Source organism: Phalacrocorax carbo, chromosome 7 (genome assembly GCF_963921805.1).
Source record: "Phalacrocorax carbo chromosome 7, bPhaCar2.1, whole genome shotgun sequence".
In the NCBI taxonomy this organism is placed as follows: Eukaryota; Metazoa; Chordata; class Aves; order Suliformes; family Phalacrocoracidae; genus Phalacrocorax; species Phalacrocorax carbo.
In genome coordinates this window covers 49,908,579-50,196,936 of record NC_087519.1, presented here as the reverse complement: position 1 = coordinate 50,196,936, position 288,358 = coordinate 49,908,579, and the positions used below count along the sequence as shown (strand labels likewise).

Genomic DNA, 288,358 nt, shown 5'->3' with positions numbered 1-288,358 from the left:
TTTTCATTTTCTCTCTTTTCTTTCCCATCTCTCCTTGTGAATGAAGATTTCCAGCAGGAACAGTAACTGATACACAGCAACAAACATTCTTCCTGAATTACCGCATTGCAAATTTCCTGTGTTTGGGCCCAATTCTGCACTCTTTACCCCACGAATTGTCCCGGGGATGTCAACGGGACGTGAACAGGGAAAACGGGTGGATCAGGCAGGATCAGGCCCTCGAACAATAGGAGCATTGTTGCTGAGATATGAAGCAGCCTGCTGAAGAGGTAAACAGTTAAGAGATGACAACAAGTGGCCGAGTTTCTCAAGGGCAGAGATTTAGAGGAGCAGGAAGGTTAGCGCAGGCCCCGGTGCGAGTGGAAGTTAGAGGACGTGATTGCAGTTCATGGGAACCGAGAGTGCAGGATGGGATACATTCAATTCAGTTTCCTTTGCAGGCTTAAAATAGAGCCATTGTAAATTATGTCAGTCTGTCTCAAATCATGAAAATGATTGTTAAAAAGGCCTCAGAATACACAATGTGTATTGTTGTGTGGCTTTGATGTGTGAAAGATGAGAGCTTATGATATAACACAAATTAAATAAAAATAAAGTGGCCATATGCTTTTTCCTGGTTGGGAAAAAAAAGGGATTTATTACAGAGGGATAACACCGCTTACTGATAATGCTGCTGCCTTGTTTTTAAACAAGGCTGGAGCTGATCCTGCTAGAAATGAGACAGTGCAGAGGTACGGGCAAATCTTAGCATAAGGAAAAGCACAAGACATAGCACAGCCCTGGGACTTGCTCGATGCCCCTGCTCGTGCAAAGGATGACAGAAAGGGACATAAAAAGGCACTGGGGAGCTGAGCATTATCCTCTTTGAAACTTCTTAACTTACGGACCTATAATTTGGTTGCTGCCCTAGTTGGTTCCCTGAGGTTTGTAGCAGCCAGAAAATCAGGGATGTGCTAAATCCCGTTTGCTTCAACGGCATGATTCACACGTCATAGTGTCTCGCTCTGCACCACCGGGACCGCTTTCAGCCTCCTGCTACTGCAAATGGTTGCTGAAGCCGTGCTCCGACATGCCAGGTGTCGCAGGCTAGGTCAGGCCCGTAAGCTTGAGGTAGATCTCCTCCCCTCTGTGGTTTCGGGCTTTCTCCAAGTGCTTCTTTTGTGAGGCTGAAGCTGTTCTCATCCCAGAGGAGTTTGAAAGGAAAGCCATCGAGCTGTTTTGAGCATCAGACATGCAGATAAATACAGCTGAATTCTTAAAGGAATTATTGTTGAAATACTGTGTATTTTTTCATGTGCAAGAGACAAATAAGCAATATTAAGACTAGTAAAGGTATTAAGCTGTGACATTTAGAGTTACAGCATCCCAGGCACCCGTAGAAACACTGTACATTACACAAATAGAAATGCTTTGGAAATATGAGAGTACTAGATGGAGGATACTCAGGCTGTAGCCTGGACTTTCATGAGATTAAATTCTTAATTGTAAGTGGAAAAAATGTTTGTTAATAAGGTTATGCACTTGGAAATACCTGGTTGTCTCCTCCTTCACCTCTTTTAGATCCTTCTAGTCTCGCAGACTGAAAGCTCTGTGAGGCAGCTCTGTCTATCTCCTTTCTGGTCCTGCAAATATTTATTTTAATGGCTAACTTTCTGCATGTGAATAGTGACATAAGTGGATGTCATCTGAAGACAGGAGTGGTCGCTCACGCAGGAGCACCATGGGTTCAAACGGTGTTAGAGCACCGAGCTGCGGCGCTCAGCGGGGCTCTGGGTGCTAAATGCAATATGGGATAACGGTACTGGATGTGTGACACTGTGCAATACGAAGAGCAAACAAGGAAACTTTGTCTTTTAGTGATTTCAGACCTTTTCTGGTTTGTTGGAGTGGGTTTTGGTGCTGTCCTTAGACGTTTGTCTGCTTAGATGCCTTGCTTTGGAAGAGTACAAATAGCTTTTCGTACATTTGTGCACCCAGACTTCTCCTTATGGCTTCCTAATTGACATTTGGCGGGTAAAAAAGTAGTGTTATTTGCAAAATTTTGAGGGTGGGGGCAATTACCATAAAGCCTGAGATGTGTTGTTGTTGTTGTTTACATACAGGTGAGGTCTGCCATAAATCCTATACTCAGTTTTCAAACCTTTGTCGTCATAAGCGCATGCATGCTGATTGCAGAACCCAAATCAAGTGCAAAGACTGTGGACAAATGTTCAGCACTACGTCTTCCTTAAATAAACACAGGAGATTTTGTGAGGGCAAGAACCATTTTGCAGCAGGAGGATTTTTTGGCCAAGGCATTTCACTTCCTGGAACCCCAGCTATGGATAAAACGTCCATGGTTAATATGAATCATGCAAATCCGGGCCTTGCTGACTATTTTGGAGCCAATAGGCATCCTGCTGGTCTTACCTTTCCAACAGCTCCTGGATTTTCTTTTAGCTTCCCCGGTCTGTTTCCTTCAGGCTTGTACCACAGGCCACCTTTGCTACCTACTAGTTCTCCTGTTAAAGGACTACCGAGCGCAGATCAGACAAACAAAAGTCAAAGTCCCCTCATGACAAATCCTCAGATACTGCCAGCCACCCAGGATATTTTGAAGGCACTAAATAAGCAACCATCAGTAGGGGAGAATAAGCCAGTGGAGCTTCAACCAGAGAGGTCCTCTGAAGAGAGGCCGCATGAGAAACTCAGTGACCAGTCAGAGAGTAGTGACCTTGACCTTGACGATGTCAGTACCCCCAGTGGCAGTGACCTGGAAACCACCTCGGGCTCTGATCTGGAAAGTGACATTGAAAGTGAGAAAGAGAAATTTAAAGAAAATGGTAAAATGTTCAAAGACAAAGTAAGCTCTCTGCAGAGCCTGGCTTCAATAAATAATAAGAAAGACCACAGCAATCATTCCATTTTCTCACCATCCTTAGAGGAGCAGACTGCGGTGTCAGGAGCGGTGAATGATTCTATAAAGGCTATTGCTTCTATTGCTGAAAAGTACTTTGGTTCAACAGGACTTGTGGGGCTGCAAGACAAAAAAGTCGGAGCCTTACCTTACCCTTCCATGTTTCCCCTCCCATTTTTTCCAGCATTCTCTCAATCAATGTATCCATTTCCTGATAGAGACTTGAGACCGTTACCCTTGAAAGTGGAGCCCCAATCACCCAGTGAAATAAAGAAGATCCCAAAGGGAAGCTCTGAGTCTCCCTTTGACCTCACCATAAAGCGTAAGGAGGAGAAGTCACTTACTCCCATACCCTCAAAGCCAGCAGCCCCCTCTGCGGCAAGCCAGGACCAGCCTCTAGATCTCAGCATGGGCAGCAGAAGTCGAGCCAGCGGCACAAAACAAGCCGAGCCTCGGAAAAACCACGTCTTTGGAGAAAAGAAAGGAGGCGACCTCGAGCAAAGGAAAGCTTCGGAGTCCTCCTTGCAGCACGCCAGGCCCACCCCGTTCTTTATGGATCCCATTTACAGGTAACGGACTATCTGCTGCCTTTCGGCGTCCTTTGGTACAGGTGGTTAGGTCTGCCAGGGCCACCTGCCCGCAGATGCCCCATTCCCATCCCCCCATCCCTGGAGGCGTCATCCCACCGCGGGGGCATGGGGTGGCCCGGGGCGCACGCTGACCCGCGCACACCGCCTCAAATCCGAGCTGCCCAGAGCAAAGCCGGGGTCTGGTAATGCTGCAGTTAGCAAGTCTTCGTGACTGCCCTCACTGCAGTGACTCATTTAGCTGTGCAGCTTGACGTCTAGAAGATGAATTTATTCTCTTACCCAGAAACGAATTGGCATCAGTATTGAATATTCGTGTATGTACTGTGTATTTGACATCACTGGTTTGCCCCAAATTCCTTTTCTTCCAAAATGCTGCCCACTTGCCTTTACTGCCCTCTGCCTCTGCCTTCCCCTGGAAATTAAGAGAGTATCTCACCAGGGTACCAGAGGTACATCCCCTTTTTAGTTCCTCCTGAATTAAGTAGGAGTATCTCATAAGCACAACAAAGAAGCAGATTTGCCCTAAGGTGTATTAAAAATATGGAAATTGAGAGTGATTTCTGCCTATTTTTTGCACTGATCTGATCAACGGGTTGATTTATCTGGGCATTTCATTAATATAATTGAAGGCACGATGTCCGTGTGTGCACAAAGCCTAATGAGTGGGCTAGTGAATCTGAACTACTTTATGAAATCAATGGGCGCCTTGTCGTTGGCTTCGATGGGTGCACAAACAGACACTGTCAGTGAGCCGAGGTTTTAAAAACCAGTGGTGAAATCCTGACCCCTCGGTGTTTCCCAGTAGTACTGAGGTGGAGCTCGCTGGGGTCTGGATTTCACGTGCATCCTGTGTACGTCAGTCCCTCTTTGCCCTTCGCCTTACTGCTTGTATATTTGTAACCAGCCAAAGTCATGCATCTAAATTAGTTTAGGGAAATATTAGCCATAAAAATATTAGTCTGTAATATAAATGACTGATTTTACAGCCTATCATTAAAAACAAAAAGTTAGTGCCATGTAAATGATGCTAATTTATTACTTTATCTGAAAAAGAAATGCTGTGGGCAAAGTTTTTGGAGAATGCTCTCGCGTAAGACAACAGGTATGCATTATGAAGAAGCAGGATATGATGCTGTTTACTGAGATGGTTTTATTCGTGCCAGGTTGATATCTGTGTTAGACCGTAGTTTTTCTTTGCATCATATTAATTTTAAATGCCTGAAGCAGTGGAAATAATGATCCGTGTATAGTCCTGCATTACAAAGTAAGGAAATCCGTGCATACTCTGGCAGCGTAGCACGTGGCCAGTTGTTACCAAGCCTTCCTTTGCCATGAGTTACATCTATATATGGACAACAGGTTCTGTCCCTTAAACCATACACATCAGTAACAGAAAAAGCAAAAACCTCAAATTTCCACACTGCTTCTGAATTACCTGCTTTTTTGCTGCCTAAATGCCCACAGGAGTTGATCGCAGGCTTTGTTGCTGGCATATCAGATTCAGTGCGTTCCTGCAAACCTGCCTTTCTTGCCCTGCTTGTGCACGGCCGTGCACAAGGAGAGGCTTCCAGGATGGTGGCTGTGATGTCTCGCATGGTCAGACAAGAGGGGGTCCATTGCCAGAGGCTCCTGTTGCCTTGAAGTCCTCTGCTCTGAGCGGAGAGCGCATTCAGTTGCCTTATTTCTTCATAAAAATGCTCGGTAGTTAGTCATTGGTTCCTATTATGATTATTACTGGTCTTTTGAAATGGGATTATTTCCTATGTAAATGGTATAATTTCCCTTTAATGGCGATTCACAGCCCCCACCCACGGTAATGGGTTGTATGCGGGAATCGGGAGTTGACTGTACTTCCTTATCTTTTACCATTATCTCTGAGAAACAAATTACTTGATGTATAATTGACTATTTTAAACATGAGTAGCTGTATAATTATTAATATTTGAGACCGATTCATCACAAGCAAATCTAATTTTAACATTTACAGAGTAGAGAAAAGAAAGTTAACGGACCCACTGGAAGCTTTAAAAGAGAAATACTTGAGACCTTCCCCGGGATTCTTGTTTCATCCACAAGTAAGTATTTTGGGAATTTTGATGTTATAAACAAGCCTGTTGATGCTTCAAAGCAGGTGCAGAGAAATGAATGCAGTCTTAGTCATTTTTGGATTTCCTAAAACACACAGTTTTTGCTGCACCATTGTGGTGGAAAAGCGTAGGCATTGTTCTGAGCTTCTTGATGTTTCGCAGATGAAACAACATGTTTTGATTATAGAGGAAGCCAGATTCAAACTACATGTATGTTTTAGAACCGTGTTCCTCCAAAACCGTAGTGTAGCTACCAATACTTGCAGCTACCCGTGTGTTCTTCCGCACCCTCCTTGCTCCGGGCCGGTGCAGTGGAGTCAATATTGACTGCAGGAAGATGATGTAGATTCAAAGTTGGGCCAGCAAAGCTAAGCATCCCAGTTGTCAATATTTAAGTACACCCAGAAAAGAGATAAAACCTTCCACCCAATGCTTTCAAGTCGCATAATGCAAATGCTCCATCTCCTTTTGGTAGCTGTTGCGGGCTGTAGCGCGTGCAGTGACTTTGTAGGATCCCTGCGCCTCCGTGCCTGGAGACATGCTCTGTGAGAGGGCTGATGTCTTGCTCATAGGCCATAATCCTGCTGCTTATTTGCTGAATAACAAAAATTTAGGAGGGTCTGCCTAAAACAGTGTAACGACTGCCACGTGCATGTAGTATAGAAAGAGGACCTGTAGGCAAATTATACGTTGCTTTTCTTCAACAGCACCACACCTTCATTTTGCCTTCTTTCTCCTTGCTTAAGGAGATGTTGCTAAACATTTGGGTTAAACCTTATGCCTGAAATAAAATGCTCGGTGCTATTTGCAAATTTGAAACTCTTGCTGACTACAGGCTGTTTCATCCTAATAATGACACCCCATACACGGGTCTTGTATTTTAAGCACAAAACCAGGAGCTGCTGTCTCTGGTGCAGCTTCCTCTGATTCCTGAGCAAACCGTGCCGATAATCCGCTGCAGTTTGGGTTTGCGGGGTTTTTTGGGTTGTTTGGGTTTTGGTTTTGATTTTTAATTAAGGCAACAGTTGTTATGTCCTGAATTCTGTGGAATATATTCTGAAATATGGGACTTCTGGAGAAGCAGAAGAGCAGCTGACGGCATATATGGTTGCAGAGGCACAAACATAATGTTATTACATGGGCGGAGAGTGCAGAAAAACACCCCATTCCAGTTCCAGTGCCTGTAGGAAGCGAAGGGTCTATTAAGTATTAAAATTACCAAGAATTTATGTAAAGGATCTAATAGCAGCTCCTCACCTCTTGCCGAGTTACCTTCTTTGCCCAAGTTGCAAAGCAACAAGTAAAAATCCCCATTTCAGGGCAGTCAGTACTAATGCACAAATACGCAATCAGGGGCTCGGTCCTCTTTGTGTCCCCTGGTGTAAAACCAGGGGGGTTCTTCTCCATCAAATGAGTGATTCTGTTACAGCGGCTAAGGGGCTGTAAAGTAACAGTAAATTATTTCAATGAGGGCATTTTAGGTACTGTATCGGTGGAAGAAACAATATCATTTTGCTTAGCGCTAGCTAGCTTTTCAGAAGGTGTAAATCGATGTCATTTAGTGAAGTTGGCTCAGGGGGCTCGGAAGGTTTTGCCACAGTTTGGTCTGACGACGGTGGTGGTAGGTAGCGTAGGCAGAGGGTAGGAAAGGAGGCCGTTTGGGTAAAACGCACCGTTAGCAGTTTGTCTGTGGTGGGAAGGGAAGGAGTTGGGTGCTTGAGTTGGGTACTTTTCTACGTAGCGTTGTATGAGTTACATGGGGAACTGGGGGAGGGTTAATGGCAGTTAGATGAGAATGCCGTAGCTGTGCAGGTGAAATGGAGACATCGGGTGTTTTGCCGTTAACGGGCAGGATGTCAGGATTTCAGCCCTCGTGTTTTTTTCACAAAGAGTTGGTTAAATCTATTGTCGGTGCCCGAGGAAGGTCCCAGTGTGGTCACCAGGTCCGTCAGCGTGAGCAGGGGGTGTCGGGTGCCACCTCCCTACTGCGGTGCCAGCCGCGGTGGGGCAGAGCCGGCACCCTCTGGCAGGAGGGAGGGCTAGTTGTGCATCTGCGCTGCTGAACGCGTGCACGGGGGTGCACAGGTATCCCCGCTATACCCTTTTGCCCATTCCTCCACATTTCTCATTGTGCAATAGAAAAAAGAATCCACGGTAAAAACTGGCTTTCGTTTTATCACTTACGTAGCTGCTCGGGGTAGCGTCTTTAACTTGGTGTGAGATGGGTGGATACAAAGGTCATGAGTGTAACATACGCGCTTAATACATTGTAAAAAAAAAAACCCTAAACCACCATCACGTGTCCTGTCAAAAGAGTAAATGCCAAAACCTGCTTTCTTGCTGACTTTAATAGAAAGGAGTCCTGTTTGCAAAGGCAGAATTTGGCTCGGTATTTATAGAGGACTGGGGAATGGCTTGCAGAGAAGCTGTTTTTCCTTTATAGTCCTGTTCACCCTTGTAAAAGTACAGGTGTGGATTGCACCGCAAGTTTTCATTTTCTGTTGGCAGGATTTATCTGTGTAAAATATGAACAAAATTATTGTCTGTGTCCTACAAGTTTGTGTTTCCGTAGGTGAATTTATTTCTGAAACTTGCCATCTGATGAAGCAAGAATTTATTGTTTTTAACTGGACAACACGACAGCTAACAGATGGATCTTAAAAATAGGTTTCTGAAGTAGAGATTAAAGACATAAACCCTGCAGTCCTTACCCTGTACCTGCCTGGGCAAAATTCCTCCCGGTGACAGTGGCCCGAAAGCTATGAAAATTAGATCATTTAACGGTATTTCACAATAATTTGCCATTACAAGGATTGCATTTTTAGAGAGGGAGTACCCCAATGCAACAAATCGTTCAGAATAACAACTTAATTAGTATCTTTAAATAAAATCTTAATTAGTAGATTGATTGCAATGAGGGTTCCAATGCAGGAATAATGTGTTGTTTTTGTTTCAATTTTGCTCCCAGTTCCAATTGCCTGATCAAAGAATTTGGGTAAGTTCATTGCTTATATTTTTGATTTAATCATTGTGAAATAAATTGCATAAGAAAAATATAATATGAAAGATAACTTACCACTCAATTACGGAGCGTGCCACACTTTCCTACAGAGTGTTGTAGCTGTAGCGGATAAATATCCTCTTATGTCAAATTGGCTTTATTTTCACCTACCTAATCATGCCGGTTTTATTTGGTGAAGGCAATGGGAGCTTTACCTGAGTGAGGGTTTCAGAATGCAGTTTTTGTTTATATTCAACTGAAATTGTTCCAAGCCGTTTCCTTCAGAGTGAAATTTTCAGGCTGAAATCTTGTTAGATTGCAACAGTTATAAATATTTAATCTGCATTTGAGACGTTAAAATACAGAGCCTCGGAGGACTTCGTGTTTCTATCCCGCGTTGACTTCAGTGGGAGTTAGTCACTTTAATAGCTTTGAAGTTTTGAGCTTAATTGCTCATTGCTGTACTTAAAGCACAAATAAAACAACCATTTATTTGCTGTGTTTGGGTCAAATTTGTCCTGTGTGTATACTTACATCATCCCCCTTATGCGAACATGAATTGTGCTTTTAGTACTATGGGATAAATTTGAACTTGCTCTTCTATTTTTATAAAACGTTATTTTTAATACATCTAAATTGTTCATGAAAAAAAAGAGCCACAGCAACTGCTTTTGCAGATGCAACTCAAATAACACCGTGTTTGCTCTTGCATTGCTGGCTCCTCAGCTGCAGCACTGAACCCATAAATACTTGTCCCAGATTTTTCCCAACCTTTGGGCTTCAGAGGGGAGAGCCGGAGCCAGCCGGCTGCGGCTCGCATCCTGACTCACTCTCGCTCGTCACTCGCAGTGAGACGTGGACTAATTTCACAAGACAAAGCCAGAATTTTGCAAAATGAGATCTGAGATCTTCACGTCCCACGTGTGCCTCTGTATGGGGCTAGTGCAGGAGCCCTCAGAGGTGCTGCCCCTGCAGATGGGCACTTAGCCCTGCTCTCCTCTGCCTGCCTCCCATGGCATGCTTCAAAAGCAGCGATGGACCTTTGCTTTGCGTACACGTGGCTTTTAATCTCATCTTCTTCCTGTAAAGCGATGGTTTATGCAGCTGCAAAAGATGCGCTAGGATCCTGAGATGAAAGGAGCTGAGCAGGCGCTGAAGGACTCCTGTGAGCACCCATAGGTGCTGAACGAGCTCAACAGATAGGAGGTAGGGTTAGGTGCCGGACCTGGAGGGCACAAGAGGTGGTTGCCAAATATTTTCTTTGCAGCAGAGGGAATTCAGTGTAGCGCGTGAAGGGGCTTGGTAGGATTGGTGATTTGGCCCGGCCACCTTGAATCCTCTGCTCTTAGGAAAGTGGCTCTATTTGGGCATATTTGGGAAGTTGAAAAACCCAGTGCAGTCTGTTTCTTCTCTCTGCTTTCCTTGACATTGGCTTGGTCCTCAAATTTCCATCATCCTGCTATTTTTCTGTGACCATATGTCTCCTGGCCATGCTAGTGCTTTGAGCAGCTGCAGCAGAAATAGGTATTTAAAACATAAAGTGCCTGAGGCAGGATGCTGATTCATGGATGAATCTTCATCTTGAGAGATTTGAATATGTCACACGAGCTTTTCTATCTCAATTCACAGTCGCACGTGCCACATATTTCAAGATCATTTCAGGTTATTTTTCATCGCTTGGCAGGAACCCTATAGTGCAAATCAATGGGCAACACCCTCTCTTGGATGGATCACGATTTATTTAGTCTGTATGCTTTCATCCCCTTTTGGTCCCATTAAGAGATGGTTGCTATAAAGAGGTTCAGATTTTATTTGCAGTAGCTTTATGGAGAATCATTGTAAATAATTACAATAATTTTACAAATAAACGAAAAGAAATTTAGCAAGTGCATTAACAAAGCTTTTATTTTACTGGGCTTATTTTAGGACACGATCTATTCTGTCAGATCACCTAAATCCCCACCAACTGCATTAATCCAGATAGAGTTATTCTGGAACTGTACTGCAGATCAGCAGGAGTTTCTCGCTACTTCTTCATAAAGCTCAGCCACGTGTGATAGGTCTTTTGAACGCGAATATAGCTCAGCCAAGTTCCGTGGCTGGATGTCCAAATACACACAGTTTCAAGGCAACAAATTCACAAGTCGCAGTTTTTAGAGATAGCTTGAACTGGGGAGGAAAAAATCCTGAGCTTTAGCAGTTGGGTTTTCAAGATTTCTCTAAATAACACTAGTAAAAATAGAAAGCAAACATTTGAAAGATTTTTCTTCCCATGAGTTACAGCCATAAAGTCAGTTGTTTTTGCGATAATAGCAATGAAGGAGTCGCGTTTGTAAAACATGAGGTCATGTAATTCGTGACATTGTCTGCTAGATTATTTCATATCATCAGGTTATTCTTAAAAAGCAGCAGCAACAACAAACCTTTGCTTTATTTATGCCACTTTTTCTTCTGTTGGTTAATAAATTTTAAGACAAATATTCAAGGCCCCTGCTGATGATATCTTGCCCCTTGAAATGTTTATAAATACTTGTTTTAGCCGATTATGGTAATGTCTGCATTTTTGAGTCGGAGCTGGGGAATTGCGACTGCATATTAGTTTGCGTCAGTAGGAGGTTAATAGCCTCTCAGGGAGCTGGAGGGAGGTGGGGGAAAGCTGCTTCCTTTTCCAGACATCTGGTCGCAGATAGAATCAACAACTCTTATATATGTAAATCAAAAGTTACTGTTCTATATAAAATACTGTCATTCACTGATCTCAGATTAGGAGCAGACACGACTTGTCCGTAAGGTAATAGCTGTATGTAAAATATGTAATAGGATCTTCTCGCCCTCCTACCTCCTTGGAGAGCTTTCTCTGTGGACATGGCAATTACACTAATCCCATCCTTGGGGTCAAGCGGTGCTTTTCTCCCCTTGCCCTGTTCAGGGATCGCCACAGCCCTCGGCTGGGGTGCAGACCCCTCCTGAAAGCGCTGCCCCCGGTGGCTTGACCCCCTCGCCTGCCTCCCTGGTGCTCCCCAGGGACCATTCCCGGAGAGAGGACGTGGCCACGAGCACCCACCTAACCTCCCAGGACAGATGCTGTCGCTAACAGCTTGCTCCAGCAGTTGGGTGGATTGCTGACCGGTAGCATCTCCATGGTCAGCACAGCTCCTATGGAGGCAAGTCTTGCTTTACCATCAGCAGTAATGGTGTTCTGAAGGCGTAAGAGCTACTTTGGTTGTGTTTCAGCTGAAAGAGGGAGTTCATTGCAGAAGAGGGAAAGTCATCCCCTGGGTTAATAATTAGTCAAAAAAAAAAAAAAAAAAAAGAACAAAAAAATCAACAACCAAAAAAACCAACCCAGGGGAAAAACGGTAAGAATAAATTAGTGATTTTTACAATAATTGAAGATTATCAGTGAGGCCACCCAGGGGTGTCACTAGGATCTGAACTGTGGCATATGTCCATATATGACATAGGAAGAAGGGTGACCAGGCAAAGAGCAGAGTTTGTGACTGTTGATTGAGAATAGCTAAATCCAAAGCTGACTATGAAGATTTTGCTGAAGACTCACAGAAAGCTGAGTCACCAGGCATTAAAATAGCAATAAAACTCAATGTCAGTAAGTACCCAGTAATACCGAGGGAAAAGTGTGACTCTTAACTTGTGTCATTCAGGAAAAAGATCTTGAAGTCGATAGTTTTATGAAAATACCATCCAAGTGCTTTGCTTAAAGGAATTGAAAACATCATTATGTTATACTGCTTTCAGGTCTTCAATACAGCTGAAGTCCCTCTCAAAAAGGACGTAGTAGAATTAGAAAAGACACAGAAAAGTGCAACAATGATGATCAGAGGTAGGGAACAGCTTCCATACAAAAAGAGACTAAGTAGATTTTGATTTTTTCAGCTTGGAAAAGAAATACCCGAGGGAGCTGTGCCCCAGCTCTGTGAGACCATGAATGGTGAGCAGAACCTGAATGAGAAATGGTTATTCATTAGTTTTAACAATACAAAAAAAAAAAATGAGGGGCACCCAGCTGAATTATCAGGCAAAGGCTTAGAAGGAACAAAAGCCAGTATCTTTTCATATGCACCTAATTAAATTGGCGAACTCTCCTTGACAAAAATATAAATGGATTCAAAAAGGGTTTAGCCAAATGAACGGGAGCCGCAGCCACCAATGGCCGTTCAACGCCGTAATCGAGATGCAACCTCCAGTTAAAGGTCTTGCACCTCTCATTGCTGCTGCGTGACAGGAGACCTTGGGGAGAGGGTCTGTCCTTTGCCCACCTTCCTGCGCATCCCCTGGGGCCACTGCTTGAAACTGGGGTACAGGTTTCCCAAAAGCGCATGTCTCCGCTTTTATAATTCCTGCTTGCTTTTGGTTACTTTTGGTGCCCAAGTTAGTCCTCAGTGTGACAAACCCCAGATTTCATATTATCCAGTTCACATTTTGCAATTAGACTGATGAGCAGGGGCTGTCTACCTCAATATACAGTCATGGAGAGCATCTTGTAGGACTGGGATGGCAGGATTTTATGGGCTGTAACAAGCCCGTGCTGCCCAGGTGCCCATCTCACGATGGGGATTTGCATCCTGAAGGCTCCAAGCACCAGCAAGCTCCAGGACTTCTTCAGAAAATGCCCTGATTTTGGTGTCTGTGAGCCCTATCTCCAGCAGATATAATTATCCTGACAGCAGCGGAGTGCCACTGACTCATATCAGCAAAGGCTTGGGGCCGAGCACTTCCCGTTGTTGCTGGTGCGCTTCTTGAAAAACATAAATCATACCAGTTGACTACATGGATCAGTTTTTTAAAGAAAAAGAAAAGCAACAAACACAATAGTCATTCCTATGGTGAGAAACGTATTTTTGGAAAGCAAGTAATACTTTAAAATAATTGGATGTGCTTGTGTTTCCTCTGAATGAGGGATTTAAGATTAGATGCTGATTTCATACCTATTTTGGGCCTGATGTAATTCTGGAGGCAGTGTTGGAGGTAGCGCTGATCTGCATCGCCGTACGTTAGAGAAGAACCGGTCTCAATTTCTCCTCTGTAAAATCCTGGAAATAAGTACAAAAAAAAAAAAAAAAAAAAAAGCAGCATGACTAAGCCATTTTAAATGTAAGGGGGAAAATAGTTGCTTTAATATATTACTGTAGGGGACCATGTACATGAGAAATGGTGATCCAAAAATGATTTAAAACCACTAGATAATGAAACTGACTTGAATATTAAATATACATAAATAAAACATTTATTATACTTCTCAATGCCCTTATTATTCTTCACCATAAATATGTGCTATCATAACCCATGCACTGTCTTGCCACTGCTAATCAGCCCGAAGGCCAAAGGTCATTTTTCATTCATACCATTTATTTTCTACAATTGCAAAATAGAAGAATGAATTCTTGCAGGGAACAATTAGGAGGAATTAAAGGCCATGAAAAGACTTATCGTAAAAGCTTTAAAAATCAATTCTGACTGAAGAAAAAGATGAAGTCGTATAAAAAGAAATATATGGTAATGTTGAGTTGTATGGGTTGATAATGACATCTCGGTGCCGAGATAGAATTACCTCCTCTCCCAGCAGCATCATCATTACATATCTCACGCCTGTGATCAGTACGTGTCAAAATCCTTCATATTGACAAATGTGCTGTCCACTTGCATCTGTGGAGAATGTTTTAGCAGCTGAGTGATTATGAATCAAACCCCAGAGCTTACAGCCCCTACTGCCTTGCAATGCTTTCACATTTGTTGCCTGACAAGTAAATGTATCTTGACTTCCCTCTGAGATTTTTTTTTTTTCCACCGTGTTTGATGAAAGACATTTGGCAAATTGGCAGTGGTACCCTGTACATTGCAATTTGTCCTCGGCATTAGGAATCTGAGCATGAAATGAGAGGGCAGGCTACAGGCTAAAGGGGGGGGAAAAAAAAAACCCAACCCAAAGCCAGAGCTAACCAGCGCGTGAATAGTCGTTCCAGGAGACAAATGTGCAATTCTGCCCATTAAAATAAAATTTTAAAATCCCAACAATTGGAGCAGACTCTTAGGGATTTTGAAGAATTGTCTGGAAATTCCATGTGTGCGCAGCTGAGGAGCGTTAGCACCTTGTCTTTCATCTAATTTCCTTCTTCATTACCAGCCCGGTATTGTACAGGGCTCACGCTGTGGTTTTTATACTCTGTAGGTGAGATCTCGGGTTTCTTTTTTTCCATTTGTTTGGGGTGTTATGAAGAGGCAGATGGTTACTCTCACCTGTCAGTAGGCTCAGCAGCAGTCTTGAACTCTCCAAGTGAAAATGTTTGAGGTTTTGGAGCAGTTTTTCATGGTCAGTTCCAGACACCTTAAAGGAAACCATTCTCCAGAAATTATTTAATGCCCACTCCCTGAAAATGAAAGCCCTTTAACACTGCTAACCAAAAGTGGAGGCATCTCAAAGTGCATAGGGTTTAGGAGCAACTGAGGGTAGAGCAGGAGGTTGTAGAAAAACAGGATAGGCATCTAACAGGTAACGTAAACACATAGCACCAAATCCACCAAAGCTTCATTTCTTATGGATTTACCTCATGGTTTTTGACCGTGATGGGCAAGACAGATCTGAATGGTTGGATGTGGCTGGGACATTGACGGAGCCTTTCTGGATCTGGCTTGTGGCAGCCCATGGTTGAGCTAGAGTGTTCATAAGGTGTCCTTTCAATATTTGTCCTTTGCAAGTCCTTTAAAACCAACCAACCAACCAACCAAACACTGAAGGAATTCAGTTATTGTTGGGATCTCTATTTTTTCTGTTGAAAAATTTGGTCAAAACTGGCCAATGGTTCCAGTAGGTGGGATGCACAGACTCATGAGGCACACATGCCCAGAGCAAAACTGGAATTTTATAGAAGCTGAGGCTTAAAAATAAGAAGAAATGAACACTGGCTAATTTAGATTTTGTGTGGAAGCAGCTTTCTGTTGTAGCAATCAGGACAGAAGTTCTGCTGTATGCTGGCCTTGCAGAGAAACAGCACCTCGCTGTAGTGTTAGGGTGTTATTTCAAGTGGGACAGCACTGTGACCGCTGCTTTGCCTAATGTGCCCCATAATTTTTGTGACTGCAGCTCTACGTTTGCTTTCCATCTGCCACCCCACTTCTTTATTCTCTTGGCAGTGTGTGTCATTTGTATTTTGGGTTTCCGGCGAAGGCAGAAAGTCGAAGCAGTATTCACCGTAGCGGGTTCTGTGCTATCTTCTGTTGCAGATGTCAGCTATAGAAAACATGGCTGAAAAGCTGGAGAGCTTTAGCGCCCTGAAACCGGAGGCCAACGAGCTGATCCAGTCGGTGCCGTCCATGTTCAACTTCCGCGCGCCGCCGAGCGCCCTGCCCGAGACCCTGCTGCGGAAGGGCAAGGAGCGCTACACCTGCAGGTAGCCCCAAAACCGCCCCGCGCTGCCCTCCCGGGCTCCCGAGATCCCCCCTGCTCGGACAGTTTCCAAAAGACACGGAAAGCGTTTCACTTTGGCGTTCTTATTTATTAAATTACTAGTGTTACGAAGCAAAGAGTTTGCCCTGTATCATGCCGGTTTGATAAATGAGGTGGAAACTATTATATAAACAATTCTTTTCCCAAATTTTCTCATCACTTTCATATGCACAAGCATGCTTTCATTATTGATTTTTTTGATCATCAGCTGCAGATGTGTTTTTTCTCAGGCTTCTGGTTTTAATATCCAAAGGGATCAGTGATAAAATACATGACTTATTAGGACTTATGTGTACAGACTTTAAAAAAAAATACAATGAAGATAGTCATTGTACGTGCAACCAAAATGAATGGGAGCTTTGTCGAGGAGAGTAGAATTAGCTGTGTGGGTATTTTGAAGGCTTATATATCACATTGTGAAAAAATAAATGGGATGCTAAAAGTGAAGGGATGCAATCTTCAAAGTCATCACGTGGAGCAATCACCACCCTCATTCACTGAAGACAGCGCTGTGTGTGCTCTGTCCCCATGCAAAAGCGGGCTGAATGTCATAGAACTGGGCCAATTACAAACTGAATATTAATATGTCACTTAAATGAGGGGGGGAGGGCTCATGATGTGGTTATTTTTTTGCCGTTATTGTTGCTGTGACATACTATGGAGTTTGGAGAATGGTTTTTAAATTGCGTTATTGAGGTCTCTATATCATCTCCAGAATGCGCAGGCGTTTGACACTGGCGTATCGGTTTATCTGATCTTTTTGAAAACATGTCACCTTCTTTCAAGACATGTTGTTATAGAAACATACCTTGATGGATTAGGTCTTTGAGTCTTGTCTGCTCTGATCCTATTCAATGCACAGAATGATGTCACGTTTGCTGACACGTAGAATTGGTTGAAAGGTTTGAAATTTGCTTACATGGAGGCAGAAAACCAAGGCTTTAATAACAGATTCTCTTGATTCCAAATCTGAATGCAACAGATAATCACCTAGTGAGCCTCAGAATTTTGGGTCATCTTTAAAACTGGAATGTTTTTAGATATCCCTTGCTTATGCACAAGAAAAGCTGGTCGGTGCCAGCAATTCCAGTCCCATTCTTGTTGGTGTGTGCGTCTCAATCACTTATATTTGCTGAAAGATTTTACTGAAATGCCGTTACGCCACACCACCACCAACAGTACCATACAGTAATGATTCCATTTGGGCTATGCATCCGGGGCAGCTCAAACTGGGACGAAACCATTGAAGGTTGCATTGTCTTATCAAACCTTTCCTTATCACAGATACTGCGGCAAGATTTTCCCAAGATCTGCAAACCTAACACGTCACCTGAGGACGCACACTGGAGAGCAGCCCTATAGGTACCGTGACCCCTTCCCTGTGTCTGTGGTGTGGTCAAGTGAATAAAGCAAGGGAATGAGTCCTCAACAGCCTTGCTCGGCCAGCTCCAGCGCTTGCTCCTTAGCACTGATGACCAGCCATGATGCTTTGGTCTCAAACAGGGCTTTTTGCATTTGATGCTGATATTCGGTGTTAGAGCTGCGGAGATGGGGGAAGGTTTTGGTCCTGGCCAGTGAAATTCTTTTCGCTTAGGCAGTTGCCCAGGCACCATCTGCAAGTCCTGCCTTTGCCTCGCGGGATGGCTGGCACCTCTGAACTAGGATGGTTGAAGTGATTTTCAGTAGGGCTCATGGTCATATTTTACCCTGCAAAAATGTGGGGGTTTTTTTGCTAAGAGCCTTGTGGTGTTATTTGCAGCTTAAAGTTGGGTGTTTTGTCAAACATCTGATTTCTGAGAGGTCCCGGTTGCAAAGGCCTTACTGTATTTATTTGTTTCCTGCCTAATCTGGATCCTTTCTGAGGTCTGCTTAACCAAAACCCATGTGGATGTACTCGCTTGCTGATAAGAACGTGTATGTGATATTGTATCCAGGACAGTCACATGCAGAAATGTGTACAGAAGCTTCACCTTATTGAAAATGAAAGACTAATTTAAATCAACTGGAAAGAAGCCAGTTCATGTTCCAGTAAAACAAATGCACCAATTTCTGCATTTTATGAGCTGTAAAGAGCAGAGTAAGCTCATTGTTTGTGAGGAAACAATACGTTTTTTGCCTCCAGTCTCTTTGGGAAATGAGATTCACATTGAATTTTATTGAAGAAAGGTCTTGATGCATGTTACGCTCATCCACTACATAAAAGCCACTAGCAATTAGTAGCATAATGGGAGAATTTCAGCACTAAAAAAAATTGACATCATTGACAAGCACGAGAGAAGCATGGGAGAAGTAAAAGATTGAAAAACTAAAGTGGTGAAGACTGTTGGCTAGTCGCCAGCCAGAGAATTTGGAATAGTTATAGTATGACTTAGTAATGGCTTAAAGAGCAATACAGTAAAGGCTTTAGGGACTCCAAATCGCTACAGAGTATGAAAATTGATGCCTCTGGTACCAGAGTGATAGACTAAACTACTCACATTGGCACAGTATTAAAGGTTGGGATTGTTTATTGCTGGTTTTTGCAAGATAACCAAATTTCCTCTGGGATTAGCAATCGAGCAAGCTAATTCCTCAAGAAAAGATTTAATCACAGAGTATAATTTAGAATAGGAAAAGAAATAGCCCTTTTTACCTTATTTGAGCATTAGAAGAGATCTGTTTCATGTTTTTTCCAAAAGTGTTTAATTGTATTGTATTGGCAGCACATGAAACAATAGACTTATTGCTCTACTGTTTTCAAACTTCCGAACTTTGCGTGCAACAGTTTTAAAAACATGGGAATCAATTACCCTAGCTAATTTGATGCCATTAACTCTGAAATATTATGCTTATTCCTAAAGGCAGTATTTAAAATATAAAGTCTAATGTGAATTAAAGCTAAAAAACCCGCCGTAGAAGTGACGCCTCCATTCCAAGAGCACAGCTCTCCAGTTATTCAGCCAAAACTTGTCTTTGTTTCAGGGTGGGTTTTGCCTCAATAGGGATGAAGGAGCTGTGGTTGGGTACTGAGGCTGAGCCTGGAAGATGCTTCATGTCTCTTAGGACACATCTTACATTTCCAGCTACTAATAAACCCTTTTTTTTACCCACCTGTTTTTGTTTTTTTAGATGCAAATACTGTGACAGGTCCTTTAGCATATCTTCTAACCTGCAGAGACATGTCCGTAACATCCACAATAAAGAGAAGCCATTCAAGTGTCACTTGTGTGACAGGTGTTTTGGTCAACAAACCAATCTTGACAGACATCTAAAAAAGCACGAGAACGGGAACATGTCTGGTATGTATGCCTTTTCCCTCCCCAGCGTGCCCTACGTACTGCCAGTGTTCATATACAGGGACCTCGCATTCACTTTCAATACTGCTGAGCGTCAACAGGCAGACGTTGCGCCGCGCCGTCTGCTCCGATGAGTAGGTTTTTGGAAAATACCTAAGTGCCTAAGCTCTGCTGACATTTAAAGTGCTTTGAAAATCCCAGCATAAACTCTGCCCTTGTATAACTTAATACCACTGGATGATGTCTTTTCTTTTGGTTTTAATTAAGCCAACCGTAGCATTTTGAGCACAGACTGGGAAAATTGGTTTAATCCCATCTCCGCAATCACTTGGCTCTCCGCAGGAGTCCTAGATTTAGAGTCTCAGGGGGCACTCTAAAAGATTTTCTTGGCCCCCTCTAAAATATTCCCACTGTCAGGAGCTGAAAAGCTCTAGCTATTATGGAGGTAATGGTGCCTCCCAAGCCCCAAAGCAAATCGGTCACCGCACAGCAGCAGCAAAGGCAGCGGCAGGTAGTGGATATCATTGGTCTGGTTTTGGTATCTGCAGGGTTTAATAAAAACCCTGTCTGCAGTCTTTTCTGTCTACGTTTTGTTCCACTGGAGATAACTTGGTACCTGCAGTGAATGCAAAGCTGTCTTTTCCCCAATGCACGGAGAAAGATGTCTGTCACTGGTCTCTTGGTGCTAATGAACCTGGGTGATTATGTCAATGGCTGTTCCATATTTTAAGCAAATCTGCATAATTAGTAGCTAAAATAAGTTCCATTTGCTCACTTCAGCCATTGGTCTAACACAGTTACTGACTGACAGTCTGGGAGTCGCAAGGGAACAGGAGAGAGATGTTGAAATAGATACTTGGCAAACGCAATTATAGACCGTGGAAATGGCACCTAGCATGCAAGCAGTCATTTTGGCTGCAAACCACCTTTGCCCGTGGATAATAATACCTCCCTTCTAATTACCGGTTTTATGGCTGTAAGATCACTCTGACCAGCTTTTCTGGGTCTCACCCATTTTAACCATCATTTCAATTTCCATTTGATTTAAATGGTTAAATATAGAAAACGTAAAGGAGCAGCAACAGAAGTCCTCTGTTTTGCTTTAAGGTACTGCAACGTCTTCACCTCACTCAGAACTGGAAAGCACAGGGGCAATCCTAGATGACAAGGAAGACTCTTACTTCACAGAAATTAGGAATTTTATTGGAAACAGCAACCACAACAATCAATCCCCCCGAAATTCAGAGGAGAGGTAAGTTGAGACTGGTCTGCCTTCAGAAGGTGCCACGCTTCCTTTTCTAGTTTGAACCTGATTTTTCACTTTTCATGAGTTATTTTATCGATCCAGTTGCTTCAGTGTTCACCCTGGTGTCTTATGAAAGAAATGTGTTGACTCCTTCCCCATCGTGCATGAGCATATTCCCAGTGGCAGATGCTGGAGAGAAGGTTCATCTCTGAAGGCATTTCTCCTTGCATCAGGAGCTCTTAGTTTCAAGTTCCCACTGTTGATTTAAGTCTGTTGAAAAATTCCCTTGTTTTACGTTCATGGCAGAACAGGTGAATTCTACATCCTGTGGCTAAATGTAGAGAGCCTTACAATTTAAAAGCAATTTAAATGTGTAATTAATAGAGTAGACTAAGCTAAATTCTTGGATCAAATGAAGGAATCTAACTGAAAGTCCTTTCCCGTAAGTAACCCAATCCCAAGAAAGATGCTGACTAGCAAAAACCCGGTGAGGCTGTGGGTAGGTGTTGGTAGTCCACAGTGCTCTAGACTGAGAGAGACTTTTTCCTACTATGATTTATGAAGTATATGAGTGTTTCAGTTCTTCTGAACTAACAGAAGAGAGACCGCTTCTAAATATTTTCAGCTAATAAAAATACAGCTAAGCAGAAAAGGCTGTAGCATGGATGTGCACATCAGCTATAGGTATTTCTTGGAGATTGGTTTTGCATTATGCATTATTTGCACTGTTGAATTGGCATTACGTTACAAGCAGCAAAGATTTCTTACTATTGGTGACAAACTCCACTGCCTTCTCAATTTCCAGACGCCTTTGTGAAGGGATGAAAATGGTGGACATAACACAATTTCCACGAAAGTATTGGATTAAGTGATTACATGCATATTCAAATTTCATTCCATCTTGATTGGCAATGAGGGCTTGGGATTTTTTTCTTTGCACATCTGGTCTCAACATGTCCTCCGACAGGAAGTCAGCAAAGTGAAAAGGTTGCTGGGTTGTGCAGTGTTTCCTTTCTAAATTTGGCACTTCAGACTGCTCTTGATGGATATTTTATCCCTGGCAAATTGCTGCATTTGAAAGCATAATTAGAGAATCTGTTTTCTTAATCACATGGCTTTTGTTACTTTGGTTGTAGTCCATCTCCCTTTCATTTCTAGCGGCCTCAATTGAGCATAACAAGCAAGTTGGCAGCCCAAACTGTGCTCAACAATTTCTTATTTCTGCCTATTTAAATAAGAGATGATAAAGAGATATTGCTCTGATTATCTTAGAGGGGGGTGGCTGCTTCAGCCCTCCCGACTCTGCACAGCCTCAGATTTTTTGGTACTGTGATATAAACAGACCATTCCCTAGCTTTTTTTTTTAATGCAATACTGGAATTTGCTCAAAAAATAGATGGAAATATTATGTTTAGGAAAACGATGCTATTGTTGTGTGAGAAGCTAGCTTTCACTCGCGTATGCTCCGTAAGAAAGTACAACATCAAGTCAAACACCAAATAGCAAGTACGCTGCTAGGGCTCATCCTTATCTTGCTCAAACTTTTGATATATTCCATATTGTCCCGCACAGTTTGAAGCACATGGAGTCTAAAGCAAACTGCAGGCGGACAATAAAGTTTCCATTTTTATAACTGTATTCCTGGAAGAGTAAGGACCTTTTGCACAATGAGAACAATAGATGAATCAAGGCCTCCGTGCTACATAACGCAGCGGAGCAGATACGCTGGTAGCGTGAATTCGTGTGGCTCCACCAAGTTCAGGCCTTCTACACCAGCAGTACTTCTGGCCACGCGTTTATCAACGCGATTGCGGTGCCGAATTTCTTCAGCTCCCATTTAATGCAGTGGATGCGATGCAGCTGTGGTTGCTCAGAATCCTGTAGGGTTGAGGCCGCTAGCAAACGAGCCTGTACTTCAGCACGTGGATATTATGTCCTTGATAAAATCCCGTAGGAAGTAGTTAAGAGAAGTCATTGTCTGAAAGCAGAAGAGAATGCAATAACAGTGGGTAGACCAAATGGTTTTCCATGTGTGTATTGCTATAATGACTCATTTCATAATAATAAATGCTCTTGAAATGCTATATGACCTTTCTTTTCATTACTTCTTACCCTTCAAATCAGTCTATAATGTAGTTCAGCATGGAGGCAGTATTGCAGACCACCCTTCAGGTCTTCAGCTGAGGGCCCTTAGGTTCCCATGTATGTAACCCATATGTTCAGTGGAGTAGTATGGCTTCCAAATGGGTGGTAGTGTGCAAAATTAATTATGCATGTAATTTTGACTTTAATACTCTGAACACAGTATTAGATGTCCTTTTTGAAAATGCCGGATCTGATTTTCAGAGTTTCTTGGCCCCTACAGCTTCTGTTAAAAGTCAATGTGTTGTTTTGCCCAGACTACATATATGATTGGAAACATAAGATGAAATAATGCATGAAAAAATTTGGAATGGATATCTGAACATACCTCCGCTTGAACAGTAGTTTTAGGCTCCCAGGATAACAGGAAAATCCCATGCTGATGGCACTGTAACGTCCCACTGATTTTTGAGTGGAATTTTCTCCAATCCTGCCTAAAGGTCTGAGGCTAAGCAAGATACAAAATGCAGAAATTACTTTATTCCACTGGGACGGATCCTTTTCAGATCCGCCTCCGACAATCCGCTGGTGAGGAGCTTTCATAACTGATTTGTGATTATTGCTTGGGTTTGTTTTGGTACTTTCAGAATGAATGGCAGCCACTTTAAGGATGAAAAAGCCATCGTAGCCAGCCAGAATTCAGATTTGCTGGATGACGAAGAGGTAGAAGATGAAGTCATGATGGATGAAGAAGATGAAGAGAGCGAAATTGCAGGGAAAGCAGTCAAAGAGCCTGTTACGAGTGACATGCACGAGGGGACTCCAGAGGAGGATTACGAGGAAACGAGTACTTTGGACATGAACTGCAAAGCTTCCCCTGGCAGGTTGGTTCCTTCCGAGTACTGGTGTGCCCGATACGCAAAATAGAAACAATAAACCATACAAGAATGCCAGCACCAACCTGCGTGCTGTGGGAACCAGTTAGAAGTAGCCAGCTTCCCAGTTACGATAGCAACGTGCGGCTGTGTTTGGGTCAATACCGGCCCTGTTCTCAGTCTCTTTGTGCAACCTGTAGCCCTTAAGAGGAAAAATAACTGTGCTCGGGGAGCTATTGTCAGGTTCTGGGTGAGACAGGAAACGTTCATAGGAGAGACGTTATCTGCTCCATAAACAGACCTGGTTCTCCCATAATGGTCTTGTGAAAAGACCTGTGGAGACACCAGGAGAGAGACGACCTCTCCCTCCCACTGCTCACCCTCTTCTCTTTAGGAAAGAAAGGGGAATTTCTTTTATTTCAGGATCACGGTTCCACAGGGCAGGGTGGTTTATGAATGTAAAAAAAAGGGGAAATTGCTCAGACGTGTAAACACAGGAGGATGAGGGAATGCAGAGAGGATCGTTTAGTTGACATTAAAACCTCTGTGGTGTTTTTGTAGGTATAAAGAGGAGGAGTATAATAAGACTGGACTTTCGGCTTTGGACCACATAAGGCACTTCACAGATAGCCTCAAAATGAGGAAAATGGAAGAAAACCAATATAGTGAAGCTGAATTGGCAGCTTTCAATAATTCCCAGCTGCCAGAGGACCTGAAACAACCGTTGTACAGGAAATCCAAATCCCAGGTAAAAGCTTAACTCAGTTAAAATATTGTTGTCACCAAATACCCAAAGGATTAAACCATTAGTGTGTGGCAGGCAAGGTCGTTTCAGCTTCATCAGACAGAGCTGTGCTCCATGCCCGCAAACCTCAGCACGCCCCGAGCTCCCCCTGCGCTCCCACTGCACCGGGGATGGCGGGGTGCTCTGATCCCTGGTAACGGAGGATTTGCTTACTTTTTTGCTATTCTTCTTCCTCTCTGACACCCACAGAAAGGCCATGGTAAGAAGTAGTCCCACTCTGCTTTCATAGAGCCGGCGTGGTGCCGCGGTGCCGTGGGGGTTAGCTGCAGCCTCGCAGGGATGTCACCCAGTTGTCTGTCTGGCTTGGTATCTTTGTGAAAGTCTGTTGGACGTTACCTCCTCTAGGTCCTCAGTGTGTTTTAAAAACAGCAAGAACTGGACTGACATCTCGGTGCTAGTTCTTGATATTTTTTTAAACATTAATTAAAATGGGTCTTTTTAGCCCTTTCAAAGGATTCCTGTATTTAAAATTGCAGAATATGCCCATAGAAAAGGTCAGCAAAGGAGACTGTGGTATTTGGTGAAATACAGGACCAGCCAAGGGATAATGTGATTCCTCAGGCTCTTGAAAAGAGCCTCTTGTGCCAAGAATCTGAAGGCAAAGGAGACTCTGGAACCTTGTCTACTATCAAAGGTTTCTCAGAGCTTCGTGAAGCCAGATGAAAGCAGAAATTATTATTACTATTAGTGAGTCAAAAGTGTCAGTGAAAAGGTTGACAGTGGTTTTACCTAACGGGCTTTGATAGTTTTTAAGTTGAGAATAGCAGTTGTAGCCTAAACGATGCCCTAACCGCATAGCGGTGGCACGGGTCCAGGCTCAGATCCGCGCCGCGGGGTCGTGACCTCTTTGTCCTTCTTCCTTCCCCATCCAGGCGTATGCGATGATGCTCTCTCTCTCCGACAAGGACTCCCTTCATTCCGCATCCCACAATTCTCCCAATATGTGGCACAGTATGGCGAGAGCCGCTGCAGAATCCAGCGCCATTCAATCCATCAGTCACGTATGACATTGTGAAGTCTTACCGAGAATGGGACCAAGTCCAAACCAGTAGCATGGCTCTTTCATATATGACTATTTAAAAGACTGCTGAGCAGAATGCCTTATAAATCTGCAGGGTCACTCATTTAAAGTCCGGTGACCTTAAACTGAATAATTTTAAAAAGAAAGAAACTATTTATTCTCAATATTTTGTTTTGCACAGCAAAGGCAGCTGCTGACTTCTGGAGGATCAATGCGACTTTAAAAAAAAAAAAAAATATTCAGTGGATTATGTAAACCGGGGCCGGGAAAAAGTGTCTTCCAGTTCACCCGGCTTTGAGGGGCAGGGGCAAAAGGGTTAAGACTGCATTGATACACACATGGGCACTCCTTTAAAGTAGGAACTGAATTGATTTTCTTTTTGTATAAGATAGTTTGACACAGGATTGGGAACAGTTGCTTTTATGTACAAATCTCTTCATTAAAGCTTTATGCATTTTAGCCCTTCAAAGAAAGAAAGTAGTTCTATCAAATGCACACTATCCATCGTAAACGTAGAAAGAAGTAACAGGGAATATTTTGTTCTCTCCGTAATTCTTTTGCCTTCTCAACTGCATTGTTAAAAAAAAAAGGAAAAGCAAGAAAAAAAAAAAAGAAAGAAAAAAAAAAAGAACTCTGAGAAACAATACATAAGAGGCTTGTGTATATTGTAAACTATGAATGTTCACTACTCCAAGAAGCTAAATCATCCAGATAATTCCGTGAAAGCACCGCGTTCATCGACAGCACCACTAGTTCAAATCATTGTAAGGAGATTTTAATTTTCGACAATCATGTCACTGTTTTGTTGTATTGTTTCCTTTCCCCCATATCCTCTAATTTTTTCTTTGTGTTGTGTGTACCATGTATTTATTTGTTGGCAAACGATTGTTTGTTGATTAAAATAGCACTGTTCCTCTAACAAACAGCACTGCTCCAGTCCCCCACTGCGTTACGATGTAAGGCACCCATGTACTTCAAAAAAAGTGAGGTGAACTGATCTGTGTATATGGGAGTGCAAAACAGTGTTTGAAATTTTCTTACATTCCTCTTTTATTTTATTTTTGCCTTTTAATGAACTAAATAACTAATAGATGCGACTTAGTTTTTTTTTTTTTGTAATACAGTAAATTGATTCAATTGTATAAACAGTTATAATTTCTTCATGAAAGCATGATTCTTCTGATTAAAAAACTGTACCCAATATTTTATGCTGGTTGTCTGCGAGCTTGTGTGATGTTATGTTCATGTTAATCCTATTTGTAAGATGAAGTGTTCCAAATTTATGTTTTAAAAAAATAAATAAATAACGGAAGGTCTTCAGTTATTTTTTGGGGGTTTTTTTTTTGGCCTTTAGTGAGGGACCAGATTTATTTTTCCTTTTGTTTATAATCTCATTTTGAAATAATCGGCAAGTTGAGGTACTTTCTTTAAATGCTTTGTACAATGTAACTGTTACGCATTTCAGTACATTACTATGGGAGGATCAACTTAAAAAAAAAAAATAAAGGACTACAAAACTGAAGGGATCTTTTTCCTTATTGTCTTGTTTTTGTCCGGGTCAGGGCAAAAATGGCATATTTTTTCAGCAGCCTGGGCAGCAAAGACTGTGTCTGTGGGGTCATTAGGATAAGCGTAACCAGAGGATGGGGCTCTGTGAAGTGTCTTGGACTTGGTCATGCAACTTAGGGCCCGATCCAGAGTCTCTCAGTAGACCATTGGAGGGTCTTCCATCAGTCCTTTAAGCTTCAAAACACTACCTTGGAAAAGAGAAAGATTTCTCTCATTTTACAGGAGGGACTAGTGCAAGGTCACCTTCGACCGCTGGTGTGGAGCCTTGAGCTTGGGCTGGTGATGCAACCGCCTGCTGCTCTTGGGGACGATGCGGGAAGCAGCGGCTTGGCTGGCTAATAGCAAAACATTGACTCACTGGAATGATAAAAATTCATAGATAAGAAGTTAAATGGGCCTCCAACTGCATGAAATGAGCCCTTAGGGTCTAAAAGGGAAGAAAAAAAAAAAATATTCGTTTGAGCATATAATTGGAAATCAGATCCAAAGCCCTGCCTCTTCTGGACAAGCTGCGGGGCGGTGGGAGGTGGGATGTCTAGGAAAAGGCAGCATTGGTCCAGGCAAAGCACATTTTCCTGCTTTTTCCATCAGCAGAGAGAACAGGCCTGGGACAGCTGCAAAGGGGACCAACGGGAATGTCCCCGCCTGCCACCGCTGGCCAAGCTTGGCCTTTGCAGCTACTGCACAGGGCAGTCCTTCACATTTAAGTGACTCAAAGTAGTGACTGTGGCACACTGTGAAGGCTTTTTGTGCAGTGGGACCAAGGATTGCCATCACCAGATGCAAACGAGCTGGCATGAGCAAGAATTGAGGGACCGCAGCGCAGGGTACCAGTAGCCCAAGGCAGTTAGAAACAAGCTGCATCTCAAATGCAGCAGCGTCCCAGTGGGAAAGGCACATTTAGGGGATATGGTTTGTGGCAGGTTTGGTTAAATCTGGCTCCACTGAGGTCAAAAGTACCTCCAAAGATGGAAGCCTTGTCTCTATGCTGAAGGCAAGGGGTGCTCCTCTCTCAGCCTGTTTCAGCGTAGCACAGCTGATCCTTAAGTTACATTTCACAAGCCCCTGTATGTGTCATTCTTGACTTCAGCCCAGCCATAGTTTGACTTCTTTTATAACCAGCACATGGCAACAGGATCATGGGCAGGGCTAAATCCAGACTCAGCAAGGACAGGCGTGGGCTGCCTTTAGTTTGCTCTTCCAGCTTCTGAGCCTCGTGCACAGGTTGATGGCAAGCTGAGACCTACGGGCTGGTGGTTTTCATGCAAGAAGCCTAAACCACATCTGGACAAAAAAGAAAAGAAAAAAGCCTGTGTGCATGTTCTTTTGCTCACTTCACTGGCCTGAGCCAATGGTCAGGTACATGCAGATAATTGCATAAGTAGGCTATTATTTTTACTGCAGTTAAAGTCACCGTGAAACTTGGTTTTGGGTTTCTGCCAAATAAAAAGAACAAATAGATTAATCAAGTCATGTTTTATCTGCAAACAACTTTCCAGATCGTTTTCCCCTTTAATTTGATGCAATGACAATCCTTATCAGCTTGGCCCTCACCTGCCCTAGATAAAAGGGGTTTTGGGAGGTGGAGAAAGGGTGGGACAGTTTCTCCTGGGTTTAATGTTCTGGGTTAGGGTAGCACACTCCCATCATGTAACCGGCAGGGAAAGTACTCCCTGAGCTGAGCGGTAGGGTTAGTTTAACCTGCGCATAACCAGCTCTATTGACCATCAGGGAGAGGCTGCCACTGCCTCGGTGACTCCCCAAGCTGATGTTCCCATTGAGAGCCTTGAGCTGTGTATTTCCACGTCAAAGTATCCCACCCAGAGGCACTGCCTACAGGGTGCGATGAGCACAGGGGGGCGAAACATATCACAAGGGGTCCTTCAACTCCATGTAGGCGCCTTATCATGATCTTGATTTTCATTGCTTTTTCTCAGTGGCAGAGTTATTCACCCAGAGACGTAACTGAAAAGCAAACCTAGATTTGAGTAGTCACCTCACCACCACCAAATAAACAAAGAAAACTGGGTCATTTTTGTGTCTGTGTCATACCCTCCCCAATGCATTTGTCCAGCTGCAAACAGGTATCTGAGGACCGGTGTTTTCGGCTTTCTGCTACAATGATTTTTTTTTTTTTTTAGAAAAAAATAGTTTCAATGCTTTTAAAAAACAAATCCTTCAGCTTATTTCAGTGTCATCTTACTGTTCACCCCACTGTAGTAGTTTTCCATAAGTCAACAAATCATTCCCATGTGACACAGCAGCCTTACTAGACAAAGGAGCTGCATATTACCGCCTCAGTTCCTATCTACGGAATCTAACAAAGCACCAACATGACAAGATGATTAATCAAATTTTCACCCTGGCCCAGATCCTCAACACCACTGCGGGTCCGAGTCGCTGTTCCCGTGTCAGCCCTGCTGTTTTACTGTGTTAACTGCCACATTTGCGGAGTAATGGGAGGGGAAGTTATTATAAAAACATTTGCAAGGCTGCTTTTGCTCAGCGATTCAGTTTGGCCCATTGCTCAATGCATGTCTTGAACTTTAAAAAACTTTCTGTCAGGTCCCTCTTGCTCCAATGTACAGAGAATTGCTGCAAACTCTTGGATCATTTCGCTGTACTCTGTTGCCTTCCAGCTATATTAAGTCTCATTTGTGGTTTTGCTGGTCAGTCATACAGCGGTGCGGGAAAGCTAGTTCGTTTTAAAGATGCTTCCAGTAATGATTTAAACAAAACGAAGCCATCCAGCGCCAAACAGAAGACCCTTTCTCCATGTCAAAGACCGCATACCTTGCCAGGCCTCCAGTTATAAGAAAAATGTATTCTGCTGCCTGGCCAAAACCATCCTCTTTCCCATCCCATTGAACGGCTGTGTAGGTTTGTGAGTATACCTAGTCTGTGGCTTCCAATAGCCCGATTAATTCATCTTCTGTTTCTATAAAGAAATTGGTGCCAGCTTTAGGAAAGGCTCAGCTTTACAATTCAGAGTCACTTAATGAAGTCTGGGGAGCGGGTGAAGGGGAGAACATCAAATAAAAAGTTTTAAACCAATACTGTATTATTTCTCTTTTCCTTTATTCCCCTCCCCCGCCAACTCAGATTCATTTGCTGCTAGAGGAGAACAATTTTCAGCAAAATCTACTGTTTTCCCAGAATTTAGATTTTAATCAGACTAACATTTAAATAATCCCTTAAAAGAGGCCCCACTGCCATGCAGCGATTCAGGAACGCGTGGTATGTCTTGCAAGACTGAAGCCTTTTTCCCAAAACTACCGCCTAGATTTTTTTGCTCGGGACCAGTTGCCCCCCCGGGTATGACCATAAACCAGACTGAACACAGATCCCTTTGCCACCGCCTGCTGGAAGAAAAGCCTCCTTTTTTTTTGATCCAGGAGCGCCCATATTTTAATGGCAATTGAAGCTACTTATATCTATAACTCCATTCAGGGAAGTTTGGGGAACCTTTTATTGTGAAAGGTGCTGTGGAAATATAAACGTGGTCTCATATTATGCGCTGGGTAGGGGCTTTAGCAGTATCTGCTCCGTCTGTCTGAGCGGAGGGTCTGAAAGAAGGCACCTCCAGAAGGCACCCTCCTTTTTTCTGCTTTATTTTAATACTAATTAATTCCAGAAAGGCTAAAGAAATGTGGTGAAACGCTACACTTCTAAGAAAAAGTTTTGCCCGAGAGTCTTAAAGCAGGCCTCCCAGCTTGGGAGGGTCTAGTGGGAGAAGAGGGTTAGTGGTCATTTTGTTGCTTAAATTATCAGTAATTAAGAAGTTGATTTTCTGGGATTGAAGAAAATTTTAAACAGCTGCTTCTTTCAGGTCTTTACTCCTCATTTTCATTAGCATGTGCTAAGGCAATCTGGAAAATATATTTAGATCTATATTATGCTATGTCAAGACCTCAGCATCTGTACCTTGGGGCAGATACATGTGAGATAGCCGAGGGTAGATGTGCCAGCACACACATGTGGAAGTGTTCAATTTGTAATATGATTATAGCCCCAAAACAAAGCCTGCTTGATACCTGTGGCATATTTGTTTCATGGTAAGCGCAGAAAATTCTCAAAAATCGTGTCGTGTTTCGCATCACCAGCCAACTCAAACTAGAGAAGTAGCGCTTTAATTCCTGGGGAATCTCTTTCAACAGGCGCGTGTCAGGCCCAATTAAAGTCCAGGCAGCCCCGTGCTAATTGGGTTGAAGTATGCAGCGGCGTAACGTGGTCATTGAGCAAAGCAGCCCCTTTGTCCAGGCCATCGCCCACCCTCGCGCTGGCCGGTCTCTCTTCCTGAGGGTGCCTGGTGGGGAAACTCCTGCTAGAAAATCCGCCTGGAAAAAGTTAACAAGTGGAGTGAGGGTTTTCAGTAACGGTGGCTAGGACAGCTCGGGGTGCTCAGCTGGCAGCTCGCCGTACGGCCTCCTGCATTAAAGTTACCATCGCAGGAGGCAAAGGTGGTGAGCGGCATCCTCCCCCCACATAATGCCAGCCACGGCATCAGCATCCTCCCAAGGATGCTCTCGCTTGTCTCGTCTGCAGGTCTTTCTTTACTCCCAAAATAGAGACTCCCAAAATAAGCAAAACCAAAGGCATGAGCTGAGATGAATTTAAGCATTCAACCCCTCGCATTTTAGTGGGATTTGGGTGAAAATCTCAGCAATGGACTCAGTTTCAGGTCATCCGTGATCAAAATGAAAGCAAAATACTGGAGGCCAGTGACCAACAGGCTTCATTCAAAACTGATTCTTACAACTACTTTAAGTATTTAGAACTTCCTAATTACGGAACTGGGTGTTTTACTGTACCAACTCTTTCATAGACTCATAGAATCATCAAATGGTTTGGGTTAGAAGGGACCTTTAAAGGTCATCTTGTCCAACCCACCCCTGCAGTGAGCAGGGACAGCTTCAACTAGACCAGGTTGCTCAGAGCCCCGTCCAGCCTGGCCTTGAATGTTTCCAGGGATGGGGCACTGACCACCTCTCTGGGCAACCTGTGACAGTGTTCCACCGCACTTTAAAACCATTACCCCTTGTCCTGTCGGAACAAGCCCAACTAAAATCTGTCCCCTTCCCTCTGTCGCTGCTACACCTGTTGGGCACCTGTCTGATGTGTCTTCTCTCGAATTTGTCTGTAGTCTGAGCATGGCCAGGGATCTTTTCTAGCACCCAGCCTCTGCTGGCTCATGTCTGAAAGGAGGATAAGCTTTGCCACCCTCGGACCAACGTGAAGGCCCTGCATGCTGCCATGTGCCTACCCTTTTTCAGGAGGGGACTCCCAGAGGTGCAAAGTCCAGTTGGCTGCAATCACAACCCTGTAATAAAAATTTCGTTCCGAAGGATCCACAGCCCCTCTGCTCTGTGTAACCACAAGCCACAAAACACTTTGCAGTCCACTGCAACGAAGTAAAGACCTTTATTACATTTAGACTTGATTCCCTGGTACTCTTTTTGGAAGCAGTTCTGCTGTTTTTATTACTTAAGAGCTATTAAAACCTTAACCACTGCATGGAGCAACTCACTCCAGCTTTACACTCGTCCATAAAAACTTTGAATGGGAGATCAAGAACTAGTTTTTGGACCTAACACCCCGTCAGCTGAGGAACGCCAGGATCCGGTCTGAATTTGTCCCTGTCCTGGCTGAGCATACAGACCAGGCTGAGAGATGCTGAAGGGCAGGAGCATAACTTGTAAATGGATTTTCCCCATGCTTTTCTTCGTTGCTTGTAAGGAAGGACAAGGAGTGGGAAGCCATAGTGACCTCTCCTTCCCCCTTGTGTAGGTCATAAGCCAAGCTCTGCAGATGCCACCCTCTATTAGCTTAGGAAGGCTCAAAGTTGGAAGGAAAATCACTGTGTGAAGAACTAAGGAGAGCAGGAATGGGGGGGACGGGGGATGGTGGTGTCAAAAAAACCCACAAACAATCCCAACAAAAATCTTGAGCCAGCCTAAATATGACATGGAGTGGGGGGAGAAGAAGCATGCATGGGTAATTGGCAGGATGGCACAGTGACATTGGACCAGTTCAGCCACTCTCCCCCCCCAAAAAAAACCCTCTGAAGCACGACTGCAAAACCAAAACAACCTGACATAGTGTAATGGAAATGGCATCAGCCAAAAGCTTCTATAAGGGAACTCCCTATGTCTCTCTTTATGTTGCTCAGATACTGGTGGTGTGTGTAATACAGAAGCTAGCTCAAAGCCTCTCATTATATTCACTTTTTTTTATTATGGAGTCAGAAAATCTGGCTTTCTCAGCTCACTGCTAGTTCCAAAGCATAACTTCCTCCTCCTTCACTCTGCCACTGAATTTTTAATATTTCCTCTTTGGAAAATGTCAGGAATCTCAGCAGGGTGTGGGTTTCTGCTCTAATACAGCTTTGCCAGGGGTGAGCGAGGCTGGAGTGTCTTAGGGCAGCACTTGGCCCTTGGAAAATATATTCTAGCTACTCTTCCCACAGAAAAACAAACAACAATCAAAACAAAGCAAAAAAAGGCTTTTTTTTTTTTTCCAAAACCTGAGGAACCAGCCTCATAAATTATCCATTTATAATGTTTCTTCGTTTCAGCTGAAACAATGATCCCAGTACATTTGCTTTCAAAGTTTGTCTCCCAGTCCAAGTGGCCACCTACTTTGTTGTCCAAATTTCTCGTGCAGTTCGAATCCTACAATGCGTAATCTCAGTAGGGTTATCAGTTATGTCATGCATTATACAGCCTCCAATCAGCGTAGTGGGAAACAACATTTTCATTTAATACCAGGAGAAACAGTGGAAGTCAGCGATTGATACCAACACAATGATGGGAAAAAGTGTCCAGAGGTGCTACTCACATAATCTCACTTTACAACATCTTGAAAATTCAATAGAAAGGACTTTGCTAACAATACCAGAATGACATACCACTGATTATTGTTCCTAAAGCTCTTAACAATAAGAAAGCTCTCTAAATATATCTCAACAAAAAAACATATAACAGTTTGTTTCTTTTTTTTTTTTTTTTTTTTGCAAAGCACATAGTATTAGTCAACAATTGCTGTGTGGTGTGAGCCCATTAGGGCTGCTGGCTGGTAATGTTCTGGGAAATGAGCTCTTGAAAGATCTTTTTTTCTTTTTTAAACATGCCTAACAATTGTATCTTAAAACAATCCTGGAAGCATTAAGTATCTGCAGAGTGCAAGGACCCACTCTAACTTATTTTCTTAAGACTGAAGAAAGAGCTAACTACCCTCGCCTTTTATTCACTGGCCTCGAAATTCAGCCGTGAGAAGTAATTTTTAGCTCAGAGCAGAAATGAGAACCTTTTTAAGGACCAACTGTTTCTTGTTAAGCCTCTGGTCTCTGCAGGGTTGGGTGAGTTCTCCAAACGACACGTGAGCACTTTCCTGCTTAATCTCTCCCCAGCAGCCAGAGTCCCCAGCTTAACATGACTTTAAGAAAGGGTTAAAATGCAATTAAAGCGAACATTAAATACGCCACGACATCTCCCTCAGAGGAAAGTTGAAATAGGCATATTTACTGCCAAACCCACACTTTAGAGGTTGAGCTAACAACCACGTAGCAGTGCCTACTACAGAAGAGCCCTGACAGTAATTCCCTGCTCAGCACCCTCCAAGAGCAGCACCCACCTTTGGGGCCGTTCCTGCTGACACCAAAGCGTACAAACGAAGCCACATACAGGAGCGAAAACCTCTCAGTCAATTTGCAGCGTCAGGCCCATGGCTACGTTTCTTTACTGCTTTATTGTACAGCACTTTTGGTGTGTACGGCCATCCAGAAACTTGTTGGTGAAGATCAAATAATAATTTAAGTTCCTTTGATATTGTTTACATTTCAAACGCAAACTGAACCCTTATATGTCGCGCAAATCTTTATTACGTTTATAGCATTAAAAGGCCAATGAAAGATCCCTAAAAATCATTAACTGAAGTAAACACTGAATCACGTTACAGAGTCAACAACAGAGAATTTTTGAATGAAATAAATGTGTCGTGCTTGAGGACAGCCAGTGAAATATACACTGGATTTTCTTTTATTACATGCTTTTAATCTCTCTGTTTATTATTGAAATGGTTAATAAGCAATTTCTAAAACAGATCCAGAAGGTGTCTTTAGCAGCCTGACTGTCAGCCCACACCATCAAAATACATTTTCCACCAGCCCTGCGCAATCCTAGATCGATTTCACCTTAATCGCTTTTTGGAATGCTTATTTTTGTTCTCTGAACTTAGACATTAATTGTATAGATTCAGTTAAGATTTGTTTGCCATTGATATAAACAGCATTTACTGGGTACAAGATATATCAGAAGGAGTAATTTTCACTTCTGAAAATATTTTAGGATGATCAAATGAACAGAACGAGAAGACGTAGTGAAAATTTGACTTGAGTACTGGCCGTTTGGCACAGCTTTCCCCATGGCACCACCATGTTTGTTATTGTCCGTCAATAAACCCAAATTTCTTTAGAGAAATAGACCCATTATGTACTTTACTTGGAGATTTTTTTTTTCCCCTTCCCCACTAGACACTGTGGGAGTCCTTCAAAGCACCTTCTGGTACACTTTGTGGCACTTGATATTGAACCAACCGTCTGATCTCTGCCAGTTGAATATATTTACATAAACCTTTTTATGAAGTATTAAATAGTAAGTATTTATTAAGTATTAAGCACAATTTTGTTTGCTTATCCTTTCTCTAATATTTAAGTATAGGCTTAATTAGCGGTATTACTCCACACAGTAACCTGAATGAAGCATCAGCTAAATTAGGGGCTGCCGCTCCTGAAGGCAGGACTGAAAATAATCCTTGACATGACACGGTTTCAAGCATGGCTTTGCACATTTTGATGCTTTTCACGCCTCCCTGATTTTATATACTTATATATAAATATTGTATCTAATAATAAAAGCATGTATCTATATAAGTATTGCATATAATTCCATAGATACTTATGCAATTCGGTAATAGCATTTATTGCTCACCAAAGGGACGGCAGCACCATTGTGATTAACCCTAGGAATAAGGCAATGCCTTCAAATTACCCCTGGGTGAAAGGGGTGGGGGTCCGTGCACCTGCACCCGGGTGGGGAGCGTGGCTCCTGCGCCGGCTGACGCGTGGCGGAGCTGGTGGGTGGTGGTGGGGGTTGGTTTTGAACTCAAGTCAGAGGCAACTGCTTGAATGGCTGGAGCCAGAGCGTCGCTGCAAGGGGCAGCCAAACACAAAAAAAGCACACAGGGCTGTATCGGTGTTTAATTACTTTGTTGTTTTTAAAACTGTTTTTATTTATCCCTGTTGAAAGACTCCAACCCAACAGTACCAGGGAGCGGGGCTGGTGTTGTCAGAGGCACCTCACTGGGATCCAGGTGCCTTTGCGGACGTGGGGCAAAGCACCAAATTGCCTTTACAAACCCTTCAGCCATAGGCACCTTCTCCCGCCTCCTCCCAACAGAAAGCTTTTCTAAAACCAATTCTGGGAGCCAAAAGTCTCTCCTCCAAGTGACAGAGCCCTGACTCAGGGGCAACCCACAGCTGAAACCAGAGAGCCAAGCGCTTCTGCTGAGGGTATTTACTGCCATCCGTGCCCCTGCCTGCTGGGGAGGACACCAGCCCCAGCCTCGCTGCAGCACAGCCGGGGCACGCTACTAGCGGTGTGCAGGTCACCAGCAGCTCTGGCAGCAGCAGCAGAATGGCATCGAGCCGCCGAGATCACAGCTCTCAGCCAGGCACGCTGCCTCAGCCCCGCGCCCGCGACGCAGCCCGAGAGCCGCTCTTACATGCCTACAAAAATATGTTCCCCAGTGACCACACAAGTAAACATGTGCCTCGTGAATTACATGATTCATATGTGATCTGAGGTTTTAGGAGCAGAGATTTTTGCGTATTTTTTTTTTTAGTACTATCCAGCATCTTTGAAAGCACTGTCCAGGAACACAAAGCCTCCATGTAAATGATTTTCCATTCCTTATTATTTTTACGTCTTCTTTTTATAGCTCACCCCAAACCTTACAGTAAAAACTGGCATTAGCCCTTTGAAAACAAAGGTAAAACCTTAACCGAGGCTTTAGTGTCTGCTGGGGGTGCCGCAATTCTCCGCAAGAGCATCAGAACCGGTGCCCCGGCAGGGAGGGCGGCGGGCGGTGGACGGGCTGCCCCTGCCTCCCCGCAGACCCCCTCCCTGCGCCGGCTTGTACGCACAACATTTCTTGTCTGCATCAATGTATCTAACATGTGAGAAATAAAGTGCGGAAAACTTATTTCAGCTGCATTTCATGGGCAGGCTCTTTGATCAGCCGATGCCTGAGTATTATTCAGCACACAGGAAAACGGACAACTTAGGTAAAGAGCTAGTCGCTGCTAAACGGCTGTCGACGTTGCCAGCAGTCATTAGGCAGCCTTTGGCTTTGAACAAGAATATCATAAGCCGGGGACGAACTCCCCCTTCCCCTGCACCGGGGCAATATTTCACGGCTACCGCCCCAATGCACCAATCCACGGCTAAACCTCGCAGCAACTTGCAATTCAAAACAAGTAGCGAGGGTTTAGTTAACCCTGGCTTGCATTCCTGACTGCAATTTTGTTTAAAGAGTGTAAGGCGAGGAGGGAATCCTGCGAAGGGTTTCTCGTAACGTTGTTGGTGATTTATTTTCCTTCACAGAGCAGCGCACAGCCCTCCCAGCCCTAATTGCCGGGTGCTCTCTCGTGGCTGCTCGGGGAAGTGCTCACGCTCCCTCCTCCAGCTCAGGCCAGACTTTCTTCAAAACAAATTAAAGAAAAGGGCCCGTCGCCAACTGGAAGTAACTCTGGGTGATTGCAAAGTCCCCAGTAAGAAGACTCTTTACCGCCCAGTACCCAAGCGCTGGGCTACCGCAGCTCCTTGCTGGGCTGGGGTTGGGGAACAAATTCAGATTTTTTTTTACCTAATTATTGCCTGTTTAAGTAGCCAAGAAACAAGCAGGAGATAACTGGGTCTTGCTGGGCAGAGGTACCAGTGATAAGCTCCGTGTGCCAGCAGCAAGTTTCTCTCCATCAGCTGGTAGCTGCTATCGTGATTTCGAAACTCTGCTTTACCTTTTTTTTTCAGCAATGCCAAGTATAAGAAATAAAATATACATTAGTGTGAGGAGCATTATACATGAGCCAGACCTGAGCAGTGCGGAAAGGCTGTCTTGATTCATTGCACTCATATGATTTTGGCTGCAGTAAATTCGCTCTCCTGCTACAGCATGCAATTTGAGGGTTTATTGAATACTGGCACAAACAGAGGGAATCATCAAAACCTAGATAATTGCAGGGCTTTTTTGCTTCTGCTGTCATTGCTTTACCAGCTATTGTCTCGCTGCTTGGGAAAGCATGGCCAAATACCTCTCATAAGAAATAAAATATTTTAAAAAGTAAATTTTATTCCTTCTTCTATTGCTTTTCCTTGCGGTAGGACTTACTCTTATGTATGATTCTTTACAGTCTCCAGGAAGTTTTGGTTTCTTCTCTTGTTTCACGATCCCTTTATTCAGCTTTGTATCTCAAAAATGTTATACAAGGGCCTGTCCTTTTATTTTTTTTTCTGTTAGCACCCAAACTCTCGGCCCTTTTGTGTTAGAGATGGAAATCTAACACCTCTTCTTCAGCAGAAGGAGTTTGGCCTGGGAAGTCCCTGGAGAAGCTTTCTGTTCACCTCAGCGAGCACCAGACCAGCCGCCGGAGAGCGCCTTCCCTCCTCAGCCTTCACCTACCATTTGTCTTCCCTGCAATCCCCACGTTTCAGTTCCCCTAAAAATCACCCGGAGCTCATTGGCCATTTCAGAAAAGACAACTGCTCCATTGGAGTCGAAACCTGAGCTCGCACATATGGTTGAAGTTAAGCTAAGGTCTTCTTCCCAGAAATGCTTTGTGAAGTTCTTCTCCAGGCAAGTCTTTTCCAGTAAGATAGTGTCTCCTTGCCTGCTATTTTGCTTAGTCTCGCTTTCTTTTATCTTCCTTGTCGAACTTAAATGTCACCATTCACTGCTAGCAGATGTGGTTTGGGATTCCTACATTCTTTTATGCCTTTATTTCAGTGCTTTCATCACAGCTTCTCTTTCAGCTAGGTGAATCAAAGGCCTTTCCATAGTCCAGTCAATGCAAGCTATACATGATGGCTTGTTTTATTTGGCAATCTTCTCCAGTATGTGATTCATTGTCTGCAGGTGATTCATAGTTAGGAAATTACTTCTGAACCCTGCCAGTGCTTGTGGTTGATTAAAGTTCAGAAGTCCCTGTAGTCTGTTCACCAGCGCTTTTTTGTCAACTCAAATATTTGTGTGCAGTAAAGAACAGTAAAAAGTGGATGTGCTATTGACATGAGCAATTTACTTGAATGTTTGCATCTTTAGAAAGTTCTACCAAAATCTCTAGAACTGGCATGAAACTGTTTCACAATGTCTGACTAAATGAATCACGTTTTACAAATAAATATCTGTCAGATTGTTCAATTACTTGAGATCCAGTCATTAAGCAATAAAATAAAGCAGTAAATAGGAGACATCTGCTGCAAAGTGCTGCAGAAACATAAGCATCTTTCTCAAGTTACCTTCTTTGCATTTTGGTATAATGATTCACCAAAAAATGTCTTACCCAAGGCAATCAAACATCAGAAAATTGTCCCTCACAAAACAATATTGGCATAGCATGGCACCTTACCCAAAGCAAATACAGCTTAAGGTCTCGGCGGAGGCTACCTAGGAACAAAGAGGAGAAGACTGATCAGTTGACGTGCTGCAGCGTTATTAGGTGAGATCAGATGGTTCAGGGTACTCAAACCTTGAAAGAAAAATAGTATTGGAAGTCACTGCTTCTGATCTTCAATTCATTTTTTTTTAAAGATGTAAATGCTGCCCTTCCTTTGAAAGATAATATTTCCCATAATGGTCTAGAGGGAACCCAACTTTCTCTTTACATCAGAGGTGCTTGTAGGAATAACATTAAAACTCAAGGCATAGGTAGTCAAGGGGCTTAAACATCTAGTCTTTAAGGACCGCCTGGTCAAATCCATGGCGGCAGTAACTGAATACCAACGGCTGGTAACTTCTAGGTAGCTGCTGTCAGACCAGAGCGGGTATAACGGCTCGTTTCCATCAGGTGCATCTCCACATCAGGACTGCCACTTTCCCCAGAAGGATGAGGGGCTTTTTGGCAGCACCGGTCTACGGTGCTGGTTCAGAAAATGGTATTTCCAAGAATACAAATACCTTTTGGAAAGGCACTCAGATAACAGAAAATGTAAGGAGCCGTAGCCTCTTCCCTTTGCTTTCAGGCAGCTCAGGCTCGTTGCTTCATCTAGCGTGTCAGTTTGCAGAGAAGTGCTTGATTCACATTTCTTTGAAAAAGAAAATATTTTTAAAACTTATCTTGATAGTTATAGAATTTCCTGTGAAAGATACATTTTTCCTGCCAAAAGATTCCTACAATGCTCAAGTAGTACTTCAAAAACGGTAAAGCTGGAATGACACTTGCATATTTTACTGGTAATGGAGCATAGTAAAAACAGAAATGGAAAGAATACTCAAATATCCAAAGCTGCATTATCACAGAAGTATCAGCTACTTTCAGACCTTTCTCTGTATAACATTTCAGCACCAGCAGCTCTACCTATAACTTGGCTCACGGATTATGTTTAAAATTGGAATTGCACATATTAAACCCATACTGTATGAAGGTTTCTGTGTATAATTCAAAATTCTTTCCTAAACAGAAACCCTGTAACTTCTCCGTGCTTCAGGTTGCAACAGGCTTTCTGTACATACCTCTACTTACACAACTGGGTGGTTTTTACCAAAAGTGAGGTTTCAAGTATCTGTTTAGTGATTTTTAGTTACTTTCCACAGCTCTCACAAGCCTGAGACGCTCCAGCAAGTGCAGTGTGTATTTGAAACCTTCTCCCAAAATGCTTGTTTAGGCAAATATTTTTGCTGAGTTCAATTTCTCCCGGGGGAATTTACTCTGGAGAAGAAGTGGTTAAAAAAACCTCCCCCAAGATTAGACTGAGTATAATTGGCAGCAATTTACCAAGAACATTGGGACATTATGAAATGCAAAATTGGATTAAAAAAAAAACAAACCTGAAAAACAGGAGGTTAAGACCTCAGTGCTCCATCTCATGCAAGAAATTACATCCAGTGCAATTTAAATAAAGACATTCAACAACTAGGAGCTGAACATTTGACTTGTAGAAGATGTTGAAATGCTCCTGCTTAGGCATTGTTTTCCAAAAGCCATCAGCAGCTTTCTGCCAGCTGCCATGTGTATTTGCAAGTCTCGCTGGCTCAGCAAACCTCCAGGTTAGATTCGCCCGCTGAGATCGGCCTACAGCTCTCCTCTTTTATAAAAAACTTCTGCAAGCAATGACAACGAATTTGGCATTTTATTGGTATGCAGTACTCAGCTTTGAATTCCTGCCTCATTTAGCCAAAGATATTTGGCTTGGTCACTCTTCCTCTTTGATAGCTTAGATATCAGTGCACTTTGCCTTTATGCAACATGTGCTTTTTATTTTAGGCTATGCAAAAACTATGTCATGACGCTAGGGAAAATGTATCTACCCCCGCAACACCCGGGATAAAAAGGATGGTAGTTAGTTCAGATTGGTGTCCACTTTTCCATGACAAGTGTGTGCACATCTGGGTGATAAATGTATTCATTTCAGGTGTTCCTTTATGTCTCAGGTGTCAAGAGAAGCACAAAATCCACCATGAGTAGCAGAAGGATTTCCATGAGGAGCCATGCCTCTAGCTCACATACTCTATGTCTCTACTATCTTTTCAATGAACCTGAAAACATCCAAAACAGCAAATGTGGTTTTAAAATAGGACTCAAAAGACAAAGCATGTGTTCTGATAAAACATAAAACTAGTGTGGGTTTGGGTTTTTTTTTTCCTGAAAGAAAAAGCAGTGTTACTATAAAGCGCCAGTGTTCTTAGTTATGATACAGGGACTCATCACGCATGGGGGAGAGAAAGGAGGTAGAAAGATTTCTTTCTGAAATAAAACCCATGATTGTGTGTCACACTTGATCACACACAAGGAGAAGCAAGTGGAGCTGCATGCACATGCAGACAAATGCCACTAGAGCTGATGTCCCCGTGCCTCCCGGCTGCCTGGCCATCAGGAAATGCTGGGGAGGCGAATGGCATCAGGAGCTGACCAGTCCCACTGGCATGTTTTTAGGACATATAAAATAAGCTTAAAACAAAGAGTGAGCACGAAGCACTAACGTGGTGAGAACCCTTCTTGAAAGCCTGGAGACACTCCTTGGAAACCACAACTCTTCAGAATCATTTACAAATGCTGCCCCATCTGTAAACACGAGAAACATCCTTAATGTAAACAGCGTCCCTCGCTCTGAAAGTGCGAGGAGAAATGAACAGGAAGCAAGGCAGCAGAAGGAGGAATAAATCAATGACAGACTTTTATGAAACAAGACATCTTGGTCCTTACGCATATACTCACACACCAAAATCGCTTATTAACTCCACATGGATCAAGTGAACTCTTTGGAAAAGAGAGCCTAAAGAGATGAGGAACATGAAAGGAGCATCTAGAAACAGATGGGACATAACGTTTTCAATAAACCTGAACATAGATGGGAATCTCACATAGCAGCAGCTAAACTACCTCGTGCTGTGAGCCCATCAAATTTCACAAGCTTAACAACATTGGACTGAATCTATACATGTGGATGAGAATTTGCAGAGGATAAATCTAGCATGTTACTCGAAGTTGATGAGCTGTGTGGTTCAGCAGTAGGGACGCTCCCTCCAGGTTAATACAAGGTACCCATGTAGACGTTGCTGGAAGCAGCAGCTTATCAAAGTGCTTTGAAAGCAAGGGTATAATTATTCATCGATGTATCTTGCCTAGTCTATGGTTAATCAGCTGATCTGATGATTCCCTTTCCCATTCTCTAAACTGTGACTGGGCCAGAAATTCTTCCTCTAAGCCTGGATCTGGACCCCACTTTAAAATAATTTTTTTTAAAAAAATCCCCCGTGTCTGGTAGTATTCCATAGTTATTATTTGTGTTATAGGAAGACCTTCGGGTCCAAAAATAAGACCAGAGCCAATACGCTCAGCTCTGTACAAATATAGTGTAGTTCTTCTTGCCTTGAAGAATTTAAGGTCAAAATAGGCAGAAATGATCAGAAGTCCAAACACAGATAATAGCAAGGCAGAGAATAAACCCCATGATACCCCAGGTGTTGCCCTGTCCATGCTGCCTGTTCTTCCTAGGCCTTCTAATGCCTTCTAACGACCACCGAAGGTTGTTTTTTAATCAAAAGCTGCTGCGGTACTGACGAATACAAGTATTCCCATGACAGAGAAGAAAAGCAGTCTTGATTGCGGAGAGAAAATGCCCCAAGGTGCAATCAGATTTCCCATTAACGAGCTTTGTGTATCTTCAGACCTGACAAGACACTAATAGCCACCAATTAAACCTGACACAACAGATAATAAAAATCTATAGCTATCTCTAATACGTAACAGTGCCTACAACTTAATTACCTTAATCACATTTACCCTTACTGTGAGGCCGGCAGTTCATGACCAATCATTCCACCGACCTCCATCAGGCGGTTGATAAAAAGCACCTTTGAGGAAAACCTGCACTTTACAAGAACACTCTATTAGGCTACAGATTAAGAAAGGAAATTAGTTCCTAGGGTCAAATCGCTTTGGTACTATTTACATTGGAATGGGGCTCCCTGATTTATACCTCTATAAATATTATCTCCTCACTAGGTGCCAGCTGCCAATGCTGGGCCAGGCCGGACTGCGTAGGGTGTAAATCAGGACAGGACATGGTGTGTCCTCTGCGGCTGAGGCTGATGGGTCCACCTGAAGGGCAGGTCCCTATGGATGAGCGCGGTGTGATGGGGTGACCTCCCTGGCTGACGTGGGTGGAGGTGTAGGCTGTGACACAAGAGCCTTCATTTCGGGCTCCCGGAAGTTCGAGGCAGAAATATGAGCCCAGAAAGGTGCATCACGGGCATGGAAGGTGGGACAGATAGGTATACACACTTATATAGAGCGGATCTCCCATTCAGATCAATAGTACACATGGGTTAAGGGATATCCCAGTAATTTGCGAGCACTCCTTTAAGCGGAAGCTGCAGCTACCTGCCTGACTTGGGGCAGGATTTATTTAGAGGATACCTCGCCCTTTCCCCCAACTCCATAAAAATCAGGAACATGGGTCTTCTGACTTTATCAGACATTATCAGCCCTTAGAATGAAGTCCTGGAAAGGGCTCACAGACTAGGTCAGAACTGCCTTTCCATGTCTTTCTGTGCCACAAGGTCAGTCCCAAGGGGTGAGAGAGAGATGAGCATGGTGCTGGGCATCCCCCTCCTGCTCCGCAAGCTCTTCAGGACCCTCCTCGCCACCCCGTGTCTTTCCAGGTCACACGGCAATGTCGGTGACGCCATCGCTGTTTTGTCACTGTGATTTCATGCAGTCCTCACCCACCCAACAGGGAAAGTGCAATGCCAAAGCAAAGAGTGCCACGTCCAAAGCAGCGGTGAGCTGCCTCTATGGGGGATTCCCAACAGAGATGGTGCTTGGGTCACCAAGTCACCTTCAAGGATGTTGTCTGTGAAGTGCCTTGATTAAGTCAGCAGAGGCTCAGCCGTGCACAGCTGTTTGCAGGAGGCATTTGGGAGCAAGAACATAAATCCTTTGCTCTGTGTTTCTAAAAAAGGCCTGTGCCAGTTAAACTCAAGGATATTTTTGACAAAGGATGGCACAGCAGAAGTATTTCAAAGAGGAAATCTGGATCACTACATACGGCGTTATTCTCCTAGTCCAAGTGTTAGCAGGATTTATGGTAAGATTATGCCTTCGGCTATTGCTACCACAACTGCTAGTTCTACCCAGTCATTAAGTACTGTATTTTTGGAAGAGCCAACAGCTTTTCATAGTAAATAAATATAAATATCCCCATTTTACTATTGGAGAAACAGAGACAGAGAGCAAAAACTTTAGATCTTCCCGAGACCTCAGTCTGTGAAATGTCCATACTGGAAAACGGCGATGCTCAGGAAAAAAATTATACAGGATCTAAGAAAGCTTCAACTGTTTTATAGAAGCATTTACGCACATCAAAACATTTCATCCCAGGCCACTGCCACTGCAGGTAGCTGTTAATTAAAATCTGGTGTGCTGTGGCTACTGTCTTTAAAACTCTGGCCAGCATATGTTTTATTTGTCTTCATCTTTTTTTTTTTACCTTCTGAGCTTGTCTGATGATATTTTCAAAATTCAGTTTTATGTTTAAAGGTTGAGTTTAATAAGCTTATACGATACATAGATTATAATTTATTATTTAAAAAGTTTCCTGACAAGATGTCTACAAGAAACATGACCCAAACCACACCGCCTTGTAATAATACCTCTTAAAAATTCCTGACCTCCCACTAAACACTCCTGCAGACTTCCCTGATTCAGTCCTCGTTGAATATCTCATATATGTCCCCCTATAACATTACACAGGAGGAAATGAAACGGGAAAGTCATCAGCTCAGACAGACAAACGACGGCAATTATCTAGCACCACGCTATTTTCTCTTACTATTGACAAAAATGCCCTTTTTCTGACAGTGGAGGGCTGGAGGCTCCCACAGTTTTGGGTCCCCTGTGACATCTGGTCCACCTTCCCTCTTAAAAACGGGCCACCAAGAATACGGTGCACTGGAAAAGGGGAGACGACACAAGCCGCTCCTGTGGGTGCAGTGAGCACGGGCGTGGGAAGAGCAGTCAGGAGGGGTCCAGGCCTGAGCAGTCCAGGTGTGAGAAGTACAGGCATAAACGTGAGGCATGCAGTCCCTCTGCAGTCAGCCCTGCTTACAGGGGTTTGGTGCTCACGTAGCCACAGCCAGGCTCAGCCCCGGTGTGATGCTGCCTCTGCCTGCCCCCCCCCCCAGCACGACTTCTCCAGGGCTCCTCCACTCCCTGACCCTGCTCCTGCACATCGTGTTCACTGCGACGGAGGGTTTCCCACCAGCAAGAGGACTGCCGTCCAGGCTGGGGGCTGTGCCTCCTCTCCCGACAGCTTCCGTGTGCCCGACGCCCCCTCCCTCCCCGTGTGAAACGGCTGTCTCCCTTCCCTGTGTTACAGCGCCCCGAGGGACTTTATTTGCAGTATGACTCACCATAACTGCTAAGCCTTGTCTTCAGGCCCGACTGTAAATCCCCACCAGGCAAGCCGTAGCTGTGGGCCACCATCTCCTCTTTGGCATTGCCGCTGCCCCTGTGTCCCTGCAGGTGACCAGCAGGTCAGTAGTGTGTTGACACAGTGATTTGCCAGTTTGTGATTTGTGTCGGCATGGATCTCATATTTGCTAACAAGGACTTGCTTTTCTAGCTGGCGAAGAGCTTTTTCTTACTTTTTATTTGTTTTTTTTTATCCCTTGTGATAGGGGTTTGTAACTTTAGGAACGTTACTGTAAGAAAGCTTTTGTGTGAGCTCCATCCACAGCATGCCAACAACTATTCACGATCACTAATAGGTAAAACTACTCCAGGACGTTAAAGCTTTTAACAAGACCTTGTCTAGACTGGTATTTAGTGGCAACACAATTAAATCATACTGCAAAAAAAAAATAAAAAAGAGATGAAATTATTTTAATTACCTTTGAAGCCAAGTCTCCCCTGCAGAGGTCAGACCTTGATCTGATTTAAATTGGTGCACATCAGGTGTTACTCCACTGACGTAGCAGCAGTGTAAAGGTTTAAAAGGATCACTGTCTCAGTCTATAAGACTAGCTAGAGCCTGGGCTATAGTACAACTATATTTGCAATAAATTAGTTTTGGGTGATTCTTTTTTTTTTCTTCATATAGTCTTTGCGAAAGGAGTCCCACAGCACGGAGTGGTGACTCAGGCCCTCATGTGAAATGCCCAGGATGCAGACACTGGCCGTAAACCTTCCTGGGATGCATGGATGTGTTTTCCCTGCCTGCTCCCCGCAGGCATCAGCTCGCCCTTGCGTGCCACCCTGCCCCACAGACCCGCGGCGTGGAGCAAAGGCCAACAGCGGCTTTGCCGAAGGCAGACACCAACGGGCTCCCACCAGTGACTGGGAAGAGGCATTTGTAGCTCCTCGGTGTGGCACTGACCCAGGGACTGTTTCACCTCTGAAACGGGCTCACGATCCCCAGCCCAGAGAGGGAGAGGGCTGGTCCCTACGTATTTCTCCCATATCGTCCCATTTATCGGTTCCCAGTTATGCTGGGGTGGATGGCTTGATGGCGTTGCTTTGCTCCTTTGGCTCTTGCAGCCCTCCACATCAGATGCATCTCTGATGCCTGATACTCTTTCCCTAGATAATTAAACCTTCATTTGTTGCTTCCTTGCAAGTCCAGATTTTTAAAACTATACATATTTTTTTTCTGTTAGGTTAGGATCGCTTCCAACTTCCAATCCCCAATTTAGATTACATGCTCAGAAACTAACTCCAAACATTTACTGCGTTTGAAGGTCACAGTGCTATTGATTGATTTCCAGTTATAATGTATGTTGTCCTAACATGAGTTAAAAACATTCTGGGCTAAATCCAAAAATGCTGGGATCAAAGCATCTGGACTTGTTGCTTTCATGTTTGGCACATAAAGGGGCTGGCAGTCACCAATGTGGTCTTGGCTGGGCTATAGTTGTTTTCATTCTCTGATGTGAAACAGTTGGGAATCACAGACCCTCCAACAGTTATAGTGGACTAAATAAAAATTGGCTTAATAACCTGCCAAGCATTTGAAAGTGCCAGTCTCCACAGTTTTTCACAAGTTATTGGCTATGGCATGTTTTTCTTTTCATTTCTCTTGTGTTGTTGGGGTTTTTTTTAATTCCGCTCTATTTTTTTTTTTAAGAAATAATTTTCTATAAAATCGGACTTTTTCAGTTGAGCATTTGAAATAGGTAAACTCTTCATCTCATCAGACTCAATTTATCATCTTTGATCTAACTTCACTCATTCCTTTGGCTGCTCCATGTGATTTTTTTTAATTTTTGAAAAAAAAAATTATAAAAACATTTTCCCTATCTAACTTATCACATAAGAAAATAAACAAGGGCCGATTTCTTGGCTAGCGTGCCTTAAAGATATCCCGGCACTGCATCTGCACATCAGCTTTTCACTTTCAAATTCACTTTAAACAGATTATTCCTAAAGTTTTTTTATTAGTCTCCCTAAAACTCTTCTATTTATATTTGCTGTTTATAAAATAGCATCCAGAGGCCATTGTGCAACGCGCTGCACGTAGTCAAAAGCCATCAAGCTCTCGAGACAAACAATGGAAATACTTTACAGATGGGAGCTGTTTTACAGATGGCGTATGGGGGCAGGAGGGACGCGAAGGTTGGCGAGAGGAAGAAATATGGATGTTGGCCATGGTTGCGAAAGCAGCCGGTGGCAGAGCCAGGCACTTAACCCACGTTCCCATCCAATTGCTTCCCTATTAATTAGTTTTCCTCTCCCATCCTTTTAGAAGACACATTATAATTTTTACCCCCTTCTCTCATGTTTCTAAAAAAAATAAAGCATTGGCGATTGAAAGAGCTAATTCTTCATGCGCGTCACATATTTTTTAGTCTTTTTGGCTAATTTCAAGGAACTTTGCCTTGGCTTTGAGAGCGATGCTTTGGAGCAGCCGCGAGGGCTGCACATGGCGAGGGCACCCTGGGGCAGTACCAGGAAGGTCGATGCCTCCAAAGTAAAAGAGCTTCTCTCGTTATTTCCAGCTGGGCAACGGCATCTCATTGCACATTAGGTTGAGGTTTACGCTCAGACAAGTTTTAGTGTAGCCTATCGGTCAGAGGGAGCAATGCTGCCCCTCTCGCTTCCCGCTCTTGACAGCTAATCCACAGGAAAAGTGAATTTATTGCGGCCCCCATCAGCAGCCCAGCCTCGCGCTAGACCTCCATGTTCAAGATTGATGCAATAAATGTGCTTTTCTCCATCCCTGCGTGGCTTTCAGCAAACATCTCCTGGGGGACCGCTTGCTGCAAAACCCTTTTCAGCTGCCCAAGCTGAGCTGAGATGCCTTGAATTCATGCAAGTCATATCACAGGGGAAAACGGGGTGAAAAAGGACTGTATGGTCCTTAACCTCTGAATGAGGAGCAGGGTCTGCTCTGACCGATTTTTAAGCAGCTCATTTTCAACATCTCCGTGAAGCTTCCAATCAGTTCTGGGACAGAAAGACTTGGATGGAAGAGAGACTAAAACCAGCTTAAACGAATGTTTTTAGAGACAGTCAGGACATGAGGGATGAAGTGTTTAAGTAAAGAGATGATTTCAGTTCTGGCACCTTTGGCAGGGCTAAATATCTCTTTAGGACTCGTAGTAACGAAAAAAAAAAATGAATCTACTGCTAAGAAAACCAGCGCTCAGCATAAAAAACAGATTTACCATGAATATGTAGTCTAGAGACATCTAAAAGAAGATTACTTTATAGTAAAAGGAATATAAATTTGTCCTGCTAAAGGATTTTAAGGACTTTTTTTGTATTCAGGTGAAACATTATCAATTGGTGCTGTGTGTGGCTGTATTTATACAGTTTTCTTTTCATATTGCTATTAGAAAAACCTGTGCACATTCTTTCCACGTAAAATAATTTTGTAAAACAACTTAGTCCAACAGTTACACCTAGTCTGAGTATCAAAGGTTTTTTTTTTTAATTTTTAATGTTTTGATTATAAGTGAGTAAATGAGCATATGTGCAATTATATTTTGGGTGCAATAGCTTCAGCCGCCACATTTTGGCATTTTATTTTATTAGCTAAAAGCTCACATATGGTTTCCATGTTTCCAATCTGGCTTTAAGGATGCAATGGCTGAATTAAGCAATGTTTCTCCTCACTCCAATTCCCTTAGATATACTTAAAAAGTCCATTCAGATTATAAAAAAAGTAAATTAAGGTTTATAATATTCAGAAGGTGGCCCATGGTAGTGACTAATACAGTGCTATCTTGTAAGTGCCCTTGCACCCTGCAGAAACTGTTAAAAGCCATGTTTCATAGTTTAAAATATTAAATCACTCCTATGATTCTGTGGGGCAGAGTCACGCCTGTATGCCAAAATATTTCTTTTACGAACAATGATGCTGTTATATCAGCACAGGGGCCGCCAGATAACGGGTCACCCCATGTGGCCACCAGGATTTGCAGGTCCTCCAGCACCTCCTGACGTTGGCCCCGGGGGATTTGGGGGAGGACTTTGAGAGCCCCCTTTCAACCCAGTCTGACAAAGCCTAGAAAAATTATTTGAGGGGAGGAGCTCAGGGCCATCTGATGCATAGCCATGAGGGCGATCAACAAGAGCTGAGCAGTGGATGGGACAGAGGTCTGGAAGAGGGGCACAGCTCCAGGGAGGGCGTCACTGGGGAGAAATGAGTGTGCTGCAGCTTCAGAAACAGCCACACTTGTGAGAGCAATGGCACTGAAGTACCATCATATATACACACACACATATCTCTACGTAGGCTTGAGGAGAATTGAAAAGGTGCTTGTTTTCACATGGGAGACACGCTACGATCTCCCAATGCACAGACTGTGGTCATGAAAAAGGCAACGAACAACCTGTATCCCATGGGGAAAGAAATTGCCTGCGTTTGCAGCAGAGGTGGTGTGCTTGGATGTTAGGCAAAGCTTCCCAACTGCAAAGGTCGTGAAGCACTTAATGAAAAGAACGAAGCTAGTGAGTCCCTTGAGAAGAGGTTTTTAATAACTGCACAGGCAAACGTATCTCAGGGATGGTCTTGGCATCAGTGCAGCAGCTTGACAGTGTGACCTCCCAAGGTCCCGGCCAACCCCGCATTTCTGTGAGCTCATGAAAACGCATCTAGCATGTCTGGAAGCACAGGAGTGTGGGACTTTACTGTGTTGCTGAAGATTCAGGATACCCTGCTTTTATATGCTTCTTCTCCAGGCTACCAACCTAACCAACAATCAAACTCTCACGGTCCCTTTTCTGGGCTTCCTAATTTACTTTGGTCCACACATTTCAGCTGAAGTGGAACAGGACTGAGGTGAGGTGACACGTATGGCCTCCCACTACACACCCGTGTTTGCTGTTGACAGCAGGTGTGGCATTAGGGGCTTTTTCAGAGCCACTTTCTGAGCAAGGCCTCTCTGTTTGGGGTTGATGTGAGGTGTTCAGAGACTGATGAACTGTGATCCAATCTGTATTGCATCTTAGAGACGCAAGAAAAAAATGGGTAGGCAGATACTGAGCTGAAACATCTACCAGTTGTCATTGCCAGGGGGCAAACTGTTCTCCACTTTCAGTACTTACCTGAGTTTTTATTGACCAGTAAGCATTCGGCCTGAATAAAGACCAAAGGATCAGAAATACAGACTTGCTTCTCCAGAACTTCAAGTTTCCATCTAAATCCATCCTAATCCAGCAAAACATGCAAGTTTGAACATAAACCATATCCATAGATACACTTAAGTATGGGATTAAACCGTTTGCTGAATAGGGTCGCTATGTTACTAAGGCATTGGCTGCTAGTCTTGGCTCTTTTTTCAGCTAAATTGAGATGGGAAAAGGTTTCCACACTGGGATGAAGCCAAAGGTTTTTTTCTCTCCCTTTCTCTCTCCTTTATTTTTTTTCTTTCCCCTCCAAGAGAACAAGATAGATGCCTGACAACTGTTTCTATCTTGCTAATATCCTGGAATTTAGGTCTTTGGGTGTGGGAAATTCAAGAACAAATCTCTGCTCAGATGCATTCAGCTGAGGGTTGTAATCCCAGTCCTTGCACATGTGAGCTATCCTGACCACTGTGCTATTTAAAGCAGCAGCATTCTTGTGATTTGGGTAAATCACAGACTAAGACGTGGAGACAGTAGAAGGTACAGTTTAAGTTCATCTGATCCTCCACAGAGCTTTGGTGTTGACAAATGAAGATTTTCTGAAATTTTACTTTAATGGAAGCTTCCTAACCAACTATAAATATTCAACTGATATTTTAAGGGTAGCCACTATTTTTTCCCATTCTTCAGAGACATCAAACTCCCATAACATTGCCTGGAGTCATGGAGAAGAACGCGACTTCAGCTTTTCTGAAAATCAGCTTTATGTATCATGTTTGCGAACAGAATTACTGTCTGCAATCACTTTTAAAAATGTAGACCTTGGAAGTCTTCCCTTAGTACCAGTGAAATGAAATAATCAAAACATTGAGATTTTGGAGAACAAGTGAATATTGTGTTGAAAATTCCACATAGTGCCTGGACTGGTCCACATGGACATGCAATCTGCAAGATCAAGAGATGCTTCATCCCTTCTGCTGACACTTGAAAAAACCATTACAAGGCTTAAGGAGGAAAACAAAGTAATGGAAACATCCGCTAAAAAGAAACTTTTCCAATCACTGGTACTCCATTCATTACAGGCCTGAGTGGTTCCAGAGACACCAGAAAACTATGCATTGTTGCAATGCCAAGAACAAGAGAGGCAATACGGATGTTGTGTTGCTTCTAACTTATGGCAATCTGAACATTTTCATGTCCTTCCCATCTTGCCCGGCCGCGTTCATCAGCCAGGATGCTAGTACCATTGTCTTACTCGTGACCAAACGCGTGGTGCCGAGCAGGGGGTGGTGGGGGCACTTTGGGGGCCCTTCCAGTCAGACCCAGGTTGGGTTGGGGTCCTGGCACCAGAGCTGCATCTGCTTGTGCAGCCCCAAGAGCAACATAAGGCATTTGCCCAAGAGCAGACAGACTCTGGGCAGGATTTCTGCCTAATGCACTGTCAAGCTAAAACACTTTTATGGGCGGTAAAAGACAGCAGTCATTTAATTAACAATACCTCAAAGTCCTTCCTTTAAAGAACCACATGGCTGAAGTTTTCCCAGGCCCGCTGTGATAACCTTGTTAAAATTCGGACAATATTATTTAATCGTTGCTTTGCAAGCCAGACTTTCCCCAGTGTCACTGCAACGTGGCAATTGCCTAGATTAGAGCACAGACTCTCCAGCATGGTGAATATTTGAAAATGTCACCATATGTTACAGATATCTCAAGAGAACTTTCAAAAACTTCATCTCAAGGCCCAGGAAGACACACACAATAATATAGCACTGTAGACTTCTGCAGAAAGCGAAGCAGCAACCTTCATCAGAGCTTGCTTCCAGCCCATCTCTAACAGAGGGGAGGGCGTCCCATTTCTGATCAGTACCCAAAGGACTTCTGCTCAAAATACTCACTGCTTCACCAGGTAAAGCAGAAATAACCTTACATTGTCCTATATTTCCTCCACTGAGTTCAACGGGCCAAAAGACCATAACCAGGAGTAGGACATCAGCTGCCACAGCCCGGTGTAAATTCCACCATGGTCTACTGGAGTCATTGACTTCTGCTGAGTTTTGATCAAGCCAGAATGGGTTAAGAAATGGGTATGTGTGGTGAAATTGTGCAGCTTGTATTGTTTTGGCACTACATATATTCTAAACTAATGATCTTGGCTGAGATAGGCTTTTTTTTTTTTTAAATCTTTCCTTTTTGGCCTCTTGTAACTTAAGTTTACCCAAAACTTTATGGAAAGAACACGTATCTGCTTATGCCAATCGGTGAAGATTAGCATTTGTAAAGACTATTTTTTGTCGTGCTATTTTGCATCTTGGTGCAGTTTTCTAGATCTCTTAAATGTAAAAATAAACAAACATCCATATATCTGGGAGCAGATTTCCAAGTGGAGCTCAACGCCAGCTTTTTTTCCTTTTCTGAGTGCTCAGCACCCATGATGTGGCCAGATTTTAAAGCCAGTTCTGCTAAACCAGGGCCAGGTTTCCACAGAAACACAGAGATCCAGAGATTCCCATCATGACAAATATGTGCAGATTCATCATTCAACTCATCCTCCCACCCAGGAATGATAAAATGACATAGTAATACAGCAGTAAGAACATCAGCTATTGATAACAACGGCAACGACCCTATGATGGACGCGTAAACAGCTGGGAGGAATGTTGGCCGTGGAGGGCGATTGCTCAAGTCCCCAGTGAAGACCTGAGTGTTTGCTTATGTTCTTGTTTGGCAAGATACGGCACTATCAAGATACTGTTTGGTGTTTGAGTAAGAGTATCATTTCTGACATGCCACTGATTCCCTGAAACATAAGAAAGCCATTGGGAAGAGAGATATGCCGTTGGTAACTGCTCCTCCTTGCCGATGTACTGGGCCTACCCCTGATTTATGAAGTGCAGCACTGGACAGGATGTTGCCAGTTGAGGCTGTATATAGCACGTCAGCTGCAGAATTTAGGGGTGATCTATGTCCTGCGAGGAAATGGCTCTGCACTGGACAGAAGATGATCTGAGCAGGTGTCTTCTATCCCCAGCTTCTATGGTGAATCGAGTCATTCAGTTTGATGACTGCCAAGTGCACATTTAATTGGATAGGAGAGATAGTTGGGTGAGCAAAGCAGGGAAGTCCTGCCCTTAGTCATACAAATAGCCCGATGAATTTCTTTTCTGCTACAGTCCCTCCTGTTTTGCGTTTCCTTTCCACAAACATCTGAGTGAACCAAATTAATGGAAAAGCAATTCCATGGTCTCACACAAAAGTGTTACTGGAAGTCGCTTTTGCACACACAAATACTTGTGCTGGTAATCAGCGGACAATAATATCAAGTGGCAGACAAGCCGCACGGTCAAATGTTGGGTATCTGATTGACATCTGAAGTGCAGAAGTAGTGAATAGTCACAGCAAAAAATGATTTGTTGAGAAATTAATGAGAAAAAAAAAGTAATGTTATGGGATAAGTGTTACATAGATCATCGACCTTGTAAGAATTCATGTAGCATGTTGGGAACAACGCTCCTTGCGTGTGACTGCTTTGCACGCCACATCTTTTTCATAAGACATTTTTCCAGTGTCGTAAAAAAAAAAAAAAAAAAAAGAAGCCAAACCCACACTTATTTGCTCACTGTTTGTAACACTCTGCAACTTTCAAAATTCTTCCTCCCCAGTGCAAACATACTTCCTCAGAGAGGCAGCAGCAGAGCCCCGCTAAGATGCTTAAGAGGAGGTCAAGAGAAAAGCCATTTACCAGGGGAATCTTTCTCACTCCTTAATACATTTTTATTACTACCTATGCACACAGTGTTCTCTCAGAGGCTAGATGAATAAATATGCCTCTTTTGAGTAAACATTTATAATGCTATTTGAACGCGGGGGAAGAACATTTTCAGCTTAAAAATGATACTAGCACCATGTTTACATTTTTTTTCCCAAGCTGCAGTTAAAATGAAAGTATCCAGACAGACATTCAGCATGAGGCTCAGGAAAGCATGTTTCTTTTGGCCACTTCCACTACAGAATTTCACCTAAAAATGAAATACAAAAGATTGGGGTTGGGGAGGGGGGAGGAGGGAATACAAAAGAAAGATTTGTTTGTAGATGAATTACTCTGTGCAAATCCATCCAAAAACATCAGTGTAATTGTTCATTAATAATAGACTTGGAAGATACTTAGAAGTGTTCCTTTTCCTTTGAACCTTCTGGAGGCAAACAGCGTCCTCGAGCTGGCGAGGTACTTGTGCATAGACTTTATTTTGAGTGAAGGGGTGCCCTTTGCCTCCTCCTCCACAACCCGAAGCCCAGCAGATAAGGTTCTGGCCCATTTTTGGACACTCTGGGCTCAACCCTCAGTGGCAGATCTGCCCCTGGGTGAGGAGCTTTCTCCCTCTTTTTCACCTCGTCACATCCAGATTTTAAATTCCCGAGGTCAGGGAGAAGCTTTTATTTTTTAAAAAGATGGAGGCATGAGCTGGACCGCTGGACACTATCAATCACAGCAGCATTACTAATGCCAGTTTTGAGAGGACTCCTCACATACTAAAAGTTAAGCAGCGCTTAGGGGCTTTCCTGGCCGGGGACCGGAGGAGGGTAATTAGCCCCTGTAAGGATCCCTGCCCACCGAGCTGCAAGAAACTTCAAGTCCCACTGACTTCACTGGCACTTCAGGGCACTCAGCACCTTTGAAGATTAATTCCTCAAGCAGGGAGAGGTCTAGAAACATATATATTAGAGCACTTTACATCTTCAGCTGCAGTAGGGTTCTTTCTGGTGAGCTTGACAAAGGACAGATTATATATTACGCCGTGCCATAAACTTCAGCAATCTAAGAATTCAGAAAATACCCCATTCTATTACTCTCCTCGCTTTGACATGAAATATTAAACACCGCTTACCAAAGTAACATTATTGAACACAGATGTCTGCTATCACATTCAAATTGTTCAAGTCAATCTAGGTTTATATATTTTCTTTACTTAAGCGTTTGCATAAACCCAAGTGTGCCCTGACAGTAATGATTTCACAATATACTATATTCAATTAAGGAGACAAATATGCGTTTACATTTTTACTGAACTTGTTTCACACACACACAAGCTCCAGCTCCAACCTATTTTTGACATTTGGTGGAAAATAAAGGAATAGAAAGGGTGCCACCTACTGAGTCACTCAGACATTTTTGGAGGCCAAAAAATCATGCAAATTACCAATATGCTCATACCAGTTAAAAATAAACAAACATTGAAGCTATATTAATAAGCCTGTGGGAAGGTAGCCATGTATAGTGTTTTCCTTATCAAGTCACTCAGTGACCAGAGCACTTACCGGGGGCAGGGGACCGCAGCTCCAGCTCCCTCTTGTATCTCAGCAGGGTTGAATCCACCTATTCCTTTGGAAAACCCAAGCAAAACGAATCAGTCTTCTGACATCGCAGTCCGTGAAGATCTTTTGCAAGCAATGGATGTGGCACCTGACACATGAGAATCTAGAAGTGCTGCACCATCAACACGAACCGTTCCTCGGGACCCATGTCACTTGGCAGTCTGCTACTAAATGGAAATCTATGCTGTCAAATGGCTCGCACATAAACTGTATCGGGCAGATGAGAGTTCAGCAGATTTCTAAATTTACAAACCCACTGAAAAGGTATATCAAGGCTCAAGAATGAAGATGGGCTCTCAGTACAACTTCAAAACCCAACGAGCCTTTTTGATGTCCATCAAGGTACAGCCCTATCTTTGAGATCCAACAGTGCGAGGCAGGTATATTGAACGTGTTGTGCTAGTGCTGCAGTTTATCCTCACTTGGGGAGGAAAAACTATCGAAATAAACTTCAACGTTGTCTTGCTATCAGAGATATCAAAACCACTATTCGTGGTTTTACTTTATTGCAAAGGTACACAGCCTGGTCAGCCTTGACTTTCACAAGGGGAGGTCTACCATGCCTATCAGTACACCTAGTAAATACATCTTGATGCAGAAGGATCACATCTCTGATATATCATGAGTTTGTACCTGGTCTGAACTGAAGCAGGTGATGAAGGAACGCCTTCGGAGGGATGGGGCAAGCACAAGAAATCCCTCCTGACTGGCCACCAACGCAGCTCTCCTTCATTCCCTTTTCCATCCTCTGTACTGAAAACTTAGGATGTGCCACGGATGGTTTGTTGCTGAACTTTCTTCCACAAAAGGTACTTATGCTGATTTTCTTTGAAGAAGTTGTGGTCATGACTGATCGAGACACAGCTTTTTATTCTTCCTGATGGCATACAGAGCAGGGGGATGCTACGTGATGTCAGGTGTGCCCCATGTCAGGGGAACGGCTTGAAAAGCAAAAGCCAGAGAATATTTTTGTCTCTAACGAAGAGGGTCAGCTTTGGGACTGAAAAAGGATAGATTAAAAGCGAAGAATCACAAGACTGGGGAAAACAACTCATAGATAAGTAAGACTTTTAATGGTAAGGAGGCACTGGAGTAGGTGATTTTTCACTCGTGGACCACCTTCTTTTCCCTAATGCTGGTTCCCAAAGGATCCCCAATGTGTGTCCAACACACCCCATTAATCCCTCCCTGCCGACTGCAAGCTCAGCTCCACTGAGCCCCCACCAGACCTGCAGATGCAGCTTTATCTTGGGCTCCGCAGATGCAGACAGATCAGAGGTTTTCACAGGTATCGTGTATTTAATGTTTGCCAAAATTTCTTGTGTTGGGGACTGGTGTAGCAATAACATACTTGGGAAAATAATTGTGAAACATTAACAAGTCCTTATTGTTAACAGGTGTTTCTGGCAGAGATTCCTTCAGGGCAACTTGGACAAGGCACCGCAGTTGAGTCAGTAATGGCATGGCATTTTTTTTTCCCAGAGGGACCTTCAAAGTCTCTTGTGTGGTGCTTTGTATTCCTGGCAGCAGAGTCAGAAAGAAACCCAGTTTTCAACATCCTCCTTCATGTCTACTCAAAATAAAACATTCATTTATCAGCTGTAATGTTTTCCACATCTCCCATGACTTGGCACACACTTATCCTGTGATACCTTTAGTTTGGGGCTCTGAAGCACCATTTATGTACTCAAGATAACAGGTGCTGGGGTTTCATCCCTTTTTTCAGTTCCTGAAGTGTTCAGGGGCTGTTTTCTGCTTGCACAAGCATTCACTGAGATATGCATTCACATGGATTTTTACCGCTGCCATGTTTAGGAGAAATCGTTCTGTCTTAAATCCCCAGAGACCTATTTTGATTTTTCCCAGGGCAGGCAGTCCCGGTTCTCTACGGGACCCTGTGTGATAGGGGAGAGGCAGGGGTCTGCACCCCTGGGAGTAGCACTGTTTTAAGAAAGAAGTATGAAAAAAAAAAAGAGGCTGAGGCTTTTTTTTTTTTTTTGAGACAGAAATCAGAAAGAAAACAAAATTAACTGCAAATTCATCATGATTCTATACTAATTTTTTAGGGTAAAAAAAAATGGACTTAAAAAAAAATGGACACTGCCCCCAAGCCATGCGTCTCCGTTACCCCTCGTAGATAGCACATTATCAACCCAGTGACATTGCACTACCAACTTAAGCTGCCAAGCTTTCCAAGGGAAGGAAAACGCCAGGTACCACTCCACAGCAGAAGGGTTTGCAACGAGCAACCAAAACAACACACACACACACACACCCACACACACCCACCCACCCAATGCTCTTTTCAAAGATGTAAAGATTTTCTGGGTGTTTGACTTCCATCTTTTTAAGTAACAAATCTTGGAGAGAAGATTCCCATTGGATCAGCGGGGAGACTTTGCTGCAATAGCTGCACTGGCAAACAGCCTTCCAACACATTCCTGAGTTTGTATTTTAAGTGGTTTTGCCACATTGGCGGCCAAAACCCTATTTTCTGATCAAACTCACTAGTTCTAGTGAAAATTATAACATGCTAAATGTGACTCTGAACAGTTCTAATAATCCTTCAATGTGTCTCTTCAAACCTCTTGCTTTTGAGAGGGTGGAGAAGGGCTCTGCAAAAGGCTGGAGCACAGCGACGCCCTGGCCAGAGTGGTTTGTTGTGAGGGTGTTTCTGCAGCACTCCCATCCCTCATGACCCAGCAATATGGCCCGTATTTAATGTGACGCCTTTACGCTTGCCATTCTGTACTTCATACATACGTGTAAGCTTAACGTAATAATTAAAAGCAGCCTTCTCATGTGCCTGGTAGTGCAAGGCCAAGATCCACGATGGCTACCACAACATATATGACAAATAGAAAAAGGAAAAAAAGCAAACCAACAGCCAGGACTTACCCCCACAGCCTCTGCTCACACCAATCTTACTCTTTGCTGATGACATACAGCAAGGAATCCTACTGCATATCTTACAGGACATATAAATCATTTAAAACTGGATTTCTCGTTGAAAAAACACTCCAGCTGCGAAAACCAGAGAATTTTCATTAAGTCACTTTGTAAGTAATTTATAGCACGCTAAGACTTACAAAATAACAAAGAAATGACAGCCCCCTTTCTTGTTAATGAGAACGAGAACAACAAAGCAGAATCAGTGGGAACATGGAGCATTTCCACCCCAAATATGGCTCCACTTATCCAGGCGACGTGCGCTTGGTTAACTCCAGCGCTCCCACGCTGGAACGCTGCCACACCGTCTTCAAAGCAGGGGATAGAGATGAAACAACCCTTGAATTTCACAATACGTTCCCTTCATGTTTCTGGATGAACTAAGAAGGACTCGTAGGTGGAAAGAAAACACCAGTGTGAAGGACTGAAGCTTCTGCAAACTGTGGATTACTTTTGGTAAGAGGTCTGCGCGCGCACGAAGGCCATCCGAGCAGAGCTGGATCTCAGTTGCTGTGGACAAATATGGTGGTCTCGGGGCAGAACCATCACCTTGCTATGTTTGGGCAGCCTTTGCTCAGGTGAGCCGTGGTCTACGACTGATGCTAGTAGGTTGTGCTTTACTATATTAATTAGCCAAGAGTTGACCTCTGGGGAGCAGCGAGCCTAACTCTTTGATTTCTTACACCAAGAAATCACAGACCTTAAAATAATGAATTAGTTTAATTATAATGAGGCCCTTGGAGTCACTAGAGGGAGACATGAGCACATGCCTTAAGCCAAGATGTTACATCTGGACTGGAGAAAGCACCCAGTAGATGATGGCATGAAGCATTTTAAACATTAACTATAATATCTACACCACATGCAGCTTCTCAAGATGTTTTGCTGTCATCAGCTTACTAAAAGATAAAGATTTATTGGGCTGTTACTGAAAAGGAAGCTACATACTGCCAAATGGCATGGACAGTTAGATGACTAGTTGCTGACATCTTTATTCATATATAAAACAACACAACTGAGTTGTATTTTTTTTAACTACCATGTTTGAAGAAATCAACAAAGCAGGGCCTTATCATACAGAACTTTAAAGTAATTTTTGAATAATTTATGGACTTCATACAGGTTTTTGGTTTTTTTTTTTACTGTGTGCATACAGAATACTCTATTAACACCCTGTGAACTTTTAGTGCTGACTAAAATAAGAGATATGCAGTGCTGGCTACAGATTGGTTTAACAGTGTCTGAAGATGCGGAGGGGACCATACCATGGAGCAGTGCTTCCTGGTTCACGGTCGCAAGATCACTTTTATTCCCACGCCATAGATCTATTACGTGAACTTTTCAAGTACTGCAAATAGCTCTTCTAAAGGTTTAAGACATAGACCAAAGGCAGCTCTGCACAGGCTGAGGATATTAACCCACCATGTCTACTTTTTGATCAGCTCTTAACGGCAGCCATTGGGACTGAAAGGTTAGCGCAATAATGTCAACAATGTATTTGAATAGTTTAAATATTGCTTCTAATAAATTACTGAATAAGTTGCAATGATTATAGAGCTATCTTTATAACATGTTAAAAAGATGACAAAACAAATGAACTTAATTATTCTACTCCTTGTTGAAAACTGTATGAAAAATGAAGTAAATCACATATGACAAAGTCCTGCAGTACCACAGAGCTCAGTTTAAAATGTTTGCTCTAAAATCTAAAAATAAGTCCAAGCCTGTAAAGCTGTTCTCCCAGAAGTCAGCTAGCCATATCTGTCCACTTTTCCTCTGACAGCTTGATATACCGTCCCCCCTTTGTTACACATTTTGAATTCAATTTAGCATGCTACTTCCAATTAACCAGCACACACTTACTGCATTATTTGGCATTAAACAGGCACATGTGTTCCTTCAGCTCCTGCCAATGTGAGAAGACAATACCCCTAAGGTGAACTGGGCTATTTGTTCGGCAAGTATTAGGCTCTGGGAAGCGTCCAAGGCGGCTGATGGAAGCCCGCAGGTGTGCGGTTTCAAACACCTTCAAAGTTCTTCATGCCCAAGTCTTTCAGAAATGTTACACTTCATAACCATCCTCTTCCAGCAAGATTTATGCTGTGTTTTGAATATTTCTAATACTCTCGAGTCTGAGTGCCAGAAACCTCTATTTATCAGGCTCAGTCACTGGACAAGTTGCTCTGGTCAGGGATCATATATAAACCCATTTATGTATAGGCCATTATTTATTCTATACAAACTACTAAAAGCAGGTGTGATTTCAGCGTGCTTGCTCTGAATGTGAATTAGTTTAACAGAGAAAATTTTTGTCCAGAACATAAGCCCACTGCTTCAAGACTATCAATAAGGAGAAAACAAGAACCAATTTTAATGACACGTATATAAAAAGATCAGCATCCTTTCACTATGATACATGTACAACAGAAAGTACGGTACAGTTTTGAGATACATCCCATATATCCTTCGAAGAGGCGTTACAAATTCACAAAGCCATAACATTGCTATGCAAATGCTTATTAAAAGCAATAAAAAGAACAGAATAAACAATTTATGCTCTACAGGTCTGAGATTCGGTGTTTATGCTAGAAATCGCTTTACACAGTGTTAGAATTTAAAGCTTTGACCCCGCAATAGAATTACCGGGCACAGTTGCAGCTCATGCACGGAGCTGCTGCAGTCAGCCACAGGTCACTGTGGAGGAAAAGTCCTTCAAGAACTGGGGACTGAGGTTTCTGGCCTAACTATTAACAAAATTAACACAGGGATGGGAGGATGGGAGTTTCTTGGTCCAACAGTTCTCTCAAGGACCCTTCCTAAGCTTTTCTTTGCTCTGATAAGAAGCTAAGCTCTTAACAGAAATGTTATTTGTCATTGCTAGATCGGCAGTACGAAGCTATGATGGCTCCAAATGTGTCTTTGGCTTTTCTGGGAAGGACATAAAGGTATAATTTCCATGTTTGTCCCATTGGCAACTCCTGATACTACGAGGGTTACTACTTACACAAACAGAAATCTGCAGCCAATCAAAATAATATGGTTGGCAAGAAATCTGGGCAAACTTTAATAGCTACGGTTCTTCAACATAAAAAGGATAAAAGTAGAATAATAATTTTTGGCAGGGGAAGCAGGGAATTTTTAAAATTCTGATTGTTTTCCTATGAGGATAGTGTTATAAATACTGAAGTTTAACTTAAAACATGTTGTCCTGGTTTCCTGAATTCACATTGTGTAAGATTCTGCTGGACCCACTGAGTTACACTCAACTCATTTCCACTCAGACTGAAGTTACCTGGAATACACAACAAGGTAACAGTGGGATTTGGCACAGAAACTGCATGGTCGAAATAATGTAAACATCTTTCTGAAAGGAGTTATCTGTGCATACAAGGGTATTATAGTTGCATAAACAGAGCGCTCTTTTCAAGAAAGCATAATTAACTTCAGCCTTCTGGGAAATGGAGAACCAAGAAAGGCGTTTACCAAGTGGAAGATGGACATGAATTTAAAGGTAAAAACCATTTTCACTGAAGTTTTCACTTTCATTTTCAACAAGCTCCAGTGCTATGTGCAGGACAGTATCAGCCTGACAGTTTTGCACTGGAATCTGGTGAAGCAAATAAGCAGAGTCATATTATTTTAGTAGTAACTAAACTCATTTGCCACAAAATGAATCCTTGGAAAAGTAGCTTTTCCATTAAAAAGTACATGCTGTCTAATAAAGACTATTTTGTAGGCACAGAATTAGGTAAATTTGTGAATCTGCAGTAAGGAGCAGAATCAAAACATATTAAAGACATCACACGCAAGTAAACTTCCTTAATTAATAGCTAATGATGTAAGGTTTTGGCTCTTCTAGAAAATTACATTCTGTAAACATTTTCCCTGCCTTGTGAGAGAAGTAAAAACTTTCACAAATAGAGAACCAAGAAAATACACTCAAAACTACCCTGTCAAATGTAATATCTTAACATTTTTGAAATATTTAATTTTTATTTTTTTACCTTTATATGAAGGTACATTTTTTTGGAACAAAGTCATATTAAGCCCCAAATCAGAATGACCTGTTTAATGACACTGAAGTGAACTTCTTTCCCCCAGGCAATAACATAAAGAAGCTAAGAAGTATTTTGAAGGAGGAATGAATAAAAAAGACTATTGCGAATGGTTTTGTATAAATTGGCATTTTCCAATTTAAAAAAAAAATAATTGCTGAAATGTTTCCCAGGCAGATCTACTTCGGCCTCTAAATTATTGGCACAGGCTCAGTATCAGACACTTAAAATACGTGTTTCATCATGTACCTAAAATTGTGACATTCTTTAAAAATACATAATACAAAAATCTTTTATTTTCTTTATACTACATATTTACAATTCTATTATCAAGGTACTGTGGAAAATGTAAACAAGTATACACAGGTGTAAATAATATGGCTTGAGAAAGGTTTCCCCTTTGATTAGCTGCTCTAATCACGTATCAGTATACATAGATAAGAAAAAAACAGTACGTTTTATAAACTGCTGTCAAACAGCAAAATGTAAGTTCTTGGGTTTTATATATCAGCTGCTGAGTAACCATACCAGACATCGGGCACCCTTCCCCAAACTGAAATGTCCAACTTACTGGAACAGGGCCAGTGGAGGGGCCCGGAGGTAATCGGGGCTCATACAGTTGGGCCTGAGGGAGCAGGGTTTGCTCAGTCTTCAGAAGAGAAGACCAAGGGGAGGCATTAGTGCTGTCTTCAGCTACCCCCTGGAGGCTGCAGACAAGACAAAGCCAAGCACTTCTCAGAGGTGTGCACTGAAAGGATGAGGGGCAGTGGGCCACAGCTGAAACTTAGGAAATTTTGATCAGAAACTAAGGGTGGGGGGAAATTTGTGACATGGAATTTGGGCTGTGACAGGAGCTCAAAGAGGTTGTGGGATCTCTATCCTTCGAGGTACTTGGAACTCAACCTGATGAATCTCCATCAACCCTGTTTAACTGTAAAGTTGACCAGGCTTTGAAGAGAAGCCTGAACCTCCAGAGGTCTCTTACAACTTAACTTACTCTATGATTCTACGAAAACTCTTGAATAAAATGTGACACTTGCATTACTGTTGTAGTTTGGCTCTGCAGTAAATACGGAGTTAAGATGAAAAATATGTCAATTGTTTAACGTGGGTCGTTCTTCTCCAGCAGTTGCTAAGATTATATCTAATTGTCTCACACGAGATTTACCTTATCAGTTCCAGTTCAGTGAAATTGCCCCAGACTCACATAATTATAGGATCAGACCCAGGCCAGCACATCTCCAAAAGAACATTTAAAATGTCACAGCTGACAATAAAGCCCTGCCGAGACCATCACACATCTGACTGATTTTGGGACAACAACAACTTTGTCACATTTACATTGAGTAAACTTTCCAGCAACATTCATAGAGCTCTAAAGAAGAAATGACAAGGGATCATCAGCATGAGCCCCTGGGATTTTCTGGCTGAAAGCACAGTTGGTTAATTAATTCTGACACATTCATGAATATCTTTACTGTGTTTAGGATGACTTTCAGTACCTATGAAGTGATGAAAAACAGCAATAAGACTTCCATGAAGCTTGAAAAATACCTACCAAACCTGTATTGCTTCCGATAGATCACAGTTTGATTTAAATTAAATCAAATTAATTTGATTTTGAATTAAAGTTTGAATTAAAGTCCCAGATGAGCAAGCGTCGCTTGCTTTGTACCGGTCAGTTAATGACTGTGCATGTGTTTAAGACCTGAGGTGAGTCACCTACTCATTATCCAACCGCAACAACAGACGTCTTTAAAAGTCACAAGTTAACATCAATTATTGTCACTTCATCTCTTCTAAGACAAAAACTTCCCCTTGCAGAGCCGCAGTTTGTTATGGCGTGTGAATGGTAGCGTAAGCACAAGACCTGGAACTGCCTGTGCGACCGTGCCTACTGGGCCCGTGGTCCTGACGCCCTTTAGTAAGTGCACTTTTGATATAGAGAGACTCAAGAGGTTACTGCATAGATTTTGTCGCTCCTAACCTAAACAGAGGTAAAAAGAGGCACTCTGAAATCTTTTAGTCTGGTTAACTCTGAATATTACAATAGAGAACATTATTTCTTTATAATGACTTAGTCCTATATTAAAGAACAACCTGTCTAAACAGACGAAATAGCACCAAAATGTTTTTGTTCTATTAAGTGACCAACAGCAGCTGTGAATGGTATCAGGACTTCTTAAATCTGACTTAATCAAACTATTGTGCAGTAAAAGCACATTATAATCCTTTATATAAAGAACACAGAGATTATCTTTAAACATCTATCCTTGCTTACGACCTGTTTTCTCCATCCAAGATAAAATTCTTTTCTGCATTAGGAGGTACTGTTTGATGAGAACTGCTGCACAGTTTGACTTGGCAAATCGCTGAGAAACTCGTCTGTCAAGATGGGAGAACGCCTAAAGACAGAAGAGTCTGACAGATGACATCATGTGCTTTGGAAGATGGATTCAGATCTAAGCAAGATATAGACGGAGACCTTCTAATCAGCCAATCCACACTAGAAATGTGGTACATATTCTTAAATTAACAACTTATCAAGGACTGTGGTGGACTCTTCTTCAGTCACAAGTTTAAAATTAGACTAAATCCTTTTCTAGAACACACAATGTTATTCAAAGAGGAATAAATTTAGTGAATCCCACTAGTTTCTGTGCAACATGATTTTGCAGTGAGTCCACATAGGCTTCATAATCCGTGAAACACTCATTAAACTTCACTCTGGTTGTCAAGAAAGTTGCTTATACGTGGTGTGGCTCACTGCACATTGATACATCACATACTGCTTATCCTGATACTCCTTGGAGCTGGTCTTACTAAAAACATGTCCAAGCTTTCAAACAATGAATTATATATCAGAAAGAATGTCCAGAGCAGATTAATGGTGGGGTAAGAGGCTAGGAATAAATACATGAAACAGATTCAACTTTTTAAAACGATCCAGCTACTAAATGGCCTCTGTAGTCTTCCACAAGAAGTGTGAATACTTCAGTACAATTCAAGCTGAATTGAATAGCTGTTTTCATATCCAAATTCAAATACCGTCTGTGCATATAAAACAGTTCATTTATTAGTCCAAATGTTACTGTTGTAGAGCTCTTGGAAAAATATTCCCTCTTTCTTGAGTTTGTTCTTCATAAAAAGGAAGCTTTGGAGGGCCACCTAGAGAATTAAGTAGAAACACGGTTTCAGGTCTATATAACATAATACTGAAATATTATATAGATTATACAATTTACACTTAAATAATTCAATAAATGGTAGTCTTCAAAAGAAGGTAGAGGCCTGAGTTACACTGGCCTCCTCACAGAGGCAGAGAGCAGGTAAAACAATAAAACATCTCTCAAACAGAAGGTTCCCAAAGTGTTTCCTGAACTAAATGCAGAACTGTATGGTACCACCATCAAGCCAGTTGTATTCAGACTGCAAGTGGGAGGAAACTTTCACTCAGTACTATATTTCATTAAGAAGAAAAATTATCTAAATTAAAAAGCCCCCAAAACCCTTTTGTGAGAGTGCGATAAGTGCTGTAGCACACTCACAAATCAATCCAAATCTGTTTTCCAATGTTTTTCCTACGTACCAGGCTTTTCACATCTCACCATGCTCTTCAAAACCTGACACCTCTACAAAAAATAAGTGAATGTGATGGCATGCACAGCAAGTAAACCTCCTTATTCATCTTACAGAGGCTGTCCATATCAACTATTTCAGGGCAAGATTTCATACTGGCAGGCATAGAAGAATGTACTGCCCTCCGGCATGGCTGTACTGGAGGCAGCCTTGGCAATCCTTGAGCAGGCTGTGCAAGATCTCCACAGCCTGCTCTGAGGGGAAACCACTGCACTGAGTCAGTTCAGCTTGGCCAAGACCTCACAACCACCTGGAATGACTCCTGCATTTGCGCTGTCCCCTGGCATTTCCAACATCAGGCTCCTGGACCCTTAGGAGGGCAGCACACACCGACACAACCCTTCCAAGCAAAGCTGCTGCTATCAGGGGTTCTGAGTTTTTCACCAGAGGTGGAAATGCAGAACGGCTTCTGCCTCACACAGCCTGGCACAGAAACTGGGGTGGCTGCTGGTGAGCCCCATGTTTGCATGGTGGGTTGATACTCCTGTCCGAACAGCCCACTGGCCACCATCACGGTCAATGCATGATTTCTTCTACTAAGAAAGTCGCACATCTCCAGTGTGTGTTACCTTCTTTGCAGGTTGGCCCCATCCACGTGGCCGGGCACACACAGTTCCCGTTGTACGGATTGCACTGGGATTTGCTGGCACACTGGCACCGCAGGGCGCAGTCGGGGCCGTAGCGGTCCGACCTGCAATCTGGAAGGACAGAAGTGTTTGGGTGAATGCTCCCTAGCAGTCTCCCTGTTCTCTAGGATCAGGAAGCTGCTTAGACACCTACATCTGTTAACACTAAAGCACGACATTTTGGAAAGCCTTGCAGTCCTCAAGTTTCGTCTACCGCATGGCCCGCCCAAACCGTAGCCCAGCTGTCCTAAAGAAGTTCCCAGAATAGAACTCATTACTGGTGTAAAACTAGGGGTTGACAGCCCAACAGAAAAGATCTTGGGATTTGCTCAGGAAAGTTACTGTCAGCATCCTGGATCCACACTATCTCCTGCAGCTCTCCACTGCGCAGCTTGGCTATCAGCGTGCACCAGAAAAGAGCCTTCACTCAAAGAATGCGAAATTGAAAAATAATCCATTTTATATACACTCTTATGTCTTACACTGACTGCACAATCCTGCTGCCTCCTGGCACATTACTCACAAAACGTCTCACTCCCAAATACAAATACATTTCATACCTAGGCTGATAAATTCTCATTGCAATTTTTTTATGCAGTCAGAGTAAAGGCATGAAGGAAAAGTTAGCAGCAAGTCACAAGGCAGGGTGCTAAATACACCATAAACAATAGCCCTCTCTCCCTCACCACGCTAGCAAATACTGTAAATAATCAAGGCGCTGGCTTTCTCACACAGGCACCATTAGGTAAATAAAAGTGCTGCTGAGCCCTGCATCAGCTGCAGCCCCGACATGTGGGAGAACTCTCCCTGTGCGCTCAGAGCTTGGCCTTTTCAATTAGGAAATGTTATGAGAAAAGGTCTCCTCGAACACCTCTGGACCTGATTTTAATTTATGTAATACCACATTTTCATGTTAATAACAATGTGTATTTAAGACATCTGTTTGAAAGTCTGCAATGTTAATTTACTACAGAAAAAGAGCGCCCATAAAAGTCTGTTATATTCTCTCTCTTTTTTTTTTTTTTAATTAACATTTTGCCTGTTTAATGGGTGCTTTACCAGAGTTCAAATTAAAATCAGGCCTTTTATCTTTATGGCCGCTGCACAGTCACAGCTGCTCACAGTTATATCACAGATGAACTGAGCTTAATTGAAAATAAAAATGCAAATAAAACCTACCCCATAACAGCTTTTCATGGGTGGGGGCTACCCTAGCTGATTTAAGAAAAATAAAAATGACTCCTAGAGTTTGCAAGAAGCAAAACCTCGGTTCACATTTTTGGTACTGAGCTTCCCCCTTGCGTTCTGCTTCTGCCTAAAATTTCGCTGGAAAGGCCTCTGGATGCCCAGCGCCGTGCTGGCTGCGGGGGTGGCTGGTGTCCCCCGTCGGATCAGTGCCTGCAGACTGGGTGGCTTCAATTTCTGACCACAGGACATTGTGGAGAGGGAAGCAAATCATTTTCCATTTTCATTTTGCAGGTTGAGCTAGCACTTAAGCTCCCAGCAATTACTTTGCATTAATAACAGGCTGTTTAAAGCCGTTTCCTGCCCTATCCTAGAACAAAGAGGGAAATAATATTACCCCACTGTGATTCTGGGGCTCAGGAGGATTACGGTTCCAGGTGTGAATCTGCAATATCAGCACATGGACATTCACTCCTTTTATCTTGTTTGCCACAACGCTGGGATCACAAATCTCTTCTTACACTTGTTTAAACCTATGTAATTCCTTTTACTCCAGTGATTACCCTAAATTTATTCTGGCATAACTGCGATCAGAGTCTGGCTGAAGAATCCGGCCTGCCATTGCTGCCTCTCAACCTTGCCACCAGCTCATCTGGGTGCAGTGGTGGGATCGGTTTTCCCTACAGGAGAATTTTCTCACCTATTTTTATACCCCTGTTACAAAATAATTCTGTTCTCGTGGGTCAACCGTTTCCCAAGCACACACCCCAAGTGCCGGTGCTGCGAATGAGGGAATTTTATTTGGATTAAATGTTCCTGGACTACTGCTGAAGCCCAGAGGCAGGCATAGCTGCTGCAGCTCCTCTACCCTCATCCACAGGGATTCCGCCCTGCTTCCTGGGGAAGCACACCCAGAGCTGGACACACTTTTGCATTGGTCTGAAAAGGGTCACAAATGTCCGTGTGACAAAACACACATCAGATCCCTTCGTGCCCATTTGCACCCTCTGGAGTCTTCCCAACTACACCTGTAAAACTGTGGGCTTCTTGGGATATTCTTCACCAGCGCATATTCTCCAAAACTGAAGGCAAGTGACATTTACAGCTGACCCATAAGCAGTTTTCTTATCGGTATATCAATTTAAATATTGATTAAAACAAGAGGTACAGCCTGTTAATAAAGCTGTTGATAACCTGTAAGAGTCATTTGCTACAGACAATGTGTTCTTGAATACAGGCCAACGTCCTTTCACAGTTATGCTTAGACCAACAGGTCATGTAGGTTTAACTATACATAGTCCAGCCCTTAGAAAATATTACCCTTACCGATGTCACATTTGTCTCCGGTCTTCCCAGGTGGGCAAAGGCACTTCCCAGTCTCTGGATCACAAGGAGCTCCTCCGCAGTCGCACCGGTGCCGGCACCTCTCTCCAAACCAGCCCCTGTCGCAGCCTGACAGCAAGAGCACTTTTTAAAACACCCATTTGAATAGCAAGACATACATTAGGCCAGAGTTATTCCAGGATGTCTCAGAGAAAAGCTTATAAACTCTCCACTGAAGCTAGTGTAAATGCCAAGGTTAATGAAGAATCAACCATAGCTGAATAGGCATAATATTTATATGAACTCTCTTTATGTTGGGTTTGTCTAATCTAACCTATCAAAGGTATCCATAAAATCTGTCCCAGAAATGTAACTGGCACTTATTTTCATTTTGAATTAGAACTCTCTAGAAGACCATGCCCTAACGCTGAACAGGTCTGACATGCACGTATTTAATAATCTTATTTGGAGTTTTAGAAGCAAATTTAAAATCAGTAAAACCCCCTTATATTTAATAGATGACATGTGGAACTCATTGCTGCAAGACATCATGGAGACCAGGACTTTCACGTATTAATTGGAACCAGATTAGTCAATTTATAAGGAAATTAGAACACCCAGCTATATAGCAGGTAACAATCCCAAATCCAGTGTTTCAGGATATTCATAAAGCTCAAAATATGGAAGAAGTAGGTCTCAACAAACAAACATTTGAGTAATGACATGGGGATTTTTGAGTTTTATTTTGGTTTTTAATTTGTTTGTTTTCTTCTTTTAGGTCAGAGGGGTACAAGACAAGTACCTTTCTCACAGTAGACACCTTGATAACCCAAAGGACAAATACACTGTCCTGTCACCGCATCGCAGCTCGCTCCATTTTTACAGGCACATACATGAAGGCAGCTTAGCCCATAAAATCCAAGGGGACATCCTGAAAAATGAAAGCATCAAATGAGGAAAGTTGATGACAAAAGCCATACATCCCTTCAAAACCCTCTGTATTCTCAGCTACGTTCCCCGGGAGCCAACAGAAATGATAGTTACCATTAACTCTAACAATGCCATCTGCTTTTAAACTTGTCCCACCCCAAGTTGATCAGGTCTGGAAGCAGCCGGGTGATCTTGGACATCCCAAAAATTTTAACTGAGCTGGTGAGGTGTTTATGTGGCTGCTCTGAAGACCCACATCCCATTCCTGTTGGAAAACAGAGCACCTGGGCTATCCAGGGTGCCTCTACTTACTGTGCTCACAGGAGTGGCCGTAGTAACCCTCGGGGCATCGGCAGCAGCCTGTGAACCTGTCGCAGGTGCCATTGTGCTGGCACGAGCAGTCCAAGCCACAGCCAGACCCGTACTTCCCTGGGAGACATTCTGCTGGCAGGACACGGATAGAAAAACAGACAAACAAACAAACAAAATAATCACCGACCTCACCCAGAAAAGCTCTTACGTGATAGTTTGTATAGCTGAGATATGATGCCCATACAATAGCTTGCAGACCCGAGGAGAACATTTGTTACGAAGACACAGCATTTCTGCACAACTAGGATGCATTTACATACTTCGATGAGAAATCTTTTATACTACACAGACATTTGAACGGCAGTTTCCTTGTACTTTTTTATAGTCTATGTTTTTAAGTTTGCCTCTACATGTAGTCAATGTGGAACCTGCACCATGTGCTGTAAAGCCACATAGTAAATGGTATAAATGGTATCTTCTATTTTCTTTTATTTCTATATCGACAGCAATATTTTCTTTTAGGCTCTTAGAAAGTGTGAAAAAAACCACATAGCTTTTCCTCCTCTGTGTTATCATTGGACTTCACACTACTCCAATTCCTAATAAAACTGGGAGGATATTTTTTTCACACATAGCAACAGACTTTCCACATATAATGAGATATCTGCTTTTACAGAACTAAACGTGTCTCAAATTACTGAAAGCCAAGTCATGCAAAAGTGACTGTACCAATATCATTAACCTAGGCATCATTTCTGCATAAGTTAACTTCCCACTGCTGTGATAATTTGAATCTCGGCAGATCAACTCAAATGAGCGTGGCCGTCCAAATAATCAGACTCATAACTCTGCAAATGTCAGACAAGATCTTTCAAGAACATCATATCTAATCACCAGAAAAAGGATGCCTGATTAGATGTCTTTGATTTCTGCAAAGTGTCAAAACACACTCAAAACCACACTGCTGTGGAAATAAGACTCAAAGTTCCAATAACTTGGCTATCTCTGTGAAAAGATAAACAGCAAAGCTTTCTAGTGATATACACAGCTCTTTATGTGCTGTGTGCATGTCTACCCCTGCGCTTGACACCAGAAATGTTTTATCTAAGCACATCTATACGATACACCCCCCACCCCATGACCCTACTGAGGCTTTGCAACACAAATGCAGCCTTCGGGTGGTCATAGAGATTTCAAGGAACAGGCAAGTAGAGACACACACAGTGGCTTATGCGATGTGAAGTCAGCCAGTTACTGGTAAACGGCACTTTTTTAGGGGTGGGGGTTTTTTTAGCGCCTGCCCACAGTGGTATTTACATTGTGAGTGGCTCCATGTAGGTGGCATCTTGCCTTTCCTCCCTGCACCTTCTCTGCACACACGCATGCATGAAGCAGGTCTGCGAGTCTTCTCAGGTGCAAAGTGAAACAACTGCATTGAGGAATTCTGCTAAAAAGTGTAATTTCTATATGACACTTTTACATAGGAACACTCCCCTACAACGACCAGTTCTTGGTAAAGCTATGTAGGGAGTTTGAGCTGGATATTCTACACACGTCAGGGACAAAAAGGCTTTAAATGAGGGCCCAGGAGTGTGTTGGGAAGATTGCACCATAGCAGTCACGATGTAATGATGACATTTGAATGTCTTGAATGTAAACTCAGAACTAACTATTTATTTGGCATCATACCAGTAAACTCATGGTTTCCTGAACATTTAAGTCCCTAACTACGTAGATACCTTTTATATGGAGAAAGAAATGGGAATACAGAAACACAGAATGACTCTGGGGAGATGGACAGAAAGATGTGGAAAAACTCTCCTCTGGGCTGGCAGGAAGGTTTCGGGAGTGAAAACTGAGCTTAGTGTGCTTTGTCTTGTGTAAGGGAGGGCTGCTGTGGAGAGGCGTAAGGATGAAATAGCAAGAGAATCCTCATTGCTTTGGACAGATATTGTCAGAACTGCACTAGCAGGGAAGTCAGTACGTGGGAAGTTCAACTGCAGTCCAGCGTCAAAGGGAAGAGAGTAACATGACAGAACACAACAAGAGAGGAGGGGGACGTGGACTTCTGCTGACCTCGGAGAAGAACATGAAAGAAGATACAAAACAATGTTCCCATGAACAAACGAACACAAAAGTTGGACAGGAGAAGAAGTAAGAGTCCAGGCAAAGGAACTGCTGAGCAGAATTTACAAGGAAACCACCTCTGAAGAAAGATCTAGAGCTCTAATTGGGGGCAGTTCTGTGTGAGAAGCAAAACCTGTCCCCTTCTGTGGGTCTGCAGACACTGCAAACCGTGCTCGAATGTACACGTTCGCTATCATCAAAGCAGAAAATTACCTTTCTCACATGACCTTCCTGTCCAGCCAAGCCCGCAAGTGCAGTTGCCATCCATGTGGTCACAGATTCCACCGTTCTGACAGGTACATGTCAGGTGGCAGTTGGGGCCATATTGTCCCTGGGGACACACTACAGAGAATTAACAAAGTTTGAAAAAAAAAAAAAATTAGCATCCCAAGAAAGGATCAAGGTGACAGGGAATAAATACAAATACATGCTCTCCACAGAGTATCCCAAGTGCCTGGTGTCTCCCAAGGGCTATGGGATGCTGTATCCTATGCTTATGAAACACTGGAACAGGTTGCCCGGAGAAGCTGTAGATGCCCCATCCCTGGAAACACCCAAGGCCAGGCTGGACGGGGCTCTGAGCAACCTGATCTAGTTAAAGATGTCCCTGCTCACTGCAGGGGGGTTGGACTAGATGACCTTTAAAGGTCCCTCCCAACCCAAACCATTCTATGATTCTTATTAGCAGTTTCATACAAACACACTCTGCCTCGCCGTATCTCCTTGCTTGGCTTCACCCCACATTTGTTCTTCTTGCTCTTTTCCCTTTGTCCCACCCCTCAAATGCCTTCTCTTCAGCAAATCCTCTCCTTTCACTTTTTTAGTTCAAGTAATTTACTTCTGAATTTAGCGCCACCCACCCACAGAGCCCTCACACTGCCCACGCTGTGTGGCACAAACTACCCTTTTTCCCATCTTTATGTTCCGTGTCAACTGCAGTCTCTGAAAACAGTGACTTTAGCTTTATGGAGAAACTAGTGCAACGGTGCCACGTGTGGTGGTGCAAAGCAGTGAGATGTGGGCAGGAGACGGGGGTAGGATAAAGGCCGGGTGATGGAGCGGAGAGGGACAAGGGCAGAATACAGCAAACTACAATGTTATCAAGCAAAGGCATGGGGAAACACAGCCATAAACAACGTCTGTCACTGAGTGTTATTTGCTGGGTTTTTTTAAAGTATGTTCCCAACTGACAAGATGACCTTGGGTCACGCTTTGTTACCTTCCTGACAGCTGGGTCCCATTTGGCCGGGAGGACAGGTACACTTGCCAGTCTGTGGGTCACACCGACCTTTACCACATGCACAGAGCAGGGAGCAGTCCTTCCCATATCGGTTTTCAGGGCAAGCTGAAGGAAACACAGTCTTTTGTTAAACACCTGGGGTATCCAATGCCAGTTTTCATTTTAATGTAGGCAGGAGCCTGAAGGTAGAGTTGGCTTCATTTTTATCCCAGGTAACGTGCTTCAAAGAGACAACTATGAAAACACAACCCATCCAAAGACATGACTGCTTCTTCCTCTGAAACTTTACTTGAGGTTATAAATACAATCCATGGTTTCACGGGGAAAGTTCAGTAGGTTTCCTACCAAAAAGGTGAGTGTACAACTGAAATATCAGCTCTCATCCTTCCAGCTAAAGACGTCTTTCCTTATTTGATATTGATGCTCTCCTGTGCTGGAGAGCAAAGCTATAGGCTACTAAACATTAAAGCGTTGCCTCTTTGTGAATACGCTGAAGCGGACTTCAGAGAGATCACAGCTTTGGAAATAACAGAAATTCAGCCACACAATTTAGCTCAGAAACAGAGAAGTAAGAGTAGGGTTGCCATGGAGCCTTTACCAGTTTTGCCATGACAAAACTTGATCTTTTTCCCATTTACTGAAACTAACGGCACCACAGTGTGAAGCAAAATATTGAGATAATTTTTCAACCTAGAAATTTTGGACAGGAAGAAGGAACTTGAGCAATTCATGCTGAGCTGGCTCTACAAATAAATTTGGGCAAGCAGGTTGTAATCCTGGGATGAGTGTCCTTGCTTCTATGCACGCAGAAGAGAGGGAAAATATTTTGCAAGAGATTTTTTTACAAAGCTGGAATCCTGATTTACAATTCAAGGAGGAGGTAGCTGGGATGTGTCTGTTTTTCTACTGACAAGCTCTTAATGCAGATTATTCTCTCTGCTGTTTTTTTGAAAGAAGCAGAACATGAATGTTGGCTTACTTTTACTACAGTCGGCTCCAATGAAACCAGGCGTGCAATCGCAAGTTCCCGACACAGGGTCGCAATGGCCTCCATTCATGCACTGACAGGGTTTTTGGCAGTTCGAACCATAAGTACCTTTTGGACACCCTGTTTTAAAAGAACAAAACAGCAGTTAGGCTATGTTGCTACTGGACCCATTGCATTTCATGTCACAAGCACTTTGCTGCTTTCAACCAAAATTAGATTTTTGTTTTATAACTCTGTTCACTTCTAGAGGGCCAGGAGAAGGCACTGACAAGCAGATGGTTGCCTTGGGCAATGCACTCGTTGGGGCAGTGCTGACTTGCAGTATCAAACCCCTGGAGAGGCGGACTGACTGTTGCTGCCGAGCCTGCTCCTCCCATTCCTCATACGTGACAGGAGCAAGAAAAGCAAGCCCAGTTCTTCAGAGGTTTTCCTCTTGGATTTCTATTCCAAATCAACCTGATGTTGTGTGGTACAAACCACCCTTTTCCCCATCTTTATATTCTGTTTGGACTGCAGGCTCTGAAAAGAGTGTCTTTAGCTTTGTGGAGAAACCAGCGCAATGGTGCCAAGTGTGGTGGAGCAATGGAGCGTCCCTCCCACGGCAGAGACCGAGAGATGGGGCCTTGGTCCCTCTTCGTTTGGGCAGAAACAGCCTGGTTTGACTGTGATGGTGAGAAGCCGTGAGCTGTCTCTGGCCCTTTTAGTGGTCATTTTAACTGACCAGTCACAGATAGTGGGGCAGGTCTCATGTTTTAAAGGCATTTAAGTTGAAAAAAAGTTTATTTCCTTTATAATCTACTCTTCCGCTTCAAAGTGGAGTTTGCGTTGCTCTGGCATATCTAGTGCGCTGTGGATGGAAGACATGACAACAACACGAAATTTCAGGAGACACCTTCTCAGAAGATAGACACAGCAGAGAAATGCTTTAAATGCAAAGCCAGAAAATTCTCTGAGAAAGAAAAAAAGCAGCTGTATTTTGTAATAACCAGAAGAAACAGTAGACCTGGATGAGTTGCTGTGTTACATGGCAACGAGCTGTCCATGAAGAGATTTTCCAGGTGGTAGCGAGTATTTCTGGTTTCTTTTTGGACAGCTAATGTTGAAGGAGCATTGAATACAAGATCAGGAAGACGTGAATGCATCTGCCACATGGTTTCAAGATACTCTTTAGAGTGTTGGAGGCTGGAACTGAGGAAAATAGCTGGGCAGAGCTGCTAGGCACGTGCCTCCCTCTGTCAGGGTTTCCTCCAGCGTGCCACCACTGCACTCTGGAGATGCAGGTTATTCTCCCAGCTTTCCAGTGTACTGGAAGAGGGACAAGCTGGTGCTTTTAGAGCAACATGATCATCACTCAACAGTTACACCAGTGCTACTGCCTCTACGTGTCATTTCTTCCTTCCTTCTCTTCCCCCAGCAAATAGAAAGCCTATGGCTACTTTGGAAATCTGGTTGAATATATATTTGCACACGTCTCCAAGCAACAGATCTCCTGCAATCTGTGCATAAAGAACTTTATATATTTTCTCTCTTTTCTGAAGGCATGAAAGCATGGAATGGCTGGATAAATCTCTGGATTTTTTTTAACTATTCAATAGAGAGGGAGAGCTTATGATGAAGCTTTAAAGGGATGCCTTTTAAAATAGAACTGAAAACTGGCTTCTGCTCAAATCAGGATAGCAAATCATCAGGACTAAACAGATACACACTTTTATAACACGCAGATACTCTCCCCAGCCCTTCTCAACCATGGCTTCTTCTCAATGAATACTTCGTCATCAGTGCTTCCATCTGTCAGTACAGAAAATCTGTTTCACGTGCAAACCCCAGCATCAAGGAGTGAGCCCTGCAACATCTCTTTCATTTCCACCAAGACGTGACGTTAAGGACACACCTGGATTCAATGATTTAATTGGATTCTAAGCGAGTTTCTCTTTTTCTCCTCCATTTCCTTTTGGTCGTTATTTGGCTTTTCTCTTTTTTAATTCTCTTTTCCATGCTCCCAAACACGCTGCTTCTCTCTGGCAAAGCTTTCAGAGTCGTTCCTCTGCTCAAGACTAGCAAGAGCTGTTCCATTACTAAAAGGGATGCAGTAATTCCCCCCTTACCAGTTTCTTTACCCTTGCAGCATTTTATTTATTTCAGTTCAACAGAGAGCAGCACAAGCAGGGCAAACACATCAGCTGCAACATTCATATGATTATTAACAAGGCCATCTCATCTGTTACTGCTTTCCAGGAGAGCTTCTACGCAGATAGCTAGGGCAATTTACACGGTGTCCTGACATATAAGTAGGCTCTGCCTTTATAAAGAGGGTTAGCCTCTAACCACCAGTTATCTCGTAAAGACGTTTTCTAATTTAACAGTTTCCTGTGCATCTGACTTACGTTTTTTTCTGAGAACGGCAGGAACGGCAGCCAGGTTTCTAAGTAATTTCCTGATTTTTTCCTTCTGGTTTGGGTGGGTTTGCCATGACCAAGAGCTCCTAAATCTTTTCATACCAACTGCGTACACTAGGGCTTTTCTTACCAATGTTATTAACTGCATTGTCAAAAAATGGCTTCTGAAGCATCCTGTTACCTACAGCTCGAGGGTGAAGCTGGTGAAGTCTTTCTGGCTCAGGGTTCACCCAGCTCAGTAAATGTCACAGAGGGTTTTTTTCTTCCATTGCAACACCTCTTACTGCTTTTTATTCATAAGTTCACTCAAGTAGATCTGCCCGTCCACCGAGTTATGGACAATTGATGGGAACCTTATTGCTAGTTTGTCTGCCTCCTCTGGATCCTGCCAAGAGACTGTTTCAGCTCTTCACTCCAAAATCTGAGAACATGAAAGCCTCGTTGCTCTTGGCTCCTGGAAATTCGACTTCCCAGCCAACTACACCTTTTATAGATACTTTCTTGAACCTTTTTTCACAGTACTATAAATATAGCAATAGTTGCCAGAAACCGTTTCCAGCAGCATCCAACCACATGTTGACTGGACTGAAGCCCATTTCACGTCTCTGGGAGCAGCTCCCTATGCTGTTTTTAATATTATATCGAAAGCTTCTTCATCCTGGAACAGCCCCAGTTCTCCCTGTAGCGAGGACAGTGGCAACATGGGAGTATTCCCACCAAAGTCACACTAGCTATTCTTGGTTATCAGTCAGTCACTTTAGAATCAGGCCCACAATCTCCCACTCCACTGAGCTAAACCTAAAAATAACACATACTTGAACTGTTTTCCTTCCATTTTTGTGTCTGTCTATGCAATGGTCAGACTGGCATTGGGGAGAACAGGAAAAATAACCCCACATAGATGCAAGACAAATTTTCTCTCTGTGAACCTCCACCATTCCATTGTAAACGTTTAACAAAACTGTATTTATTAAGTGAGAATTTGCTGTGCAACATACTGCATATTTTTGGAATCTAAGAGAACACAGCACCATAAATGAGGTTTAATCCTAGCTACACAAGAGCGCACGGCAAAATCCCCTCTGAATGCAACAAAACAGAGTTTTCATTTTGTAAGTTATTTCTTTTATATCAGAACTTCAGTGTAATTATTAATGTTTTAAATTTTAAAATTCTGAAGTAAAATCTTAAGGATCTAAGCAAGCTCGAGGACATTTACTATAATAAATAGAGATTTAGTACTATACGCACAGGTAATGACTCCTGAAAGATCGCTACATGAAAGTAATAGGCTAACCATGATTAAGTCCTTTAAACCGATACTGTTAAATACTTAATCTCCACTACTGCTCTACTATACTATTTATTATAATCTAATGTATAATGGATCCAGATGGCTCTAGCCTAGATGTTGAAGGCTGGATTTCGATCTCACTCGCAGCAAGGACTGATGTACAATGGAGGACAGAATCAATCCTTACATTTACATTTATATTTTAAAGAATAACTTGTGATGACATGACGGTAATACACATGCCCATCTCTAAAATGAGCCTCTTTCTTATTTCTACTTGACAAATAAAGCACAGTTTAACTCTTACTAGAGCCGCACATATTGCAGCTGGCTTTTGTATCCAAAGTGTCACCCAAAAAAGCAAGCAAACCCAACAGAGCCATGCTGGATTCCTAGGAAAGGAAATCAGTGTTTGCCAAAGAGAAAGCTTTTTACTTTTTCTTAAATGAGACTATTACAAGGTATGGAGTAAAAACAAAATTAAAGTTGTAAATAAAAAGGTAATTAACTGGTCCGTTTTGGGATACTTTGGTATATGTTTCTTATCAGTTGCCACATTCCACCAGAAACAACTTTACAGATGTTCTAAAATACCGGCACGAGGCTTGTGGAGCTGGGAATATTTTTTACGATGGACCGTTCGGCCAATTGGCGTTTTGTCCTCTACACTAGTCACCATTTTTCAATCCCGAGTAACAATGCTTAATTTGATTGTTCCTCGGAAGGCCCTACAACTTAAGTGACTTTATGAATCACTTAGATCTATTGCCAATTGCAGCTTGTTTTTTTCCAATAACCATTTGTCCTTACTCGAGCGCACAGATATTTCGGGAAGTATTTTGGCCTAGGTAATTGGAAATGAAAGAGCTACACAATATCCAGGTGTAGCTGAAGACGAGAGGTGTAAATGTAGAGAATGATATTGATACTCTTCAGCATAGCATGAAATTGGAATTAATTTAGCTAGTAAATTAGTCGGTTATTTTTTTTAAATTAAGTTAAATTTAAAAAAAAATTAATCACTTGCAATAATACAGGTACTTTTGTTATTGTAAATTAACCCAACCTATGCTTACTTCATCTCAGTCAATGCTGAATGTCCTGACACAGATGAACTCAAAGTGCCAGCTCATGCTTCTGCATAAATCGGTCCTCGCTCAGAAAGCGGGCAGCCCTCAGAGATACTCACGGAGGCTGCAGCGGGTCCCGTAGTAGCCCGGGCGGCAAGCACAGTCGCCAGTCACCGGGTGACACTCCTCATTCTCGGCAGAGCACTGACATACTCGGTTACAGTTCTTACCATACGTGCCGGGCGGACAAGCTTGGGGAAGAGGAAATGCAAACCAATAAATTAAATTTGTCTTGGTAAATATAGCGCTCAAACAAAGAGCAAGCTCAAATTTATTTAATAACATCCCTGCCTACAGAATGACGCTCTCCTCCGGGACTTTGGATTTATTACATTTACTTGAGGGTTACTTCACTGCTTGATTTTGTTTCGTTCAGTCAATTTGTGCCCAACTGTCAAGGGCCAGATACAATTTTCTTGTCACTAGAGAAAATCATAGGGAAATGTCAGGTAAAATTGACTAAAATAACAGTATAATTCACAAGGGACCTGGCGTGTGAATAAAGACATTCTACCTTTTGCAGGGAGTTTAAACTTTCAAAGCTGCTGTAGCACCAACACCTTTACAGGTTTCATTTTGCCTGTTGACGGCCACATCGCCTACAGGGTTTGGACTTTCCATGTCTAATTCTCACACCCCACTACCATTAAGTTGACCTGGTTGTGGGTCAGGATTTAGAGTCCTCTAGAGGAGGAGGTGGGACACCAATGCCAATTCTTTTAATTCTTTTTATCAGTGTTTTTCTTTTTGCTAAAGCAACGCTCAGGCAAAACATTGTAAGGAAGAACAAAGACAAAACTCTGCAGCCGGGGTCACAGAACGAGCCTGCTTTCAAAGACAGCTCCAGACAGACAAATTCAACATCAAAGGAAAACCAGATAATGACATTTCCATGAGCTCTGACAGCAGGAATAGATGGTCTCTCACAGGGACAAGGCCAACAGAAAGCTGAGCTGCTGCTTTACCCACGGCACAGCGATGGCCACGGGCAGCAGCCGGGCTCTGCTGGCACCTCCTCCGTCTATTTTGATCCAAGTTCAGTCCCTGACTGCTCCCTGCCAGCCTGAGTGCTGCAGACCTAGAGAGGGCAAACCTCACCAGCCCACATCGCGCCAGGCGCAGAGGTCAGAACCTTCCAAACCATTTGGGTGAGCGACACACAGCCCTTGTCCATCTTCACGGCCGTGAGGTTGTTGCTGCCTCCCTCATTCAGGCATTGATTATATCATCAGGTTTTTATTTAAGAAATTAATTTCTGAATTCATTTACAAGGAAAGTATCTGCATTCTTAAAACAAACTCACTTTTCTCACATCCGTAGCCGGTGAATCCCGGAGGACAGCCGCACTCGCCCGTCAGGTGATGGCAGGGGGCACCCGCAGGACACCGGCACCGCTGGGCACAGCCCGCGCCGTAGCGGCCAGGCAAGCAAGCTGCAACGGTGCAACTGATTCTTATTACGGGGCCAGGCAGGACAGTGCAAAGCTACCCCCCTCTGACGGATCCCCGTGAACGCTTCCAGACCGACCCCACGGGGCAACACGGGAGTGAAGGAATCCTGTAACCGGCTCTGGATCCAGGAGGAAGGTACACACCAGCCTGAACTTTCCTCTGTAAACGCCCAGCAGACACTCACGTTTGTCACAGTGCCTCCCTCGCCATCCCTTTTCGCAGTGACACGCTCCAGTCTGATGGTGGCAGGACAAGCCATGGACGCAGTCACATCGCTCCTCGCACCGCTTGCCAAAAAATCCCGGGGCGCAGGCTGCGAGGAGAAGCAGAGAGAGCAACAGTTCTTCCTGCCTCACGGGAAGCATCCATCATTGGCAAAGCAGCCGATATTGTTCTTCTTGCACATGGCGAGGTATATTTAGAGGACTGCGTGCCCAGAAAACATCATTGCACGAGAAGATATTAAAAATATTAAAAGCATTTAGTGTTGGATATTAATGAGCCTGCACGTGAAAGCTTGCAAAGACTTAGTCATAGTCTAGAGCACAAATCCAGATGGGGTCTATGGAGAGGGTGATGCCATTCACTTTCACACAACTATGCACAGACAGAGGGACAGTTGTTTGAAGAGTGAAAATACACCACGACCACGTACTGCTTTCCACCTCACAGGTCTCTGCAAAGTGGTCAAAGAGAAAGCGAGGCCTGAAGAAAAGGACGGTGGGTACTGTGAAAGCTTTACAGGTCACACTGGTGGCTGAGGCTTTGAGAGGTCTCAACACCTCAGGAGACATCCGAAAATGGCTTGTGGTTTGCAAAAGTCACAGCGTGTCAGTGGCTGAGCTGAAGGCACTTTTCAAGCCATCCGATACCTACTGCTTACGAGATCTCTGTTTCAGGGATTTACATGGACCTAAACACGCCAGACAGCTATGTCAAATCTGGGCAATCTGGACCGCATGCAAGACAGGTACAATCTGAGCCTTTACAGTCCAATTTGCTGGGCTCCCCTAAATCACAAGCAGAGGTGCAGCAGCATGTGGCTGATCCGGCAAACTCTCCTTATAACTCACTCCATTTTGTATGTTCTTCCTTGTATCTGTAAGTTAGAGAAATACCTTCACTTCTTAGCAGGCAGGGAACAGAAGTAGGAGATAAAATGATTTGGACAAGGGTATGTATTTGTGGTTGCACAGAGACCAGCCCTGGGGCTCCTGAGACACACGGTGAACGCTCACATTGGCATAACTTCTTATTGGCCTACAGAATACTAGAAAATGAAGATACAAAATAGAGATGGACTTCTTATTGTGGAGGAAAAAATGGCTGATCGCAGAAGAGAGTGTTAAAATAAATCATCTGCAGAAGGCACTGCCCTTACCAACATCGCAGCGGTCCCCAGTCCAGCCGGCGTGGCAGATGCATTTCCCCGAGTGCTGGTCACAAACCCCGTGGTGGCAGCTACAGTTCTGCTCACAGCCCTCTCGGTACCTCCCGTCCCTGCACTCTGAAATGAGACAGGGGGCTGTTCTGAAGGGGCTCCAGGGAAAACAAATGTACATCTCTGAAATACAGTGAGACACCTAAGCTGGTCCTAAAAACCTTAACTGAGGGAGATTTTGAAGCCTCCCTTGGAAAATTTCTCCAGAAATATATAATTTTCCACTTGGCGGATTTATTTCTTTTATTATTTTTTTCTCCTCAGACTGAGTTCATTTCCTATCCTCCCTGTCACCAAGGGACAGAGAAGGGCTTACTCCTCTCCTTTCTCCAGCAAGTTTCTAGCGCCATGGTACATTCAAGCACCAATACCATATCTCCCCCTCAGCCTTCTCACCTCTGGCTAAACAACCCCAACTTTTTCAACCTTTCCACACAGCTCTCCAGCCCTCTGCCCCTTCTCTCTCTCTTTTCTGGGCTGTCTTAAACCAGACCTCACCAGAACTGAATTTCCTCGCAGAGTGCCTGAAACGAAGCACTGGCACGATGGAGGATGGGATGAGGCTCACCCAGCTCACACGCTATCCCCGTCCAACCCTGGGGACACCGGCACTCGCCCGTCACACGGTCGCACATCGCCTGGCCGTGGCAGACGCAGCGCTGTAGACAGTTCACACCATACCATCCAGGAGGACAGGCTGCAAAGAGGAGGTAGGACAAAAGCCTTCCATTGAGAAGAGCAGGAGAAAGATACAGATTAAACACAACCTTTCCCAGCTTACACCCCCTTTCATGCTGGTGATCGTGGAGATGCTGTGGGAGGTACAACTGAGTAAAAACGGGCCACGACTGATAAGGAATTACACAGACCAGCGTAAAATTAATCTGGGGACAAACTAGGTGATGAATTGAATTAGTTATGACCCACCAAATGACCCTGAGCTTTTTTGTTCACACCTACAAAAAACATCCCTTGGTTCCTACCAGCTTTCACATCACCAAAGAGCGCAGTTACCGATTTCCCCATTTTCAGAATTTCTTTGTACAGTCCTCTTTAAAATCAGAACTCCTTCTCTAATTGATCTTGCTACCTACAGCTGGCTGATGACATTTCACAGCTTACCTCATTTTAATTAAGCAAGTTTATTAATTCCCATCACAACCAGATCCTGTGGATAGAGCCTAACATTTTTGGCACAAAAAAATACACACCTCTGCCATGTGCCAGAGTAGCACCTTTTTAAGATGTTAACAGGAGCACCTTCTCACTCTGCAAAAGCACAGTCACCAGAGGATGGCTCACCCAGCCTCACACACTTATTCTACCTCCTTACTTTCAAACAGAAAAAAATCCCCAAACGTATCATTAAAGAGAAAGGGTATGTTTGACAATGTCTTCATACTTGACAACAGCTTTTTAAACTTTGGTTTTGTATTTGAGTCCTTTATGCAAACCAGAAAATTTTAGGTCGTGTCATACATGTCATCAAGAACAGTTTGGTGCGTTCCCAATTTTTTATTCCTTCATGGAAAAAGCTCTTCAAATTAGGTTTTAAAGGAGAAGCCTCTTAATTTATATGTTCATCTACCCCTGCCAGCTTTCATCCCTTTTCCCTAACTGTCCTCTCGGTACGCGGATGGGCAGCCGCTGCTTACGTGGAGGTGCTGACTCCAAACCCCAGGAGCATCCGCAGCACCAAGCGCCCCACAGCCCTGCAACCCCAGCTCCACGGCACTGCCTGCAGAGCCAGGTACCTTGCGGGAGAGGCACAGAAAAAGGAGCCTTCTGCAATGGGGATAGACAGACTTTTTCTGGTGGCTTGGGTGCAGGGGATTAGGAGGTGAAATGTAAGCCTCAGTGCAGCCTTTTTTTGCCAGCCTCTTTTCTTAAGGCTCCTTGGAGTTGGGCTTGTGTTTGAGTCACACGTATTGGTCTAATTGCCAAGGCTGGAAGTCCCAATGCCTTTCACATGTTCTGGATTTAGCCTATGTCTGGAACGGCGTACGGTAATGACGAGGATCAGTCAGGCGCACGGGACTGTAAAGCAGGCCATAGAAAAGAAACGGTTTTGTTTCAGTGTCATAAATGGGAGTTTTATGGACCTTTTCTCCCTTAATCAGACAACCTTCAAAACAGCTCTCTTTCCAGTTTATGACTCTGTTTCAGCTCCCTCTGCCCCGTGTACACTGAGCTCCTACACCCGGCCCCAGCAACGCGGCATCACAGATTTATTTAATGGACTGAGCTGGGTTATTGTGCGGATACAAACCCAATGACAACACAGGGCAATGAACTGATAATTAAAATACCAACAAAGGCCCCCTGAGCAGAAGTTTTATTTTTCCCTCCTATAATCCTCTGGCAGGGGTTTGAATTTCTGACTGTACCTTCTTGGCAGGTGGCTCCTTTCCACCCCGGGCTACAAAGGCACGTCCCAGTTACGTGATGACAGAGCGCTCCGTTGTGACAGTGACAAGGGTGGCTGCAGCCTGGCCCGTAGCTGTCCCCCTGGCAGGCTGCAACGAGAAAAGTCCATAAAAACCCATCAGGATGCATCAAAGGAGGCATTGTACAGAGCAAACCTGAGGCACAACCCAATGCTGGAGAAATCAGTTTGAAACTAGCTTCCAGTGACACACTTCCCACATCGCAAGAGCACCTAAGTCTATATATTAGCCATGCCTGACACTAAATAGCGCGGCTTAACAATATGTATCATAGCACGTTCTGAAGAGGTTTTTAATCGAAGGGTAGGATTGCTCAGGTGATGGATCAGCTGTCATCCCCTGCCCTGCAGAATGTCTTTGTGCTAAACTAATGGTCCAGCAGAACCACCAGCTTGACAGCCCAGGTATTTATTACCAGGCATCCTGGTAAGAGAACTGACAACTTCATTGTTTTCAGTGTTCATTTTTCACAGCTGGATGCCTTCACTCACCCAGAGTCTCATTCTTTGGTCAGAGAGGGGTGATATTTTCAGTGCGTTCAGTTAAGCGGCTGGCTCCCAGGTGAAAACTTAATGCAGCCATCTCGCAAACGTACACTTGCTGCAGCTCTGTTTTCGGTGCTGCTGCTTACGAAAAACAGCAGTGATAAAATTCCTGTAGTCTCCATTGTACTGGAGATTTGGATAGCTTTACGTGGTGGAAAACATACAGTACTGCTACCCTGTTTTCATCAGATGTCACCCCAAAAATATCAAATGGGTTGATGAAGTTGGACAGCACAGTTTCTGTGCCTGCCTTGCAGAGGCTCTCATTCACTTGTATGAAGCTGCAGAGCCTCTCATCCCTGCAGTGCTGCTGGCCTGCACTGGAGAGGCCAAAAAGGCTCTGATCCCTGATCCAGAAGTGTCCTGCACTTGCTGAATGGGACATCTCCCAGGATCAGACCCAAACGACGACTTTTCACCAAAGCCTCTATGCCTTTGAGGGTGTCAGTGTGCATAAAAAGATGCAGTGCTGCAGTACGACACACCCCTGGGGACCGAAAGGAGGAGTGGAACCATCTCGATCTCAGGGGTGAACTTGGTTGTCAGTATCTGACCCATTCTCAGCCCTTTTCTTCCCATATGAGGACTTCCAGCTTCCCTGACATGGGTCTCACAGGCACCATTTCTCCCAGGACTTTTCAACAGTGTTCACTTTTGTCATCACTTGGACCCCATCCACACTGAAACCACAAGAAAGTGCAGGAGCTCAGTCCCATCACAGTTAAAAGTTTGCTCTGCAAATGAGGCTTGGTTGCCAAGTTAAAGGTTCAGCCCATCCTACAGAGCTCTGGCTCAGTTTTGGGAGCAGAACTAAATATTTCCACAATGCAGACCAGAACTATATCATAACCAAGCCAAAGGAAAAACCAGCTCATAACCAGGTCCCCTGACTAGTTACCAATGGTTCGCGTGAGGTTTTTGGAGTATTCTCTTGTTATGCTTACTGAGAAGACAAAAGAGTTTTCCAGTGAAAATTCTGGTAAGAAAGCAGAAATTCTTGGAGAAGAAAATTTTTATTATTCTATTGGGTGGATACAGACTTTTTTTAAGCTTCTCTGTAGGACAATCCTGATTGTCAAAGTACTTTTCTGAAGAATCAGATAACAAGTGATATACTGAAGCTATTCTATTAAGTTCCACAACTGAATGTACAAATAACTGTGGGACTTTTCTCCTTTCTTCATGATGAGTGCAAAGGAAAGAAGCAATAGAAAGGTTTAAATTATTAGACTTCTTCTGGCTTCAAGATTTTCCTCTTGGTGCCCTTTCTCTGTAAGAGGAGGGGTTATTCCTTTGCAGCCTTTAAATACATTTTTGCACGCAGAGTAAAGAACGCACAAAAAACTGGAGACTAAAACATTCAGGCTGGAAGTCAACAGCCCTCAAAAGTGTCAGGGAGCACAGGGAAACGATGGGCACTAAGGGTTAATAGGGTGCCCAGAAGCTTTGAGTTCATGCAGCTCCTGTGGACTATTCTCCCCAAAATGAAGCTTCAGCTTTAAAAGAACAGAGAATTTGCAAGGTCAAGTGCTCACACACTATGAAATGTCAAACCCCTGGTTATCAGCTCCCCTGAGCAGAGACTCTGCTAGAGCTGATCTTTCCTAACTCATTTATTCTGCGAACCAGAATGGTCTCATTTTACCCCAAGGAACTGCTTCTGTGAAGATCCTGCTGAGCCCAAACAGCTCCAGAAAGAGGTGGTTTTAGTACTACTAGAAATGCAGATGCTGAATTGTGTTCAGCTTCTACAGTCCGTGCACAACAGGAGATGATTTTTTTTTTGTGGTTTTGTTTGTTTGTTTTTGGAAACTGCAAATTATGGACGAGTTTGTACTCAGAAAGGAAGCTTACATCTCTGGCACAAAGAGATGCCAAATGTCAAGTTCTCACTTCAATATTGCTGAGGCACCATGACACTCGACGAACAGCTTAATTTACTTTAAACGTAGGCAATACACTTTTCCTAAACCTCTTTCTTGGAAACCTAAAATATCTTAGGCAGACACTCAATAAAACCACCCCAAAATAAAAAAATCACCAAACACAAGCTTAAGCTGAGGCAGAGCTTGCTTGGCAGATTTCATCCCAGATTAATATAATTCATTTACAAGCAATTGAAAAACACAGTCTTGTAATGGAAAGCGTTAGGCAGCTTCAACAAAAGGCATTACTGTCCGTATCACCTATAATTAGATAGCAGTGTATAAAATGCATTGCATGGCCGGCTTAAGATCAATTCAAATCCCATGATGTCAAAATTATTCCTCAACATCCTCCAGCACATTGCCTGCAATCTGATTACTTGAACACGCATGCTGTCCTTCCAGCTGCTAGACCTGGCAAGCCCCAGGATCCAGCAAGGGGAATATTAAACACCCAACAAGGATGGGGAGTGGTGAGCTGGCATCTCTGACCCACGGTTGCTTTACTCCGAGCAGCTTCGGAGCAGCATGGCCAAAGCCCAGTCTTAAAACCAAAATAAAGATTCATCGTTTAGCCAAGAGAACAGGAGGTTACCCTTTGCATTGTTAACTGACCTCGCTCTTTTACTTACAGGCAAAGGAGACCTTGGAGGCTTTGGCATCTTCACCAGCATGAGGAATAAATCAACCCTGCATAAAACCGTAATGGCTGCAGCTCAAAAGAATAAACAGGGTTTTTTTTTTCTCATGTGAGTAGAAGGGGGCACAGAAAGTCATTGACAAAGAGCTGCATTTCTTAATTGAATTTAATGAAATATGTAGGAGCAAAGTTTCCCATCCCTAATGTAGTCTAAGGAGCGGGGAAGGGCCAAGGTGACACATTGCTAACGCCGTGGCTCGGCTGAAGGGCAGTCAAAGTGGGCTGCGACCAAGAAGCAAACATCGTACCTGTTCAGCAGCACCTTTTCTGCTCTGCGGTACGGCTATATGGCTCTGGTTCTGCATTTATTTCATGGTCAGCTCATAACCTACACTCACAGGAGAGTATTACCACCACCACCATCTTCAAGCGGTGGGAGATGGAAAGCCAAGTGTTCCTATGGGGGCCCACAAGGAGGCAAAAAGGCCTGCAATGGTGGCATGTTTGCAGAAATATCTAAAAAGTGGAAAGATTCACCAGCATTGACACTCCTGTAAATTGAAAGAGCAGGGGATTTTGCAGGAGAAGCCCTTTCAGAAGAGAGGCTGTGTTATGTGGTGGGGGAAATGAGGGAAAAATGTTATGAAGAGCGAGCGCAGCCCTCAAACAGGGCTAATTATAACATGGCGTAGGGCTGGAGAACAGAATTGTTTCAATACAAGTACCATTTCTCTCTGTTTTCTAAATCAAACCAATTTTCTGTTGCAGAAATCTGCAACCTATGGGTTAAAGAAGTGAACACAAAAGTGTTCACTAACAATGAAAGTTGGCTCCTTGTGGAGCTGCTTTGGACCTCAGCTCTACAACACAGTCCTGCAGACGGCAGTCGTATTTTGAAAAGGAAGTACAGACCATGACATCATCCTAGAGTAAAACTAGGAAGTTGAGAGGCTAAAACCTGAAAATCTTAAAAAACCCCACATATTTGTTAAATTTTGCAAATGGGCTCAGTGGTCTCCACATGTAATGCTATGCAGCTAAAGACAATAATTTAATTTCCCATGACATTTAGTGAACAATTTCTCAGAAAAACCAGTTTTATAGATGCGTACACACAAACATACAAAAAACCCTTAAAGATCGTGGGATAATCCAAACTCATGAAAATTTGTTTTCTTCAAACAAATAACTTTTCTAATAATTAGTTTAAAAACTGTTTTGTCATGCTCAAATAAAAAGTACTCCCAGCTCTGATTTTTCCACTTTGCGCATTTGTAACCTGCCGCTTTATAATTGATAGATGAGCTACACCAGAAACAGAGATACATCATTTCATGCACAAAAATAAAAAGCAGAGATTTGTCATATAGTAGGAGACAGCTCTGCTATTTAAAAACTGATGCTTATAATGTTTGACAAGTACCAACAGCAGTTAAAAAAAAAGAAAAAGTAGTTGATTATTTACACAGCTACCAAAAATCGTTCCCTTTTTTGGCATCTTTGGAAAGGAACGTGACCTATCTAAAACTGTACCCTGGTAGGTCATCCTACATTCCCAGAAGAAACCTAGCTGGTACGTACGCTGCTCGCAGGTCTCCCCCAGCCAGCCGGGGAGGCAGCGGCATGTTCCCAGGACATGGTCGCAGCCGGCAGCATTCTTGCACTTGCACACCTGGTGGCAGTCAAGCCCAAAGAATCCATCTGGACAAGCTGAAAATGCAAAACATCCTTTTTTAGCCAAATTGCCGTTTCTTTTTCGTATAAAAAACATGGGGCACTGCTCATCTTTTCACGGGTACTTTATCACGTGTCGCGCTGTGGCTACACTGAAGAGCCAAAGTTGCTTCAAGGGTTAAGTCTGCACAATTCTGCTACGTGCATGGTAGACAAACGTGACCCATTTTACACAAGTAACACGTTTCTGCATAGAAAAACACAGCTGAGAATACATCAAAGAGCCACACAACAGGAGAGAGAGTGGATCTGGATTCACACAAGCCAGTACTTGTGCTTCTGTAATGGCCAGAGGGGAAAAAGGAAATAATTCAATATAACGCAAGACTACGGGGCCATCCCTGATTATATCCCTGTCTTTTGAAATGCAAAACTTATGCTCCTATTTAGTCTCTTGACACCTTTCTAAAGATTTTTTTAATAGTGAACATGAGCCAGTGTTGTAGTTCAGTGCAGAAATGAAAACCTGGCAAAGAGAACGAGTAGAGAAAACCAAGACAAATTAAATGTAGCAAGATAACTCCAGGGAGCTTAAGGAGCTCAGTACCTACATCTAGGACACGTGAGGAAGAGCAGGCCCGTGGATTCAATTTACATCTGTATCAGTGCTGACTGCAGGGAAAATATGCCAGCAGGGCCTGTCAGTGGGCCACATCATATCCAAGATGCTGCATTACTAGAACATTAAGACTGCTATGCAGAGTTTTTTTTTAAAAAAAAGAGGAATTATGTTTTCATTGTAGCCTTAATTTAACCTCTCTGTCTGCATATATATGTGTGTGTGTTTAGATTATGTAAGCACATGTACATTCATGTTAGACTAAACGATAATAAATCTGTAGATACACAGTTGTATGTCGTTCCTTCCACAGAACCCCCAAATCACTCAGTCTCAGGAGCGACGGTGCTCATTAAGCAAGCAGCCATTCAATAAAACTTAGCTCTTAGTCCTCCGTGTTCAGTATAAACTTATATTTAAAACCCTATCCTGACGCTTCTACCACAAAATCGGAATGGCTGGCTTCCCAATAGAGTCTTATGATGATCATCATCATATGCACCACCCGGTGACCCTCCGCACTAATCTCACAGCTCTCCACCAGGTCAGAATAACACCGTTATCCATATGCATCTCCCACTGTTGGACTCTTCTGTCCCTTTTCTTGCCCTGTCTCTTCTTCACACCCAGGCTCTTTGTCCCTGCTTGTACTGCTTCTTCCACAAATGTAAATTCAGCCCTTTAACAGAAAGAACTGTTGTCTGCTTTGGCTATGAGGAGGGAAATTCAGTATCCGTAGATACAGGCAAACCTGGGCCTTCACACAGCGACGGCGGTAGCGTAACACACTGCCACGTCTGCTTTGGCTACTCTCAGAGCTCCTGCTCAGCTTGTGACTACATATGATTTTTTTCATCCAGACAAAACCAAAAGGCTGCTCTTCCCTTCATCCTGTCCAGACTGCAGCTTCTTCTTTGGCATATGAAAGATTTCAGGCTTACACCATTTTCCAAGTATGTGCTGTCTCAGAAAAACAGAGAAGTGCCTCATACCGATATGAAACTGTAATGGATCTGTCAGCCTCTGCTCAGTTTGTACTGGGGAGAGGGCTGTTATCAAGTGTAAGGAAGAGACATCAGCATGTGGTTTCAATCTTTATGTCCTTATTTATTATGCTTCAGTAGCATGTATGGCACAGCATCCAAGAAAGGACTTCTCCTACTTAACCCTAGGTGACTTCAAAGGCTGAAAAAGTTTTTCTTTGTTTCATGGAGGCACTACATAGTGTTGCCAGCTCTTCCTAGACATGCACAGTATTTATTTTTCCGTTTTATCTTATTAAAACAGAACTCTTGCTGGGCTATCTTATGATAATGATTGACTGCTGAAATCCCAAGAGAGAAGCCCATTCAGTCTGTCCTGTGGTAGTGCTGATTTAGACAGCAGTTGAAATGCAAACCTTGAGTGCTGCAGTTCGCAAGGGCTATACATTGCTCTTATTAATGCATCAATTAATAAACATGCTGTAGAAAAAGTCCGAGACTCCTGCTGCCTCCAATTCGTGGGATAATTGTGTGGCATTTTGGGATGTTCAGGCAGATTAAGCAGCGAACTGGATAATTCTTCTGTTGGCCTGATCCCGTAACTGGACACGTGCCTTGGGTCATACAACACATACCAGAGCAGTAGGGAACGAAATTAAAATTATGTTGCAGTGAAAACAATTGCAGCCTTCAAAGCAGGAGCAGCAGATGCTCAGCACTTCACAGAATTAAGTCAATTAGAACAATTGCCTTCCCAAACGGGAGCAGAGCAATCCCAGTGCCAGGGTGACCCGGCTCGCTTGGCACGGCCCACTTGTATCAGAGCTGCGAGCTGGGATGGCAAATGCAGGCACACCTCGATTCCTTTTGGGTTTGCTGGCTGGACAGTTGGGCTCCCTGACATCAGGAGCTCATGGCCCATGCTCCCTGCATGTCAGATGTTAATATTTATTTGAAGAAAGCGTTGATATATTTAGCTATTTATTACAAGAAAGATGATTGGGTTTGGGGGTCTTTTTTCTTTTTACTTGCCCGTTTAGCTCTAAGTAGGTTAAAACCAAAGCCCTGCAGCAGTGGGTGATCACAGTAGGCATCTTTTCTGGAGAAAATACTACTTACGTTACCTATGCTTTAACAGGATAGAGAAAGGACTCACAAAGCCGCCTTTTGCTATTAGTGCCTTTGCACAGTCCAGGAATGCAGAGGCATTAATTGCTGCTTCAGTTCAGGAACAGCCAGAACCCCACATGTGCCCCAGGTACCGTCTCCCCAGGTATATAACATTCTCCTCTCAGATAGGAAAGATACCTGGAGGCATTGTTAGTGGTATCTCTCAAGGAACCACCGAACATGATTCATTTTCCTTCGGTAATGCTAGAGCTTGTGAAGACTGTACAGTGCTTCTTCAAACATTCTAGTTGTGTCGCTGCTTTCAATAAAAAGCAAAAGGAAGCCTTTGCTGGGTTGTTGGATGGCCTGCAAACATTCTGTAGCAGATTATTTTGTTTTCAGCCTTATTGATGAATGTTAGCTACTTTGCAACTGAAACAGCCTTGTTCCTTTTGCAGCTATTTTGAAAGAGTTACAAGATTCAAAAGGTTAATTTTTCCAACGGACCGAGCAGAGCTGAAAGATGGAGCAGGCAGGCACTGCCATCAGACATGTCTAATTTTCTTTCAGAAAGTGGCTCAATAGCTTTATTCTTAATGATTATTATTATATGTGATCATAGCACTACTGGAGAGGCAGATTACAACTGAACGATACCAGGTGGAGATGAAGAACAGCTGAGTGAAGCTGACTCGGAGCAGAACTGAGATGCTGATAGACAGGCACAAGTACTTGGAAGAGTGTGAGGTCTCTTGGCAGCATCCTGTGGCTGAGGGCACAGAAGTTCAGTCAACTCCTGAATAATTCACAGTGACAGTATCTCCCGCTACTGGTTAGCTTGGAGACTGTCCCGCGCTGGAGGATGAAGATGCGGCTTTGGTTGTTATCTGTATTACTGACAGGTGGTATATGTAGGTACATACCAACTTGCACTGAATATTGCAAATATCTTCTGAGCCACCACACTTGTCCTCACTCTTCGTGCTCTTTTCAGAGAACACTGGATCACATACAAGGTCTTGGGTCACACCTCCAAAACACTCGATTCCGAAAAACTGAAAGGTTTGCCGTGAGTTAAATAAAATTGAAATATGACTGAAGCATATTTCCCTGCCTCAAACACCACGGCACACTCAAGCACGACGGTGCTTCTCCCTTAGGTTGGCTGCCTTGCCAAGGGATGAACAGTGGTTGTTGGGCAAGACACTGCAGCATGTTAGCTGGTAACGCAAATGCTCGGAATGACAAATACAAGCTTGCTTGACCGTAGTGCTGTAAATCCTCCAAGGGCTTTCTACAGTTGCTAGTGCGCATCCACAGAGGCAGAATAAGCTGGATAAACCCGGTTAATGTCACCATAAAGAGATATACTATAAAAGCCCAATGCTGAGATTTAGCCAGGGCTAAGATTACATTAATAACGCTAATAAATAATAATAAGAGATTGTGGAAATTTGTGGCCAATAAAAGAACTTGGAAATAGCCACTGAAGTGATGTTTTGCAACAGGGACCGGCCTGTAAACCTATGAAGTCCTACTTCACACTGAAGGTAGCAAATTAATGAAATGGAACAACAGTACTTTGTTCCTATCTGAAAAAAGAAAACCAATCCCCCAAAAAATGAGATTTGGGGACTTCAGCAATTTCAGCTTGAATCTGGACCCCATGCTGCCACAAGGCAAAATACCAGAAGCAACGACTGCAGACTCAAATGCGCTCATTGTGTGTGGGTGATATTAATATTGATAATTAATATTAATCATTATTTGATTTTGTAAGGTACTGTCTTCTCCTAGGACTCTGAACTTAGAAGGCTGCAAAAGTTTGAGTTTCAGTGTTTCTGCGATGATGCAAAAGTCCTTCCGAGCCCTGGGATGAAGCATGGGATGAGAAGTCCAAGGCAACCCATCTGTGCCGGGTCTCAATCTCTGTGTTCTTGTCTGCAAGGCGCAGAGCTTGGCTGACGTGGGCGGATTGCCAAGAGGACGGTGAAAAGCACAGCCTTGCCAGAAGGAAACCCTGCCAGTCTCCGAGTCACTAAAAACAGAAGTGCTACAGCTCCTCAGAGAAAAGGTGCCAAGAAGGTTCTACCAAGGGCAAACCACCCACATGTTTTCCTTCGCCTTCCTCTTTTGGAACCAACCAATGTTTCTGGTTGAAACATTCTATGTGAAAAGGTAACACAGGTCAGCTCAGAGCAAACACCCTGCCTGCTTGAGAGAAAACATGTAGAAAACAGGATCTTAATCTCCTTTCAGGAATTTAAAAAGGTATAAATGTCCAACATGACTGATTTGGAAGCCAAGATTTGTATTTTTTTTTCCAGTAGACATCATCCAGGCTTCTCCATATTCCTCACACCTACTTTGGCAAAGGGTATTTAGCCTCCTTGTCCGTGTTTTGATTCCTGCTGGAACGAGCAGATTTACACCACAACACAGATATACTTATTGCTTTTCCAATAAAAAAATAATCATTAAAAAAGAGGATAGACTCACAAAAAGAGAGTTCAGCTAAATCATTTTTAAAAGGGACATAGTGGAGATACCATAAATTATGAGGCACACTTTGCAACAGAACCTTGAAAAGAGTATTTATTTTGTATAATAATTCCTGGTAAGAATGAAAGGGGAACAACAAGCAATATCTGAACTCCATCCAGCAGGGTTCTTTGCTACATTACTGGTAAGGCTGTGGAGCACCCCCTTCCCATCAGAGGGCAGCAGATGCCTGCGTGTGCTGCCGCTTCCCTCTATCGTAGCCGCAACGCTACCTTCAGAAACGTGCCTTCTAAGCAAAATAATTGTGACTTTGGTTTAATGGCCATCGTTTGTACTATATTCCGCCATTTATACTTAAATAACTTTCATAATGTCTGACTCACTACGTGCTGTTTCTGTTGCATTCCAGACTGTGATTTTTATGATCTGCACCATGACACAGCATGACAGAAACCCTCTGTAGACGATGCCCTAGACTGACTCACAATAATGTATCTAAAAAGTCCAGTCCAACCTTTCCAACACTTTACCAAATGATCAGGTAATAAAAACCAATCTGTTGGATTTATTCAAGAACAGATATACTTTCAACTGTGAGAGTTCCTTTGGGAAAATGCTCAGATCTACTTTTTTTGCTTTAAAACGTTTCAGAGATGCACTAGGAACAAGCAAGTGTAAGGCAGGACAAACACCATTGTGACACTGAGCAGAAAGCTAAGACTCTGCTTACAAGGAGTCTTCATAAAGATGTGATACAGCAGGGGTGGTCTTCAGCAAGCATCTAATTTTAACCACATTAAAACATGTCCCCAGCGCTAGTTAGGACGGAAATGCACATTTCAGTATCATCTTCCGATTACAGTTAACAGTTTATTTGGATCAGGTGCTGTAAATTGTAAAACCAGCTCTCTGGTGATCTGGAAAAAAACAAAACCCATCTGCATAAACCTGAAAGGGACCAGAGGGACCAGCAGTACCTTTTTCACAAAACGTTCCCGTCCAGCCCGCTGCGCAAGTACAGGCTCCGCTCACGTGGTCGCAGGCAGCTCCGTTCTGGCACCGACAACTGTACTTGCAGCTCGGGCCAAAGCTTCCCTCGGGGCATCCTGCAGTGGAGGAATCAAAACCAGATGACGGGTTAATTCTGGAGCAGAACAGGGATCAACGAGGAATTCTTAGAGACATGGGAATTCTTACTATTCACTAAAGAAGAATCACGGCGTAATGGTAATGCCCTAAAACTGACGTGATTAAGTATTCTCCTTGGGGTCCAGGTAAGTCAGGCTGTTTTTAGTAAGGTCTGTTTTAGAAAAAGCACCAGGGCATTGAAAGGCTAATTTCTGCACAGAAAACTAATATCATCTGATAGTTGCAAAGCCTGCGACTTCACAGGTTCTGCTTGACGACACTTTGCACACTGGTCTGGAATTGCTTACGTGCACGTCTCCTCTGGGACTTCATCAGCCAGGAGGGGGAAAGCTCCCAGCTTCTGCATCTCCTTTGGAGGCCATATCCTCTGTTTTCTTGCAAATCCTCCTTCCCCTCAAAGACAACCCTACGTCTGGAATAAAGTGGTGGGTTTGGTGCTGCCTACGCAGACCCTTAGGTGGGCAGTGAGAGGAGCTGGCATGAATTCAGTTGCTCTGCTTACTGGATCCAATCTCTATTTATAGAGCTAGAGGTTGGGATGGGAGACAGAAGGATAGCAAGGTACATTAAGTATTTCTTTGCTTTCAATCATCTGTGTCGGAAAACAGGCCGTTGTTTAAATGTGGAGTTGTTTAAGTGAATGTGTTGTGCTCACAGGTGAAATTCAGTCCCAGGGTTGAATCGGTGCAAAATCCCATTTGCATCACCTCCTATTCCCAAAGCTGCAGATCACCGTGCATCATTCCTCCTACACTAGCTTAACAAGTAAATACATAGAAGTGTGCCTGTGCCTTAAAAGTTTGATCCTGCTCAGTGTTTACTTTTCACTTGAAATTTCAGTCAGAGTCCAGAGAATCTACACAAGGAAAATTGTATTCCAGTGCAGTAATAGGTGTGGGGCTCTCGGCTGAGCTTTCTTCAAACCTACAGCGTTTAGCCTGGAGCTGAGACTTTCAAGGTGATGGCAACGGGTCACTACACTTCACAAATGATTTTGCAGTCCACATCACAGAGAATCTGCCCTCTGCTCAAGGAGGTGCAGGCTGCTGCAATGCATGCCGAGATACATCCACCCCGCCGGAGAACCTGATCTGCCTGCAAAGCCACAAAGGGAAAGGGCCTGACCTGCAACAAGAGGCTAGAGACGCCTCAGGAGCAGAGGAACTCTCCAAGGATAGTAAAAGTCTCGCCTCCAAGGCAGCTTAAAATGTTTAGGGAAGAATTATGGCTTTCATAGTCTTGTGCGTGCACACACTCACATATATATGCATTTTTATACATATATTTATATATATACACACACAATTAAAGTGGGGTAAAAACCAGGCTGAATGAAACAGAAAACCCATAGACAGAACATTAGGGGTTGGCAGGTGTTTTGTCGGTGGCAATGGCTTCACCTTGCCGGAGAAGACGACAACCAGCTATTTGCCTACTTGCTGTCTGCAGAGATGCTATTTTGAGAGAGGTCAAGAGTGAAAGAGAAGCGGAGCTGGCAGCTCTTTCTCTGGGAGCTGGTCTTCCCACTAACTGTCCTTCCATTCCCTCTGTGCCAGCAGCAACAAGAGCCGTAAGATCAACTTTCCAGGGTTTTTGTCCTATGTCACCATTCCAGATGAATTGTTTTGACATTTCTGTGTGACACCAGCAGTTAATTCTCCCCACACCACCGAGACTCTGGTAGCTACATCTGTGCTACTGTAAGATTGTTAAATTAATAAATAAAATGTTTATTTTATTTAACAACATCAATATAATCAATAATAATAACAGCAGCTTAACTATGCAACTTATTGCCACAGGATGAAATGGCCACAAAATGTTTGCATGAAATCAAAAAGGAAACAGGCACATTAATGGGAAAAAAAATCATGTTCTTTTAAATATAGAGATATTGCTTCTGTCTCAAGAATCTCCTGAGTGACAAGTCGATGCAACCTGGGGAGACGTATCAGGAATTATCTATATGCCTGTTTTTATCCTCTTAAGGCATCTGCTATTGGCCTCTGTTAGAGACAGATTAGTGGAGATGATGGGCCTCTCGTAAGACCATTGCACATTGTTGTTGTTAATAAATAGAGGACCCTAAATCTTCCTGATTTTGCTTCTGTTATGTACATGTGAAATATTTCTATATGCCTGGCCTTTAAAAAAGGGTTTGTGAAAAAAAAATTGCAGACCTAAAACTGGATAAGTAAAACCAATATGGAAACTTCTATGCCACAGACCAAATACACATCAATCCTATCACTCACACAAGGTCTTAATATTAAAAATAGCTGCTGAGTCCAAACCAAGTCTGAAAATAACTTTTCTGGAATCCAAATTAGGGAAACTATCTAACCCTGATGAAACCCGAGCGCTCTGAGAGGCACTGGGCAGACCGGAGGCGGCACAGCCTGAAGGTCTTCCTGGAGGGAATTATCAGGAAAAATAATTTCTGGTTTTGCAAATTCCCCATGTCGACAAAGTGACAACTTACTCCATTCGCAGTGTTTCCCAGTGAATCCTGGCTCACAGAAGCAAGTGCCAGTGACCGGATCGCAGCTACCATCACTGTTGTTGCAGACGCACATGTTTTCACAACGCTGTCCCCAACGGCCGCTATTGCAGGCTGCAATGTGAAACGGTATTTACATCGAGAATCAACTTTGAGGCCACTTAACGGATTATTTTACATCTAAATGAGAGAACAGAAAAGATGCAAAATGGCCCCTTTAAGATACAGGAGCTCTGGACTGGACTCTCAGCTGCAGCAAGGGGCACAAATCAATGGAAATAAATACCATTTTTGCTGATTTGTTTCAGCTGAAAGTAGGCAGAAATTATGCCATCTACATAAAAATAATCATTCCTAGTCAATCCATATCAATCCACAGTCACAAATGCATAATTTAATGGAAATAAAATACCAGCTATTGACTCAGCAAAAATCTGTATTACCAGACTAGATAACGGGTGAAACACGACAGATTTGTGAGCATCCTCCATATTTTCTTCAAAATACTGGGAAATGCAACACGGACAGAGACAGACAAATCTATCTGATTCGTTAAACCAAGTTACTGCTTTCATTCTTAAAATCACATAACACTGACATGATTAGGACAATGTACCACAGCATCTCCCTCCTTTCTTGTAGGGATGAAGATGAAAGTGCCAATTAGGGCAACAGAAACCTGGTTTGGGAGTTGGGCATCGGTTTCATGCCGGCTCTGCAATAGTTGAAGAGCTGCCTTACTGAGACATCTCTGCAAAACAATTTTTCTCATATCTTTTCCTGAATAGAAATAAAAGCTTTGCTTTGCCATGGTCCCTTAATTCTTTAGACAGCCTAGGAGTTACGGAAAGCTATCTACATGGCTCTACACATTACCAACTGGTTTGATTTTTAAAATATGCATATTGGTGGAAACTTCAGATTTTCCCAGAGTTTTCTTCAGTACCAAGCCTGAGAAGCCAGGTCCAAAACTTACTGCCGTCAACACCGGCAATTAATTTGTATGATTTTCTGTGTCTAAGAGCAAGTTTAGAACGAGTTTGTTTCCTGTTGGCTTTTTTGCAAAAGGGATCATAAAGAATCAAGAAGAAAAAAATGCGAAACAGGAAAAGGAAAGAATCAAGCAGGATGGCTTAACATTTACATGGTGCTATCCAAAAAGGGCAAATTTGTACTCTTACATGGCCATCAATATGGAGAGTGATGCTAAAGTCAACAGAAGGATGGTCTGCTCTTCCAGAGAACAGAATTTCTCTCAGCATTTATATTCACAAGTTAAGGAGTGACCTTAAGACACATGACTGTACATGCCACTCACTTGTTGAATAAATCTCCCGTAAACAAAATGAAAAATTGAGAATTAATCTTAAAACTAATCTGCGCTGAAAATGAAAAACAAAACTGTCAGTCAAAATGCTGACAGGACAGATGGTGTTGGGCAAAGGGATCCATAGTGTTGAAATAAGAGCTTATATCAATACTTTGCACTTCATCAGCCATCTATTTCAATACTTTGAACCTAGATAATTAAGGATTATAACCACCCAGGCTGTGCAAACGCATAAACACACAATTTCAGAAGCAATGAGATTAGCAAAAGTATATTAAAAAACTGTAATAGACCAAGAACAAACAGAGCTGGTTCTTACACTTGCAGGTAAGTCCCTGGGAGATACCGCGTGCGCTGTGGCGCGAATGCGCATTTGACTTACGGTGTCTGCAGTCGTGGCCAGTCCAGCCGGGGGGACACGTGCACTCGCCGGTGACATGGTGACACTGGGCACTGCTGCTACAGCTGCATAACAGCTGGCAATTTTGTCCGTAGTAACCATTGGGGCAGGCTGAAAACAGATGAACAGACTGCAATTTCACCTAGATAACAACTCAGGCAGAGACTGATCTTTTCAAACAAGACAGCAACAGCTTGCCCCTAAAACATGCATTACTGACTCCAGAAATCAGATCTGTAAAATGAAAGAAGCATCTGTAATTTGTATACGAGGTGTCTGGGGCTGAGTCCTGTAAGGCTGGAACAGCTTGAGTGACTTTTGGGTACTTCTCCCGCACATCAGGATCAATCAGTGGAGGGAAAAAAACCAAAGAGTGCTGAGCAGACCTTTGTCAAAAGTGATTTTGTGACTAACAAGAAGAAATATGCCACCAGTGCTGTCTTGCACGGAGCAGTGCTGTCCCTGAGAGCCTGTCTATGCCAGCACGACAGCCAGCCCAAGCAGCCTTTCATACCCATAGACTGGGTAAGAAGTCATGCCCCAGTAGCACAGAGCAATTGCTTGAGCATATTCTTAAGGTCTCTGGTGGAGCTGTAGAGACAGCACTGGTACTAGGCTTTCATCCTCACTACTGTATAATCCTGACTTAGCTACATCAAGGAGTATTGCTGCAACCATAACCCAAGAGTGATGCCACAGGGGCAATCAGTCAGCATCTCTTGCCAAGCAACCAGAATTACAATGCCGGTACTGTGGCTATTACACATTGTATTTTTAAGTATATATTGCCATGAATTAAGTCTAATGATAACTTCGATTTCGGATGCAGTTTAGCTTTGTCATCGGCATTTATCTGTAATCTCCCTCCAGTAAATAATGTCAAATCCAACCTGAGGAATTCCTGAAGCCGAAGGGTACTTTACCTTGGGCAGCGTGTCTAATGTAACAAACATCTCACAAAACAGCAAGAAGGTAGAAATCAAACCATGACCTGAATTTTCAAACTGACTTTCTTTTCGTGGAGGAGGCTGATGTGAGGACTTACACGCAGAGCAGGATGCCCCGGTATAGCCAGGGGGACAGTCGCAGGCCCCAGTTTCTCTGTTGCACTGTCCTCCGTTGGCGCAGGGCTCACAGGAGGACTGGCAGTCTGGTCCCCACCAGCCGGCTGGGCAATCTAGGAAAAAAAGCACATGAGATGTCCCCAGTGCCATTTTCTGTTTCAAGGCAGTTCTGGATTTCTGCTGCTACCTTGAAGAATTTAAAAGTGATAGCAGAACTAAGTTTATCCAGGATTGTTATATTATCTCTACAGACCTACAGCGCTGTCACAGTAAACCTTCTGAAAGAGTCAACCCGCCTCTGTGCTGCAGCACGTGAGAACACATCTAAAAGAGAGACCCAAAGGCTCCCTGCCAACTTCCATCAGGGTGCATCTGTTTATTGGTCTGGTTTCTGATACAGTAATGTCAGGAGTATTTGGACAGATATAAAAAATCAATTATTGCACTCAGCAAAGGAAACCTCCAGAGGATGGTAATCTGCAGTCAGATGCAGGAGGCGAGGGCTGCTGTTGTGTTTTTGCTGTGTGTGAGTGGAGGTCCGTACAGACAGTCCAGAGGGACTGGATGTAAGGTGGAGCCCAGGTCTCCATTCAGCTCCACCTCCTTCACCAGATTTCTGCTCTGTAAAGTGGTGAGCTACAACCCAGGTCTACGCGGGGCAGATGCTCCTCAGGTGTGCAATAGCCAGAGCTCTGCAAGTAGTAGAGCAGGATCCCATGGTCCCTTGGTAGCTCGGTGTCCTGGAGCTTTTCTTCATCCCTTTACTTAATTACCCACAACTACCCTTTCTAATTCCTTCCTCTGTTCCAGGTCCTTCACTTGTTGGTTCCACAATAGTTGTCTTTGGCCAAGGCCCTTCAACAGCTCCTGAGGCACATCGTGTGCATTTGGCACCATGGTCCCAAGCTCTGCTCCGGGTCTCAGAGCTGCTGTAATGCCCCAATATCTCTGCCCAGCTTGTACAAATCCAGCCCAGAACACAACTCTTTATAATTAATTGGAGCAGAGATTCAGGTCGGGGTAACTGAATCACACTCCCTCCTTTACAAGCAGTCCCATGTGGGGGATGTCGTATGTTCTGCACCAAGACTTGTCCTTTAGCCATCCTGCAAACAAAGCCTACTGCACTGCAGCATTTTTGGTAGGAAGCAGAGTAATTTCACTTCTTAGCGTGTCTGTCAAAGCAAGAACTCACTGCCCTAGCCCAACACCAAACACACCTTGCTCACATGTAGCCCCAGTCTTCCCAGCTGGGCAAATACACCGCCCGGTCTTCGTATCGCATGGTGCTTCTCCACAGCTGCACCTCTGTTGGCAGTTCACCCCAAAGCTCCCAGGCTGACAAGCTGGTCAAAGGAAACCCAAAGACATGGTTAGTATAAGGAAGAGTTCTGAAGACACTGGGAGGCTCCACCACCAGCGATTATAAACGGAGTTGTGCTGGTACCAAGTGATCTATGTTAGCATCAGTGTCTCAGCAAACAGTGGTCTGTAATTTAATGCAGCAGAGCTCTAGGAAATTTGTGCCTGAAACTTTAAAAGGAACTAGTGTTCCCTGGACAAATGTTACTTTTTAAGTAACTGGCCTCACCCTTGTACCTCGACCCTTGCAAACAGAGTGACACAGCAGTTGCCACGCTCCAAACACCAGTTTGGCTTCACCGGGGGACTGCTAACTCATATCAGGTACACCAAATGTACCTTTTCTTTGCAACTCCTATATCTGAACATAAGTTTCCTGATTAAGCTTTCCCATCCAAAGCGTACCTCCTGGGGAAACGTGCAGTGAGTACCTACATAAATGGCATTTTTCTCCATGAAACCCGGGCGGACATGGATGCTTGCAGACTCCCGTCTCGTGATCACACAAAACGTCAGTAGGACAGTTGCACCTCAGTTTGCAACCAGCCCCATAAAAGCCAGGCGTGCACTCTGGAAAATGCAAGTAGATGCAGAACATGTAGAAGAAAAAGGAAGAGTTAAGAAAACGGAATAAAAGTCAGAAAACAATTTGGCAGAAATTTGCAGAAAATCTATTATAATGTACATTTTAGAGGTGCTGATAACGAAGTGTAAATACTTATTAAACGCTTGCACGGACATTTCAAAGAGGTTACTGCTTAAAGACAACCCCGAAACAGAGTGGCAGAATACTTAAGGATATATTCAATTACAGCCATTACAGAATTACTCTTCTTATCGGTCTGTACCTTCTGCTGCTCTCTGCCTTGGTGCAAAGCCAGTGCCGGGCGAGGGATGCTCTCCCCCAGAACTGAGCACGTCACCGAGAACGCTGAAGATATTAAATACCTTCACTATTATTCTCCACCAAACCCCGCAGAACTAGTGTCATAAATCCGACACGTTCCTGCCTGCCCAGAGAGGAATCTGAAGGCAGAATCTTTATTGCATTACTCCATTACTGTCTGGAGAGGGCTACTGAGACATGCAGACATGAATGTGGAATACAATTCTCTTTGAACTACCCCCAAAAACTACAAAGAGTAAGTTGAATTCAAAGACCTGCAAATCTGAAGGAAAAGTAGCATTACTGAAACCATTTACAAATAACCCCGCTGCCACAAAACACAGGTTTTGCCACTTATTTACTGTCTGTGTGGAAAAAGGAAAGAACAAAAGGGAAAACTGCCACAATCTTCATTATTTAGGGTTGTATTAGAATTTGGTGCCTAGATTTCTGTTGTCATTTGATCAGGCTAAAGCTCCTGCATTCTGAAGCTGTATTCCCCTTGATGTCCCTGGAAGCGCTGCGATAGCAGGCACTCGTGGCATTTGCTGTATGAAAAACCACCGACAAAATAATTAGTAGAATATGAATATATTAGTAGCAGCAGCAGCCGAACAAAGCAGATGGGAGGAAGACCGAGAAATAATGCTAGTACAAAGGAGTAAGCAGACATAGGGAATCTGGCTTTCTGTTATACCTTTCTGACACTTTCTGCCGTGATAGCCAGGCTTGCAGGTGCAAGTCCCGTTCCTCGCGTTGCATTCCAGCGTGTGCTCTCTCACGCACTGACACTCCTCCGAGCAGCCAGCTCCGAAGGCCCACCTGGGACAGGCTGCAGCCAGATGAGAAGGAATCATTAGCTCTGTAATTATGCATAAGTTATTTGAAATTGCGCACTGCTGCAGAATGCAACTGCTGCAAAAAGCAAAACGTTCGTTTTACTTTCAGCAAATACATCCACGTTCCTGTGACAGTGCCTATTAATGTGTGGGTGTGTAAAATATAGTTTACATGATTCCTTTATTAAGTAATTCATTTCGTTTCAAGCAATATGTGGTGAATGCAACAACCAGAAATGTTTCAAAGCAAACTTAGTTAAGTTTCCGAAGGAAAAAATATTTGGATACTCTGCAAGACAAAAGCTTTCATGAAAAAAGAAAAACACAACTATTTTTCAATCTTGTATAGATTTTACGAACAAAACTTGTAAGCGCAAAGAAACTTAACCATCTCTTTTGTAACATTTTTGTTTTGATTCTTCTTATTCCCATTTTACATTTTGCCTTCATCTTGCCCCAAACCAGCCCTGCTCCTCAGCTCCCACTCCAGCTGTACCGATAGCCACCAACTAGCTCCCACCACACTTTAACCTCACCCACAACCCTAACATTAACCTGCCTGTCCCAAGCCAACCCTACCTATAGTCCTCATCTTTGTGCATCAGTAAATCTCAGTCCTGATGTCAAAGATTAATTGCTAGAGGAAAAGATTAATGAAGTCTCTGGGGCTCCCCGGCACATGCCAAAAGTCACGTCCTCCCGCTACTCCCAGCTCACTGAGGAACCCAAAGCCTCGCTCATCTTATATGTGATGTGGAATCTTTTTAAGACTGTTACATCGTGCATATGTTAAACAAACAGATCTGAAAAATTATGGGGACTTACTGAGATGGCAGAAGCGCCCGTAGAGCCCGGGGTCACACAGGCAGGCTCCATAGAGTCTGTGGCAATAGCCATTGTTGGCACAGTTGCACGGCTTGTTACAATTCTTCCCAAAGAGGCCTTTTGGGCAACCTTTTGAGTGCACAAACACAGCAAGGCATCAGCTGTTAAGTGTTAAAACACGAACACCAAATCAGCTCCCTTTTAGTTGGCACTACAGAAAAGACCACGCTGACTTGTCGCTGACCTGGGGCTCTGCACAGCCCCTCCTTACAAGGGGCTTGTTTGTCCTCACCCTCTGCCTTGCTTATTATTTAAACAAAAGTCACTGCAAGGCAATCCGCGGGGTTATAGTACGCCTCGCACAATGGAGCCTGTTCTCATTCAGGCCCCTAAGATTTGCCACGCACAATTACATCTAGATACAAACAAGGGAAAAGAAGCGGTGAGGTTTCGGGCAGACGCTACAGCTGGCAGGGCAAGGGGAGCCGTACCGTCTTCGCAGAGCTTGCCGTGCACGCCGGGCGGGCAGCGGCACTGCCCCGTGACCGGGTCGCAGGAGCCTCCGTTCTGGCACTTGCAAATGCTGGCACAGCCTCTGCCGTACGTCCCGAGGGAGCAAGCTGCGGAGAAAGCACGGAAGATGAACGGGCCAAGAAATCCTTTCCCTCTGCTAGAAGTGAAGCAAAATAAGACTCCAGTCGTCAAAACCGAGCAAGGACAGAGTCCTTTTAGTCAAGTGGGCTCTAAACTAAGTCATATTCTTTCTATGTAAGGTAATGTACATCCACCTAATATTTACTAGATAATTTAAAAAGGACACCTGAATTAATCAAGCTTACTTATGTGAAGTACTACGTGACGTATCCAAATTCTCCCCGGCATATACTCCCCTCCGCACAATGCATGGGGCTCAAAAACATTGCCTGTTCAGTACAAAGCTTAAAAATGAGAGCAAAGTTTTGAATATTTTGAGGTAAATATTCTGACATTTTTTTTCCTCCCAAATACTATTATAAAAATAACGTTGTGTTTTTCTAACATAGTCTCTGAAATCCCCCAGGTGGTCATGACAGAAATGGATCCACATCAGCATGGGATTCCTTCCTAAAGCTCTCATCGCTCCAACGCAGAACAAATTGCGAAATAAAGCCTTGCTCCGCTACTTGCAGCCTGAGCTAGCTGAGTAAATACAGTTGCTGGAGCCATCTGACTTAACCGACATTTCATCAATGTACATTAAGAAACTTGACATTTCCCATCAATTTCTATTCGTTTTCTTTCGTACGTTATTACAGAAATTCAGTTCCAGTTTTCTCAACTGCTTAGCTTACCCGATACCCACGGACTATGCTGTATATTACGAAAGCGAGAGAAAGAGTGAAAGCAATCACATACAGCTAATTCGTACGGATTATATATTGTATTTATCACTGTCAACGCCTGCTTCATCGGACTGCAGGTTTGGCTCAATAACGCAGTCCCATTAAAGTTCTTTAAATTCCAGAGGCGAATACCACCAGATTACATGCATGGATATCTACTGTAAATATAGAGCAAAAATGTAATTATTATTTATGATCTAAAGAATTTGTATCCTGTCTTGAAATTTTTATGCTCTACCCTGAACCACCAGAGCACCATGAATAGAAGTAAGAATATGCTAACTTGATAGCTTGAACTGTGTTAGGTAGGCTAGAAATCATCATTTGAAACCTCTTCATTCCTATTCTCTCAGCTCTCCCCAGTGTTTACTAACCAAACCCACGATCAGTCTCCCAAAATAACTACGGGCAGACTGTTGGTTTCAATCATTTGCTGGTTTTTTTCTATATATCTGTCCTTGTGATGATGACTCCTAAATAGTCCCAATGGTGATTAACCTGGAGATTGCTGCCTACTGAGGCTAAGTAATAATTCATCGTCTATTTGTCTCATCGGTGATAGCACAGACTTTCTGAGTGCGATGGGCCGTCACACCATGCACCATGAAATGGAGGGACCCATCTCAAACACGCAGGGAGACTCCTGTGTGAAGTCTCAGACATGCAACGTGAGTTTTGCCGAACTGCAGATGAAGAACAGCGCGTGGGACATCAAGAAATCGCCGCTCCATCTTTCCAGTCGGTTTCGACACATACTGCTGAACCAGAAAGATCTTCTGCCAAGAGGCAGGAATAAGAGTGGAGAGCTATTTCAAAGGGCACTAGGCGACTTGGCAAGAGAATTTTGAAAAATGTAATTTCCAGTATTAAAAATCAACAATCTCAAGACAATTAGGTTAATAATAAAAAGAATTACAAGGGAAAAAAACAGGCCCAACTTTACCAACATGGTGGGGGGGGGGGGCGGGGAGAAAGGGCAATGTCTTGCGATGCTCTAAAGGAAAAAGGTAAAATCAAGTTTAGCATCTCTGTCGGCCCAGATTGTCACACCACCTGCAAGGACAGACTTCTGAAAGTCAGCAAGGCAAGTTGTGCAGCAAAGCGTGGCAGGCAAACCCTGGCACTTTGCAGCAGCAGAGCGGATAGGAATGAAGACCACCACAGATCCTTAGGAAGGGGTACTGTACTGCACTGCCCTGGAGGGCAGAGACCTCGCTGTTTGAGGGTTCGTACGCGACCCTGTAGCACCCTTCACAATTTCTATCTAATGTACCACATTACAATAAACTTTTTGACCTGCCGGTGAGACAGCTGTGCACCTTAGAGAGCTTTACAGATTAAAAACGGGCAACAGGTTATTCCTATTTCCTACCTATCTGCTAGGACTCGGACAAAGTCCCCACCTTTCAAAGATGCTGTACTCACTTTCATTACAGATAACGCCGGTCCACCCAGGGGAGCAAACACAGCCACTGTGTTCGCTGTTACACCTGCCTCCGTTCAGGCAGTCCTCACAGCTCAAGCTACAGTCGTTGCCAAAGGTGTTATCAAGGCAAACTGAAATAAATAAAAATACAGAAGGCTTAGTGAGCATCCGGAGGAAATACTTCCAGAAGCTCTTACGTATCGTTCCAGACGCGCAAGTGCAAAAAGGAACCTGCACAACATTGACAGGCAAAAAAAAAACCGTATTCACGTTGTTGGCGCTAATGTTGGTAACACCGCAAATATCACCGAGTCCTCCCAAAACACGGTCCCAAATGGAGATTCCCAAATTTCTCTTCAAATCGTAGAGTCGAAATAAAAGCAAAGCTGGGACTTCAGCTAGAATTTACTTCCTTAAATGCTGTAATTCCCCAAAGAGCGCTTAAAATTGATTTTTAAGAGCAAATATTTTGCCTTCAGAAAAAGTGAATTTGTACCTAATGCTTGATAATATAGTATATAATTAAAAGTATTTCTTGGGAGAGAATCTCCTTTTGTCCCTGCTAGGCTCTTCTTTTTGTTCTTCTACTGCAGTAGGTGGACGCAGTGCTATTTAAGCATAGTCAAGAGATATTTTTAACAGCATAGTTCAAGTGTTGTTCCAGGAAAACAAAGCATAACGCCCATTTATCACTTCCTTTCTTCTTCATGGATATGGAAAAAAAGGGTTAGTCTATATAGAATAAGAAGAAATATGAAAATGCATTCCTCCCTCACCTTCCCCACCCTCCTTTTCTCCCTTGCACCCAGATACAGGCGCAGACATGCGCACCCTCATGTCCTCTTTTTGGGGGCTCTATTGAGAAAGGCATAGAACTTAAATGTTACGCTCTGCTAAAATATCTCGGTGACATCAAGATCCTGTCCAAACGGTTTGTTCATTGCCTTTGAGGCTTTATGGCTGTGGCTGGAGGCTTTTTGGAAGGGGATTTTGAATATCACCTGAAAGCGAGCTGGCAGATTATTTCAGCTAACAGTAAGTCAGCAGGCTGGTTGCTTTTCACCAGCAATTTTCTATGTGAGGCCAGATTTCCTCTAGGTCTCAGCACCCAACTGTTCCTTTTTCTGAAGCTGAACAAATGCCCAAGCTTTCAGAGGCATTCAGAATCCCAGTGCTCCCACTTGGAACAGGTTGCAAATTCATACTTGAGGAGGAGAATACAAATTACCATTAAAACCATCGTGCTTCTACATTTAAAAGTCATTCAAGCTGTAGAAAATAGTTAGTTAGTTACACCAGCTTATTGTTTAAAGTTGTATTTTTATAATATAGATAGCAGCACAAAAATATGTATGAAAGCGTAAGGAATAAATCAACATTAGGGAGGTAAAAGAACTTACTAAACCATTAAAAAGTTTCATTCCTCCAAACCCTCACGTGCTGCAAAGCCTCAGCTTTAGAAAAAGTGCAGATCTTCAGCTGTGAGTGATAATACCCAAACTTATGTGGCTAAACATAAATAAAACATGCAAAAACTGGTCAATAAATATTTGATTGTGGTTTCTAGGCCTGATAATTTTGCCTGTGGTTATCTCATTTATCACTTTCCCAACTGGTTATCAGTGTCGTTGAGTCCGCCTGGATGCTGTGTGATTTGGGAGGTCTTAACAGTTTTGTTAAGAAAAATAAGTTAATTTTTTATTAAAGCCAAGACCAGTTCCTGATTTTTGCCTGTAAGGCACAGTCCTCGGATGAGTAATTAGTGCTCATATAAAAATCACAGGATGTACACAACCAATGTACGAAAGCTCATTCGCCCCTGGTGACCCACCAGCACATACTGCACTCATCAGAAAGAAAGCACGGGGTTTCAACTCATAATACTCCTTAAGTGGTGAAGCTTCCACCTTCAGGTGGAAAGACTGAAGTCATGCAAAGTCCAGGTGGGGTGCAAAGCCGCTCTGCACCCAATTCCTGTGGCTGCGTGTACTCCCGTGCTCTGTTTGCCACCAGCTGTGCCAAGCCCTCGGCCACCCTGAGCTTTATGTGGGTGGGTCTGTGCTTTTCCCAGAGAACATGCCCAAAGCACTAAAAAGGGACCTGAATCTCCAGAGAGGAGTTGTTTCCACAAACAAGAAAGCAAATATCTTAAGCAAACCCCCCTCCAATTATTATAAAAGGGCTTGTAAATGGGCACACATGCCCCTGCACCCCCCTTCCTAGCTCTAGGAGACAAGGAGTGTTTCCCAAGGGCTTGTTCTCAGTAAAGAAACTTTGGTGGATTTCGTGCGTTGCAGTAACCCACGCAATCCTTTTGCCCCCGGGATGAACAGGATCTTTCTGTCTCTTGCCTCTGGGGCTTTGTGCAGACACCCTGTTTTTCCAAGAAGCCTCCCATCCCTTGCTTGCTGCACCCACTTTTCCCATGCCTCCCTCCACATCCCACCCCGCTGCATCCAGGCAGCAGCAGCCATGACCAGGGAGCTTTCCTGTTCCCCAAATATGCCTCATCTGGGACATGCGGCAATGCCTCCTCCCCACTGGCATGGAAGTCAGGCAAAAAGCACAATAGATGTTGACCCCTCCTCTGCTCCTCCGGGTGGCTTCAGCCCAGCATCACTCTCACCCTAAATCCTCTTTCCAAGACTATTCCCCCCATTTGCTGCGATGGCTAGAAGAGACGCTCGTTCACTCACCGACCCTGTGCACCAGGGTGAGCTCTCCTCGCAGGTCTTCATCCTCGTAGAGGGAACCAAGGGCGTAGCGAAGGAGCTGGGGGGGATCTCTGAACTGCAGCCCTGGAGCCCCAGCGAACCCAGCTGCCTCCTCCGCATCCATCTCCTCCCCACCTAGGGCTGACACACACACGTGCCATCAGGACCTGGCCCCAAGTCTTCCTCTGCGACACTTTCCTCTCATTCACACCTTCTTTTTTTTATTATGCTGGTAGATTTTCCAGCGACACCCCTGTGCAGTCTGCACAGCACTCACAGCCAATTCGTTTTCTCATCTGTATTTATAAACAGAGTTTCTGCTATCCAAAAATGAGAAAAGGGTGGTGGTGGGGAAATCTTTCACTTTCCTTTCTTCTGGAAATACACTCTGGTACTGGAGAGGCCAAAAAGAAAAAAAAAAAAGGGGGGGGGGGGGCAGCAGAATTTAATTTTCCTCACTTGAAGTCTGAGATTATTTTTAGTTAATGAAGGTCATTACTCTAGCTCATTTTGGAGATGACAAATACAGAGTGAGGCTTCCTATCCAATTTATTTTCAGAAAAAAACTAAAATTTGTGCTTTAAAATAAGGGAAATCACTTGGCTTTCTTTTCAGAGTTGGTTAAAATATCAAACTCTTTCCTAAGGTTTAGCAGGTGCTAAACTTGGTTATAAAATTAAGTTGCTAGGCTAAACTCTGTCCTGGTTACACTGGCAGAAATCCAGAATCACAGCACTGACTTTAGTAGAAAATTTGCCTTGGTTCATCAAAGCAGAATCTGGCTACCTTTTTTTCCACAGGATGTTAAACTTCATTAAATAGTGCAAGAAAACTGTCAAAATAGTATTTATTTCTAAAACATGAGGTTTAGGTTTTCAAACACGTCCAGGGGATTTAAACATTCATCTCCCATTAATCTTTGGCAAAACCCATTACTTGAGGATGAACGTGGGATCCACGTATTGCACGTAGCTCTACCCTGGCCACATTCAGAGATGGCTCAAGTTGGGCTCACAAAATCCCAGGATCTGTGAAAATCTCAGTTGAATTCACATTTTAAATCAGTGGGAAATATTTTAATGGCCTTCAAGGTGTAAAAATAACTCACCAATGCAGGACCATCTGTTAACACCAAGCCTGTAACCCTCCTTACATGCACATTCGTATGACCCCAGGGAATTAACACAGAAATGGTCGCAGTTGCCATTATCAAGATGACATTCATCCACATCTAGAAAAAACAGATATAAATGCTGATTAGGTGCAAGTACCTCTGCATGGAGAGTGCGCTCTGTGCCTGGCTGCATCTGAAAAATTCTGCACATGAGAAAACCTGATTTTCTTTATACTTTCGGGCTCTCTGTTTCTCACTAGCACGGGGGACATCAAAACGTTTCAGGGCAACAGTATCTCACCTATGTTTTTGTCTCAGGTGAAAACAGCTGCTTTAAGCTGTTAAGCTCAGTTGATCCTTTGGTTATTTTGAGGGCTCTTCTTTTACAGAAGCAGTCTTTAACACACATCAATATACAGTGTCTATGGAGAGAGAAGGAAAAGTTCCTCTCTGCTGGCTCGTCTCCCACAGCCCCACCTCTCCATGCTTGATGCTGGATTATTACTGTACTCCAGTCTCAAGAAGTGGAAGTTACACATTTGTAAAAATTTATCCGCATAGCTGGCATATGGTCACTGATTCTCTTATTAGGGAAATGCCCACAAATCCCTGGGATGAGCTTTGACAGCATTTCTTTTACCTGCTGCCGTGCTTAGTTAGACTGAGCCACCGCTATCAAAGGACTCACCGTCGCAGGCACAGCCGTCGGCGTTTGGCTGGAACCCTGCTTTGCAGGCACACTCGTAGCCACCCGCGTAGTTGATGCAGAACTGGGAGCAGCAGGACTCTCCGGTCTCGCACTCATCCAGCTCTGCAAGGAAGGGGCAGCTTGTTCAGCCCTTAGACGCGGTCTGAGTTGCTGCCACGGGTTTGCTCAGTAGCTACTGCGCTTTTCAGCACGTGCCTTTCTACGTCTTCCTCTCCCTTCACCCACATAAACCACTGCCTGAATCCTGACAACTGCTGTCTCCTACCTTTCCCCACAGCAGCCACTACCCTCCATGTCCAGGGAGAGGCGTCTTTTCTGCAAGTCTGAGGCGCCACGAGGTGATTTATGAAACAGACAACAACTAGTTCTCACCACCCACAAAAACCGTCTATTTAACAGTAAACTACATTTAACCATTTGCACTTCTGTACGTTCAACCTTTTTCAATGCCAACTAAGAGTGAAACAAAGCTCTGATCCAGCAAGCTCTGATTCGCTGGACACCAGCAGCCTCCTAGGTGCAGTTGTAGTTTTTGATAACTAATTGCCCATTGCCTTATCCTGCCCTGTGCCCATCCGGAAATTGGTATCCTCGACACCGCTGTTCTGCTGATTAGATACGAGAATCGAGTTGTTATCTTTTCGCTGCAGGCTCTCAGCTGATGTCAGCCCTCGCAGCCTGCTGAGTGGGTCGGTGGCCGTTCAAGGGCCACGTTGTAAATGCTGAGTCTGCAAAACGCTTTTGAACGTTACCCAGATGAGCAGCTGCGGATGGGAAAGGTCAGTGTCTCAATTAACCTTGGAAGGAGTACCAACATTATTAGGAAACACCGACAGGAGAAGGAGGAGAAAGAAAATGTAATTAATCAATCGAGGTGAGGAGGTCAGCATGAAAATGATTAATGCAGGTTATTTGAACACGGAGTGTTTTCTAGAAATGTCACAAAGCCGAGCTCCTCTGCAGTATGTCAGACAATGCCTTGCTCTGGGGTCTAGCAACAGCCCCTTGTCTGTGTAGGAATGTGAAATGTGCATCCAACAAAAAGGAGTTTTACTGTTAAGAGCAGCTTTCCATGTCCTCGGCCTTGCCAAACCCTTCCCCTGCGCTCTCACTTCCCTCGCTGTGGCCAGAGGAACTGCTTCCCTCTGAAATCTCCATCAGCAGGTCACCGAGCTGGGGTGCGGGCAGGAGGCTGCTCTGCCTCCTCTCATCTGTACACAAACGGGACTGCATGAGCCATCCCACCCCTGCGAGGCTCTGGGTCCAGATCTGCCTCCCTGACCTTCTTTTGCTTTTCAAGCTCCAGCATCAACCGCCCTTGCAGACCTCGGTGCTTCCCTCCTCCCCTGCTCCCTCCCCTCTCCTGCACTTGGCTTTTTTTTTTGTCGCAAGACTCCTCTTGTCTGTAATGCCTCTCACATTCACCAGACCTCCTGCTCTCTACCCTTCCTCATGACTTACTATACTGCTCTGAGATGCCTGCTCTTCCCGCCCCCCGCCCTCTTCTTGGCTATTCTTTAAAATTTTAATGGCACAGTGACAGCAAGTCTAAACCAGAATGAGATACAGTTTGCATAGCAAAAACTATAAACAAAAAAAATCACATCGTAAAATAGTTTAAAACATGAAGGAATTTTTAAGCTCTTCTCTCGAAATAAAAACAAATCTAACTCTATTGCTTTCACTTCCTAAGTGAGACTTCTCACAGCCAGAAGTGCAATCTCATCACTGAGCAAATCTGATGGAAATAGAGCAACTTCCATAACACAATGTGGAGTTTGTGCATGAAGCACTTCAGAACAGCAGTGCTACTGCTCCCAGCCAGAGCCGACCCTCTTCCCAGCCGCCGGCTGGGGAAGGGAAGGAAAAAAATATTCAGCCAAGCGCTGTTTGGGCTGGACACAATGAGATACAGTCACGGCAACTGGTGATGTGCCAAAGCGCCATTTCCATTTGGGAGGCAGAACTCCTTCCCCCCGCTAATTAATAATCCCAGCAAACACGCAGAGCAAGGCAAGCTGGAGCAGCGGCTGAGGAAGTGCCAGAGGATGGCATTAATTAAAACGTGTAGGAGAAGGGCAGGGGGTGGGAAGGTATTTCCTTGAGTGACAGCTCTCCTGCAGGCTCCCCTTGCAGAGAGACCCACCACACCTCCTCCCTCCTCCCGCGGAGATGCAGCATTTGCCGTGAATTACCTGCGCACGTTTTGCCATCAAAATCGAGGCGATAGCCGTCGTCGCAGGAGCAGCGTGGCCCCGCAGTCGTGTGCTCGCAGTGATGAGAGCAGCCACCGTTGTTGTCCTGGCAGCTATCGACAATTTCCATTTCGATGCCTTGCGGAGAAATACATCAAAAGGATGTTAAAAAGCAAGCACAGGGGAAGAGTCACGGGAGAATAAGCCTTCCATAAAAAAGCATCCATAAGCCGACTGCTGTAGCAGGAAATATAAACTCAGCTCCCGCACACACCCGAGAAGAGCACGTTCTGGAGTCACTGAACTTCAGGTATTTGTCTCATTGTGTCATAACAGTGGATGCTCTCGACTTCGGTAATATGAAGCTGGCTCACCGTTTCAGCAGCCTGCCTGCCACGGGAGCGTCCATGGGTTTTCTGAGATTTACACTTTGTTTGAACCTAGCAGTGAGTTCTGCCCTCAGCCCAGAGGAAGAAAGCAACCATCTGAGGAACGCAGGTGGTTCATCTCAACCCAGGCTGCTTATGCTTTCCAAAGAGCAGCTTTTAGTTTTGTACACGAATGGGAAAGAGCTGGGCTCTGAAACATCCACCCGACACAAATGCCAACACAATTTTCATAGCAGAGTCCTGTTGCTGAGCCTGACACCCAACCACAAAGCAAAACAGGTTTTGACCCTTGGACGTCCCTTCAAGGGGGCAAACGGCAACTCCTCTGCTGAGACTTTGTCCCCCCGCAATTAAGACCGGGTGGTGGAACGATGCCGTCACCAGCCCCCTTCACCCTGACAGACCCCCCCAGCCTCCTGCGCTCGGATGCACTGGACGGTCCTCACAACATTTTGGCCAGGTTCAGAGGAAACCCTCCTAGAGGAAAGGGAACATCTGTCCATCTCATTCCCACCAAGGTACTTAATTAAACTATTTCTTGTATGATAAGAAGAAAATATAAGGTCAGTTATAAAGTTTATCTTGAAGAATTAGCTGGATTGTCTTGTTACAGAGCTGTTTAGAGAGGAATTAATTCTCCATACTATGTAGGAGAACTGCAAAACACCTTCCCTGAAGGAGCCATCGTACTTCCAGAAACACCCCAGCTCGCAGTGGTGGCCATCAGACCCGGTACGGAAGAACGGCATTTCCCCGCTGCCATGGCTCACGGACACGTCTGTGTCGGTGGCTCTGATCCCTTTTTGTGGCCCCGGAGAGCAACCTGCCTGCCAACAGAAATATAAGTCTAGCTGGAAGAGGGTATAAATTAGGAGAACACATATGGAGGGCTCCATCTCATGTGTGGTATGTTTATTTGCACCAGCGAGGAAAAATCTAGTCTCCTGCCCAGTGTGTTAAGCTGGGATTTAGGAAACCCAGTGATCAAATGCAGAGTCTGACTTTATAGACTATCTTCATCATTTGTTTTGTCTCTGTTCTTCATCAGTAAAACTGGAAAAACAGCTCTTCCCCATGGCACTGGGGAAATGAAAAAATAAACAAAGATTGTAAATTGCTCAAACACTGGGATAATCCTGATCATAAATATATGCAGGATGTTTTTATTTTTATTGTTTGCTCTGCAATACTGTACATAAGGCAGAGAGAATCAGCACCCCCCGAGATTTGCTGAACATCGAGAAAAAAAATATTATCAGAAAAATCACAATGAAATCTAAGTGGTCTAAACCACTTTTTTATCCCCAAAACAGATCATTTTGTACCTATATATTGATTGCACTTCCCCCACCATTGCACTACTCACAGCTCCCCATCACCTATGAAATAATTCTGCAGGATGTGTCTCACATAACTGGTTTTTGTTTTTGATGCATGTTAATGCTTTGAAACTGAATTTCATCCTCAAGAAGGATTTCTTACACATACATTCTTAAAGAAAGCATTCATTCTCTGGCACACAGCTTATTTTCCTAAGGAAATTCTGCTGAAAGTTCTTGCACAGTATTATTAGATCGAACAATCTTTGCCCACCTCTTTGCTAAAACAGGTCATGCTTTTGTCTGCATTCCAGTGAGCTTATGTTAGGTCCATAACAACACCAACTCTTCCACATCACCTCTTTTATTAATCTAAACGTGCCCTCAAGGACACCCCAGGGATCACCTATCAACCCACAGTCCTGGGATTCAGTCCCCTTCGCAGGAAAAGTAGCATTGGTTAAGAAACCCCACTGGCAAGAGGTAAGCACGTGAGAGAAGACAACAGGGCTCAGCACTGTTTAAGTTTGGGGAATTTTAGTTGTTCAAATATTTTTTTCTGCCCTCAATCTTGCCTTTTTCCTTTTTTTACTTTTTTTTTTTTAAAGCTTCTACTTAACAGTGTCAATAATCTCAGGAGAAACATATGTAAACCTAGACACAGAAAGAGCAGAACATCATGTTGGTTTTCTTTTGCATAAGATCCAGCATATAAAAAAACTGGGAGAAGGAGGGCAGGAATGAATATATTTCATAGAACAGCAATATTTTGGTAGCTCTGCAGTAGAACTCACCAGACTCTGAAGATAAACCAACAGGGCTATTTGCTCTTTGAAATGCAATAATTAAGGTCTGCGAACACAGGCTTAGGAATGTATCAAACCTGCAAAACCAGCAGTAGCAGAAGATGAAGAAAATAGTATTAAGCTTGAGCTTTTGCATACATTTATTTGGCTGGGAGTGCTAATCCAACCGAATTAAAAATGAAGCATAGCAGTTTGCGGATAAGATAGCCTGAAATGCATAGCTGTAAAAGTGTCACTTACGGTAGCACTGCTTTCCATCAGCCCCCAGCTCGAAGCCAGGATTACAGACACAGGTGAAGGATCCTAGAGTGTTCACACAACGATGAGCACACCTGGCTCTCCCTTCTGCACACTCATCAATGTCTACGAAGCAGAGAGAAAGGCAAAGACATTCATTTGGATATTAGAAATTAAAAAATAATATTGCTTTACATGTTGTCATGGTTTAACCCCAGCCAGCAACTAAGCACCACGCAGCCGCTCGCCCACTCCCCCTCCCGTGGGATGGGGGAGAGAATTGGAAAGTTAAAAGTGAGACAACTCATGGGCTGAGATAAGAACACTTTAATAATTGAAATAAAATAGTAGTAGTAGTAATAAGAATGATAATATACAAAGCAAGAGATGTACGATACCATTGCTCACCACTCGTCGACCGGTTTCAAGCCTGCCCCTGAGCAGCGATCGCTGCCCCCCAGCCAACTCCCCCCAAGCTTTATATACTAAGCATCACGTCATATGGTATGGAATAACCCTCTGGGCAGTTGGCGACAGCTGTCCTGGCTGTGCCCCCTCGCAGGAACTTGGGCACCTCCTCGCTGGCAGAGCACGGGAAGCTGAAAAGCCCTTGACAAGTGTAAGCACTGCTTAGCAACAACTAAACCATCGGTGTGCTCTCAACATTATTCTCATCCTAAATCCAAAGCACAGCACTGCACCAGCTACAGTGAAGAAAATTAACTCTACCCCAGCCAAAACCAGGACGCGTGTACCTGGCTGTATGTCCAAACACCCACTGAAAAGAACATCCTGATGTCAGTCTACAAATGAAAGCATCCAATGAATCCAGGAACACTGAACTCACAACGTTATTCTCCAAAATAATATTTTTTTCTAAACACTGTTGACCTTGAACCTCTCAGTGTGCATATTTACAATATCAAACATTTTATTTACAGTATCAGCCTAAGCAACTTGTTTATTATTCCCATGAAAAAAGCAGTAGCAAAAGAAGTCACATGAAGAACTCGGAACAAGGTCCTATCTCCCAGTACACTAAAATTATCACTAGGTCCTCAATGCCATTATATCTAAATTAACAGAGCAGGAAATGGCTGATTATTTTCGGAATGTGAAATGATTTGGAATAAGTGGTGGCTTGCTTTCAGCAGGTAGGGTGGAGACGGATCTTCTCTGTCACACCCCTGAATCCTGCAGCTCCCTCTACAGCAGCCCAGCGGGGACGCACCTACTCTAATCAGGGGAGTTTCCCCCCACCTGTAAGAAAAGAAATTGCATGAAGAACAGTAGGTGGGGAGACTGTTCTTCATCCTGTCAAGCAGTCTCTTCCTCAGCTTTACACTCCCTAGTCTGTATTTTGGAGTTCAATCTCACCGAAGGCAACCGTCTTTCTAAAAACTTAGTGGAAGAGCATGAAAATATTTTAAAGGAATAATTCTTGGGGAAAAACCCAACAGAAGCTTACAGTAAATACTGCTGCTGTGGAGCACCACTGCAGAAAACACCAGCCTCCTTGCAAAGACGGGCATTATCTTACACGTGGCCAACCCCTAACTAACCTCCTGCTCCTTCTTTTGTTCTGACATTTCGCTTGCAAAATACAGATTATTCATCGCAACGATCCTGGGTCAGTCTCTCGCACACAGGAGAGAACAGTCCAGTGCGCAGCTCCTCACCTTTCACGACAGAAAACCACTTTCTAACAGGTTTTTTCTTCTGCCATATGTGCTGTAACCAGTGCCGTACTCGTGGCCCCTTGTACTTGAACACAAGTAGCTTTACGAATGCAATCAGCCTACTCGCAAAACGAGGCCCCAGGCAGTGCAAACACCACACACCGACTCATGAAAATTTCAGGATAAATGACAGCTTCTCTAAGGCAGCAGTGTGAGTAGCTGCTGTTTAGAATAAAATGGGTTATTTCTCCTTTTTCTGTAATTAATTGTCACTTTGCAAGTAGAGCATGTTGGCCAATGCTGTAAATGCTCTTTTCTCTTTTTCTGCTTTTTCAGATAGAAAAAGTTGGAAACCTGAACCACAGCCACCACGCTGCACACGTTCCTCCAGATCTTTAAATACAGCTAATAGCTGAAGTATGACACTTTAGTTGTCCTCTGTCTCCTTCTAGCTCGGTTTCCAAAACGTCAAATACCAGCTTGAATTTTGCAAAGACATCGAATAATTTCTAGGAGAAAAAACAATAATTGTATATCCATGGTAAGACGTGATGCTTAATGATTCAAAAGACTGTTGCCATGAGGTCAGGAAGAAAATTTGTTCCAATTTATAACACTGCAAGTTACTTAGTGCTTTAGTTTATACATGAATTAACAGAATTGTCAACGTCTCTCTGAGATAAAAATGAGTAACATGCTGACCCTAGCATTAAATCCGCTGCCATTTCCATCTATTAATAATCAGTGAAGTGTCTTGAAAGTACTTTGCTTTTTCAGTAACCTTACTCACAAGTAATCCCAGTAAGAGAGGGCAATCACTGAGGCGTGCAATGCTACTCACAGAAGGGCTTACAGGCAACCGAGTAAAATACCCAGGGTAGGAAGTAAGTATTTTGCAAAGCACCCAGTACTCTGCACAGATAAGACAACGATTAAAGAATGGGCAAAATTTTGGCCAAGTTTTCAAATGGAGAAGTTTAATAGCAGTGTCTGAATTCATACCCTGATCCTGGTAAAAATCTGTGCCCCCCCCGAAGCCTGCAGGTGCTTTGCCCTTCATAAAACTGATAAACTATCTAGCTTCAAGCGCCATATTGAAAGAGAAAGCAGGTATTTTGGTCTCTAATTCCCCCGCATTTCAGGTCAGAAACGCATTAGATCCTATTGTAAATCCCAGACTAAATGCAGGACTTTGGAATTCAACTTTTTAAGCTCTTCTCTTTGGAAATCTTAGACTTCATGATTTCTTCCTTCACAGTAGTTTCTCTATTAATATGGAAACAGTTCTCCAGCTAAAAAGCCCTTTGAATTCTAACTACGTTTTCAGTGACCTGGTTCAGAGTGTTACTTGAACCAATTTTCCAGGAGCTGTATCTGGGTCATTATTTTAAAGGGACCCTACATAAGAATAACACTACAGCATCTACAAATCCGGCTGCTAGAAAGCATGATTTAAGAGATCACAGAGTAATTTTCATTACTAAAATGGTCCTTCAAGACTGCTGGCTGACATAAATATCACAGAGAGAACTGCTGTTTCAAAATGCGTACGTGTATTTGTATAACACACTCCTTTCCATTCAAAGCTCAGTAAGCCAGGGCACTGATTAATACCTTTCTTCCCAATAAATAGTCCATAGTTTCTCCCCTAAACAGGACTTTTTGTCTGCAGAAAGATAATGCCCTGGATGACACCCGCATTTTGCAATTCCTCTCTCATTTTGACAGATTTGTGAGCATCCTCCATTCCCACTTGTGCTGTGGTCTATCACTGAAACCAATTAGAGCACACTGTCAACTTAAAGGTCACGTTTTTGTCTGAAAATGGTCTTACCTGCCATCGTTACAACTAACAATGAAGATTACTGTAGCTGTAAAAGATTAGACTAAAAAAAAAATATATTTGACAGAATTTGGTGTATAGTAGAGCCATTGTTTTTCTGCATGCTATTTTCTCTCTCACTGGACAGCATTCTTCCTAGAGCACCAGCAATGCTTTAAACAGCAGGAAACTGGGCTCGTATTACACCTTGGAAGTAGGACAAGAAAAGTACATTTTATCCTTATTTTGCCATAACTGAGCAGATTTCAAGAGTTGCTCTAAACAATAGGAATTAGCACTCCAATATGTGTGAACCCATAAACACATACAACAGTTGAGTTTGCCACGGAACAATGTGTATTTAAAAGTCTCTAGAGGAAATAAATGCTGAAGAGCCCCAAAAGACCTCCTTCAGTCTAAAAACATATGCCATTCATGTTGTGCATCAAGTTTTTTTTTCTTTTTTTGAACAATAACATACCATTTTTCAAGGATAAGCCGCTCTAAGTGGCAAACACTATTTATAAAGTGTCTGCAGAAGCCTCCACCTCAAAGATCCTGCTGTGTGTTATGGGTTTCTTTCAGGAACACATACCTGCTGGAAGCGTACTGATGTATTTGCCCAAATAAAAACTTTGCACACACAAAAATAGACCTACCGGGACTGTTTTGAGGTCTGATTTGAGTTAAAAGCCAGAGTTTTCATACCAAAATCTGGTATTCTGCCCAAGGTTGAGGTTTCAGTTTGGAGTGCTAGTTACACCAACACACTGGTGAATAACATTATATAGGCAAATTTAGAGGACGCCTTTGAAAATGTGCCCTCTAGAGTTGTTACTTTCAAATAAAGATTTTTAAAATTTAAGCCCATTTCCTTACAGATGAAGCTCCAGTTCAGGTTTAGTGTCTGATTTGAGACATTTGGCCATTATGCCTCACTCACCTCCTGACATCTCCTTCACTGGCCCTCTCAAGCTCTGTACAAGTCAGCTTCAGGGGCACCAGGAAGAAAGTCAGCATCAGTTCAACAGCAGCGGCAGTGGAGTCAGGGTTTCAGTAAACCTGGGGAAGTGCTGAAGGAACACAGTTCCTCTAAACCTTGCTGCTTTGCTCTTCCAGTGGCTAACCACACCTATACATAGAGCTACGCAGGAGAAGGGAATAGGAGAGAAGGACCTCTATTTTATAGGGATACATTTAAATAAGGGGTGGTTTTTTTCTTAATTTCCTCCAATTTTCACTGTTCTGTGCAGCCAGTGGCATTTTCTGCCACCATTCGGCAGAGGAGGACATTGCCCCAGAACACCGTCAAATTCCCTCGTTTCACCTCCTGGCATCTCAAGAACGTAACTGTTCAAGGTTGCAGGCTGAGAGGTTGACCTGACAGTATTAAAAAAAAAAAATAATATATATATATAAAAAAAATCACTGTTAAGGATGTATAACTGAAATTTTCTGTTGGACTTTCAATGTGATAGGTTGCAAATAGGTTTCCAAGGGACAGCAGCACTTCATCCTACGTGACACTTTCAAGGCTGACAACTTGGCTCTGCAGTTCGACAATTTCCACTCTACAAAGGATTTAGCTTCAAGCAATAACTCGTTCCTTGCCGATATGAAATACTGAGTTGTCTGCTGCTTCCTTTTTTAATTTGGGTAAATTAAATGAAACCACTATCAAACAGCATCTGGTAAACTTGCATATTATAAAGGTTTTCAGAGCATCTAAAGCTTTAATTTGAGAAAAATTAGAGCATCGAGTAAAACCTGAAAGACTCTTCACAAGACATTGTTTGGCTTAATAACTTCAGCGGATAACAGACTTCATCCTATGAAGCTCTATTCCAAGCTGAGAAACACTATGGCAAAAAATTTACTGGAACTGTTTCATCTCCTAGATGTCCCAGGTCATCCAGGAACCTCATCTGAAAAAGCCTTGGTGATGCACTGACCTGGGGTGGCAGCAATGTTCTTGGTGAAATGTGAGTATGGGCTCTGCACGTGCTGTGGACCTTCCAGACCTTCACTGCAAGGCTGTAAAGAACAGGGACCCCAGCCCCATCTGCCATGACCTCTAGAGCAGCTAAAGAAAGAGAGCTGGGCCTTATCAAGTTAATTTTCCTGCTCACAGCAACCGTGACTTTACACTGGAGAAAATATAAAGTGGTAAGGAGTAAAATTTCCTTCTCATGGCAGGGAAGGTTAGGGGTGGAAATAGCATTGACTTACAGAAGGAAAACTCAAAGCAGCTTAAGATAGGTATTTTCTTCTTACCGTCCCTGGATAACCCAACAAGGAATTCATGCTAGCAGACATCTAATATAGCCCATTCTCTTACATGAGTATCGCAGCCACTCCTGACCACATCCATACATGCCTCACGCCCACGGCAACCATCTCACCACTTCGTCTGATGCCAGACCACTCCATCTCATCCGTTTGCCTCCATGCTGGAGGCTGCACCACCCTGCTAGGCTTTGGTGTTTCTGTACAGCCTGTCAGGGCTATGGGGTGCAGCATTAGCTCCCAAGGAGTCAGCGAGGATGACTCCACACCTGCAGCACAGCTATGCCTGCTGTAGTAATTACCCTCATGACACTGTAGTCTCCCCATCCAAGCAGCTGTCCTTTCTGGTTGGAAATTAAAAACAGCCACCTCCTCCCACTTTTTCTACTTAAAACATCTCTAATTGCCAGCCCAAAAATATTCATGGCTACTTTATGCTCATGTGTTGCTGTAAAAATCTTGTCCATTGGCTTAATTAGTGCTTTTCTCTCCCAGGTGTTTATTCGCTAAGGTATTTACAGGAGAAAAGCATCCTACTCCATCTTCATTTTGCCAGCTGAGCTCCCCTTGCAAGATAGATTCTCCTTCCCCTGACCACAGCTGTCCTCCTGGGGGGGGGTTTGCGCTATTATATTTTGATTTACACCACCCTGGACACAGGTAACCAGGCACACATGTGAACTCCGGATTAAGGTCTCACCTGCAGACAAAGCTGACCTTGCCCCTTCTCCACTGTTCAGTAATTACCAGCTGGTGACCAGCTGCTGCCTTTGGTGGGTGGCTGACCCTCATCAGCCCCACGATGCGAGGGAGCGAACAGCCACAGCTGCCTGCGCGGTGGCAAAACCTCCCCAATTAGGGGACGGAGCCTGCTCGTTTTGCTGCTGAGCTGAGCCAGAGCGTGCAAGTGGCACCTGAAGGTTCGAACTGCTCCATGACCGCCCAAGGGACAACTCCCACCCGGCCAGGCTTCGCCACACCCAGACCCGGCTGATCCAACCACAACACCATAAAAAAACACCTGGAAGTTTTATGCAGGGGTCCGCACACCCGGCTGGCTTGGCCAAGGACATCTCAAGTGCCAGAGGCAGCAGAGGAGCCGCGAGATGTTTGGAAACGGGCTGGAGAACAGCGGAGGAAGGTCTCCGACACCCTCTCCCCAGTAACGCTCCCCTTTTCCGACTCTTTCTGACAATCTCAGGGACAAAACGCGGCCACCCCGTGAGAGCCGGAGAGGCTGCGGATGCTCGCTGAAGCGCAGCGTGTGCAGCCTCTGCGAAGGGCAGGACTCGGGGAGGCCAGAACCGAAGGCCAAGCGCTCGTTGCACACAGCATGAGTTGGAAGCAAGCTGAACAGCAGGATTTACTTACACTTTATACACAGCATATAAAATCTCCGAGCAGAAGAGGAGCCATATGGAAACGGTTTTGTGACAGGAATTTTAGCGCAATAAATCCATAAATTTGGCCCTCTCTTTCTCTGGCATATTCAAGGGTACCATGTGTGTGCGCTTGTGTTAGGGAAGGGGGGGGGGAGATTTGCCTTAAAAACTGATGAATATGTTAAGACATACGAGAAAAAATAAAACAATAATCAAACCCAAAGGTAGCATTTCTGTTCTGCTTGTGAGAGTGTTTGCTCAGAAACCTGAAGAGCAGGATGAACGAATCAGACTGCGATTAGGAGCAACATAAGCCAAAAGCAGATGAAGAAAAGACTTTATGTAGAATAAAACACGTTCCACGGGCCAGCTCTGTATACAACTTGGTGAGTAATAAAATGTTAGAATTAAAACACTGTTAGGTTCCTAACCTATGTCATCATTGTCAGCGTGCAACAAACAGCCAGGAGTCTACGAGGCCAAAAACTTGTTCAAAGTTGAAATGCGAACTTCACACCTCAAACAAGTATCATTTTAATCCTGTTAATAAGCGATTCCTAAAGCTGCTTTTTGCAAGCGGGGTGAAACACAAATGAATACAGTGACCTGAAACACTATCCTGAGGTCTTCTAAATTGCCTTTAATGTGTGTCTCCAGGCAGGTGGTGCAGGACTTACCTTCGCAGGATTTGGCATCCCTCTTCAGCTGGTAGCCCGGCTGGCACTGGCACGTGTATCGGTCTTCACTGAGCTGAACGCACTGCTGCTCGCAGCCCCCCTTGTTAACACTGCAGGAATTGATGGCTGGAGCCAGGGAAATATTGAAGGAATGCACGTCAACAACCCAAGAAACTTACTTCCTATTTTAAGTACATAAATGACAGCAAAAATACGCAAACCTCGCCAGACAGCTTTCGTAAATGCACCTGTCCCCATCCCCTGCGTGATTACTCTCCCTTGCATTTATGGCGCTTGTGTGACACAGTGTCCCATGTCGGTGCAAGCCCGTGATTCCAGTGAGAGGCAAGTGAGATCTAAGAGCTGTAATGCTGACTGAAGTGCAGCCACCCTTTGATCTGACAGCAACAAAGCACTTGAGAATCCACCGAGGTAAAGAAGGGGGGAAAAAAAGAGTGGCCCCGTTGGCACTTTCCCATTGTTTTTTTCTGTGTCTGCTATCATTGATTGAAAAAAAAAAAAAAAAAAAAAAGAAGAAACTGTTTTTCAGGCTGATTTCCTCAGCCTCATGCATAGGAAGCTGCAAATCACAGGAGTCACAAGCTCCACAGGACAGGCTTCCAAAGTAAGCCACAAGGAACTAGAGGCTCTTTCGTACATCTCTAAAGATGCTGCTTCTTTTACCCAGACAAATTAATATTCTTTTTTGTGCAACGTATATACCCAGCCTCTGGAGAAACATTTCTCCTCCTGCCAAAATACGTTAACACACACCCACACCTATTCACACACTGCATATAAAAATAAGATAGATCATTTGAACCTGTTATTGTGCTGTACGTATGTAAGTGTGAGCGCGTGCATGACTTCATCTATATATATTTTAACGGCAGGGATGTATTATGTTCTTCACGAGTAGCTGGGAAGAATATTTGGTCCTTTAAAGAAGGCATGAAACTCTGGACCCAATGAAGTCAGCAAAAAGCTTTGACATTTATTTTAGGAATATTAATTCATTTACCTGTAATAGACATTAAGAAAACAACCACAAAAGCTGCTGGAGGACGCATTTCACCCTATGCTACCAGTTAGGAAATATTTCATTTGTGCAGTCAAATCTGTGCTAAAAAGACCGAAAGAAAAGCAAATTTTTACATTATCATGGATGCATACACAGCAGTAGCCAGGAGACACCTCGCTGCGCACTGGATGCGACCCTGGCTTCTGATCTCCACCTGTGTTTGCAAACCTCTTCCCCGGCTAGCGACGTAACTTGAAAGCGGCTCGATTTCTACACGGGAGACAGCAGAGCCAATGCACTCAGAGCTTCCTCTTTGCGGTACGTTTGTATCCAGAGACTTGTTTTTCCGCAAGAACATTCAGATAAGACGAAAATATTTCAGAAGATGGAAAATGCCTTAAATCGGCTTTGAGAGAGAGAATATACGTCTCAATTTTTAAAAGTGCCATCTTCTCCCTGCTTTTCTGGGCATAAGCCAAATTGGATGTGAGGGGGGATAAGAAGCAACCTGCCGTACCAAGAATTTTGGAGGCTTCCAAGCCAGAAAGGGATGGGCGTGAACTCCTGTGCCGAGAGCGTGCACCGGCGGGTCGGGCAGCCCGGCCCTGCACGGGGCTCTGCCGGCGGCCGGGCAGCGAGGGATGACTCCCGAGCAGCCGCGGCCAGCTTATCACGCCTGCTGCTGAGGCATCACGTAGGCTACGTGAGAAGGTGCCAGACTGATTGAGAAGAGTGCTGGGGAACGAACAGGATGAATTGTGCTTGTGCTGGCAGCCGCTGGCAACGCGTCTTTGATCAGAAAAAGGCAGAGACTTGGCATGTCGTGAGTCTAATTCCACCTCTTGTAAAGGGGCTTGTGGCTGGAGGTCTGAGCCCGTGCACGGGCAGAAATACAGCACACCGTCCACTTTCAAAGATCTACTCTTGAAGTTTGGTAGAAAACCAGCCCCGCTGCCGAGTCCGGACAGGTGCAGCGGTACGGGCCCAGCGCCGGCTCTTTCCTGGGACACTGGGGATGACGCCTGGAGATGCTGAGCGAGGAAGGCAGCATCGCAGGAAGGGGGGCGGCGGTGGGAGGCATTGCACAGAAAAGTCAAAGGTCTGCTGATGGTTGAGAAATATGCATTTCTCAGCCATTATTTTTTATAATAATGCCCATATTTTTACAAAAAAACCTGAGTATGAAGCCATAGTTGGATGTATACATAGCAACCATGGGGTTAGAACATGCAGTCTCTTCAAGCCCATGTTTTTCATCACATTAAATCCAACTTTATCATTGACAAGAAATGTAACTTCAGACATACCGTGCTTTTACTTATGTGGAAAAACACAGATTATAGATCTATGGAGATATTTCCTTTGTTGCTTCCTCTATTAAGAACCTTAGTGTGCAAAAGTCTCCATCAAAACCTGCATCTCACCAGCTTTTCTACATAAGGCAGACATCAAAGATTACAGCTGGCACCAAACATGAATCGGGCTCTAAAGCCTGCGCTCTGCTTTCACTTCCAGGAGTTCAAACAAGAATAAATTCCAGAGAAGACAACGAATTTACATCAATCCAAACCCACAGCCTGATACTACAATAAATATGTTCTTTCTCTGAGTTTCTGCTTTCCAGACACCAGCTGGTTAAACTTTAATGAAGTTAAATTCATTGCATTTCCATAAGCAAGGCATTAAAAAGAAAACAAAAAAAAATGGGACGGTGTTACCTGTGGTTATTCTAACTTAATTTGTAGTGAACGTTCAGTCTGGCACATACACTTAAAAATGAATTCAATATTGAACAAAATTTGTGGGAGCAAAAAGCTAAGAAAGAAAAAAAGCATTGCAAAAGATGGGATCCTGGCATGGCACAAAGTATCAGAGACCATCAAAGGATTCAGGAAGAAAGTATCTTACTTTCATTGAACAAGTCAACCCATTTTAGAGGTTGGTTGCTTTAGAGTACGAGCAGAAGTTTCTACTGAGAGTAGGAGGAATGACAAACAAAGAGACTTCTTCAAACCACGTATTTTGAGGATCGGACTAGCAGTGGAGGGACGGACCAGCAGCCGTTAGTCAGGATCCCAAACACACCGTGATGGTGTTGTAGGAGGGTCGGACTTGCTGAAAAAAGCTTGTGACAGAAGTTCAGTAATCTTCCATGCAATCACATGAGAAAGTAGCTTATCCCTGGTTTTTGATTCTTCAGATGTAGGCTGAATATCTTATAAGAAGATAGATCCACTTATGTATGGGAGTCTTCCAAGCCATCTAGGCTGCAAAATCTGCTTCCCCTCAAGTGATTTTGGCACTTTTGCTCCCAGAAACACAGGGTTGCCAAAAAGAAAAAGACGACGTGGGAAGAATGAACATAACAGAAATCTGGGCTGGGTTCATCTGAGAAGCCTGTCTAAAGGGACGCTTGTTTCTTATTTCTGCAGCAGAGATAATCACCTTCCCCAAACAACTCATTTCCAGTACATTGTCCCTTTTCATTCCTGGTATGTGGGAGAGAACGTTACATCCTCTGAGGTACCCACAGAAGAAATATTAATGCTAATGCAAGCCCTACTTGACATGCTAGATGTTCTGCTTAGCTGCACTAGGTCAAGAGAGAGCTGCATTATTTGGTTTGCTTCTTGGTCACCAGTGCTCAAAACTGAGTGTTTAAACTGGTGCAGCAGAAGAGGTAAATCTCTCTCCCTCTCCATCTCCAAAAGTCTCCATCCCCAACAGTCAGTGCAAGCAGTTAGTGCCCAAATCCCAAGGCAAGGCACTCCTGGATTACTGGTTTATATGAAATGCTCTCTCTGTCCTCATCAATTAGCAACCGTCTTGTGCTCCAATGCATGAGCACTTATTATATCCATTTATTTTGGTATCTTGTCTAAACAGCCAAAACAGAACTCAATATCCTCCGCTCAGTATTGCGTATATCCATTATCATGATAGCAGTTCTCTCTGAAACTTACTCCTGTCTCTCGTTTTAGGATTTATTTCTGTCTCTCCTTGATAATTTCTGAGATACTGCAAACAGAACCGAACATTGTATTAAGTATTTTTAATAACTTCTTGTGAATACTTACATTTGTGAAATGAAAACTTGCTTTCTGATAATGTTCATAGCTAGGACAACTCCAGACTGAGCTCCTTGATTATTTGTGCTGTGAGAAAGTTTTACTATTCTATGTCCACAGAAAGTTTTACGTATTGCACAGGTAAGCTCATTGAATTGTCATAATCCCTGCTTTTTGTGTTTATCATTCAGTTCTCTCGCTCTTTTCCCCCCAGAGCCCCTTCAGTCCATTTTTGTATAAAATTCCCTCTCTATCACAGCTGAAAATGAGACTATTCAGAGGCAGTAACATAACTCAAACATCATATCTTTCACTTCTGGGTCTTCTGGATCTGATCAGAGAGAGATTAATTTCTCTCTTTTCTTATAATTCACAGAAAAACACTGGTGTTCCTAGTTAAATATAAACCACTCACACATTAATTTTTTGTCTCACGCTAGTTTTTTCCTTACCCATTCCTTCTCCAACTAAGATAATCAAGAAAAGATTGAGACTTCTCTGTATTTTTAACTGCAGTTAATTACCAAAACACTGAAAGTCTCTGTATGTGGTAAACCCAACAAACCTAAAAGAGTAAGTTCTTTAAATAAAAAACATTATTCCCACAGCTTGAGCACTGGTACATCTTGTGTTCTAGTTGTATCAGTAAATTTATTGCTGTGATAATACAGAAATGACTGATGACATACTTGGCCGATGTTAAGCACAACCAAGGGACTTTGTGCAAGAACCGAGACAATGACCAAACTGTGAATGAACTTATTTTGCAGATGTGGGCCGACCATACTTGACTGTCCTTCTCATATTACCTAAAATCAGGCTTAAAAGTTTAAACAAATGACGTCCTTTTCTTCTTCCCAAATGACAGAACATTTTAATCCTTTTTGCAGAATTGAACAACTTGACTTTCGTACTGATTTAAATGTAACACACGGTTAGTATATTTAATTTTATTATTATTTTTAGCAACATGCAGAATTAACTCTGCATGTCTCAGGTTGGACTCTGAGCCCTGAACCAAGAAACACAGGGTCTATTTTTAATGGCAGAGCTGCTAATCCTCTCCACGAGCACATAAATGGGCTTTGTGTCAGGGGCTGAACTGCACCATGAGGCTCCATGGTGCTCTCATTTACAGGAACATCCATAGGGTAACTCCATACTGTAAACCCGTGGCTTTTCACCCAAATCTGAAAAACCTTTGGGATCACATCCACCCTCTTCCTACTGTTTTCTAATGCCTGTTTCTTGGAATGGGATTCCTCTGACCCACAGCAGACGTCTGTCAGGTCAACTGCAAGCATCATTCAGAGTGGCAGAGCAGTCGCTGAGATGAGACCTGCAGCCAGCCCGTGCTCTGTATTTAATGCCAGCAGAAGCAAGCATTCACGAACTGGAGATCTTCAATATGGGAGTTTTAAAGCTAATTTGAAGAAACGCGATCAGTTTGGTTTGCAACTTCCTTTGTTATTGGCTTTGTTATGTTTTGCTTGGGTGAGCCACAGAGAAGTTTTGATGGCTGAGCATAGGAAATTCGGTATCGGTTGTAGTGGAGATGTTACAAACAGGGCTGCAGAGGATGAAGATGCATCCCTGATGCCCAGGAGCAGTGCAACCTTTTAAAGACCAGTGTAGATAAAGGAATGCAACAAAGAGCACGGGACCACTGTGGGAACAAGGAGCTTTCACAGACCTATAGCACCCTAATTATCAGCCCACAGCATGAGCAGAATCTCAGGAAAAGTGCTCAAAACTCTCAGCTTCACGTGCATAGGCACCTCCTGCGTGAGCTGAAAGGATTACCAAACTAAACATTTGTGTAATACGCCTTGGAGGAGAGTTTTCAGCTCACCCCATCCATACATCTCACTCTGCCTAACAACTAATACATAAAAGAGACCCAAGCAGACAATTCTGCATTACTGTTTTACCTAAAAGATTCAACATGCAGCAAAGGCTGAAGAGAAGAGATAACGGGTAGGGCTGCTTCTCTTCATGCACTCTCTGAAAACCAGAGACGACCTCTGGAGTGCATACTTAAATATTTCATTAGCCTTTTAGAGCTCCCTCTCTAGCTACCAGTCCATAGCACCATATTCTCCAACGTATCTTATCTTAGTAACTCACAAATTTGGCCTCTGCTGTTGATCCTCCCAAGAGGATTTTCTGCTCTGCTCACTGTGGCACAGTCGTTGAGATTGTACTTCATCACCTCACCCCTCGACCCAGTTAACGATATCCTCCTGCCTCTGCTCATGGCACCACCCGGGAAAGCCTACAGGGTCCCAGTCTGGGCAGTCTGACGGAGACGGTCACCTGCTGTAGATTGGGTTAAAACCAACTTCAGGGTGGCAACCACAAGCTTTTATTTCGTCTTCATCACTGAAGACACAAGCTGCACTTAGTGACTGCTTGGCTGGAAGGGCAGCGTTCTGCCAGGCACCCGCGGGCAGGAGATTTCACTATCTGCTGTTTGTACCTCTTCGGAAAACAGAGGCAAAAAGACTAACTAAAAGGAAGAGTAACGAGGGCAGAAAAGCCCAGGGCACGGCTGGAGTGGGGAGAGGGATGTGACACAAAGGCAAAATGCTCAGAATTAGAAAAACATTTTCACTGGAAATGAAGACGCCCTATTTCTTTAAAGCCTGCTGCAAAACCAGAGACATTTTCACACGATTGCATCACAGAACCAGGGGACACCATCACCGCTTTGTTCTCAAAAAAAGCACAGATTTGGAAACACCCGAATCCTCGCAAACCACTCGAACTGGAAGGGATACCAACATCCTTTGTGAATAGGGCAAAACTCAGACCGGGGAAGCCTACAACCCTTTGCACTTACGCAAAGACAGGTTTAGCAGAGAAAAACAAGCCTTGAAGTACATGAACTGCTTGTTAATGTTTACTTACCTATGCAGGTGCGCCCATCAGCATGGAGCCTGTATCCTGCCCGGCACTGGCAGTGGAAAGAGCCGTGTGTGTTGACACAGCCTTGCTGGCAGCCACCATTCACCACCGCACACTCGTCCACGTCTAGAGGAGGAAGGTAGATGATGAGAACTACAAGACAGCCTCAGTGAAGACATACCCTTGATCTCCTGGCCAGCACGCAGCTCATACATAATATGCGACCATTACACTCAGACTGGGGTTTTGTTTACTTCGCTTCTGCGCTGTAAACAGAGCAAAGAAAATTGAAATTTTATGGTGTTTCTCAAAGCTCCCGCAGGCACTGCCGCTGTAGTCTCTACTTCTGAAGCCCTTGTTAATTAGAGCGATCTGTGACACCGTGGTTTCCCCCGGGGCCAAGAAAAAAATACAGGAAAAGAATTAGGGTAAGATAACACATCAGAGCGTGTAGGTACCACCGGTCAAACATTTGGCTTTTGTAAAAATTTGCTGTATGAAGATTTCCTTTTGCATCAAGCCTTTAATCCTATTAGCAGGTGTCTTTGAGGGTACAAGCATATACAACTGACATAAATGGAAAAAAGCCATGCAAGAGCAGAGCCTGTGCTCTTAATCAACGTTACATTTCCACCACTGAATACACAGAGAGCTTTGATGTTACATTTAAAAAGAATGATTTTGTGCCACATTTTCTGTGACTCTTGTCCCTTGGGCTTCCTTGTGTTCACCTGAACTTTCCACAGCATCTTCTAGATAACCTCCAAGACAAATGATGCGATTGCCTGATGATACCTTTTCCGAACCTGAGCAGGTGTCTTTCCATATTCCACATTTTAGGGGACTACATTAAGTCAAATTAGGAGGGAAACTAGCATTAAACCATCATGAGAACACTGCTGTAATGCTTCATCTGAAAATGATGGACATTGATGGACAAAAAAGATCAAGAACAGTTTAAGTAAACAGGTGAAGGTTTAAAACAGACCCGCAAAAATGAATTTCCAAAAGCAGCACATAAGCAGTTTCTGCACCTTTTCAGCAACACTGGGCTACTGTAAATAGCACTTGGTTGGCATGTTGACACCGTTACCTTAAAAATTGACACAGAAGTCATTGGAAACGAGGGTCGGTTAGTCCATTCCCTGAGAAAATTTCACCTGGTAGGGGTTTGCCTAGAATTTGTCTGTCTTTAACAGCCCTCAGCGTCAGCAACTCCACGTCTCTCCATCTCACCCAGGGGCGATGCTGATACCAAATTATCTTGACCGCTGAAGCCAAACCTCCCTCCTGCAGTATGCATCTGTAAAGAACCCTCCTTTCAATATTAAAGACTCCTATTGACTTAATTGCTCTTTAGATCCTGTTCTGAGACCATCTAAGGGATTTAACCCACCCGAGCGCATGTAGATGAGGAGTCTGGCTATAAAGAAATAACAGAGCAGCTGCAACAAAAGGCAAGTTTGCAGCTGCTGCTGTGGGGAAGCGAGCAGGCGGTGGAGCGCAACACAGCAACACAAGGATGGGTCCCCCCGCCCCATATTGCACTGAGGAACAAGGGGTCTGGCTTTCATATTTTTGCTGTTGATATATCTGCTTTGCATTTAGCTTTCATGGGGCTTTTTTTTTAAATGCTTTTATGTTTATTCTGTTTTAGGAAATCTAATCAAAATTAGATGAAAAAGGAAGTTTTAAAGATGACTTGGAAACACACAACATCCTGGTCCTAAGGAAACTTATTTATAAAGTTAAATTTTAATACTTCACATATGAATTTCACTCACCTAAAATGAAGTCCTGGTGTTGACTAGTGTTTAAATTTGGACCATTTGCTAACATGCGCCACTTTTTAATTCTTCTGCTATATTTGCTGTTTTATTAGACTGTATACTACGTACATTTCCTCACTGCCTGGAGACATCTGGAACACTATTTTTTTAAACAGAAGTTTTGCTTTTTTTAATGTAAACAGTAAACAGAAAATGTTATTCATCTTGTTGAATTCTATACCGTTAAGAAATAGCCTGCTGAAAAATGCCAGGACGAAATCAAAACCAGGAAACCATTTGTCTTGAGTATCACAGAAGTAAAATAAGCAAAAAGGCTCTAAAAAAATATAACAAGGAAGCAGCTGAACTATATAGTACATCACTTTCTAGTATTTATACCTCAATAAACTCAAATACTGGAAGCTTCAATATATTAATTTTATAGGCTACAATCAGCTGCAGAATTTCTCTAATATACCAAATAGAGTTTTAAGTTAGGATATCAGCACTTACAAAGGAGAAAAAATAGTCCGGCTAATAAAAACAAGCACTTGGAATTTGTTAGCTTCTATTTGAACATTCAAAGAAATGACTTGGTTTACGGGCGAGCTCTGCACACAGCAGCTCCCACACCCACTGAAGCTCTTCTTTCAACAGTATTTCCCTTGTACTGGCACATCCCTAAAGGCCAAAAGGCAATATAATTAAATGAAAAAAGACCCCAAAATACTTCGTGTATACAAGCTGTACCCAACCCCACCCTGAGACTCCCTGCAGCAAGCAGGGGGAAAAATACAGGCAAGACCAACAAGCCTGCAACGCAACTCCACGACTGTCTTCCCAGGATGCCGTGTGAGCAGCAGGTTTGATGACAGATGATCTCTTCTAGTCTCAGGCTTTCTCTGCAAGATCAATATTTTAAGGATTGTACGTTGAAAGATTCCTTCAATTACTGCAGATATAATAGAGAAAAATGCAAGGCACGGTCGCCTTTCAATGTCTCCTACATCTCAAGGCCAGGAAACAACTTTGCTCCCAGTTACAGAAGAAAAAAATGCCTTATTTATTTTGTACGGGAGCAGTCTGCAAAGTGCACGCTGATCTAAAGGCATGAACTGCACTTGGAAGTCTTAAAACTCTAACCTATTTGGACTTTTATATTCAAATTGCTTTACTAGTAAAGGACTCACGAGGAAAAAAACAGCTTATGCTGTTATAGGTACAGAAATAGCCATTTCTTTTTTCACACGGAAAAACTATAGAAAGATAAAATTATTCTAGAATTATGAAGTTACAAAAATATTAAAAATATTCTAGAAATATAAAGTCATTATATTGTGATTCTAGAATATTATGGGATTATGGAAGTTTGTATCTGTTTAACAATACACTATAATTAAATTTGGACTAGTTCCCACTGCAGATCAAACCGAAACACCTATATGTTCAACTTTCTATAGTTACGATTTAGGACGTTTATCCGAATAACCCGAATTTCAAACCATTTATGGCTTGCTTATTACATGTCAGACCATGATGAAAGCAACTGCACTCCCACAAAGCAGAGGGAGAGCAGTCAGCTGAGAGGAGAGGCGAGAAGCGAAATGAGAATGGTGTGCTATCCCACGGCTACCTTGCAAAGGGGATTATGCTGCTGGGTGAGTAGAGCCGAGTCGGTATGTGAATATGCTCCTCCTCACCTGTGAAACGTTTCAATAGAGATGCATTTCAGTGGGATTCCCACTGAAGGCGTCTCTGCTTCCCATGCCCTCTGTACGCAGCACGTGCCTCCTCATGTACCTGAGGATGTACAGGGTCTGTGTCCCCATTGACCAACTTTTCATTGGGAAGAGACTGGCAGGAATAGCCTTATGGTCAGCCATAGAATAGAACCAGAGAAACATTTAGGTTGGAAAAGACCTTTAAGATCATCGAGTCCAACTGTGAGGAAGGTAGAAGATAAACTGGAGCTCATGATAATTCAGGCCCCAACTCCTGTAAAAATTTGTACGCTAATCCTTTCCCTGGAAGATTGGGATGAAGTTATCTGGGAGGACCCCGATCAAGAACTTAGTGATGAGAGTGCATTAGATGAATATGAATTTAAGGTAGCCCCTATTATTAAAACTCAGGTATGTGCTGGACCTCAAGGGGGCAACCGGAGAAATACCATAAAGACCACTCCACAGGAAACCCTTCAGCTGGCCAATCTGCACGAAAAATACGGGTGGAAGCGTGGTGAGAGCGAGACTGAATATCTGTGTCATCTCTCCTTAACTGGATGAGATAATATTTTGTTAGATCAAGGTGAAGCAGATGGCTTTTGCGGCCCAGGAGTGTTCTTGAACAAGGGACCAGCCCCTAACACTGAACCACACTCTGTTGCACCCGAATAGGATATTGAGCAGGGAGCAAAGACCCTTGGGATACAGAGGAACCCACTACTATACCAGTAAGATCATTAATGAACGTTTTAGTGCCTTACAAAAGCATAGTCATGCATGCCAAAAGTCAATCCTATGTGTTTTCAGGATGTAAATTATTTTAGCCACCATAACGTGAAGATTTTTTTTTTAGCTCTTCATGCTTCTGAGGTCTGTGCGGTTGGACCGAGCTCTGTGCCTCCCAACTGCGCACTGACCTTTCCTCCATCGCAAGAGGATGCACACCGCAAGGCCCGAGCATGGGAAGAGGATGCAGCGTACAAATGCACAAGCTGCTCTCAGGCCCATGCCCTCTCCAAGGGCAGAACTTACTGATGAAGTCACAGATTTTGAAGTCCTCTCCACCCCTGAACGGGGGCTCTGCTAATCTTCAAGGAAGTTTGTCCCCGGTTGATCTGATGGGCCATGTTGGCAACGGCGCGATTTCCCTGCCCAAAACCTGTTTGAATACAGAGGTGGGTGATTGCTTGTTTGGAATTCAGGGCCATCACATCAGTGGCTTTCCTCATATGCTTACTAAAACATTTAGGAACGGCTTTGATCAATCAGTTCCTTAAAGACAAACCGACAGTAGTGTTAAACACAGATCACTAGTGAACCTGCAATCATGTTTTTATAAAGGGGGGAAAAAAACCCCAAACCAAGATGTTGCCAGATCAATTCCCTACAAACAAACAGCTTAGCTTTTTAAACCATTAAGAAAGGTAAATAACATGTAAAACTAAACCCCAAAAGAAGAAAAAAAAAAACAGTTCTGATGGCAGCAGGACTCAGCGTTTGCAGTATCCTCTCCATTTTCATGATCTTTCCTCTTTTTTTCTGGCCATATTGTGCATGACAGAGTTGTGAGGGGGTGGGCTATTTTTCAACTCCCTGTTTTTAAGTTCCCCACTTTCAACACCCCAGCACCACTTGGAGGTCAAGAGCAGGCTGCTGCCACAGCTCCCACACCTCCAAACGACGGGGAGCTGGTGCGGCCAGAGGCCCTCGTGCTTACACTGCAAACCAGGTACATCCTTAAACCTGCACATAACAAATAGCTGAAGGGTCATGAGCCTCCAAAGGGACTCAGAAATGTTTCTCCCTGTTTTAACCACTGGACAGGCACCTCGTGCAACCCCAAGTCCTCTTTGCTTTTAAATCCTTTTTTCCCCAAAGAACCCAGCTAGCAATTTTTGCAGTAACTACTCCCACAATTAATGCCTCGCCCGCTCTCCCATAGGTCTGCAATGACCCTCTGCAGGCACACACGTGTATTTGGGCTCTGGTGCAGGACAACTGCCACTTCAGATCTCAAAGTGCCTGCAGAAATACTGAAAGGCAGGCCTGCTTTTCTTTCTAATTCAATTTATTTTTTAAAGCACTGCATTCCTCACAAGGTTATTATTTGCAACTTTTATCACTTTTCACATGCCTTCCTTCTGTGCACATGTGTGCAGCTGCTCTGAAAGCACAAGATGAAACGGACTTCTAATATTAAGTTTATTGCACACTTTTCCTTCTTGCACATTTTTAGTAAAATGAAAGGTATAAGGTTATTTAAAATACAGCCTCTATTGCAGGCCGGAGTTCTCTTCTTTGGGCTGAACAAGCAAACGATGGTACACACATTGAGAATCCCGAATGGAAAAAGAGATGCTGTGCCAAGGGTACCCCAGGGATGGTGTTCACACCGAGGACACTTTGTCAGGAGCACAATGTGAGGTCTAAGCAGGCAGAGGATGGCAGAGCAGGGTTTATCTCTCACCTAGCTTCACAGAGCCAGTGGCATTTTGTCTGGGTGACGAACGAACAGGCTCTCTCTCCTTTAACTGTAAAAACATGCACAGACTGATAACTGTTCAAACCAGTACTTTCTGATAGATAAGCAGAGAACGTATTTCTTCTTCGCAGTGCCCAGGGCCTGCTGGAGAAAGAAAACAGAACTGGACAGTATGGACCTCACGGCCTCAAGCGGCGCCCGGGGAGGTTTAGGTTGGATATTAGGGAAAATGCCTTCCCTGCCAGAGCGGTCAGGCCCTGGCACAGGCTGCCCAGAGAGGTGGGGGAGTCACCATCCCTGGTGGGGTTTGAACACCGTGCAGACGTGGTACTTCGGGAAATGGTTTAGGAGACATGGGGGTGTTGGGTTGGTGGTTGGACTTGATGATCCTGGAGGTCTTTTCCAACCTTAATGATTCTGTGATTCTATGACCTCATCATTTGAGGATTATGGGTTTTTTTAGCTTTGGCAAAAACTCTTCAACTTTGGCAAATAAAGAGCAACATGAAGAGAGGAAGAGACCAAATAGTTGTGAGTTGTGACCCACCCTACAAACACCAGAGACTTGATACGGATGAGAACATTTCTGTCCAGCTGGAAGCTGATGTAAGAAACACGTTCTGGGTACATGCTAGAACAATCGCCTGCACGCAGGGACCCGAAACACCACAATACCATCTGCAGATCTGGCCCAAATGACTTTCACAGAAGCATAACTACACCCTTTTTACCAGATGCCTAAGAAATACAACATAAATTTGGAATGAATGACACACGCACGTTTCCATTTTCCAGCCACCACAATCCCCCCCGCACACTGCAGAAAGGATGCAACCAGTAGAAGCAGGGAAGCACAAAACCCTGCTTGCGTTTACTTAGGGAATGGTTTATGCTGATGGTTTTAAAGTCAGACCATAATTAAAAACAATTATAGTAATTATTTATAAAAAATAAAGACCAGAAAGAGGAAGCATGGTCTGCTCTTCACAGCTTTATCTTAAAATTCAGGGGTTTCTCTCTTCTTTACCCAGGGAGCTCTGTGGGTCGCTGGTCCCCACACAACATTGTGAGGATTAAAGAGCCAGTAACAGTGGTGATAGGGAAACAGGGAAGGAAAGATTGGATCTTATGTAAAGAACCACACTGAGAAACCTTAAGTGGCTATATTTAAAATTCTCGCAATTGAATAAACTGTTCAACTCAAACATTTATTTGCAAATAAGTTAACAAAAATCTGGCTTATCACTCCCTTGCCCTGACTCGATTGCCTAGTCTCTTCAGCTGCAGATCATTTAGTACATCTGAAATGAAACCTCTCTTATTGTTTGCTATTTAACACAATATTTAAAATCAACAAAGATGTATGACAGTGCTTTCCCTTCTGTTATTTGTAACGGCAATGTGATTAGTCTCTTTTATATATTCCAAAGGATGTTTAAACCTCACACAAGTTATGAAGTGAAAATATCATATGGTCTTTCCCCACTAATTTACATGGTGGATTTTACACATTAATTTAGTGTGTTTCTAACTTAAATAATTTATACACTTAAGGGAAGGAAGGGAGACGGGTTTGGTTCCCAGCCACTCATAAACTGATCAAAAAAGTCAGAAATTATTTCTTTAAAAGTGAAACATAAAATAAGATGCACTATTGCTATAAGTAGATTAATTTATGACAGATTTAACTCACAGCTTCCTTTAACTCACATAGTCTCCCCAAGTCTCAAGTTTGAAAGTGTCTGTAATTTGACAACCAGTGTGACTCCACTCACAAATGTACTCACTATTAAGCATGACACAGTTTGCTCTTGCAGCAGAAGTTTTCAATTTCTATTTATAGATGAAAATATTTGTCATTTTTTTTTCCACAAAGACGGGAGTTTGACATTAGTATTGACTCTAGGAAGAAAAATATAAATTTAAAGTCCAGTCAAAAACAAAGCCTAAAATTCAACAAGAAATAGCAGAATTTCTGTTCATTTTAATAGCAAACATATTACTGTTTCACTGAACCAAACTGAGCAGCAAAGAGGGAAAAGAGCAGTTTTTGATAGCTGCGAGATTTTAAATTGCAAACCCCCTATTCCAGGGGGGTTTTATGCTTCACAAAAAAAAAACCCCATAAATATGCTACAAGCTCTTTTGAGTGGTCTGCTAGAACCTGATGTTAAAACACCTTTGTGAAACAGCTTTCAGCATGGATAAATGTGCTCCTGTGGAGCCAGCTGGGTCATTTTGAACTGTTAGCGCTCCTAGGCTTTTATTTTTGCTCCTCAGCTATTTGTTTCTGCCCTTTCCTGGCCCCTCTGATGGATTATGTGAGCAACCATTGTCTGCTCCAGTTCAAAGTCAGCCAGGTTAGCTCCAATCGCTGCTGAAGCTTACTTAAATTTCAGTAAGTCACAGGTGTCCGAGGAAAGCCTGCTACAACAAAATTAATTAATGGAATAGCTTCAGCAAACCGTACTGAAAGGAGCACGTCACATCTGATAAGAGATTGGTTAAAAGGCATGGTTAAGAGATTCCTTATCCAATTTAGTCCCTGCGAACTAACTCCACAATGAAAGAGGACCCTTGTTAGAGCCGTGTGTTTTCCACTATGTTTCTTCTTTGCCCGGGATTAAGGACAAAGCAGCTTTAGCCAGCACCTATTTCGGCAGGGCTATCCAATTAGCCATGCACAGAAACAGGCTTCCCAAATTATCTGATTATTTACCTTTCCCTGAAAATCAATGGCATTAAAAACCCACAGCTTTTTGTACTGGATTCACTGTCTTTCAGTCTGTCACCTTCCTTTAGACCTCCCTGGCGATTCGGTCACACTGCGGAGAGGAATTTTCTACCCTGTAGCTGGTACCTTGCCCTAGATTTCAGATGTTTTCCAGGTAGCTCAATGACTTCTAGCTGTGTCTAGGTTAGGTTTCCTTTCTCTCACCCCTGTGTCTTTATACTGAGAACACCAAAGGACAGGGACCATGGCGCTGTGCAATGCTGAACAGCAGAGTCATCCACGGGACTATGTGTTAGGTAATAAATATTTATGTCCAGGTCTGCAGAGAGATGCATTTCCTGATGACTATTTTCAAGGAGGGAAGAGGATGGAAGAACCTCTGAGGTATGGGTTTTTGGGGGAGAAGTGTGGAGGCAAGGCAGAGAGCTGCTTCCAGCACACGTGCCCAATGCAAACAGCCCGGTAGCTCCAGGAGACAGGCTCAGCAGCAGCAGCAGCAGCAATCACTTTTGGGGAGAAGACGTCTATAAGCATTGAAAGGGACAATCCACCCCATCAAGTCTTAAAGACCTGAATTTAATTTCCTGATCTGTCACTGGCCTTATTGGAGAATAAATACATGAATAAATTGCCGCGGGACGTCACGCAACCCTGTTAGTGGGGGCCACAGATGATTTGAAAGAATGACATTGATTTGCCAAAGATCCTGGTAATTTGAATTCATTGTCGGGACGGGGCAGGAATATATCAGGGAAAAAGAGATGCTCTAAGATATTTTTCATTTTTACCTTTTATTTTTTTAAATACTGCTTTCACATGAAGACTGGCACAATGCAACCATTGAAAGCGGTGGCTTGTTCCTCACCAATGACTGGATCCCGCAATCACAGTTCATTTCTCAGATGTCCCTCAAGAGCGGATCTCCCGGACAGAATGATGGGAAAAGACAAAAATGGCCAATATCTGCACTGCCAATTTCTGCTTACTTCCAGTGCCTGACATGCCAATCTCTCCTGAGATATTTAACAGTGGTTTAGCTCAATAAACAGCCAAGAGTCCCTCATCCACAACCCTATATGCAAACCATATGTTGCAGTTGAAAACTCTGAAGATTATAATTAGAACTGTCCATTCAATTTAAACAAGGTCAAGAATGAAAACTATTTCAAATTCAATAAACAGGCCATTTGAAAGCGTAGACACTGTGGAGGACAGGCTTAACAACTTAATTGACAGGTAAAGCTTCATTTCTAATCCTCATTTTGATATCGTCTGTAGCCTCAGGAGTCAAAACACATCACTGCTCAGTCCTCAAAATATGCAGAGAAAATGAAAATGTCAGTTGAATGAAAAAAAGGAGAAGCATCTGTTTGATAGCTGTGTAAGCCTGTGATATGTAAACTGCTTTGGAGTCAACCAGCCCTAATTAGAGTTTCAAGGCATTCTTCATTAAATATACACATAGAGTCACGCACACGCACACATATATGAGTTTTAAGCAATTATTGAGGCATGATAATTTGCAAGAAACTCAGGGTATAGAATTAAAGTAAGAAACATGGTAATTTCATGGACCGATCTCGGACAACACTGTGACGTTTTCACACAGCCGTGAAGAAATACTTTTCTCCATCTTTTCACAAAGCGGATCTGTGCATTTTTCTCCACTGTTCAGTGTTTAAAAGGAAAATGAACAATCCATTTCGGAATCTCAGAGTAGCACACAGCATCTCAGCAAAGGAAAGCCAAAAAGGAAGACCGATAGGGTTACCAGCCTCCACAGTGGGGTTATACTAACAGATATTTTGGCAACTGTAAACCTTGATGACTCCAATTCACATCAATATAAAACCCACACAGATGGACATAAACTCTCAGTGGAAAACTGGTGCCAGGGTAAGTGAATGACCACATGAAATAACAAGGGAGTACAAGCTGAAGAATGACAATCCAGACAAACGCGTAACTTATGATCTTTAAAAATGTTTAGGTACTAAAAAAAACCAGTCTCATTAATTTTACTCTTTCCTGTAGAAAAGAAGTGAATGTCCCGGTTGTAAAGAGTGAAGTTGGAAGGGGACGTTTTGCCTGTGCACCGCAGGAGTGTGGGCTGAAACACAATAATTAAAGTTTTATGTAATTTCTGCTTAGGAGAAAGGCTTTGAGATCACCAGCATCAGCAGCTTCACTGCAACGCTCCTGCACGTTTTCCTGATGCGGGGCAGAAGGAAAATTTGTTATGGGGCTATCAATTTTTAAATACAGCTCTTCAGCACAATTCAATCAGGCCACACTGGGAGGTGGGAGGGTGGCAAAGGAGGAAAGGATCTCTGCGAGGAGATGTCCTTAATAAGCGACAGCATGACACAGCCCAAGCTCTTTGCGCAGATTCCAATCTGAGACACACTACGGAGGTTTATACGATAGGCCATCAGCATCTTCTCTCAGCAGGATATGACAGTTTGAAAAAACTGTTATGGAATAAAAAGAGAGAAATGACTGATCTGATGAGAACATCTGGTTTTTGTTAGCAGCAATATTAATGCCCACTTGCTGAGCTCAGTAAGTGTCTTTACTACAGTAGGATGCACAGAGAAATGTCTTTTCCACACACAGTAGGTAAAATATGCAAAAGAAAACAATAATCATGCAAATACCTTCATAATCTGATGTTTCCAGTTTACAGCGCACATACTCTGCTGGTCGGAAACATGAATGCTGTTTGTGACAAAGGTCCTACTTGGGTTGGTAAAAAGCTTTAAGACACCACATGGATAGACTCGTCACGCAAACTGACTGGGACATAAGCCCATCTTGGTAATAATAGGTTTGGGAGGCACAATCACCCGTCAGAACTGCGTTGTTCAGCATGTGAAATGCACGCAAGGCTGGCACCGCGCTTGCAGTGACAAGATGGTGCAGGACTGGGAAAACAGGGAGGGAAGAGGCACCGTTCGGCCACCAAGCTCCGTATCTCTGCCGCAGATGAGACCACAGCAATCCACTCCATTTCTGTAAAACCTGGCTCACCGACGGTGCTCTACAGCCATTTGTTCACTTGGCACCTCCTCAAGAAGCCACCACAAGCCTCGATCCCCCAACTGGAGCTATTACAACTCCCAGCTGATCTGCAACATAAACTGCCAGCGAGCAAAAGACAGCGTGTTACACAAATTTTCTTGCTCTGCTTCCTTATGACATATATTAGTCATGACTCTGCAGAGATTCATCCACAAGAAGAGGGAAGTGGTGTTAACGTGTTCCAAACCTGTCCATACCAACTTCCTAATGAACAATGTCACCAGGCACTGAAGATTCTTCTTGGTTTTTTTTTTCCTCTTACTGAGATTAAAAACGACATCAAATTAATCACTTGATTGCTCCATTTTTATTAGTTGTTTTTGAACTCCTTGGCTGACATTGAATCTCTTTTGGGATAGTAACTGTTAACAAGGTACTCAGGTGGTTCTGTCAAAGATCTGGTATGCAACAACGGCAGGTTTATTTCAAGTTGGTCTTCTAATAAATCCCAGTCAAAGCCCTCAGGTACTCATGTAATTGAAGTTTGAGTAATCCAATATGATGTTGATCAAACTACTGATCTTTTAATAACGAACTGTAGCCCTCCCAGCGTCGCTATCTCGCTGACAGTCATGTCTGGATGGCTTCCTTTGGGCCAATGCTTTGAACAGAGAAGGTGACAGGTTTCTGTTTGGTTTAGATTTTATCACAAATTGTTTTAAAGCTTTTTAAGGATATATCAGATGGCTCATAAAATACACAGGCATTTCAATAAAAAAATGGGATTTCTATTAGTTGTCTCGGTAAAGGCTAGTATTAAATGCTCTAAAGAGGAATATAAACACCACTCAGGAGTTGTACTTCTTCCTACCTCTGTATGTGCCGTTAGTCCTTGTTTACGTAGCCTGTAGGCAAGCCACAGAAAAAGCAGTAGCTACCTTGCACAATAGTCTCCACTGAAAGGCACATTTTTCCTCATGTAATTTCCATTTAAAGCATGAATTGAAGTTTCTAAGCCTCGCCTCTCTACACAAGAGTAATTCAGCTGCAATTTACATTTTCGATGTGCTCAAAATGAACACCAGGATGACTCATGTGCTGTTTTTAAGATGCTTATATTTGCTGGTAAATACCTTGCTACAAACAAGCTATAATTTAAGTATTCAAAAGTCTTGCTTCTGCATAAAATTACTACTAAGCATAATTTTGGAGACCATGACCAGAGCTTCAATTTCAGGCTTGCAAAGCTCTTCCTACACAATGATTCTTAAAAGTATGAGTGTATTTTCTTCTCTGACAACGGCAATCATTGTATCTCTGTAATTGCGGAACAGATTACCTAGCTTTTAATTCACATTAGTCAGCTGCAACAATACCATGCTTCTTTCCTTTCCTTTAAAATAAACTAATTATTGTCAATCAGCCCAGTGGAATGTTAACATTCTCCATAACCTGCCTTTCAGAGGTAGTCATAAATGCTAGGAACTAGCTAATATAAACTAATCTGAGCCCTAGAAATATCTCAAAATATATTTGTACTGCAGTCTATCATTTTTGTCATATTACTTCTAAATATTATATTTTGCCTGGAGAGTAATAGTCCTTTCATATATTTATATAGTGCTTTTAACCGAACTATTCAAAGCTCTTGCATTAATTAAGCCACGTTAAATCCCTGGTTAGTGCAGCAAATACTATAATATTTCCAAACCTTAAATGTCTTCATTGTCAAAAGCTGATCAATAAAGCTTTATGCATTGAGTAGTTTGGACAAAGAGAACTTTTCAGGCCAGTACGTTTCCTCATGCCCAACTTTCCGCACAAATTCACAATTGCAAGAGCTGGAGACGCATGAAGAGAAACCACGAGGGGATGACTGTCATTCTCCCCGCACTTCACGCAGCCGCTCCTTTCCAAAGATAATAGCAAGGTATGGTTCCCACTTAGTATTTCCTTCCAGCTGGTAGAGCCCCTGTGAGGCTTTTCAGATCCCGCAGGAAGACATGGGAGCTGGAAGCCTCGGGGAAGCAGCCCATGTGCCCAGTCTATAATCAGCGGTGACGCACGGTGAGCTTTCAAACGCCATATGGACTAGACCCGCAGACGCCGTAGAGGTGGGGCCTTTCGTTTGTTGTTACTTGGGAGGCCTCTGACATCTAGAAACAATTTTTCCCTTTTAGTCCATGTCAGATCAGTGATCAATAATTCATCTGGTAACTGAAATGCAGAATGGGGTGCCAGTTTTTCTGTGGTTTAGGAATAGCAAAACACGCTGCTGTGGAACACAGCGGACGATGAGCTGCAGGAAACGTGTGACGTGCTGATACGCTGTGCTACACCCAACCCTGTGTAATCCTTACATAACCTGAAAATTAAACTGCCAATTGCGCAGCTTGTTTATGCAAAAGGCTGCTATTAAAATGCCGCAGTCGAATTCCACGTTCAAAGAGAAAAATCTATACACCAGAAAAAAAAAAAAACCTCCATGAGAAAGAGATTTTTTCCTCCACAGAAAAAAAGGGATTTACCAAGATTATCTTGAAATAATCATTGAATTCTTGAAATGGAACTGGTCCCAGTCTGTCCAGAGCGCCAAGGCTGCAAATGCAGGTAGGACTCCTTCAGCTGTTGCTTTGGAGCCTCGGATTAGGATATTGCTCTTGACACCAGCCATTTCTATCCAACTGGTCTGCATAAAACTTCTGCTTAAAAAGTGACTGAAAACTGACTGTGCCTGTCCTCAGCTCCAATCAATAAAAACACGTATCCAGGATAAACGAGCTCACTCTTCAACAGCAATATTCACTTTGGAGGAGGCTGTCACAACTGTTAGTTCATCTACCCTGAGGGGTATCAGATGTGAGAAATTATGTGGTTTAGCTCGCAGCCGCCTTTGTTCGGTGTGTAAGAGAGGAGCAGGGAGACTTTAGCAATAGTCAAGCATGAATCAGGAAAAAAATCTAAACAAGTGCAATTAACATTCAAAAATAAAACAATTATCAGAGCATCAGATGTTCTTTTTGGCTAAGACTGCCACGGAAGTGCTTAAAAAATAGGTTGGAAGCACCTGGTCTGGTCCGAGTGGTGCGTCCACCCTTCCCTGACTGAAAAGAAACAGGGGCAGAACTAAAATCTGATTTTCCTGAGTTTAGCGTATGATACATTTTAGTAAGATTGAAAGGGGTCGTGCATTCCCAGAGTGTAATTGAGTGCATTCGGTTTGGGAGGGCCCACAAAATGAGAGGGGACTGACCAAACCGACCCATGGCGTTCACTACGTGCCGACAGCCGCCGCGAGCCTGCAATGAGTCCGCCGAAATTCAGCCCAGGTCCCTGCCTGCCTTGGGCTTGCCATTAATCAGGGTTCAAGTAATTCATTTAAAAAGCCCAATAACCTACAGTTAATGCTACCTTTACAATGAGTCTGTTGTAATTTTTACTACTTATTTTGAGCACATTTTTTGCTGCAGTACTACCACGAAGAGACAAACGCAGAAAGATGACACTATTTGCCGAGGAGAGCGCAACAGCTACCAGAAGCTATTGATCCCAGCTGGAAGCGCACAAGAAAGGTCAGACAAACGACCTCCAGCCTTCATTTCTCCTCAAGAGCCAGGGACAAATGCTTAAAAATGAGAATCGGGAACTTCCAAAAGAATTACTCAGGAGTAGAAATAAAATTAGATTCCCAATAAGGTTTGCAAATACAGCTATGAATGTCTTGACTAGTTTCTGCCCGGATCTCCTCTGCAGCCGTGCACAAACATCACACAGTTCTCCTGCTCAAATTCAATAGTTTCCAGAAAACCACGGAAGTCTGACTGCATAACGTTAAACAGTGTTTAAAATGCACAATTAATCCTTCATCTTAGTTAATATATTTCCCTTTTTAAGCGGAGTAAGGGAACCCCTGATTTTTATCAACTGGGATCTGAAATCAAAAGCGGTAATTATGCTTTTTATTTGTGACTAAAGATACTGATTTGAGAGTTAGGAGCAACCAGAAATAAGCAATTTTAAAATGTAAAACCAGCTATTACTTCTTGTTAAATTCATTTCAAATGATCAGACATCTACCAGTATTCTGGATGCACCAGCTAATGGAGAAGACGATGTTTATTCTTCAGCCTCTGACAGAGTCCTTCACAGCTTTTTTTATATTTTGAAACTTAAATACTTGGAGTTTTCTGACTCATCTATAAGAAACCACGTTGGAGTCCCAGGGCACCCGAGAGCACCTAACGACAGGGTTGGAAATATCAGAAATTAGGGCTTGTCCTCTTTTCTCTCACAATTCTTTTTCCTTTGCCTATTCTTTTTTGCTTCCTTTTGAATTACTGTATAAAACCAATACATTAAAACACCTGAGTTACCAAGATTGTTCACCCAGGGTCGGTGAGGCCACAAGATGAAGTTGTCCGTTTCCCTAATTCTCTGAGTGGGGCATTAAGTGGGCACAGTAATTCAGTTACAATCAGATAATTGTGATACAATTCCTGCAGCTGGCTTTATTTCCATATCTTAAGACAAGGTCTTGAAATAGGGAAAGATGAATGAGGCTGGGTGGTTTCAACTCATCTAGGAGTGCCTTCACTTGGCAGCTCTGAGTCCATGCAGAGTGGTACTTGTTGCACGTGTGATCAGAACTGGTATATTTTTCTTTTTGTAAAATATAATTAATTTTCCTTATTCTCCTTCTATTGAAGTGTTCCTGAAAATAAGTAATTCTGTGTCACGGCTTGCCACGGTGTCGGAGTCAAATGCAACTTTCTGAGATAAGACAATGCAAAGCATCATGAATTTGTCCATTGGACTAATTTCTCTTCTTCCATTAAAGAATAAATACATTTTTAAAAAATTTTAAAATACTTCCTTGGCATTTCCCTAGAGGTATGTAGTATTAAGTCCTTCAGCTTTTTCACGGGGCATCGCAGAAGCCTGGTGGACTGATTTGCTGGGCAAGGAAAACTGTCCAAAAGCAGAATTAGCATGTCTCTGGCAAAACCCACAGAATTTAACAAGAATAAGTTACGACCGACACCTCAAACTTTGCAGACTAAATAAACGCTGAGGTCATTTTAATAAACACTTCCTTTCTCATAGACAACTCCTTCGGTATTCCTTTTAGCCCAGCTATTAACTCTTCTGTGGCAACAGGGTTTGGAGCATCCCCATCTGACCGGGGATCGGGCTAAATCAGTGCCAGCGGTGCCTGTTGCATTACTGGGGTAACCAGCGGTGGCCTGGCAGAGTCACACGCTGGCTCCGGAGGCGGCCGCTCCGCAAAGCCCTCTGGCAAAGGTCAGGAGACCTGCCAGGGCTCCAAGGTCTGACTGAAACCCCTGGGGACGGGGGTGCGGTGGCTGCAATATTACTCTAATCAGTAAAATAAAAGCTTCTTTTCATCAGAAGCTGATCATAGGACTTCATTTGTCTCTGACTTCCTTCAGTTGCCCTGACAGATGAGAACGCAATCATATAAATAAGAAATGACAGTTTACCAAAGAAGGTCACAACCTTTTTTAATTTGACTTCTGGAGCTTATTCATGTGTGAAAATGCACTTTTGTAGCTGTAGCATGAGCATCCCTTACAGATCCAGACTTGTGTCGATAATTGAGTTTTAAAATGGTACTTATGCGTGGAAAATACATTTCTAACTTTCTGTGATGTTTGAGTAGAATTGTTTTGCATTAGTATAAAATATAAAATGAGAATACCTTTACACCTCGACGAGTATCACACCAGTTGTCAGTGGTCCCTCTGCCTAACAAGTAAGGAGGTATTGCACAAAGGTAAAGCTGATTTGTGCGTACACACCGACACACGCACGTTTCCTCACCCTTACTCAAACCAAGATACAGCTTTCTGAGCAAACCCACCCACGGACATTAACCAGACTGCCCCAGAAACACTGAATGCTGGTACAGCTGCGTAGGGCACAGAATCAGGCTGACAGTCATATACTAATGAATGTCAAATATTAGTTTGTTGTATTATTTTATGATTTAAATACAAATCCCTTATCATCATTAATTTCCATCAGACACATGAAGAGTGATAGGTAAGCATGAGCTTTATGTCAAAATCTGTGATGCCTACAACACTATCTGCCAGAAGTATTTCTCTGTCTGAATTGAAGTTCTGTCCATGAATGCTGCAGAGTAAAATCTACAGTACAACACGTAGATAATTAGTTTTGAAAGGCTAATCAGTTCACCGCTCTGGCTGGCATTTCTACATAGACGAACATGCCTTCACCTTACAACACCTTGCCTCTTGTTATAATTATCCCTTAATAAAGTGAAGTAAGACTTTACATACCACCTAACTCTGAATGATATATCCTGCTCTAAGAGCCCCCAGTTAGTTAGAAAAGATCCCTACAGGCCTCAGAAGGAGTATAGAGCCCACAGCGTGGGGCATCCTAGGCTGTGCTGCTTCATCCTCTTCCCCACGTGGCTTTAACCAGCCACAGAGCCACCCAAGAAAGGGAAGGTTTAGTCAATGCTGATAGCAATAACGTATTTTAGGATTCTCTCACCTACTTCATACTGTTGTCTTGTTCATATTCATGGAGCCTTGCCTTGCACACACCTTTGGCACCCTACAAGATAGAGATGCTGACCATCCTCAGCTCGTTCTAGCTGTGAAATCAGGCCTTTGCGTCTCCTAAAATTGCTCACAAAACCCCCAGCTATTATTGATCAAATCCGCAGTATGCTTCATTTTGTTGTTGGATTAGTGAATTTTTATCCACTTTTCCTTCCTTAGCATTAAACAGCTACAAATGGCTGAAACTTTTTTTTTAAATACCGTTATTTCCTGACATCTTTCCTTTTTATCAGAAGGATGCTGTATTTTGTTTCTGAAAAACAAGATCAATCTTTGCTCTAATAATGACTTACTGAATAAAATCTGTACTACTTCCATAGTGCTTTTCTAACGATACACCTTATCTGTACCTTGGCTTATAAAAAAAACCCGTACACCAATTGAACATTTCAGTCACCAGTGAAATAAAACCAACCATGAGATGGATAACGGGAGCAGAACAATAGTACACATCTATTTAATGCTCAAGTTTAGACTAAGGGCTAACATAAAGCACAATGATGCTATAAAGAAAGAACGAACATAACTACCCAGAACAACTATAAGCCTTATTCCTCCAAAAACCCTGGCTAACCTGAATGGGAAGCTGTTTTACTCTCATCTGCAAAATGACCCCTCTGAGCAACGCAGAGGCATCAATAAAACACCAATTCAGTGTCACGTCCTGAAAGACCGGCACCTTCCAGCAGCACACACAGTTTTGTTTGGAAGCTCTCTTTTCCCATATGTAATAATCAACCACTAAGTTGCTTATATTGTAACATCTGATGGCTAGAATTTGGCTGGAGAAGCTGTCTTGCAAGTCAGTATAGCTATATGCTCATCGTCATTATCTTCTCCACAGAAGTTCAGGTGTAATTAGCGGCACCACTATGTTCACTTTGTTCTAGGATTTGAGCGTTTCCAGTATATTCCATTTTTGTCTGAAGATTTCAAAAAGCGGCTTCAAAATGGCTAATGATGTATTTTCCTGTAATTCCTGGTTAGATAATATGTTGTAAAAGAATCAAACATCTTGCACTGTTTGAGGTTTTTTAAGAATGTCAAAATACTAGAAATTAAAGTATACTTTAAGAATAGCAGTACTGTGCAGAAGGAACATTAATTTAGCTGTCTTATTAACACAAAACTATTTTAATGGAAACAGGACTCTTGCATGCTAAGCAATTTAGGATTACAACCTGTAGGACCCCTGCTTTCAAAAACTTAAGCTTCTGAAAAAACTTTTATGCAGATCTGAAAGCAGTAAATAGTCATCAACATACAGCTGTATACACTGGTTCATGGGCGTATTACCAACTAGTCCCCAAAAAAAGGAAAGAGAAGACTGAGGTGAAGTCACAGGAATCTGTGAATCATGCATAGTATTTCTGCCTTGAGCTCTCAAAAGGCCAAAATGAACACATGGAAGACCATAACGGACAACTTCAATCAATACAAAATAACCGTCTACAGCTTATTTACACTGTCAAGTTGGATACCAAATGATAGCTTGCTGTGGAAAATAATTCTACAATCTTCTAGTGAAAAAAGGAGTGCAGCCAATAAATTATAAAGTTAGGATAAAGAATATGACCACAGCTAAGAAATACATTGCTTTGTACAAACCTTAAGAAAGGAGTTGAAGGACAATGGTAAAATGAAATCCTGAAAGAAAGGTATTTGTGAGATACTATGGAACAGGAAAAGCCACAGAAGATAGTTTCTTGTGAAAAGATGATAACACAGTTCATGAAAACCTACCTAGCACCTTTCATCTTGAGATAATCAAAAAACGTCAACGATATACTTATTGCAGCAATGAAATGCAATTGTGGGTGCGATCTAGGCACGCAGCCAGCGTGCTCAAGATCCTATGGCAGCAAACATTCATTACTTGCGTCAGAGGAGAGTTTGAGAAGGGGGAAGTGCTTGGGCCTGCAATACAGGACACCTTGACTACTTTACATCTGGTGATGCAAAACACTTGGTGACTGTAGGTCAAAGGATCAGATGGGCTTGTCTACACCCACTCTGCTTACCAGTGCATCTTTAAGAAGTCTAACCATAATTCATTATGTGTTCTAACATAAGCTTACTTGATGTTATGCGTCTACACAAATCGAGCTTTTGCATAAGAACAAATTTCACCCCATAATGCACTAACTAGACTTACATTTCCCTTAGAAAAAAGACAAATGGTTTTACGTAGCATGTGGTTTTAAATCCTTTTTTATTCAGTTGATCTCTAGCTGTGGAATTGCGATTGAAATGCAAAAATATATGTGTATTTTCTGATAAGAACCATTTTGTTTTAGAGACAGATGAAACGTTATCAAACATACACACTTTCTTCAGGTTTTTAAATTGATGATGGAAATTCCATAATCAGAACATGACACAGCCAATCCAGGTTAAGTGATAACACTTTCTCAGAGAAAGAAAACAAAAACCCAACCCTTTGAAGTGTTCTTACAGTTACATCTTCATAATCCAGACATGAGAAGATCTGCACTCTTGACAACTCTGAGTATGTGCTCTTCAGCTGGCTCCAGATAAAAAGCTAACATTTCCTGTTCCTCTCCAGTGTCTTCTCTGGTTTCTTAATAGCAGTGAGACACAGTACAAAACATTACCTCCACATGATTTTCCATCTTCCTCCAGTTTCTGGCCAGCTGGACATTTGCAGCGATAGCTCCCGATGGTATTGGAGCACTGGTCATGACAGCCACCGTTGCCAGCGGTACACTCATTTACGTCTGTTGGAAGAAAGTATATGGCAGTCGGTAAAGAGAGGGCATTGACAACATTACCCAGTTATTTGAGGACAATTGTGCATGATCCTGACGTGACAGAGTGAGAAAGTTACTGAGACGTACGGCTAAGGACCCTGAAGGCAACCATGGGAGCAGCGACTCCCTGCTTCGTGCTCCCCAACTCAACCAAGAGGTGCAACGGTGGGATTTTTCTTCCCCCACTTCTGCACGAGGTAAGCTGCAGAGTCCACCCAGCTCCAGCTGCAGGCTGCAGCCAGCTCCAGTGCAACAAGACCAGGAGCAATCTTTATACCATCCTTTCCACCAGCTTATTTGGGCATTAGGTCGCTTCTAGAAGTCATGGCAGAGACGAAAAACCTCTGGAAGATGTAAATCTATTAAGGTCCTTCTTTCCTTCAGATATGTGTGCACTACTAGCTACACACCTTACGTATTACATAACATACGTATTACATTACAAAATAACCTGCATTATTTCAAATAGGAAAATTTAGATCTTTACACATAAATGAAGAACATTAAAGAACCACATAAATAAGTAAATAGATTAGCCAATGGCAGAGAAAAATCAATAGCAGAGACTTTTTCTTTTCAACCCATGTACTTATATATCCCGCATAAGAATTTCTGAAGAAACGTGATAGAAATCATCAGGCCAGTAATGCTGCTCTGCTGAACAGGATCAGCGACAACAGATGGTATGGAAGTATTTCCAAACTAGAAAATTTGTCAAATGGGATAGTAAATATGACACAACCAGCAGGTATTTGCTGCACTGATTTCACGTATTCTGGAACGCATCCTTGTGCGACGCTTTCCTGCTTGCTTTGCTCTCTGGTGCTAGTGTCACACAGACGCGTAATTCAGCAGCGCAGGGGCAAGCACCGGGGTAACCTCCGTCAGAACAACAGGCTGCGGGTGTCTCTTTCTCAGTTTTTTGCCAAATGTCGTGAATTGGCTTGGTGGCAGAGCAGAACTCCTCGGCACGTTGGTGAGGGGAAAGCCAGGGCTAAGGGGACCCACCGCGTTCTCAAAGCCCGCGCGAGGACGCAGGTGGCAGGTCTCACATCCGCAAGGCCTTTGGCACTGGCGGAGATCGCACATTACATTCAGGCTAGAGAGCAGGAAAAGCAGGAGGAGGAGGATTAAGCAACAGAAGATAAGTATCGTCACGACTGTAAAAAAATCACAGGCAGTTACTTCATGTTAGCGGCACTTTGTGTCTCTAATGGGGAAATGCGGCTTTTTAGAAAACTTCTAATTACACTCTGGTCAAAAGAAATACAAAATGCTGTAAAGACAAATCAAAAAAAGAAAGAATTTCACTTTCACGCAAGAGAGATGAGAGCCTTTCAACTGCAATCCTTGGCTGTTAGAGTCTAAGATTTACCAAGGTTTGTTAGTTCTTTGATGAACTTGAGCTTAACTTTACTAGCTCATTTCTGATCCTGGCTAAAAACCAGAGGTTAAAAGAAATTTTGGGGGAGGTTGTAGATTATTGAAAAGCTGAAAGAAAAGTGTATCATGAAACACCAACATTTACTAAAGTGCAGCTGAAGAGGCACAAACTCACTAAAACCGTCCCACGTCTCTATGGCTCTAAAGTGGATGTAATGACTGACACAACAAAACTTTCTTCGTCCTCAGTGATACTGAGAATCCCTGGCAAGCTATAGAAAAACAAATTCAGTTATCTCAGAGCTAAACAACAAACCAAATCCTAACTCGCATGAAGTCAAAGCTCTTCTGATTTCATGGGAACACAATTTAGAATTTTTTCGGAAGAAAAACACTCCCCCCTCCACTCCAAAATGCAAAAACAAATCATACCAAAATAAGACATTCGTCTGTTCACTTCTCTTCAGCAAGAGACGGAGAGAACATATGACAAGCGACAGATTTTAGACATATTCCTCAAAGCGCTGGAAGAAGGCACGCTAGCGCTAAGCGTCGTGCAGAAGATCGACAAAACAGGCATGTTCCAAATGATTTACTCCCTCTAACTAACAGACCTCTTGATGTGCCTTGTGGTAATAAACAGTAATGAGCCACATAATAACCCTGCTCCACAGCTTCGACTTCTATTTATACTAACTGTATTGAAAACTAATCAAATCTCTTGCTCTTTTTATTTTTTTAAACAAAATAATGGGAGAAATACTTTATTCTTCTACACTGTGTTTGGTACCTACAATGCTACATGACCTCCTAGCATAAAATATTGACTAAATGATGTGGTCTACGATATACAGCCCAATTTATTAACACCAGTGTCTGTATTTTGAACCAAAACATTGGAAGAAAACCTTTCCAGCTGAGGAGCTGATCATTATCCTCTTGATTTCACTACGGTATAATACATTCGGAAGCGTATAGTGCTACTGCATACCAAGTATAGAATGTTTTTCCTTTTGATTGCAGTGTGTTTCTATCAGCAATCAGGAATCTCTTTTCTTTCTTGTTCAGCATAAAATGCTGTAGTCCACCCATGAATTTTGCTCCCCCCAAAAGTATTGGTGCTACATGACTGATAACCTCATCTTCTTCCAACTCCCTGTCGTTTTGATGCTGTCCAGGATTTTCTTGTCCCTGCCTTAATACTTGTTTTCATCCTTTGATGAAATGTTTTCATCCGTTTCTTTGCTGCTTCTTACACCAGAAATCCACTGCTTTTTCTATTATACGCAGAAAACCTGACTTTTCATCCACACGTCTCTTTGAAACGAATACCTCACTTAAAGCTAATCAGCATAACTCAGAATGAAAATATAGTTTATTTTAAGACACCAAAATAAGCTGTTTGAAGCAGCTTTATCCCTACTACACAGCACTCGCATCTGAAGGCGAACCCTCGCCAGGTATCAACTGTACGAGTTTTAACCTTAGTGTCATGAAAATTTGCTCTCTGAGGATCTGCATCCTTCGCCGTACCGTCTCCTGCACAAGACTCTCTCCGTTGCCTGTTCCCCGCCAAGCTGTTTTGTACAACCCAGTATGAAAGGTCAGAAGTTGCCTCAGCTCAAGAAGCAGAAAAATAAATGATCTGAATGTGAAGCAATAAAGAATGTGTTTTACATTTGTAAAAAGATGGTTCATGTAGCTCTTATAAGGTGCGATCAGCTGTTCTATATTCCTGAAACAGAGGAGTCAGAATTTTAAAATCCGATTACAGATTTGCCACCGGGGCGGGGGGGGACACACACAACAAAAATTCTGTTAAATGATAAATTTCTGTCTGCTTTCCATATTCAATGTCATTCAAGGTTGCAAATATACTTGCCTTTTGAACAGCAAGAAAAATGACAGAAAATTTCTGACGTGTAACAAGTCTGCCAGGTTAGGTCTGACAAAAGTTCAATGTTATCAAGACTATCAATCCATCTGTAATGACATGCTGTAGGCGCTTCAAAAAAATAAATGTGATGTTTGCTACTGCAATGCTTCACATTTATTTATAGAGCCAATGTTGCAACACAAAAACATTATCCATGGGAAATACTCTATGTGAGCTTTCAATCCTGCCATGTGAAGTCTTAAGGAAAAAAACAAGAACTGAAAAAACCCCTCATCTAGATTAACTTGATATTAACTTTATATATGATCTGTCTACCATGCAGGTAGAAAAAAAAATATCCACAGCATATTTCAAATCCACTAGTATTCAAAAACATGGATTGTAGACATGTGCCTATGTCCCGCACTCCCTGCACGCGCGTTACTATAGAACTGCACTACGTAAAAAGGTATTATTTTAATCTAAAAACCTCGTCAAATATTTGATAGGTAGGGAAGCATGCCTTTTTCTCATGAAACAGACCACTTTATCCAATTAAATATGCCTAGGAGCTATATGCTAAATGAAAAAGGACTGACTCCAATCCCTTTACTTCTGTGGTCGTCTTTAGCACTAACTCACTCCCTGTCTGAAAATACCACGCCGCAGAGCAACTCAGACACCGCCGGATCCAGGGAAAACAACCCTTCGCCAAGTTTTTATGCACATCGAGATTTCAGATTTCCTACAACTAAACGAAAACTTTATATAAAAGCAGACACTGGACAAAATGTTTTTCACTGGTAATTCCAATTTTAAATCTAACAGAAGTGACCTGCAGGGAACAGCAGAAATACACCAGAGCAGAATTCTCCTCCGCACACCTCTGTGCTGAGCTACTGGTGAGGGCTGCAGCCCTGCGGGTCCTCCGCATGGAGCTGAATTCAGCATCTTTTAAAAACCAGCAAGGGATTAAGCCTGCCCTGACTGCACGACTGGACAGACTGGCTGAAGGCGAAAGCATCTGCACCGAGCACGGACGGCCCTGCAAGGAGAGGCCCTGTTTCTGCAGCAGGAAAACAATGGACTGAATCACCATCTAATTTTGGCAACAATTTGTATGTTTAGATCTATGGGACACACCAGCTAACCCACCGCCTGCAGGTTTAGCATTTTTAAGTATATTTTATCTATATAACAAGTTTATGCAATAGGTATTAATGTAAAAATTCATTATTAAAATGCCGAAGAGAATCTCGCAACTGCAGCCCACTATTTAAATACAGAAACCTTGGAGAATTGGTTTTTATCAGCTGTATATGAGCAATAGCTTTATTTATTTAATGCAACCGCATGCAAACTTGCCATTTTGGTGACCAGCCTTTGGGGCTAACCTGTGCTCTGACCCGTAAGCCGCTGACTTCAGTGCATGTCAGAGCTCGCTGGACTTGTAATAAATCACTGAAGTGGAATAAAATCTGTAAAATCATTCACATTGTTATTGCAATACCACACGAACAAAGCCCACCATCATGGAGAGAGGAGGTTGTTTTGATTAGTTTAAAGGTGCTAGGCCAACACACCGTGCTTCAATTCGGGGTCAAAGTAACGAGAACATATTATTTAGGAGGAAAACAGAGGTTCACTAATAACACTTCTTCCCAGTTGGGATTTTCTCCTGAAGGCTATAATGAAGATGGTCTGATTTCAGGAATGTTACATATCTTTATCTAAGAAAGAGGTTTGATTACTGTCTCTGACAGGCACTGGCAGCTTATATTGACTTTAACGGCAATTTAGAGATGTAAATTCCTAATTCAGAAAACATAACTTGAACACTTTCAGGTACAAAACCCTCATAATGGTTAGAATCAAAGCCTACCTATAGTTTATAATGTGCATCTTAAATGCACCTATATCCATACCTTAATATATCTTAGTGTCTGCTACATGAACAAAGGAGTATATATGCAACTTTATTACAATACGCTTTTATAAGGAGGTGTTACAGTCAAGTGTCTGCAAATCTTAATGCACGCCTGACAACTTCTCATTTACACACCTAAACAATTTAATTTTTCAAAAGTGCTAAAGATCCAGCGAATAGGTAGCTCCCTAACTTACAGTTTTAGACACTGATTTTTAAAATTATGGCCCAGATGGTCTGCAACCAAAACCATATGTCTAAAATATTCTGAAACCTGAGAAAGTTGATTTGAACTTTAAAGGCCACTCACTGCTATGACGCAACGTAATTCACACTAGTGCATACGCACATACATCATAGCAATGTTAAATGTAAATATAATGTAATGAGCAAACAGACTGGATGGGCTGGCGAGCACAGCGCTCACAGCCCAGAGGCTGCATTTGTCTTTTTCTTTGTTTTGTGCAAGAGCTTTGTAACAGTCGTCTTTGAACAGTAATTATCTCTAAAACATAAATTACATCCATCACTTCCAGCACTAACCATAAATTATCTGCCTGAATAGAAAACAAAGCTGCTCTCTCTGATAGTCAAGCGCAGTCCTACACGTGTATTGATTAAGCACTCTTAATGCTTTATTAGGTTTTCTTCCTCCACAAAGTCAATAACAGGACGAATATTTCTTCTGCTGCTGTTATGAAATATCGTAAATCTGAGCTGTTATTAACAAGCATCTGATTAGTGGAGAAAACTTCTCTGAGAGTTTGGCACAGACTCTTCATGCGTGAACTCTGAGAAACACCCATCATGGCCACTGTCCCCACCAGCAGCCGTAGTACTTGTGCTTTCACAAGTCATCACCTCCCATTTGAATTTTTTTCTCTTTTTTTTTTTTTTTAATAAATGACTGCTGCACTCATTCCTCTGTATCCCCGTGTCACATTTATACATGCAGAGAACATCAGTCACATAATGAACGCGCGCATGGCCCGTGTTGCCCCGGCATGTGGGTGTCTGCCATGGTTTGCTTTCTTTTTCTACTGGGGCGCTAAAAATTCCATTTCATGAAACTTAGATGCAAAACCAAAATCAAACAAAGCCCCATGTTAAACATACTTTGCTAGTATTAATTTTTCCTTATTAAAATCATCATCTAAAGAAAAAACCAAACTGAGTCATCAATCCTTTGCACTTGCTCACATTCAGACCGACTCCTTTGAAGTCAGAATAAAGCTCTGTACAGGGAAAAAACAGGCTCAAAGTTTAAATAAGTGAAATGACAAGCTCTTAAAAACCAAGATGCTGGCAAGCACTGCTGTGTTAGACTAGACCTGTAGTTAATCTCACGCGACAGCGGGGAGCGTTCAGCACCCCGCTGCAGGTACAGAGATGGCCTGTTCCATCCCCAGCTCTCCTGCTCTCTGCTAACTAAAGGCTAGACTCAGTTCTGAAAACTGGCATTTAAAAGTCCTTTTAAAATCTCTGTCACTGGTTATGGCAGTCCTCCGTAACCATACACACGGCTGCTGTCTCTTTTTTTCCTCTTTGATTTTTTGCTTCTTTTTGTTCCCAATGCCCTGAGCATCGATGACGTTTTGCAAAAAATTACTTTCAAAGCCAAACTGTTCCGTGAAAAAATACCAGCCTTGATTTTTTTATCCCTCTTCAACTCTATCAAGCAGGAACAACTATTTCCTAAAAGCAAAATGCAGGACCTAAATAATGCACAAAGTCTTCCTTTCTACACCAACTAGCATAACCAAAACGAGGGGCGGGGCAATCCATCACAGTGCAATGAAATCCTGTAATAGTACTTATTTTTAAAATACATTTTCCCAGCCGAGGTATGAATAATGCAACTGAACATCCCAGAACATCTGAATTAAGCAACAACAGACTACGGATGCTAATTGGCAATGATTGGAGATGATTGTGGAGTATGGCTGGAACTATGATTACAAACAGAGCTTGTGCATCCAGCCCAAACCTCAAGTACCGTTGGCGCAATTAAAGATATTTTATCAAATTAGACAAGTGTTTGCCTTTGCCTGCTACGATGGTTATGAGCAAAACATAAAAGAAAGCATCGTCTGCTGTACTGCAACTTTCCTCACATCAGAGCTCTGCTGAGATGGATCTCTCTCTATTTTGGCTTTTTATGCCACAAAATGGAGCCTTTTTAGAAAGAATTCAGGACTCTGCAGTGATGTGCTTAAAAGCCCTTGCTTTTATCTATAAGCGCTTTTGCCCTAAAAATGCATTGTCTTTGGGGCATATCTAACTTCCAGCACCAGCGAGTGATGGTTACACACACACAAACAGAAGAAAACGCTTCGAACTTCACAAGTTTGGTTTCACAAAACAAGCCCTTATGTATTTTGCAGGCAGGTAAACATTCTTTAAAGATCATTTCCAAAGCTGTGATTATTAGCAAGACTTCAGGACTCTCAGGAACTGGATTTCTTTCATGCTTTGAGCACTAAATCCCCAGCATGAATTGCAAGCACAGGCCACGGGGTTGACCCCAGCCGAGCCAAGTCCCGGTGCCTAAAGGGGAGTTCACAAAGCCCACCTTGAACCCCCGACAGGCTTGCAGCTTGCCGCCTTCTGCTTGCCTGGGTAAGAAAATCAATAGAAGATATCGGCCATTTGGTCGCAAACTAAGGCTGCCTCTTTCCCAGTATTTTCTGTGATTCCCAACAAGATGTCCAAATTCCCTCTCCTGCTCCTGCACCTCAAGATAATTTACATGCAGAACTTCTGCCTTTCCTCCAGCTTCCCATGATCTCCTATAAATCAGGTCAGCAGAATTGAATTGCAAAAGGATATAGAAAAAACAGGTACGCTAGGTCACTTCTAAAAGCTTAGCATTTGCACTCATTAAGTTTTACAAACCTACACAAGAGTTGCCTCCATATTTTTTTTAAAAAAAAAGTCAAGGCTATGCAAAATTATGGAGGTTCTCAGGCCAAGATAGCTGGAGAGCAACAGCCCATATATGTGTGAAAATAACCTGAAGATACCCATGGCTTCACTAGTGCCAGCATCTTCAGGACCAAGCACAAGCTCAGAGATGTACAGCACTGGCATCGAAAGAGCACGGCAAGGGAACGGAGGTGGCAGCTTGTGCATTCTGCTCAACCTGTATTTTTAAGAGATTTAAGATGTCACCTCCTGTGAAGAGCACTGCAATAGCCCAACACGTAAATAACAAAAGCAGAGATGAAGATAGAGCTGTACGTTGTTGGTGCCTTTCAGACTCACCAGGACAAAAGGTGAACGAACAATTTGAAATAGAAATAAATACGCTTGCTCCAGGTAAAACCTGTAATGATGGGTCAGATCCCACCAATTCACCGGTGGCATACTTCGGTACCCAGGTGCAACGTGGGATGGTTAAAAGCCCTTGAAAATCTGTGTAGAGCAGCAATTTGAGTTTGTGACAGTGGGAGTCTGAGCAGGGCGAGCTCCAGCCAGCAGGATGCAGGAACAGGGAATTGGGCGCTACAAGAACAGCCTATTTGGAAATTGGCTTCCAAACATTCACGTAAAGGAAACTCAAATCACACATTTACCTTCTATTTGCAGAAAAGATGACAACAAAAAGTACTATTATAAGTGCAGAATAAAGTAAGTTTTTATTCTAGCCTTGTCTCTTTCTCTGTCTTCATTCTGTACTCAGAAAAAGAACTGATCAATCTAACCAAGCGTATGGCTCCTTTTCTCCAAGCTTTTAAAATAAACGTCTGAAACCCAGCAGCAGCGTGGCCAGAACCGTAGGTGCAAAGCGGTCGGTGCTGCTGCAGGAGAAAGCTCCCAGCGTGTCAAACCACACCACCCGCCTGCAGCCCCGCTACGGGACCGAAGCTGAAAGTCCAGAAGTTGCTGTTTAACTTATAAAGAGGCTGATTACTACATTAGTCCAGTTGGAGCAAGCTAACAAATTAAGGAGCTTAAATTTCAGGGCGTTCCTATTGTAATAAGCCAGTTCCTTACGAACTATTCTTTCATAATATAATTAACCCCAGGACTAAGCATGACAGCAAATTAGTTCACTTTTCACATGAATAATGAAAACTTCATCCCCCCCAAATCATTACAAACTGAAATTAATGTAAAAGATTTCTCCGCAGAGAAAGGATGATGTGTGCCCGGCTTCTGGTCTGGAAGCGGAATTCATTATTGAGATTTAAGTGGAAGCTCCTGATTTCTTTTCTTATTTTTCTTAACAGCTGTCCTTGCCAGTCAATGTCAATCACCAGAACAGACTCTACTCACCACCAGATATAGCCTGGGATTAGATCAAACAGCAATGAACGGCACACCTCCGCTACTGATTTAAATGGGTTAAATCTTTCTTTCTTTGTATGTACCCCTGAATATTCTCTCCCAGCTTTTGTTTTTCATTTCTAGAAGATCTTCCTAACAGTTACGTGGGCAGAGCTACCCACTGCCCTGACAACAATCCTGCGCTAACCACAGTTGTAAAGTCATCTCACTTTCTACTACAGAAAATAACTTTTCTGAAATAATTCCCTGCATGTCTGGGCCAGTCGTTTACAAGAGACATAAATGAGAACTCGTTATTTGGTTTACACAGACATATGCCATTGCCACTTAGCTGCGCTCAGTCACCGTGTCTTCTAGTAACTGATATTGTGTGTCAAGGGCAAAGGAACCCACGGAAAAAAAAAATTATTAAATCTTCATCAGTTTAATTTGTAAAGAAACCCAAGGGAAGTCATTATTTCCAGAGACTTCATTGCCTAATTTGTCTTCTAAATTCTTCTAACTGATCTGACACCAACGGGTGCTTGTTAGCTAATGCTTATTGTGACTGCAGGGCAGGCGGGCTGAGGGGCGCAGCGTGCGACGGCCTCCGCGCACAGAGCGGCACGGTGCGGTACCGAGCACCTCCGTGAAAGAGAGCCGCTGGGTGCTTCAGAAAGGCAGTTACTTCATTTAGTGCAAAACAGGAGGTAAACGTTTCAGAGAGATCTGGATCCTTCTCACCAGAAACGGCAGTGAGGCGAGCATCCTTTAACTGGAAGGGAATTCCCACTAAGGAATTAAAGCAGGGCACTTAAACTTAGATACGGAGTTATATCAAGCACGATAGAGAGACGTACAAACCAGTAACTTGAATACATTTTCTACCAGTGACAAGATCGAAGCAAAGGATGGAAGGAATAAGATTTTCTTTTTCCAGTTAAATTAACAATGAGTAGCAGAGAACAGCTGTGATTTCTCGGGGCCTTCCCTAGCACAACAGCACAGAGGTCTCCCTTAAAAAAAATAAATCAGGCTCAGCGTGACGGTGTAAGTCAGACACTCTGCAGAAAGAACAATTTGGCAGAAAGTTACCTCAGCCTGACACCGGCATTTGAACCCCAGACCTTCGCTGCTCCTGCAAGCACATGTGTTCGCCACGTGTAGCGGCCATCGTTAGCAGAGGTAGCAGACTTAGTTTTACAGCCTGGGAGTTCTGGTTATAAAAATATGTGATCTCAAGGTTTTTAAACCGTCAAATGTCAAAGGTGATCACAGGCAGAAAATAGAGGGCTGAAATTGTTAATCCTGCATTGCTAAAACTGATTCATACCAGAGGCAGAAAAAGCCAGTTTTATGTAACCCAAACTTTACACTCTGGTTCCCAATACAAACTTAATTTGCCCTTTAAATCTATCTGGATGTCAGACATCTGGTTTTGATGGAGAGCCATACCCAGTTTTTTTCAGGGGATATAACCAAAAAGAAATTTGCATTTGTGTTTTCAGCAAGGCATCAGTGAGATGGAGAATATAACTTAAAACTTCAAAGTTACTACATCAGTTGGTCTTTTCAAACATGATCATTTTACACTTCAAAACATGTGTTCCTCTACCTCTCTCCCTGCAAACAGCAGACATATTTTTCATGTTCCTCACTATTAACAAAGGGTGCACCATTGTAAAATCTTAAATTACAACACACTCCTATAAAATTGTTTGGTTTAAGATAATCAACTATATTTTTTGAGCGGCAGTAAGGTCAAAGTATTAAATTTAATACTCTTAAACAGAACACGTATTAGAAATAAGTTCAAAGTTCTTAAGATCTACTGTAGATGTTCAATAAATTAAAAACAGATATCAAAGGGCAAATAGTATTAAGGGGCAGAAAAATCCCAACATGACCATAGAGGCTGTGCGGAAATAAATACATATCCACCTGGCACTTGTGTGCAGCACACGTAACTTAGGCAAAGACAAGTATATTCCACAGACACATGTATTGTTTGGAGCCTGAGTCCTGTTTTCAGAAGAGTGAGGAAATAAATCAATAAATATCTTTAACTTGATATTTAGGTCAGTCTTACAGACCACTCGGAACGTCTAATTTAACCAAACTTCTTCAAAGCAAACGCTGCTGGCTCTTCAGCATGTGCAAAAACAGCTGCACAATGTATGTCGGAAGAATTCAAGGCTGAACAGCCTGGCCTGAACATACCCCAGACTGGATTGAGCACTATTTAAAACCAGATCTTTCTTACTACACACACCCATCCCTCCTAAGCACGAGCATCTACGCGGGTGATGGTGATACTGGGGCCGTAGGTCGATGCCAGTTCACAGCTCAGGTTTCCACATTTGGAATTTCACCCTTCAGTTCCAATCAAAAAATAAATTCCTCACATTCAACCCAGTCTAATTGCTTTTTTGCATGGAAGAGACAGCCAAATTCATTCTGACGCGCGCAAGGAAAGTGTGATATATGAGCGAAGTAGACGTAGTATAATGTTATGGATGGTTCAGAAAATCTAGCCAGAAACATACGTCGCTCCTAACGTCGTAGCTGTTGCCAACAGTTACTACCTAATGTTGTCGGAGAGACTGCAGCGATTTCACGTTCAAAGGAAAAGGCGAAGACCGGTATCTCAGAGACCACGCTGCCGTTACTGGTGGCAACGGTGAATTTTTAACAACTGGAGAACATTCCTAGAGAAGGTGGCGATCTTCCTCCCCACGGGGGATGCACTCGCTGCGTACGCGTCCCTGCGTTACGGAACAACACACCGCCCCGAAGTCCTCAAAGTTGGCTGTGAAGCTTCCTGGTGAAGGAACTGATGCAGCGAGGCCCTCAGGCTGATCTTCAATTACAGGATACTTAAGTTGTGAATTTTACTTTTTCTATGTACACCGTACCAATTCCTTGGCCCACCTAGAAGCTTAAAAGGCTTAATTCCACTAAATACTTACTATACCTGCTCCCCAGGGTATCCCACATTACGAACATTAACAAACAGTGGAAAGAACTGATCACGTGTGGATACTTCTGCACATTTTTTGTTAAGTGTGGGAGGTGGGTGGGTGAACAGCGACCAACCCATGTAATGTTAAAACCCGGACACTACACCACCAGAGCGAAGGACCACAGGTTCAAAGATCAGAGAGGAGGAAATTAATAGTTTAACTTAATAGACAATCTCCTATACAACATAAAGCTGAGAAGGATTATTTAGGCGTTTTAGACAATGCAAAATTATTAATGGAAATTGTTTTAGCAACTGGCTTTTTTACCTAGTAGCCAGCCACAGTGCTAGTATAGCCCACAGCTCACCTTCCTGCTGGATGTTGCAGGGGTTTTAGTGAAATATTCTGTGGTGACCTCTCCCGAAGCCTGCTGAGGGACAGCCCGGCCCCGGGGTACACCTCGGCCGGACCCACGCTGGCTCCACACAGGATCAGCTCAGACGTCCCCATTGCGCTGCAGTCACCAGGTCCAGGTGACAGGCTCGGTCTTTGCGCCAGCGTGGACGAGCGGTCAGCAGAAACACGGAGAACAAGAGGAGAGCTGCAGCCCAGAGAGGAGAGGCGGCAGGAAAGACAGCCAAACAGAGATGAGCTCGAAGGGAATTTGGCTCATTTTCTGTCACTTCTGTCCTCCGTGCTAAACGCTGCTGCGTAGCCTCCCCGCAGCTGGATCAGCAGTATTCCAGAAAGCTGGCTAAGCCTACGTACTACTTGAGAAGAGCTTTGCAACACTTCCAGATGAAAAAGCCGTACTTAAAACAAAAGGCGCCTGTGCCTGATCTAATACGAAAACGTTAATGCTCGGAGGCAGCCCTACCTCTTCTGAAGTGCACGGTCCAAAAAGACCCAGTAGGAAAACTCACCAAAATAAATGTTACTAAGCATGCTTATCAGAAGAAGCCTTTAATGAAAGCTTTGGTATTGCTGAAAATAATTTTACACTTCAAACAATGAAAAAAAAAAAAAAAAGAAAAGAAAAGCTCAAATCTGTATGTAAGAACTGCACTGAGAACAGGCGCTTGAAACGGCAAACCAGCGGTGGATGTGGCACGAAGGAGACAACAAGGTGGGACACGGCTTTTTCTCCTCTACTTTTTTCCCCCCCCATTCCTTTTTTTAAGGGATCATTTTCTGAAATCCCTCTTGAACATCATTGTCAGAGCAGGGACCAAGAGATGGCATTTCTAGGAAGAAACCCATTGGTTTGGGAGAAGATCAGCAATTCTTGTGAGACCAAGATTTTGGCTGTGTTTTTAACCAGCCTCCTAAGCCCCGACCTGGAGAGGTAACATTCCTCATATGTAACATACAATAATTTTCTGCATCCTCAGGTAAAAGTTCTTTGCAAAGTACAAAATATTTTCATATAATTTTGTCCTTCTTCCTTCCTTTTCCCCCATCTCAGCATCTGCACAATTCTGATTGTATCATGAACTGGCTGACTACAGTTTTGTGGGGTTTTCCCCTCAAATGATGAAGTATAATTATAAGATGGGGGGGATAAAATTACAAATTCAACGAAGGTCATTAATGTACAAAATGCAAATTGTCTCCCATTTGTCAAAGACCTTGGGGAAGTCTAGAGATAATTGAAATGATAGATGAACAGAAGAGACTAACTGCTAATGGTCTGTATATCAATGCATCAATGTCATATTTATGAAGGGCTTTGGGAAATTATTTTAAATACTTCATCTATAGCTGAAGTTTAGCCTACTTTTTCTTTTTAATGCTGAAAAATTAACAATAAAGTTCAGTCTATAGTTACACAACTGTACACCTGCGTAATTTAAGCTCAACAGCAAGATACTGAAAAACTACTCATGTTTGTGCTAGAAATGACCACATTTCTCAATTACCAGGGTTTACGGTATAACTAAGAGCAATATATATTTCAGAGATAATAAAATATAGGACCAGCCCTCACCCTCAAAGCATTTAAACTCATCTACTTTCCTGTGCATCATTTCCTCCAGGATTTGAATAAATGGGAAAAACAGGGAGCATACATACCACTGATTCTCACTCTTACTGATCTTCCTTGTATTTTCATTTACAAACTGAACTCCTTAGAGCAAGGGCTATTTTCACATATATTTATGGGGCACTGACCAAACAGGAACTGGGGAACAGAAAAGAAAACCAGAAATATTCCCATTTCAAACAAGAAGTGAAGTGAATCTTGGGTACAAGTTGCATGGAAAATCATAATTCCACTTCAAAAGAGGAAATACGACCAAACAGTAAGTCACTCTGCAGAGTCTTTTCCCAGTTGTGTAGGGGCCACAGGACACTGGTAAGTAACAGTGGGAACAAGGCATAAGTAAAAATGGCATTTCAAACATTAAGATGTGGTTGTAGTAGAATTTGTAGATAGTTTGGGGAGGGACGTCAGTTTAAAGGTTTGTGGTGGATTTTTTAAAAATTATTTCTTACTTTTATTATCCCCCCCCCCCCAGTATTTTTCAGCTTTTCTTCCCACACAATAGGAAGGTTTGGATGAAGGGAAACTAGTAGGACTCCTGCAGGCTCTTTTATAGAAAAAAAAGCTTTTTCTAGCAAAAAGAAATAACCCATCACATCCCATTTAAATGGCAGATAGCAGTACGAAATAAACCCAAGTCTTAAAACCCCTTCCCCAAACCCCTCCCTTCCCCTCAGGCTCAACTTCACTCCCGATTTTCACCACCTCCTCCCCTCCAGCAGCACAGGGGGATGGGGAATGGGGGCTGTGGTCAGTTCATCACACCTTGTCTCTGCTGCTCCTTCCTCCTCAGGACGAGGACTCCTCACACTCCTCCCCTGCTCCAGCGTGGGGTCCCTCCCACGGGAGGCAGGCTCCATGAACTGCTCCAGCGTGGGTCCTTCCCACAGGCCGCGGTTCTTCACAAACTGCTCCAGTGTCATCCCTTCCCCGGGGTGCCGCCCTCCAGGAACAGGCTGCTCCAGCGCGGGTCCCCCACAGGGCCACAGGTCCTGCCAGCAAACCTGCTCTGGTGTGGGCTTCCCACAGGGTCACAGTCTCCTTCGGGCACCCACCTGCTCTGGTGTGGGGTCCTCCAGGGGCTGCACGTGGGTATCTGCTCCACCACTAACCTCCACGGGCTGCAGGTGGGTATCTGCTCCACCACTAACCTCCAGGGGCTGCAGGTGGGTATCTGCTCCACCACTAACCTCCACGGGCTGCAGGTGGGTATCTGCTCCGCTGTTAACCTCCAGGGGCTGCAGGTGGGTATCTGCTCCACCACTAACCTCCAGGGGCTGCAGGTGGGTATCTGCTCCGCTGTTAACCTCCAGGGGCTGCAGGTGGGTATCTGCTCCACCACTAACCTCCACGGGCTGCAGGCGGGTATCTGCTCCACCACTAACCTCCACGGGCTGCAGGGGCACAGCCTGCCTCACCATGGTCTTCCCCAGGGGCTGCAGGGGAATCTCTGCTCCAGCACCTGGAGCACCTCCTCCCCTCCTTCTTCACTGGCCTTGGTGTCTGCAGGGCTGTTCCTCTCATACCTTCTCACCCCTCTCTCCGCTGCATTTCCACAGCAGGGTTTTATCCCCTACCCCCTTCTTAACTATGTTATCCCAGGGGTGCTACCACCGGTGCTGACGGGCTTGGCCTTGGCCTGTGGTGGGTCCATCTTGGAGCCGGCTGGCGTTGGTTGTGTTGGACATGGGGGAAGCTTCTGGCAGCTTCTCACAGAAGCCACCCCTGTCCCCCCCGCTACCAAAACCTTGCCATACAGACCTAATAGAGCTGAAACAAGTAGCATCACTACAAACACACCTGAATTAAACCCCTTTTCATTCTCGCTGTCACTGAACAAAAATCACACGGGGGAGGAGGGAGAAGAGGTGAGTTTTTATGCACAGTCTATAGGATTGAGAGAGATTTGCTTCACATCTGAAAAGAGCACCACGATTGTTCAGCTTGTGGAAACATGGACTAATCTGGAAATTACATCTGGATTTCCCCAGAATTTGAATAAGCTGGTTATATCTAAGACGTACAACTGATTCTCCTATTATAGGATTTGACACTTGAAGCAAGCAAGCAAATAAGGGTCTCAGGAAACATCGCTGTATGAGAGGAAACTTTGCTGCTGTCTGAGAAAAGATAACGCATATGCATTGCAGGTAAAAAGGTCACATGAAATTTTCTGGTCATCACAACTCACAACCATGAAAATTTATAAAGAGTCAACAAGTCCCATAGAGCTGCTGAGAAAACAAGGAGGGATTCCCATGTGTTGGAACCAGTCTTCTCGATTAGAAAACATCACTGGGGATGGTGGAGATGTGGACCAGCTTCCCTCAGGATAATAACAGACCCCGGAGAATGTGAGAGTCATGCAAAAAGAGGACCCAGCATACCCATTTGCTAAGAACCGGCCCCGGCCATACTGGCCGTCTTTTCTAATAAAGACTTCTGAATAAATGCTCCAAAAATTTTCCCTAGAAAAGGGTTAGTATTACTGGGCAAAACAAAATTCGCAGTGCCTATTTTCTGGAAGAAAGACAGAAAGAAAAGCTAGCAGCACAAATGAAGGAGGGTGTCTTATAAACTACAAGTCATTCTTGGTGAGAAAGTCTGAGTTGGATGTTTCAGTTGGTTGGGAAGGCCTGAAAACACACAAAAATTCTGTGTGCTTGATGATGGTTTGCTTATATACCTGCCCTTTCTCCTCTCACCACCCTTTTAAAATCTTCATTTCTTTTATCGTGAGCTCAAATTAATCATTCTACAAACAATAATGTAACATCTTGCCTTAGTTTAAATAAACACATATTTTTTTCTCCTTTTATCTATTATTACATATTTATCAATCAGTGGATAGGAAGGGGAGCAGGAGCGAGCAGAGGGGAGCAGGAACACTCCCTCTTCAAAGCTCCAGAGCTGCCCTTCCCTCATCCTCCCCAAATCCTTCCCCCAGGAATAAGGCAGAGAGAAGAGAGAGAAAAAAGTCTCCACCAAAGAGTAAAAGCTCCAACAAAGAAATAAAGTTACGCTTTAGAGAAATCTTTAACTTCCCAGTTAAGGTGGGTATCAAGTTGTGTCTCTGAGCATCTCAGTTCTGCTGCTGTCTGTGCTGAGCTTCCACCTGAGGCTTCATGGAGACACTAAAGGAGCAAAAAACCTGGCCTTTACAGATTTGGAGGGGAATATTAACTCGCCATTACTGTGACTCTAGTGCTATGTCATCAGCAAAGGGGTGTCAGTCAGTTGTTTCACCTCGCAGGTGTACCATAAGGCTCAATTAACGACTCTCTGTGAAGTGCTGCCTCTCTCCGCTGTTGTTGTTATAGCTTACTAAGTACCAATTAATAAAACATTTAGTTCCTCCTTTTGCTGAAGCACATTTGTTCTGCTAGGTTTTAATTTTTTGAATGAGTGAAATACAAGTAAGACAATTTACATGAGTTAATGAGACAGTACAAGTTAACTGATCAGTTATTCTGCATGAGGAGATATCTATTTGCAGGGAACAATTTATATGCAGCCTTTCAGGGACACAATTACTTGCAATACCAGTGTTTCAGCACACTCTTCCCTTTTTATTTTTCTGCTATTTTACAGATGTGTGTCTCCCAAACTCCTAAGTGAAAGCAGATTACCTGCCACTGAGTACCCAACACATCCACAGAGGGAAGGTAGGGGAAGCGTCTCTCCAGTGACGAGTTTTGATTTGTGGATTAAATTCCCCTCTTAATTGAGCTATGCTTCTTCTGCTAACAAAGTCCTGTCGAAACCCTGGGATAAATTTGCTTCTTTGTAGAGTAAGTTTTCCCTCACGTCATATCCTCCACTTTCTTTCTTCTTATTTCATTAAATTTTGAGTTATATATACAAACAGTTCATTTCAAATATTCATTATGGAAATACTTGCAAACCCAGAAGATGTCACAGTCATTTCTTTTACAGCTTTTCTTTTTGTAGGCGACATTCATTTTGCGGAATAATTTAGACAGTAATTTAATCACAGGGTTTAGAGGTCCGGCAAATGTTACATTTACATTATGTCAGTCTTTCAGCAGATAATTTGGTCCTTTGCATGTGTTAAAAGATGACATGGCTTGTTAAGATCATGTTAGTACGTTTAACCCAACAGATGAATGGCTGGTTTGTTAATCTGCCATATATTTCTAATTTTCCTAAGGATGATTAGAAAATTCTATTTAGAGTAAATTCATGAGCACTTTCATTCCATCGGAGTGACAAATCAAAAAGATTATTAAATCTCAGCGTCTAGAAATCTCCATAAAATGGTCATGAGTCCTTGCTACACAGTAAATACCAGCACTTCCCCTATATATTACATTAGTTAATATTTTGCTTACGCCTGCTTTGAGTACATGTGGCAGAAGATATTAAAATGTGCCTCATAACTTAAGTTTTATAATATTCTCATAAGGAAGTATGACTGTTCTCTAGTTTGGAAACGTAATATTCTTCTTTCTCCTGTCAAACACTGCTGAAGAGAATGAAACAGGACGGAAGAAATATGATTTAGTTTCAGCGTGGTAGTGCTCCTACCCTGGACCCTCAAAAGATAAAACAAAAGGTGGCAAATCATTATTACCCAAAGAGAAATAGCATGTCTGTACAAGTGATTTTCAAAAAGTACTACTGTGTATTTAAATTTAGAAGAACAATAACCTAGGCAAACAGCATCTCAGGAGCCTTAACACTGAATCCCTATAGTTAATTATGTATTTCTGCCTTTTTATTTTGAAGCCGTACATTGTATCCTTGCTACTTACATTAAATGAAATCTCCCTTTTAATTTAAACTTGTACAAGACCAGGATCTACAGCAGAAAAAACTGTTGCATCTGGCCAGCCCATGCCACTGTAAGATAGTCCCCTATTTTCCATTGCCTCACTTGTCTGGTTTTAAATGTGCTGCAGCTAACCACGGACTAAATCAATAAGCCAAAAATTACACCTGGAGCTGATAGCACATTTTGATCATTTACTTGTATCTTGGAGCAATTTCACCACCCTTTAAAATAGAAATGTGTTTACCTAGAGGAAGAATTCATACAGTCTCCTATCAATGAAATATATAATAGACATCCAGAGTGAGGGTCTGAAAGAAGCTGGAGAGCTGGGTAGCAGAACAATACGAGGAGAGACACACTCATTCTCCTTAATCCACTCAATTGACAATTGTTACCGGTCGTACTTCTGCAGCGCAGAGAAACACTCACTTCCCTGGCATAAGATTTTGAAAGGATCATATTTCACTTCTGGGACAATTTTATTTCTTCTCGTCATACACTTGATAATAAATAGAAGTACCGCCACTTCCCCCATATTTGTGTGGTATCCTCTCTTTGCAGGATATTGGAGATACAGCCGTAGTCCCTGCTGCAGGCTGATAAGAGACCCAATTTGAGTTGCGATGCAAGGGACAGTGTAAGGGAGAGGAAGGTACAGCTGTTTTTTACTACAAATTTTGAGAACGTCTCTTAAAAATGTCAAGTCTGTAGTTTGCAATCTGTAGCCCTTATGAATTATTTTGACTTATTAATGCAACTGAATGGGTTTTTCCATTCGTTATTTGTCTTTAAAATTAAATCCAAACAGCATTCCTGTTATGGCAAGTCTGGCCTGAGGACTCCAGCAACAGAAGGAAACCGTACTCCTTCAGGATGTAAGAGAGTCTTAGCAATAACAAAAAAGGGAATTGGTTAATTTGCAATAATACTTAGATGACAAAGTTTTAAAACCACCAAAATTAAATCACACAGAGATGTAGTTACCACTAAGGTTAGAAAAGGATTATTTGGTATTGACAAACACAAGTTCCAAATTTAGAGTTAAGACATAGCATCTACAGGCAACTCAATGTACTGATAAGTTTGTCATCCAAGTGATGAAATTCTAAGCTCAAGACACTTCCTTTGTATATTCTTTAACATAGTTTGTATTATGGCACTAAGACTGGACGGCCCATCACCGAATGTATTTCCTTACTCATTCGCTAAGTCCTTAGACAGTTGAAGGAAACAGCCTAACGATGAAAAGCTAGATTTCCTTGACCCAGAAGGTCCCACCAGTTGATGCCTTCATCCGATAGACTGGCACGGATATTATGGCTTGTGGGTCTGCACTAGGAATACACTGGAAAAAACATGCTTGATGTCAAACTAGTCCAAAAGTCAATGCGTATATTGATGTAAAATGAAATCTTTAATGGCAAAATCCTTCAAGTTCTTTACATCAACCAAATAATTAAATTAAAGAGAACTAAATGTTTTCCTAATTAAACAGGGTCAAGTGCCAAATACTGATCTATTTTCATCTCCAACATGTTTTTGTCACTCTTCTTGCAGCCTCTGATGTTTACCTACAGGAAAAAAGCCTCATCCACTTGGAGATATTAAAAAACAAAACAAAAAACCCAACTGGCTTACAAATCCAAACGCAACCTCCAACTCTTATACAAGAAAGCAGTGAAAAGTTATAGCAGTTACTCCAAGATGTTCTCATTACCACTTCTTTAGGTATGAGTGAAAATCAAAAATCCAGCTCCATGAGGAACAAATGTCACGGCTATTTGTTGAGGCTATTATAATCCTATCAGTGGCTTCTTGAATTTCATAGCCATAGTTATACGTCCTTTACTGACAACTATCAGTGAGCTTAACTTAAAATAAAAGCCTAAACCAGGATGAATGCATACACGCAATATGCTTACAGACTGAAGAAGAAAATAAAATCTCAAAAGGTCAGATGTACTTCATGGTGAATATATACTCAATAAGGACACACATAACGCTCCGATTTGCATCTTAACCCTAGTGAAGCCATAAAAGGGAAAGACGTGAAGCTCAAATACTATGTACATATTACTATTGTATATCGACACTGCACAATACAGCATGATAGAGAATATTTCACCACTCTCACTTTGCAAATGAACCTCATTCCGTGCCAGGAATGAGGAACTACTTTGGTTGCTGGTACCAAACTGTTACACAACGTTATTGAGAGCCAAGTCCAGCCTCCACTAGTGTCAAACCTGGGATGGGCAGCAACGATCCCCCAGTACCAGGCACAGGGTATGCAGCCTGCCTGCTTTCCCTGAGAACCCACAATTACGAATTACTACCAGCTGGCACCGAAGTAAACCTTGCATAACTCTCGCTAACACAGCTAATCTTCCTCTTACTGTAAGAGTAAGTCATGCAGTGCAAAGTGAAGCAGTGCCTTTATGATATATAGTTTTTGCATACACCCAGGTTACACAATTTTCTATTTACTGGAGCTTCCAAACTTGGCAGTAGAGGGAGACTGCACGATGGCCAAAGTAATTGGAGAGAATTAAGACTAGACAGTATAGTATATGACAAAAGCCTCAGGAGAGATCATACAGATGTTTCCTGATGCTATGCATAAACTATCTGCAACCCCAACTAGTAAACAATAAACTAATTGATACAAGTCCCCACTCAGTGCAAAAGGGGAATACTTGAGTGACTCGACATCTAAAGCATCTCACCCGCTCGCGCTGTCCTGCACAAGGCATGTATGCCTCTGGGCCAGTGTCATGGCAAAGTCTGGAAGATGTCAGTCTCAAATGGGCAAGAAGACAAACAAGATCTGTGATTTAATTAGGCCACAACTTTATTAACCTATTTCTTCAGGGAACTACCAGTTATAGCTCACAGAGTGTAGACCATGATTCATTTTTTAATCATTTCTGTCTGGTAAAGAGCTGTGTCAATGTTTCCCTCCCTCCTCCTCTACATAGCCAAATTCCTCTGAGTAATACCAAACAGATCTGGGGGATGTGGGGGGTGCCTTTACTATTATCAACCCCATGCTGTACCCCATTTCTTTTTAAGGACAATCTCGATCCCCCAGGGAAGAAGTACTTGCACAAGCAACCTGCAGGTATCACATATTCGTTCAGCTCCTTCTCCTCAATCTCGGTTGAGTATGGAGATAATTAACAGTTCCCTCTACAGAATTTCCCACTGGGAAGGTAGACATTAATACCTTAAAAATCACATAAACCACAATATATTCAGAGGGAAATTATGTATTCACATCCTTCCTGCTGCCTTCTAGCCTTATCAACATCTGAAGGGCAGCTCTGATAAATCCCAATAAGTCCTCCATATACGGTCCCCTTGTCAAATCCCAAACGAATCTTGCTCAGGTGCAGAACAAACACTTCACGGGGCTCTTCCTGGGGGGGAATTAGCCCATCAGGTCTTGCCTTGGCAAAGAACTGTTTTACCTTTGAGGTACGGCTGCAGATTTCCAGGGGAATTGCCTGACCATTTGAAGACCCTGCATACAGTAGATCCAAACGTTAGCTCTCATCGTCATCATTTTTTATAGAAAGGCTACAGCCCAAGACACGTCCGGATGAAGACTCGACCATCAACTCTTATGACACTTGCAACTTTTGGGCCAAGTACTCTGCAGGCAGAGCGCCAAAGACTTCAGAGTTACACCAAGAGAGAATAAGTTAATTGTCTGGCCAAGAGCATTAAAAAAATGTTCTTGTTATTGTTGGAAACTAAATGACAAGCAATTCATTATTGCACCGTAATTCAGTGCAATTTATTGGTTGATTTGCTGTGAGGGATTTTAGCTACATACTAATACACATACTATAAAAAGAATGCAAATTCAGTAATGCAAGTCTAAATGAATGAGAAGTAACATTTTCACACAGTTTGCAAGAAATTAACCTTTAACGTCTTTCCTATGCTTTGGGAACAGCACTTGGCCAAAAGCTCTTACAGTAATAAAGCAGTGACCCATAGCAAAGAATAAATGTCAGAGTGAAATGATAACAGCAAGCCTATTTGCCAGAAAGTGGTAATTTATAAGATTTTAATTTGAGATCGTCATGGGGGGTCAGCCTTATCAAATAATTCAAAATGTAGGTCACAGTTATAGCCCTTGAAGTGTGGTTCTGCTCTGAAATGTGACTGTAAAAATGGCATGTTTATTATTTGTAAATGATTTCTTTATCTGATATATTGAGTTTACAAGTAAAATGGTAATGGGACAGATTTGCTTTTTGCATTCTCCAATTTTTACATTTGTGTAGCTCACTGATTTCAGCAGTTATTTCTGATTTACATTACCCCAAAAGGAAAATCAGACCCCCCTCTGTTTCTCACCTTCCTGCTTAAACTTCTGCAGAGCCAAATTACGTCCTTGTTGTTCCCTGTGTCACCAAAAGCTTTCAACAAATGTACACGTTTCTAAGCTAACTGGAATGTAAAAAACCCCAATTCTCTCAATAATAAGGAAAACAAAATACAATCCACCTCTCACTTCAGGCAAATTCCTTGGGTGGTGTCAGTCAGTACAGCTCCATCAAAATCAATAGAGCTCGCTAACGTACACCTTTCTCTACAGCGCTGTCTCTTGGCTTTGTTGGCTCTTCAAGTCTAACAGCAGAAGGAGAAAAGGCATCTAACAGGTTTTTAAATCACGCTGCCCAAGTCAGTAGCTGTGAAACGCTAACACCTGTCTGGAGCAGATCACTAGGAATGGCTGCAATCCAGCACTTGTATCAAAGTGAATCATATAAAGAAGATGGCCCAGGAAGAAGAAAAGAACCATCAACCACATTTCTTACAACATTTTCCACACCTGTGAAATCCCAGTTCCGGGCGGATTCTTGACAGAGACAATGTAATTGCTCATTACTCCCAGCTCCTCAGCCTATTTCCAGAGACGCATTTGGGCCAGTTCTCAGCTGATTTCCAGAGAAAGAAAACGAGTTCTAAGGGAGTAACAGCAAGAAACAAGGGAACAGTGAGCAAGGCTCACCAGCTGAAGACAAACGTGTTTGTTCCACCACCGCCTAGGCAGAGGTATGGAGACCGGGATGTTGTTTATGTGCAGGTGGGACTTAGCCTGTCAGTAGGACACGCAGCAAGTCAATCCAGTGTTGCTGCTGCTCAGGAGCAAGACCTGTCCATCCTATTGTGTCATAAGAACGAATCCATCAAGAACAACGGGCTGATTCTCCTCTCCATTACACGGCTTAGAATCAATCAGAGTTTGAATAAATCAGACTTAAACACAATGCAAGTGAGAAGGTGACCTCAAACATTTCCATAGCCTCCATTCAAAATGAAGTCATAGTTTTAATTTTGTCACATCTCCAATTTTAATAATTTTATTCAATAATTACATTGCCTCAGTAATTCTGTCTTTTGACATTATTCTTCTGCCACAACATTCTCTAAGCCAGCACGTGCATTCATAAAACTCAATACTGACATGCAAATAGATGATCAAAACTGTCTGTATTTGCTTGTCCTAGAAATTGTCATGGACTAAACCAAACCAAAAACCACCCCAACCCCTTACCCCCCCACCCCCCATTAGAACAGAAATCACATGGGATTGCTGAACTCCATAATTGCAACAAGTAAAACAACTTTGCCATTACTTCAAAATACTTCTAAATTGATCTCATCTTCTCCAAGTTATATTACCGAGAGAGGGAGTAACTGGGCAGTTATACAGACTGTTGAGCTGGTGGTGTTGTCTGGGAGTGACAACTGAACCCAAGAGAGCGTAACCTTAAATCACAGAATGGTTTGGGTTGGAAGGGACCTTTAAAGACCATCTAGTCCAAACCCTCTGCCATGGGCAGGACCGTTTTTCACTAGACCAGGTTGCTCAGAGCTCCATCCACCCTGACCTTGGACACTTCCGATGATGGGGCATCCACAGCTTCTCTGGGCAACTTGCTCCACTGTATAAAACAAGGTGGGAGAAACGCAACAAATTATTCCCTACAGGCAATGTGTGGCTTAATGGTCTGCAGCGATACCAAGGGCTGTTAGAGCTGGTAAGACAGTCCTTAACCATAGTAACTATCTAAGCAAAGGGATTAATGCTATCATAAAGTTCAAGCAATGGTTTATAACTCTAAATACTGGCAGACGCAACCAATTTTCTGTCCCTTGGAAATCAAAGTATCTTACATTAAGTAAATCATAATTCAAAAGCAAGGAGGGGAGAAAAGAAGAACTCCTGCCCTCCAAATGAATAAGTTTCACTTATAGTATGTATGTACGTATGTAATAATAAAACATATAATTATATGCCAGGAAACAGAACATGAAGTAATGCACTGAAAACACCTTTCTGCTCTTTTCTCCCATGTTGAGTCAGCGCTCAGACAGCATTTTAAGGCTCATGCACATGGCCTAGCAAACACAGAAACAACCTGCTTTTAGGAGGCAAACGCCTGGCAGTACGCACTTGGTCACAGATGCCCATGAAACAACTGGAGATCTTCCTGGGGAAGCTGATATCCTGTTTAATAACCTACCAATAAAAATAGTCTGAAAAACACATCCTCTTTTATAGTACCTATCTCTTCAAAGCTTCAATGGACAGCAGTCCAAATCTCTTGAAAGACAATGTATGAAAACCTGAAGGTTGACAGTGAGAGTCAAAATAAGCCCAAACTCAGTCCTAATAAATAGAGCATGCTGTTCAAAGCTTTTAAGAAACTCCAGTGGGGTGCCAAATCCCACAATAGCAAGCTATCTCATTAAATTTTTAACATTCAACTTCTGATCCAGACTGGAAAAAACTCAGTAATCATTTATCTCTTGAAGTCATCTACCACGTTGGAGTTACCAGATGGGTCTAGAGCAGATGCAGGTTCAGGAGCAGCAAGGGCTGGATTCCTATTAGAACAACTTGCTGCTTCTTGCACAGGATCAAAACCAGGTTAATTAATATTAGAACAATCTTTTAAGTTCCACCATGCAGTAAGAACTTTGAAATGAAACCACAATATGCTTCAGTTAGCACATCTGAGCATTTTGTATCTTTGCTTGTACTGGAAAACAACAGAGAGGGATTTGGCAGCTGTTGAACCATTCGATTTTTATCCCTACTGCCTCCTTGGACAGTGCTTGCACTGGTGTCTGTCCATGATCAGGGCTTCTATGTAGTGCTGGGTATGAAAAAGCAGCCAGCACGGCTTGGGGTGTTTTTCTTCCCACTTTGCTACTGTCAGTTTAAAAGAAAACAAAGCAAAATGAAACAACAACAAAAAACAAAAACACCCAAACCCACACAAACTACATTTTAAGTAGGAAGTTTTCAGAAAATACACCGGCCTTTTGGCATTCCAACACCTTGTGTATCATCTTGCTACTTTCTTCTCAAGTGGCTACATTACTCTTGAAGTAAACCAGCACCGGGTGTGGAAGTATTTATTATCGCATACATTTTCCGTACAGATCATCAAAGGATGGTGAAAATTGTCTGTGTGCAGAGAGGGTGAAAGAGAAATGTAATTACTCCTGCTTGATCTGTTTATTTCAGAAGTTGGACACAAGTCATTGCCATGACATTTTCATTTTCCTGGATACACGACCGGATTCTAATCTCATTTGCGCTGGTGTAACTGCAGGAGGATCAGCGAGCTTTCCCCCCCATTTACATTTTGGTAAGTAACAGCAGGAATCGGCCCTGTAACCCTTGATCGTTAATTCTGGTTCACCCCTTGCATGTAAAAGCAGCTGTCAAAAAGATTTTGGAAAACTGTCAATCTCTGGTAAGAGATAAAATCTTGATTAATAAAAATAATTTAAAGCTGAGTTTGTTCTATTGGAAAGAGAGGTCATTGGCACTAGGGTGTCAAGAAGCCAATATTTTTCAAACACATGGTATTCTTAGGGGAAATCAAAGCAAAGTCTGTACAGAGACTCCTGCCAAGAGAGCTAACAACTCCATTTAACAAAACAAAATCATCCTGATGCTTAGAAGAACTCTTTCCTTAACAAATAAAAATCAAAGCAAAATGCAGACCAAAGTAAAATTACTTCCATGATCAAATCAGAAGCTCAGGACCAAACTGTGTGTGTTGAGGGAGGGGAGTGTGTGTGTGGGAGGTTTACTTTTAACAAGCAAAAAGACTAAAGGGAATGATCAACAGTGAAAATTCAGTTATCTGAGCTTCTGTTCAGCTGTTCCGTGATTCACCGAGGAGCTGCTTAACAGATTTGAGTCTACAGAGCTCCTCAGACTGAGAAAGTCAAGAGAAAGACTCTGTAGGAGTTGAGATGATCTTACTCAGCCTGACTGTCCCTTTATTTGCATCCGTGTTACAAGCGTGCACTTTCTCCGATACCAGCTGTTTGGGTAACACTTTCACAGCTACCTCGCCTGAGAGCGGCTGAAGATTCAGTGCAAGGGCTGCAACGGTCAGGTTACTGCACCTGCATGTGCAGAACATCACTGGTGTTGGCAACCTTCGTTTATAAACCTTCAGAAACAAAGCCAACATGGGTTCCCATACAGGACTAAGCATGCTTTTGCAGATGATAAATACCCTTTCCAACCCTGATTAGTCACGCTTTTATACGGACACCATGCACAGATGACAAGGTGATGAAGGATCCCACCAGTTAGCAGATACACATATGTACAACGCTCCTTGTTAGTTTTTAACTTGTGATACAGTTCATGGAGATACAGAGACTTTTGCTCCAAATTTTAATTTGGAGGAACTACGCCAGGGCTCCAGCGGATGCAACGCAGCGTCAGTGAGGGCCACCTCCAGCTAAGATGTGCTACTCTGAATTCTGGGATTGAAACCTAAAATGCCTTTGCACCAAGTTTTCCCTATCGAAGTTACTGAAGCCTATGCCTAAAAGACAAAAAAAAAAAGTCAAGATTCATTCTGTTATTCTGTGAAGATGTGCTTCTATGGCTATGTGTATATGTTGCAGATAACTAACTAGCTACATGACAATATGCATTGGAGATGAAACCAAAGCAAATGTCAGCATGATATATTATGTCAGTAACATCAAAGGAGAAGGGGAGGGGAAGTGAGTGTGAAAATCAAACAGAGTGCTTGGGAAAGAAAGCTAATTTTGAGTTTGATGTGCACGAGTGACACTCATTAAAAATTGACGAGTGCATGTGAGAGGATGCCACCTGGGATTATGCAACTGCTAATTAACATTTAACACCATTTTCTAACCTTATAAAATATTCTTAGCCTGCTGAAGGCTTCTTCATAACAAGCACAATGAAAAAAAAAAAAACCACCCAGCACCTAGCAACAGCAAATCGAATGGGAAAACTTTATGAACTTTTTAAAGCAACATAAGAGACATGAAGGGCTTACTTAAAGGGACATGGCCAAGGCAAGCACAGCCTGTCAACAGGTGAAAATCTGTGCCTGTGCTCTTGCTCTTTCTCGGCTGTGGGCACCAGCTGAGGGACACGGCGCTGGTTACAGGTGGTGAACGTGCCTCCTCAGTGCAAACAGACCCCGGTCCTGCCGGCTCCCACCTGCGGCTGCTTTCACAGCAGTGCTGACGCCCCTGCCTGCAGGATTCACTGGATTTTCCAGCACAGCACCCAATTTCGCCCTGAATGACACCCTCCTACTTCTTGTAAGCCACAACTGAGTGCACTGATGTGATGTCTCTCACCCTCGAGCCTCATGATAGCTGCCAGTTTTCCCCCAGAACCGTGTCTCCTGGCTTCATGCCACTACCCAACAGCCGAATCCTGGTTCCTAGTCCATTTTGTAACAGTGGGCAGAGGAAATACGGACTCCGAGGCACCCAGCATCTGTCCTTGCTGTAAGTTCACACGGCTTGAGGGTCCCCAAAATAGCGATTTTGAGAAGTTGGGTTGGAAGTATTGGAGAAAAGAGAATAACTGAAAAAAGCAGGAGAAAGTAAGGGAGAAAATGGGAGAGAAAATGGACAGAAAGCACATACGATGACAACAAGACCTGAGCCTGGTGGAAGGGATCATCGTAGTGAGATGGAAGGGACACATTTGCTGATTCAGGACAAAGTTTAAGGAGCCTGGGAACTTGCACTTCAGAGCATTTTAAAAAACCTAAGCCCAAAGCAACAAAGTTTATAGATTACATTTGGGTTTGGCTATTTATGCTGGGTGTTTATGTTCTGCATTTCATAGTTTCAACAAAGAAAGGAGACCAGACGTACAACCCAAACAGAGCTTGCTTTTACAGGGCCCAACGCACAGGCATCTCAGCAGATCTCGCTACGCTAAGGCCAATATGGCTCTTTGCAGTTAGAAGACATTTGTATAAATCCAGGAGCCTTCCAGACTTTTATGTGTCCCAGAAAGAAAGTGTTTTTGTAAAAGATAAACATTTAAGGCCACATGTGTACACTGTAAGTTTATGAAAAAAAGATGGCCCCATGATATCTTAGGTATGGCCCTAACTGCAGCATACTGACATATTTAGATAGATTTTTAATTAATACATTGGTATTCATACAGCGTACCCAGGAGGATTCTTGTGACTTTCTTCACATGCTTCCAGATGAACTCGCTAATTGGTTAAATGCTTTCCGCTGAGGCAAGATAGAGATTCACCCTCTTTTCACTGGGAAAAAGGGAATGGGATTAGCTCTTACAAATAATTCTTCACCACAATCAAAATCTTTTAAAACAGCGAATACCTCCAGCACTTCCAGATTTTTTGCAGTTTACCCATATTCCTTAAGTTTCATAGATACCAACAGCTATTGATGTAACGTCATTTATCCATACCCAAAAGATGTGATGCATTGCCTTGCAGTTCTCTGGTATAATCAACAGCTACGAGCGTACTCCTGTCCTGGGTAACGGATAACAAGAACAGCACGTATTCGGGGAAGACTGAGCATGTAGAAAACAATAAGGGATGCTTCTCTAAAGGAGAAGCGTAAAAGGGGGGAGAAAAAGGGGTCAGTAAGTAACAGCAGCAATGTTCCAGCTACAACAGAAGACAACATGAAAGACCAAGACCAAGAGAGTCGGAGGGAAGCAACAGTAGATATTGGCTTGGCAGACATGGTAATGAAGCAAAGCAGGGAACTGGAAGAACAACAGCTTTGAAAATAAAGGAGGGTTGTTTTTTCTCGCACAATTGAAGCAGTGCGCTTCCAGATGTTCTGCTTGGGACTGTCCAAGCCTCCATCCACAGGTCCTGCCCTATTGCTTTTTAGGGGAGGGCGTCAGGAGCAGGGCAGCTCCGGAGGCACTAGAGCTGTACACAGAGGAGGACATTACTGCTCATCCGAAATGAAAGGCTACAATCTGTATAAACTGTACAGCAGATATATTCACTAAATAGAAGATGAAAGGGTTGTCAACGTATGAAAGAACAAAGGATGCCTAGGACATGTATCCTCTCAGTAAATAAGAACATTTTCTTTTTTATGGGCCCAATTCAAAAAATCACCCACTGCATTAGAGTAAACACTTCCCTGGACTAAATGAGAGCACTCAGTCAGACCCAGGGCAGGACTGTGCTTCATGACCAGCATCCATACGCACTGCTGAGCCTGCCTGCGCTCAGGTCTGGATTTACAAATCCCAGGTATTATGCTGGCTTCCTTCTTACGAATTGCAAAACCTATGTTGAGAAAAGGTATAAAATGAAGTTTAGATATTTTTTTTTAATGATTATTTTTTACCCATCACACATCTTTGCTTCAAAAATCTAAAAGCATGGCCTTTCCTGAAATGGTTCCTGTTTAAAATGTAAAAATATATTTTCACGTAAAGAGGTACTTATATTTCAGAAAACCCGGAGAGATAAAGCTTACTGATTCCCACAAACTGTCATCTTCATAGGAAAAAGAAAAAAAAAAAAAAAGATCAAACACAGAATTTAAAATCTGCCCAAAGCTTCTAACCCTTAAGCTAATAAAAGAAAAACAGTAAATCAGCTTTAAAAATATACTATCCGAAACTTTATATTCCTAGAAGAGAATGTATCTGAAAATTATTACACCGCAAATGTGAAGTAAGAAAAAAATGAAGACCCTATCTTATATGCCAGAAGGAAATAGAGCAATTAAAGAAAAAAGAAACAGACTTGAAAAGCCTGTTCAGAGAATGGGGGAGTAGGTTATTTTGATTGCCAGTATGCAAATGAGGAAGGATATAGATAAATGGCATGCAGGGATGTGATTTTTTTGTGTGTTTTTTTTTTTTTTGTTCCAAAACTCTTGCCAGACCCTTCCAACACATGAACTTTCTGTTTATACCATAAAGTATCATTTTAAGGTTTTTCTTATTTCTTGCTTTATTTTCTAAGCTTTTGAGTTTAGGAAGCCGCTGACTGAATTTTAGGCCACCCTTGGAACAGGTGCCTTGTTTTGTTTAAGATTATCATCAACAACCGATCACGATGCTTATATTTGTCCATAGCTCATTGTTTACATGTTTCTCTCAGTACCCAGAGGCAAACCAAAACCCAAAGACATGGAGTGGATTTTCTGTAGCCAAGTGCTGATTACTTGGCCGACCACGTTTGCCAGCTGCTTCAAAGGGCCCCATATCCAAGATATATTGGAATAATTAATTCACAGAGCTACACCTGCACAGGCAAACATGACCAGATCCACAACCAGAAGAAATGGTAACATGGACTTACTGTATTCCACAGGAAACCAGAAAAACCACATTCCCTAGGAAAAAAACCCTTTTCAGTAACATTGGACAGGCATCACAGACTCACATTGCTTCCTCCCAGTTTTACCTTTGGTTTATCTGCAGTTGATAACACCACAACAGTTTGTTGGAAATTACCATTCTAATGGGGTAAATGGGAATTTGCGTAAGTCTCTAGTTGCGCTGAATGAAAACTTGTACGATATGTCTGGCAAACGTAAAGTTTTGGTATTGGAAGATTAAAAAAAGGTAGAGTCATCACTGTTGGACATTTCTTGATGGATTTATTGCATAAAACCAGCATTCTCAAAAGGAAAACTAATTTGAATTTTCTACTTTTCAAGAAGAAGAATTTAGGGAAAACCAGGTACAGCACAAAAAGTGTCACTCCCACCTTCTAAAATCATAGTAACACTAAAAGCAAAACACGATGAATTTCTAAGTAGTAAATTATGTAAAATTGTGAAGGAAATAATGTTTTTTCTATTTTTACAAAGAAGCTACAGCCAGTGAAGCCAAGGTGCTTTCTACAAAAATATATACCTTCTGTGAAGCAGCAGGAATAAATTCCATTTTGTTTCCAGCCACCGTGCCTTAAAATCTCCCTCAGATTTATGACCAGTGCGATAAAAAGAAAGGTGAGAGTTTAAACCCTCCCCGCTTTCTCTCTTCACCAGCAAAAAGTAAGCTTGATATTTGCTAATGCAGACGGGCTCTTACTACGATTCATTCAACTTTTCATTGTCATAAACTTTGTTGCGAGCAGGGGAAAAGCAAAATTGCTCTCTGCTTGCCATCCATATAGTATTTTGTGTAAGAAAACACAGCACGTACACAGACACGTGCCATGGATACCCAGCGGTGACGATAGCCACACAGCCCCTGAAACCAAGTATGGGTCGCCTTAAAGTTTGCTTACGAGGTCTTACCCACCCTTGATTTCTGGAGCCATGGGGGCGGCTTTGGGCGAGCTGCTGCATCTCTGCGGGACCCAGCGGGGGGTGAAGATGATGAGTGTGACATCCGTCTGCACCAAGTCCTTATGGATTGATTATAAAACAAAGGCGTTTGGGCCAAGAAACACATATGCCTGATCTAATGACTTATATTTCCTGCAGAACAATCCTCTTACATCATTTGTACTGTCTCCGCTGCACTTTACTGGGACTAATAAACATTCCACACTTACTCTGCAATGTATTTTCTCCCGGCAAGACAGCCTACTTGCTATTAGCATGTAAACTGCACACTTGCCAGTCAGGCTAACCTCATCAATCTTGTCCAAGGCAGAGGAGCTTGTACCCTCTTACAATATTTCTGGGACTGCATTTTAAGTTATTCATCCATTTATTTGAAAAAAAAAAAACAACCAACAAAACAAACGAAAACCACAATCCAAAACCTTGAAGATTTCATCTCTAGACTTCAAAAATAGGACATACTAATGGAAAGAAAAAGGATCACTTGAGTTATTTTTAAACTCACACTTGAGCTTTTTAACCCAGAGGAATCCATTTTTATGTCCCCCAGAAGAATATATTACAATTTCATCCCTGCTTTGAATTAAGAAAGCAGAATGAAGGAATTAAGATTTTTAAAATAACTCTCAAAACCATGCCTTGGATTTCTGTGTTTATGCTCTCTCAATAATGACTAGCAACTCACCCCCTGAGGAGCAGAATAAATTAGCCCATACCATATTAACACAGCTTCTTATTCTGGGGCTGACTTCAATATTCCTGCACACCCCTGCACTGCACGGAGAAGATTATCTCCTTGATGCCTTGAAGAACAGGGCTCTAACCACATGCTGCCAGCATGCCCAGTGAGAAAGGCAGTCTCTGCTGGGAATAGCTTACAGTTGAAACAAGACAAGGAAAGAGGGTACCCGAAGTACTCCTCGTGGTCGGGGTCTGACCTGGTTCAGCAGCCTGGCTGGCCGATGTCTGGGAAATCAGCACGCCAGCAGAGAAAGGAAGAAGTCCTCTCCTCTCTCCATATTCTGTTGGGATTTCCCGAGACAAAAATTGCATCTGGGCCACGGGATACAACCATTGCAGATGGGCACAGAATTTGTCGAGGAGTTCTGAATTTGTTTGTACTTTTTCTAGCCTCCACATACTGTAGAGCTGAGTTCTTGCGCTGCTTGAAAAAAAGCAGTTTTTCACTTTCTCTAAAAAGGAAGCACGGGTAGCTTTGTTTTGCAGTAAGAATAGAAAAGCAGAGAAAGATTACAAGCCTTGCTCAAGACTGAGAAAACCACCAAAATAATAAAAAGACCTTTTTAAATTTCACCTCTGATATTTTAGAAACAATTCCTGAATGCCTCTGGAGGATGCGTGAATGAAGAATTTCAATATGTTGCCTATTCCTGAATTAACACGAGACTTCATTTAACAGAAGTAAACCCGAAACCTGAAAGATTAGACCTCAAAGTGCAAAAACATTTGCCATTTCAGAAGCTCCGTTCTTCAGCGGTGCTGTTTCCTAGCAAAGCTTTTCCAGATGATACTTCACAAACTGATCATTGCTCATAATGTGAACAAAAGCTTTCACTAGTGGGGGGGGGGGGGGGGGGAAGCATCCACATTATTTCATTCTGAAGAGTGGCTGTTGTACAGCAATTACTTTGCATAAAATCTTTCATAATGAATTAAGAACACCGAGTTAGTGCAGCAGCCAGTCTGACATAGCAGGCAATCCATCACAGAAATGATTCATAAATTAAATCATCCCCAACTAAGGCCTTCACATATCACTGTATAATAGCTCCTAAGGAGTCATTATGGGTATTCTGTCAATAATGCATAAACTTCATGACCCTTTTAACTCCTACCGCCCCTCAGATCCAAACCGTAACAGCCTATCACTCCTTCCCCCCATCCATGACTGCTGAGCGCTGCTTTCTCACCCCCGCGGAAGTCTATGAGAGTGCTGTCATTGATCTCCAGCAACAGAAACTCTCCTTCCCCTTGCCTTAATTTCTACAAACAAAGAAATTTAAACTCCGCAGTGCTGCCAGGGCTGAAGCTGCACGCAGAGGACGTGGAGAAACAAAGGAAATTAAGGATTAAATACCCGCTTTGCTTACATTGCCAAAGCTCTGCCCAAACCATCGTCTGTGCGGTACACAACGTGCGTACACAGGAGGGCTTGTTCAGTCGGTGTAACGGCTAGCGATTTTTGTTATTCCTTCTCAATCTTCTGCTTTGACATCGTGGTTCCATGTGCAATTGCACCAACAAGAATTGATAAAGCCAGAGGAGAAAGTCCGGTTCAACATGGCCTATGTGACCTGGGGGGTTTCTGAAATATTCCACCACAGCACCACAATTCCCAGGCTGAAACCAGGCGAACTCCCTGCTGAACGCCAGCGCTGCCAAGGTGGAACCTGCTGGAAGGCACCTCCGGCAGCGCAAGGGACCTAGGAAGCACTTCAGCAGTTACCGCCAAGGAAAGGTGCTTTTCAAATTAAGTTCTTTATGTCAAGAAGTAAGCGAAATTGTAGCTTCAGACCTGAAATACATTGGTTAGGGAATAGAATAATTATAAGTGAAATTCTGAGTCTGATATTTTACAGCCCTTGTTTAAAGCAAGCTATTTCGCAGAGGTTTCTTTTGGTAGAAGAACTATTACGGCCAAATTCAGAAGTGAGTGTCTTACTACTGAACGCCTGCAAAACAGGTTATACATTTATTAGTTTAAGGACTACTTCACAGAACAAAACTGTGTTCTTTCTTTTAAGAACTTGAATAAGCTAAGAAACCTGTTTTGTTATGGACAAGAAACCATCTGCAACTTCATAAGAAACAACTCAAAAGCGACGGTCCAAATACGGCAGGGGTTTTGCTTCAAAGGAAGATTTATGAAAAGAAAAATAATAATCCCTTTCTAGCACAATGTATGTATAAAAGAATTTGTACTTGCAATAAAATCTCTGCCCAAAACCACTAGTTTGGAGGCCTATCTGAAATAAATGAAGACTAAAATTCTGAGATTGCACTAGGACGCCCTTTACTATGTAGCACAGCGTAAGTCAGTGCAATCTGCAGCTGCATACATCTAGTAAAACAGGCTGAAATACAGCCTGCCTCATTACCGTAGCTTTTGCAATTTCATTGCTATTCATCTTACACCTTGCAGAGTTCACTCATGGATCGGTCACATCAATTACTGCTTTACGCTATGAGGCTCTGGTATTACCTTAAGGAAAGCTCTGTACATCCAAATTCAAGGGCTGCCGAGGTGCAGTCATGACTTAAACATTATCATTTAGTTTTCACACACAACAAGGAAACCTATCATTGTGAAAATGGGTAATCAGCCAAATAATCTTGCATTCACTTCAATTACAGGTCTGCAGTTTGCAGTTCTAACAACTGAGTGGAAGCGTTGGGGTTTGGTTTTTTTTTTTTTCAGCAGTAAATATTTGTAGTTTACTGGAATTTTCAAGAAAAAAAAAAAAGAACAAGAATGAAATGAAGAATACAAACTGTACAGAACCACACATACCGGGTTTCTTTCCAGTATTACTCTTTGGGATGGTTCAGATATTTCTCTTTCAGAGATTTTGTGCATGGTAAGCAGTAACAGGAACCAGAAATATTTTCATTACACCAGCCTTTTGGATCCACTGGGATAAATCACCTCTTATATTATAAGAGGTAGCACCAAATACTTCATGTCATTTTAAACCTCTGGATGCCTAAACCTATTCTTTACTTCACTAGTAATTACTTTTTTAGAAAAAAAGAAATATTACCTGCTTGACAATTTAAGCCAGCACTGACACATTAATCTTTCTCTTCAGGTGGTGTCTCAGAGCGAGCGTCTCTCCTAACTGCGAAGCCCTGGCTTGGGGAGACGCAGACCAGCAAGGCATCCCTGGAGGTGCTTAAAAGACGTGTAGACGCGGCACTTCAGGGCTTGGTTTAGGAGGCCTGGGGGTGTTGGGCTGATGGTTGGGCTTGATGATCCTGGAGGTCTTTTCCAACCTTAACGATTCTGTGAACCTGACACTATTTTCAGCCCAGCACTGGGGAAGGTCAAAGAAATAACTCCTCACCCTGCTTCAGCCTTGCAGTCGTTAGATTTCGTACAACTCTCACCCACACACACACTTTGCAAGACAGAAGGATTCAAACGGAAGTTTATTTTCCTTTTTTCTGTGCTGTTTCCATACCTGAACACCATGAGCCTTGAACTCTGCCACAGCTAACTGCATTTGTGCTGAGGCTGCCCCTGACGCTCGCTCTCTTTTGCATATACAAACATACACAAAGACATTTTCCACAGGATGTGTAACATCCTGAAAACCATCACCTCCATTAAAAACACCGTATTTCTGTTGCCATGACAGGCGTGAAGCAAGAGCTGCCTTTGAAGCACAGGATCCACGAATGCGACAGTCGTACCAACAAAGTGTCAGCAGCGGGTGCAACGGGGACACGTCCTCAAGTGGCCTAAACAACAAGTGAACCTCAACAAATGCAGCCAGGAGGATTTACATGAGCCAAGTATTTTCCCAACGTTACGCAGCAACGTGACAAACAAGGACGCGGCGTTGGCTTCAGCTCTCCCACAGGACATCTCCACCAGCACCACAGTTCAAGTGAATTTGTGTGCTCCCCAGGACTCTAATTTTACATCTGACGGAGCTGCACAGGCACTGAAGTCTCTTAATTGCGGCTCTTAGACTACCAAGCTGGTGCCGGGGTGCATGATCAGTAACTTTTTTAGCATTATAAGTGGGGGGGAGAATCAGCCAGGAAGATGGCCGTGCTTCAGAGGGTGCGGGTCTGGGGAGGAGGCTTTTGTTGTTGTTCTGTTTTTTAATATACAGATATATGGACATGGAACGTGACTCATATTTTATAGCCTCACAGCGCTGCAGTAGTGGCTGCTCTTAGGCTAACCTTCCTTCAGTCGCCTCTCTGTCACCTGCCACTCACCAGTAACTGAATTTGCATTGTAAACACTAGAACAATCAATAAAATTTCAATATAATTTCAAGCATATTTGGTGAAAAATTACATCCACAATTCAACTGTGTGTTAAATTGAGTTTCCTGCAAGCTTAGACCAAAGAGGCATTTATATATCTGAAACAAGATAACCAGTTGCACTGGAACATAACCAGTTGACACACACATGCTACTTGGGCTACTCAGAAGACTTAGAAGAAAGAAATAAGAACTCACCCAGAGTACGAATTTTCCTTTCACTGAATTTACTGCATACCCAGATGCATGACAAACCTTACTTGATCCCTGTTGCACGTGCACTGTTTCTTATTCAGATTAGAACACAAATGCAATCCACCGGCTTCACGTCTTTGCTTCTTACGTACTGGCTTTTTTTATACCCTTACCTGGCCTAGTTCCATTTATTAGGAACATATAAAAAATGATTGCCTTCTATAACTCTTCTTCTAACAATGCCTCCAGCCTGAAGGCTTCATGAAGTTATAAGCAAAAGATTTATACGTAATAAATTATTGAAAATGAAAAAGGTCTTACATAGGTTCTGTCTTCAACAAAAGAAGTAGTATATTTCATGTAACAATGACTTTTCTAGTAAAGAGGAAGATAAGGGTGTATTTAACAGGTATTCTGATACCATAAACTAGAATACAATATTTGTATGCTCAATAATATTACACAAAAAGATGCTAATTCAAATCCTACATTAAGAAAAAAATTACTATTGTAAATTGGAATTCCAAATTAAAAAAAAAAAAAAGAACTGCACGACAGGCCTATAGCTACCCAGTCCAGTTAGCAAAGAGAATGCACTTAAAAATTTAATAAAGTAACAACTCACAAGCATCTTATTGTTAAAAGAACAAGAGAAAATACTGGAAAGAGATTTCCTGCCTTTGTAGCACGTACCTTGTCTCAAATACCTACTTCATAATTTTCCCAGAGGAGTCCTACATCCACACCCCATCACTCAGTTCGTAAAATGGACACAGCTTTCATTCAGAGAAGCTCCTAAGTGGATTAAAGCTTAGTTCTCATGCATGGCTTCCTGCCTTACTGTGTTGTGGCCAAGACTCTTCCTTGACCAAACCTTAATTCATATATTGTTTTGAGACAGTTTTATGTCTACAAACACATAAATAGATCACGAAGCGATACTACTTGGATTCATTATGCTAGAAAATAATTCTTGAGATTCAAACTCCAAATATTCTAAAAACTACTATCACGTGTGCTTTTTATGTTTTTATTTCAAATGACAATAAATCCATTTTTGCTGTACTGGAAGTTGCCTTTGACTGGGCAGTTTAGGATCAAGTTAAGCTGTTTTTAGATAGTTTAAACTACTTCTTTATCTTATGTTGCGGTACCTACAATGTTCGTAAAACTGTCCAAATGGAATTTATACCAACATTACACAAATAGTACATCAAGCAGAGAAGCCAAAATGCGAACAGCACTATCCCAACAATAGGAATGAAATAATATAATACAGAAACGTCAAGGCAGTTTCTTCTAAATTACAAAGTCTTTAAAAAGTTGTGCTATGGTTTTAGTATAAAAAGCTTCGGGCGACAATACTGACAAAAAAACTTACTAAAAATTTCTGTTTGCTTTCAGTGCATGGAAGGAAGATGACAGTATAAGGGAAAGGTTATAAGATGGCTACAGTAGGGTAATTCCAGTATTTAATTCTCTTAAAAACAGTAAGTTAATCTTATTACTGCGAAAGAGCAAGTTATCGCCTCTGTACGTGTGACAAGTAGCTTCCCTAACGTAAGGTAAGCATTAACCGTAAGGCTTGAATCTCACCCAGTACGGGGATGGGAAACTTGCTTTGAAAGCTGATACTTTTCACACCTCTTTCTGCAAAGTCTTCAGAGAACCACAAAGAAAGAGTTTAAAAATTCAATGCAAATAACTAGTCACCAGTTTATAAACACCAATAGGCTCCTACCAGCAACCTCGGTTAAATACAAACCGGAGGCCAAGGGAAGCGCGCTGCTCAGGAGGTCAACGACAGCCACGAGGGATGTCCATGCACCGGGAACAGATTTCAGCTGCCCAGGCTACGTTGCTTTATTAATTTAAACAGGGAGATGGAAGTTTTGCATTGCCAAGGACATCAGCTTCATACGTCTGCTTCAATTAGTTGGATTGGAAATGAGAAACACTCTCATACTTGGGAGGCTCAGTAAACTCCTGAAGGCTAGAGAAGGGAACCGCGTGGTGGCCAGGCAAAAGGGCTGAAAGCGCGTCCTCTATCGCTGGTCACTTGTTTACAAAACAGGAAAGGGAAGACAAGGAAATTGAAAATACAACAGTAGTCTGAACACAAAAATACGTAAGGACTTACATGTCCTAGCCAGCCTATGGAATGGAAAATTAGGCCCGATTACCCAGACTGATCCAGCTACCCTAAATTTCCACAAAACAGGCACTTCTGGTTAGCCACCGCGGCCCCAAAAGGTCCCGTTCTGTCCTGCCTCAGCACACTTGCACGGTTCCTAGGAACACATCAAGAGAGCCAGTCTTTAGTTCAAGGCTTAGTTTTCCTTCCTAGCCCTGTATACTACTGACTAGGCTCCACACCGAATTCCCTGCAAACCAGATTTGCATTTTGCATTTGGGAAAGAAGAAAAAATTAAAGCACAAACCCCATTTTTCCCTACAACCATACATTTCTGTGGCAAAGTAGCATACTTCCCAGCTAGCAGTAATTTTTTCAGTGTTGAAGCGTTATTTCTCTTTATAAATATGGTGTTCTCAGAGATGCCCAGGAGATCGCCCCATTCCCAGGAGAACTTTAAATTTATCTTGATCAGTTTATTGGCTTCCTCCCATCGATTTCCATCAGCCTAGCAATTTCATTTTGAATCTAAAACCGATTTTTTTTCCCCTTCTTGCTGAATGTACTACTGGCCACGAAGGCCCTGTTCTCAGAGCTTTCCTAACGAGCATGGGTGGATTTGCTTAGCCCTGAGAAAAGCCCAACTCCCATTTCCAGGAGCATGCTGACTGCAGAGCTCCAGCAAACAGAATCTATTTATGTTTCTTCCATCAGCAAGTTGGGCTGCAAATGCATGCAGGAAGTAGATCTGCAGGTAAGAAGGTGTTATCATTACATACTTATTTTCAGGATAGTTCCAGGCTTTAATAATTTCATAATCACAATTTACCATTTAAAAGCTGCCCTAAGCTATTGCCAATTTATGGAGGACACCCATGCTGAGCAATAATGGCTTGTACTGTAATAAAATAGATTTATTCTCAATATAAATATACTTACTGAAACAGCTTTTCTTAAATCTTTATTTATAAGACACATCAGATAGCCCTATAAATGAAAGGAAATTTTTCTAGGTATCAGACTTCTCACTTCACTTCATTTCCTAGAAAGATTACAGAACATCATTGACACAAGGATCACACCAAAGGCTACGTATTCTAAACAATAATTTCAGAGAAAATAAAACACTGCAGAGAAAGCTATCTCTACAGAAACCCACACAAATATCTGTCTATATGCCCACAGTCTGCTCTAAAATGCGCAAATGTAGCTCAGATTTCAAAAGGAACGGAGTCTAATTAATGGACCTTCTGGAGATATTTATCTAACAAAAGACTTTCAAATTAGTCCCCTCCCCCTTAAGATATTATCTTCATAATGTACAAAAAAACCTGCCCTTTGATATTCACCTAGCAGTACACTGGGTTGTGTTGAAATTAATAAATAATAGAGCCACTAGCAACACACTATTGATTTTTCTGCCAGATTTGTCTATCTCCTCAGAATTTTAAGAACTGTTTAAACAGATATATCCATTATGTGTTGGAAAGAATTTTAAAACTCCCCAGTAGGGCTGTCGTTGATGACATATTGACAGTATCTCAGACTGAAATAATTTTGGACACTCCACTTATGTGGTCTGCAGATACAGAGCCAAAAACAGCCCGTTGAAGGGCAAAGTGAAGGTCAAATGCCTGAAGCACTCACAAAAAGCAGCTATGCTACAACACTATTGCTTCCACCCTCGGTCATCCGTTAGCGAAGACAGAAGCAATCCCTGTTATCAACTGTACAAATAAAATTATTAAAGCATCTGACTGTTTTTCTGTCAAAAAGGATGCCCTAAGGACTGAGATTTTAACTCTGCTGCTAAAGAACTGAGCAGTTCTTATCTTCATTTGTTAGTATTAACAGAATACCTGCACTAATTCCCCAAAGCAGCTCCCGGCTCCTTTCAAAGCCTTCCTGAAGTTGTGGCACAATTTAAGAGAACATTTAATGCATTTACATCTTGAAGGCTTCAGCTTTTCCATTTGAAATGTAGGGCACCAGAACATTGTCACCTTGCTAGTAAAAATGGAATGATGAGGTTTCACATCCATTTACCAATCCCTTGGAAACTAAGACAATTTTTTTTTTACATTTTAATGCACTAGTTTAATAGAAAAGCGTAGAAGAGTTTTGGTTCAACTTTGACAGGCGACTAAAACAAGATCATGTTAATGAGCTGCGTAAATGCTCCTCCTTGTACTGTTCCTATTTTCTGCTCCTTTGCTTGAGGAGAGATGTTTTCCTCGTTGTGGTCTTGATTAAGAAGTTTGATGTGCTGACCTTGAATATCAAATTAAGCTCCATGCTGCAAGCAAAGCATCCTGTCTTCTCTAGTGGCTTATAAACTCATTAGACACTTCAGACATAGTTTTAAGATTTGCTGACACTAAATTCATTTAATACGGAACAGAACGGCTCGGATTTATGAGACAAACTTGCAGTTAAGTGAAATACGCAATCTCCAGGTTATTTCCACCAGGAATCCCTTCCATCTAGGTTTCACCTTGTTTTTAACACAATTCCCTATTAAATATCAGGCTGTTAATTATCTTTTCATTTTCCAGTCAAACGATCAATACAAAAAACGAGACAGCAGTCTGACAGCTGTTGGTAGGAATCTGAGCCAGAAAGGCTACAGCATTGAAAGACGGTGTTTTCTTGGTGCCGTATGGCTTGAGACGGTTGCGTTGCACACCGCGCACAAGTTCAAAAGGAATAATTTCAGTGTAAGAGTTCACTTGCTGCTATATAGTGAAAATAATTTATTTCAGATGCCATGTTTTGAAGCTGCTGGGTCAGAATTTTAAATCTTTTTGCCATATATATTCCCCGAGGGCCCGCGAAGTGAATCAAGGCTCTGTTTTGCTTTCATGAATTCTAGACTTTGACAAGAGTTCACAGAGGAAAAAAAAAAGTAACTTCTGAACATCAGTCAAGCCCTGTGTGCCTGGTCTTTGCTTAACACGCTTTGTTTTCATTTTGGTAGGATCTGTTTTGTTTGCATTTAAAACGGGGCATTTGATATCAAATACAAGTCATTAGCTTAAAAATCAGCTCCACCAACAATACCAATCTCATCTTATGTGCAGCATAAGAGTCACAAAAGAAAATTAATTCAGTGGTTCGTCAAAACACTTAAAGGGGATGTCAGGATGTAAAGCCTGCTCAAGAGAAGAAGGAGGGATGAGAAGGGGGAGACATAGGGTAAAATTTATTATTGGAGTAATACTCTCACCAGACTAATTTATCCGATATAAGTATCTGTTGCATACCCTCATGCTGACAAGATTTAACTAAGTAGATACACTGCAGAGAAAGGGTCAACATGAGGACACAGAGGCACCTAAAATACCCAGCAGCCTTCCCTACATACTCAGCTGAAATTATTCTCTCTCATCTTCCACATGGTGTGCGACACAACAGTCTCAAGCCGTATGGCACCAAGGATGCTGATGTGCACTTCTGCTGCCATCCTGGCCAAGAACCCAGAACAGCAGCAGCTGCTACAGGGATGTCTTTTCTTTCACATTGATCATTTTGCTAAATACTGAGGATCAGTGCAGCTGTACACATCACAGCCCCAGCGTAGAGACTTTCGTGGAAGACTGGTGTCAGTCTGCGGGTTACTTGTGAGAAGAGGATCCAAAATCAGAGTGGTAGACAGGATGCTGAAGCAACAGATGCAACCTTGAGCACGAAAACACTTTTTTTTTTTTGGTAGAGTTTCACCTAAAGACAATTTTGCCTCAAATAAATATTTCAAAATGGAATACAAATGTAAGTAAAAATTTGATATGCTGCTAGAAACCATGTACAAACGGTTGGGATAAAAGTATTTATCTAGAGAGCGATTCAAACTGGCCTGAAGGAAGAGAGTAGCATCAACAGAACTTGATATTACTGTTCAGTTGACTTCTCCGTTCTTACGGTGTTCAAGGGGAAGCAGATACATCTGACGTCCACATTAACTGCTGGAGCTGCAATTCAAACCAGAATGGCAAGGTGGAAATAGGGGTCATACGTTGACCTTGTAAGTAAAGCAAATACAGAGTGTAATTTCAGCCCACAAAAGACTAACATGCAAATACAGAAGGACAACAAAAGGACTTTATCCCGCATTCAAGTAGAGATTTCTAAGATTTATTACAGAAATTAAGGTATTTTAAAAGTGTCACACAGCTAATGACATCAAAGAGGAGGGTGACCTTCACTAACCCAAGTAAAAGTGAACCTAAATAAAAACAGCCAATTAAAAGATGAGGTGAGAAACGGGAAGACATCACCAGCCATTTCTGCTTCAGCTTGAACCGGAAAGTAAAAAAGAGGGGAAGAACTGCACTGAACCCAAAATGGGGGGAAACATTAGCTAACATCTTCGATTGCAGCTAAACTTTCCCATAGTAAATACAATTGGCTTCAGTGGAACAACAAAATGGTCGGTCTTTTGCATTTTGGCCACCGTACATTTGATCAAGTACCAAGGAGCGTTTAATTAGTGCCACAAATCCACCTTCCGAAAACCAGAAATAATGTATTACGGTTTAATTACATGGGCGAAGGGGGCGAAGAGAGCAAAATAGCAAAACACGACATGAAAAGTTGTAGCTTGTGTCCATGCATGCCGTACAAAGCAATCAAGACTTTTGCCTGTGGTTTTTTTTTCAAATATTTTGCACTTAATCTACAGCAGCATGTCTAAAATTTTTAAATGAGATGTCATAGTAACCAAAAATACCATCGTCAAACACAATTTTATGTTTATCCTCTACCCCTTTTTCTTCTCTCCTGTTTAATGTTATAGTGCTTACATTTGATATTCCTGTTAATGATCAGCTGCTTTTGTCCTAAAATAACGTGACAGGATTCACCTCTCCCATTGCTCCCCTTCCCAGATTTACTGCAGCTTTATTCCCCAGTCACCGCCCAGTGCCACAGACAAACTGATCAGTCACCTGTAGGTGTTCTGCCACGACTTGCGTTAGCGTGAAGTTCCATTTAAAGCTTTTAATTGGACACACAAAATTTGTTTGTGGAATGTGGTATGTTTTAAGAGACGCTCATCTTTTTGTCCTGCTCCGCAAAGGAAGAGCAACTGCAAAACGCTTTCCACCCTGATATCAGAGGGTTGCTTTGCCCTCTTTCTGAGAACATTTTCCTTCATGGCCAACTCTACACAGAGAAAAATGTTCCTATTGGCATGAAGGCAGACAAACTGGGCAGGGAAAGGAATAGAACTTCTTCCCCTCTTGCTTTCCATATTTTTCCTGTTGGGCTCCTGAAAAAAACCACAGACTTTACAAGAAAATCCCAAGATCTGTAATATTTTGTGCTCTGAAATGTTTGTTTTAACTCAACACAATGAAAAAAACAAAATTTTTGTCACAACAGTGAAGGTTCAGTCTATATTTTAGATGAGAGCTGCTTGCACATGGGTCATAAAATAAGAGAATTAATAGTGTTTTAGCCCCTCCACTCTTTATTTCTTTGGATTTATGTCTGGTACTAAACCAGGAAACCAAACCCAACAGAAGAGATGAGGAAAACCTTGGAAAAACTAGATATCTGCATCTACTGCCAGATGGTTTAACAGCAACAGCACTGAAAAAATATTTAATGACAGTAAGATCTGAAACAAAGATACAAATACTAGAACATAAGGTTTTTAAAGCAATTGCTTAACAAGTTTATAGAGGGATTAATAAGACACATCTGCTCATGCTAGCTGGAAATCCCGTCAGTGGCCCAAGAGCTTTCTTCCAGTCCTAGGTCTGTATTATGTGATGGGATTCTCTGAGGTTTTCAATGCTTTACCATCAATGCTCTCCTGTGAGGCAGGGAAACACTGATCTTCCCATTTCACAAAGGAAAGGGGGAAATTGAGGTCCCTGTCTGGGCTCATGGAGTGAGACAGCCCATGCCACAACCTCACATGGCTTAATTTCGATGTTTCACATGTTGCTTCTTGAAACACTTCACTTTTTTTAGTTCTTTTAGCTACAGAAGCCCCAAACTCCACACATTCACTCTGCTGCCAGACATCTGCATATCACATGCGTTCAGAATTATGCATCGTCTTCCTAAGTGTTAGAAACTCTTATTAGAGTTGTGTTTTCAAGTTCTCCCAGGCCTTACGACCTCATTTCTATTACTATTTCACATTCATTTACCTTAGCAAATACCAGCTTCTTGTTTCTCCCTTCCCTGAGTTAGCACATTTTCAACCTTCTTCCAACCTCCGAGAGGGATGCTGTGTTCTTCTATAACAACGTGATCCCATGAACACTGATCGCATCCCACCACCCATTTTCCTCATGTGATTTAATCTTCTCTGCAATGAAATAATTAGCTATTCTCCTACCTTTTCCAAGATCAATGAATCTCAGTCAGCCCTCATTAGTGTAACTCTCTTATCACAGCACACAATATGACTCCATCAAAATTATTTCCTGACTCCTTCATACTCTTCTTAACAAGTCAGCAGAAGCTTCTGAAAGGAAGGGTTTTAGATACTGCTATGTAACGCACAGTTCAGTTTTGCCAAATCACATTCTTTCTCTATCCAAGAGCATAGATGTATATAAAATATATGGTATAAACCGGTTTTAAGTCTGTAAAGGGTGGGCTGCTTTATTTCTGGTGCGTGGAGGGTACTGATCAACAAGCAGGTATTGCTAAAAAACCAAACAGAAATAAAAGAAAACCGGCAAGGATCATCTTGAAACACCCAGCTTTCAAAAGAGGTCATCTTTTTAGACTAACACCTGGATCTTGGGTTAATTGACAGCCAAGTCTTAATTACTTGCAATTTAAAGGCACAAACACCACCAGTTGGGTTAAGGACGGGCTACAGCATTATTGAAGGGTATCCCTCATCTTAAAATAATAAATGTCAACATACTGAGGGGGTTTGGTTTTCATTTCATGTTGTTCCAATACTCCTGTCCTCTCTCAGGTTTCTCTGTCTTCTCATCTCTCTGCCGTCTCCAAAGCTATGCTCATAGTGGGACCAATAAGTGGAATGAGAATGAAGCTAAAGGTGGCAGGTATTCAATTTCCAAGCTCAAACATCAAATCTTCAGTGCTTTGCATGCTGCTTTGCAAATCCCCAAAAGCATAGTACACCAGGTTCTGTGCTCAAAACCACTTGCTTCTGTCCCACCCCAAAGAAAGCCAATTTCATTATAGGAAGTAGCAGACTGGCTTAAGCTAAACTTTAATTCTAAGCTCTTTACAAGGTAATCAATCAGGCATTACAAACAGAAAAAAAAAAAATTAGCAGCAAAATTATCTAGTCCTCCAGCTGCTAAGGATTCATAACTGCCTTCCTCTGTTTTGCAACCTGATTCAAGTGGCCAGCTTCAAATCAGAAAAATTCATCTTCTGCCACTACGGCATGTGAAAGCAAACCAGCCGCGACTCCTCACGCCCGAGGGCAGCCCGCGCACGCCGGGAAAGGCCTCCCGCAGCACTCACCTTCAACTCCCCGGCGCAGTGCTCCTATGGCAGCGCATAACGACATGGAGATTTTTAAGAGCTGGCCAGTTTTCACTGCCAGGTAGACCTGAATTTGCTGGAAAGGTTAAATCCCCCATTTAGGTTAGTAGAAGCGCACAGGGTTTTTAAAAAAGTCCTCCAAGGAAGTGCCGAATTTCCATCATCTCCTTACTGACCGTGTCCGAGAACCTTTTCGGGTTAATGCGAACGATGAATTTGACCCTCCTGCGTAGCACAGCCACAGCTTTCTTTAGCAGACTGGTCCGGCACAGCCAGAGCAGATCCCCGAAAAGCCACAGAAATTTCAGCTAGCAAGTTCTGTTTTGATCAGAAATAAACCTGTGTTTATCCCTAAGTCATTTTAATCCACAGACTAGATTTCAAGATGCCTGGGCACGCTTTAAAGGCAACAAATATGATGTGGTTTTCTTTCTCCTGAAGGAAAAAAAAAGTGTCGGATAAGGAGGAAAAAAAAACAAACCCAAAACCTTTTTTTTTTTAATCATGAGGCAACTCTAAGTTAATTTAACAATATTTCAGGATAACTGCACACGGATTCTCAGTGTCAGCTACACAAGCTATGCACCCATTACAGTCTTATACTGCACCTTGGGATCTACTCATTGTTCCAGTCTCCCAAAGTTGGTTTGGAAGCCTTGCTTGCACATGATTATTTTTTCTCTGCTTATCCTAATTGTACTTGAAAAATTATCCCATAAATGCTTCAAAGTAAGATCAGTACTTCTGATAAAATCAGAAGGTGCTTTGTTGTGCGGTGGTTATTGCTTTAATTTTTCTTTTAAGACCTAAATTTCCCTATCCTAGTAATTAATTCAGAAACAGGATTTTTTTAGTTCTCCTGGAAGGAGGACGACTCCTGGTAGCTCTCTGTCCTGCAGAAGTCAGAAATGCCTATGTGCACGCTTTGTGCTGCTTCACTGCATCTACAGCGGCTCTTATATACAGCTCAGGAACGTTTTTTTATTTAGAACTATGAGTAATGTGAACCTTAGTCACCATATCTGTCTTTCTATTTTTTAGAATCGCGTATGATGCCTTTAGGAGCCGACGTACAACTAAGAAAATGAACTTGCAAGAACATGGTCCCATCTATGCAATAAAAGAGTTTATGTTTGAGGATATTCATTAGTGACAAAGGGATAGAAAGAAAAATCTGCCAGCGGTCAGCAACAAAGAGCTGGGGCGGGAAGAGTCTAATTCAAACCCTCGAGGGAAATTTAGCTAGACAAACTAAGCATCTCAATTTAGATTTTAGCTGGTTAACACAGCATAAAAGGGCAATAAGAGTAAAGGTTTGGGTTTAAAGGTGCCCATAGCCCATTACCTGCCACCATTCTATGCCTTTTACTTCCAAGGTTAGGCTTTTGTTCAACACAGAACAAGACACAATCTCTGCTCACAACACCTTTAAAAGCAATTTCTGCCTCATCCTGCGCTTCCCAGCTAGCTGCTAACCAGATCTGACGTAATTAAGCTTTAAAACTAAGACCACTGTTGGGTTATTTGTCTGCACCAAGTCTTCCAAGTGTATATGGTAAACTTCCTTTTGTTTTGTTTAATTTTTCTGGTCTTGGAACATTTTGTAACGTGGTAAGTCTTAAAAAATATAAATTTGAGCTGTGGGACAAAAGGAAGAAAGATCCAAATTACATATCGTGCATTGCTTTGAGAGAAGAGATTTATTACTGGTTTTCTGTTAGGGGAACACCAGAGAATCAGTGCCTTTCAAATGCACTTAACGGGATGACGGACATAGCTCAGAGAGCACAGTGACCAGTGAAGAAATAACAAGGAGCAGCAGCCCACGGGCAAGACACTGCTAATGGCAGGGCACGTGTGTGCTTGACTACGGATCAATGTGTGCTGCAAATCGGGTGACAGCGCAATGGGTTTCAGCAGAGGAGAAAAAAAAAATTAGATGGTGAAATGATGTGCAGGAAGACCTGGCAACAATCATGCAACGGGACAAGGGAAAGCCACTACCATGCACTAGAAGTACCAACAGAAATTCCGGTTAGCAGGGATTGTTTTTTCCAGTCATCTTTAACTACTTCCTTCACAGTCCTGAGAACTTCTACGCACTGGCAGAGTCTCCCAGAGGAGAAGCTGCAAAAGGACAACTGGAATTGTAGCCTATCAGGGTAACACTTTCAGACCTGCCACCAGCCCCCTCGCATACTGTTTAAAGATTAAGTTTTCTTTGGAATTTGCTCACAGATTGGCAGAAGAGGTGGCATTTGCTTGGGAGGTTTGTGGCTTCAGGAAATGCAAACGGGTGTGAAACCAAGGAGAAAGAAAGTGCACATAAAAATGACAGTATCCAATTTTGGGTCAGCAAAAAATTAAGCTGGGTTTTAGAGTTTTACTCCTGAAAGAATCGAGATTTTAAAATCCTTTCTGTCTTGGTGAGAGAAAAGCTTTCCATCTAAGTAACTCTGTAGTAAGGTGTGAGTTGTTTTACATATTAATGCAGTGTTAAGCCTATATAACATAAAATCCTCTGTTTTCAGGGGCCAGTGTTGCCACAACTTTGATGGTTTTTTTATGTCCTGTAGCACTGGCTCAGTTCACTGGTATAACATCATCAAGCGCATGAGAAAATTGTCAGGAGTTATTGCAGAGCTGTACCTTGAAACCAGAAGCTCGGCGTAATGGTTAGCCACAGACAATTGAGCTAATTGAGCATGTTTCACTTATCCCGTTACTTAAGAGCCAGAGATACTGAGCGCACTGGTGAATAAAAGAACATCGGCCTGATAACATCCATTTCACGTGCGAGTTACAAGTTTTAGAGAGCAATTACCGAGCATTTTTGTTTCAAATCCAAATCAGATGTTTAAGCCATTCTGTGATTGCACAATTATCTTGTTATACAAGGCAACCCAAACATCATTTAACAAGACTTGAGCACCACTGTGTATTTTCAATTTATTAACAAAAATACAGAAGCCAAGCCCCGAAACACGACAGGGAGAAGCAACTGGACAAGGCATTTAACAAAGCAGTGGTGAGAACAACCTTGTTGGGCCAATACCACTCCCTACCTTAAATGGGAGTAGATGCTCCCAGCTCTCCTGCTTCGTTACCGCAGGATTATTAAACATGCAGTAGCTGGTGCCGAAGCAGACGCACAAAGGAAAGCCAGGGCAGGTAATTCCTACCAGCTTCCCCACAACTCTCATCTGGTGAGGCAACAGCGCGGGGCAGAAGAGCCCATTCCCCACAGCGCGACACAAATCCAAGCACCAGAAGCTGCTGCAGTGAAAGATCTCCTTGATCTTTGGTCCATACTGAGCCCGTCATCGGCCAACTGGCCAAGCTACGTGGTGAATTCTCACAGAAAGTCCAAAAATTAGAGACACAAAAGTGTCAGCCCTCTGTTTGGGTACTCTGAGACTTTCCAGGCCCCGTTACAGCAACGAGCTGCGAGCTAGGAAGCCATCTAAGCAGGACCGGGTCCCCGAGTTGCTTGGTGAACTGCAGCACAGCCCAGAGTTTTCTTATTCGGTCTTTATGCAAATGCAAAATTGGGAAGGAGAATAAGCCAGATGCTGCCCTGGAGAGGACAGAGGCTCAGCAGACATAAACATAATTCTGTTACTTAGGAATTAATTCTCACCAAAACATATTTCTGCGACACTGAAATGGTAATATTCGGCTTCCAAATCCACAAAACTCATTCCAAGAGTATTCAGTACAAATTACACCCTTAGAAAAAAGCTTGATTTATCACATCACATTTATATAACCTCATTACACAGTCTGAAGCTAATTTAGTGTTTTCTAACAGAAGATTTCCAATGTTACTGTACTGAATTAGGCAATAAACCTGAAATGTCAACTCTCAACACCTAAAGCAGCGTTGCTGAGCAGGGCACAACAACCAAGAGTCTAAATGCTCACTTAGGCCTCCCAGTTTTCACTCTAGGAGCACAAACAGTCCCATGCAGGAGGGACCAGTCATGACCTGCGCTTGCAGAATGATGGGGGCTCCAGACGTTCACCTTTTAAGGTGAACCTCATCAAGTCCTTCTAGTCTCTAGCAAGATATTTTAAAACTAGGCTTTTTCTTAAGAAGTCATGAAATACACCACCTCTGCTCCAGAACCTGCACTCTCGGCGACCAGCTACGCAGTGCAGGTTTTAGTCTTCCATCCCCACTAGGACCCATCTTTTGCTCTCGTGACTCCCAAGGGCTGGCAAACCAGAACTCTGAAACACTCCACCAAACCAGTCGGCACTTGCAGTGAAAGGGCAGGAGAAGCCAGGCGCAGTGGCGAGGCAGGCCAGGTTGAACAGTGCACTGCAAAAATCTTGGCAAACTAGGAGGATCACCACTAAATCTGGAGACAGTCTGCCTAAATACTTGACAGCACATGCTGGGACACAAGCAGGGCTGCTGCCTGAAAAATGTGGCAGAAAATAAAGACTGCAGACATAAGGCATTTGGAGAACAATGACAACCCCAAACCTCAAAGATAATTGTAACTGAAAATAGTTGCTTACTTGTTTGCCTGCCACTAATACCCTTAGTGAAGAGCCATTACTGTGTTCAGTTTTATGGAGAGAAAAAGAAATAAATCTTTAATGGAAGCAAAACAACTAAATCATTCCTCCACATTTAGGGGATTTGAGGTCGAAGGAACACAGAAGACTGAGTAACAGTGAAATACATACTGCATTTCTTTTTGTTCTGCCACCAAGTACATTTTCATGGGCAGAGTGCTCAGACCTAATCTCCTTTCTACAAGGACTTAAAAGATGTGTACCATAGGAAATAATCCTGCATTAGTACAGGGACAGACCAGACGACTGAAAGGTCATCCAGAGCTCTAACTTTTAACACTCGCATTTTCTGGACTTTCGGTAGAGGCTATATGAGTATACATAATTTGCAAACTCATTTCCTCCCAAGTCATCTTTTATTTACCTTTTTTCTCCTCGCTGACTTACAGAACTAGCTTTGTGACTAAACAATTTTGGTAAGCCTTGCAATCAACAGGATTAAACAGTGTGTGTTGGGTGAACTACAGACAGAATTCATTTGTCAGATCCCCAGTGCCCTGACTTTAATCAGGGGTAATAAAGCCAGCAGTATTGCTAATCCAATCAGCCTGTCCAAAGAAAAAATAAATTTGTAAATGCAGTTCATAAACTGCCCTTTCGCTGCGCAAAGCAAAAGTGCAATGAAAATCTCTCCCTTTTTCTCGCTCGCTCCAAAGGTCCCTAATGAACAAAAAAGGGAGGAGGCAGAGGAGCTGCGTATCAAAGCCCAGTTGTCCCTTGAAATCCAACTTTAATTATTAATATATGTGATGTGCTGAGCAGACAACATGTTTTAGGTCTTGCAAGCAAGCTTATGTTGCAAAACAGTATGTTGCAAAGCTACATCACTTAAAACTTGGACTGCCTTTCCAAGAAATTTCTCCTAATAAATTGTTTATCTGAATATGGTATTTTTCTACTCTTTTCTGAAAAACTATTTCAAAACTTAAGATGTTTCTTTTCCCAGGAAATTGTTCTTAGTGAACAGCTGCTGCTGTATTCCACTTGCAGAGGGGCAAGGTACAGCTCAGAGCACTGGAAACCACAGAAGAGTTGCAAGGGCTGAACAGGCCACGATGATTAATGGACACTTGCTGACTCCGCTGCCATGGACGGCTGCCAAGAGCTTCTCCAACTCACCTTACCTTCAACAGATACGTATGGCAGTGCTTCGAAGCAAAGAAGCAAAAACTAAGGAGTGTGCTCATTACAACACTAGCTCCCTATACTGTTCCAGGAGTTGGCACTATTTTAGTAAGAGCTACGACAAATATTTCAGTTACTGATGATAAGCTTGCTCCAGTCAATTATTATATGCAAAGCAGCTGGTTGAAGACTAAAGCAATTACATCCTGGTAGGGACAGACTCCCAAATTTTATCAGATTCTGGGTGATTCAAATGCAGCACACACTGAGAAATTCCTTGTCGTCTTCTTAACGGCAAGACATTTGCTTAACAGGCATGTATTAACAACAGCAAGCACTAAAATAAGAAACCTTCAATATTTCAGGACTTCATTGCCAGACTTCTGCAGTGAATGAGCACTATGGAGCTCACCCACCTTAGCCTATGTGCTCCTCAGCCTGAGTTGCCTACCCGTGACTATCACCTTTCGAAATCTAAACTGTGAATTTGTGTTGCTTTTGCATGGTCAGAACGAAAACCCAGTTAATGCCGATCCCTTTCAAAAGGGGTACTTCACCTGAAGCTCCTCCTTTTTTATGGCCACAGCATCCCTAAATTTCTTTCTCTGGCTAATATTATTTCAGTGTAAAACAACCCCTCATAAGTAAGATGTAAAGAAGTCTGGCCAAATTTGAGACAGTTGAATATACTTGCAGGGACATCTGTCGCTGTATTATTGGGCTTGGGTTTCTTCCCCATCTCTTCAAGCTTTTCAAAACATGACGCGGATGCCTTTCTTTCAGCCTCACCTTTCACTTGTTGTTTGTGAGGGTTTCATTCAGCAAGATTCCACAGATATGTGAATTCCCTTTGTCTCTCCAGCAGTTTTTAAAATGACAGAGTGCAAGAGTGTGGCTGAGAGTGGACAATTCTTTAAAAATTCATTATTTTGGCCTTGACAAAATCTCCCCAAAAAGCACAGGTTTCAACAGGAATTTAAAAAAATACATGTCAAAAGTAACACGGGTTAGGAGCAAACCCACATCTCACTAGAGCATTAGATGCTTGAGACCATCACAAATATCCTATTTTAGATCAGACTTTGAAGAGATGCAGTAATTGATTGAAACCGCTAATGAGTGCAATCAAATGGCATGAGGAGTTTGTATTAATGACAAAATGGTAACTAATGCCTTTGAGGTTTTTTGGTTATTAGAAGGGACATTCTCACCTATATGATTGTTACTTTACCTGAATAGGTTGTTCTAGACAACTCAGCAGCTGCTGTAAAATAGCTACTGCTAATACTTTAATTATAGCGATATCATCATTAACTTGTGTTCTCTCAGTTTGTCGCCTCCACCTGTTATTGTTAAGTTTATATTAATCTTATAATATCTGAGAAATAAACTATCCCTCTGTTATGTAGTTGCACATTGCTCAGCGAAACGGGGGCCCAAGTATGACCAGGACCTTTATACACAACCAAAAGAGGAGAATAGAAATTTTAAAGTTCTCAGTTTTCTGTATTGCTGCCGACACATGATGTAGTGACTGAGGAGCTCCAGGCTGGAACTCGATGCATTTCCATAATGAGAGAAGCAAAGAAGTTCATAAACACTTCACAAAGCCCACAGACACTGATGAAAGGCAGAATATACTTCAAATATAAAATGTTATTCAGGATGCCAACCGCTTAGCAGGTAGGCACTGCCTATTTCAACAGATATTTTTTGTATTGATGTTGGTTTAATGAAGCAGCTTTTGCTAGTTGTTAAAAGAAAAATCACTGTTTCTTCATTCTTTCTTATTATTATAGCCTGTTGATAACTGAAGTGGATGCTCTTTTGGTCCTCTGAGTCACAGCAGGAAGCTAACACACAAGCCATGGGGTGATTGAAAGTCTGACATATGGGCTTTGGATCAGCTCCTGAACAAAGGTATACAGCTTTAGGAATGGTGACAGACTGTCTAAAGCTGAGGAAAAATAAAAAAAGCTATGTCACACATGACAACCCCAACACAAGTCCATGACACCTTACCTGTGAGACTGATCACAAAACCAGGGAACATCAAGAAAAGCTTCTGAAAATCTCTCTAGACAACAAAATTACTTCAAATCTTCCCCAGACAACAAAATGACTTCAACTAATTGTTACATTGATAGACTGTTTGAGGGCATATTTGCAAATGGCCTATGGAACAATAATTAAGCACTCAACTTGATGAACAGCAGCACTTTTTTGAAACCAGTCATTAAAAGTAAGGACAGAGTTACCTGCCTCACTGTTTAACAAGATCTATTGGAATAAAAACATGAAATAGTAACCCTGGAGGAGAAATCATTCTTCATAAGATATTAGATGGTTACATTTGGTTTCCCTACAGAGTTTATTTTCTGGCTCTGAATTTCTTCGGGAAGAAGGTGGCATCTCACTACTGCACTTCCTCTTTTAAAAGAGCAATGCTTGTGATTTAGCTAAGGAGAAGCCATTTCAAAGGAGTCGGTGACCTCTATATCCTCCTTGGATATAAAGATTCAGAAAAGAAATATATGGGTCCCAGTTTCTTGGAATTCCCAATTAAAGCAATAGTACCTGAAGTATTAAGATGTCACACAGACACGACAGAGGTGTGTAATTCATAAAACCTTTTTTCTTCAGAGTGTTTTTCTGATGCTAATTTACAATCACTCAAAATTTTATTCATTTATAAAAACTATACATACATTAACACACACAAGTTCTCCAAGACCTTCCAAGTTTTAAGACCTTTCATGCTGTCAAGCTTCAGCAAGAAAACTAGGTTGCTTCAGTTTTGAAAAAAAAGTTGGCTGGAATAGACAAAGAAATAATTTAGTCTCCTTATAGCCAATTGCTTTATCAATCTCCTGTAGAACATGTTAAAGAGAAGTATCTGAAGATTTAGCTCATCCTTATTAAGCTTCAAGAAAAATTCTATTTACTTTTTGTATGACCTTGGTTAGGTTAACGGGAAGATTCTACTGACTCTCACTCGTGATTGTACCAAGATGTTCCTACAGGGCAGATCAAAAGGAAGTGCAAGAGAAGCATTATCACTGTTATTATTTTTAAACCTCAATTCCCTTTGTACAAGAGTCACTTAAGTGGCATCCAAAGTCTCTTTTCGAAACACAAAACAAAATTCATTCAGCGAAAGAAAAACCATCAGTCAAAAGGTCAACTTTCTCACTAAAGGGACAATTAGAGCCTGGTCTATTCCTAAAGTAGACAATGGAAAAACTTAAGAGTATTTGGATCAAGCTGAAGACAGGAGGTGTCAAGAAGGCCTGACCTGGATACACGTTTCAGATTTGTTTCAATTTATGGTGTCATTAATCTGGAGGTGGGGGGCTGAGGAGGGGAGCAACTGAATTTTAGCTTCAGAAAAGTTTGGTCTTTAAGATCTCATTTATGCCACACTACATTTTACTCAATCCATTGCGCTTTGACTAAACACTTCAATATTTACCAGTGCCACATCACCAGTAAAAGCAAAACTATTTTTCCGGAACTGACTGAACTTTGGAAGACTCTGGGCAACCTCTTACAATCCAGAAGTCTTATTTTCAAAGTTGTCAAGCTCATGTACCCCAAATAACATCCCAGATGATTTGGGTAGCCAGCATTTCTGGAAAAAAAAATATAAAATAAAAATTCAAGCTACACCAGCCACCTGTTCTTCAGAAAGGTGAGCAAATTACCATCAAAATAGATACCCTTTGGTGGCAAAGGTTAAACCGTGTGTAAACTGGCACATAGGAGTTACAAAAATGGCTTAAGATTGGGAAATTTAGCTTAATTATTGCCATTTTCATTAAGTCATTGTACGTCCACAAACACTGAACAACTATGTGCCTCAGTTTCTCTCATCTATCACAAAGTTTATATAATCAAACTGCTTAGAGATCAGGTGGTAGGGGGATGCCATTAAAAAAAAACCAACAAAACAAATAACATCACTGTATTGATGCCTACAATTTACCCCCGAGGAAGAAGAGGCAGACAAAAGCAACTTGGCAGTCAGCCCTGCGGTTTCAGTGGCTCTGCTCCAGTTTGTGTTAACTGAGGAGCTGCAACAGATGAAACTACATTCTGTACTTCCCTCACACCGGAGCTTTTAGTGGGAAAAGCAAAACGTCCTCAAAACCCTAACCTTGTGCAAGCATGAAAGGTTAACAGGCAAAAATCAGGCCACGTTAATGAGAGACTGAATGAAGGGAAAAGAAACCTTCCTGGCCAAAGCAGTTATCTGCTCCAGAAGCAGCAAACAGTCAAAGATGACACAATTTGCCCCCAGAAGGTAGAGTTTCTGGTGTCTGTTCAATGCAAAGGCTTGTGCTTGTTCAGCACAGTACTTTTTCTTGTATTTGCTTCCCTTAGACCTTGGTGATCTTTCCTGTATTCAATTCTTGGCTCTATTTCTCATCATGCTGTATATTACAAAAGCAACTATTCAGGACTTGGAGGTGCTGAAACTCCTTATCTTGAATTTTACGGAGAGGTTACACTAACCTCCCTCGCAGTAAACAGTGTTTTATACAAAGTGTATGCACCACCAAAGTCCCCAGGAACACCAGTGCTACAGGGTATGGCACAACAGGAGCAGAGATATCACAGATGATCAAAATGCTTTCCTGGCACTTCATGCTGCCTGATAAATGTACCAATGCAATACAAAATTTTATTGATACTGGAAGTCTCTGCCATTTGTGACCTAAGAAAATTTACCTAAGGAAATCCATACCCGCATCACAACAATATGGCAAGCTATATTTGTAGAAATATGTTGGTATTAAATATTCTTACAGTATTTCTGTCTGCCTGGATTGAAAGCTCTTGTAATATTCTGACCAAATCCAAAGGGGAGGCTAGATCTTTCTTGCTTTGGAATAGATTCAGATGCGAAACCACAGGGGTTGCTTTGACTCTAGAGAACCAAGTCTTCTAAATTTCCCTTTACTGGCAAGAATTACAAAACGTAATACAACCTTTATAGATGAAAAGGAAATACAGTGTCATTTCCAAGAAAACAAACTTGCAGAACCTTATCTGTCACATATCAGGAAGCTGAAGATGAGCAGAGTGAGCATCCATGAGCACAGAGACATGCAAAGCGTTCTGTCTCACAGATGGGGCTGACTTGGAGACTGCCAGCCCCAACAAGGTCAAGCTGGCAGCAGTCCCTGTGATGACTGGACTACAGTCCAGCCAAGTGTTCTCTGAACAAGCTGCCAAACAAAACTCACACTCTGACCTACGAATTGTGCGCATCAGTTGTTTGCAGGTGAAAAACTTCATGGCAAAATTTCGGTGATTCTGTTAACGTGTTCATGTTTTATTCAAATCTGCCTACAAATTGCTTGTTCTTCACTCTTTGCTGAATCAAAGGCTACATACAGTAGCTTATTATGCTCAAGATTAATTTCTGAAGACACTGCAGCTGCAGTGCACCTTACCTGTCCCTTAAATCCCAGCAAGTCCCTCATAGATGCTCCTCTGAATGCCAACTGCAACTTGGGCGCTCACCACCCCCATACAGCGAGCACAGCAAAGGCTTCGGCTAGCCAGAGCTAGCTAAAATTGACCGAGGATTCCTCACAGTCCACCACAATGGCACAAAAGCTCTGTAGAGCACCTTTGAATAAAACTGTCTACTAAGGTATAAACTTTGTCATAATATTTCACACACACACACAGAGTGTTTTTTGGCTTCAGACTTCAAAAATTATCTTGCATAAAATTAATGCACTTAAGTGACCCACAAGCTCTTTTTTTTTTTCACATTACTGAATCTCACGGAGACAGACAGCATCACATATGCATATCAGCTCGAGACAAGCTTTTTTTATGAAGTCCTTAATCAAGGAGATTAACATCAGTATTCCTTAAATTCATTTGAAAAAAAGACAGTCCTTTTATTCAAACACCTCATCTGATTAAAAGTTCGTCATAACGTTGTAACTGTTCGTCGCATTGCCCAAATTTTGTAGCGATACATTTCTAAAGAAAAGGTGTTATCCCTCAAAACGGCACATATTGCTGTGTAAAACAGAATCAGCCTCCAGCTGCTTGTTGAGGGACCCTTAGTGCCACGGTGATTACAGGTCTGCACCACATCATCTAGTACATACACGCGGACCACATGAGGCTTTACCAAAGCGGCTGCTCTTCAGCCCTCTAATCCAGCTTGCAGTTATTTGTAGTGTTCTTAAAAACAAACAAAAGCCTTACGAATTGTCAACAGTCCTTCATTAGTACAAAATGGTTTATGAACAAGTCAGGCTATCATACCTGGTGTCAAGCTCTCCTAGCTGTAGTGGAGATGAGCCTAAATGCAGAGAACCCAGAGTCTTGCCTTTTGCAGGCAGAGTGGTGAGGGAAAAACCCTGGTCATCTGCTGTGTTGTAAATCTGCTGTGGAATTAATTTGCAGTACTTAGAACGTCAGTCTATCTTTTTTAAGTTAAACAAACCACAAAAAAAAAAGTGTGTGTATGACCATAGTACTTCACAAAACCAAAAAGTTTTCACCTTGTTTTAAACAATCTTATACAGTCCTACTCTGTCAACTGTCTCTTGGTGTTTTCTGGGACAAAGGAGGAGAGGGAAGACTTTCTGCCAGCTTTCGATGGTCATACATGAAAAGACTATTCACGTACTTGAAAGCGAAGTCTAAATCTAAGCGATATTTTCAAGGACTGTACTGTTTAGGTCACACTAAGTGAGTAACCCTGGCTGATCAGCTGAAAGCTGCTTGTCTTGATGGCACATGGAGATATGAAATACCACTGTGGAACTACAGGGAAAAAAACGCTGAAAGAAGGAAAAAAAAATAAATTTTTACACCCAGGTATTGGAGAAGTCCCTGTTCTCTTCCAATCCACATTCAGTTTTAATCCAATTTCAATTCAATTCCCGTCTGAATTGACTATATGGGGAATTAGAAACACTGCCTACAATATACGGGGTTAGCCTTCTCATTTATGCTTTTCTGTATACTCTACGTAGGAGTGCATGTAACTTCAAAAACCACGAATTCTCCGTTTCTCCAGAAGTGTCATCTGTTTAATTCATGGCTTTGGGGAAGAGAACACATGCCATTAATTTCAACCAGCACATTTTATTTCTTTGTCTGAAGTAAGTAATGCTGAGAAGTAACACTAGACACTAAAGGGAAGTACAAAAAAGACACAACCTGAATTTATGTTAATCAGCCTGTCCAAAACCTGCACAAATGTTAAGGTATCATCTAGAGGTCTCAGCTGTAACAACCTGTACAAAAGCAAGGTGCCTACACAGTACAGCAAATTGCCATTTCCAGCTTCTCCTATGAGCTCCGAGTAAGTTAGCTCAGCTACCAGATGCAGCGTGGCTATATTAGCTAGAAAAATAGCAACAGGTAGTCTGGGGGGAAATCCAAGCTGACACAGCTGAGAGCACATAGCAGGGTGAGACTGTCCCCATTCTGAATTAGTTCAAATGAACTAGAAAGAAACGGTAGGAGGTGGAAAGCAACAATACAGCAAAGCAAAAAGAATCTGCCAACGCAGGCTATGCAAAACAATCCTAGAGCAACGCCAACACAGGGCCAGGTGTCCTGACTCCCCTTGCTTGCCCTATATATCACTCCCATAACATATGGTGAAATTCTGCAAGAGTACTAATGAGTTATATAAATTATGATTCTTGAAGTAAATGCATTTCTGCACTCTGCAAAAGGGGTTTTACGCAAGTACCTTCTGTTGGACAGCAAAAAAGATCATAACACTCTTCACAGCCAGAGACTACCATTAAAGTCATTCCACAGATGCTGCTTTCAGATGAAGAAGTGCTTTCTAAAATGCCCGCTCTCTTTCCCTTTCCAAAAGAGAGGAAGTTTTGGCTTGCAGGATTACCAGTCCCTCTTGCAACTGCTCGGATCCATCAGCCAGTAAACCCCTGCTGGACCTGCCCCTACCTACCTCCCTGTCGGCAGAGCTGGGGAGCTTTCCAGTGGACACAACCCTTTCTGTAGGGTCTGCCCACAAGACAGAAGGCTATTCTGTTTCCACTGCAAATATTATTCATTACTTGTCTCCAAAGGCCAACAATATTTGGTACTGTGTAAACATAAAGATACTTTCCTGAAGAGAGAATGTAGACTCACTGGCTCTTTGCAGATAGAAAAGATAAATAGATTCCCTTCAGATGCTACCTTAAAGTAACCAAGCGATAAAATAGTGAATTAAAGAACAAAACAATACCAAGCAATGGCCTATACAGTTTTTACCTACCATGAATAAGAAATTAAGGCCTTTGATATGTAAAATATACAAGAAACACTCTTGAAGATTTGAATTCATTTAAAACGGATTTTGTTTAGAGTCACTTTCAACTCCTACTGCTTTCTTACAAGCCTCAGGTCCTCATTTTTAAACAATGAACCCTTTGTGTTCTGTCATACATTCACAATAGTAAAAGCCAGATGTGAACTGCAGAGTCTCATTAAAAGCATCATTGCAAAGAGGTGATGGAAGCTTAGAGGACTTATGACCAAGCAGGGAGGTCTGAGATTTCAGTAATTCTTTTGGTGCAAGAATATATTGTCAGAGAATAAAGCTGTCTAATGTGAAACAGCCTTTGAGCTTTCGAATAAGTGTAGTGCTGAGAGCACCACTGTTTGTAACACAGCGTTAAGAATTACTGAAAGATAACCAGCATTTGTAAGGCTTACTTTATTCTACACACACTGAAAATAACTACAGTTTCTAGTCAAATAAGTCCTGTGTTCCCAGTACTAGTTCTACACATAAATGGCTTCAACCCAGATTACAGCTAATACCTCACCCTGCTGAAAACAACCTCAATTTACACAAATTGCCTTATTAGAAGCCTGAAGTGGGAACAAAAGGCAAACAACTCTCCGCTCAGAAGGGTTTCCACCAGGGACACCACAATTGAGGCATGTTGGTGGCCGAGTAACTTGGAAGGCAGCTTCCCCACTCCCGTTCTGGGGCAAACGGAAGGATCCAGAGCTGATGTTCCACATGGGTTCATTTCTCTTTTCCCAAGAATCATGCCTACAAGGAATATAAAATATGATGTGGACTGAGGGGAGTCAGGGCTTTAAATGCATTTAGGATTTGTACTGTGACCGTTCTGCATATTGCTTATAGATCACTTTCGGTGGCAATCAAACGGACGCACTCTTAAAGATGGTAGGAAGATACTTATGATCACTCTCCTGGCTCAAATGCTTAACACTCTACTTAGCAAGAACAAAAACTAACACTGTGCGCTCAGCATCAGACTCGCTAAATCGCCATCAAACTTTGCACCTTGTAACAGTCATTTCAGTAAAATAGGATGCTCCTCTGCTAGGGGAAAATTAGTTGCACCTCTGTTTTGCTAAATATTCATTTTATTTTAAACAAATCCACGTCTCCCACTTTCCCTCTACCTGAGGCATAATGAAGACATTGCACTACGCAGAAATTGGGCAGATTTAGCAATTCAAACTTATCTCCTTTTATAGGAATGATACTAGTGAATTTAATCCAGAAAAACTGTATCATTAGTATGTGCTTACAGGCATTCCCTTGAGCTTTTGAGTTTGGAGAACAGTATGAGTAATCACATCAAAACCATAAGCGCCAGACAGGGAAATGGGAGTTGCAAGGTCTACGGTTAAACATTAAGAGAAGGCGAGGAAAAAAGTTTCATTTTCACATATGCAAGTTCATTTTTCTTTAAAAATAAATAAGTGTTAAATTTACCAGCCTTTTCAGCACCACTGTTGGACTCTCCTTGTATTAGTTCTACCAACCATGATTAACAGAGAAGTCGTCCAATTCTGTTCTTTGCGACAAACGAAAAAAATATAGCGATGAATAAAATATTTCCATCTGGTAAACAAACTGCCACAAAAATATCAGAACCACTGTCAGTGCTAGCAGCAGCAGGGCAGAGATCTCTGTTCAACCTTTAGCTTTGCTCTAGGTATCTGAAGTACTTAACATTTTGTTTCACTTTGTAGTAGGCTCCTTGAAAGGGAAATAATTCAGTGTTCTCTATGCAGAGAGAGAATAAAACTGTATCTTATTATAGCAAATAAATTTTTTTCATTAAAATGACTGCCTCCTAAGTTTCATGTACATAAAACTGTCCTGAAAGTACCACTATCAGGCGTGACAGAGAAAAAAGAGTTATAGGGATTTAACTAGTGAGTCAAATCCAAGGAAGAGGGGACATAAATAAATTTTAAAATGAAAGCCCTTGCTTTTTTAGTGAGCTGTCATCTAGACAGTTTTTTAAAAAAAAAGAAACAAAACAAAAACCCCAAACAGTTTACTGGCAGATGTGGATCAAACACTGCATCGTTATCATTGCTTGTAATTTACAGCTTGCACAAAGTATATGATAAACATCCCCTTTGCTTACTGCATGTTACACCTTCCAGTTTGCAAGTGTTTGCATAACACTGCAAGAGTTGGATTGGTAATGCTGTACCGGGAGGAGATCCCTGACCCAAATGAGGGGACAAATTCCTCCTCTGAGACTTTCCACACAATACAGAATAACCCTGAAGCACCTGATAACACCGAGGCATATGCAGGTATGCAGAATAAGGGAACGTTGCTGACAAAGACAAATTTCCTACAGACAGCACGTGAAAGGGTTGATGATCACAGGGCAGAATAAGAAAGCACTGAGCTACTAATTTCACCCAAGCCAGAATCATACTCAGCTGAGAAAACCGAGAAAAGGTATATTTGTTTCTGACAAAGCATTAGACACGCAACCAAAGCTGGTAATTAGCTACCAATTATAATATCTGGTAGGTAGTCATGGCATAGTCTTTGGACTAAACTGAGAGGATCATCATTCCAAGCAAAAGTTCTCGCAGAAAAAATATTGTACATAGAGTACATAGAGTATTGGCACTTTCCAGTCCCAAGCAATAGCAATTAAAAGCAATTATAAACAGAGAATTTGCTTTCCTAGATAATTATATTCATTAAAATTTGTATGCTTGCCATATGAGAGGAGGGTCAGGCAAGAGACAAACACACAGAGAGCTGCACAGGTCAATTCAATTTATTTGAAAGTCTCAGTGGACTTCCAAAATAGAGAAACCTTATGGAAGGGGGATGTGTCAGCCACACAAGTCTGAAGCTAAATATATTTTAACTTCAGAAAAGGAGATACAAAAAGTTAAATGATGAAGCACAAAAGATTAGTAGTTCAGAGCATTGTCAGGCATTTCGTTAATTTTCTCAAACTGAGAAGGTGGGAAAAATGAAGATTTAAAAAAATTGTTAGCAACTAAAAACCAAAATATTAGAAGGAGAAATAAAATGCGAGGACAGACCCTGCTGCACATACCGAAAGGGAACAAACATCTGACAGTGAAGAAAACCCTAGATTAAGACCCATCCAAGTCCCTGGGGTAGCTTTTCCAGTTAAATGAATTGCTTGAGATTTGGTTTATCACTAGCTTCATTCGTATTTTTTGAATTCTCAAATGGCTTTGCTCAAAACAGGAGCTAGCTTAGTGCTTGCTCTTACTTAGATTTAAAATTCTGAATCTGCTTTTCCACAGAAGCTGGAATCCCAGTTATTCCAGTCCAATTATTTCATTGGACTCCTAGGTACGTACTTTTGAATGGACAAGCTAATTAACAAATTTTTTTGATGTTTTAATGAAGAAGTCCCCAGCTCCTTTAAGGATTAATCGCAGTGGGGAGAACAGCGTTGCCATGTTTTCCGTCTGGGTGTTATTTGGAGTGAAAAAATGTTACTGCTACATCTTCTCTCGTCTACCAGGTACCACATCACCATCCTGTCAGGCAACCTGCTAATCTGCACATCATCTGGCTCCGCCCGCAGATCCCGACTGCCAGATCTGGCCTGCCTACCAGCTTCAATAACAGAGTATTCATCTGGATAGCTTAACTCCTTTCTGAGGCTTTCATCATTTTTACATGTTGACTACTGTAAAAAGATTTTATCACACTTTTTTTTTTTGAAGCGTGAGTGTTGCAATTTCCCTTGCTCACATCCGTACAGGCTTGTGAAACCACCAGTCCAGATAAGCAGTATTTGCAGCCAAATCTCAGTGCTGTTTCCTCTACTGGCTCCTTCTCCTCTCCAACATCAAGCATAGATTTTCCTGCCTTACTTTTACTTAAAAGGTCCCCAATAGCTCTATCCTATCAATCAAGATGTCAGACTTCATTAACCAAATGATAAACATAAAAGCACACATGTCTCCTTGAATATTGTCTTACGGTGTCCCTCACCTTGCAGGACCGGGCAGGGACAACACCCCCCAAACAAAACTAAGTCATTGCCTACCTTCAAATACCCGTCTAACCACTTCTTTTGTTACTAAGAAGCTCAACAATTAGGTCATGGACAAAACCACAACCTAAACCAATAAACAGTTTGAATTCTCATTAGTTTTCTACCTCCCTGTCTATTGTCTTTCACATTTAAGGTGTAATTCTTGGGCAGGGATAAGCAAAACGACTCTATTTTTACCACTCTGAGGACCTCATCCGTAACTAAACTCCACAGTAATAACGTTAACATGAAATACTGTCAAAAAAGTAAAATGTCTCTTATCCTTACAAGTTACACAAGAAACAAATCTACCGCATTGCATCTGTAATTTCAATAGAGGCAGATGGCCCCTGCATTTCTGTCACTCTATTTCCCCCCACCCGAAATCACCGAGAACATACTCCTCTTCCTCCTCCTTCTTTCCTCCACCCAACCTTTCTGTTTTGGCACTACTGCGTGTTGATATATCAAGCATTGCGTTTTCAAGTAGCCATCTCAGCCCTCTCCGATATCATGCTCTGAGGGACAGCATACTTATGGTAACACAGTTTTACTACACTTACCAATATTTTCTAGTCTTCTAATGTTTCTAACTATGGAGCATACGGAGTGTGCTGGACAGGTAGTGCGTGTTAATCTTACTGCCAGAAAGAGTAAGAATTTTCTCATTGAAAGCAGCTGGTAAAAGGCCTCTAGAGGCCTTGAAATCATGACTGGTGCTCTTGCTATTTGCAAAACTATGAGTAAAAATACACACTAATTTGATTTCCCAGAACCTGTTTGCCCAATAGGAACCATCTGCTTCTATTCATTGACTCCTATACACCCTGATCCAAAGTTCATGAATCCAGCAGCAATCATTCGTCCTTTGTCTGCAATGGTCTTTCCGCTAATCCAAAGCAGAAGATGAAATAAAGAATGTTAAAATGAGCTTTAACAATCTATAAAATTCTTTCATTATGCAGTTTATGGCAAACTATTATCACTACACTTTGGATTCCCACAACGAGCTGCTTTCTTAATAGCCTCCTGAGGGCATCATAGAACAGAGTCAGCGGTTGAAAATTATACGGCAAACAAGAGACGGCTCTGAGTTGGCATTTTACATTCAACAGCAGAGATGCCAGTGGATTGACTTGGGCTCTGCATCCTGAGATGGCTTCAGTCACGAGCCTGAGCAAAATTAACAGAGTTCCTCTCAACTTCACTCAGCAACGCCTGCATATTTTTGTCCTCTGAAACTATATATTTGAGCCATTTAAATAACAGCAGATATAGCTGGTGCGGAGCCACAGATTTGCACAAAGAGGAGGAGTAGAAATCCTATGTTCTGGACACCGTTACTCATCACAGACAGTGGTAATGGAAATAACGACACGTGAATCATCTAAGCTGCTGTCTAGGATCACACTAGACCATTCTACATAGGCCATAATAACAGCATTTGTTATTCTACAATAGATGTTTAAATTAACAGTGTTATCTGTTTTTGTGATGCTGGGCTAGTGTATCTTTAAGGAAGTACGTACTGATCAATCCTCTGTCATAGTTACAGACTCTTCAGAAAGTTACATTTTCACCAAGGAAATTCTGCCATTATTGGGGAAGCCTATCTATCTGCAGTAAAATCTGCTATCTCTAAAGATTAAATTGGAAGAGTAAATTCAACTTGAAAGTCAGGCTAGTATGAGTACTGGCCAATACTTATTACAGTTCTGTATCATGTTCTTTTGTAAACGATAGCCAGTGAAGAGATGCAGCATTATCAAGTCAAAGCACAAACAGAAAGATGCTGCAATGTGCGTAGTCCGTGAGCATTTAGCCTGATATTTATTTGTCCCAAGGTTTGGGGGAACTTACAGATGAAATGCAACAAATGCCAACAAGCAAAAATCTATTTTCCAGGTATTTCGTCTTTAAAGGACGCCAACCACAGAGATACAACCTTTGGAGAACCATAAGGTCATAAGAATATTAAACATAAGGTTACTAGTTTCTAAAAATCTTTCCATGACTACCCTTTCTCATTCTATGTAACAGTTGTCAAACATCTCATTACAAGATTAGCTCAGTTTTATTTCAGAAACTGAGGAGCAGCCAAATTAACCCACAGGCCCAAGAACAAATTGGTAGTAAGAAACGGGATCAGAAGCTGCTTTTTATATTTCTATGAAAAAACGTATGTCAGAAAAGCATCATTAATGAATTTTCTGAGAAGTAACCTTTGAAGCTTCATTCTAAGAGGTGAGCAATACAACACCTAAAAATAAAAATAAGTAGGTAAAAACCCTGAAATATCTTCAGCTATTTTCAAATCTCCAGATACAGGCGAAGACATCGGAAGAAAAAACATTACAAGAACAGTTCAACAGGCAAATGTTCTCATGTTGTAAAGGAATTAATAAATTATAAAAATGTGAGAAATAATTATTTGTTTAAGCAAGCTACCCACTGGACAACTTTCAGAGCCAACAGTGCATTTTTTAATACAATATATCAGCTTAATTCTGCTTCAAAAAGTAGTTTATTTTACTCAGGAAATAATCTGTAAACACGATGCTCTCTCTGAAATCCTGTACGAACCCCCATTCTGCTGCAAGAAACGCTTAGGGGGAGAAGCTGTGTTTCAAATTTATTAATGATTCCTCAAGTTGTTATAGAAACGCAACCGCAGCAAGGCAATGCCTGGAGACACGAGTCTCTTTCATGTACACTTTCACAGGAACTGGTTGCTGAGGTTACCGACAATGGAGTAAGTTGTACATCCGATACACACTTCACAAAGGCATGACAAAACCAGGGCTTTACAACAGAACGACGCTCGCTAAGGCAACCACCGGCCTTTATTTACCGTGTATACATTTAAAAAACATTGCTATCTGGTTTCATCAAATACCTGTTGGCCGTTTAAGTAGAATCAGTTCTTCAAAGTAGACATAAAAAAGCTTTAGCTGGGGAAGCAGAACACTGTAGTCATAAAACAGGCTTCGACTCTACCAACTACTGAAGAACTTAAAGCATATGCTAAATTCATTTTTTAACTTCAGTAGGACGATTGAGTGCTCAGTGAGACATCTAGGGTGAGATCTTAAAGACTTATGTACACTGTAATATCTTTTGTCAGGAATATTACTCCTTTGGCTTTCAGTAAGAACTCCAGAGATGAGCAGGTAACCTAAGTATATTTTTTTCAGACTTGTCGAGCACATTCTGCTTGCTGTCAGCATCAAAAACGATTGTGCTATTTTTTCTATTTAAAAGGCACAAGAATTAGGGAGGAAAGTTGATAACACAAAGTAAAGTTTGTAGTTGTTCTTACAACATGCAAGTAAGAGCACTTGAACATGATGCATGTGAGCAGGGATGAAAAGTCAAGCAAGGAAAGAGGAAGAGGCAAAGGGGAAAAAAAAAAAACAGGAAAGGTTTGTTTTCATAATTAAAAACAGATTTCTGAACAAAAACTCAGTTTCACTACAGTCAATGAGAATTTTTCCATGAATTTTAAGGGAGCCATGACTTCATCCCAGATGAAGTGCAACCAGCTACTACATTTTATTATTATTATTTTTAGACAGGCAGAGGAACAGTAAAATGAAAAAAATCTTTGAATCTGACAAATCCCAGAACAGCAGTTGAATATAAATGAGGAGATAACTGATGAAAAGCGCGTTAAAGCAATTTTTTAATAGGTTGGAACAAAACGAAAGTTTGTAATCTCACTCCACATCCCTAAGAATATTTTTGAGAAACTGGAACTAGAAAATGATGGTTTGGTAGGGGTAGGTGTCTCGCTGGATGACTAAACAGTCTCAGTGGATTTGATAAGCAACTCCTACAGTATGTCTGTGAAGCGTACACATGTGTTTGTGTGTGTTACACATAACCACATTTGCTAGAGATAGACAATATTTAGATAAACGGTGTCAAAACAAACAAAGCACTTCATTCAGAATTTATTTTTTTAAGGTTCTTTTGCAATAAGTCCCTACTAGTATGCATCGAAAAAACTAGCTGCAGCTGTACTCTTTTTTTTACTTTGGCCACTTAGGTTGTGATTACACGTGCTATGCTTGTGATAGTTTCACAGACAGGACTTCTACCAGCCCTTCAACTGGACCACTACAAAGTGTTTCTGAACCTTCCTGGCCTTTACACTAGGCCAGTATGGACAGCAGGGCTGCACAACCACAGTCATTTTGCGTCCAACACCCTTCCAGACATATTCAGAAACGTGTCCTTGCTGACATAGCTTGCACCGGGTTGCAGCCCAATATACATGTAGCAGTACCAGTCCCAGTATAAAAGCACTGGAAGAACACTGTGTACTTATGCAATCGAAGGAATTGGTCTTATTTACAATTCATTTATCCAAAGCTCTCAATTCTGCATACAAAGAAAGAGATGACTAAATTTTAAAATGAAGAAACAAACATGATCAATAGAAGATGTTCTTAGCTTATCTAGTTTCAAAAACAAAATGAGTCTCATCCTCTTTTGCCTTCTCTACATGGACTATCTTTTTGCTCAGCATTTACCCAGTTCTTAACACAAGCCTCCTGGTACATGTCACAGTGCCTAAAAACTCCACTTCAACACAAAGGAATGCAATTCTCTATTCTGAGCTCTAAAAGATTATTAAAAAAAAAAATCATCTATTTTTCACAGAAGTGGTATAAAGAAGACTCAGTAATTCCAAATACATCAGTTGTGTACCGTTTCTGTGTATGTATCATTTATATGATTAAATCAGTAATAGCACATATGTCTAGAACTGGCATGCTTCACTTACTGAAGCACGATATTAAAAAATTAAATGCCTTAGTTTCATTATGCTATTCAGAGGGTGTTCTTGCCTCTTCTCCTTGCCAAACAGTCTGAAATCTAGATTAATCTCATAAATCATTTCCTTTTGTAAACACCTGAACCATGGGCTAGAAAGGAAATTCATCACAAGCTCTTCCTACCTATTGTGGCATTCTCCAATTCTCTAATGAAAAGATCTCAGGCTCTGAGAACAGCCTTTTATTTTCTTTAATGGCTGTAGTTTAATAAAGCAGATATAATCCAGAAAGGCTTTAAAAGAAGATATCCACTGGATAAGATCCATGTGTATTTCGGTTTTGTCCAATAAGAAAAAATTGTTTTCACTCTTACATGACAAAATTTATGATGAACCAGTCTGGCAAACTATTCCTCACTAGAGTCTTACAGAGTCTTGACAGCATGCCCATAACAAATATTACACTCTCATCCACACAGATGACTGATGATCAGAAAAGGCTGCGAGTCCAGTGTGTGTTACTGAACTTTATTTAAACCCACTGCAGCTATATAATTGCTCTGGAGATCTCATGGAATTTCTCTCATTTTACTTCCAGATACTTATCAATAGGTTTGAACCAGTAACGAGGCTTTCGGTGCCTTTTGCTGCTTTATGCTCCAGACGATCGGGGACTTTGGGAATGCAGGGCTGCCAGAGCACAGGCAAAATCGTACTGGACCTGTTCAACCAGCAAACTGAATTAGTGGGAGATATCACATCTACAGGAGATACTGAGGTGTAAGTCAGCTGGGTTCCTCTCCTTGTTCCACAACATACAGGCGAGGTACTTGACATAGTATCTCCACAGCAGGAGAAAAAGCTCCTTCTCTTAAAACAATTTCTGCCGCAAAACCTTCTGCAGGCTGGTTTTCAAACTCTGCAGTTCTCCCTGCAATTACATAAAGTAACTTCAGACTGGGGCCAGTAAAGTTGCTCCTGATTTATGATGGAAACAGAGGAAAATTTAGCTGCAGAGTTCACAGAAAGTTAATTGGCTGAACTTACAGGCAGATAGCTTTTCTCTATTAGACTGTTTCAGAAAAGACGGAATTAAGAACAAAATGATCCTCTGCACTTTCGAGCACAACTTGGTTTATAAGACAACAGAAGGGGAGACAACAGCACGCGTTCAGCTCCAGGGCTGACTGAGTCAATTCCCACAATGATCATCCCCAAAACTAAATGCAAAACTGACTGCCAGAGGACAGAGATTAACATACATTTTGTAGAGATGCTCCCCTGCCCCTGCTGCATTCTCCCTCCATCCTTCCAACATTTTCTCTTCGTTTGCAGTCATCTTCGCCAGGTCCTTAAGGTTTCCATGACTGCCTGTCAGCCTGAGGAAGAGGAGAGGGCCTGCAGGGCAAAGGGGTGGATGACTCAAATCTGTAACTAAATTATGGAGGAAAGAAAGCCACCAACCTGACAGACAGGAGCTCCAGATGTCACAACAAACTCCTGTTCTTTGTATTACAGTGCACAATATTTCTGTATTCTTTGTTCTTTGTATTACAGTATGCGCAATAAAGTTGGCAGCAGCGGGGTAGAAGGGCAATTGAGACAGAAGAGTCTTAAGCATTAACTTTTTTTGTACCTCCTTGTAATCCAGGACAGCCTCAAAACCTGCTCCCCCTCTGCTGCCACTTCCAGTACTAGTCCCTTGAAAACTGGATAAAGTTATATTCTAAGAACTTCACATGCCACACTGAGGATAACTGTTTAAAATTCCCACTAAAGTGAAACAGATGTTGGAATGCAGCAAGGGAACTGAGTTGCATCACAGCGCAGACATTATTTTGGAGAATTATTATAGAAGCGTTTGGAAGACAGTATTTCTAGAATTATGCCAACTTATAATAAGACGAACATTTAAACGTTAACATAGAACAGAGCTGAAGGCTCAACTCTCATTCCTATTGACTGCAACACGTTTCTTGAGAAAATGGGTGATGAGAGAAGACGTGTTTTCTTTCAGTGCCAGACATGCACATGCATCTGACATTGAAGAGAGTGTTTCACATTATTCCCCAGTGGCTGCAGGCATGATCCAGAAACCAAGCCTTTAAGAGCATTTAGTCATAACACTGGTACTTTGCAAATAAATCAAAAAAGCAAATCAAAGTGGCCACTGCTTTAGAGAAGACATTGGATAATTTTTCTTAGGACCATATTTACTAGTGCTGGGAAGAGCCTGCTTCACTCTTACTACAGTTTCTTTGACTTCTGAACTGGAGTTTAGAGGGAGGGGTGACTTTTTTTATTCTCCATTTACTCTTTTTTTTTCCTTCTCCTTTTTTAAAAAATGATGCTGTAATTCAAATCCTGGTAACCTTGGAAACAGTCTGTCTCTCCTCAGATACATCCGCGTCAATTAAAGTAATTGGGACACTCCAGCTAATGGCGCCTAGATTTCAATATCCAGGCTAGTGCTGAAGCATTAGTCCTAAAGGTCTCACAGCTGAGGAACAGGTCCTCGGAAAAAAGATTGTCTTAGAAAGGTTCTTCTCTTTTTGTAAGCGTTTGTCAGAAGGTTAGCTGGGAAGAGGCTAGCTTTAAAGAATTTCTTTGGATGTACACAGGGACTATTTAGTTATAGTGAGCTCGGACTTGGGGTTTATTTGTACATGTATGTAAACAAAGCTCCCCAAGCAAAGCAGAGAAACACCATTTACTTGGCTTTAAGATCTTTCACTAAAAAATTCTACAGATTTACAAAAATCAATCTTCGTTCTTACCCTTTGTACATGTATGTGTACCTATACGTGCACACACACGACCCTCCCACTCAGAATTACATAGTCACTAAGAGACAATTCCATACATGTCAGACCCATGAACAAACAATATTGACTTTAGGAAGTCTCTTAGGTGATCCTAAAAATTGAAATGAAACTTAAGAGTTACCAACTTGTAACACAGGTGGCTGGGAAAAAAAAGGAAAAATAAACCAAGAAGCTGTTAGGAATTTCTCACAGTGTCTAAAAGAAGCTAGTTCCTTCCTCCTCTACTGAAACCAGAAAGGCTTATTTTTTAAAAGAAAAAAAAGGAAGATTCTACAGTATTTTGAAAGCCACATAGCCACCAATCAATCACTCAGTTCAATGACATGCATCACCACCTTTCTGCAGATATATATATGTATGCTCTCAAAAACGTTTTTTGCTAAAATATATCTCATTGAGACCCACTCCACTCCCCACCCCAAAAGAAGGCACTAAAGGAAAAAAAAACCACAATCTTTATTCCACAGAGGATGTTCATTGCAAGAATATTGGCACAGAACGCTACTAATTAAAAGGTACAGATATTTTAAAGATATTTGCTCTTTTTTTTTGCATATTATTATATGACAGAAAGTAATTTTTACTAGACCCTTTTGGTTATTATGCAGATGGTAAAATGACTAGACCGTATCTAACATCTGTCCTTTCCATCTCCATCAATAGCATGAAAAGAGAAGGAATTAAGTAGTATCTGGGAAAAGCTATCTAAATAATGATGATCTGAAACTATTATTATTATTAGGTATTTCAGTTGGCACACATAATACTGGCAAAGGGAGTAAAATAAGCAAGTCCAAGCTTCAAGGAATCCTTTTTTATATTAAAGATCTACTTTAGGCCTTTTCTAAAGCCTAGATGATCCAGGCCTTCCAGGCTGAAAGACCAAAAATGACTAGCAAATAGGGTATTCAGACCTAGGCTGAGGTGACAAAGTTATCCTTTGGTATTGTTAATAATGGAAAAGGAAAAAAATAAGGCAGCCATAAGAGCGCAGTAGCTGAGTCAGGACCGATACACTCATTCACTGCCAGCAAAGGCATAGAAAGATCGGGGGGGGCGGGGGGGGGGGATCACAGTCCAGAACTGGCCGCCACAACTGTTGTTTCAGTCCCTTTGAGATTTAAAGTTATATAAATAAGAAATCTGTAATGGAATATGGAATAACTCGATCAACAAGCTTTAAAATGAGAAGCGTACAAGTCTACAGTGGAACAGCTGCCAAACTGGACGTGAGACAGCTCAGCTCTAGAAGGCCATTCTTCAATGTAGAGGCTACAGTAAGTAACTGCCTATAAAAGAGTTTGGAAATACGCTGTAATACTCAGTAAAACTAGCAAAGGTAATATGAGTTTCAACTTGCTACTCATTACAGTTTGAGTATGGAAAACACATTCTAGGCACTGAAAACCTAGACAGGAAGGTTTTCTGTAACAATTTACTCTCAAAGTAAAAACTTGTGTAGGTATTCTTACTCCTAAGATGTAAGCTCAGGGTCCAATTCTCCTTCCACCGAAGGAAGCTAAGTTTGACATTCACAACAACAGCAGCAGAATTAGGCTGTAAAGCTACAATTGCATATAAACAGCTGGCTGATAATCACATTGCAGAACAAACAGAAACCCAAAGTTAATTCAGAGTCATTATTTATATAGGCTTAAGTGAGATCAGCATTGAGAATTTTTTTTTTTGTTCAGTGAAGATAAAAATTATCTTTGTTTTGCTACCTTCTTTTACATTAATAGATGCTGAATACTATATCTTGGTTTAAAACATTTCATATTTAGCCTAAATGTGTACACACGATTTCATTCTGAGACAAAGCGGTTTACTTGGTGTTTTATTTTACCAGTTTGACATTAAAGAAGAGTAGTTACATTCTCAGCAGAAGAGATTTTAATGCTGCACTAAGTCCATTCTGTTGGCGATCTATAAGAGGCCCACAATAGCAGATCTTCAAGAAACTTCAGCAGAATTATACAATGAAGGCTGTTGAGAATTTTCCAAGAAAAACAAGCTTGTTTGTTTTTAGATCATTCACTGAAATAAGTATCTTACAGAAAACACATGAGTTGAAATCAAGTTCTGATGAAACATGGAGAAGGCATCATGCTGATGAGCTGCTAGAGATCCCTGGGCTGCAACAGCCCATAAGAGCCCATCTGGATGGGGTTATGGACCCAGAAACCACAGGATTTTCCTTCAGTCACAAAACAGGGACATTCTTGGGAGACAAGCGTCCCCTGCGTCTAGAAGCCACGCTGGGCAGGGCCCTGAAACAGCCATGCTGCAAGGCTTGGGCAGAGCTAGGGGCGCGTCACGCTGCGAGACCGAGCAGCTCTTCATTTTACTGATGAATATAATGGAAGGGACAAAGATCGTTTCAGGTTTATTCAGCACCTGCCAGAGCAGGAGTCTTCTAAAGTTACTTCTTATTTCCTTCTAAAGTACTCTACCCGCAGCAGAATAATGGAGATCTTCAGGTCCACAAACACTTGAATTTTGGTTCTCTGTTCTGAATTAGAGCAAGATCAAAACAAAATGACACTCTGATCTTGAAAATAATCACAGAAGAAATATTGTTGCCTGGCCAGCCCTACACTATGGCACATTTTCTCTCATGCTATTTGCAAAGGCATCTGCAATCTCAGCCCTCACTGTCTCTAATATTCAGTATTTTGTTCACTTCAAAATAAGTACAGGATGATGAAAACTCATGAAACATGATGGTGCCAAAAGAAAATCTGCACCGCCATTAATTGCTACATGAGTACATCAGATCTGTCATGAACAGTGACATGCCAGGCATAACAAGCATCTCTGAAGTCAAACTCACAGTTTCACTTTGCCACGGAATAAAGGATGCTGATGACAGATGGGCAGAGTTACGCAAGCCACTCGGCCAAAATCCTAGATAGATGATTGTAGCTGCATTTTACTGCCAAGACCAGAACCTTAGTTTGCATCAGAAACCACTAACTTTCTGGCTTCAGTGAGGGGAAAAAAAAAAAATCTATAAAAATAATATTAATGTCATAAATAATAAGAATAAAAATGAAACAATCATCTGCTCTCCTGGCTCCTGTTCCTAGTTTTCTCCTCTGGCTCCAGGACTATTCCCTCTGCCTACATAGTCCCAGATCCACGTAATTGCAGAGCTGCCATTCCACACCACTTAATTCTGCTATCCACCTAGGTCAAAACTCCTCTTTTCCCTTCTATCCAACTATTTTTTATCCTCTCCACCTGAACTAGCATGTACGTTTATTCTGCGATGCTGACTGGGCACCAGCTCGGAGGCAATGGACAGAAAGGTTCAGTCACACCTTCTCCCCAAAGGCAGAACAAATGAGAACAGGAGTTGTCTGTGAGGTCTAGCATCACTCCCACTAGAAGGCAATCATTTCTCATTCACTCCATGGTGAAGCACATCACTTGCCAAAATTATATCGAAGCTTCAAAACACGCTTAGGGTGCATGCAGTCAGGAGGGACCCCGCCAGACAGATCCATCATACACGATGTGGTATTTTACCACTTTGCTCTGCTCTCCCAGATTCTGCTGGGACAGTTTGTTTCAGGTTCACGCACCTTAACCTGAAGTTGCATTGTTTCTCACAAAGAGTTCCCAGTGACTTCAGCAGGAGCTGCAAGTATCTAAGAATCAAGAAGATCTAGCTTATTAAGGTTAACAGTGTGTCAAGCCCTCTGCTGCCTCACATCCCTCCCTAGAAGTCAGCAGGGCTGAAAAGAGACTAAGTCATGGTAACTTCAGCCAAAGTTTCTTCAAGTATTTGCAACATTCACTTTTTTTCCTACCTATGAATTGTAACAGCAAGTTAAAGCCTTGCCATTTATACAGACTTGCATTTTAAGCTTAAATCTATTCTCAGTAAGACAAAGAAAATGTTTTACTCAAGTATGAGAAAGAATGAGATCATTACAAGTACACTACAGTCAAACAAAATGGCAAGAAAGCTTTTAAATGGTTTTTGTTATTGGCAACTCATGTAGACTTGCGTTGCTAGTCATTACCATCTGGTCAAAATGAAAACAATCAATAATACATTTCTACTAAACCAGAAACCTAAACATAGCAAAATACCATATTGTTGTGTGCATTAAATCAATAGACCTCCGTGGTTTTAATGTAGTTGGTGCGATACTTAAAAACAACTGCTTTCAAAATTCTCTTTAAAGCCACAGAATCTTACTTCCTTCATTGTGAACACAATAGGCTTTTAATGGGTGTTTCTCCATACAGATAAAATTCTTTATAAAAGCAAAATATGCAAGATTCAGAAAGGCTTGGCAATTTTTTAAAAAAAAAAAAAAACAAAACACAAATCACCAAACATTTATAACATTTACTTCCTAGATAGGTAAGGTGAGGAATAATCTGGGGGCTGCTTGCACACAGACATAAAAGAAGCCTAACAAGCCAAGGACAGAGCTATGAAAAAACTCAGATGTTTTAGGGAATCGTTTGTACCATTTGTAGGATCAGCCATTTTTCAGTCATATTTCTTCCTGCCTGCACGCCCAGTTGCAGGGACCTTTATGCTCCCTCTTAATGAAATGTTGCAAGAGCTAACAACTAACAACAACAGGCCAACACCACCTTCATCAGAGAGCCATCAGGACAACCAGGCTAAGCAGGACGCGGAGAGGGTGCCCTGACACACGGACAGGACAGTTGGGAGTCTCCGGCTAGAATCACAGAATCACAGGATGGTTTGGGTTGGAAGGGGCCTTCAAAGGTAACCTAGCCCAACGTCCTGCAGTGAGCAGGGACATCTTCAGCTAGACCAGGTTGCTGAGAGCCCCATCCAACCTGACCTTGGATGTCTCTAGGTATGGGGCATCGACCACCTCCCTGGGCAACCTGTGCCAGTGTTTCACCACCCTCATAGTAAATTTTTTTCCCTTCTAGCCAGTCTAAATCTACCCTCCTTTAGTTTAAAACCATCACCCCTTGTCTTGTCACAGAACAGCCAGCATCCTCAGCATTGTGAGCTCAGGCAGAGCTCTATGCAATTGCTCACCCCATTCCTTTTCAACCTCCAAGAAACACCTTATTACTCCATACTTGCAAAAGGAATGTAAAATTTTTCCTTGCTGCTATTTCTAGCAGTGGTAAGAGGTAGAACAGGTGTCTGAGCTCCTCTGGAGTATCTGCTGGTCTAGCCATTGCTGTTAACCCCAGGAGGTGGCCAGAAGTGCGACTGTGCCATTGGAGAAAGTAATCTGAAAAATACGACATTTTGCATGTCAAAACCTTCATATTTATCCAAAACAAAAATAGACTGTTCAGCAGAAACGGTTATTAAAAAAAACTTTAAGGAAGACCAATTTATATTTTGACTTTTAAAAGCAGTATTATAGAAAGTGAGGAAGAGAGGATTAGTCTGATTCAGGATACTGAAGGAAGAGGGAGAAAGACATGCATGACTAGAAATAACAAAATGGTTTATTGTGCTCATCTAGCAACATCAGACAGTAATAAGACAGGAAAAAGAAGAGATACTAATCTTCCCTCTCCACATTTATGGGTTCAGAATATTCCTGGTTGATTTTCAGGAGTAAGTTCATTGTGGGGGATGTTTGATTTTCATCACTAGTTTCCAATTTTATTTAAATTGGCTTTATTTAATAAAAGCCAACATTGCCCTACGTTTACTCTTAATGAAGGAATTCAAATACCACACACTGGTCCCAGCCATTAAAACCTTTAAATCAGAAAGAAACTGAGCCAGGAAAAAACAGTAAAAAGCCCTTCAGCTTGCAGAAGTGCCTCAGACTTACTCCAAGGGAGACTGACTGTTACCGGTTCAGTTACTCACAACCGTGTGCCTTTCCATAACAATCCACACATGCACAGGTAGGAGAAATGGGAGAAAGAAGTATCTTTTTAGGAAAAAACATTTGTCTTATGAGGCACTACTGGCTCTGCATCTACCTGAACACATGAAGATGCTTTTTTCACAGATGTAGGCTTTCCATAAGTTGCTTGTGGGGTCTCTAGATGAATACCAAAGCATTCACTCTACACTTAAGTACCTAATTTACAGAGGAGCTAGAAAAATTAATGACAACACTATTAAGATGATCCACCATGATTCTGTGGAAAACACCACAGGAGCTAAACCGAAAATGCACCACCATCCTAGCGACCCTCCTTACCCTTCAGCTGTGGATTCGCAGCATGAAGTGTATTCTCTCACAGAAAAGTGCTGTCAACTTATCCTTCCCACATTGTATTTGGACCGTGTCTTCACTGCCTCCATTTGACATAGGCCTGATGTACAACTGAGTCAGATTTTCATTTTCCTTCATGTCAATATGTGCATATGGTACTTTTGATCACTGAGACCTATTTTTGCAATCTAAAAGCTGGCTGCAGATTGCAACAATCAGAAGAACATACTGGCTTTGATCTCATTTTCTTACATATAATTTGTTGAAAAGTTAAGTGCTCGTTTTCTCCAGAAAAATAAAATAAACTTGATGTAGAGTTTAAACATGCCTAAATACCTGCCATACAAAACCTTCAAACAGAGGGTACGAGAGGCCAAGTGCAATGCAAATAGCTTCTGTTAGGCTGTGCAAAGGCAGAGGTGGGGCAAGTGCTCATAAAGAAAAAAAGCTTCTGTGGTTCTGTTGGTGGATACAGTCAAAAGCCCTTGCTTCCTTAACAAGCACTATTGATCCTTTAAGGTCTGAAGACCTATAGCAAGGCCTATATAATTCTCAGTTGCTCTGAAGAAGCACTTACATATTAAACCTAAAGAGCTGAGTGACAGGGATACAAGAATAGGACAATCTTTTATAGTGGAAGGAAAGACTCTGGGAGGAACAGGCCAGAGGACGCCCTGCCATTTCGCATTTGCCATTGCGGATTTGAGTTGCTGGCGCAGCAACTCCTTCCTGGCGTGGGAAGGAGACTAGGTGCTTCACACATGCTCTCCAGAATTTCTGTACTGACTTCAACCATACTCCAGTGCAATAAAATGCAATGCAGAAGACACATGTTCCACAGGATTGCAGCACACTCTGGCCCATGTCCTAGGGACTATCAAATAAAGCCACATACCACTGAGCTTCATAGCTTATGCTAACATCTTGCAAGACTAAACACAGAAGGAAAGCGAGGAAAGACATTGCAGTGGATGAAAGGCAGTCCTGGACAAGTATAATAACCCATCCTTTGCCCTCATGCCTCGGTGCATCAAAGCTAAGTCATCAATTAATTTAGTTTATAGACATTAGACCGTCATTAGGAAGAGACTGGCACATTTGTCAAGATAGTATGCTATGTAGGCAAGAGTTCTTCACTATTACTAGTTACAAATCTAACAGGTTTCTGTTAGCAATGAATAAGGTTAATAGTGACCACACAGAAAACCTTTGAAACGGTGACAGAAATATGGGCCTCCCACCAGTGCAAAAAAAAAAAAGAGACCTGTTTAAAACTACTAAGTCAGGAAATTTGATACTGGAAGGGAACAAACCCAATAAAATAAATCAGGTGATAGCTACGAAGTACCTGTGTCCGAATAAAGGGCAAAGGAAACTCAAGGCATTATATTCCAATGAATTGTATAGACAGAATGAACCACATTGCAGGTCAGCCAGAAATGTTTGCGCAAGGTAACTGGACTATAACCTTCATGATGATGAACCACACTTCAGGCATACTCAACTTCTGAATCCCACAGCACAATGCTACCCTGATAGTGTGTTTTCATCTGGTATCTGGTTGTAAATTCGAATGTGCTGCTCCTATACAGACTTTCCACTTGATACATTACTATGTCTATTAAAAATAAAAGAAGAAAAGGTACTGGCATTGAATTTGCATTTTTCAAAGCTTATGTAAATGAACATTCATAAATAGGGCATGAGAGCAGTACATCAATTAATAAGGAAAACTTGCTCTGACAGAGTAGCCCTGTTTCAAGAACCTCTGGTTAGCAGAGGCCATGTCAGAGCACATTTAACCTCGCACAGTTCCTCTCCCCTGAGTTCTCCCCCACATCTCACTTTTCTACATGTTTAGGTACATTCACAAGTATGGGGGACGGGATATTTTGGGGTAGTTCTAGCTTTTTTCTTTAGACAGTCGTCCTTATTTATTTTAAGGCTAAAGCACGTGAAAAGAGTCATTCCTGGGATGCAGTAACTGAACTTCGGAAAGTACTGGAGTTCACTAACTTCCCAGCAAAGATTTTACAAAAAAAAAAAACAAACCATGCACGTAGCATACTTATATCAGACATAACTTTTTTTCTTTTTAATAAAGGCAGCATGTTGATGTTACAAATGCCTATTTAAGAATATACAGGAATTTTGAGAAAGTGGGAGAAGTGTCAGGTATCGACCAAACCTCAGTTTGAACCGTTCTGGACAGATAACTAAAGTTTTCTCTGAAATTTTAGTGAGTTATGTTACCCATCACACACTTTTCTAAATTGCTGATTAGCTTTATCCTTCACTTCCAAAAAGCTGTCCATAGTCTGCGATAGGATTGATGGCATTTCGGTTGCTGGTGAATTGTTTTGCCATCCCATTTTCTTACAGAATTAGATGAAACTAAAAGAAAATGTTTTCAGTGAAATTGAATTAGTTGCACCACCCAAAAATCCTAAAGCATTTATTCACATATACAGTAGTTCATCAGCTCTAAAACTCTCAGCTTTATTATGCACTTGTCAGAATAAATGATAATGCCAAGTGGCTGGCAGAATAATGAACAACTGCCATGATAAATGGATCGTCTCACAAAGCTATCTGAAGTACAAAGATGATGACGAGAGCAACACTTAGAGTTACACCTACAGTTTCTTCTCTTTTTCATTTTTCCCCATGTGTTGTGCAATTTTCTTCCGTCTCAAATTTACTTGGCTGGAACAGAGGTGGAACATGAAACAAATTGTGGCTGAATTCTCTAGAGAAGTGAATTACAACTCCGCTGCAATCAATGGATGATTGTACAGTCACGCCACAGAGGAATTAGCCCTCCATACACAGAATTTAGCAAGCATTGTTAATATATTCACTTGTTTCACAGTTATTAACAGATAGATGTACATCAGAGGGCAAATTTATCTGTTCTGTTAGCACACTCTCCTTCCTGTTGCTTCGCACATCATATAAGACTAAAGGAAGATTAATACAAGTGGATATTGTTACTTTACTGTGCTAAGGTCAAAAATACGTCCAAATTCAGTTCCCAAATACATCCATACCACCTTCAAGCCAATGAAAGCAGAGCTTAAACCAGAGCTCCAAGAGCACATTTCCAGTTCATATTTAACCAAAGAGCAGAGAAAATCAGGGAAAAGAGGATTTAATTGAACTCTCAACTTGTGGATCTTTGCACAGTCAAGGAAGTGATACACTGCAGACCGCAGCTTGGAAATCACCACTTTTATATAAACAGGGACTGTTTATACCATCACCACAATGATCAGGCAAGGCTATTCACTTAAGGAAGCATTAGACACACTTGCAAAAACTACGTTGCATAGGCTACAAAGATCCAAGATGAGAAGAATATTCAGGAGGCTTAACATCATTTTGAGTTTGACCTTTTCTTCCAGCCCAGATAAATTACATTTACAGTTTCTACATTATTTACAGCATAAATGTAACACTGGGATCTAGAGGCCACTGTAAGTGGGGGAGGAGAGGGAGAGGAAAAAGCAGAAAAAAAGTCACATTTGTACCTGCAGGTACATTTCAGGTTGGGGCAGGGGTGTAGGAAGAAGAGAGGGATGGACAAGTGAAAGACTAACCCAAAAAATCTCCACTTGAATGTGCTATTTCTCCCCCACCCAGGTTAGCCTTCATGCAATATACTAGCAGATTTCTGGTGTTCACATGTGAAATAAACGAGGTAAGACACATCTAATGTCTAATGGATCAGTATTGCCTCCCTTAACCCCTGTCAGCTTTCCTGAGCTCCAAAACAGTGTGAGATAACAGCGAGAGAAAACAGATTCAGGTCAGCAACGCTGACCACAAAAGCTATACTTGTAGTACGGGTAATAGTGAGAAAAGCAATTGCCCATTAATTCTCGGTGAACCAAAAGCAATTAGCTTTTACAAAAAAGGAAACAGTTAGAAGTAAGTTTTCTTTAAAAGGATAGCACAGACACCATTTCCCTCCCTTCAGTACCTTACAAGTGATGCACCCCGTCTGAATCTCTCAAACATCTGAAAAAACAAGAGTAGCCACTTGGCTGTGCTTAGAAGAGGTTATAAGGAACCTGTAGAAGCAGAAAACAATTTTGAAGTAACTGGATCTAAAGTTTAAGTCGCAACCTCAGGCTTGGAAAGTAGAGGGGACAGGAAAAAAATGAACAAGGAAAAGAAGGAAGAATGATCAAGACACACAATAGAAATGAAAGAATTTCAAAGAATCACAGGGCTAGCACTTCCAGACACCATCTCATCTGTAGCTGCCTCTTCCTCCACAGGAGAAGTAAAGCAGAAATGACAGATATCTGCCGACACAAATAAAAGCTGCACTTTCTTTAAGCAGTATAATTCAGTGCTTTGTTATTATTGGGGGAAAAAAGGGGGGCAGCTAAGAACAGGCCTGAGAAATGCCACGCGAGACTCAGCTTTGAAAGACTCAGGTCTGGAATGTGACCAACTTCCAGAGGTTTTTATGTGCCCAACAAAAAAATACCTTAAACAGGGCCTATTCTCAGAGAACAGCAAGTCTCAGGGTAGAGAAAACGGAAAAGGATTTCCAGTGTTGCCAATTATTACTCACCTGAAAATTTAAGACAGTGTGGGAAGCCATTTTAGGAAGCAACTGTGACCAATGATGCTGGAAAACGATAGCAGGGAACGCCTGAACTGAGGAGAGTTGTAAACCTGCTCCACAGTTGAAGACTAATTGTTGGGGTTTGTACTGTTACCAGCATTTTAGAGGTGCTTGAGAGCCTTTCTGAGCAGGAGAAATTTAAGCAAGAGTAGTTAAACTTGCTTTGCCCCATTAATGTGTTAACATTTGTATAAAATAAAGTCCTGGCATTTTTTCTCCTACAGTTAACTTCCAGACCGATAATTGCCCACAAGTAACACTAAACTTAAGCTTAAACCACAACTTTCAGAGATTAATAAACATATTATACCTTACATGCCCATATTACCAGTGAAACACTACCAAAACTTCAGGGAGTAAAACAGCAACTTACCAGTCATACAACAGCATTAGAAAGGAAAATTTTCCAACAATTTTTTCCACAAATCCTTGTGTTACAGATCTGGTTGTCTGTATACGTACCCAAAATAACGCAGATCTATTTTATAATGTCTTCTCCTGACAATACACTGGCATGCAAGGGATCTAATGACACAGAAGAGGCAGATTTGCCTTCCTGGAGAAAGAAATCATAGCAGCAAACAGTTTTTCAGGTGTAAAAGACACGACACACTGAACGGCCAAGTTTGAAACTAGGGACACGACCTGCATCAGACTTAGAACTTCTGCATCATTTAGACCTAGCTCTTGTCCCAATCTGACTTGGAAAATATTTGAAATTGCCTGTGGAGGTTGGAGCTTCTAGTTTTAGTTTTTCAAGACTCAAATTCACTTTAGAATTTGAAATTTTCCATTCTATAAAAACTGAAAAATATCAACAAAAAAAATGAAACTATAATTTCAGTAGCCACATATTATTCCGTAGCATGTCAGTCAGGGCAGCCTGTTACTGACCTATCATTGATTAAAATAACAAAGTGATACTCTAAGGTGCCTTTAGCAAATGTTTAGCCTTCTCCCTCCCCCTCCCTGCTTTTCCCTGTCTCAGGCAGGGATAGTGCTTACTTCATAAGACTGCTACCGAAATATAATAAAATCCAGTAAGTATTATTTCCCTCCTAGCTTGTTTAGCCACACAACCGATGCTTAGCCTAGACTGCTCAGCATTGCAGAAGTCACTCATGATGCAAAACACACATGTACACACATCGCGGTTCAACACGCTCGGCAATTAGATACTCCAGGACTTTTATTTGTGAATAGTCTCGTATTTTGGGGTGGAAACATAGAATAAAATAGTGCATGCCTAACATATCTGAGCAAGAGCCAGACAGACAAAAAAACCAAACCTCATATTGCAACCTCCCCGGGGAAATCTTTGTTCATTTTAATACTTGTTCAGTCAGCTGTCCCTGTGAATGACAAGGTTTTATCTCTAATGTGAATGGCTTCGAAGGCTACTTGCATTACCCATTCTTCAGCAGCTGCTGCTGAAACCACAGGGTTGCAAACTTATAATTAAATCCAGCTGCCACTACTGTGAGTTCAGTTATATCGAAGTGAGCAATAATGCCTCGTGGTTGCTGGCAAGATTCTGTCTCCATTTTGAGACAAGGTAATTAACTCTTTTGCCCCTTTTAGATGAAATAAACATCAGCACTGAAGAACGCTGTTAAATGACTGTAAAACAGTATTTATACAGGAGAACTCTTTTGCAGTCATTACACCTGAGAAAACAAATTTTTAGGTGGATGATGGCTAACAACAAATAGCTGTTTTCTCAAAAGCACTGAGAGGACACCTCAGGACCACAAGGAATTTCCTGTGGAAAGGAGGTACGGCAGGACACGTGTTAACAGATCTACTCTTAAGCCTTAAAACAGCCTCCGGAGTAAAGCAAATATCAACATCCAGCTTGAGAGAATTGCAGGAAAGGGCTGGAAAGGAACCACAGGCCTTCCTTCAATGCTAAGATCGTTTCTTAAATGCCATTGTCCATGTCTTAAACCAGATTTAGAGATAGTCCTGACTGAATAGCTGCCTATGCACACTTCGAGAGGCATACTTTTTTCCTTTTACAGTCAAAACCTGTTCATATCCACGTGTCAACAGAGTGTTTAGATCAGCAGAAATAATTAGCTACCTAAAATTGGCTGTCTGAGTCACAACCCTTGAAGTGCTGCTAAGAAGGCTCCATTTCCTCACTTTTATAAGAAACACTGCAATGACAATGCCTCAGAATAATTTCATGGGAGTGAAAGCAATCAGCAACGACATGCTAGACTAATCCCACCGAAGTAGAAAGCAACAGTCAACCGAGCTTGTTTTGTGAAGAGTTCTCTTATTATTTGTACCTCTTTGGAAACACGTGACAGTCCAGTCACTTCTGAGGGTGGGTGAGAAGCACAACAGGAAACAGGAGTGTCTAACCTCTGACTCCAAGCACAAGAAGGTTAAAGGAAAGGGGAGAGCTGTCTGCTGAGAGGAGAATGAGATGCATAGCAACTATCTCAAAATTCACTCCACAAACCTCCCAAAATACAATAAAGATTTTATTTTTAATCTTCTGGATATTTTGCTGAATCACAGTTAAAACCCTAGGTTATTTCCATGCTTTTTAATATAGGGATTGCACACAGGGCTACATTAAAAAAAAAAAATGCATGAACTGAGTGTTGGCAAAAGTCTAGCCATAGTACCACGTGCTACTTAAACTCACCTGCATCACCTGACCTAACCGACTGCGATTAGCTCAGATACCTCTGCACAGCACTGAAGCAGGTAGGCTGGATACCCAAATAAATTTGCCCACGGTACACAGAGGCCAGCAGGAGTCACAAAAAAGAATCCAGATGTTTCTAGAGTCTTGAGGTCTGCTCACTCACCTTTTGATGCAGGGGGAAATAAAAGTACCTGCAAGCTTCTCTGCAAAACATTCCTCTTTGCTAGGGTTTGCTACCACTCTTCCCGAACATCAAATAAATACCAGCAGCTGGATAGCAAGTTTTCTTCCATTATTTTTTACTTTTTGCAGCAAGTACAAAGTAAACAGCCTTTTGTACCAAAGACAATGAGGGTGAATTTGCTCTCAAGTGGTTATTGTTAGGTTCATTTACTTTTGACATATTTGTTTGCTGTTTCACCACTGCCGTCTGTCTACCTGTCGCTTTGTACTAATGGCTGTGAAGCCCGGGCACTCAAGAGCATTTCAGCAAGATGGGCTGATTATTATATCCTGTCATATCTAGGTAAGAGCCAGTCATGATTTTTCAATCAGTGTTTTACCATTCCCATTTTAAAACGACAAAGCTTTCATTCCTCCCAGCTTTTTAGTGGCTACTTTAAAGGGCTTTTTATCTGTAGAGGTTCCTATCTCACCGATGCCAAAAGGTGTTCCTATAGACAGCACCGGCAAAGACTAGGTGCGGGTGAAGAGAGAAGTGAACGCAGGGGGAAGGGCAAAGGAGGAAGAATGGAAAGGTTGGAGGAAAACACGCTTTCAGGTTTTTAGAATACTTCTTATGATCTTGCTTGCAACTGGAATTAAATCTCTGAATCAACTGTTATCCATCATCAGAATGGGTAGTGTCATTTTATCTTAACCCTAACTTTTTTCTTGAGAGATTATGGATAGCTCGGACCTTCTGCAGTGTTTTGTGCACTGCATTTGTCTTTTGCAAGTCTCTGCACGGGAGAGCATTCAACTCATCTTTCTCATGGGTTTCTAATCAGCTCCAGCTCTGTGACATTTCATATTTAGGTCCAACGATACATCTGTATTAATTTGTGACTGTATAAGTCTATAATTTATTATTCAAACCACAATCTGTTTCAAGTGTCAAGATACCTATCAGTTGCCATCAAAGTGCAGAATACAGGAGACAGATTAGAGAAAGGTATATTACCATGAGACCAAACCAAGAAGGCATTATTCAATGACAGCAGATGACTGTTTTGATAGACCTACATGTAGGGGCTGACATTGTACATCAGAAACAGATTTTTTTTAAAAAAGTACTTAAAATAGTATTTTTTTCGTTTTAAAGCATTTAAAAATCTAATGTGAAATTTATATGGTACGTTAAGGTTTGGGGGTGTGTGGGGGACATGGAAAACATTGATCAGCAGGTATTTTTTCCTCAGATTTTCAAGGCAATTAGATCACTGAAGTGCTGAAGGTCTCCAACCATCTGGTGAGACCAGAATATGCTAAAAGATTTTAGCCATGGTAGAATCTCCTGATATAATTTCATGAAAGTTGATTAATCATGGACTGAAAGAGCAAGACAGGAGAGTTCTCCCCTTTCTCCTACAAGTAAAACAGGATGAGATCGATTGGTTTTAAGTAGTGTAGGACACCACAGAAAAAAAAAACCACAATAAATTCAGTTCACTAACTATAAATAACTGCTCTGATTAATATACTAATTTTAAACACCAAAAGGTCTGTTAGCATCTTTTTTCTCGCAAATACTTTTGATTAACCACACAAAATTGCCTAAAGCATTTAGTTTACGTAAAATCCTTAATAAGCACAATTTTTATCCAAATTTGCTCCTCACAAAGCATGAATTAAAATCATGCAGTAAAAAAGGCCAAACAAAAAACATTCCCCATTTCCAAGCGCAAGAAGAAGGAAAGCATACTAAAGTACTTGCTTAAATAAATTGTACATATCTAGTGCTATTTCCCAGTTACTAAAATTGACCAAGTTAAGTGTCGAGCTCTTATGACAGCCCAAGGGAAGAGCTGGCTTTGTGCCTATACTTCTCTCTTGTTCCTGTGAGCTCTCAAGCTACCTTGACAGAGTTGAATATCCCCATCCCACTCTCACTTGATTCCTGCCCTAATACTCTTTGAAATCATGCAAGTATTGTCTGTCTTCTGAAGAATTACACAAGCCATGTTTTTGAACAGATATGAGATCTGAAACAGTTTTTGAAGCGCAAGGACAGCATATTTTCATCATTCATGCCCACCTCTGCACTTCTTGACCTGAACAGCATTACCTTAGCGGCCTCTGTGCTTATAAGCTCCCTGGACTTCTGTGCCATCAAGGAAGCTTTAAGTGTTGCCAAGCTTTTATATTGCTTCTGGAAGGGCCAAAACTGGATTTGTAGATCTTGTGAGGCTTCACAGCCCCCACCCAAAGCAGAAACAGGCTGTGCCGAGACAGCAGCTTCCAAGGTCACCAGGAAGCAGATTGCACAAGAAGCATCAGAATGAACGCAGCGGCGACAGCAGGACACTGGTTTAGCCCTGACAACTCCAAGCTGACAGAGGCTGATGATGCACTGAGAAATACAAAGGCTGCATTTGGTACGAACTCAGCTGATGCCAGTGTGCTACAGACAGTATCAAGGAAGGTGGAGAGATGCAAGGCCAACACAGTAATAACGGCAAGACCTTCATATGAAATAAGATACTGATTTTTAGTTAATAAGAAGGGAAATTTGAAAAGATCATCCTTAGTTTAGACTGAGCAGATTTCTAGATCTCCTGTTGGGTTGGCTTTCTTGCCTACAGGAGCACTCTACACAAATTCAGCATACAACTTGCTACACCCTACAAAGATGCATCTAGCAGTTTTAGCATGGGCAGAGCTGTCCAGCCAACTGAAGTAGGACTTTAAATCTAAAACCATCTAAAATAGGTTAAAGGGGATTCCTCAAATGCATGTTGGGCAGTAGAATGCTCTTAACACTGAGTAAAAATCACCTGTAACAGCCTTTGAAGCTGTTTTAAACCAACTGTGAAGTCTTCAGTGTTGGAAAGAATTATAGCAAGGAGATAAATACTTGCTGGATTCTCAGATTGCTTCATCTAAATCAAGGGCTTCTGCGTTTGTAATATGATCAATTTATATTAAGGTTGTATAAAACACAGACCACCTGCTATTTCATTGAATTAAAACAATTTGCTTTAGAACTAGCTGAGATGTCAGCAGCGCCTACTTCCTCAACACAACATCAAGGATTAGTTCCTGGCCACAACCTGCCATTTAAGAATTAAAGACAGTAAAGCACCATCACATGAAACTACCTCATGCTGCTCGGCTCTCCTGTGTGGTTCACGCGTGACAAACAGAAAGGAAGTGCCACAGTCTACCCTTCACTTCTGATGAGATGAACCATGTCAACACACCCTGTCAGCTGTGCTTGTTGTTGAAAACATACCCGCGTTTTCAAATTTCACTACCTGGAAGAGTTCTGGATACTCTAATACAACAGCACTGTTATTACTTTGACAGGTGCTAAAAAAGACGCTCATTACCACAGCCCCTAACGCAGGCACAAGCGGTTGCACAACTTTGAAGTGCTTCAGCACATGCCAAGCCAACAGGATGCTCTCAAGCTGTCAAGAGCTCATATGACACCAGCGCGCCTTTAGTGCCACATACAGGACCGAAAGCATCTACACCTTTGTATTTGCTGTCAGTCAGCGCTTCTTAGTCATGAGAACAGAAGAGTAGGGTAACCAAAGGAAAAGGAATAGGAGCGATGGATCATTTTTCCTGGGAGTTGAAAAGGAGCAGAGGAAGAACAGGAGACCAGGTTCCACTAGAAGAGGAGGACGATCACAAGGTTTCCTTCTGCCTAATCAGTCACCTGTTTCCCTTGCCACGACTGGCTCACTAGCACTTCACTAGCGAGACAGTCATTTGGAGCAGGAAAGTGATTGTGCTAGGACAGAAAAAAACCCCAATAATCTTAAAACAGATTATGTGCACCAAACTAGAGCAATCTGAACATAAATTAGCTTTGTGTCATCCGCTTCCACTCTCCCCATGGGCTAATCCAGAATTATCATGCCTTTTCTTCTAGTTTACACATTTTCATGTTAAAAATTCTGTCTTTGGTAAATCAGCATGGGATAGACTCATAGCCAAAGCATGAAAACAAAAAACCAGAACCCCTGACATCAGAGAGGGCCTTGCTATCAGCACCACCGAGTAAGCACATTAAGAATTAATCTACCCTCACAAATACTCAAGCATTATCTAGTTCCACTAGGAAACAAAGATCCATGAAAATTAGAGACATGTCTGTGGATAACAGTTCCAAGGGAATTTTAAGCTTGCCTTTTGCTATTTCAAGGAACCTACAAAGAATGAAAATTTGTAGCACCACTTCATAGATATATACTGCCCTGGATGGCTTGTCCAGGTCTTTAGTCTCAAAGAAGAAAATATGCATCTCTCCAAGAGACCAGAATAGTAGACAGGACATTAATCAGAAGGGTTGTTTTTTGGTTTTTTTTCAAATAACTCTTTACAGGAAGAAATATTTCCTAGAGGAAAATGGAAGGAAATTATTTTTTCACAGTGAATGAGGGAGTATTTTTGGTTGCAAGAAGATCCACCAGACTTCATGTCATTTTACTCAATGGTTAAAAAAAATCCACACGCCAAAAAAATCCAACACCACCAACCGCAAAAAACCCGACACACTATACACACACCTTTTTTTAAGTAGTTCTGTAGTGTAAGCTCTGATCTACCTGGCCTAGGAGGTGCTGACATTTTCATTTACTAGAATCTTTATATAGTTCAGTATTTTAATAGTGTGTGACCAGAATTAAGGAAGAGATTGACAGCTAGTCAACAAACTGATGAATATCTAATAAGCATTTCGTTTTAGCTACCCAGGAAGTGTGCATTTTGCCTTTACATACACACATGCCAGTGCTATTATCTTGCACTTAATTACTTAGGTCTCAAAGCACTTTACAAAGGAATGAGCTATCATTATCAACATTTCATATACAAAGAAATTGAGGCACAGTGGTCTAATTTGCTAAAAGTTATTGAACTTTTATCCAAGGTCAGTGGCAGGTGAAAAACAAAGCTCTTATCTCAAGTATCAGGCAAGTACTGTATTCAGCAGACCACACTGCCTCTCAAGATGTGGTAAATGCTTCCCAAGAATGGAATCTTTAGTAATCTACATCAGCCTGTGTAAAAGTATTTAAAACCCCACTTGCATTACAGAGTAAAATTCAAACATATTGACACTTAATCTTTTCAACACTGGAATACTGCGTTCAGCTTTCTTCAAACAATTGATTAAGCTAAGACAACAAATATCATGACATCATAAGGTGGCTTTCCAGGGTGGTCCACCCTGGTCATTCTTCGCCTACTTTTATACATCATCTGAAAAAACCCACCTTCTCAGAGATGCTCAGTTGTAGTTACTCTTTCCTAATTATGGTAGCCTTTTGCAAGACCTTTGTAATGCTGGGATTTTGTTTCAGTCAAAGCTGCAAAGCCTGTTCAGTTCTCATTCTTGCTTTTACTTTAAGTATTAAAAATAGCAGGAGGCACTTGGTAAAACCAAGAACAACTCGATGTTTGACGACGAAGCGTTTAAGAGTCAAAACTAACCCCTCATTTCGCATTGAGCAATTTTACGTACACGAGGAATAAATAAAGTTACCCTTGTTTGTAGAATTTGGAATGTTTTCACTAGCTGCATGTTCCTGTACGAGTCCCAGGGCTGAATTAAACAAGCTAAATGAAATTAATTTATTTCCATGTCCAGCTCAGGTGGCTAGCAGGCCTTGAACAAGATTACCACGACAACTAGTGAATAACAATGAAACCAACACTGCAGCAGGTTTTATCCCCAGCACTGGGTTTTACTATTTCTCTTTTCTGTTAGAAGCCTTCCCCTCCCTTTCACTGGGCTCAAGAGAAATGGGACTCTCAACTTCCAACCAAGTTAAAAAAAGAGAAAGAAATACAGCTTGCAAGTTTACATTGTAATTGATATAAGTCTATTATTACAAGACAAATTGCAGCAGACAATGAAAGAGACAGCTCAATCTGTTACCGAATCCTTGTAATGGCTGTATGAAGAGCTCGACCATTTCACTCATAAATCTTTCTTCTAAGTTTGTATTGCTGCTTGTGTGGGTAAAATAATAAAAATACAGAGCGAAGCATACAAGACATGCAGTAATGCATTTCTAGTCACAATTACATAAAGTTTGTTACAGGAATTATAACCCTTTCAGTATCTAATCAGAAATAATGTCGCGTTACAGGCTGCTAAAACACCACATGATATCTTTAAAAAGTCATTAGATGCGATCATGCCAATTGTGAATAATCATCTCTGCTACAGATTGCTCTGATGCGCTGGGCTGTCATAAGTCATTCTCGATGATCTGTCACAAACTTTCTGCAGGACAGACCAGTGCAAAGCATGCAGCAACTTGATTTCCAGGAGGCTGACCTACTTATTTAACTTAATGGCAAATATAAACGCAACAAATAAGAGAAGCCAGATTAGAAGATTTGAGATATATGTTCCTATTTATCATTTTTAGAGTAACTGATTTTAATAATATTTTTATAATAATTTATTGTCTATTGTCTGTGGATCATAGTGCCCAGCGGGGACATCACGAGAGCCACTGCACAGGTGAAACTTTAGAATTAGCTGTCAAGACTGAACGACAGATACAGAAAGAACATGAGCAAAGTCAGAGAGGGGAGGGTGTAAAATGGGATCCATGCAACAATTTTACTCAGATAAGCCCCAGTACAGTTATGAAATGCCCATGGTTCCTCCTCTGCCCGGAGACTGATGGGAGGCAACAACACCAAAGGGACAAAAGCCAAGATTACAACCCAGGATGCCCAACAGGCAGCTTTCTGCCACTAGCTTGTGGTTTCATACCCATTTAGAGCCTCCTGCCTTCCCCTGTAAAGCCCCAGAGGGGGCTACCTGAACACCCCAGCCAAAGAGACAACCGAGGGATGCAGTTTAGAGGTACAAGGAAGCGCGCCTCTGTACCAAAGACAGTTCCCTTTGCAGCTTCACATATCGTAGCATAATCTTTAACATTTTATAGGACGTGTTCCAAAAACAAACCATGGTTTTCCTGGTACTCATCTGTTCCACCGAATCCTCAAAGCAAAAGATGCTGGTAAGAAAGATTCCTTTTCTTTTGGGTGAAGTGTTGGAGGCAAACAGTTTATTTTACAGTAAGGTTGCACAGGCAAGTAGGGAGGAGGGGACAGACTAGACTCAATGATCATTTAAAACCACAGTATGACACCATTAGGTAATGCAGTCACATGAAATTCAAGCTACTTTAAAAGAGCAATATTCCAACTTCAGCCAGAAAAGCAGAGGCTACGACTGCTAGTTCCACAGCGCATTTCCTTCAGTTTTGCTTGCAACATATATGATACAAAACTCGCAAGCATCTGGCTAGAGACATCTGCAATGGTTTAGAGCCCTTGAACTCTAAATTACCTTGCTTTTGTTAGGCAGGTGAATTGTCCGTTACATTCTTTCTGAAAGAAGGTTTTTCCCTTCAGAATTTAATTTATAAACTCACTCCTGCCAGGCTGCGATAGCAGCTGCTGTATAAACCTGAAAATGATGACTCCTGAAAATCCATTCAAACTGTAGGAATCAATAGAAAGCAGACAAACCACCAAGATAAAGTTCCACCCAACTGCAAGGAGCAAGAACCGCAGGACACCTCACATTGTTTTTGCAGCGTCTGCCATCACCAGCCTGTGAAACAGAGACTGCGCAATCTGATTTCAGTTTGAAAATCTGACCTGTGCTATCCACATGCAGCACCCACATAGTCTGCCTGTTGGAAATGCCTTGGTGCCGTAGGTATTTCCAGGCAACAGAAGAAGGCTCAAAGGACTAGAGAAGACAGTTTAGAAGTTGCTGAGACTTACACGGCATTTGGCAAAAGCTTATTATATGGGCTCCTTAGAGATTTTGATCCTGCTTACCTTGAAGCAGCAGCTCTACTGTGAGCCAATAACAAAGCAACCTGCATTGGTGTCACTCTGGTTCATACCAAGTTACATATATAAACTTGTTTCTACGGGCAGTAAAGAAATACCCTTGAAGTCTGCTTAACTGAACTAATATTGTCTGAAGGCAGATGTTGGCACACTGTGATCTAATGTCAGTAGAAATGTCATTGTAAAAAGCTCTGCATTTTATTTAAATAATTGCTTTTAAATGGAAAGTGTTATCTGTGACCAGGCTTCGATGAAAACAACCCTGTTGCAATGTTTGCTGACTTTTTGCATTTCCCACTTACCATGCCTGCTGCAACTCCAGCTGCTTTACTACCGTCACTGAGGGAGGCTGCTACCCATGCGGACACAGTTGCTTTGGTGCAGCGAGACCATCACATAAGCCTTGGTGGAGCCCAGAGATCAGAATATGACAGAGGTTATGAAGCACGCATGATACAAGCCACGCATTGAGTACAGAGCTTAGCTTTTCAGCTCTTAAAGGGATTGCTGTAAACAGTTGTTACGTTTCTTCTCACTTATACTTCATGATAGACAAGCCAAGTGACTATGTGAATGTATCAGAATTTAAAAGAGAAAAATCCAAGTGTTCAGAAATCTGCCTTTGAACAAAACACAATGTGCTTCAGCTGAAAAAGAAATTATCATTTGTCTAATACAAAAGAAACCCTTTGTCCCAATCACAACCTACTCTGAAGGAATGACTTTTTTTCTCCCACTTAAGAAGCCAAATGGATGCAGTTCTATAATTTTGGAGAGCTTTACACAGTGTGCGATGGTCTTACTTCACATAAATTACAGGACAACCCATTGTGGTTTTATCAGATTGTGAACCAGCCTGGGAGAGAAAAAGATTCCCTTTGAGAGTGGGTGAGAGTCTAAATCGCATAGAATTTACAATACGCTAGAACAGCGTTATTGAAGTGAAAGACTGGTGCATAAATTATTTCAAGAATGCTAGGAAATATTTGGCAGTGATCTGTAAAACCAGCCTTCCCACCTTCCAAAGCACCAAAAGAAAGCCCATGAATAAATCCATTTGGTTAATTTTCTACATTCTTTACCTACTGCCAACATGTTTTGACTCGGAATTTACTCTCACGTGGTAAAAGCAATACTGAGAAATTTAACAAGAGTGCCACAAGAACGTGCAGGTTCAGCAGCAATAGAAAGATATTCCACTGGACACCACTGCTGATATTCAACGATGCTATCCATTACAGAAACTCATCTGATAACAAAGCGAGATGGAAAACTAACTTGGTTGATAAAATTCAATACCAAAAAAGGCAAATTCTGGAAAATAAGAGAAAGACCAAATACCAGTTGGAGTGCAGCAGAGGCAACTTTAATTTTAAGTCAATGTTAATAAAATATTCACGTTCTAACAAATATTGTTTAACATGCATTTGAGGCAATTTACATTTGACTCACCATACTGGCAGCGAGGACCCTGAAATCCTGCAGGACACTGGCACATCTGGGATCCTGCTTCAGAGCATTTCCCTCCGTTGAAGCAAGTGCCAACAGTGCACAGCACTAGTACACACAAACAGAATGAAACGGCATGGGGGGGGTTGTGGGTTTTGTGCCAAGGATCCCCCAGAACTGCCTCTTCATGTCGTAGCCCTGCTGTAACAGGAACCTCCAAACAAGAAATCCAGCTATTTATTTAAGTGGAAGGGATAGGCTGTAATAGAACTTGTTCTCATGGATATAACTACCATGTTGATACGAAGAAATTTAACTTGAATAAAGATAAGACTAAGTTTAACTTGAAGATGCTTCAGAGGCAGAAGACAGTTTCTCAGGACTTGAAGCACTACCTGAATCCGGAATGAAAGAAGAAATGAACTGCTAGAGAATAATTCAGCAACAGTTAAGAAACACTGGTGCACTTAAAGATGTTATATATGTCCAAGGGAATTACAGTACTTACCTTCCTCCAATGCAGAACATTATTTATTTACAAGAAGTTAAATTCCACATACGTGAGCCAAACTCACAAAGAGTATCACATATAAAAGAATAATTCAACCACTTTCGTGCCTTAAAGAATTCAAAGGAAGTCTGTACTGCTCTTTCAGGAAGCAAATAATTCTATATTACCACTGGTGCTCAAATACATTAAATTCCTTTACACCAGAGATTAAAATACAGATTGTAAACATATCTTTGACTTCTTACAAAAAACAGGTGCACGCTAAATATGTAAATTCAAGCTGAAGCTAACAGGAATACCCCTCTCAGGCTGCTTTTGTTTTTTAAATACCAAAAGACAAGGCATAAAGGCAAGCTCTCTGAATGAAGCCCTCACACTGGTATGAAGATTAAAAAAAATACATAGGAAAGGATCCTAACTTCCACACAGAAAATACAATTACTGAGAAAACAGTAACAAAACTAAACAGTGAGTAAATTGTTATCTTCTACTCATGTCCTGTTAACAGTGGCTGAAGTCCTTCCTCATCATTTAAATTAAATTCCATCTTTTAGGAAAATATCCAATCATGATTAGAAATTACTGATAGGAACAGGATCAGGTGGAGAACTGTAGGGTGGAAACACAATTGCTTCAATGGCAACAGCAGCAGCAAAAAAGTCAAAACCAGCCAGATTCCACAGTGGGTGATAAATCCAAGAAAAAAAAGTGCCTTACAGCAGATTTCTTTGCATAATTTGAGTACCGGCGATAAATTTGGTTGGCCTGTCAAAGCCAGGCTGGTACAAAAATGCTGCAACAACTATAATCAGAAATTCAGTTTCCACCATTTAGATTAAAATTAGAGATACTTGGTACTTTTACATATGACAGCTTTTGTATTTTTAGAAGAAGTTTCTTTCCCCATCAATAGATTTCTTGCTATTTATAACTGGGATTTCCAGTTATAAAGAGGTAACAAAATCCATCTTTCTAGAAGTAAGTAGAAAAGCAAGGCCTAAGGATATCATCTCTCTTGGTTTGTCACAGTTTTACCATCAACTTACAGTGCAAACAGCCAGGCTCATCATCACGTTGGAACCATCCAGGGCAGCACTTATAGACAGTCTGATGCTCCAGTCTGTACACCTGCTTGTAAACTGTGTAGTACCCAGACCTTTGAAAAGAATAAGTTTAAGAGAAAAATCGCAACTTCTATTTCTTCACATCTCATCAGTAACAAACTGTACCCATACCTCATATTTACTACACATTTTTTTCAGCTCCCATCAGTAGCTCTTGTCAAAAATGAAGCAAATATAGCAAAATGCTCCTGATAACATCCAATAGCTCTAATATACTATGTCCACATATTTTCTGATTAATTTGTATTCAGGCTAGCCACTGGTGAGTAATTTTGCTTTGCAATCAATTTTGGCTTTAGCAGTCGGGAGGGTCAGATCTCCCATCAGTTTGAAGCATATGACAGAAACAGAAGTTCAGTTTTTCAAAGTAGATGACTTGACAGCTGGACTTCACCTGAAACAGGACAAGACAGGAGCATTTTCTGATAATAAAATACTGTGATCTAAAGCCATCTGAGAAGTTCACGATGCACCCAAAACACAGGGAAAAGTTGCATTTTCTGCTCAGTAATCTTAAAGTAAGGTCTCAGCAGGACATGATACACCCATAACTGAGTCACACATATTTCAGATGAAATGGTTTACAGCTTCTCTCAAAAAAAAAAAAGTGCTATAAAGAATTTGCATTAAGTTCAGTAACTGAATTCATTTATAATGATAGATAATATATTACCTTCTCTCATAGCCCATACACCACCTCCTCCCTGTGCAACCTTGTTTCCACATCTTGACCATACGACTAAAGGCTTGAACACATGGCTGTTGGCGTCCTACCAGTGCCAACTCAAACACTGGACAAACATTTGGCCTTGAAGGAAAGAAAAAAGACATACTTTATTACTTCCAGTAGAATATTTAGAAGTCTAGAGAAATACATAAAATTATGCTATGTATAACAGTTAATAACTGTTTGAAAAGATTTTATATTACTATTTAAAAATACTGTAGTTCTATGACTTTTTTCACCTTGAACTGATCAAACAGCTCTCTTGCAAAAATACAGTATCCATAAACACCTGACAAATCATGATCCAATGATTTCAGAATGGCAAATGGTCCACAGACATTAATGGAGCCAAGAGTTCATTAATGTATTCGTTGCACAAGTCAGGAGCACGAACCCATTCCTGACGGCAATTTTTACATGAATGGCCCAGCTAGCAAAACGCGACTGTACTTTATTCCCAGAAAATGAGAGCTGCAGTGCTGGAGCAGGGTTTGACTTGGCAGCCACTCTGCTGTGTCTCGACAACATCAGCTTACAGTAACCCTTTCAGATGAGGCACTGCCTGATGAAGGATGGCGCCTCACAAGCTGAGGTGAGGGAGCCTGAGAGACTCTTCCTACACCAAGACCACCAGAAGCCTCCCCGCTGGGTCTTGTACATGCAACAGCCCCTATTTCAGTTGATGAGCAAAGGTGGGAATTAAAGACTTGGCAACAGTAGGCGCTGACCTCCTCAGCTCAAAGCTACTCAATAGCCAGCCTCTGTACATATAGAATGAAAACACAGCACCTGCCTTGGAAAACAGTATATAACTAAAAATATACAATGAAATTCAGGCTCCGCACAAGTCAATGAAAGCTGTATTGTCAACTCAAAGGCAGACAAGATTTATCTAAACTATTGCTGTGGAAAACTTATGTTCTGTAAGAGCCCCCCTTTCTACCATCCCCTCAGGGAAGCACATGAAAATCATAAGAGGAAGTATCGTTGTTCTCTGCTGATTATTCCTAAAATAACAAGACCAAAATAAAAGTGTTGCTTTGTAGGATGATACGTAATCGTCATCCTGCTACCTAGCCCTAGTTACAAAAATAGCAGGATTTCAGGAGGTATGGAAGGTCAAGAAAAAGGTTACATGTTGATGGTTTTGCAGAGACTCTGTCAGCCTTATTCTGATTTCTTTACCCTGGTGTAAATGAGGAAGCGCTGCACGGCAGAAAATAACTGCATAAAACACACAAGGTCTAACTAAAGCCACAGAACATGGAGGGTTTTGTAGTTTAAGGTTTTGTTACTGTAACAAAAATGAAATTAATTAATGATTTTTCAAGTAGTTTACAAATTAACATAATAATTAAATCATCAATTCCTCAGGACAGCCTGCTCTAGCTGATGAGGCTTTTCACATTTAAGCCTCAATGATTAAAACACACAGGGGAAGCAGGGACCTTGTGTACCCACTCTGGTAAGTGGTAAACAACATTCAGCAGTTGTGCCATACTGGCTAGCAGACAAATCCTTCCCTAAGTTTCAGTTTAAGACCCCTTTTCATAGAATCATAGAATCATTAAGGTTGGAAAAGACCTCTAGGATCATCAAGTCCAACTGTCAGCCCAACACCCCCATGTCTCCTAAACCATGCCCTGAAGTGCCATGGCTACGTGTTGTTTGAACCCCCCCAGGGACGGTGACTCCCCCATCTCTTGGGCAGCCTGTGCCAGGGCCTGACCGCTCTGTCAGTGAAGGAATTTTCCCTAATAACCAGTCTAAACTTCCCCTGATGCAGCCTGAAGCCGTTTCCTCTCATTCTGTTGCTAGTGACCTGGGAGAAGAGACCAACCCGCCCCTCACTACAACCTCCTTTCAGGTAGGTGTAGAGAGTGATAAGGTCTCCCCTCAGCCTCCTCTTCTTAGGCTGGACAGTAACAAAGAGGAAGACATAATCACACACTTGTTTTCTCTGTCAATCAGCAGAGGTATGAATGTAAGCCTATGGTAGAAAACAGGGTGGGGGTTGCATTAATAAGATAGATAACTGTTCTAGCCCAACAGCTGCCTGGCAGTTAAAGTTATCATTAGTTACACTGGATACTGTTAATATCTCATTCTAGATTTATGCTGCTTTTTATCTCAGAGGCCCAAAGTACTTTACAGCTCCCTATTATGTCTGAACATCACACAAGGTAGCCTTTCTAATAAAAAAGTGCATCTTTCCCCAGCACGTCTTCAGCTAGTTTACAAACTTCATTAAATTAAGCCCGTGCAGAACAGGAAAATACTGTAAGCGTGATCATTTTTACTGCTGAGCTAAATACTTAGAAGAAACCCTGCCTGGCTAGATCAAATCCACTCCACAATATTGCCAGTACTGTGCGTAAGACTTAAGTGCTCCACAGTCATGCAAAAAGCACACCCAGAACGGGAAATCCAGCCAGGTCTTCCAAGGGTACTGCGGCTCCAGCTGAGGGCAATACTGGGGACACCCACCTCAGGGTAAGGAGGACCTTCACCCAACAAGGACACTCCACTAGAGAAACAGCTCAGATTTAAAAACAAACCAACTGCCCTCTCAGGAATTCCAGGTAGCCTACGTAAAGGAAGCTATGAAAAGAAAGTCCACAGCTGTATGCTCGGCTTATCTTATCTTACCATGGGAAAAAAGAGAGTACATTTGTACTAGAAAACCTTATCGTGACAGAAATTAGTTTCCTGAACTAAAATGCCTAATCCTCCCAGGTGTTGGAGGAACTGCTCATCCCCATCGTCCTAAACGAGCCTTTCAGTGGACATCCCCCACACACGGCTACGTGTTCTTCCACCTCCGCTACAGAGCTCATTTTCTGTATTGCTCCTTATCTCCCACTGCTTGAGTTTGCATTAGCTACCAACATCACGAAGCAAGACAGAAGCCAGTAGCAGTATAGTTTCAGATTGCCTTAAATTCCTCCAGAAACCACCCTTCCTCCACATTCCCATGTCGTCTCCATTACTTAGCCACCCCTCCCACATGTCCCAGCTACCCCTTCCTCTCAAATTACCTCACCATTTAACATATTTAACTTAAGTTCAGCACAATTGTTCCCAAGCCATTCTTAGCGCAAAGTCTGCCGTTTGTTTCACGTCCAAAGGAGGTCTTTGTATGCCCAAAAACTTGCCTGCTTTTTTTCCATTACGTCAGTTGGTCTAATAAAACCCTCGCCTTACTTAGCAACCATGCCTCACTTAGCAGGCTTTTTAAAATGACTCTCCCTCTAGCGAATAGAACATCATGTACTGATAATTCATGCATATCTCCTTTTATTAGAATTGCCTAAAACTTTCCAGATAAAGGTACATTCATATGCATCGCTCTTCCATAAATAAAAGAGAAGCTGACAATTGTTGTAATGACATACTGAGCCCATCCGATAAATTCTTACTCATGTGATATTGCCATATTTCCAGGAATAGCTGTATTGACTTCTATGATATAGTTAATAGGAACAAATGGCGCTTACAGAACAAAACAAGCCAGCAGCATAAAGTCATATGTTTATTAAGATTTATTCAAAGCAAGCCATTCCTCCTAGATGCCCTTGGGACAATTTAAAGGCAGATATCAAAACCTCTCCTACACTATAATTAAATTGCAGCATTGCGTAACATATAATCCTCTGCTGGCAAAGCTCGGAAATAAAACATGCCCTCTCCAACAATTAGCCATCTTCACAACTCCCCCCCCACATAGTCAACACACCAATTTTTAAGCCATCTGACTCCGATACATTACCTACAAATTTAAGAACAGTTTGTTGAACAAGACTACAACTATTGAAAATACAATTTTGTATTATGGTATTCTATTAATTAGAGGCCATCTCAGACTTACCTGAAACCTCAGGTGGATATAATGGCTTATTTAGAGGAGGTGAGCTCCCTTTTTAATCCCATACCCTTTGCATTCAGAAAATATTTCTTAATGGGAGTTTAAGTGTTAAAACAAGCAAAACACACAAGTGTATATTATATTCTATGATTTGATTGATACACCAGTCCTTTGAAATCTTTTTATACTGATGCTTTCTGTTAGCCAAGACTAACACGAAGGCTATTATTAGCTTGTCAGTCTGACTCGGGCGAGACAGAAAGCTCTCTTTTAATATTTGCATTAGGAGACTGCCCTTTAAACAAAGGCACCCTACACACTTCCAGCTCAAGACTTAAGATTCTAATGAACAGATAATTAGACCAACATGAAGCAAGAGCAGCCTTGGCTAATCATATGGCTGTGATGCCTGTGAACCACTGCACAACAGGAAAAGTTCAGAGAAAATTAAAAGCGTCTCCAGGCAGGATATAATTCATTCCTGTGTTTAGAATTTAAAAAGGAATATGTATCTTCATACAAAAACACAGTCAAAAAAAGCACCCATGGAGGTCTTTTAAATACTAAGATGGCTCAGGAAATCCCCGAGCCTCACGTCCTTGCAGCCAAGGCTGTTATTCAGGCACAGTCTCACTCCACGCTCACCCTTTTCTTATTCTCCTTGCTAGCTGTTTGCTGCCCGCTCCTGGCAGCGGCCCACAAGCTCGACAGACTCTGGTCTCACCCACCCAGCATTCCAAGGAAGCTGCCTGTCCAAATGCCGTGAAGTCTTCAGCGAGTCACTGGCAATTGTGGTCATTCACCCTGAGCTGCACTTCTACCTCTTTCACCTCAAGCTGTTGTCACCACCAGCATCACCTCAACCGAGCTCCCCCGAGAAGGGACTGCAGCCTTCCCACAACTCACGGCAGAGAATAGGTGATAGAAACAGCATGTCTACAATCTCCCAGGTGAAGTCCTCTGCGGTTCTACCCTGCCCCATGATTCTGCAAGTCTGAGGAGGATATCAGTGCAGCTACCTCTTTTACACACACACTTCTACAGCATAAAGAATTTTATACAGCGATAGATGGAAGCGCACATAGCTTTCATATAGCAAAGGGAAAGAGAGTTACAGGCAGAGGCCATCTGCTCGTGGGCAGAGAGGGACAGCTTTCTGCACACACTCCTGGCACACACTCCTGGCCCCAAAAGGGGGCAAACAGAGGGGAGGAGAAAGGAAGACAACTGAACACACAAGAGCTAGAGAGGGAACAGCTCTGCCATTTCAAAAGGTAAGTCATGTCTCTGTGACAGGGATATTTTCTTACTCTGCTTAGCATGATCCTAACACCTGGCTCTTTGAATGACAATTAAAAGTAAATCTCATTCTATCAATCCACTTCAAACCAAGAAGCTAAAGGTAGGTAGATTTAATGGTAGCGAGAGTGCAAACACACATCAAGATATCCCTAAAGGTTTCTTTCAGCAGCGCAAACTTTAAATCAAAACATTAATGAATACGAAGCAGAGAATGATTTGGCTGTCTTATTTTACTTCTTTCCACAGAGACTAAGTGAATGACACCACCTTCTACACTAAGCCAGAAGGTTGTTAACATCTTCCTAAAAATGAGATGTTGAAGCCTGCATTGCCTCAGCTGAAGAATTTGCAGCCTGAACACTATTGATCTTCCCATGAAACAGTCAATAGATGAAACCTGTCAGAAGAAGTGACTTGGCAGAATTCTGTATTTTCAAAACACTAATTGGTTGGTGCTCCTTCCTTTTATGCTGTTATTAAAAGTTTAGAAAACCATAGTCTATATGTTTTTCCAGTTTTAGTTTGAAAAGATCAAATGAGAACTTTCCTTAAGGAAACCAAGATTATAGTCAGGGCTAAATTCTCCACTGCTGTGATGACAGCTAGTGGCTTTGCTCTACAGATCCACTGATGTTGATCCAAACATAGTGGTACGTTGCTACAATGGCTTTGGCTAGAAACTTCTCAGGCTAGAAAATTGAATCTCCTCACACCTCCAACCACCCAAGCAAAAACTCACCGGCTTCTTACAAGAGAGACCTCTAGAAAGGCAGGTTAGTACTATGCAGAAACATGCTGCACTGGAGAGGAGAAAAAGCCAGCAACATGATGTCGTATGCAGACAGGATGATGATTAAAAGTTTGACATAAATGTACTCTCAAGTGGAAAGGAGAGAGAAGCAAATTTCACCTGAACACAGGAAAAAAGTCAAATTAGGAAATAGGCCATAGAAACAAAAGGTCCAAAGAACAAGTTACATATATTTATTTATATAGAAACAAAGATATAGATAAATTTTGTCTCTCTCTAGATGTATATATTGCTTAATAGCAACAATTATTCACAAAGGCTGGAATGACAGAAAAGGCTGTTCTTCCTTTTTAAACTGCCAAACTCCCCTTTCTACCCTTAATCTATTTTAAGGCTCATTTCCCTACATTTTCCAGACAAAATTAATCAGCAATACCAGAGACAATTAGGACATCCTGCTCCCTTGACCACTAATCAATCCCTGCTCTCTACTGATCCTGTATCAATACTTGTGATGTTTATATGCCCTCTGGGATATGGATTGTAAGCACCAAGCTCATTTAGATTAGGTCTCATTATCACTACTATTCTCTGGATCCGTGGACGAAGGTCCACCACAGAAGACGCTCCTAACACCACAGGTTACTAATGCACTGCTGTGTCTTATTCACATCCTCTCTCTGATTAGACGGAGCAGCTAAATAACATGAGAGTTCTTTCAGCCTTTGTGCACTGCATCTAGATTAAGAGCAAATCAATATGAGATGATTAATTACACACTCAGCTATTATAACAACAATAAGATTTTTAGTTCCTACTGCTATCAAAGTGCAGCGGCTGTCGTTTAGCTTCTATTTAACTATCCTCCTCCCTCCCCCAAGATAGAATAATCTATTTTGGTTAGCCAGAAAAGCAGAAGATAAACATGCACATCCAGATCATTTAACTATGATTTGCAAGTCACCTTTTTTTGCATTTTAAATCAAGGAACCATTTTTTTTTAATTTATTTTAATAGTGTCACATAGCCTCGGTCCCCAGCAACATCTAGTTTTATAGTTTCTTTGACTGGCTGACCTCTGCAGGCACTAAGTGGCTTCTGCAGGCTCAGGTAAGGCATCAAGTAAAGGACAGACCCACAGGATGGCAAATACAGTATCGTCACTTTAGCACACAACTCTGATAATCTCCAAATACCTGTCTTCATTCACGTTCAGGGATGTGTGCCAATTACTTTCATCTACTGTATCCAAAATAGTTGATTATCCCAGAATATGGCTACTTTGGCATGAGTCTTAGAGGAAACAAAGAAAATTCACTACCAAATAGTGCAATAATTGCAGAGACCACCTGATAACAGCATCTTCTTAAATCCATTATGTTCTTTATTGTTAGATGCCTTCTGCGCACCTCCACAGGGTTCTGCACCAGGGTTATTTTTAAACAAGTGACTTAAAAAAAGAACAGCATCCAGGAGAGCGCCAGCGTTGCTGCCAGTGACTGGGCCTGCCAAGCCTCACACAGCACCGACAAACCCTTCCAGCATGCAGACTGCTTTGCAGACAATTTAAGGACCTTTGTCCCAAGGATCCAACTCTAATGTAATTAGAAAACCATATGGGAGGTCACATATAAGGAGGCTAAGAAATAGTTCATATTTCTTTCCATAATGCCTCTCATGTTAAGGCAAACCAAATAACTGTCCAGAATTCAGACAAAACTAAGCATTAAAAAAAAAAAGTGAAATTATAAGAGGAAAGCATCAAGTAGCAGCAGTTATCTCTGGACAAAATTTCCCACTAACTACACCCATCTCAACTACCATTCTGCTGCAGAAGAGTGAATAATGAAAGCCACCCCAGTAAATCTGCCAGGTATGCTGACCTGAGCTTCTTCTGGCAAGGCGGCACAAGAGGACCCGACGCTAAAATATTAAAATAAAAACCACTGAAAAATTTCATACCACTTGTGTCATAAGTAGAAAAACTCACCTTGTTTTGCAGCATGTACCATGTTGCTTGACAGTGAAACTAGTTAGAAGGTAGCGAAATCCTCAGTTTCAGTTTGGCAATCAGTATCTAGGAATTGCTCACTGCTTTTCTGGTAGATATCAGATTTTAACAGTTTAGAGTCAAAACCTCTTTTCCTGAAGGCTTACTTGTGCAGTAACATGTAATAGATGCAAGAAAAGTCCCTACATACCAATGTTTTAAGTGTTAAAATATTCCCAGTCTTTTACTACCCTATAAATCCTTAGCTTACCACCACTGATGCAAATGCCCACTTGATTTTTTTTTTTAAACCATTAAGCAATATTGGTAGAGCTCAGTATTTTAGGAATTCTAGCCACAAAAAAACATGGCAACTAACACGCATGCATTAGTGGATTAGTTTTCAATGATGGTAAACAGGGGAAATACCTCAAAAGTTTGTATCTTTCAGATTAGAAACTTATACTGAGGTTCTAAATTACCCACAGATTCCTGGTGTTACTTTGCAGCCAAAAAAGAGGGGCAGGCCTTGCCTCGTGAAGAACACAATTACAAGAGAGAAGTTCTTGCAACTGGATTTTTCACCATTGATGATGCATCTGTCGGGCAGGGAGAGCACTAGCCATTACAAACTGAACAGTAACTGCTGAAGAGTATTGTAAGGGTTGGGGCGTCGGGAAACTCATTTCCTACACAGGAATATTCGCACCTGAAAAGACTAGGCCCAAAATACATGTTTCATAATTTGAGATTTTTCTGTTGTTGTTGTAAAAAAACACCTTATAAAGTCTCCTTCTCTGGCAGAGCCTGAAATATTATGATATAGTTTCAATATTGAATTAGTTTGTGTATATAAAAACACAGTCTGGGCATGGTGTTCTCTACTAAGCAACAGTCTGAACCAAGTTCTGCTCTAACTTACAAAAGAAGGGATGAGGTTTGGTTTACAAAAGGAAAGGTATGGTGTTTCTACTAAAGAATATAAAAAAAAGAACATCAGCACTCTGACTTGAATAACATTCCTGTTTTCACACACACAAGATCAAATATTCATCCATAGGTCAAAGGTACTGAGAGAAATACAACTAGATGTACAGCTTGGCTTGTGTGCGCATTGTAACTGAAAGCATACATATGCTTACACAAAAGGCAAAAATCTCAAGCTTACCTCTGGAACAACTAATGACTAGCTTTAAACCAAGACCAGCATGGAATCCAAAGTATAAAACCAAGACTACACATGTTCAGCACGCAGTTTTTAAATGCTTTGATTTTGCAGTAATGAAAAGAAATTTCTTTCTCCTCAGAAATAAATTAAAAGCAATAGATTTTAGAGAGAACGTAAGCAATAACAGGCTTGGATTTCAGAAGGAGGAAATCTATTAACGGTGTTCAAAGAGAGAAGGTATTTAATTGGTGACTAACACGAGTCTGCAATATGGGCTGTTAACTCTCTGAGAGCCAAAGTGTTGCTTCCATCAAAGGAGGTTCTGCTGACAAGTCATGCAAAGACTAGGTTTTACTTTGCCAGATAATCTTACCCTTCCTCACCAGGAGGCATGTTCGAATTTATTAAACGTATTCCATGTTCTCTGTCATATCCAGATCACGGCATTCCTAGAACTATGATACATGAACAGTGCTGGATATAAACAATGCAGAAGAAAGAAGTCAAAGCAAAAAGTAGGCAGTTTTCCTGAAAATCAGAAATACTGCAAACACACAGTACACACAAAGAATAAATGTATGCATAAATAACTAAGCTACATCAACATTTCATAATGCAGCACAAAGAAGCTTAAAGAAACGCTGACAAGTTCTGCCCTCTTAGGGTGCATTTTTGAAGAGTAACTTAAGAAGCCAAATCCCATTAATAGTGAATAGGAGCAGGGGCTTGCCTACCTTAAACTTGCAGATTTAAGACTCACACAGTACATATAAGCTATTGTGATTCAGGCGGCAAATTTCTAAACCTCTTGCAGGTATATTATGTGATGTCTCTGATATGGAAACAGATATAAAACTGGGAAATACTTTAGTCAATCACAAGATCAGGTTCATCTTTGATAAATGCAGCAAGTTCAGGCTATCGCATTTTATGACCATGTATTTTTGTAGCCTTATGGCTATTTGAGAGTTTAGGAGGAAGCCTTGATCTCATTTTTCCTCCCATAGAGCAGGAAAATGTCATAAATCAGGAAAAGAACTATAGCATGCTGACACTCATTCATTATATTTAAGTCTCCTGCCAATGAATATACTGGGAGAGAAAGAGAGCCCTTTACCATCTGTTTAAAGACTAAATTCAAAATTAATTTTCCCCTAGAAACTCTGAAACAGAGGCTGTAACTGTAAACCCTTGAAAAATGTGATTCTGTTACAATGCTGACCAGCATGAGCTCTATCTGGTGGCAAGATACTGTAGTGCACAGGCTAGAATGACTAATTTTTGTTCAGCGTGATGTCCACATTCACAAAGAGGAGAAACATCTCTTTCGTCAACAGTTATTTTTCTCTCCTAGCAACAACTACTGGATACTAAAGCATTTGGGGGTGGGGAACTGGACAAAAGGATGAGGCTGCCATAACCTTCATGCCAAAGCATTTAAACCATGCTTACTAAAAACCACATTATCCAAACCTCAAAGGCTGGATGTAGCTACCATTCAAGAACGCTGAGGGTTTACTGCATCCTGACAGATTCTCGGCAGACAGGACTGGGAAGAGGTACTTGAGGTTTCAGCTGGGGGGGGAAAAAAAACCAAACTAAAATGAGTGAATGAGACTTTGGCCGTGACTCTGGGTTGCCGGCATCACTTCAACTTACTCATTTCAGCTCCGAAAACTAAATATACCTCAAGCCCTTATTTAACACTAGGAATGCAAAACTTTCCTTGCACCTGTAAATTGGCATCACTGGAGATGAAAATAGTGTATTGGCTAAACAACCAATATACGAGACAATTTCTCGCCAAGCAATGATTATACAACCTACTTTTCGCATCATTTGGACAGCATTATGACAAAACTCCAGGGTCCAAGTTTAAGATCTATCACCGTATACTTTATAGAAGCAATTTTTTTTGCGTTACTTTGTTCTCTGCACTGCGTTCTAACATATTCTAAGTGACATGCAATTTGTTCCACCGTAGCAATCGAAATTCCGATGCATCTCTTTGTACGGAAATGCTTTGTACACCAATAGTTTATTTTAAAATACATTCCAGTCCTCAAAAAAAGTGGACTTCACCTTTTTAATTACACCTACTTGCCTAAAAAAAGTTATTTGAATTACTTTGAAATATTGTCCACAACCACACCTGTTTGCAGTGAGCAGGGTGCAACACTACTCCTGTACCTCTGTAGCTCAATCACTGCTACAGTTAAAGGACCAAGTTTGCTCAAGTGTTGCAAACGTAGATACCATCTGAACGCTACCTTTCGCTTTTGGGAATATGATTTATGTGGAGGAGCACGAGTAAGCCTCCAGTGCCCCATAGAATTGAAGAAGCTGGAAAACAGTTACTGAGCCAGGAATCCAGCTTAAAATCCAGGTGTTCCTTGGAATGTGACCAAATTTACTTGCTTATGGACAGAGTAAAAATATGCAGCTGCAACATTTGAGCAGTCAAAAAACCTGAAGAAAATAGTTTATTACAAAGTTGTGACTGGATCCTCTAAAACCAAATCAGACCCTATAGATGTCATCCTGGACCTGGAAAACCACAGAGCAACAAGCTTAAATTTGGCAAGGACAACGTTCACTTCATGACTTTTTCAAAGAAGTCCTCACTTATGCGTCACTTGGGAAGAGAAGAATCCATTCTCGAGCCACGTCTCAGTCCTAACAATGAAAGGTAATATTTATTGCACAAAGGGGGTTCCTAGCACATACCTCATAACCGCTCCTGCCTTTTGCTCTGTCCTGCATAGTTATGAGCAAACATCTGTACTTCTAGAACTTGTAGTGGAACATTTCTCTAGGAGAGGTTTTACCACTTCTGACAGCAACTCAAGGCCTCTACTCTTAGCTCCTGTTTCTGCACTGTCCCACAACTACCCCCAGCCTTCTGCGAAGCACGATCCTGAAAGTAAACTCAGTGCTGGATAACCACACATCACACTTACAGCGTCATTATATACCCCAATTTTGAACTACAGAGCTCACTGCGAAGTGAGCTGCTAAAAATGTGCTTTTTATGACAAGAGATGGTTAATTCATCATTTCAAGGCCTAAATAGCATGGTTTTCGATGAAAACTGCGTATTTGTTCTCTGGTCGTTCCAGTGTTCTCTAAAGTTCTAACACAAGATCATCAAGGGCTAATTGTCTGGAAACGTGGTTGATGGAAATAGCTAGTCATCCTATAATCTGTTCTACATTAAATCTCCTCAGGGGGCTTGGGAGCAGAATACCAACATCCACACAGATTCCTCTCATTTTTAGCTAGCAGCAGAAGGAAAACAATTACGGAGAATATCCTGTATATCCTCAGCCACATAAGATCTCAATCAAAACAACAGCAAATGCTAAAGAAGGAAGCACCAGGCATGGTGTGTTCCAAGGGATACAGTTGTTCCTCTTATCCCATTGACTGCAGATGACCAATGTCAGAAGAACAACACAGAATTACTAAAAATAAGGCGATTTGTGAAGTGTCCTTGTGAACATTTCACTTAGCTTACTCCTAAGGGGTAACGACTTGTATTTCTGTTTACATTGAAGGTGAAGTCCCTAAACAGCATAAAGTAAGTTTGGAGTAGTGCTGATACCTGCCCCAGCTCAAGGAAAGCAGCAAGAACTATAGTAATTGCAGGAATATGCCTCTTGGGAAAAGCACCCCAGGCTCTGCCACAGGTGAGGGGGTTCAGGTGGGATTTTTGATTGCTGCTGGCTAGCAGAGCCCCCTGCTCCCAGCAACTTGAGCTCAACGGTGATATCCTTGTACAGTTTCATTTCCATGAGGGAATGTTGCCTGTATTCCTGCAGTGACGCTAGCTTTAAAAAGGTAACAGCAAATAAAAATTCTTTGGAGGCAATTCTCAGTTAACACCACCTCCAGCTTCCAAAGTGCAGAATCATAGTTATTACCGATATGTCAAATGCAAATAGATTAATGTAGGCCAACAGGACTCTTCCTCATAGTGGAGTAATTGCTTCTAAAGAAAGCAAGAAGCACGCCTGAAAGGAACACAGAGCACTTAAAAACAAAAAATGCTTTACCAGAAAATGAACTTGACTTCTCTAAACATCGTGATGGATACTTAGTGCTCCAGCAAAATGGAGTCATATCAAGCACCTTAAAAGCACTTCTAATAAGTACATATTTATGTGCTGGTGTGTAGAAAACCAATGAGCAACAGGCTCAGAAATGTCAATTTTGTGACAGAAGAAATAACTGAGTTGAAAACATACATGAAACAAGTTAATTATAAAAGGGTGGGATGAAGTTGGCTAAGTACAAAAAAAATAGGAAGAGCAAAGGGGTTAAAAATTAGGGTATACGCAGACATCTGAAAAGGCTGTTGTCAGGTTGCGGCAGCGGCGGGGGGCAGGAGGGGGGACACGGACATGGTCATTCCTTAAAAATACAAGCGGAGCTTTGCAGAGAAAAAGGTGCACAAAGCAGGGAGCCGCCTCCAGAAACGCTATCTTCTATTGCAACGAGCAAAAACTTGAACCGTAACATTTTGTGCGCGCTGTCATCTATGCTACTTTAGAATTTGACCAGGAAACTACCTCTTGACAAAAACGTTACATCGCATCTACAACAAATTGTTGCTCACGCCGTGCAAAACACCTCGCAGAAACTTCCTCCTGCCCCAGCCCCGGCATGTGCGCACACGTGGCCCCAACTCCTTTGTGTCTGGGAGCGAGCCGTGCTTCCAGCTGCGGGGGGATGCTGTCCATCCCTCCCCTCTCTGCTCGCCGGCCCTGCCCCTCCCGATTTAAAAAAAAAAAAAAAAAAAAAATCCCTAAACCGGATTTAGGCTTTATTACTCAGATTTTTTTTTCCTATTACTGTCCTCCGCCAGGTAAAGCTCACCGTAACCCCTCCGAAAGCATGGGCTGCTGCCGCAGCTGTGCGAGGCGAGGCTCTGCCATCCGCTCCGGATTTTTTTTAAAACGAGAAGGAAGAAACAGGCTGAGCGATACCGCTGCGCTCCCTGAAGCTGCCTTCGCATCTCGAATCAAAGCCGAGGCAGCCCGCCGGGGCTGGCAGTCCCACGGGTAACCCGTTCGGAAATAACTCCACGGAGCAGGAACCCACGCCGCGGGGGGGGGGAACTCGCCTAAGTTAAAGACGCACCCGGCTAAACTTTCTTTGTCGAGGAGTTGGACGGCGATGAACAGCGATTCATCGGTGATTTCGGGGGGGGGGGGACGGGACGGGACGGGACACACTCCGCTGGGACCCCAAGGTCCTGCCCCCGCGACAGACAAAGGCAGCGCGCCCGGTCGGGGCTGCGGGACCCCCGGGAGGGGCTGCGGGGACACCCTCCTCCTCCCGCGCCCCCCCGGCCGTGCTACGGGACCCCCGGACTCCCCCCCCCCCCCCGCCCCGCTCCGCCCCACTCACATGCCCCGCTGCAGCCGCGGCTCCGTCGCGCCGCTCGCCCGGCACAGGCAGAGGCACAGGCAGAGGTACCGGCAGAGGTACCGGCAGGGCGGCCCCGCGGCCATCGCCCGCCGAGGCAGGGTGCCGGGTGCCGGGGGCAGGGTGCGGCACCGGCGGCGGCAGCAGCAGCACCGCCGCCACCCGCCCTCCAAGTCATTTAAAGCGGCGGCGAGGCGCGCCGCTGGAGGGGCGGCCCCGGCCCGCCCCCGGCCCGCCCCCGGCCGCCCCCCGCGCTGCTCGGGGCGGGGGGGGACCGCCGTGCACCCCCTGCCTTCTCCGGGGGCTGCCTCGGGGCTCCCTGCCCGGGATCTCCGCCCCCCCCCCCCAGCCCGGGTCCCCCCGGCCGGCTCTGCCCGCCTGCTTACCGCCTCGCCTCCCCTCCTCTGCAATGTCTCGTCGGTTCCCCTCCTCCAAAGGGACTTCCCTCGTGGACCGAATTCCTCTTGGGTACAACGCGGAGAGGTGGAGATAAGGAGGGATTTGTTTTCACTGAATAATAGATGAAGTTACACGCAACCTCATGTTCGCGACGGTTACCGGCTCTCGGAGGAGAGCTGGCCGCCCCCTGCTCGCCCCCCCTCCTGCGCCAGGGTGCCAACCCGCTTCTGCCTTACTGCGAGGGATGTAGCTTGGCTTCTCTGTTTTTCCTCTGGTCCTTCTTTGTTCTGTGCGTGACGTCCATTGCAATCACATCTGAGCACTCCAAAGAGGTAACCGTGAAAATAAATGCATTTAACATCGTGAGGGAGGGATAACACCGCTACCGCTGAGAGTTAGTGATGGCAAGAATGTAAAGCTGGGAACTGAGAGGTGGTTTCTTAAAGCCCAGAGTTGCACGCTATCCTCTGGACCATCCATCCTCTCCTCTGGACCATCCATCCTCTCCTCTGGACCATCCATCCTCTCCTCTTTGCAATCTCTCCAGACCTTTACTGCGGTCAGAAGGCAACTCTTCACTGGCAAGAGAAGGGACACCAACTGACCTGGAAAGGGACCTGTGCATAGTAGGAAATAAAAAATGGGAAAAGCACACCTTAAGCATTTTATGACCTAATGTAGGACTCCGGGTCCGTCACATCACGACTTTCCTGTCTCTAGAGAGCCGTGACTACCCAACCGCTGGGCTGTGAACGAGCAGATGGGCCCTGAGCCAACCGGTGCTAAAGACAACTGCGATTTCCCTCCACTCCGGCAGAACGGGCTTGGCCTCAAGTTGCTCCAAATTAGCTCCCGTATGAGTCTGTGACAGGGAGAACTGCGCGGGTACACTGACATCCTCATGGGTTAGGGGTCAGCCTCAGTTTTACAGTGCATTAATTTGTCTTCCTTTCAGTCCTGTAACAAGATACACCGGTTCCTCCCTCACACACACCTTAGAAGCACGGCTTCCTGTATGGTTTTTATTTTCCAAGGCCTTTGCTAAAGTAGGTAATCATAACAAGACAGCTGGCTTTATACTGTTCGTTTCTTTGAAGCTTGCATTGACATGATCCCCTTGAGATTTCATCAACTGATTTGTTTTTCATGGTAAAGAAAACCCATAGCCCTTATCTGACCTTAGAGCAGATTAATTGTACCCTGAAATTTCCACTGAATGGCTAAGCCTTGCTTGCATCTGGAGGAGTTTTAGCTCTGCAGGACCTTGTGTTGAGCTAATCTCACTACCTCCTGCAGAGCCCATAGTTTTTTAATCATTTTATTTCTTAAACCCCAGAAAATCTTTCTTCGTAAAATAATAGACCTTCATTATGTCAAGGATGAGCGTTAATTATGTCCTGAGATGTCATCCCAACCTGGATTATTTTCAGGATCACATCATGGCAAAATAGCAAAGGATCTTATTGCTCAGCTGTTTTTTCCAGGTGAGGTAGATTAGCCCTTCAAAAATAGTTTAATTTTTCCATCTTAAGGAACTCAACAATAAACTGTTCAACTTTATTTTTCAAACCTGTGTGTGATCATTACAAATTATACACAACTTTTATTACACCCAGTTCTTAAGAATAACGGAGCATAACATGCACATTTTCGGGGCATGGTTTAGGAGGCCTGGGGGTGTTGGGTTGATGGTTGGACTTGATGATTCTAGGGGTCTTTTCCAACCTTAACGATTCTATGATTCTGTGATTCTAAATTGGGAGGTACTCAAGTGCAGAGTATCTTACTCAGTGAAGGCCACTTAATAGATGAGACCTTTGCCTGGGGGCCGCGCAGCAAATACAGCTGTGGCTCAATCTGAAGATGGAGCAGTGTAAAACCTGTGCAAAAAGCCTTGCAGGGCTCGCTTTAGCAGCTCTGACACTGACATTCTCCTGAACTGAAATGTAAACGCAGCCTGTGCAATGTGCCCCTCTTAGAAATATTATCTAATGTTTTATCCTCAGCTGTGTTTTAATTGAGAATATCCTGCAAAGCTGTTGACTTTAATGGGACAATTCACATGAGAAAGAGTTGCAGGGAACCAGCATTGGTGAAAGCAGTTTCAAAAGCCTACTGGGATAATTGATCCGACTGTGCCCAAGTCAGTTAAATCTTCAGACCTGACACAGATAGCTCAGAGGTAAAAGCAGACTCATTTATTCTAGTTCTTACAGTGGTAACAGTGGGCTATGTCAGGGAAAAGGGTAGTGGATACAGCACCAGTGACTTCTTTATATTCCACATCCCTGCCACGACCAGCTAGGCACGTGCCTACCGTCACGGAACTTATTTGCTATACTGTTGTGCGTCCTTGATCTTGATACCTACGAACCACATCATGGCCACCACCAAACCAAGCGCTGAACGTGTTGACAAAGGAGTTCCCCTCCTGATTGGAGAAAGGAATAAATCAAATTGCACCTTGCTCTGCTAAACCAGCTTTTGAACTGAGCTGCTAAAAGCACTGATTCCCCTCGGTGGCTTTGTGCAGGTGAGCTATAATCTAATCCAATTGTGTAGAATACAGATGGTCAGAAAAAAAATGGCTCATGCCCTCCATGTTGTACTGATGGACTTTCTATGGGATGGAAAATACAAAATTTTCATTATTCTCCTCTCTTGATTAGAAAATTGTTCTCACAGATTCCAGTGCCATCCAAATTCAGCACATTGTTTACAACACTGTCCAGATCATGAATTCTGTAGAAAAGTTGTTCTCCCTCATGAAGTCCCATCCTATCTTCTCCATTTTAAAGCTTATTTCCCTCCCTATTAACGTTTTAATTTTCATTTACGATTTTGTCATCCTACAAAGATGTCATGAAAGTTTCTGCGTATCCCCAAAGCATGAATGAGTGTGCCCACCACTTTCAGTCAGTAACACACCACACTTTGCTATTTTCATTTTCCTGTCTAAACCTCAATATCTCTAATTCCAATCTTTTTAAATCATAGCTCGTTACAGGATTTAACATTCCTTTCTGATCGGAAGAAATTTTCGTGCAGAGATTGTAATTAGGAAGGCAGTGCTGTGTTCTGTTATTAGCAGGAATTGTGATTTTTGGAGTGGTGGGTTAATTGCTAATAACCATATGCAATGCTTCTCTCAAGATGTTTCCCATTACAGTAATTAACTTAGCAGCTGGGGTAGCAGACATTTACCATTTGTCTTCGCAGTATCCCTGATTTAGGATTGTTCCAAAAACCTATTTGGACTTTGTTTGTTCAATTCCCAGGTGTAAGATGAAAAAGATGGGATGGTGAGAAAGGGAGATTTGGAAAAAACAAGTTGCAGGGGTAGTACCTGTCTTCAGATGTGAACTGTCTATCTGTGTATGCCGAGGAATTCTGAATTTTTCTTCACTAGTCTTAGTCTCTGACCATCATTTTCATCAGCACCAGCTGGATGGAGAGCATGGCAGACCAGCCTGAATCAGAGAATGTTTTCAAAAATTTATCAATTACTCTGTTGCTCAAATTAACACAATTAATCTTTAGTCTTCTTGAGGATTTACTCATTGAAAAGTGTAGAATTTACTATTGCCTACTCATGTCCTTAACCTCAAAATCCCTACGGTTTGTGATTTTTTTTTTTTCATGTTTCATAGTCAACTATGTAGATATAAACATTTTTAGGTAATTACTTCCTTTCTATGTCGTCTCGCTGGAGTTCCTTCCTCCACAATAAGCAGCAAGAGCTACACTGGAATTACAGTAATATTTTTAAGTATATGGCTAACATGAAATTTAAGAAGAAAATAAAGTTGCTCTACAAAGCCAGACCACATGACAGAGCAATAGCACTTTTGTTGATTTAATTCATCAACAGAATATATTGAAAGGATTAATTTTGCTTGCAGGATAATTTTAAAGACTTTTAGGAGGACGATGCTAGATTTATCCTTTTTTTTAAGTTCGTTCTGGCCAAACAGAGCACATTCTGTATGATACCGTATTAAAGAAGGTTTGTTAATACCCTTGACTATGCAAAGCGGCACACCGAGGCCATTGGAAGCTTCCTCTGTTGCAATGAGTTGGCATTGCTCCATTGCAATGAATGGGGGAATGCTAATTTACAGTAACTGAGGATCAAGCCTGTGTTGTTAATCATAATTATGGACTTACTTCGGGAGGTACATTTTCTAAAGCAGTTGGGTAAGACAAGAAAATTAAGTTCAAATTATTTTCTTCCACAGGAAGTAAAAGTAGTACATAAATAAATACTTGGTGGTGCACTAGATCTTTAAAACATATAATAGCTTTCTGGCACTGCATCGTTCCCTGATATTTTTTCCTACAGCACATAATAGTAAGTTTCTGATAATAGTGCTCACAGACAGCTTTGATTATAACCACTTGTCAGGGAATGGATAACTAGGAAAATAACACCATATTCAACTGTAAAAAATGCTGCCTGAAATACATTAATACAGTGATAATTTCTGCTAATAGAAGCCTTCGAACCCCATCCATTAGCTCTGAATTGAAATTCTTGCTTCATTTCTATCTTTCTGAGCATTTCTGCCCTCTGACCCCTCTTCCATTACTTGGTAGCAACACAGCCATTAGTTGTCACAAAGGGCCGAACCCCTGCACGAAGCGTAATGACAAACTCGCCGTGTGTTGGAGCAAGCCTGGCTGGGACTGGAAGCTGGGACGGCGGCTCTGCCTGCAGCGGGCATTGCTCCACCAGTGCCGGTGCGGGCAGTGATGAGAGGCAGGGCATGTCTGGTTCAACGGGTTTGCTTTGCCTGAGAATTCACTGTCAACATCCTACTCATTCCCCAGCCGCTTCCACCCTACCAATCCAACAGTCAGCAACTACGCTCTCCCACTCGCCTGGTATAACAGAAATTTAGGTTTTCATTCATGTCGGGCGTTCGTTCAGAGGAGAGGGCAGGAGGGCTTGGAAGGAAGGGAAAATAAAAAGGGCCTGAACAATCTGACCCCACAGCAGTCTCTCTAAAAGGGAAAAATGTTCAAACAAAGTATTTCTTTTTGATAGAATAAGTGGAAATCCATTGATATTCAAGTCAGGAGTATATTTCTGTAGGGAGCTATTACATCTGATTGAGAAAATAAAATGTTACCCACATTCACAATTACTTATATAAAGGCTGCTGATCTCGTTTCTTAGCTTTGCTCTTTAGCATTAGTTAACCAAAACCCTGGCAAGAACACGCTATTGACAATATAATCCTAGAGTAAGTTTTATGTTGGCAGGCAATAACAACGGGGAGTACTTTTATCTATTTCTGGATTTGGGATAATGACACTCCAGTGAGCGGCTAATCTAGTGCACTTATGTACATTCAAATTAAAATCACACGTTTGAGGGGGACTTGCATCTCCTCTGACCTGCGCAGGTGAGAGCCAGATGTAACTCAGATAAATGTAGTGGAGCTATTCCAGCCTCATCTTGATACAAAGAAAATAATTAGGATTTAGAAACTTCAGAGCGATCCACTATTTTGCATAGCAGTACAAATATTACAGAATATTTTCTAGGAGGAAACAGTTTTTAATTTTTTAACAGTTCTTTCCTCAATGATTTTCTTTTGGCCATGCTAGCTATTCCCCTCCTGAAAAGCTGCAAACAGCTGAACAAGCAACTCATTCAAAAACTCAGCACAGTACCTGCATGCTTAGATGTTCACAGAAATCAAATTTGGGGTATTCGTGCTAGGGGTGTTTAAAGGCTCATCAAGTCAGGAAATAGAGAGAGCCCTTTGAGACTCAGCCAGCCAACTACAGGTAGGCAGCACAACCTGATTTTCAAATACTCTTGATCTATCCAGAGGGTAGGAAATTTCAAAGAGTTATTCTCTAAGAAAATTGAAACAAATAAAGGCAAAAAAATATTAAAATATGTGATAAAAGAGGTCTGTTTCACCTAATGAATTTTTCAGTTAGTTCGTGGCATAGTTCAGTGAGCGTCAGGGCTACACTAAAGGGAGGAACTCAACCGCACAAAACAGGCAATAATAACACTCCAGCAACCGCTGCACGTAAAACTACAGTCTTAACTACCGCTAATACTTCAAGCGTTCTAATTTATCCTCCGGGGTAGGCAGCCCCCTCAAAACTTGGTTTTTAGATGTTAAAACTAGTAGCTCTCATCTACATCACCAAACATGCAGTTGCAAAATATATCAAAATAAAAAGCGCTCAGAAGTAGAATTCTCCTCAGGGTTTCCCCGTCCCTTTGGAATTGCTCATCTATTTCAGATGTGAGCTGCCTGGGAAGCCTGTATTTTCTCCCTTGTCTAATACAGTGCTAAGCACATTACTGGTACTTAAAATACTAAAATTCAAAGGAATAAAGGCTTTGTTTGTTTGCTTCCAATTAGCAGCTAATGAAATCCGAGGAATACACTTTCAGGTAGTTTGCGACAGAAGAACCGAAAGTCAATAGCATGTTTCTGTGTCTAACTTTCCTCTCTGTCTGTTCTGCTGACACAACTAGACCACACTTCATTCTCAGAAAGACATTAGAGCATTACTTTACTGTTTTTTCCTCTAAATTACCTGCCTGGCTACTGTCACCATTGATCTCTTAAGTCCTTGACTGAGTAATCAGTCAGACAGCTAATTAATGTAGTGGCTTGGAGGGAAAGAGGGAGGGAAGGGTAAAATGAAAAAGGAGAGTTTTTTCCTTATTCTTCATGTTTTTATTGCCTTTGGAAGGTGCTGTATCCATTGCATAAAGGAGCATTTGTGCTTTTTTTTCTTCTCAGAGACCTACTATAAACATATTTACCAACTATTAACAGAAACCAGGAGAATTTCATGGGAACAATGAAACTGAAATCTAAGCAAAAAAACTTCTAAGATTTCATATTTATTTTCCCCCTATGAACACTTATGGGCTGCAGTATGTATTTTGAATGAGTAGAAACTGCAAGATCTGACCCATATTTTCAGATTTTTTTAGACCTAAAAGAGATGTTTTAAAATTCAGATAAGTTTGTCGTATTTTGATAGAAGTTTTTTTCCCTCCTCCCGTCCTCCTGGGCCTCCTCTCCATAGACAAGAATGACCCAGGCAATCCACAAACCCCAAAATCTATCTGGATTTGTTTTTAACCAAAATGGGTCAAGCTCAGGTGCCAGAACATACTGCTTAAGTACCACCACTCGGTTTGACTTTAGTCTGAGACCAAAGATGTGAGGAAAGGGAATGCCTCATGCTAAAACGTATATTCCAAAAGTATTCATTAGGGTCAATGATTTAAAAAGAAAAATTCATATAGGCATATTTTCCCCTTATGGTGCTGAAGCAAGAGTTTAGGAGTTCGGGAAGATCCTTCCCGAACTCCTAAACTATTAGTAGGCTTGCTTTTCAAATGTCGGGCGTAGAAGATGATGCCTGCACACTGCAGTGAGGATATTTGCAAGCTTTCTCCCATACTTCCCTATCAAATGTTAGTAACCAAGTTCTTTTAAAAGAATAAATGAACTACAAAGAAAGTTAGCAACAGATAGATCCTGTTTCCCTAATCATGGATATTTGAGAAGCATAGATGATCTCTTCTTTGTAATAACTATGATACATGAAAAGGTATTTAATTTCCTTTATTCTTAAGGAATCGTATGTATCCTGGAACAGCTCTTTTAATACACAGAGTTAACCTCATACTTCCATGCACATATATAGGTATTTACGTATTACAAGGCAGGCTTTAAACATTCTCGTCTACAGGGAGCTGATGAACTGAAAATGGTTTAATAAGCTTTCTTTTTAAATTCTTAAGGGAGGCAGATATTAGCATCAGCAGTATTTGTTGCTAAATGCAAATAAAATCATGCTGAGTATGGGAATTGCGCTGACCATGCTTCATGAAACGGCAAGCACAGGACTGCAGCAAGAAAGGGGCAATTAAACATTTCACACATGCCTGCATGTTTGCTCATCTACAGCTTGACGGGTGTCCCGTGATCATATCCAACAACAACAAAATGGTGTTGGAATGGAATCCCCAACTAATAATTTTGTGCCTATTACTAACTCATGGAGAAAGCCACACTGCTACAAAGACTTACAGGAAAAGTGTTTGGGAAGAATATATAAGTCAAAAAAGCATTTTTCACGCCAACAAAATCAGCACTGAGTGGACTAAGTACTGCATATCAAGCATGTTTTATTAATTCAACTATCAAGACAATAATGAATTAAGCACCTAGATATACAGCAAAAAGGTAATGTAAGCAGTTATAGGCTTTTTAGACTGACCTCAAAATTTAAAAATAAAACAATTTCTGAAGGTTACTATAATTAAAGATTAATGGAAATGGTATAAAATTCTAAAAAGTTGATGATGCTAAATCATGCCAAACTAACTCAATATTCTTCTTTTATAATTGACTTTTTAGATGCAAACTCTGATCTAGACAGACTTCACTGAAGCATTTCTTACATGTGGAAAATTATTAGTTTAAGTTCAAGCAGCTTCCTGTACACCAGACACTAAGGAGGATATAATGGTGAGTTGTGCTCAGAAGGGAATTGTTTAGTTATGGGAAGCTCACGAAGGAATCTCTCAAGGATGAGTCTCGGGGTAAAAAGTAGCACTATCTCTGCACATGGCACAAATGATAGACATAACCTCATGAAGTTTGCTGGGGAAAAGGTGAGAGGTGTTGAAAAGAATGAGAATGTCATGCTGGAAAAACAAGATGACTCGGAGGCTGAAGTAAGACACAAGTGAAATCTCAAACCACAGGAAGCTAGGTGATACACTTGGGGCCTAATAATAACAACAATCTTTGCTGGATTTGCCGTGACACACAGAGAGAAGAAACGGAGTCACTCACACAGTCCTGTAAGCCAGTAATGTGATACGGCAGTAAAAACCCTCCCCCAAAATAGTATGCTCCTAGAATATAGTGCTACATTAGCAATAAAGAGATATTGCTCCTACTAGGAGGCCTTCTGAGATACCACATACAACTTTGATTATTCAGGAGTATGAAAAAAAGAATTCAACATGGTGCAGGTATGGAGCAGGGCTCTCAGGAAGAGCAGGAGAACAGGCAGCCAGGAAACTAGAAAGAATTTGATCTGTTTAGACGAGCAAAAATAAGTCTTGTTTAAACTAGCAGAATGAAGGTTGGGGCAAAAAGAGGGATTGTTACGTGGCTGCTCTCGTAAAGCACACTATGAAGAGGGGGGTGGGACGGGATAAATATCAGGGACACGCAAGAATGTTGGCAAAGCTAAAAGACAATGCTGGCATAAGAACAAGCCAGTCCAAACTAGCCATACACATATGTATGAGCCGGAAATTATGAAGGAGTTTTTAAGTGAGTGTCTGGACTAGCTTCCTAATACAAGCAATAGGAACAAAATAAAATACTAGCTACATGGTGGAACTTTGTAAGTTCATGAAAAGAATTCTAAAATATGTTTTTATGTGATAACAGGGAACTGGATTTGGTCACCAGGCGGTGCCTTTCAGTCCTACATTCCTAGCTGGTTTTCAGCTTTTTAATTATGAATCCTATCACTATAACCATACTGTGTTGCAGCCTCAGGTACAAGAATAACACATTGATCTTTTTCTATTAACTCCTGTGCTAAAAATGGGGTTCTACCTCAGGTAACTACATGAAATAGTTTTGGAGGTTGCCAATTTAGCTAACTTTCAGTGACATCCAACAACTAAGCCCTTTTGCTCCTTGAAGTGGGAAAAATCTTTTTGGTTGTGTTTGGGTGCAATAGGACCCCGAACCTTGCTTGAGGGTCTTCAGCCTTATGCTAATATAAATAATAACCAAAACATGGCAAACTAACCCTGACATCACAGCATGCTATGATGTTTTTTTCTTAGGAGATACATGTATTTGTCTTTTAGGTCACAGAAAAACATCTAGAGGCTGAATGAAAGCAAAGGCCAGCTACAGTTTCGAAACACAAATTTGCACACACCCGCCTACCCTGACGGCATGGGGAGTTACGCCAGTGGCGTCAAGGTAGGCCAAACCTGCCAGCTGAGTATTTGCAGTGTTACTGACAACGCAAAACGATCAGATTTTATAGTTTAGTTAGAACTAGAAAAATAATATGTGTCAAGTTTCTTCTCAGTATAGCAGCACCTTCTTTTGTAACCATATATTTACTGATAAGCCAGATCTCCCATGGTTAGCACTGCAGGGCTAAGAGAAGAGCAAGGCGGGTTCTGTTATATCTTAGTATACCATCGGCAAGTTGCATCCTAAATTTTCTTTACCAGACCTTTATCTCCAGCAACGATGCATGCAGGAAAAAGACTGGAGATTGATCAGCAATTGCAAAGATGATTTTGTGGATCTGAATGATTGCAGAAGAGCAAAATCTCACTCCTACTATCTCATTCCTTGCAACAGCGTTTTTCCCACTTATTCACTGAACTCGTGGTAGGAAAATATGACAGAAACATTTGATTTCATTAAACTGATATGGTAGACAATGTTCACTTAACATCAATTAGCTTGTGTTGTAGCTGATAATTTGGACCGGGGCAATATGCATTTGACATTCAGAGCTTGGTCTGGACATGATATGGATAAAGGGGGATGCCTCTGCAGCTGTGTTGCTCCTCCCCTGTCACTTAACTATGTGTGTGTTGAACTAGGTAGCAGCCCTCCGGGATATCTGCTCCTGTCATTAGGAATTACAGCAATGTACTAAAATCTTAGTTTGAAAAGCAGTTTCTTTTTGTATACATTTTCTTTTAATTCTCAGTAAAAATGGAATTTGCTTCCTGAATCCCTACGATGTACTTTGGCTGTTGCAGCATTACTGAGCTGGAATCTTCAAATTCATTATGTTTTTTATATTTGCTCTCTTCAAGTGTTGAGCACAGCAGTGATATCGCTCAGATAGATGTTATTAACCAGTAAACTATTCTGCCCGTCTTAAGGCTGTTTTCACTTACTTAAAAGTCAGTAAATGCAGCACAGGAACCAGAATTTGATCGTTTATGTATTAAAATTATATGGGACATTGTGTTTATTTTCTTGATCTCAAAGCTCTTAGGTGACTTGAAAGAGTCAGGGGAAGAGTTGTAAAGTTGTAAACAAATTAACTTTAGGCTCTTTAGCTCCCAAAGTAGAGTTGCAGCACCTAATCTTGCCTCAGAGAAGACATGGATTCTCAGTGTCACCAAGAAGGAAGCTATATAAATTATCCTATAGAAAAATACAGAAGACAAAGGCATGTCCTAAATCTCACCTTCTTCTGGGCTTAAATACTCGCCTATGAAAAACTAACTATGTCCATTTGGAATTCGCAGTCTGGGATTACGCTGATCTTTACATCAAGTGATCGCCAGATAAATCAGCAACCTTTAGAAGAGGGATCAAGAGCAAGTCATCACTTTACAGCTCAGTGCCTCCTTCTGCTCCTGCACCACATTGCACTGCACCGAGGAGCCAGAGCCTGCTCAAAGTAGCTCCATCCATCTACATTCCTCTCTTGGCTTCCTCTTCCTCCCAGCATTTTTCTAGAAATCCCCAGTTTCTCCTTTGTGAGGTGCTTCCATAGAGGAAGTCTGGCAGAAGTACATGAAACACTGAGGAAAAATCTCTTCTTTTGAACTATTGGGCAAGACTAGAGACCTGTATCCTCCCGCATCATTTCTAATGAAGATAGATACTGGCTCTGTGTCTTCTGGAGAGGTTATCTCAGGTAGCAGTCTGCACAGAGGGATGTCAGCATGGGACAGGCAAAGCTGCTGAGCCTTGCTAAGACAGAGACAGTTCTGGACACAGGCTGAAACAGAATGTTAAGCATTAGGGAAACATCGCTGTCAAAAACATGGCCATTATGAGCTTTAGGCTTGCAATTCTCACTGCACTGCCAGGATTTAAGTACTTGTATTTCACCTTAATGTCCTAAGGCACCACAGGGTTGTGTTTTAATTTCAAATTTCCCTTTAAATTCTCCCTGCCTTGCCAAGGTGGCCTAAGGACAAATCCATTAATGCATGCGATATGCAGGTATATTTACATTACGGGAGGTACGTAAGCGGGTAGATCTCATCAATAATGAAAGGCTTTGCGGGCAAAGTAAGATGTGACCATTTTCTTCTTCTAGGTTCTCAGGGTTTCTGTGCAAGTCGCACAGTCCATATGCTTTTCTTATGAATAATTTTAAGGGACAGTGTTTTAAGGGATGATGGTTCCAATCCTTCCATCTCAGAAGGGTGTGTGAGCCTCTCATTTATTTCTCGTAGAAACAAGCCAGAGGAATTACCATTGTAAAATAGGAATTAGTAACGGAAGGATCAAGCTTTCTACTCTGTACCAGGTATAATAAAATCAATAGTTTCTCTTGCTGAAAGGTTTCTTTCTCCCTACAGCAATGACATGAGGATAGTGGGCAAAGAGCTCTATTAGCTGATCTTTAAGAATCAATCACACTTAAAAGCAATAGTGAGCAACGGATGAATAATTTTTTCACACAAATATCCTGAATTTCAGAGAAGAGAGATACTTCTGAAGAGCTGGGAAATAAAATATGTTTCTCTAAAAATCAAGAAAATACTAAGCTTTTATTACTAATGACGCCGAAACAAAAATGCTCAGATATTTAAGGGGTAAAAACCAACATACCAATTCAGTCCACCTGAACACGAACATTAGATAATGATCAAGATTCATGTGGAGCAAAATTTTTAAAGTCATATGAGGAAGTTCAAAATTCATGAAGCTGCACTCCTACAAGGTGTGTCACTCCTACTGTCAAACAGGGACTTCCCCTCATCCACAGCCTCTGATCCTCAGTGTCTGGTGAAAGATGTGAGCTGATCCAGCACAAAGCCGTTGTCTTACACCAGACGAGTATCAGCTGCGTAATGCCTCTGTATGATATCTAGATTATGTCTAGATGAATCATAAAGATGTAATTGGCAATTATATAGTCGCATTAAATGGTATATAGTGAGCTATTTAAATACATCAGAAGCATGTATAACGGAAGAAAAAGATAAAGTTATATCAGGTAAAAGGCATATTCATGCATAAATAATGAGGGGAAAATATGGCAGATCAGCTTGTTCTATTGTATCACATTGAAATTTCCCTACAGTCTCAGCAGCGTGGAAGAGCAAATGAAAGCCAGAGCAAAGCAAGCAACTGCGCTTAGAGAATTATTCCTTGTTGGCACTGGGTGAGCTTATCGTGGCTCAACGGCGAGCACGAAAGCATGATCAAGAGCAAAAGAAACTCTCGTTAACATGCCCCTACTTCTGTCTGAGGTGCAGGGGTTTTGAGGTGCTATAGTTAAGGCATACTGTCACTTTGAGAAAAAAAGAGACAATAGATGTATATTGGAGTTACAGGCAGAATGACTGTGTAAATGTGGACAGCAGACTGTATTCTGTCTTTTCACACTGTCATGTTTCTTTGTTGTTGTTTCTGTTTTGAGATCAGTTTGCTCCATGCGTCACCAATTGTCCTTTGTTTTCTCACAGCCAGAGAAGGCTCAGTCAATCCATATATCATGACAAAAAATTCAGGTTTCTCTCTGATAGGAACCAAGCATGACAGCAGTCTATTGAAAAGGTGCTTTGGACTATCATTTCTTCCAAGCTAATTTATTGACTGGATGGCTTTCAAAAATAATATGTCTGTTTCCCAAGATAATGAGCTGAGATGTGACTCATGAAGTCCATGTGAGCACAAAGACAGGCTAATTATGAAAATAAACTGATAATAAACTACCAGTTTCTGGAAATCAGTATCTGTTGTGATATACCAGTCTAAATTTCAGAGAACGTTAATGTTTCCACCTGTTCCCTACTGCAATGATTTTGTTTATTAGCCCCAGATATGTAAAAAAAATCCTTACTGCTAAGCCTTGGCTAGATCAGGATGCTGGGAAAGTACCTGATCTTTGGAGGCGGGGGGTGGCAGTTTCGCTGAGCAAACTCCAGTTCTAGCATGTGGTTACATGGGGCAAATGCTACCCCACTAATATTTAGTTAGGGTTCCAGAACCCACAGATTTATGAATCAGAGCTGGCAGAGTCAAGCAGCCATGAAAATAAAGGACCTTTAACACACCCCATTGACCTTTTTTTTCCCCTCCCCCCAGTATATTTCACTTTAAGTATATACAGCACAGTGCCACTACATAAACAACGTATCTTTTCTGTAGCATTTGTGGAATAATTTTGACAATGTTTAACAAACAGTTTCTGTCACTCATTTTCCAATTTCTAGGACAGATGATGGACAGGACACAGCTACATTTTAACTGTAGAAAAGGCATACCAAAGAAATGTGGCATACTTGGGAAACTTGAATTATTCTCACATAACGGAACTTCATCCAACCAACAAAATGCCCCTAATCTTCTCTTCCAGAAAAAGGGACTATGTCCAACTTCTGTTGAAGCGGTAAGAACGACTGTCACTACCTAGTCCAGCCAATTTTTAACTCCTGGACTCCAGAAATTTTCACACTGCAAAGAGCTTTCCTGGCGTGTTTACGACATACAAAAAAATGGCTATTCAAAAAAACCTTGACAATGTTCTCCTCCCTTTAAATGTAAACCCAACAGGACTTTTTATAATCACCTGTGCTCACACTGCAGTAATCAGCTATAGAAACAGTGGAACAGTAGAAAATTCTGTGCCATGGTGTGTTTACGACTCTTTTAAGGCTAGCGCTTTTGAGGCTGACCCTGAATCATCCCGACCTTTACTTATCTGTTGAAACGTCTATGCCCTACATTACCAAGGAAAAAAATTGCTGCCTTTAAATGTTCTTGACCTTGTTCAGCACATTCTTCATGCCATAACTGACCTGCTTTAAGTTGCCAGTGAAGCACAGTCAGTGAGTCTAGAGATGACAAACAAAAGTTGCAGAAGTTGCATTCCAGGAGCATTTACAATTTCTTCTCAGAATTAAGAGCTCCCTTCTAGCGCTGTGACCTCCAGGCTGCTGTGGATGGTCTGTCTTTTCCTTATATTTCTATGAATTATTACGTGATTTCTACATGTACACTTCAGCATATTGTACTTACATCAACACTTACTAATGCTTAGCAAAACTTGACAAATATGGTCTGTTCTGGGTATGTACAAACAGTGAAAATGCTATGGAGCTACAGAGTCATCATTATTTTCTAAGCCCTGTTTTCTCTTTAGCACAACAGATGTCCATTGAAAAGAAAAATATGTTTCCAATGCTTTTAAAATTACTAGGATTTTTCTTCCACAAACTTTTCCTATAAAAATTGTTCCTGAGAGAAGCGAGTGACCAAAAGCCTGGTCTGGAGCTGCCCTGGTGAACCCCCGTGCACAGAGATTTCCACTTTCCTCTCCTTTCAGGGCCCTGAATAAGGCCTCCAGTTTGAGCAGTTCTCAGTAGATGTGCGACTGCGCAGTAGTAAAGTGCCCACTCAGCAGAAACGAACAGATGCATTTTTATTTGTGAAATAAAACCTGGATTTTAACGGGTGAAATTCTGAGACATAAATAATCCCATGGTGCCACAGCAACTCTGTTACAATAGGTTTTAAACCAGTTTGCCATAAATATTTGTGCACAAGCCAAAAAAGCAGTCCAAGTATACTAAATTGATACCTAGCAGGTCATTTCTAACTAGTGCAGGTCAGACAGTTACCTGTTGGTTTCAATTAAGCTTTGCAAAAACTCCCCTGTGTCATGGTGCACCGTGAAGGAAAATAATGAGGCAACATAATCCAAAGTGCTTCACTCGCAATGCAGACTTTGGGCTGCGTGAAATCAAGTTTGCACTGAAAATAAGCAACTCACCAGTACACTGAGAACAGTAGGTCAGTGAAACGCGGGACGAAGAGCTGGGGTGAGGGGAAGAAGGGAATTAGTAAGTTTTGTAAGCCCCCAGTTTCCCTCAGCTGGGTACAAGCACTTTATGACTTGTTTCCACTGAAACTCTTGTATAAAGCTAACAAACACAGGCTATTATCATCTGACTTGGCACTTCTTTAGCATGTTCATCCTGCAGATCTCAAAACCCTTTAAAAACCTCTGGCAGAGGCTGCCTTAAAGTTCTGGAAAAGTTTTCCTGAATGCTATCAGCAATTTATAGATAAAAAGAAAAAAATTAAAAAAGAATCATAGCAGTCAAATGTTTTCTCCATTATATTAACATCTAGGGATATCCACCGGAGCAAAATCAGTTGTGAAAAAACATACAGTGAGAGATTAGTATAAATAAACAACACATGGGAAGAAGCAAATGGCCACCCCTAATTCACAGAGAAGAAAAGGCCACGTGTAACGTGTCCAAAGTCAAGCAGAAGCAGGGGTAGGACAGTTATCGCCAGGCCCATGCCAGTGCCCGAGGCACAAGCATAGTACAGTATAATGCTCTCTATTTTTTTTTTTGGAGATAGTAAAGAGCATGTAACTAACACATGAAAGTGTATCAGCTGATGGAAAGTTGAGGTAAACATTAACATACAGTTACAGTTTCTTATTTAGTGACACGGTGAACATCTTTGAACTCTGTGATGAAATCTCCACCAGTTGGGGAAGGATTTTTTTTCCTTTTTCCTATTCATCATTCTATTTTGGCTCTGAAATAAAACTGAGACACATGCAGACAAGTAGCCCCAACTAGCTTTTATTTTTCTTGGACAGAGCCTACTCTCAAGTGAAGTGGAAGCGTGTCGATATTTACAGTATTTACTACTTTATGGAGGATGAAAGGTTGTTGTTCCAAGCAGCTGACTTCTTCAAACTACCTGTGTAAAATGCCAGAACCTGCCCAATGCAGAGAATGAAAAGATCGTAACAAACAAAACTGCTGTTTTATTTACGGGTGTACCAAATGGTCACACTCTGAAGACAGTACACCTTGGTAACAGGACACGGATTAATTCCTCTCCAAACCCACAAGCCGGCTCAAGCCAGTAGAAACTAGATGTACTTTTTAAACTTGAATTTTTACCGAGGCTGTTAGAAACGGACCAGAGTAGTGCAGAAAAAAAGCAATAACACACCACAGCATCTTGCACATTCTTTTCCAAGAGCTGAAAATGTCCCCCATACACCTGGGACTGCACGGCGCAGTAGGTGTGAGGAGAGCGGAACAGAAAACCAGCGATACCAAGCAGCTGTCCTACAGGGCGGATACAAGCCCCTAGTGAGCAGAACCTGCTCAGCCCTAGCTCTGTAAGAAACCTGCGGCACGTGAGAGAGCGAGGAAGCCAGGGATGGATTGATGACAGGAACTGGCATTCCACAAAGGTGTCCTGGAATATGAAGGGTGGGTGAGTTGAAAGATCCTCTCACAAAGACCCTTCAGACCGGGAGGCTTTTTCAGGACCCAGCACTGTCATGTATCCCCATGAAAGAAACACGCTGCCTTAGGGAACTCTGTACCCAGGATTTTTTTTTCCAAGAAGCTTGAAAATTCAAGTCGGACAAAAGGAAGACAAAGATGAAGCCAAATGACGCCTCCTCCCGTTCTGCCACTCGCTCTCCGAGTCAGACGTGGCTCTCACTCCCCCGTCGCAAGGGAGGCGCAGGGAAGCGGGGCCGTGGCTGTCAGCATCAGTAGGGTGGTGCCACCTGCCGGGCAGCCGCTGGGAGCCCGCAGCATCACCCGCAGCATCATCACCAGCACCATCGTCACCCGCACCATCACCCACAGCATCACTCGCAGAATCACCACCCGCAGCATCATCACCGGCAACATCACCCGTATCATCACCCGCAGCATCATCACCCGCAGCATCATCACCAGCAGCATCACCCACAGCACCATCACCCACAGCATCACCCGCAGCACCATCACCCGCAGCACCATCGCCCGCACCATCATCACCCACAGCGTCACCCACACCATCATCACCCGTACCATCACCCGCACCAGCATCGCCTGCACCATCACCTGCAGCATCACCACCCGCACCATCATCACCAGCAGCATCACCCGCAGCACCATCACCCACAGCACCATCACCCGCACCATCATCACCCACAGCGTCACCCACACCATCATCACCCGTACCATCACCCGCACCAGCATCGCCTGCACCATCACCTGCAGCATCACCTGCAGCATCACCACCCGCACCATCATCACCAGCAGCATCACCCACAGCACCATCACCCACAGCATCACCCGCAGCACCATCACCTGCAGCACCATCACCCGCACCATCATCACCCACAGCGTCACCCACACCATCATCACCCGTACCATCACCCGCACCAGCATTACCTGCTGCATCACTTGCAGCATCACCCCCCGCAGCATCACCCCCCACAGCATCATCACCCACAGCATCAGCTGCAGCCCGGGCACCGAATGCAGCGCAGGCTGGCCCGGTGTGGAGGGCACCTGGAAAGGTCAGCTGGTCCAACCTTTCCATCTTCTCTCTGAGCTGGATTTTGTGACGGAAGGAGAGAAGGACACCTGTGTCTTCTGTAGCCCACAGGAACCATATACAAGGTCCCTGGGGCAGAGTGAAGGTTCGAAGCGTCACTGTCTGAACAGCTACATAAAACAATGTTTTCAGAATTCAGCTTGACCCTTAGGATTATATTCCTTAGAGCAGTAACCCAAAGCAGAACACATGCTGTTGCTGTTGAGGAATCACAGAGGGTAAACAGAACAAAAACTTAAAGAAGTCATAGTTAAAGATCATTGAAGAAAGGAGAGGAAGGGCACATCTCAAACTGGTTCCCAGCTCGGATGCCTGAATGGCAGCAAACAGAATTACTGGCAAAAACCTTGTGTCAGAGGGAAGCGCCAGATGCATCAGAGTAGTTTCTTTTGTAGTGTCCAGGGATGCTCCACTTATGCTGGGAAGTTCAAATGTCGATGCCATTGTATGCTGTGATGGACAAACGCAATGTAAAAGTGAACATTGGAACCGCGCCTGAGCAGTTTTAAGAGCAACCAACCCATCATGACAGCGCACATACCTACAGAAAGCAGAACTGTGCTGTGCTCAGAGCCAGAACATCTCAGTGGATCAAAACTAGGCTCTACTTGTAAGAAATACTTCTGTCACTATATATTCTCATTACAAGGTGTTAAAATTGGCTAACAAATATACTGCTCCTTTTTAATGTATAACATGACTGTATTTTAGACAGTGTTACTTGTCTCATTAAAAAGGAAAACAATTTCTCATCAGCACAAAACAATTGGTGCAGTTGATTTGCGTACATGGGCTTCCATGTCTTGGAACATTAAGTCATATTTAATTGAAACCCCCAAAAAAGGATTATGTACTCACTTCAAAGCAGTTATTATTCAGCATCTAAGAGGTTACTAAGAACCCAAGAAGGATTTGTTGGACTTGTTTCTGAAAATACCACCCCAAATACACTTGAGTCATTTACTTTTGTAGTGCTTATTGTCATGAAAAAATGAAGTTCCAGGTCATAGAATCACAGAATCATAGAATCATTAAGGTTGGAAAAGACCTCTAGGATCATCAAGTCCAACCCAACACCCCCAGGCCTCCTAAACCATGCCCTGAAGTGTCATGTCTACATGTTGTTTGAACACCCCCAGGGCTGGTGACTCCCCCACCTCTCTGGGCAGCCTGTGCCAGGGCCTGACCACTCTTGCAGTGAAGACATTTTCCCTAATATCCAACCTAAACCTGCCCTGACACAGCTTGAGGCCATTTCCTCTCGTCCTATCACTAGTGACCTCGGAGAAGAGACCCACACCCACCTCACTACAACCTCTCATGCACCTCTCAATCTAAACAGACATTCCTGAAAAAGCTCGGATAAGCTCTTGCTGATGAACGTGCATCAGAAACATATAATACACCGTAACAGAGGTGGTCTTTGTCCAGAGGCAGCTGCGTTTTAAGAGTATAGGAAGTAAGACATACCAGGGCACTTGGAATAAGGATAGTGTATTTTCCTCCTTTTAAAAAGCTTACTAATGAGCTGGGTATCA

The 288,358-nt window shown here is 42.2% G+C and overlaps 2 protein-coding genes across 13 annotated transcripts in view; one reads left to right on the top strand and one right to left on the bottom strand.

Moving 5' to 3' along the window:
• Window positions 1-26,866, top strand: part of MECOM (MDS1 and EVI1 complex locus) — a 347,700-nt gene extending 320,834 nt beyond the window's left edge. For 7 of the 11 annotated variants that reach the window (XM_064457946.1, XM_064457945.1, XM_064457953.1 and 4 more), the window contains 10 exons: window positions 2,103-3,465; window positions 5,474-5,561; window positions 8,542-8,568; window positions 15,814-15,980; window positions 17,321-17,398; window positions 19,145-19,314; window positions 20,419-20,563; window positions 23,287-23,523; window positions 24,076-24,262; window positions 25,192-26,866. In XM_064457946.1, the coding sequence (XP_064314016.1) occupies window positions 2,103-3,465; window positions 5,474-5,561; window positions 8,542-8,568; window positions 15,814-15,980; window positions 17,321-17,398; window positions 19,145-19,314; window positions 20,419-20,563; window positions 23,287-23,523; window positions 24,076-24,262; window positions 25,192-25,326 (2,597 nt within the window). In that variant the 3' untranslated portion in view covers window positions 25,327-26,866. The remainder of the gene's footprint in view (window positions 1-2,102; window positions 3,466-5,473; window positions 5,562-8,541; window positions 8,569-15,813; window positions 15,981-17,320; window positions 17,399-19,144; window positions 19,315-20,418; window positions 20,564-23,286; window positions 23,524-24,075; window positions 24,263-25,191) is intronic. The other 4 variants (XM_064457948.1, XM_064457947.1, XM_064457955.1 and 1 more) reach the window with 3 other exon arrangements.
• A 35,052-nt stretch (window positions 26,867-61,918) lies between these two features.
• LOC104051222 (multiple epidermal growth factor-like domains protein 6) lies at window positions 61,919-268,213 on the bottom strand. Of its 2 annotated transcripts, XM_064457944.1 has the most exons (38): window positions 267,997-268,213; window positions 253,455-253,589; window positions 252,704-252,813; window positions 251,150-251,254; window positions 154,601-154,723; window positions 133,645-133,767; window positions 126,646-126,771; window positions 118,803-118,925; window positions 116,049-116,186; window positions 113,833-113,955; window positions 113,139-113,261; window positions 112,013-112,171; window positions 109,316-109,447; window positions 107,000-107,128; window positions 106,509-106,637; window positions 105,542-105,676; window positions 104,394-104,528; window positions 103,817-103,942; window positions 102,578-102,709; window positions 101,515-101,643; window positions 99,785-99,916; window positions 97,131-97,259; window positions 90,847-90,975; window positions 86,096-86,224; window positions 84,277-84,405; window positions 83,649-83,774; window positions 82,452-82,580; window positions 82,120-82,248; window positions 80,876-81,007; window positions 75,988-76,116; window positions 74,988-75,113; window positions 73,982-74,110; window positions 71,642-71,770; window positions 71,202-71,330; window positions 70,403-70,528; window positions 67,835-67,963; window positions 67,216-67,258; window positions 66,707-66,794 (listed from the first exon to the last, which is right to left on the bottom strand). In XM_064457944.1, exons 1-37 carry the CDS (start codon window positions 268,098-268,100, stop codon window positions 67,224-67,226), a joined length of 4,635 nt encoding a protein of 1,544 aa, XP_064314014.1. In that variant the 5' UTR covers window positions 268,101-268,213; the 3' UTR covers window positions 66,707-66,794; window positions 67,216-67,223. The 2 variants fall into 2 exon arrangements, with proteins under 2 accessions (XP_064314013.1, XP_064314014.1); XM_064457943.1 differs by lacking the exon at window positions 67,216-67,258 and having other exon boundaries at window positions 61,919-66,794.
• Between the last annotated feature and the right edge of the window lie 20,145 nt (window positions 268,214-288,358).

Excerpts from the sequence above, each read along its gene's own strand:
- LOC104051222 (XM_064457943.1), bottom strand. The coding sequence starts at position 268,100 with ATGGCCGCGGGGCCGCCCTGCCGGTACCTCTGCCGGTACCTCTGCCTG. Across the intron at positions 104,529-105,541 it reads CGGCAGAAAGTGTCAGAAAG|AGTGCACGCCTGGCTTTTAT; the intron begins GTATAACAGAAA and ends TGCATTTTCCAG. Across the intron at positions 81,008-82,119 it reads CGGCTACGGATGTGAGAAAA|CTTGTCCGCCCGGCACGTAT; the intron begins GTGAGTTTGTTT and ends CTCTTCCCCAAG.